This window comes from Pseudopodoces humilis, chromosome 14, assembly GCF_049639895.1.
Source record: "Pseudopodoces humilis isolate 2021_Gansu_Grassland_sample_001 chromosome 14, ASM4963989v1, whole genome shotgun sequence".
Lineage (NCBI taxonomy): Eukaryota > Metazoa > Chordata > Aves > Passeriformes > Paridae > Pseudopodoces > Pseudopodoces humilis.
The window spans coordinates 6987461-7233402 of record NC_142213.1 but is presented as its reverse complement, the minus strand read 5'-3'; the positions used below and the strand labels follow the sequence as shown (position 1 = coordinate 7233402).

General features: G+C 49.7%; 12 protein-coding genes across 36 annotated transcripts; 4 read left to right on the top strand and 8 right to left on the bottom strand.

The window, feature by feature from the left end:
- The first annotated feature begins 716 nt into the window (after nt 1–716).
- On the top strand, nt 717–86945 carry PLEKHG4 (pleckstrin homology and RhoGEF domain containing G4). Of its 4 annotated transcripts, XM_014255504.2 has the most exons (24): nt 717–1428; nt 15166–15363; nt 21111–23226; nt 28357–28572; nt 32303–32426; nt 33482–33575; nt 38804–38890; nt 40681–40797; nt 43021–43119; nt 44112–44260; nt 56995–57133; nt 59506–59628; nt 60140–60331; nt 75319–76262; nt 78212–78461; nt 79013–79102; nt 79436–79660; nt 80553–80723; nt 81190–81406; nt 81999–82115; nt 82202–82468; nt 83043–83239; nt 83787–83862; nt 85079–86945. In XM_014255504.2, exons 1-23 carry the CDS (start codon nt 1426–1428, stop codon nt 83826–83828), a joined length of 6177 nt encoding a protein of 2058 aa, XP_014110979.2. In that variant the 5' UTR covers nt 717–1425; the 3' UTR covers nt 83829–83862; nt 85079–86945. The 4 variants fall into 4 exon arrangements, with proteins under 4 accessions (XP_014110979.2, XP_014110980.2, XP_014110978.2 ...); XM_014255505.2 differs by lacking the exon at nt 83787–83862; XM_014255503.2 differs by having other exon boundaries at nt 81190–81367; nt 83043–86945.
- A 10814-nt stretch (nt 86946–97759) lies between these two features.
- Nucleotides 97760–101455, bottom strand: TPPP3 (tubulin polymerization promoting protein family member 3). 2 transcript variants are annotated; one of them, XM_014255435.2, is made up of 4 exons: nt 101375–101455; nt 100070–100417; nt 98868–99021; nt 97760–98607 (listed from the first exon to the last, which is right to left on the bottom strand). In XM_014255435.2, exons 2-4 carry the CDS (start codon nt 100255–100257, stop codon nt 98419–98421), a joined length of 531 nt encoding a protein of 176 aa, XP_014110910.1. In that variant the 5' UTR covers nt 100258–100417; nt 101375–101455; the 3' UTR covers nt 97760–98418. The 2 variants fall into 2 exon arrangements, with proteins under 2 accessions (XP_014110910.1, XP_005526342.1); XM_005526285.3 differs by having other exon boundaries at nt 100070–100261; nt 101375–101448.
- Nucleotides 101456–105942: 4487 nt separating this feature from the next.
- On the bottom strand, nt 105943–124228 carry ZDHHC1 (zDHHC palmitoyltransferase 1). 3 transcript variants are annotated; one of them, XM_014255434.2, is made up of 11 exons: nt 124094–124228; nt 122762–122980; nt 120807–120982; nt 120120–120221; nt 119163–119287; nt 118666–118824; nt 115176–115288; nt 110320–110405; nt 109601–109694; nt 108546–108651; nt 105943–108375 (listed from the first exon to the last, which is right to left on the bottom strand). In XM_014255434.2, exons 2-11 carry the CDS (start codon nt 122978–122980, stop codon nt 107840–107842), a joined length of 1716 nt encoding a protein of 571 aa, XP_014110909.2. In that variant the 5' UTR covers nt 124094–124228; the 3' UTR covers nt 105943–107839. The 3 variants fall into 3 exon arrangements, with proteins under 3 accessions (XP_014110909.2, XP_005526341.2, XP_087918577.1); XM_005526284.3 differs by having other exon boundaries at nt 105943–108117; XM_088062451.1 differs by lacking the exon at nt 124094–124228 and adding an exon at nt 123866–123895.
- Nucleotides 124229–126799: 2571 nt separating this feature from the next.
- Nucleotides 126800–129943, bottom strand: LOC102102639 (fibulin-7-like). Its single transcript, XM_088062345.1, has 8 exons — nt 129836–129943; nt 129242–129398; nt 128907–129077; nt 128615–128740; nt 128335–128457; nt 128109–128246; nt 127881–128019; nt 126800–127160 (listed from the first exon to the last, which is right to left on the bottom strand). Exons 1-8 carry the CDS (start codon nt 129902–129904, stop codon nt 126800–126802), a joined length of 1284 nt encoding a protein of 427 aa, XP_087918471.1. The 5' UTR covers nt 129905–129943.
- Nucleotides 129944–131617: 1674 nt separating this feature from the next.
- On the top strand, nt 131618–136095 carry LOC102102449 (C-type lectin domain family 18 member A). Its single transcript, XM_005526417.3, has 12 exons — nt 131618–131810; nt 132492–132583; nt 133160–133384; nt 133451–133548; nt 134009–134130; nt 134221–134328; nt 134539–134631; nt 134771–134877; nt 135017–135146; nt 135224–135320; nt 135399–135490; nt 135652–136095. Exons 1-12 carry the CDS (start codon nt 131711–131713, stop codon nt 135687–135689), a joined length of 1302 nt encoding a protein of 433 aa, XP_005526474.2. The 5' UTR covers nt 131618–131710; the 3' UTR covers nt 135690–136095.
- Nucleotides 136096–137227: 1132 nt separating this feature from the next.
- On the top strand, nt 137228–143783 carry LOC148183136 (RNA-binding Raly-like protein). Its single transcript, XM_088062274.1, has 7 exons — nt 137228–137306; nt 138726–138804; nt 140651–140701; nt 141039–141187; nt 141540–141653; nt 141920–142086; nt 142459–143783. The coding sequence occupies exons 1-7, from the start codon at nt 137270–137272 to the stop codon at nt 142495–142497; spliced, it is 636 nt and encodes a 211-aa protein (XP_087918400.1). The 5' UTR covers nt 137228–137269; the 3' UTR covers nt 142498–143783.
- On the bottom strand, nt 143781–145384 carry EXOSC6 (exosome component 6). Its single transcript, XM_088062273.1, has one exon. It carries the CDS (start codon nt 145362–145364, stop codon nt 144525–144527), a length of 840 nt encoding a protein of 279 aa, XP_087918399.1. The 5' UTR covers nt 145365–145384; the 3' UTR covers nt 143781–144524.
- Nucleotides 145385–145497: 113 nt separating this feature from the next.
- AARS1 (alanyl-tRNA synthetase 1) lies at nt 145498–160995 on the bottom strand. 2 transcript variants are annotated; one of them, XM_005526283.3, is made up of 21 exons: nt 160929–160995; nt 159375–159572; nt 158557–158745; nt 157809–157954; nt 157063–157254; nt 156478–156622; nt 155115–155260; nt 154446–154554; nt 154208–154358; nt 153713–153837; nt 152940–153084; nt 152145–152323; nt 151517–151630; nt 150566–150772; nt 149771–149955; nt 149239–149347; nt 148476–148589; nt 148088–148207; nt 147539–147625; nt 146052–146165; nt 145498–145764 (listed from the first exon to the last, which is right to left on the bottom strand). In XM_005526283.3, exons 2-21 carry the CDS (start codon nt 159516–159518, stop codon nt 145579–145581), a joined length of 2907 nt encoding a protein of 968 aa, XP_005526340.1. In that variant the 5' UTR covers nt 159519–159572; nt 160929–160995; the 3' UTR covers nt 145498–145578. The 2 variants fall into 2 exon arrangements, with proteins under 2 accessions (XP_005526340.1, XP_014110994.1); XM_014255519.2 differs by lacking the exon at nt 160929–160995 and having other exon boundaries at nt 159386–159492.
- Nucleotides 160996–170170: 9175 nt separating this feature from the next.
- LOC102110403 (uncharacterized) lies at nt 170171–172552 on the bottom strand. Its single transcript, XM_005526282.3, has 6 exons — nt 172091–172552; nt 171724–171775; nt 171331–171518; nt 170895–171053; nt 170680–170799; nt 170171–170378 (listed from the first exon to the last, which is right to left on the bottom strand). Exons 1-6 carry the CDS (start codon nt 172235–172237, stop codon nt 170265–170267), a joined length of 780 nt encoding a protein of 259 aa, XP_005526339.1. The 5' UTR covers nt 172238–172552; the 3' UTR covers nt 170171–170264.
- A 3341-nt stretch (nt 172553–175893) lies between these two features.
- ACD (ACD shelterin complex subunit and telomerase recruitment factor) lies at nt 175894–183831 on the top strand. 7 transcript variants are annotated; one of them, XM_088062207.1, is made up of 16 exons: nt 175905–175971; nt 176535–176663; nt 176786–176915; nt 177149–177270; nt 177837–177927; nt 178462–178541; nt 178731–178775; nt 179309–179343; nt 179721–179884; nt 180090–180195; nt 180317–180397; nt 180815–180946; nt 181484–181582; nt 181823–182541; nt 183059–183132; nt 183304–183831. In XM_088062207.1, exons 1-16 carry the CDS (start codon nt 175913–175915, stop codon nt 183362–183364), a joined length of 2127 nt encoding a protein of 708 aa, XP_087918333.1. In that variant the 5' UTR covers nt 175905–175912; the 3' UTR covers nt 183365–183831. The 7 variants fall into 7 exon arrangements, with proteins under 7 accessions (XP_014110871.2, XP_087918333.1, XP_087918332.1 ...); XM_088062206.1 differs by having other exon boundaries at nt 176535–176699; nt 180093–180195; XM_088062205.1 differs by having other exon boundaries at nt 176535–176699.
- Nucleotides 183832–184025: 194 nt separating this feature from the next.
- CARMIL2 (capping protein regulator and myosin 1 linker 2) lies at nt 184026–206964 on the bottom strand. 5 transcript variants are annotated; one of them, XM_088062199.1, is made up of 40 exons: nt 206831–206964; nt 205611–205702; nt 205438–205488; nt 205086–205145; nt 203764–203885; nt 203311–203408; nt 202649–202719; nt 201955–202028; nt 200766–200841; nt 200601–200689; nt 200165–200259; nt 199917–200003; nt 199613–199722; nt 199178–199255; nt 198998–199074; nt 198798–198902; nt 198505–198574; nt 198264–198345; nt 197055–197151; nt 196713–196770; nt 196028–196200; nt 195315–195383; nt 194611–194704; nt 194443–194538; nt 193708–193836; nt 192639–192752; nt 192332–192507; nt 191762–191849; nt 191218–191334; nt 190678–190744; nt 189355–189626; nt 187721–187824; nt 186912–187317; nt 186535–186654; nt 186176–186212; nt 185930–185998; nt 185325–185723; nt 185039–185146; nt 184698–184808; nt 184026–184612 (listed from the first exon to the last, which is right to left on the bottom strand). In XM_088062199.1, the coding sequence occupies exons 1-40, from the start codon at nt 206868–206870 to the stop codon at nt 184437–184439; spliced, it is 4557 nt and encodes a 1518-aa protein (XP_087918325.1). In that variant the 5' UTR covers nt 206871–206964; the 3' UTR covers nt 184026–184436. The 5 variants fall into 5 exon arrangements, with proteins under 5 accessions (XP_087918325.1, XP_087918326.1, XP_087918327.1 ...); XM_088062200.1 differs by having other exon boundaries at nt 185325–185627; XM_088062201.1 differs by lacking the exon at nt 185325–185723.
- A 4000-nt stretch (nt 206965–210964) lies between these two features.
- On the bottom strand, nt 210965–245719 carry CTCF (CCCTC-binding factor). 8 transcript variants are annotated; one of them, XM_014255516.2, is made up of 13 exons: nt 245701–245719; nt 237620–237732; nt 233967–234086; nt 223813–224605; nt 223013–223183; nt 222245–222378; nt 220816–220936; nt 219879–220028; nt 218373–218533; nt 217806–217988; nt 217276–217411; nt 214526–214693; nt 210965–213523 (listed from the first exon to the last, which is right to left on the bottom strand). In XM_014255516.2, the coding sequence occupies exons 4-13, from the start codon at nt 224591–224593 to the stop codon at nt 213342–213344; spliced, it is 2187 nt and encodes a 728-aa protein (XP_014110991.2). In that variant the 5' UTR covers nt 224594–224605; nt 233967–234086; nt 237620–237732; nt 245701–245719; the 3' UTR covers nt 210965–213341. The 8 variants fall into 8 exon arrangements, with proteins under 8 accessions (XP_014110991.2, XP_014110989.2, XP_005526338.2 ...); XM_014255514.2 differs by having other exon boundaries at nt 233992–234086; XM_005526281.3 differs by lacking the exon at nt 245701–245719 and adding an exon at nt 242158–242258 and having other exon boundaries at nt 233992–234086.
- Nucleotides 245720–245942: the final 223 nt, after the last annotated feature.

Genomic DNA, 245942 nt, shown 5'->3' with positions numbered 1-245942 from the left:
GTGTGTCTGAAGGTGGTCTTGAGCTGCACTAGCTGGCATGGCCTCTGCTGCTGGCCCTGTGGAGGAGGGTTTGCGAAGGCTGTGGGACTCTGCCCCTTGAGCCAAGGCAGCAGAGGTGCTGGTAGCAGTTGCTCAGTCTTCAGCAGGCAAGGACCCTGTGCTGTTCTACTTGTCCATGCAGGAGGAGATGTCTTCCCTTCTGCTGTAGGTTCTCACATCCTGCCTGAGTCACCCTGTCTCTTGGGGATGGATTGGTTTGTGTGACCTCTCCCATAAGTGGGGACAACCAAGTTTCAGCACTGTGAACTCCTTGATAGAGGGTCAGTCCCAACCAAGGCTGCTGAGACCGTGCACTGCTCAGGCTGGGGAGGCAATTTCTGGTCCCAGGCCCAGCATCTAGTACCCAGGCTTAGCCTGTGTGTCACTTCCCGCCCTGCTTCCCGTTACACAAAGCCTTCGTGTGTCAGCAGATCCTGGGATGCCCCGCGGCACCTGCCTCTCTCCTCTCTCTCCGCCTCTGTGGCTCTGCCCTTTCCCGTTGTCACTTCTGGAGGCTGCTGCCTGCCTGTTTGGTGACCTTCCGCACTGCTCGGGCAGTATTTTGGCCCCTGGCCATTTCAAACAATTAATGGAGGGGTGGAGAAACTAGCCGTGTTAAATTACTTCCACCTTTGGGAGGGGGTGAGGTCTCTACGTCTCTTGCCTGATCCCAATGCAGTTTGTTGCTGTTGCCTGAAGCGGTCACTGCTCTCTGTTTTCCTTCTAGAAGTTAGAAAAACAATATTTCTGAGCACCCTCCCTGTATTTCTCGGCATTTTACTTAACCTGCGCTGCCTCAGGATCTTATAGAGTGGAGAAGCTTTTCTGGACTTAGAGTAAAAACAAGCCGAGAGAAGGCAAGGGGGGAGGATTTTGCTGGAAACCTCTGTGAAGCCGGAGACCTTGGGATGCCTGCCTTATTCTCCTCTAGCAGCTATTCAGATCTTCCCGGGAGAAGGCAGCTCCCTGCCCCGGCTCGTCGGCACTAAGCGGGTCTGTGCGGCGGGCCAGGCGCTCTGAGGGACGCGGAGAGCAGCGATGCCGAAAGGAGCAGCCCGGGAGCGCTTCTGCCTCTGCCCGTGTCCGTACGGCCCCCGCAGGGCTGGGGGATGCGGCACCCTGCTCTCTCCGTGCCCCTCTGCCGTCTAGCGCTGGAGTTGGCTGTCAGAGAAACCTTCGAGGTCCCCTGCTCGGCCCCGGTAGTGTCATGAGTTAGATTAGTTGGAGCTGTGCTGGGGGCGGTGAGGGTTTGGATTACAGTCCAGAACTCAAAGTGCTTCGGTGGTTCACGTCGGAGGGGAGAGGAGACGCCCCGTCGCACACATGGAGGAAAAAGAGAAAAAACGCTGTCTTTGGAAGTGAGGGGGAATAAAGGAGGCCGGGAACATGGTAAGGAAATCTCTGCGAAGAGCTCTTGCCCTGGGCACGAGCAGGGCTGTGCGGGACGAAGCTGCTCTCGGGGCAGCCTGCCTGGAGCCAGCGCACGGCGCTAATGCCGGGAGTGGGAAACAGCTCTTTTGGCATTTCCCGTTACTCGAGTGGCACACTGTACTCTTGGTGCCAGTCCTGGGCGGTGGCTGCAGGGACACAAACTTCTTGTTGGCCCTGACCCCTGCGAGGCGTCTACCGGGCTACAGCGAGAAGCTGGATTGGGTCAGTTCGGGCAGAGTCTTGTCTTTTGTGCTGCCTCGATGCTGGGCTCTCCTCCTGCCCTCACTCTTCGCCAATCCTGCTCTGTAGCTCTGGGCATTGCCCTCTTGCAGAGCCTTTTCTCCAGCCCAGGGTGGGCATCCAGAGAACCCCTAGACCTGGGCAGGGACATTCCTTTTCAGTGTCAAATTCTGCACATGGAGATCTTTGTTTGGAGAGGGGAAAGGATGGTGAGCCCAGCGGGCAGCAGAGCACCCAGACTCTTTGGGAGTGGCTGCAGGGCTGTCCCCTGCCCAGCCACACTGGCACTGCCCTGCACACAGAGGTGGGATGTCAGTGGCTGGAGGGATTGCTGGCCCTTTAGTGACATCCCACTGAGCACCAGCCTAGCTTCTGATGGTTTGCTCCTAGGTTCAGGCTGAGATCCGTGTGTCCAGCAGCCCCGAATCTTCTGCAGGTGTCCTGCTATGTTATGGGCTGCTTCCCCACAGCAGAGGGAACAAAATCCATGAGGAGGACAAGCAACTTGCATTGCTGCTGTGCATGGCAGTGACTTGTTCTTTAAAAGTTCAGCTTCTGAGCCTTTTCTTTCTTGAGCAGAAACTTGGCTTTAATTGAGGAATGAGTTGAATTCTGACTTCTGCAAGTTGACCCAAGTTTATAGACCCATGTATTTTCCATTTACCACCCTCCAGCTCCTCTGCAGAGAATCCTGTGGTGCTCTTTGCCCTCACATGTCTGTAAGAGCCATGATGTGCTCTCTTCCCTATTATTCTGTGGAGGCATCTCACTTCTACTTCTCCATCCCAGTCAGAAGACCTCTTTCCCTCACCCCATGCCTAGTGTGTTCCTGACAAGTTTTGGTCTATGCAGGTTACATAATGAAGTTGAAATCAAAGGAGAGCACTGCTTGGGGTTGTGCAGGGCTGGGGCCATCCCTTGCAGTCTCATGGGCTGCATTTTGCCATATGGGCTGGAGCAGTGTTTGTGAAATTCTGCCCTGGGAGGCCAGAGACAGAGACTGGCTGCTGCTACTCTGCTCCTTCGAGCTGGAGGTGTCTTTCTGATTCCCAAGTGCTTCAGCCCCCCTCCTTGATGTTGTTTTAATGTGTGATACAAAAGCTGTCTGAAGCAGGGGCCTTTGTTTGGAGCAGTGCCATGACCAATCCAGGTAGCTGGGCATTCAAGGACCATGTATCATTGCTGAGGAGGGATCGTGTGCCTCTCAGGGGCTGAGTGCAGCTGGAAGGAATAGGAACCAGAGGCCAAGCTGCACCAGACCCAGCAATGAGTGCTGGCCACATTGTGGACACCTCTGGTCCATGGCAGTATCTGTTCTCAATGCTGTGGTAGACCAGTCTACATTTTGGAACTTGCATTTCTGTGAGCAACCAAGTTGTGACTATAGCTCCAAGCTGTTTTGATTAACTTGAGGGTTTTTTGTGTCCTGATAAATCAAACAAACCTCGCAGGCAAAAGATTTGTATCAGTCTTCTGGCCTGGAGGAGACCTTCCATAGCCTCCAGCAGCCTGCAGGACTCTTGGAGACGGCTCCTGATGGAGATCTGTCAAGGCATCACTGCTGGCTGCCCTGCTCTGTGAGGCAGGTGATTCCTCTTCATGGGGTTTCAGTGTTAGAGCTGATGTGTATGTACAGGTACATAAGGTTGTGTCAGGTGGGAGATGCCCAAAGCACCAAATGGGTGAGAGAGCTTGGGCCAAAGTAGCCCACTTCCACTCCAAGTGACTTCTGGAGCTGTGGAAACCCCATGGTTTCTCCATGGTCTCTCCATGGTGAGAGCAGGCCAGGAGCCTGGCTGGGCTCTGTCTACCTTGCTCACACATCATGGCTTTTGTGACTTGGGATCTATCCTCATTCTCTGGTATTCCCAGGATTCACCTACCCTGGTGCTTCCTGGAAAGAAGTTCTGGTGGCACCTCTATGCTGGTAGGAGAGAGGATGCATTTCAGCAGAAAATAGGGTCTTTCTTTTATCTTCCAGTTGTGTCTTCTCTGAGGGTGGGAAGGAAATTAGTCTGGGAATCACAAAGAGCTTTAAGCATTTGGGATCTTCTTTCTTTATTTCTGTGCCAAAACCATGAGCAAGATGTTGGAACACAGACAAAGTCCAGAGACATAATCCTGAGCACATGGAAGCAGTTAGAAAGAATCTCCTCTGGGGTAATAAGGTTGATAACTTGCATTTTGCCCAGCTTCTTTTCAAAAGCACTGAGCAGGTGAAATGCTGTTCATTGTAACAATAAAAATAATGGCTAAATGCAAGTGGCATCCAGGTATCTTCTTGCAGAAATTACCAAATATATTCTAGTACCACATGGGAATGGAAGACAGCAGATGCTTACAGCGAGACAAGGCAGGTGTCCAAGGAGGACTCTATGCTGACTGTCAGTACTTATTTTTGGAAAACCAGCATCCTGTACCATAGTCCCCTCTAGCAGTGCTGCTGGGCATCCCCCATAGGCAGTTGGCTCTGAAGGCATACCTCGCCAGCAGAAAAGATAATAACATGAGAGCCGTGTCAGCATCTCGTGGCTGGTCACTTTAGACAAGACAGCCAGCATGTCTGCCTCTAAATTCTAGAGCACAGGCACAGTGCTCAGATCACAGAGCCTCATTTTATTGTTGCATCTCAAATGTAACCCTGTCTGCAACCAATCTGTGTAAAATTTGAACCATCCTATGGGCTGTGCACAGCATTAACCTGAGCATTGGTGCTGAGTGTGGGTGGAAGTCGCATCACAGAGGCTATGGCTCCTTTAGCTTAGCACTGAAGTGTTGAAAAAAATCTCTGTTGAAACAATCAAGGTGTTCTGCAGAAACTATAAACTGAACCTACCTGTAGGCACTCATACCAGAGCACTTTTTGTTCCTGTTCTTGGCCGTTTATGTATGATGGAACCCCTTGTTCCAGCCCTGCAGAGCTCAGTGTCACCAAGGTCAGAAAAAGTGAGTAGTAGCACCAGGACCAGATATGTTGCTGACTGAAGAGCAGTAAAAAGCCAGGAGAGCTTGCCAGGGTAAAGGTGCCCACTTCTGGCCATGGAATGCTCTGTGTTTTTGCACCACTCATAGTACCTGATTTGCAGCTCAGAGAACTGAGTGGACATGCCCTTGTTGATTCTGAAGGTTTGACCATGCTTAGACCTCTCTGCCACACCAAGTGCCTCATCTCTGTTGGCTGGCTTAGTCTTTCATTAAAATATTAACAAAAAATGGGGCCTTTCTTGTGGTAAGTGCTGGTTTCATATGTATCCTTTTTTTTGCATCACTGGACAGCAAGCTGAAACTTCCAAGATCAAAGCAGTGCAGAATGAATCTGAAAGTCTTTCTGTCTGCTCAGATTTGCCATCCTGCCATCAGCCTGGGAAGCCCAGGATGAACCTTGCTCCAACTGGTAGATTTGATTCAAATAATTGATTTAAATAGAATCAAATGGCTCAGCTGAAGAGAAGACTTGCATGTGCTCCTCCTGGACACTTGTGGATGTGGTCAAGGGTCTCTGAGTCTCTGTGGGGCCTGCAATGGGGCACACTGTTGTGGCTGGATGGTGGTTTGCACGTTGCAGAGAAGGAAAGCTGCTGGAGTTCTGATGACCTTAGCTAGGTGTCCACCTTGAGCTTTGCAGCCTGTGTTAGGTGTGGCAGAGGTTTCTTGAGCAGGTTTCTTCAGGAAGATACCTTCCCTGAGGCTGCTTGTCAAATCTCAGTGCCTCCCAACAAAACCCCAGCACTGCTGAGCCTCCAACATGGTTAGAAGATGTGGGTTATTTGCTGTCTGTTGTCATCGTGCTGAATACATTTACCTTTTGAACAAGGTCCCTCTCATATGCTCAGGAGGCTGGTATGCAGACCCGTTAATGGATCAAGGGGAAAAATGCCTGTGGATGTATTCTCCTTTGTGTTTGGGCTTATAACCACCCACGTTTTGGCATACATCCCTTCTGTGCACAAAGATCTTTTAGAAATTGCTAGTTAAATCTCCACCCTCCTTTGATATGTATGGAAATAATGGGACACGTGAGACTGTTTTCTGTTTGGAAAAAAAAAATATCTATAAAGGGAGTAGCTTTAAAAGCCTGTGTTCGCCCCTTTCTAACTGGGGAGTTTAATGAAAGAAATGCCCTGAATTTATGACTGATCTACTTAGCTTTCTGGGAGGCATGCATTTAATGCTATATCCAAATATAGGGGAAATGTTTTCATCTGAATCTGTCCCAGGTTTGCTGCTTAGGGGCAGGAGGAGAACTTGAGCACACATGTGTCTGTTCCCCAGTGAGCTCAGGGAGTCTTAAACAGATCTTGGTCCCCCTGACCAGGATCACTTCTCCCTTCATCAGCAAAGACTGATGCTTCTTGGCATGGCCCATGGCTGAGCTGGCATAACCATGGATATCTCTGAGCTGCCTGCTCTGTCCTTCTGGCTCATCCTTCCTCAAAGCCTCCTCCTAAGGGGCATCTAATTACTGCTGCTGGATGCTTTCTCCTATCAATGGTGTGCAGGGATGTGCTCCTCCAAGGAAGATCCTTCTACACTTACTGTATTCTCATGTACTCAGCCATCCCCTCCTGGAATTGCAGCTCTGCTTCAGAGCAGTTTCTGTCCCCCTCTGACATGGCAGGACTGGTATTTCATGAGCACATGGTAATACAGTGTGCTTAAGGCCAAAAGGAACTATGGCTCATCTGTTATGGGATATTGGAACCGTAGAGTGTTACCTAGCTCCCATATGGAGTCTGGGAGCTCTTTAAAAGAGGATCATTTTTCTGTGGCATCCACCCTCAATTATGAAGGTTGCAAGACATGGAGAATCCACCAGTCCCCATGGGAAGCTGTCCAGCAGCTCATGGACCTTGCAAAGGGAAGGGATGAGATCTGAACCTGAGTCCAGAATGTGTTGCACATTGGCACTGAACTAATAATCTAAATACTGACCCCGTGAAGATCGTTTTTGGCACTCATCAGCTGGCCTGATAAAGGATTATCATTTTCTTTTTGAGCACAGGCGGCTGCCCATCTGTTGTAAGATGCCCCCAGATGGGTGTCTGAACACAAGGGGTTGGCTATGGCCTAATGCCTCTGACTAAAAGGTGTTAAAATGAGCTGACCTGTTTGGTGAAGAATTTACTCAGGTTGTTTTATAGCTGGCTGGTATAAAGAAATCTTTCATCTGTCTGGAGTGCCCTATTAGTTGGTAGCCATTAGGCAGAAATGAGAAGGGGCACAACATGCCACTTCTTGGGTTGGTTTGCCAGATGGATGCCAATGCCTCAAGTTGAGAGCAGAGCAAATCCTGTCACTAATAATAGGGTGAATGAGCTCAAGCAATTTCTTTTGTTTGATAGCAGGGAGAAAGGTTTTTAGTGCGTTTGTAGAAAGAGCCCTATGAAGAAAGGGAGTCAATTGCAACGTCTCCGGATTTGTATAGAAGTGGCCTGTGAAATTCTTGGCTCTGTCTGTGATACCTAACAGGATTTAGCAAGCCTCGTCTGAGCCTGTTGTAGGAACATGACATTTGGAATGTGGGGGTCCCAGGCTGGACTGTGGTGTACAGTGCCACAGCCGGAGCGTCGGTGCCCAAGGCAGGGCAGGCTGTGCAGTCTGGCAGCAGCAGTGAAGAGGAGAGCTCCAGGCGGTCTCGAGGAGGTGGGAAGGTGCACATGGCTAACAATGGGCACTGAAACCATGGCTGCCAGCACTCACGCTCTTCCAGCATGAGTCTGTTGCTAGGAAGGTTGTTCAAAAGTACCCAAAGCCTTGCAGCACACAGAGTACAACCTGTTTAATTAATTGCATTGTTAGACCTATGCCAGTGATATTTAAAAAAAAAAATAAAAATCTGTGCTTAGACAGTTATTTCAGATTAAGAACTTAATCCCTTGATTAAACTAAACCAAAATAAGCTGGTGTCCAGCTGTAGGATGGTGTTTTATACACAGCTCTTCTCATCCATTTGCAGGCCCTTGTTTCACCTGGAAGATGTCTGTTTAAGGACAGGGCTTTGATCTGTTCTCTCAGCTGCCCTTTAGAAACCTGTATCATCTCCTTGATCTATTTCTGATAGAAAGTAACTAGTCTTTGAGAGCCGGGCTCATTTGTTGCTATGGATAAAAGACCAACCTTCTGCTCAGCACATTGAGAATTCGTTAGGGAGCAACACATGTCCCTGTGAGGAAATGCTTATCTTCGTTTCCTAGTTTTTCCCCACTCTGACTAAAAGACAACTTTTTTGGATTGTGGGTCACCCTCATTTTGGCCTCTTTAGTCTTCAGCAGTTTTCAGCAGCTCTTCTGATGTGTTGGATATTGCACAGACAAAGGAGAAAGTTACAATCTCTGGTCCAGAAAAGCTGGAGAACAAAAACCTGAAGGATAGAGAGAAGTAAGGTGCATTAGGGGGAAGGTGCTGTATTAGACCCAAGTAAACTGGGGTCTTGGGCTGGGGGGCAGGCTCAGGTGACTGGTCATGTTGCCATATGATAATGCCTGTCTTAGGCCACCTGCAGTTTGGTGCAGAGCCAGGGATGTACCTGAACCAGGCTGGCCCTGCTGCCTGCTATTCCCTGCCTTTTGCTCCAGCACAAGGACAGCATTGGTATCATGCTGCACTCCAAAGCTTGAAGCTCACAGGAGGTCATGCTTCACTTTCAAAGGAATCTGGGGTGTCCCCCCTTGAGTGAAAACAAACCAAGCCTGAGCTTGGAGAGATCACCCAGCTTTGGACCTGCCTTTCCCCAGTTGCGCACGCCCAGACCTACAGCATGCGCAGAACAGGGACCTCGGAGCTGAAAAGCAAATACATCATTTTTCCCTTTGTTTAATTAAATGAGAGATCATGAGTTAATCGCTTCCAAGCGCTTGTTTTCCTGCAGTGCCTGGAATGATAATCCTGTGTGCTGCCCAGTAGGAGCTGCTTTGGCTGCTGCAGCCGCGTCAACACGGAGTAGGGCTGGGAGAACAGAGGGAGGCATCTGGAAATGATTCTCTGAGCTCTGTCTGCAGAGCACCACTCCCTGCAAAGCTGTAGGAGCTGGTTTATCCACAGGCTATGGAGCAGTGCTGCCTGCCTCAGTGCAGGGGAACTGAGCCAGGCTACAGCCATGCCCTCTGCAAGGGATGCCATGGTGGCATGCAAAAAGCAGCTTGCTTTTGGAGGTACAGCCCATCAGCAAATCTGGCCTGGGTGTGCAACACTTGCCTCCCAAGTGGAACTGAGTGCTGTTCTTTTCTCCCTGAAAAGCCTGAAACAATAGCCCAAAGAGCAGGTAGAGCTGTTCCTGGTTATCTCACAGGAAGGTGGTGTAATTACTGGAGTGGGAATGCCTACCTCTATAGCTGCACCACTTAATAATACATTATTTTATCCAGAGGAAGGCAGGGTGCTGAAGGCAGGCGCCCTCTTTTCAGCCTCCCCCTGAGCCTCAGAGAAAGCAGCAGAGGGGGGAGCTGGCACTTGCTCTGGGAAGATTTTTCTCTCTTGAACTCATTGCCGCTGTGATTAGAACAGCTCAGGAAATGGGCCTGGGAGGGTTCTCCTCTCTGCAGCAATAGAGTGGGAAATCTCAAATTTTGTCAGAAAAACAAGCCTTGTTTTTAGCCAAAGACCTTTCTGGACACAGAAATGTCCCTTTTATTTAAAGGGAAAGCAGCCTGTCTTTCGGCTTTGTGTCAGAAAGTGGAAAGGCTTCATAGAAAGCCCAGAGGTCTGTTTTTACTGGAAATGAGGTTTCTCACGTCAGCTGAGAGCTGAGCAGCCCCAGCCAAGTGGTGCAGCACAGCAGCCTTTGCTGGCTGAGGGAACAGCTAACCCAGCCCTGCTCAGTGCCTGCTGTGAGCTCCTTTTCCCCCAGTCCCAAAGCTGGCTGGGAGCCATGGGCAGGCGCTGTGTTGTGCTGCTTGGAGCTCTGCCTCTCCCCAGTTTTGCTGTTATTTCTACTTTCCAGTCTGGGGTGTGAGAGGGTTGGGTCATTTCTTCCCGTCACCTCTGCACACTCTGGTCTCTCCTGTCCTGCCTTTGCACTGTCTTGGCACCTGGGCAAGAGGGGAGAAAGTGGCTGCGTGCAGGACGTGGCCAGGCTCTGGGCAGCCAGCAGAAGAAGGGCGAAGCTGCGGGAGTTGCTGGCAAGGTCTCTGCTGAGCGGGAGCCGAGACACTCGGTGACTCAGAGCTGGGTGTACCACGGGCACCACTCGCTGTGCTCGCAGCCAGGCTCTGCTCCACTGCCCAGCTATGCTCCTTGCTCTGCCAAGCCACGGCAAGCGCTGGATTTAACTGGGGCACTTTGGGATATGTAGTTTCATTCTCTGGCACCTCAAATGAGGGTGTAGGTTTGTGAAAGCAGAGCTGCAAGTTCTTTAACTAAATTCCCATTGCAGGATGAATCCTCAGCGTGTTACATGGGCCAGCCCAGCCTGCTGGAAAAGGAGCGTCGTCTGCCATAAGTCATGGGTTAGTCAAACTGTTAGTCTGGTCCCACCAAAACAATCTTTTTCAGTAGTCTGCAGACAGCATCTGGGCTGTCAGCAGGAAAGATCTGTGCCTCTTCAGGTTCGCCTTGACCAAGACTCAATACTTTGTAGGTGAAATGAACAAAGTTCTTAGATGATTTATAGGGAAAATGCTGCCAAGACTTTGTGGTCCCAAGCAGCTCCAGAAGCATTGCAGGCCTCCCCAGCACTGACACATTGTCCTGAGCCACTTGGGTTGCTGTCTCTTGCTTGAAGAGCACAGGTATTCTGATGCTGTGTGAAGTGTGTGTGTAGCCCTGGGGATGATCTCTCTGCTCCCCAGGCAGGCTGACTTTTTGTTCTCCAAACCTGCAGGAGGTTCTCCAGGGTTCAGACTTAATTGGTGAGCAGTAGGTCCCAAAGAAGAAGAAGTTCAGTCCTGAGTCAGAAATAAATGTAGAATAACAGGGGTTCCCAGTGGCTGGAGCTGCTATATTGCTCTCTCCATGCTCACAAAAGTAGGCAGAAAATTCAATCAGTGCACCTAGAAAAGCCCAAGAAGCTCCGGGTTACTCCAGATGCCTCATGACAGGCTCCTCTTCCAACCTGCAGTGTCTGCTTGCACCAGGAGAAGTAGACGTGTCCACTGAGCAGGGTTGCAACAGCTGCTGGGCTCCTCTTCTGCCCAGGCACTCGTAGCCTCATTTCTAATTGACTCCTGGTTTTTGCTTCAGTTTTTGATGGAGTGGGACTCTAAGGGCTGAGCAGCAGAGCTTTGCCACAACAGTCTTTATTGTTCTATTTGTCACAGCATCTGTGGCTCCCATGATATGCTGGGGAGAGAGGGCAGCCCACCAACCCTCTGTTCAGACCAAAGCCCTCTGGCAGTTGTGAAGTCCTCCTGGGTTCTCACTGCTCCCTATGCCTCCTGGCTGGGACCATGCTAGGTTGTTCCTGCCACATGGCTCAGGCCATGGAGTTGAGCCCATCCCACCCCAAAGTAGTGCTTTTCCTCTTCTCTCCCTGTGCTCCAGGCCCTGCACCAGCAGCTGGCTCTCAGCTGAGCAGCAGTGAAAGCCAGTTTGGCCGGACATGACCTTAACCTGGGCTTTATTTAGCGCCTTGATTTATAGAAGAGTTATTTTAAAAGCATGTTTCTCTTTTGGGAAGTGTGGTGGAGTGGTGGCACTGAGCTGGAGTTTACAGGTCCTCCTGTGTTATTGACAAAGAATCATTTGAAGCCCAAGAGTCCTTTTGCTTGCAGAGATGCTCTCTGGCTTGCTTGGAAAGTGTTCCTGTTGGTGTTTGTGCCCAGCGGCTGAAAAGGCGCACGTCCAGGACATTTCTTGTGAGAGGGATGTGGCAATGGTGTTGGAAGCAGGGAAGTTTGAAATGTGCAGTCCCTGAAGGAGGTTGTTTTTTTCAGCAGACTCCTGTGCCAGGCTCTGCCAGCTCTTGGGGACCACTGTAGGCTGGTTGTAGTGGAAATGTGCTGGGGCAGGAGTGCCCCTTCCATGAATCCTTGTTAGGTTTAGCTTGTTCTCCTTCTCTCCATGTGCTGTTCACTTATCCCGGGTCAAAAAAGTTTCTCCTCATGCCTGCTGGGGGTTACATTGCCTGTTTGAGATAAGGGATGGAACCTCTGGAAGTTGCCCAGAGATTGTAGAGTCTCCTTCTCTGTAGATACTCAAAAACTGTTTGGAGTAACATGCTCTAGGGGACCCTGCAGGGGTCTAGGGGGCTTCTAGAATGGTCTAGGGCACTCTGGAGCAGGGAAGTTGGACTACACAACCTCCAGAGGTTCCTTCCAATTTCACTCATTCTATGATTCCATGATGTAGGTAAGATGGGCTCTTCAGGTTTATCAGACTCGGGACTACAGGGCACCATCCCTTTCTCTGGTTTGTTTGAGCTCGCTGTGCCTGCAAACCCTGTCTCCTCCAAGTGCATGGCAGCTGGCCGGCTGGATGTGTGAGACTGCCCATCTGTGCTCTGGCATTCCACAGCAGAACCATGAGGCCTCTTGCAGTCCTGGCTGAGGTGCTTTCCTCCAGCAACTCTGCAGTCTAAGTTAATTAGTGCAAATAAGCAGCCCCATCTGTAGGATTGTGAAGCTGGGTTAATGAGTCGCTTATTGAAGGAGAATCTGTTGCTGTTGGAAGCTCCAATCTCTGGCATGTTCTACCCTCTGTATTTTCAGAATTTCAGTGCTTCTGAGGCACTGCCATGTTTCACCCTCCATCCAGGCAGGACCTATTCCTGGGTGATCCTGGGTGGGAGCAGTGAAGAGCAGTGTCACCTCCATGTTCATCTGTGGCACATGGAGGCTGCCGTGTTCTGTAGCCTCCCAAGGATGCTGCTGCTACAATCCCCTGCAGCACAGTGGGATGTGGGAATCTACTTCCTGTTTGGGGCTTTTCCTGCAGAATTAGCAGAAATTGGTGCAAACATCTCTTTCTACCAAAAGATAGTGGTTGAAACCTTCTCTCTATTCCTTAGAAACCTACACAGCTATCATGGCTTTGTGGTATAATCTAGCCAGAGGGAGATAAAGCTTCTGTGCTTGGGGAGTGCAGTTAGCACTGTACTCTGCAATGGCTACAGGCTATGGTTATTCTGTATTTTACTAAAGGAAGGATAATGTACAACCTGGTTTATTTTAACCATATAAAGGATTTTTGATTTGATGCCAATGTTAATAATTGTTTTGTGAAGGCTAAGACAGCAGGAATGGTGTGAGAACCTTAGAGCGACACACTGACTCATGTGCAAATATTTTGACTTCTTTGTTTTATTTGCAACAGTGAACTTAACAAATTTATTTTGGGGAGGGATTGATATCAGAAAGAATTTTGCTCAAGCAGGGCATGGGGACAGAAGATGGTACAGAATCGACCCCAGCTGGTTTTCACTGATATTTTGAACTGGCGGGCTGTGGAGGGACAGAGGGAGATTATTGTCAAATGCTGCCAGCAGAAATGCTACTGTGATAGTGGTGGGAGAGCACCTGTGTGAAGGCCAGTTCTGTCTGACAAGGTCACAGGCACTTGCTGGGACATGTTGGTGTCAACAGAGGTTATTATTTTTCTGAGTGGAAAGTAAATGGTTTAAAACAGCCTTCTCTTCCTATTTAGAATTTGGGTTAAATGCTCATCCCTAGAATTCAGCACTTGGAAGTATACACATAGGGCTCCTGCTTTTGGAATTCTTGGGTTGAGAATATTGGATTAAGAATTCCAACTCAGGATAATCTATGATTCTATGTGTATGAAAAATAGCTCCTTTCCCTCTGTTTATCTGGTTGTATTGGCCTTGAGTATTGCAGGAGGCACTGGTCTCTCAGAAAGGTGTGGACTTTAGGAGCCTGCTGCCATCTAGCCTTGTTTGTTGCTGACATGAGGAGAAACAGCAGAAAAGGTAAGGAAGTAGTACTGTCCCAAAGGCAGTGTGTGGTTTGCCTGTCACTGTAGTTCTGCCAGCTCGTTGCAGACAGGGATTGTGCAGGCATCATCTGGGCGTCCTCACCTCTCCCAAGCAGTTCCACAGGCTGTCCTACAAGGTGGCTTTGCATCAGAGCAGGGAGTTTATATTGTGCTTAAACATCCAACCCTCTAAAGGAGAAACTTGGAGATCGTTAAGCTGCGAGAGATGGGAAGGTTTGCGTGAGGAGCATCATCTCTGCTGGGCTGCAGGTCAGTTCAGGCTTCCTCTGAGACTGTTGAACTTTCTCAGGCCAGTGGAAGCATCTGCAGTGATGTGCTGCCATGGAGTGCAAGCAGTGAAACCATTTGTTTCCTCCTGATCCCCTTGTTCTACTGTTCCCCGGTTGTGGTGTAAGCTGTTGTGGCACTACTTTGTTTAACTTTCTCTCCCAGTCTTGCTTCAGTGAGACTGAAGTGTATTTTCAGGCATGTCCATGCAGTTGTTCCTGTTCTACAGGAGGCTGTAGGGCTTCTGGGCCAGCAGCTGAAGTGCTTTTCTTGTTTCTAGTGAAAGGAGGTGTATTTAGATCAGATGAGGATCTGGCCAGACACCTGAGTAAACTTTCATTTGGTTTTGTAGCAAAACTCATTCTCACTGGTTGTAAGTTAGCCCAAGGGATCCCCTCTAAAATAGAAAAGAAAGGAGGGATCCTGATCCTCTCTCCAGATATGTACAGCTTTATATTTTTTTATTGTTACTTTTTGGCAAGCTCTCTTGATTTACACCCATGCAATAACTCAGAATTTGGCCTCCAGCACTGGAATTGGTCCTGACATTATGGGCAGGCTCTGGCTGGCAGGTTCTCCCAAATGAAGGTGGATGCAGGCAAGCCATTGCCTCTGATCCCCCTGAACAGACATCCTAGGTATCAGTGGGTGTGCTCAGGGACCACAGGCAGCCCTGTTCACATGCATTGTGTGAATCCTTGTGTGAGGCATCTCGCACTGCAGAAAATTCCTGGCTCCTGGAGGAGAGCCTTTCATGAGAGGCAAACAGCTTTGAATAATGAGGAGTCACAGTGGTGAACGGCTTTCCACAGAACCAAACAGCTCAGACACCTTATCCCATGCTGGGACTCCAGAGCGCAGGAGGCTGAGGAGCTTCACTCAGCCCATTGCAATTCCCCTTAGCCCACCAAGGGGTGTTCCTTGGTGCACCAACAAAACGCGGGGTGCACCGATAAAACACGGGGCTGGTGATGCGCCCACCCCATGATTGTCTCGCTCGCACACGCTCACGTGCTGCGGTGTGGTCCAACAGCCGCCCCACCCCGCGCAGGCAGGAGAAGGACTTGCTGCGTAAGCAAAAGCTGGGAATTCTCACCGCTGTGCGCAGCACTCTGCGAGCGTTCCACTCCCGTTTGGGGAGAGCTTTTTTGTGTTTACCTGCAATTGCTGGTGCCAAAAGAAGCTAGAAAGGACAGCACTTGGCTCCTTTGATCTTCGTTCCTCCTGCATTTGGAGATGGCTGCACTCCTGGGCGTTGGACAGATCGTGCTCTGGTACCACTAACACTTTCTCTCTCGGCAGGACTCGGAATCACTGGACGGCTGCATTCAGAGTACGTTATCAGCACTCTACCCTCCATTTGAGGCCACCGCAGCCACTGTTCTGTGCCAAGTTTTTGATGTGGTGGAGAAGACGTACCGTGGGGATGGACTGCACTACCTCATAGACTTCCTGATTCCAGCCAAGCACATCCTGCAGTGCATTCAGCAGGATGCCTGTGTGAGTACATCATGCTCTCTAAGGCCTGTGAAGGCTTTCTTGGAGAGTTTTCTTTCTGCTCTCGTATGCAAAATGGCTGGCAAAAAGCGCTGGAGTATGTATGGCAGCCTAGGTGGGAGGGCAGGCAGACAATTAGGAAACAGTTGAGAAACTGTTTTTGAAGCTTAACCCTTCAGAGATCAGGTGTGGAGCACGAACACCAAGGGCTTAAGGGAAGAGGTTTAGCGAGATGTTTGCTAGATGTGGCTGACTGGGGTGGCCTCTGACCCCAGCTGTTCCCTGGCCCTGTGGATGAAGCTGTCGGGCTCCCACCACTGGCAGGATGATGTGCGGGGTGAAATGCTGCCAGTCGGTGTTTTTCCCAGAACTTCAGCTCTCCTTTGATGGTTGCTGAAACAGTCACAAGGCTCAGTAGCCCCGAGGAGTCACGTTACATTTACTGCCAGAACGAGTCCAAGATTAATGTGCTTTACTGTTGGGAGTCTAAAATGTTAGAAACGATGAGTCAAACACCTCCATCAAAAAACTTGGCTCCAAGTCTGCAAGATGAAAAAAACCCAGCCAGCCCAAACAACCTAAAATGTGGGTTTGTTCTAATCTTTTTGTCTCTGAATGCAAAGTGGGGCGTGTGGCCAGGCTTTCAATTCAAGTCCTCACGGTAGAGGGTGAGGAATTTCTAGGAGGAGGAAAAACATGGAATAGAGGCTGAAATCGTCAGTTACTCATTTGTTTCAAGCAAGTGAAATACTGGGGGGACAGACCCATCACATAGGATGGAACCATATGAGCTAGGCATCTTGAAAGTATGTTTTGGTGCAGTGTTTGTCGTCCCATATTGTCACCAGCTTGGTGCCAACCATCTTTGTGAGTCGAGGAGGATCTAAAGTGGATGACCTTGCTGCTCTCTCCCACCCTGAACACTGTTATAGATGTTATTCCATCAGTATCTGTAATTGGAGCTTCTAATTCCATGGTGCATCGTGTGTTTTTCCCCTTTAAAGAAACAAAAGGCTTTTCGTTTGTACAAACTAGTAATTATTTCAAGACGTTTCACGGCTTTCCCCAAAACACCGCCCTCGCTCAAGGAGCCAAGGTAGCAATTTCCCCACTCCTCGAGATTCCGGCAGCTTCCGAGCGGCCAGCGGTGCCTTGGGCAGGTGAGGCGGCGAAGGGAAGGGAGGGAAAGCAGCAGTGAGCTGGGCCCACAGTGCTGCTGTAGCAGAGGGGAGGTGTTCGGAGCAGGGGCTGAGGAACGGGCAGGAACGAGCGCGCACCCAGCGCGGCCCGCGCCGCCCTCGGGCCGCCACGGCTGGGACACGGGCAGGGCGGCAGGGCGGGCCTCGGCCGTGCCACAGCCAATGGGAGGACAGCGAGCGCTGCGGCAGCCAATAGCAGCGCGGGGAAGCCTTGACGGGCAGGGTGGCTGCGGTTGGGCTGTTGAAGGGCCGTTGGAGCACGAGGCGCAGGAGTGCTCGGCCGTGAGGCGGGAGAGGTGTGAGGGCAATGGGCGCTGGGCGCCCGCAGGAGGGAGAGAGGTGAGGGCAGTGGAAATTCGGGGTACTGATGAGGGGAGTATGAGGGCAGTGGGCACTGGAGGAGCTCGAGATGCTGGTGGCCCACCAGGCTGACTTGGAGCGTGGGCTCAGGTGACATGGAGATGTGGGGGTGTCTGAGGTGTCCTGTGGATGGGGGAAACCTGCACGGTGGGGCTGCCCTACTTGTGTAGCACAGTCTGGGGAGGTGATGCAAAGACACGAGTTGTTCTTGGAGGCCTGCGTGCCACTGCCTGGCCAGCCCTGTAGCTACATGTGGGGTTGGTTGGACAGGCGCCTTTAGGGAGGGCTGCACAGGGCTTAGCATTAGGTACTGGAGGCTTTTGGTAAAGTGTGAAATGTTTAGGAGAGTGGTCAGCAAGATCCTTTCTTATTTGAGTGTGACCCTTTCTGTCTGTGACTTACGATTTTTTACTTCCAGAGTGGTAATACCCTCTTTAGAGTTGTGCCCAGGCTATTCCATATTTTATTTAAAAATCTGCTTGTTTGATCTTTTAAATTTATTGTTATTTATGAAATTTATTTAAATTGCTGTGATCTCTTCTTCCCCAAACCTCCACTGTATGCCCCTTCATCTTTACAGTCTGAAATCACAGAGGATTTAGTAAGAGGTTTCTTACTAATTGCTTTTTGGAAGTCTTGCCTGCCTTTTAGAGAATATAAACAAAGGCAATACTTCCTCCTTAGTTTGTAGTTCAGCTTCTCCGTGTGAGCGTTTCCTAAACACACTAGAGGGAAAAGAATTAACTCCTGTCCGAATGACTACTGTAGAAAGTCTTGAGAGCGCTAGATCTTTAGTCAGCTTCTGCAGTGACAAAAGTGTAAATGGCTTCATGAAGTATTAGACAAGTTAATGGCCTTCAGTTGGGTGTATTAAAATCATTAGCCTGTGTGTGATTGCTCAGGGACTGGAAGGGGTGTTCCAAGGGGGTCTGTCTCTGCTTAGCACAAAGTTAAAAAGCAGATTTTGCCTCTGGCTTTGAGATGACATCCTGAGCTAAATGGTCTGTTCCAGCTTAACCATCCCTGTAGCTGTAGAAGATTCAACCTTTGTGCCATTTTTGTCATTGGTACCCAGCTCTTTCCTCAGAGGCAGCTTTATTCCTGGCTGCAGCCACTGAGCGTAGAGGGTTTTCCTGGCACTCCTCTGATGAGCCTGGTTTGGCTCAGTAGTGTTTGGACATGAGAAAACCAAATCCTTGAGCCTCAAAATGAGATGTTAAAGGGACTGTAATAAGCCTCTTCACATAATACTCCCTTTGAAGGTGCATTTTGGAGCAGGAGCAGCATGAGGATGCTCCACTTCTAAAGTTCTAAAGCTCTGTGATGTTTAGGCTATTGTGGGACTTGCATTCTTGCTCTGGATGTTACTCTCGCTCTTGATGCAGTTTAGAGTGTGGCTTTATAGGGCTTTTCAGGAACTTCAATGCATTTTGGTTTTGCTGATTTTATTGCTGAGTTTTCTCTTTATGAGTCAGTAGGCAGTAAGCATCTAAGTAGTGAGGCTGAGTTTTTTAATTTCTTAATGTATGAATGGCCCTCCAGTGGGTTAGTCTTCATCCAAGTTTTAACAGAATCTCTATGTCAGGCACGTGCTGATGGAATTCAGCCTTATGCTTATGCTGCTGCTGATTGTGTCTTTCACTTTTCAGTCCTGTAAACTATAATAGTTTGGGAATTGATCTTTGTCTGCCTCTTCTTTCCCTGAAAGATCCTTGGTACAGACCCTTGACCTTACTAAACTTACTAGGAGATATTCTAATGGGAGAGGAGGGGTTGGTGTGGTGCAATGGCACAGCCTCTTCTGGAAAACTGCAAATTGCTCTAGTTTAAAACTTATGTACAAAATACTTGATTTGGGCACTTTTGTAGGAGCCACAAGCTTTGTTGACTGAGGTGCTATGTGAGTCTTGAACTTGATACAGAAGTCTATGAAGTACCTGTAGCCTAAGACCTGCTGGAGCCAGAAGCAGCTTGTGTGAAGTGCTGCAAGAGGTGGTCTTGGTTTTCAAAATTTAACTGTGTTGTGGATGAAAGGAACTTACTGGTAGTGGCATCTGTGTCTTGCAGATCACAAAGCCTGAGAACATCAGACTGCACAACTGAGCTGTGCCTTTGAGGGAAGTAGAAACAACTGTGTTAGCTTGTAGGGGTTTTTGGTTCTAACTTATTAGAAAGAGGAAAGAAGGGGAGGTGGGTCTGCTCTGAGTCAAGGTTAGAATAGAAAGGTAATACTAATATGATCCTTCAAGTAAATGAAAACTAAAGTAAGATTCAGTTTTGTAGTGTTACAGTGTTTAAGTACATCAGTAGGGCAGTAGCAGTACGTGAACAGAAGTAAAACTACTGTGACTGAACTTGACTATTTCAAAGAAATAGGACTGGCAGGTCTCCATCCTGGAATATGGAAGAAGTTACCATATAATGCCAAATGTAACAGGGATTTTATTGAATCTGTTAAGTCAGGGCTAGTAACAAAATACAGAAAACAAGCTGAGCCTACAACATCGTGCACTGAGCAAGGACTGAATTAACTGACCCTTGAAAAACTGAATAACATTTTCATGTGGTTTGCTCCATGGCAGGTAGTGTCACACCAGCCTTTTTAATAAACCAGCTCTCTCTAGAGAGATAAGTTTTATTGTTTAATCTCTGCCATAAAGGATTTATTAGGTAGTCATATGGAAGATTAATTACTGTGTCAAAGGGATTGAGGTTTATGCAAGAATTGCAAGATGGCTACAAACTGGTGAAAGGGAGGGAGGATGTTGTAATGCGGGGAAAACAGAGTTGGAGGCGGGAGTGGTGAAACACTCAGTGCTTCTCATCCATGACCATGGCATGAAAAGTAAGAGTATGTATGGCACGTTTGTGGTGAAACCAACCTGGGACGCACAAACAATCACCTGGAAGAGGAGGGTGATAAATGCATTGCATAAGATGAGCTCTAAAACTTTGTACTTAAATCTTCGTAACGGTCAACTCAGAGGGCAAGCACGTGCCTCCACAGAGTGGCAGGCAGAGCTTCTGTTGTGAACTGGAGCTCATTAGTTTGAAAAGAAAAACAAGTGGGTGACTGTGTTACTGTAGGGGCATGACTGGAAGACAAGTGGGGTCTTAGCATTAGGAGATGGTTCTAGCACATTTGGGAAGTGCTGGTGCCATTATAGGCAGTGTTTTGCAATGCTTTGCACAGTAAACAAATGTTTTTTAAGAAAATGAGATGAGCATTACAAAGGAGATACTTCAGGCACACCAAAGAGATGATGAAGGTAGATGTGCTAAAGTCATATGAAATGAGTTAATAAGTCTAAGCAGTGGGAACACTTCCAGAGAAGACAGGGTTGAGGAGGAGGAATTACTGAATCTGAAGGATGATTTGGTTTTCCAAACCTGTGAGCAACTTTGCTTCAGGTGCAGGGAGAGTTAGAAATCTGGTGGGGATGAAGTTAAAGGTTGATGAACATACGAAAAGAAATTGCTTTATGCCAGTACCTGTTGTTTCAAGGAACCAAACCAGGAAGTTCTTTTCAGTTCTCTGGTTTCTCTGCTGTATGGCAAAATATTTGAATTACTTGAATCTGAAGCCTTGTCATACAGAAAAAGATGAAGTGAACTGTGGAATTGATGGCTTATATCATGGCTTAATTTAAATCTTACCCAAATAGAATCAAGTTCAAAGCACTGAAATTATTTTTTGAAGCTGTGATAAAGCTGTAAATAATTGAGTCAAGTCAGTTCAGCCATAAAATTTCAGTTCTTTTACTTGGGTAGGATTTGTCTGAGGCATGGCCTGACTGCTGCTATGTTTTGGGAATGAGGAAATTGCTGGTATGTTAAGTGTGGTTCCTCGCAGCTTGCTCATGGCACTTGCTGCCTTCTTTCTCTGTGGCTCTGCTGTGCTTTCCTCATTTGCTGCTTCCTATCTCCTGTTTTGTCTTTGCAGTGTCTTCTTCCCTTCACTGGGAGGTTGCAGCCTCCCAGTGTAACTTGTGCCCACTGTTCTGCATAGGTGGTTTGTGTTGGTAGCTTTTCTTATTTCTGCTTATTAAAGAGAAGACCTTAGTGTGAAAACCTGCCTACACCAGTAACCAAAGACCCTAAATTAATTTGTTTTCGTGATCTCTCTTATTGAAAACCTTGAGCTGAGGTCTTTTTTGCTGTCGCTGAAAACACTTTCTCTTGTCTCCATAGGCTCCGTACTGTGGATTGCTGTTTCGTCACGCGGGCTGGCCACTGTGTATTCAAGAGAAGATTGTAATCCAGCTAGCTCCCATTGACTGGCGAATCTTGAAGCCTGGTGATTTCTACCTGCAGGTGGTCCCCTCTCTGAAGAAGCCTCCACGAATTGTATTGAAATGTTTGGCAAAAGATAAGCATAATGTAGAAGAAGTGGTGATTCCAGAAGTTTCATATACCTCTATTTTTACGCTGGAATGGTTGACTACATTCAATGGAGAGCGGATGGGCATAGCACTGGAAAATTGTTTACTAACCACTGATGACAAAATATTTCGTGTCCCTTGGGACAAAGTGGTTAATCCTGAATTTATAAATAAACCAAAAATAATTGAAAACAATATCATCTCTCCAGAAATAACAGAGGAACGTTCAATTTCGTGCCTCCCCACGGACCATACTGAGTGCAGTTCACCAGATCTGAGGTCTCAGTATCTGCAGGAACTAAGCCCAAATCGAGACAACCCTGTCATTAGCAGCACAGCTCTGCAGTTAAATGAAGCTCTGGTCAATGGCATCTGTACAAGTCCTGTGACTCAAGAGAACCTGACAAGTGACCTCGAAGGGGAGTACGTTGAGCTGGCAGAAGTTTCACTGCCCAGGTTTGGGCCACAAACAGGATCTGTAACCCAGTCACTGGCATTAAGTTATCTAACTCAGCCCAGGGCACAAGTGAATGAGTCTCAAGCCAAGCACAGGTTTATTGTCATACAAGACAGCAACTACTCCAAGAACTTAATTCAGTCAGCACTTATGCAGAAGGAGCACTGCCAAATGGACACTCTGAGCACTTCTACAGAAATTCTCAAAAATGTTACTCCATTGGAAGGCAGCAAAGTGATGGCACATGAAGAACTGTCTGCAGAATGTCAGCTGATACCAGCTGACCCTGGAAGTATGGGTGATATCTTTCCTGTGGCTGAGTCTCCCGCTTGCCGCACAGAAGATTCAGCTGCAGAGCAGGAGGCTCACAGTGGACACTCGCTGGATTGGCGGTATGCGCTGTGCAGCTACGGTGATGTGTGTGCTGGAGATGCTGTCAGCTGCAAAGCACAAGTGCCTGGTGCCCCTGGAAATATGGAGGGAGAAAGGGATGGACCTGGTGAAAATGCTGATGTTGAAACATTGGAGCAGAGCCCAGAAGTGATTCTAGATGCTACTGCTGCTAAAGAGGAAGTGATGCTGGGAGTACACACAGAACCACTGACTAAGGGTCCAAAGGAGGATCCACTGATGGATGCTTCTCCTGTATCTGTCCTAGGGCCTTTGGGACCATATTGCACACTAAAGGAAAGTTCTGATGTCTCTTGCCAGGGTGTCAGTGGAAGTGTTGAGTCAGTGCAGATCACTACATTGCCTGAGAATTCAGATGTGGGTGGGGAAAGAGGCTCTTCTTCAGGGAATATGGCAGATGTAAGTGCTTGCTGCAGCAATAATGAAGCAAATACCAGTTCTCCATTAAATCCTCCAGAAGAGAACCATGGAAATGTAGATGAATTTGAGGTGGGAAGGAGAGACAGCCAAGAGGAAGTGAAAGAGTCTAAAGAAATGTTTACTGTAAATGAAAATCAGACTAGTCATCGTCAGTGTTCTGTGAAAGCTCCAGTGGATGGAACCTTGTCAGATGGCGAAGAGCAAGGGCATAAAAAGGCTGAAGAAGCTGTACTACTCCAAACTGCCCTGTCAGCAGAGGGGAATCAGATGGCAGAACAATTGAATAACGGTGACTTGTTGGCTCCCAATGCACAAGAAGACAACTCAAGTCTGTTCAAAACCCAGAGGTCTGGAGGGAGGTTTGAGGAACCACAAAGACTGGAAAACCATGGCTGTGAAACTGAAGAGAACTCTGTGCTGAACCTGGAGTGTGTTGCAGTTCAGGACTTGCAGGGACAGGTGGAGAACCAGGAGAGTTCTTACAGGGAAAGGTTGAAGGCTGCAGCCTCAAAACCACTGGAATCCATTGAAGAGGAGCTGGAGGGTGGACCACTGTCCTCAGGACCTGCTGAGGGGCATACAGAGCCTACCACTCTGCACTCCCAGCCAGAGGCAGCTTCTGGGGCTTCTCCTAAAGGTACAGCCATTGGATATTTGTGTGGTTGTGTTTGATAACATGGATTGAAAGCAAAGTCCTCAAGGAGTACTGCTTGAATACTACTTATCAGGCAGGATTTGATAAATACATCTCGGAGGGTTTGGGTTAAGTAGCACAAAATACTGGGAAATTACTAAATTGTCATTTTTTTTTGTGGCATGAAATTAGCTTTCTCTTCACAGGTGGGTTTACTGTGGTATTTTGTTTAATAATTCTTTGCAAATTTACATTGATACAGGACAAAGTTCCATTGGAAGAAGCTTTTAATTTCAGTTAATCTGACTGCTGGTGACCTCCTGCTACATTCATGACCTGCAGAATGTGTGAGGAGAGACTTGTCTAACTGTACAAGTCTTTCCTAGTTGAAAACTGGCTTTAGGAAGATGGCTGTGGCAAGAGGAAGCAGCAGTGGATGCCACGTTAAAATACCAGCTCTGTAACATGACCTGAAGATCAACAAATGTATGTGCTGATAATGATTTAGGCAGCAAACTGCAGAGCTGAGGGATTCCCCCCTCTTCCCTGCCTTCCCCTCCGGCATGCTTTCTTCAGCTCGATTATGTTTCAAGTAGGAGCTGTTTAACTTGAGTGGGAGACCACAGAAATTAGGCATTTAACTTCAACTCAGATGGAATGTTCAAGCAAGTATTACCCAGATTTCTTGATGCTTGTGTTCCTGAGCTGTAGCTGTGCTACTTCAGGAGGAATTGAGAGGGCAATCCAGGTGTCTGCCTTTTGCACCAGACTGTAGGCAGGCAGCGTGTAACCGCATGGGCCCGGTGCGGGATTTGCCCAGCTCTGCTGAGTCTGGAAAGCTGCAGCTCAGTATGCAGATCACACAGGGGAGCGGGTGTGCGGCGGGGGCGGGTGGAACATGCCATTCCAGTTCAACAGCTCTCGTTCCCTGAGACCCCTGGCTAGGAAAATTACCCAGCTTGAAATGTTGGAGTGAGGACTCTTGAAAGGGTTGACGTACAGACCCATGTTGCTAAAGCGTGTTTGACCCTCTGGGGCAGCAGATCCAGAGCTGCTTGTCTTGGGATGTGCTGCTGCTGTAATGCTTGTCCTGGTCCCAAATTATGTGGCCAAGAGCTACGCCATGATTCCATTTGACTGCACACATACCTGCTTCTCAAGTGTCAAAAGCCACAGTTTACCTGATGTCTTAGTGACCTCCTAATGGAGCTAAATTAGTGTCCATTGATTAAAATAAGATTTCATTAGCATTTGTATCAAACTAATTTAATTCCATAGTTGGGCAAGCCCAGGGTTGCCAGGCATTTCTGATACTTTTGAAGTGACAAGCATTTCTCTTCTGTGAAATGGAGGGGTCAGCTCAAAAGTTTCTATTTCTGCAGTACACGTCTCTCTGAACATCTATCACCATAAGCAGAATAAAACCACAACAACTCCTTCTGCCTGTCTGTGAGTCTTGGGGGGATATATGGCAGGAAATAACCATGCTGTGGGTATCCATTCCCCTGGCCAAGCTGAACCTGGCTTGACTTCATGCTTGCTGAGGACCAGGCCATGGAACACCTTGTCTGTGTTTAGTGCTGCGTGGACACCTTGTTCATGAGTCCAGTGGCTGCTTGTTCAGTGTTCCCATCTCTTCTGTCTAAAATTAGCCAGGTCCAGCTCATTCAAGCTTGTTCTCACTGGTCCAAAGAATAAATCCTCACCACTGCTGGAGATTTCAGCAGTGATGGACCGCTCTGGGGTACACATGGAATTTGCTTTTAATGAAAGATGATACAAATGATTCTGGGGATCTGGCTGAAATAAGTGACATTCATGGCTCAAGTCTGCTGATGTTAAACTTGGGCATTGCAGTTTAAGAAAAAAGAAAACCTTGTTATCTCAACGTTTGTAAAGCAAAAGAAACAACCTAAATTGCCAGGAAAACCACCCAAACTAACCAAATAAACTTTATGGCAAAGGGCAGCTCAAGTATCTGTTAATGCTGACAGTATTTCTTAAACACTATAGCTGGCACTATAAAAAGCTTAATCTATTCAATTACATTTGATTGCTTTGAGATCCAAACAAGCCATCCTCTTATCTAACCCCATTAAACCCTCAGAGATGTACTTATAAGATAATTCAGAGATAAAATTACAACGCAAAGCAAATGTCCTACAAATGGCCTCTACTTCTCCAGCAAGGCAGTTCTATAGGTTAAATTCTGTGTCTTGCTGAGGTCATTTTGCTACTATGATTGGAAACTGTGGGACTCTTGCCTAAGCTATAAATAACAGCAAATCTTAAGCTTTACTGGGTCAATTTAGCTCTGAAGTTCACACCTCAGCAGCAGTGGGCAGAGGCACAGTTTGCTCTGTGTGAGGTGGAGGAGCTTGCTTGTTACAGCAGATATTGTAGATTATGTCAAAATACTTGTTCAGAACTGGGGCATCTGAGTTTGCTGTGTCTGCAGGTTTTATCTTGTCACTTAACTCTCTCCCTTTCCTTCCATTCTCAGTGAGCTTATTTTGTGCACAAATAGAGTCTAACTTAGAAAGACTTAGATATAAATAGAAGAAAGCCTGAAGTCAAATGTGAACTGTTTTGAGTTGGTCGCTTAAAATTTACACTGGTTTCATTCACAGATAATATGGCTGCTGTTTTTTCCTAATGACTAACATCTAAATGAAAGTGGATTTTTAAACTTCACCTCTCTGGAAAGAATTCCTCTATTTTGTGGGTGGAAAATATCTTGATATTCAAGAAATAGGCTGAAAAGCCACACTGGGGCATATTCAGCAGCACCTGTTAGGGCGTTCTGTTCCTGGTCCCGGTTATTACCTGATGTTAGCAGAGGTGATACTGGTGCTGGGGCAGTTTGCAGGGAAAATGCTAATGTCTCTTTGAAATGCACACAAGCAAATCCTCCTCTACCACTTCCTTAACCTCGGGGAAAGGTGGAACCTGCAAACATGGCAAATTCAGATGTCCCTGTTCTCAATTTGCTTTTAGATGTAATCCTCCGCATCCTACAATTTCCGCTTTGGTGAGTGCCTCCACCCCAGATTGCAAATAACAAACAGTGTGCTTGGGCCTGTTTGGGAGAGCTGGCATCTGCAGGTCTGAGCTGGGCTTCAGAAGCTCAGGGAAGAGTTTTGTTTGGGCAAGACATGCATAGTCTGGAGGTTGCACAGCTTTAGTGAAGTTTCCCCAGGGCTGAAAAGATGTGGTAGCTTGACTGTGTGTGGTGGGCTGAGCAAAATGCTTTTCTCCTACCTTTTGGTAGCTGCTACCTCATTCTTAAGAGATAAGCAAGGCAGAACTGTCACATATATTTATATATTTCTCTTGCCCTGGTGTGTAACTTGTGTGGAGCACAGCTATGTTCCATTTCTTGACTTCTTTAAATCTCACATTTTGGTCCTCTTTGCCAGGCCTTACAGCTCATTGACAGGTGATTCCATGTTCTCCTAGAAAGTCTACCAGCTCTTAATGTGAAACCTTTGGGCACAACTTCATGATTCTGTGATGTTCAAGATAGCCTTTCTGCAGGGGATCAGTGCCCCTCTGAAATGCTGGTTCAGGAAGATGTTCAGTGTTGTCTGAAGTGGATGAGCTCTTGCAGCACTGGGAAGTGGAAGCTGAGGCAGCCCTAGGAACAGAGTGGAGCTCTGGTAGAGCCCAGAACTGGGCAGAGCCCTGAAGCCATCACTGCAGCTTATGTGACCAAATGCAGCAGGTGCCAAGCTGGATCCCAGGGGTGCTTCTCAACCAGGGGTGTTACCAGAGAGGAATGAGCAGCTATTCTGTCATGCCCTCAATGGTGTAGAGCCCAGGAGCTCCTCCTAGTTTCCCCCACTGTTGGATGGTTTGGTGCAGTGAGCCATGCTGCTCAGGGCACTTCTCTCATCTATTTTAGCAATTTTGGAAGCAGTTTGGGCTAAGCCTCAACCTGTAAATCTCCTTCACTGCTAAAACTTGTATTGAAAGCCACTTCAAGGACTGCTTTGTTCCTGGTCCTGCTCTTTAATGAAGTATTGGAATCTGTTAGTAAATAAACTGAGTCAAGTGTCAGCATTGTTGATGCAGCAGGAAGGTAGGGATGGTTGAAGTAAATTTTAAATAGCAATTAAAATGTTTGACTTCATAGCAAGCAAATAAATATTCCACTCTTATTTTCCTGAAGAAAGGTTGATATTTTTGTTGGTAGATACTGAAGTATCAGGATTTGTAGTGAAGTATAGCCTTTAATTTAGTGTAGCATTCTGCAAAGACAGGACTAGCCTAGTTGTGTACTAAGGATGCTAAAGATCTATTATTGAAGATCTGCTGTTACCTTCTAATTCTTGTGATGTTGGGAAATGGGGAATAATACTTCTTGCACAGTGGGTAGATACATTTTTTTCTTCTTTCCAGATAATTTTACATGAAAATTGAAACTTGATAGAACTAGCCTTAGTTTCCATGTAATAGCCAAGATAATTAATTTTAGAATTAACTGATTCTGATAACTTGTACTTTAGAGCTGAGGTGTCACACAAAGGAAGCATTTTCTGCAGTTCTTGAGCAGGAGCTGGTTGGTGTAATCATCTTGTTCTTCAGGGTTTTTAAACAGGTTTTTGACTTTCACATGAAATGTTAATTAAAAAAGGCTGGACAAGGAGAACAATATCTTTTTGGCTAATTCCAGCTGATTTGTCAGCCTCCAGTTGACTTATATTTTCAGGAACTATTCTGCAAGTGGTATTGGGGGAGTAATTCTGTCCTGATGGAGTAGCCCTCCCTGTCAGAGGCTGGTTTATCACTTCAGCATGCTCAGGCTGCTGGAGCTCAGCCAGGGACTTGCACTGTGCCAGACTTCCAGGCTGTGAGGAGACATGTACTTCTTGGTAGGACTTTGACTACAGTAATCCCCATCTGAATTGAGCTTTTATACTTTGCAAACTTCACAGTAAATTGGTTTCTTATTTTAGAATTACAGTACTATTAATGTTATAACCAGTTTTGGAATATGCATGCTGCTGGCTAAAGGGCTGGAGGAGCTGCAGAGTGCTGGGGCTGGGGGCACATCCCTCCCCAGTCTGGTACTTACCTGGGATCTTTTGGGTGAAACTCTGCTCAAGCTTCTGTTTGTTGCTTGTCTTACAGGGATGATTTCGGAAGAGACAGAAATGAGAAAGGAGGCAACTGGCACAGGTGTGGTGAAACCAGTGAGTAAAAGCAGTGCCCTGGAGGAAGCTTCACCACCTGTTACTCCCCCGACATCCCCAACTTCTGGAACTGCCTGGGGAGGTCAGTTTGCACCTACCATAGTCAAGGATGTGAACCCAGAAGTGCTCAGGAGTGGAGTTGCCTACTTGCCTGGTGAGTAGCTGAGCCAGAATGTGTCTTGGAAATACAGTTTGTAGTAGGGCAATGGAGATGAGCCTCCTTTTGCAGCGCTGGAGACTGGAGCCTATTCTATTTCTTTCACCCCAAACCTCTTCAGAAGTTCCACTTCTTGAATCCTCTGAAGTTTCCGAATGGGCAGGACAGGAAGTAGAACTTCCATTAATGTTAATTTGCTCTCAGGAGTGTCAAAATGTTAACCAAGCATGTATGAGTCAGAAATGCCTAATCTATGGGCTCATACTAGGAGTTCAAAAAGAGCAAGAGTGAGGGTGCAGCTAATGATGGGCTGGTGGGCCTGACATCAGACCTGGTCAGAAGAATAGGAACTTGATTCACTTGGTAGATAATTAAAGGATAGGAATGTAAAAAATGCTCTTTGACAGTACTCTTGGAAACCAGTTTTATTCTTGGTAATTAGAAGTTTGGTTGATTAAATGTAGCCACGTAGATATAATCGATTTTTGGAAAACATTTGATTTCATGACACATAGTGTTGAAAGGAATAATGCAGTGAAGTGGATGAGCAATGTGTAGGGTGAACAATAGCGTAGCTAAATACCAGATGACAAAACTAGCTTAGACTAGAATAATTCCCAGAATTATTCTGCTGGAATTGGGTTGTAGGTCAAATGTTATTCAGTGTTTGCATCTGATAGAACAAGGAATATCAAATAGCTGCAGAAAAAATTCTGCATGGGATGAATACTGGCAGAGGGGTGAACAAAGCTGAGGCTGTTGGACCGAGCAGCCAGGACTGCTTGGTGTACAGGCCCCACACAAGACGTCTTTGTGTTTAACCAAACATGAAGTAAAGCAGAGGAAGTAAGATCTACCTCTAGTGAGAAGCAGCATTTGGCAGCTCTGTGTAAGGAGCCCCTGTGGGCTTGTCCTTTCAGAGCCAGCAAGAGGGCTGTTTAGTGTGGGGCAGGAGGAGCTGCATTTGATCAGCTCAGGGGCCACGTACAAGTTGAAAATTGGGCAGAGAGCCCAACCTCAGAGGAGAGGTCAGTGCAATGTGGAGGAATTGGGAAGGAGAGCAGAAAGGCAGCACAGGCATCTCCCAGGTGGTGCTGGGTTTGCAAGACCCGTTTTGACCTCAGATGTGTAATGGGGAAGGAGACGACTAGACAGGTTAAGACACTGATTTTCCACCTCTGTATACTTGTTGGTGATGCCTCTGAAGTAGTTTGGGCTGTATTTCAAAAGGAAATGGTAAATATTAGAGGTGGTGCAGAGAAAGGTGACAGCCCTTCCTTGTAACAAAACTTTGTGTCATGACAAGAGTCTGGAAGGTTGTTTATATCATAGGATAATTGAGAAAGAGGTGAAATCACCTTTTTTGCCAGGAAGGAAGAAGGGAGTTGAAACTTTGCCAGTTTCTGGAAGAAGGTGAAATGGAAAACCAAGGGCAGGGCAGAGTAATGGTACGTTCATACATGTAACTTTGCATTAAGAGATGAATTGTTAAAACAAATTCCAAAGGAGGATTTTTAATCTTCTGGTCTGCTGATCAGCTTGGACATTTTTATGCTGTATATAACAGTCCAAAAAGTTACAGGATGAGAGAGAATCTTTCAGAGAAGCTCTCAGTCCATGCTGTTGCAGGAGCCTGACCATGTTACCTCACACTCACTTTGTCACAGACTCCTATCATGATGTACCATTGTTAAATGAGACAAAAGCATTTGAATATGTGATGAAGGGATATCTGATGCCCTTCAAATGCCCACAAGAAGCGAGGATTTGGTTTGATACTGCTTCCAGGAAAGTTTTTCTCTAAGGAAGGAATTGTGTTTCCTATAAAAGCACTATCAGATTTGATTGACCTCTCTGCCTTTTGGGATTTCAGTGGGCAATCCTCACACCTGAGGGAATGTACTCACAACTCAGTTAGATGCTTTATGTTAGTCAGTGGTAATGATACAGTAATTAGAATAACTTTTATAATGAATGGTGAATAAGAGTAATTAATTAACTAGTAGCTGATGGAGTTAGCCAAAACTTCCAGGATAGTTTCAGTTCAGGATTATGCCACTGTTGAAGACCTAGCCCTGATGGCTCTGGTTGCTTTTTTGACATGGTCAGGCAATTCCCAGACTAATAGATGGAAGTTCAAGGTTTAATCAAATTCTGGTGATGCCCAACCTGCTTGATGGACAGAAGATGTTGCTTCAGAGTTAAAAAACTTATTAAGTACACAGTAATTGACGGCTTTGGGTTTTTATTTTTCTCTGTGATGGTCCCCTTATCTTATGAAATGAATTTTATTAATGAGCTTTTTCTAATTTCTTTCCATCTCTTTGATTATGCAGCATCCAGGCTACAGTATTTCAGGAGTATCCTGAATCACACTGATGATGTAAGATTTTTGTTAGCAGGAGGAAGCCTGTGTGACAGTTTTGGTCCCTGGGAGCCCTGCTTCAGAATGGTGTCCATCTGTGTCTGTGGCCCTTACCCGAGTCATGTCCTAGTGACAGATTGAGATCACACTGGGGCAGCTTTTCATGCTTGAGGCTGTCCATCTGTGTCTGTTTTACCTGTCAACTTGCATGCTTGTCCCTGGGATGGGGGAGAGACGTGGTCCAGGACAATATCTCCTGTGGTAGCAACAGAGTTAAGGAGAGAAAGAAACAGATTTCTCTTAGTCTCTGGTTTTGTCTTGTACTTGGGATTTCTACCCCCCCACACCCCCAATCCTTCTTATACAGTTTGTATGACAGGAGATGACTCCTGTTCTTGTGAATTACTTTACACAAAAGAGGTGTTGTCCCTCTTGTTCCCCAAATCACTTATCTTCCCAGTTGCTTGAGCAGGCTCACTGCAGGTACTGCCTGATTTTGAGTCTCAGAGGCAGTTCTGGCTTTCCAAAGTGGTGTGCCCACCTGCTCTTTACCCTGCTTTTGCATCTGGAGAGGAGGCTGGACATAATTCCAGAACTGGCACTGTTAGGTCCTTCTCTTCTTGTGATAAGCTGTGACTTTGGGCTTTTGGAAAATGGGTGGCAGAGAACTGGCTTCCTGTCCTTCCTGGCTAACTGAAGCAGAGAGATTTCTCCTTCTTCAGTGTATCTCAGCTCAGCTGGGTTGCCCATACTGTGCTGGATCTATTCCCTGGGCACTGAGCAAGCTCTGCACATAATGAAAGCCTGGCACTGCCTCTGCCCTTGTCAGAGCTGTAGGCAGGCAGGAGTGTGCTCCTGGAATGTTCTCTCTGCAGCCTCTGAGGAGGAGGCTCCAGGGCTTTGTTTTGAGGAGCTGACTGGTTACGTTCTGAGCTCAGCCTGCAGCGTGTACCCAGTGCATGTTCTGCAGACCTGTCTGCATTCTCTCATCTGACAGCAATGTGAAGGTGAGATTCTGTAGCTTCAATTTATGAGATTTTTGCTTTTCTCGTGATTATCATTAGGCAACTTTGGTCATATTTACGAAGAATGTCAGTTTGGGTGGAAGACAGCAGCACAAATTTAACACTACCATGGGAGAAAGACAAACTGAGCTCATCTGCTTCACTCTGGGGCAGTATTTGGGTATTTTGGAAGTGTGTTTATAGCCTCCTACCATCTGCAACATACACTATATTGAGTTCTGTGGAGGATTTATAGGAAGGTGGTGGAGTCTTAGTGGGAAAATACGAGGCATACAGACCTGGAACCAGGTTCTGTTGAATTATTTGTGTGATTTCCACCCCGCCCCTCTTTTTACAGGTACGAGAGACAAATCGGGACGTGCAGTGGCCATAATAACAACAAGGAACACAGCCTGGTTAAACCCCCACTGCAATACCACTGAGCTTGTACGCCTTCTTCTGTACTTGCACAGCATCCCAAGGTTTGTGATGCTCTTGGGCAGACAGGGCAGACAGCTGCTGCCCTGTCCACTTTGCCTTTCAGAGAGGTGGGAATTGAGGCAGGAATGGAAGGAGGTTGATTTTATTGGCCTAGGAAATTGGTCCAGACAGTCCTGAAATGACACAGGTGGGAATCTCCTGCTAGGGTGAACAGGCTTGTGTTCAGCAATCACTTCACCTGTTCTGTGCATGCTGAGTGCACACGATGTGATATAATTTGGTACGTACTGAATGTTTTCATGTGTACCATGAATCCAAGCCATTCTTGCTATCCTTCATCAGTTCACAAAATGCCATTTGGGAGCTGTCATGGGGCAGTCATGCAGCAGCTCTGTGACAGTGTTGTGACATGATATTTTAGAGCCAGGCCTCCAAGCTAAAGGAAGGGAGGATTTGCAAGGGTTGAGAGTCTGCCTTGATGTCTGGCTGAAAATTGTGTTTGGAGTCTGCAGGCTGGAGTTTGCTGGAGCTTCTCTTCCTTTCAGTATGACAGACTCTTCCTTCCCAGCTCATCACTAAGTTGTAAAGCTAACTCTGATAGTGATTTTTTTTTTTTTTGAGGCCTTTAAACCATTAATAAGGGGAGCAGGTTTAACCCATGAGAAACTCATACTTTGTCTCTTACGCTCCTTCCTCCAAATCCGACTCTGGATGAGATAGGCTTTGGGTCTACTCCAGACTGGCTGCTCTTCTGAAACAGTGAGGCTGAAATCAAGCTTGTCCCTGAGCACAATTAGGAAGAATTGGTTTTGCATCAGCACCTTTTCCATCAGTGACACACATATTCTAGGAACAGGAGAAATGGGAAATTTGGTGGAAGTCATAGAATCATATGGCAAAGGTAAAAACTGAGCAATCAGTTGGTGGTTTCAGTGTATATGTTTTGTTTAGGAGAAGGTGGCCAGTTAGTTCCTCTTATTATGAAACCATAATATGTACTGTTTTTTCACCCTGCCCTGCCTACAGGTTCTGTTTTCCATAGTCTTGTTAATTTTCATTGGTGACAAAGTTGACCTTTTTGTCTTTGTCCTTGCAGACCAGAATGTCAGGCTTTGGGTCTCACCGTTCTTGTGGATGCTCGTCGCTGTTCGCCCTTTCCTGCTCTCTTGAAGGTGTTCAGCACATTGCAGGTGAGCCTCAAGCTTGAGCAGAGGAACACTGGCTGGCCTGCTGTCATGGTTGGGTGCTACATCTCCATCTGCTGCTTATGACTCCATCTGCCACTTGGCTTGCAGTTGGCTTTGGGAGGTGGAGATACGCACCCAGCCCTGCTTTAGGAGGATGACCTGGACTTGCCAGACTGCAGACAAAGCAAGAAACCCCAGCAAGTCTGAGTTAGGGGAGAACACCCCTCCCCACCCCTCCAAATTTGCTTTCATCTCAGTGCTGAGAACAGCCCATAGCCAAGTCTCAATGCTGTCATGAATTATCCTGCTTGGAGGTGTTGTCCCATGCAGTGAGGGGCTGTGTGAAATGTGCAGGGATTTTTGCCTGCCACAGAGAAGGGAGGAAGAGAAGCCTTTGCCTGCTGCAGTGGGAAGGATGCTGTTTGCCATGCCAGGTGGAAAAGCACGTGCAGCTGTTGATGTGGCCATTGGTGAATGATTAGAATTGAATGTGCTGTAACTCTATATTGCTTCAGGTCAAAGGCTTTCATATCAGTCACTTGGGAAGCCAGTGGGTTGTGTTACCCCCCCTTCCCAGACAGAAACTATCTGCTGCTGTTAGGAAGCCAGGGAGATGTAGTGATGACTGATCTTGTTTAAGCAGGTGTTCCTTTTAAATCAGAGCTTAGGTCTCTTAGGACTCAAACTGCAAACTGGAACAGGGCAATGTTTTAATGAAGCTGATGTCTGTGGTTTATGTGCTTCAGTGCCACATCTGAGAGTTGAGTCTGACTCAGAGGTCTGTCCTCCTGCTTCCTGGGCTGGGTGGAGCTGTGAGCTCTATCAGCGTACTCATTCTCTGTGATGGAGTAATCTGGTGCCCTGCTCAGTTCTGCAGAGGTAACAAGCAAATATGTTCACTTTTATGCTGTGCCCACACAGCAGTGGGCTTGCTAAAGCTTTTGAGCATTTCACTGTCCATGTGAGTTGCATGGGAGTCTTAGTGGCCTGATTTGGAAATTAGTAACGTATTCTGGCTGTTTCAATTCTCATAGAAGCATGGTAATAATGCCATTTTAACCTTAAGTTCACCCTCTGAAACGAGGGAGGGGGGAAGCTTTTTGCTGTGCTGTGATGGCTGTTTGGCTCTGAGCACCTGTTATCAGGGTGGTGCTACAGTTCTTTAACAGAGTTTAATGTGTTGCAAGACAGATTGCTGGACCTAAGTGCGTGCTCCAGGTAACAGCGACTGACAGAGGCTGATTACTCTGCTTATGGTTTTTTGATCCTTACACTGACTTTTCTGAAGATTCTGTAAAGGAGACCTGTTCAAGTAGCTCATCACCTAGTTATGGCACAGGAATAATCCCTGGCTTCTCTGAGCCTTTTGGAGATCCCTCAGCATTTACTCTGTGATCCCATGGCAATGTTCTACTCTGCTCTGGAGCAAGGATAGAGTAATACAGAAAACTGAGTGTAACTATAGTGAGGTAATCTAAGGGTTCCAGAGTGCAGCAGGAAGTTTGGCCTGGAAGTGACTGCACTGAACAGCATCCTGCTTTTCTCAGCTCTGCTTGTCTTCTGAGATGCTCCTAAATGTAATGTAAAACTGTTTCAGTCTTTGGATTGCTCCGTCAGTGGTGGATGAAACTGACCTCTTTAGCTGTGTAAGTTAAAAAATACATTGAAAAATACTTGATCTCTTTGGAAATACAGTTTCTTCTTGAGTTGGAATACCTTGACTGTGTGTTGTGCCTCTAAGGTTACAGAGCAGATCACCTCCTTGGGGTCCTTTCTGAAATCCCTTGCACATCTCAGTGTGTTTTATCTCTGGCAGACTGTCTCTAGAGCTCATTTCTGTGCTGTCCTGCACTCTCCTTACACATGATTTTACTTAATAGTTTCTGTGAAGCCTACTATGATAATGTGCTGGAATCTGTTAAATGTTGAGGTCCAGCACTGCTTGTTCAATTCTGAAGGGCTGTTTCCCTCTTGACCCAGCAGTGGGAAGCACTGCTTCACTGTGGGGAAGCACAGATCAGATGCGTTAATGCAGAGTCCCTTCCTGCTGGGATCTGTTAAACCTAGAGAGACTCCTGGGGAGCAGAGGTTCCTGGGTCAAGATCTGTCAGCCTGAGGAAATCTTCAACTTCTCCATCTTTCCAGAATGAATGCATGATTGGAATTAAGTGCTAGTAGACAACTTTGGGTACTCACAGGTTAGTTTTCCCTACAGCACTGTGAGTCTGTCAGTTCCTCTGTCCAGAACCACCTGGTTCTGGTAAACTGGTGGGAGCTTGTTCTCTCTTGAGGCTAGGGGCAGTTGCATTCTGGAAGAGTTTTTTTCCTCTTGGAAATTTGAAATAATTTTTCTCTTGAAAATATTGGGTGGCTGGGAAATCTTTGTGTCCCATACAGCAGCCAAAGCAGAGGGAGTGGGGCAGAATAAAAAGCTGCTGCAGAGCTATCTCAGGAAGAAGCAGGAGGAACTCTGGCAGCTCTGTGCGGAGGTGAAGGGAAGTGCACAGTGTGTGCATGTTGCAGGAATAGATCAGGCTTGTTCCTGTGGGAAACTGTGTAATGATGCTTTGGAGCAAGGATTTTTGCAGGGATAAATGCTGTAATGTTTGGTTACAGGTTGTCACCAGTAAGCTCTGTGCTGGGGGGGCAGATCTTAAGAGGAACTTTGCTGCTCAGAAGTGCTGGGCTGTTCTCTTGCTCAGTGAGCAGGCAAGGCATGGACAGTGGAATGTGTGCCCTGCCTTCAGTGAGCAGGTATCTGTGGGATTTCCCTCTGCCTGAGTCTTAATAGAGTTGGATTCTTTTGAATTTCCCATATCAAATGCAAAGGCTTAATCCTATAATCGGCTGTTTGTGTGTCGGATTGAGAAGAGTCAGTTTAGCATTTGAAAGCAGAGAAGTTCTGTGCAAACTTTTCCATTCAAGAGGTGTATTTGCATTCTCATTTAGTGCAGAAGCACAGAGGATTTTGGTCTCATGTTGAGGACCAGAGACCTCATGCTATTCCATTAGAGTGGTCACTTTGAGACTGACTGAGGTGCCTGGGGAATGACTCTGCCATCTGCACAAACATTCCTGGCAGACTGTGCTTCAGACTGTGCCAGTGTTGTTAAGTCTGGCCATGGGTTTCCATTTGGAGCAGGAAGCCAGAAAACTGGAACTTGTCTGAGAAACATTGAAGAAAGTATCTAATTCTCTTTTAAAATAAAAATAATGAAAGGATCTGTATTTACCCTGGTGCTTTCTGAGCTCTTCTTGATGCCCCTCTATTCTATGCTGTCTACACTGTAGGTGTTTTTGGATGTGAGGAGTTCACTTAGATGTGTGGAGCTCTTGTTTCTTTGCTTTTATGTAGTTGGTTTTGTTAGCAAAGGTAGTAAGAGCTTGTGCTTAAAGCTGCAGGAAAGCTTCCTGAAGTGGCATCCTGCTGTTCTCAGCTCTGCTTCTCTCCTGAGATGCTCCTGGTAAAGTGTTACAGTCTTTGGATTACTCCATCAGTGCTGGATGAGACTGACTTCACTGCAGCTGTTTAAATTAAAAAATATGGTGAAAAGTACTTGATTATTTTGGAAATACAATTCCTTGTTGAGTTGGAAAACCTTGAACTTTTTCCCTTGACAGCTTTATTTGTGAATGGTTTTTCAGTTTCTATTTTTAGGAGTAACAAACAAATGAGTGTTTTGGCTATTGTGGTAACCTCTTGTTACACCATCACTACCTTTATCCCTCACTCAGACTGCACATTTTGTGACTGTTGGCATAGGAGAGGGATTGTGTAAGAAAAGGTTTGTTTAGTACCATCATCAGCCTTGAAGCTGTGTCCAGTCTTCATCCTTCAGTACTTTATAGCAGATAAATTCAGAGTTGCTGATACAGCTGTAATATCTCCCCATCCTCTCTTCAGTATTTACCTAATGAGCCTAATTATGCAATAAATCTTTTTTGGCCTTTTGATCAGTGTTCAAAGAACAGTGAAAGTGTGAATAATTCACTTTGGAGAAATTTTAGATGATTTAGAAACCTCCCATGGTTTTGGAAGGTGTTTCAGTTGGGAGTTTTTTTGCTTCCTGTTTAAAAGGATCGTGGTTTAGGACTCGATGAGAGAAAGGTCTTTTTCCTCTGTTTGGAATCTCTGCTGCTGCTTTCTCTTGTAGAATTTGGGCTCCTTGAGTTGGCATAGTTTCTTATTTGCTGAGCTGGGCCCAGTGTCAGGTTAGGTCATTCAGTCTCTGTTGGTCCACTTCTCTCTGTACTCTGGCTCTTGTGCTCCTGGCAGATCTTTAACCCTACTCACTGCTGGAGCTGTTTATTTAAACAACTTTCCTTTGCTGTTGTGGCCTGCTGTGTGGCAGGTTCCTTGCAGCTCGAGCAACACCGGAAAGGATTTGTTGCTTGACAATTACTGAGATCTTTGCAGAGGCAAAGACCGTGTAGGAGACATCAAAATGGGATGGCTCTTGTTTAATCATGTGGCACAACAGCTTAAATAGCTCTTCTCCTTGCTTTCCTGGTCCAGGCATCACATATGTAGGGAGCCCTGGTCTCCATGGTCTGGATCTGCCATGTTTCTCTCTTCCTGCTGTTGCTCTCTGCCTGTTTCTCACTTCCCTGTAGAATGCTTCTATAATTGGAGAGCTGCTCCTGGATCACTGAGTTTGAACTACAGCTGCCAAACATCCCTTGTATTTGGAATTTCTGTCAGTTTAACAGTAGAAACAGGATGCAAGTACTTGACTGTAAATTGGCAGTAAGTAGAGACAAGACAATGTTTTTGGCACTGGGTTGGGGGTGGAAAGCCACTTCCTTTTGATTAGGTGAAGTGACCAGGATAGTTATCAGGAAAAAACTTGGACACAGAACATGGGTTTTTGTTGGTTTTTTTTGTTTTGTTTTGTTTTGTTTTTTTTTAGTTCTTTTTTCTTTCTTTCTTTTTTTTTCCCTTGACTCACTTCCCTGTGCAGAAGGCAGAGCTTCTTTAGTACAGCCAACACCTGACCTTTTCCATTGCTTCCTTAAATATTGCAGGACTAGATGATCTGAAGCAAACTACCTTAAAGACCATCACTTTGGTACTCTGTAGACCAGCCTTCTTTAATTTCTGGTGACTGCCTTCCAGGCTTTGTAGATGCCTTTGAAGATGAATTTCAAACCTGTGTATGAACCTGGTGTGGTACATTCTCCTTAGTACCCAAGGCAGATCAGTAATGGATTTGTGCTCTGTTCTATTGTAGGAAATGGATCCTCACTGTATTCATGGTGTATTAATTCTGGTTGAAAAAGATATGACTTTTCGGATGGAGAAGCCACCAGCAGGACAGGTAATGGAACCATTTATCTGGACTTTGCTGGGCCACTCTTGATAACCTTTATTTAACTCTCCAGACAGCAAATTCCCTGTCATTGATGTATGCTTATTCTCACGTTAAATTTCTATAGGTGTCTTCTGTGTTTTGTGGTCGTGGTCTCTATGGGTGTGGTATTCTTTGGGTTGTAGTGTTTATGTGAGCTGAACAGATCTCTGTCATCTCTGTTTATTGCCACATCCATCAGTGACATTTGCGCCACAATTACGTCAGTCTGCTGGGGACTCAAAACACAGGGGGTTTGTTGGGAGCATGGATAACAGTATGGAGGAGCCCTGCACTATTAGCTAGAGATGCTTTTCATGTTCTCTCATTAACAAGAGGGGGAAATGCATGGTCAGGAAGAGATGACATGCTAAATCCTGAACTCCACCTTTGAAGGTGCTTGTTGCTTTCCTGGATTTTGCATCTCTTCTATTTCCTCTCCTCGTGCCTGCTGCTGCCAGTGGCTGAGAGACTTCTGCAGGAAGGGGGAGATGAGATGGGCATTTGTGTGACATTCCCTTTGTAGCTGAAATGTCTGGAAAGACCAACAGAAGGGAAAGTTACCACAGCATCACTGAACTCCCCCACTAGAAGTAAAACTGTCTTGGTATTCTATAGCTGTATGAGAAATGTAGGCTCCCAGCCACTCTGTGATGAGTGAACAGAGGATCAGACTTCATCGTAGTCCTCTCTCAGCTGCACCAAGACTGTTGCAAGCTACAAGAATGGACTGAAATTCTGTGTGCTGAAACTCTATAGGCCTCAGATTAGGCCAGGAGCTCCCTTTTGGCTCCTGTGGATGAAGATGTTGTGACAGGCATCAGTTTTACTGTGTGTGTGGTGTGGTGTCCCAAAAGGCTAAAGAATAACAAATGCTATTAGTCCATTTCCTTATTGCCCCCATTTGGAAGCATTTGGAGTCAGAATGGGGGGCTGCAGGCATGTACATGCAGGGAGAGCTACAGAAGATATTAAACACATTGAACAAACACAGAGGGTGTAGGAGGGAACAGAGGAAAGGCACTTAAACACATGGGCATGCAGGAGGAATTGGAAGCATCATCACAATTTTGTGAGGAGATAGAAACTTCACACTGTGCATGTGTGGGAGTTCAATGTCTGCACCTGAATTTGTGTGTCTGGGCTGGTTTCCATGTACCTGCAGGAGCACTTGTTGCTCTGGTGAGTGTAGAAATGCTTTGAGGTCCTGCAGACTTGCAGAAGGTAAGTTACCTGTGTCAAGATCCAAGAAACTCTTCGAGCAAATAGCTGCTGGTATGAGTGGAGAGATGAGGGCAGCGCAGAGGCTGCTCTGTTGCTCTTTTCCAGGAAGTGAGATGGGGAAGATGGGGGCTGGATTTAACCTCCCAGATTCTCCAAACAGATGTAAATCACAGCACAACTGTGGGAACATACGAGGGAGTTGCTCTGCTTACACCAGGAGGTACTGGCTCTGGAGAAGGCTGGATGCTTCCAGACTTCCATCACAGATGTTCTGCCTGGTGAAACAGCATGTTGTGGCCTGTATTCCTTCAGGGTTCACCCACTGAGCTGTTCAACAAGCTGCTCTAAGATTGAATTGTTGTTTTTTTTCCCTTCCTATTGTAGTTATATTGCAGCTACACACTGCATGCTGTGCTTCTGTGCAAGATAGATAAAGAAACTATGGATTCTGCCTTTTGTTAACCTTCCCCTCCTCCTCCAGTACTCACACCCTAATACAAGTGTGCTTTTTTCTTTTCCTTTCTATTTCTGTACAGTTTGAAGTTCTCACCTCCATGAAATCCCTCCATAAGCACATAGACAGCTCACAGCTGCCTCTAGAACTGGATGGGACCTTCCCATACTGCCACCAGGACTGGCTGAGCTTCCGCAGGGTGAGTAGGATGTCTTGTGTGCTTTGGTGTCTGAGAGAAGGAATGGCATGGTAACAGATGGGAACAAGAGGAACCTGTCAACAGCTGAACCTACAAGCATTAAAAGACAATGTTCCTGTAAAGCTGTGAATGCAAATGAATCTCTGGTATCAAAAAATTGATAATACTCTCTTCATAAGATGGGTACGCACTGGTCTCTTGGTGTGACTGCAGGAACTAAAGTTTTAGGTTTTTACTCATCTGCTTGAACTGCATTAATTCTTTATATTCTTTCTTGCCTTCAAAATATGGTCAGATCTGAAATGGAATTATGTTTTGTTGTGATACACAGTGGCTCTTGAGTTAGATGGGAGGGCAGGCGTCTGAAACTGATCTCAGGAGAAGATGTTAGTATCATGTTGCCATTGGACTAACAATGAAAAACTTGAGTGTAATGAGTTAAATCGTTTTGGTTTTGGAGCAGGTTCACCAGATCAAGCTGTTGTCTCCTTGGTAATATCTGCAGTCCTTGCATTAGTGAGACTTGGAAGTTCTGGATAATCAGTTCAGAATTCTTCTTCTAAGAATATCTTTTACTTCCAAGCAGCAGGGTAGACTGCAAGAAGCCTGCAGAGGCAGCATCCATGGTACTAATACCCAGCTCTGTGTGCGCTTGTGCTGTGGAGGGAGCCTGAGTGCTGTCAACCATGTGCTTGTTGAATCTTTAAAAGCTCTATTGAGTTTATTTGGCACACCAAGACGAGACAGGATTACATCTCTGTAAATCTACACACAAGCTGCCTGTCTTCACATTGAGTTTGCTCACCCTGGTGGTTGACAGAGTTGTCACCTCAGCTTCCAGAGGATCCAGTGGTCTTTTGGCTCTGACCTCGCTACCCAGAGTGCTGCGTGGTACAGTGCAACACTTGAAGCAGATCAAGATGGCACTGATAACACCACTGTGGTGCTGGTGGCAGGCTTCAGAACATTTGGCACGTACCAAACGTTAATGTATTTTTTCCAAATTACTTTAGAACCCTTTTTTTTTTAAAACTTAGATCTAAATGTACTTGTATGAACCTGTGCTGGTGCAGTAGAGGTACAGAGGCTTAATCTTGGTGCCCAGAATTGACTTTGAGAAGTTGAAGTTTATTTGGCAGTGATGAAGGAGAGAAACTTTTCAAGAAGTTATGGATTAGTTTAATGGACAGAGTTGAGAATACCTTGTGAGCTGAGGTGCTCTGTGTGCAGAAGAGTAATTCTTGAAGGAAGGACCATAATATCAGGCTACTTCTTGCCTTAGCATGTAAAGCATTACCAAAGGGAGTTTGTATGGGAATCATTCTGTATGGAATGCCTGTTTATACTGTGTGTGATAGTGACCCGTGTGCTCAGCTCCTTTAGCTCTGCAGCTATGTGGCAAACAGCATTTATTTCCTGTCTCAGTGGTCTCACCTGCATCCTGCCTGCTAATTTGTCACTGCTGGCCCTGTTCCAGCACTCCAGGGGAGGAGGGAGTTCAATTCAGGAAAGATTCAAACAGCTGCTTTTTTGTTTTGTTTTAAACATGGTTATTTTGGGATAACTGTTTCTCACTTCTCTTGATTTAAGTGGCTGGAGGGTGGCATCTGACAGTATTCAGGCTTTATATCACTAACTTTTCTAAAAAACAGTGCCTCATGAACCCTTATGAAATGTTTTGACTTTTTTTGTTTGTTTTTCTCCCTGCTTCCCCCCACCCTGAAGAGCGGAAGGATTTCAGATTTGTCCATAGGTTAACGTGCTTAATTTTGGAAGCTTTCCAGCTTCCTAATGTTTAATTTACACTACTTTTAGCATGAAATGATTTAAAGTAGAAAAATTCCAAGTACTTGTTTTATGTTTTGTTTCTCTGAAATTCATGCAGTGTGATTCATCTTCATGGAAAGTTACAAGAAATGCTAATAGAAGAATGTGAGACATAAGTGGACTGGGGTTTTTTTTCTGTAAAACATGATCCATCCAAACCATGAGTCTGCAGGTTTCTAAGGTCTACATAGAGGCCTTGGTCTAGTGTGATGCATCTGAAGCTTCTTATGGGCCTCTCTTCTTGCTGATACAGTCCCACTGAATGATCTAATTGAACCGTTGGATTAATTTGTTTGATCCTCTCTCATTTTTCTACTCCTAAGCTTCTGCAAGCTCAGAAGACTTTCCTGTCAGCCACGAGACAATAATCACTGCCTTGGTCTTTTCTTCTTGTAGAAGCTGGAATACTTGCTACTACGATGCCAGGGTGTTTGTGCCTTCCTTCAGGGAGCTATTAATAAAATGGAAAATGCAAAATTACCAGAAAAGGCTGAGGTAAGCATCTTGGATCAGAGGTGGACCTGAGACAGAAGAGAGCATAAGGCTGGATAGCTGCAGAAAAGCTGTAGCTTTGAATTTGCAAGCTGTAGTAGCAGGGTTTCCCAGTTCTTTTAGAAGCTAATCCAAATAAAGTGATAGAGGCTTCAGTGAGTTTGGAAGCAGATTGTCTGATGCCTCAGTGTCACCAAGGAGATCTCTCCAGCTGGGCTTGTTGCTGATGGGTGCTTGCTCCAGCACTGGGGTGCATTCTCAGCAGCTCCAGAGCTCTGTAGCTGGTACAAACTTTGGTGTGCCAGGTACAGAGCAGCTGCCTTGGGCTGTGCCACATTGGGTCAGCTTGAATGGCCTGGAATAAAATCAGATGACAGCTTAGTTCTGTGCTGTGGTTACAGCTTTGCTGCCTCCAGTACACAAGTTTGGAAGTGGGCAGGAAGGGGAAGGCACAAAGACCAAGCCTATGTGGTCACAAACTTTGTTTCTCTTAAGAAGCTGCTGTTCCCCTGACATAGTAGGGAATTGCTGCCAGCTCTGCACTGAGGGTCCCAATAGTAAATTAAGGATATGGTAGTGGCCTTCCTGCACACATCTGTGTATCCACAAACCCTTCACATGCATCTTGTCCCAAGGCTTGGAGCCATGCAGATCCAGGCTCTCAGAACAGTAGGAGCCAGGTGTGAGTGGGAAAAGAGGCTGGAAAACTTATTTCTTCTGTGCCCAGCTAATGGATGGGAACAACAATGGTGGGAATTGGGTCACAATTTTAGCCTGGTGGGGAAGGTATCAGGAGCATAAGGAGCACAGTTTATCACTTTAGACTTGTCAGACTGGAGAGAAACAGCTGTTGGAGCCACAGCTTCGCTTTTCCTAGAGCGGACCCAGGTGAGATGTAGTTTGGGTGTGTTTTGGTTTAAGTGCTGGTTTTTGCCTGTTCCCTCACTGCCTGTAGGTTGTGGTAACTGCTTTCCTCACTCTTGTGATCCCTCCAGGATGCAGCTGTGCTGCTGAGGAATTCAAGGCAGTTGATGAAGAACGTTCTTGAAGATGGAAGTTTGGTCAAGGTGCAGCAGGAGGGTGGAGCACTCCTGGCCAGGCTGGGGAAGGAGGAGTCTTGTGTCACCCTTACCCAAGACTACAGGTGAGCCCCCAGAGTAGGAGATGGAGATGGGCAAAAGGCAGGCACTGGGAGTCTCTCTGAGGTGCCCCATCATTGGTGCAGGCTGGAGAAGAGCTTTGTGTAGCAAGGAATTACACTGAAAACAGCAAAGGTGAAGAATGTAATGAATTTTACTCTTAGCTTGTTTTCTTCTTCCCCAGTCAAAAAACTAGCCCAGGTGGCTTCACTTAGATGGTTCAGCTTCCTTTTTCAAGCCAAATCAGGCTTATCTTCTGTAGTGGAGACAGAGCTGGATATTTTGGGTACCTGTAAAACACAAGCCTTAATTGATGATACCAGTGATGAATGTTTAGGTGCAGGCCATTATTGCTGTGTGATTTCCTAAGGCACTCCTTATGCAAGGGGATTTCCAAGGACTTTAGCTGTGAGGAATGCTTGCTGGCTGCAGCAGGCTCTGATCTCCTCGCACATTGGTACAGTTTGCACAAACAAATACTCACTGCCCATTTGTGGGGTTGATATGAGAAGCAGGGACTGAGAGAGCCCAGCTGTTTGACATCCTCAGGGCATTGCACAACTTGTGTTTGTGCTGTTAAAACACCTGAAGCCTATCAGCATGAGAAGGCCTCTGTGCTATGTGCTGTGCAAACAACAAGGTGGAAAGGCAGCCTTTGCACCCAGGAGCTTCCAGCCCAGTGTGAGATAAGTGCTGGCATGTGGGTGCAGATAAGGACGCAGGGGCTGGCAGGATGGTGTGGAATAGCTCTGTGCATCTGCAGCCTTGCTCTGGTTCAACTCTGTGTTGCCATCACAAACTGGGAGGTTTGAAGGGAGGGAATGAAGAGAAGATAACAAAGTAGTTGTGGAGTATCTCAACCAAACACTGTGAAAAGAACATTTCTCTTTTAAAATTCAGCAAGTGGATGATTATGCAAGTTGCTGCCTGTCACTGGAAGAAGAGGATCTACATTTTGGTGCAGAGAAGAGCAAGCTGTGTAACTGTTTCTGTTCCCTGCTTGCTGTGACTCCTGTCCAGAGCTCTGGCAGACTATGCAGACAGAGTTCTCTTGCTGAACTGGTGAAGTAATCTTGATGCAGTTTTGGATTGAATTGCTACAGTATAATCTTTTCATTCTCACATGACATGAGAAGCACAATAATGCAGGTTTTTGTGCTTTGTTTTGTTTAGTTTTTAAATTATTATCTATTTCACTTTAAGCAACACAGCAACTTTAGAGTCCTAGGAGAATGGGAGAATGTGCATGAGTTTTATGTTCTGTTTTGGTTTTAAGCTAAGCCTGTGTTTTTGTGCAGGGAAATTATCAACTTTGAGACCTGATCTGACAGAACCCCTAAGGATAATTAACTGCTTTGATTACTTTAGCAAGGGCAGGGGTGGGGAGTACACACAGAATTCTTTGATTGTACAGTGTTTGAGTGCATGCTGAAGCTGTGTAGCATGATCTCTGCTTAATTCAGGTTATATTCATTGCCTTCCAGTGTGAAGGGAAACTGTATGCCATGGCTCAAATATATGTGGCTCTCTGAAGCTTGAGGAGTGTAAATGAATATAGCAAGAGAAAGTTATTCTTTTCTAGGCTGTGGAGTAGTTGCAGAAACTAAAATTCATGCAGTATTTTAATTTTCATCTAACTTGGGGCAGAGGACTAAAGAAGTCCACTCTTTGTTGTTCCAGGATCCCTTCAAATGGGGAAGCAAGCTCTATAACTTGGCTAGAGAACTCTGTATAAGGCACTGTTGATTTTGGGTCCTCCAAGGCTTTGCACTTACTCCTTTCCTATCTGACTTGCAGATAGCAAAGGTTCTAAGCTCTGCTAATACTGTAAAGGTTATGATTTTCAAGGCTTCTGTAATAGATATGATCAAAACAGGGTAGAGACAAAATATTGGAATTGGCCAACTAAGCGTGGAGTGGCTGTTGATGTATGTAGGTCCAATATTTGATTTCTAACTGGTGATGTGTGAAAAGTGAACAGGACTACCTTTGTGTGTGCACTCATCAGGGTTTGTGGTACTGCTACTCTGAACTTTGAATTGTGAAACCTTGATCAATGCTTAACAGCCTAATTCCACACCCATTCTCCCAATACTTGAAATAAATTATTTACAAAAAGCAAGTCAAATGGCTTTACTCTTCTAAGACACCTTTTATCTCTATCACATGTCCCATTGTTGTCATTTTTTTATGTCTTGTGTGGTGCAAAAGTCTGACAAAACAGCATCATGACTACCAGGACTTCTTAGTCATAAGTTGAGGCCAGTTACGAACAGGTGACTGTCTGAATGTGCAGGAATTACATATAAATAGAGAATGCAATTTTAAGAGCAGTTTCCTGGACTTTTGGGTCCACTTAATTAAAATATGCCAACTACAAGTGGAGAACTAAAGGTAAAATTGTGGTTTTTAAAATTTTTTAAGAATAAAGATGACAAGTCCATCTCTATCTTCACCTTGGGATTAACCAAACAAGGCATTGACTTGCTTTTTTTTCCCAGCTGTCACGGATGTCTTTCTTGCTATTTTGTGGTTTCATGTGGATAAAGAACACTGGGAGCTGGGAAGAATAGAGATTGATAAACCCTTCTGAAAGTGCCTGACCACAGGCTGGAGATAATAAGTTAAAACAGGCAAGGAAGCAGGCATGTACTCAGTGCAGTCAGATGTTATCTGCCAAATACCTTTCAAGAGCACATGGCAAACAAGAATTGCTTTAGTCTTTCTTTAGTAATGAAACTCTTCTTGTGGGATTGGTTGTGGAACCTTCTCTGTTTGCTCTGCCCTCCTGGAGAGCAGACATGCCCTTTGGAGCATTTTGTAGCACATTGCAGTGGGATCTCGTTGCTGCTCGGGTCTGACCTGGGATTTGTGAAGCTTTGCTAAGCCAGTGCCACAGGTTCTTCCCTGCAGAAGTTGAATTCATTCCATCATAGATGTGGGCATGCAGGAGGGACGTCTTGTGCTCCATCCATTTGTTTCTTGAACAGATGATTTAAGAGCTTCCAGGAGTCTCATCCTGAGATGCTATAGCACCACAGCACTGGCTTTGACCCATAACTGCTAACCTTGTGAGCTGATCAGGAGACTTCATACTCCTTTCTCCACCAGGTACGACTATAAAAGATAGCCTTACCTTTCCAGCTGCTTATCCAAAAAATGAAAGACTTCTCCAAGCAGTCTGTCTGGAGCTCTGCCTTTTCCCAGTTTGGGAAGGAGGAGCTCAGTTACCAGAATACACATCCTGCAGGCAGCTCATTGCAGGGAGTTGGCTTAGGGGCTGTGTTGTGCTCAGCTGGTCTCTCTGAGATCTCCCACCTCCAGCAAGACCAGGCTGAATTTGGCCTGGAGTTGGTGTAGGTGTGGCACTGATGAGCCAGTGTCTTTGTGGTGCCTCTTTAAGTGCTGTAATGATAGGGCTGGCCACCTAGAGGTGCAGGGGGATTGCTGGAGGTGGCATTGCCACTTGCTCACTGTTGGTGGATTTAAAGCCAGCACATTTGCCTTCACACCATCCACTGTGCTGAAGGCTCAGTGCTTCTCCAGGTCTGTTAGCTGAACTCTTCGAGGTTTTGCTGTCCCAGTCTTTCTGGGGCTGAAATGCAGAGCTGTTAGCCTAGCCGAAGTTCCTCTTGGTAAATGTGGCCATATGGCACAGAGACCTCCATCACTTCAGTGCTGTTAATACTTCCTTTTGTACTTTCAAACAGGAACTTTTTTAATAACCGTGATCTTTTTAGTAAGGTAGGTAGAGTTGGTTAGTAGGTGTAGCTTTGGCTTCTGGCTATCTAGTGCAGTGATAACTAACCTGTAGCTTGCAGGCAACTCACTGAGCCAGCAGTGAAATGTGGACTAATGTATTGCTGCTTCTGTAGTGGATGTCAAAAACTTACAGTTTATGATGGAAATAGTATGATGGAAATATCAGAGAAGTCAGGCAGCAGCAGTGGGAGCTCTTGCTGAAGTGGGGCTGTGATGTGGGGCTGGGCAGCAAGGCCAGGATCCTTTTAACCTGGTTTTTAGCCAGGTGCTTTTCACTGTTATTCTCATTATTGCTGCTCTTCTAGCATAGCCAAGAGCTGGAAATGTGTGCCTAGGCAAGTGCCCAGTGAATGCCTTTTGTCTTGTACATGTGTTAGGAGTCAAAAGTAAAGAAGGTATAACTATTTTATATGAATATATAGATGGTTTATACTAGTATAACCAGAATGAACTTGCAGGCTCTATCATGAACCCCTCTTCTCACTGTGGCACAGGAGTGGGATTGTGTCATGCTCTTCATGGTGATGGGCAAGATAATCCCAAGCCTAGAGGTGAGAGCTGAAAGGAAAAAAACCTCAGATGGTGAAGGAATGATCATGTTGAGTGCTTGGCTCTGTGCAACATGGAACCAGAAAAAGTTTAATCTCTTCCCTCAAGCTCCTCATCTGAAAAGAATCTGTGCTTGCAAGCTGTGAATAAGTATCTTATAAATAGATGGAGGAGTGAATTCTCCTTTGTTTGCAGAAGGCAGTATAGTTAGTCTCTGTATTTTGAGGGTGGAGTGGCTAGAGCCAAGAGCTGGTTTTGTGAGCTGGCTATTTTTAGTGTGGCTTGGTGATCTAGTTGGAAGCCCTGGGTGGGGACTTGAGCTATGCAGAGGTAATGGACAGTACAGAACAGACTTCCTGAGCAGCAGCTGCCAGGTTCCTGGTAGTGGACCTGACTCAGTTAAAGTGTCAGGGTGATCTTACAGCTAAGAGCCTCCACAGTTTATGTTCTGGCTTCCACATGAATTACTGAGACTCTGGGTCTACTTGGAAGCTGTGGCCAGTTAACGATGCAGTGGGGTGTAGCTGTGTGGTGCTGCAGACCTTGTGTTTGTGGATCTTCAGCAAGATCTTGCTAGTAGAAACTCCTGGGATGTTACAGGGCGTGCATGTGCCATTCTGAAAAGTGGTGTATGACCTCCCTGGATGTAAACCTGGATAATGTACAGGCTCTCTGCCCCCTGCCAAGGGACTGCACAGCACTGTCTGAAGCTTGGGTAGTCGGAGAGACTAAGCTGATCATCCAAAATGTGGAACAAGTTGGGAGCAAGGTTAGGGGAGAGATAGGTGTCTGGTGTCTAAGTCCCAGTTTGGGAAGACTGAGATGGCTGGACTTCTCAGTTTGTAAGGTATAGTGTGTGCACTGTCAAACTGACAGCTGCTGCCATAGGCTGGTGGTCATAGCCAGGCATCTTACACTGGGAAATCCTTCCTGGAGGCATTACTGTCTGCTGCCATCCCTTTTCTGCTTTAGAGATGTGTGTCTGCTGTGGCTCTGTGTGTTTGTACATGCTTCAGAAGGTGTTAATGCTTGTGTCCCTCTCACTGATGGCAGTTGAACTGGTGCCTGCTCATCTTTGTGCCTCTCTGGGAGCTTTGGGAGCCTCTCATGCTACCACTTTGCCACAGTGTGTCCTCCTGATGCGATCTGCGAGAGGCACCTTTCGTTGTAGGTTTCCATGTTCTTCCTGTGGATCTAAATGCTAAAACCTCCATCTTGAGACAAGATGTATATACTCAGTATACCTTTGAAGGTATGAAAAAACCTGCTTAAATTATGGCCTCAAAGGCTACCACGAGACGCCTCTGCGCTGTTGCTGGTGACACAGAAGGTGCTGATGAGCACTAAGCTTTTGGCCAAGCATGGGTGGCAGTGCTCTTCTCTGGCCTTATTTGTTTGTGTCAGGTGGAGGGAGGAGCGCAGGGCCATGTTTCTACCCAAACACACACTGTGCTACTTGGTATTCATTTTGGTTACAGTCTAACCTGTTCCCTCTGTTTGGGTGGTAGTTTGAGCCTAGTAAAAAGCACTTACGCTCGCATTAAACAAATCTTGCTGCTCCACACATAAAGGAGAGTGGAGCTGGGGCTGTTGTCATTCTGAGTGCATGAAGTGCTGTGAGACGTCAATTGTGGCATTTGCAGAGAGCTAAAAGATTGCAGAGTTCTGTCTAGGTAAGTTTTCATTGTCCTCTTGGGTTTTTATGGGATTATTCCCCTCAGCTCCCTTTCTGTTTTTTTTCTGCTGTCTTATGACCTAAATCTTCTTGGATTCAGTGAGAATTTACCCAGAAGACTCCAGTTTTGCTTGTTTTTGTTTGCAATGCTTGTCATGCCAATAGGGCATTAGGTAATTAATGATACACTGTGTTTTATCTGTTTAAAAATATTATGGAAAAAATTGTGAAAAGTTTCCAGTATAGGATGTTAGCTGAACTGCCTGACATTCCTTCCTCAGCCCTGGCTATCCCACAAGCACCATTTTTTATATAACTGTGTTGGGATAGATACTGCTGTTGCTGGGCTGGTTAATAGCATAATCCCTGCTATTATATGGATCATAGCCATGGAAATGGGCAAAAGACATGTCAGTGAAATAGGGATGTGGCTTTAAATGACAGTGTGTATGTATTTGAGTAGGGCATCTTGAAAGCCTGGTGGTCCCAGCTTCAGGAACACAGCTCTTAGACTGGTGCATTTGACAAGGATATAAAGTATAAACATAAGCAAGTTAATGTACATTAGACAAGGTTTCTAGGTAGAAATTGCTTACAGCTGGTAGAAAACCACATCTTGAGGCTCAGTGTTCCCAGAATAGTGTTTCCAAATCCTGTCCAAGGCTCTCCTGCACATGGAGCTTTCACCATGAACAGGATACTTGTTGGTTTGGGATTTCTTACGGCTTTTTTTTTTCCAGTCAGTTTTAGGGATCTTACTGGGATTTAAAATCAACCAGCATCTGAACACAGTTTTATTGTAACTGAATGCAAGCCAGACAGGAGAAAGAAACAAAGGTCACATCTTGGGACTGTGTTTAGACACTTGTTTAACTGTCTGCATTGATCCCTTGACTTTTAAAGGAATTTCTGAGTGTATTTCTGCTAAAAACACATTTAAACAAACTGTGCTCCAGAAGAGACTTGGCACTTGTGGTCTGCAGTTCGTTGTATTAATTGGATGGTTTGCTCCCAGGTCAGGTAACCTAGTGAGGAGGGATTCAGCCAGGTCTGTGGTCTTGACCTCAGTGGGAACAGGCATCCCACAGGCAACCACAGATTTGGTGTTTGAGCTCTGTGCCTTTGAAAGGACACCTCAGGGTTCTAGAAGATGTACCCAGTTCCTCAGATACTTTTCTCAGGGGATTGAAACCATCATGGCTATTTGTGTGCTGCAGAGAATAATTAGTTTATTTAGCTGTATCTGCTTTAGCTTTGCTCTGGCTAGCTTGAAATTTAACCTCAGCTGCTTGGGAAGCTCTCAGCTCAAAGAGCAGGACTGTGCATTTGAGGTTGTCCTCCTTTTATGGGATCATTATAAATATTGCACTTATGTAGATTGCTACCAAAATGCAGTAATAACCAAGAATTTCTTGTCCTGCAAAATGTCCCTCAGGCAAACAGGACTGTCCCTGCTGACCTGGAAGGATTTCCAGAAGCATTGCTTAGGATGTTTTAGGTGGTTTGTAGCACACATGGTCTGGGTGATGTCATTGGACTAATCCATCCTTTAAACCTCCTAGTTTCCAGATCCTATTAATTTTCTTCTAAAACCTGTAGGGACATCCATCCACAAGGGAAGTTCAGCACCAAGAGTGAAAGACTAGATGAGGCTGATGTTGTAACATTTGACTGTGTTCTTCTAAATTACAGAACAAATCAGATTAAGGATATCTTATTTTCCCATTACAAATTAGCTGCCCTATACTTTCCCAAACCCCAGCAAATACACTACCAAAATGTAGTATTTCCTTCCATCCGTGAGTTTTTGCCATTTTAAAATTGACCAAGGCTGGTCAGAGGATGAATTCCTGATTTCAGCCCTTTTGTTAGATCTGCTGTTCTTGCTGTTTGTCGTAATAGTTCTTGAAGGGGCAGACAGTGCAGAATAGTGATGGTTCTGCTGCTCCCTTCCCTGTTTGCATCTCACTGACATTGGCAGGCATGGCTCAGGCAGCACCTGCTCTTTGATTCTGCTGGATGCTTCTTCTGTGGCCATCTATTTTTTGAAAACAAAACAGGTATTTTGCTTTGAAAACTAAAGTGTAACTCTCCAAGGCTGGCTTTTTTTGAAGAATGGATTGAGACAGAAATGGTCTTTCTAAATTATAGGTTTAAAATTACCCTACCATTATACAACAGCTTGGCACTTCTCCAGAAAACTGAAGACATTTGGAACCTTTTCCACTGAAATGATAATTGCCCAATGAAAACAGGATTTGGGGAAGCATAAACTTGACATCAAGCTAGTCCTTTTTGCTATAAATTATATTGACTCTTCACTATTGCAAAATTGCTTCTTGTGATTTGACCGTGGAAGAATGTAGTGAAAGACTCTTATTACCACACTCCCGTGTGCAGGGAAATTGCAATACATCCACACAAATCTGAGCTGAGATGAAACTTTCCACTGACTTCAAACAACTCTGCCGTTCGTGCTCAGAGTTGCACAGGCCACTATTAAAATATCTTTAAAATCCTTAACAACCAGGTGTTTCCTTTGTGTGCCAAGATGGAAGTCACTTTTTTCTTCAACCAAATTTTCAATATTTTGTTTGTTTAAGCTGCCTTGAAGGTTCTGAAGGACAGAAATTAAAAACTTCTGAGTCTAAAGCTGAAAAAAAAAAGATAATCCTGTGAAGTATAATTTTTCCCATAAAACTCCCTGTTTCAGGATATTATGGAGTTTACTAGTGTACTAGAAATCATTTAGGAAGTTTTTAAGATCTAGATCAACAAATGGGTGTGTGTGTGTGTGTAAATAGATAAACACATGTACAGAGGTTTGGGAGAACAGGCTTAATGCCTAGTGAATCTTTTCTGGGAGCACTGAAGTGCCCAAGTGAATTGAAAAAACAAGCTTTCCCATGGACTCTGAGTGGTTTCTTTGGCTCAGTTTGCCTACCTACTTTATAGTACAGCATGGAAAGGCTTATATTTTCCTCTGTGTAAGAGAGTAAAAGATGAATGTTAGTCAGAGAGCCTGTCTGGTTGGTAAAAGTGAACTGTCAGGGGCTGACAACATATGAATGGAGTTACCTTGGAGATGCAACAGAAGACCAACAACTAGACATTGAGGTTTTAATGAATGCTTGCCAAGTGAGGCAGAATGTATGAAAACAGTGTGGCTGGTCCTGGAAACAAAGAGCTGAGGTTCTGGGATGCTGGAGGAACTCACAGAGGAGCAGGAATAGTATAAAGCCACACCTGAAGTTGTTTGGTGACTCTGAACCCAGAGGAGCTGTTCAGAAACGTTTTTTCTGTGTGTGTTGTTTGCAGTCACTCAGGAAACCATTGGCAGGATGATGAGAAGGGGCAGCCTTAGAGTGGTGAATTGTGGCTGATAAGGACATCAATAGCCTGCTGCAAGCATTCACAGAGGAAAAAAAAGATCACTTAAATGACAAGAGTAAGGGATTTTGGCTTGTATAACCCCAAACAGCCCAACTTACTGATAAGAATTCATTTCCAGCCTTATGAACTAAATTTTCTATCTAGTCCCTGTTTATAGCATAAACTCCCAAATGCATCCCAGATGACTTCAGGTAAGTTTGAGATGCTTGTGGGTCAGTAAAGCAAAGATTTTCTGTGTGTGTCTTCAGTGATAGTGTCACTTTTAGTACCATTGCATCAGCTGAGATAGGGGGAAGGTGACTGATGTGCATAGATGTGTAGATTCTGTACATTTGTAGCTGCCACATGATTTACTGAGATATGTATTTTACAATTGCGTCCAATGGGGCAAAGAGCTCACTTCTAAACTGGAGCTCCCTTCCACCTTCTGCAAAGGCACATAAAGGCTTGGTTGGATTGAGATCGTCAGAGGCAGGGTAACTCCTTCTGTGGGAGGAATGTGTGGGGCCAGAAGTGTTGTTTGGGGTGACTTTTACTCTGTCCTTTAGTTGGGCACCAAGCAGCTCACTCAAGCCCCTTTTGCTGAAATGGGTTCCTTGGACTTGGGTTGGTGGGCCAGCAGGAGTACTTTATTGCTGCAGTTTTGAATCTGACTTTCCCTGGTGGGGGGTTTGCTGATCATAAGGCCAGCATCGGTCTCAAGTGGGCTCCAAGAGAATGGTGTTTTCCACAGTGGCACAGTGGAAAAGCCTCTTTACACAGTGACCTTGTGGTACACCTATTTCTGGTTAAAAAAAAACCTTGAAATGTGAGTTTTGGTAGCTTTTTTTTTTATAATCACTTCCTATCCCTCTACCTTGAGGGTGATTTCCCCCCCCCCTCCAGTGTTGCAGTGTTGTCTTCAGGAAAGCCAGTGTTTTGTGACTTTGGGAAGTGTGCTGTCTACTCTGCTAGAATCTGTAGTCTTTATTAGCCCAGGTTGCTACTGGCTCCTGTCAAGGAAAACTACTCAGACTTAAAACAGGGGGGTTGTTTCCTCTGGGTATGGAAAGGGGCAGGGTGGGACTCCCTGGCTCCTGTCCCCTAATCAGATCATACTCTGTGCTAGGTCATGCAGTGCTAGAGCTGGAACCCTTGTCTCAGGTCCCTGTGCCATCAGGTGGCCCTCTGACAATACCACGTTAAGTACTGAAGCCATGGATGCTCACTTTGTCACTGGCTTGGGTGGACATAAGGACTTCTATTACAGAAAGGTCTAGCAGGTCAGTCTGGCTTGCTAACAAGTGCCATCAAAGAAGTAGCATCAACACCAAAGTGATTTCCATGGAAGCTCAGGGAAAGGTTTGAAAAATATTTTGCCTCATGAGGGGGTAATTGAAAATGTTTGCATATAGCAGCATGGAATGCCTAAAGTTATAGGTGCTTGATTGTCTGTGCCAGTGGGAGGAAGTGTTTGCTGTATCCATGTGTTTTCCTCAGTGGATGAGAGCATTCATGCCAGCAGGGAATTCAGCCCTGTGGGAGTAAGGCCGAAGGGTGTCTGCCTGTCTGGCCATGAGTATGCTGGAGACTTACTCAGAAAATGGGACTTGACAGATACGCTCTGCTGCACAAAACCGAACTGCATTAATGGTGTTGCCAAATTTAACTTGCAGCCATCGTCCCAACTTTTTCTCATTAACTGTCCCAGCTGTGTCACTGCTGCTGACTGGAACTTGCCTCCACAACCTGCTGTATAAACACTTTCCAGAGCTCAGCTTGGACAATGATTATTGACTCTGCTGCTGTGAGTTTCCTGGGTTGGATCTGAGTCTGTCCATAAGAAAGGGTTACAAAACAGAAGGCTCATATCATCACGGTTTGTTTATGGCGGTTTTGGGAAATGCCAGAGCAGTGCTACAGCTCAGATCTTTCCATTGAAGCCTGCAGATTCTCTGTAGAGAACCTGTCTGCTCTGCACTGCGGTAGCACTGATCTTAGTCCAGAAACTATTTGAGTATTTTTGGCTGCACTTTGGAGAAATTAGTTCAGTCTAATGGCATTTCAAAGAGGGAAAACAAAAGTATCTAAGAGCCTGAGGTTTGAGAAGTTGGCTGTTGCACACTGGGTGGAATTCTGAATGGAAAAATAGTGTGGATTTCTGATATGCAGAGCTAGTTGTCCAGACCTATGGCACTACTTCATGTCAATGAAAACTACAGGATGACTGCTACTAAACGCTCATATTTGGTTGCATTTCATAGGTTCAAGACTGCCTGTAAACCCAGACAGAAATAAACATGTATGCTGAATTGTTTTGAATTATATTCCATTGGCAATATTAGCTACCTATTTTGCAAGTGTTTTAGATAATTTAAATAACATGATAAAAAAGCCATGCTCTAATAAGTCAGAAGGTTGTAAGACAATGACATGAAAATTGGTTTAGAATGAGTACAGGAGATGACCAGGCAGCTGAACATGCCAGTGCAGAGCACAGCTGAAGGAGGCTGTAGTGTTTTCTTGTAGCTGTCTCTTGAGCCCGTAATTGTAGGAGGGGAAATCTGGAAGCAAAAGAAATACAAGAAGAATAACCTTGAATGCTCTTCTGTCTCCTGGATCCCAAGCCTGTGCTGGAGAGGTGTTGTACACATCTAAAAGGATCTTCCTAATACTCACCATCTTACCAAGACTGTGGTTGCAGCATCTGAGGGCACTGGGCTCTGTCCTGACCCCTCCATGCCTGCCTGTGTGTTGTGGACCAGGCTGGCAGGGAGAGTGCCTCCTGGTGTTGCCTGCCTGGCTTTGGTCAGCACGGCTGCCTGTGGAAGGTAGGGAGCTCAATCTATGAATCTCTTCAGCACAGCACTGTAAAATCTGATTTCTTCTGGCACTGAGTTGTTGTACGCTTTGCATTTTTGTTTGGCTGGTGTAAATCCTGAGTGTAAGTGGGGCATCAGGCACTTAATATTGTTGTTGCCACTCAGGAGAGATTTGCTTACTAGTGGTGGCTTATTTACCTAATTAAATTCAAATGATGGTTAGACGCTGAAACTGCTTGACCCTGTGTTTTGTGAAAATCCATTGATGCAACAATCTATGTTTACGAAAAGCTGAAAGTGTGAGAAAGACGGTAAATCTTGCGAGGAGCCTGGCTGGGAGGAAATGCTCTTGTCCTTCCTGCCGGGTTATCTGCATTGGGGTCAGAGTGGTGAATCATGGTAATGTACAAGGAGCAGCAGTATTCTTTTCTGTTCTCCATATGCAGATGGCCAGTGTGGGTCCCATGGGGAGGGTGACTGGAGCACTGTTGTTGGCCAGGTTGTGTTTGCATGAAACACATAATGCAAAAGCCTTGACCAGACCTGTGTCCCCTTGCAGAGATGCACTCGATGCTGCCAGCGTGCTTTATAATCAAGTTGATGAGGGTGTTCACCGACTGGTGATGCTGTCAAACAAGCGCATCCAGGAACTGGAGCTGGTGATGGAGTTCGAGAAAGTGGAAAAGTGTTTTAAGGAGGTAATGCCTACCTGTCAGTTCCAGTGACTGCTGTCCTCTGACTGTGTGTTCCACAGCAGGTACTGGGCCTGCTGATCTGTTGTGTGAAGGTGTACAGTGATGCTTGATGCTTAAAAAGAACAACTGAACAAAAAAATTTGAGATAGAGTTTCAGCAGTGCTGAGAATCAAGCCATTTATTTCTCTGGTATCTCTTGATGCCAGGTGAAAGTCCCCTGGCTTCTCTCTAGGTGTGGATCAGTCAAACCCCATAAACGTCTGTGAAGTGGCTCATAGGTAAGCAATACACTTGGAGGTTGGGTGTCTTTTTTGACCCTCTCAGTGAACTTGTTGATGAGGCATTCTTCATACTTCGTCTTGAGAAGCAGCAGAGTGATGACAAGCTGATAGTAAGTCTGCTTGTCCCCTTTGGGCTGTAGCTCCTGCAGGGTTTGCTGACATCCTGTTGCTGAATAACCCTGCCCCACACTGGCTGCCCATCCCTGTTATGTACTCTGTTGTTTAGATTCCTGTGCTCTTCTCAGGTCCCTGATATCTGATAAGACCAGGCACACTCCTTCCCCTCCGGGTGCAGCACCAGGCGCACTCAGTTTGCCTCTGGGTGCAGCCCTCTATACAGGCTCCAGGAAGGGAACAGCCTGTTATCCTTAGCCCAAGAGCCATGCTCAACCTCCCACCCCCTGCACTTCTGTGGAACCTTCAGCTTCCCTTTGTTTAGTGCTTGTTGAAACTCTTGACAGCCATGGGATAACTGAAGCAAACAGGGACTGGCTTTCAGAACGACCTTTGAAACCTGTAGCCATGTTAATAGAGGACCTCAAAAAGTCATAAAGCAGCTCAGGTCTGAGGATCCCACAAGAGCTGATCAGTCCTTTCAGTGTTGCAGATCCCAGATGTACCATGTTGCAGATCCCTAAGCCTGAACTCAGCTTTGAGGTTATGGAGTCGCATGATCTCCTGTGCTGTAACTCATCAACAATGAGAAGTTTTTGTCTTTAAAAATCACTATTAGGATAAATTTCACCATTGTTCTTCTGGGATTCTGGGCTCCTCTCCTCTGGTAGAAACTGGATTTGCAAAGGAGGCTATAGCCTACCTAGTGTTTTCACAGGCCAAGGTGGATCCAGGTGTTTTAATGACTTCCCATTTGGAGGCAGACACTTGGGCGCCTTGCAGGATGTGTTCAGGACAAGAAGTGTTTTGCAAGAACCTGGTAGAGACTCTTGTTAAACATACAGGTTCCTAATACCAAACAGAAATAAAAAGAGGCACAAAAGTAAGCACTGCAACCTATTTCTGCTTTAAGCTGAACTTCATTTTTTTGTTGAATTGAGTAACACGCAACTGTTCCCAGCGTACTTTGCTTGTAGATCACCAATGATGGCAGCACCTGCTCCTGCTATTAAGCCTGCCTGGGAGATCTGTACAGCAGCAGTGTGCCTCTCTGCAGTACTGGGAACCCACCACCATCTCTTCCTCTTGCCAGTGGGCTTGCTCCTTGTAACCTCACAGTCTACAGAACTAGGAGTTTGTCCTTGAGTATGAGGTTGAGTACTGGGATATGGATTCAGGTGACATAGGAAAACAGGATGCGTGGGCGTTAGGAAGCACTTAGTCTGTCCCTTCCCCCAGGTGCACCTATGCCTGGAGCATTACAGACAAGTTTACCAGCCTGTTTTTAAAACCTAGTGATGATGGAGATGCTGTGTTATCCTGCCTGGCCTCCTATGACTGCTTTGCTTTTAGGATGCTCTTGTTTGTCAGTCCTCTGCCCCTCTTTGAGGATATGGGCTGATAACTGCGGCAGTAGCTGGGCTCCACTGATGAACATGCAGTTCCTCAGCTTTGCTGCTCAGCTTTGTGGAGAGCTGCCTTCAGAAAACCAGTAGCTGAGAGTCCCAGAGAACCATGAAACATTGCAGATAGGGAGAATCCATCAATACATTCACACTGACATAGTTCATGTCCTGCCAATCAGAAAAGGGAAGTGATGTAGGAAATCTAGCAGCAAGGAGTTTTGATCCCAGTTGGGGATAACAATAATAATAGTCAGGCCAGTCTGCAGGTTGCAGAGCTTGCTTTAGACCATGGCTCACCCAAAACAGAGCCCAGGCAGCCACTTGTCCTGTTTATGCCTAAGGCTAGTGAGCAATAGCAGAGCTTTTCAATTACTCTGTAACCTGAAGTGGAAAAACTCCTAGCAGGAGGCTCAGACTGAAATGTCGGAGTCAGGGGGAGAAGTCTACACACATTCTTTCCAGTAATGAGATGACCAGCATTATGAGAGCAATTCCTTGGTCTTTCCACATGAAGGCCTACGTTGGTGAGTAGTACAGGGTGACTAACAAGCAGGGCTTATCCCTTTTCTTCTAGGTCAGCAGTTGGATTGAGAATGTTGGCAGAAAACGGCTAAAGGAAACCATCAACCTGGATGATTCTTTGGAGATGCTGCTTCAAACACAAAAGCAGTTCAAGGAGTTTGATCTTATTGCCAGTGTAAGTGTTGTTGGATGGGAAAATTACATTCTCCAGCATCTGAGTTGGTAGCATGTGTGTCTTGTATGTGCTCAGCCAAACACATGCTAAGAGGGTTCATTACCAAAGTGTGTGTCATTCCATCTCACTACATAGTATCCCTGCTCTCCTTTTGCAGACAAAGCCGCCAGCTCAACACTTAGTAGATGGCACTTACCAGTCTTGGGGAAAATAACTACTAGGATGAAAGATGGATTTTTTTGTTCCTCCTTTGATGTGTTTGTAACACTGCCTTTTTCTGATCCTGATTGAGCCATGGTCTTGCTGTGTAGGCCTTTACAAGCTGCTGTGTGACAAGTGTAAATCATAAGAAGTCAGGCTTCGGAATTCTACTGTAAACAAAGACTCCGCAGTGCATGTGACTTGAACCTTAAAAACCTGACTAATTAGCCCTAGCTGTTAATGGCCTTGAAGACTACTTACTGTTGATTCCAGGTCTCTATCCTCATAAGCAATTCCTTTTTGTTTTCAGGAATATTGCAAAAGGGGTCAGGAAGCATTAAAGAAGATGAATCAGTGGGAAGACTTTTCGTTTGTGGATGTGCATTCTTACAGGGTAAAGCTGCAGACCTATGAAGATCAGCTGGAGGAGTTCTGCACCCAGCTAGATGAAACGAGGCACCGAGTCTGTGAAACAGTCAGGCTGTATGAATTCTTTGACAAGGTAAGACAAGGCATCTGCTGCACAGAGGAAGATGTAAAAAGTCTGCTTGGACTCAGTCCAGTGCTGGATTGTTTATGAAAGGTGTGAAATGTAGTATTTGCCCCATCAAGGGAGCTGGATCTATAACCTGTAGCAGTCCCCTCATGCTTATGTGTCAGCAGTGAATTTTTTCAAGTCCGTATGTGGGAGAAGGAGTGGGTGTGTCTTCCAGAAAATGTCCACATCTGTTAAGTATAGACGTTTTCTGCTCTCTGAGCTGGAGCTTTTTAACCCCTTTCATGGCCACAGTGGATGGAAGGATGATGGTAGTGCTGGCTCTGATGAGAAGAGCCAAGATACGCGCTGATTGTGTCCAGTCTTGGCCGCCAAGGCAGGGTAGGCTGGCTGTATTTTCCTGCTATATCCTTACACACTGGCAAATTCAGCCTGTTGACCCATCAGCAGTAGCACTCTGCTCTTCAGTCCTAAATACAGCCCAACTCCTCCCATGTGGAGGCCTGCATGAGGAAAGGGGGCGCCAGACAGGAGAGGTGGATAATGTGGCTGGCTGAGGGAACAAGGGATCCCTGGATCATCACAGGGATCTGGGAAGCAGGAGGAGAGGATGTGTGTGGTGACTGTTCTGAGTGCCTGACCTTCCCACCTGTTTGGTTTAGTGCAGATGCACCCATTTAGCAGATCTGCAGTTGGATTTGGTGTTCTTTAATTTCTAAAGTTGCAGATGAATAGGCAGTAGGATCTTCTAAGTGCACTTTAAAATACAACTTTGGCAAAAACAGAAGGCCAGGAAGTCTGTGCTCCATTTATTCCACACTTGTACAAACATTGGGTATTGAAGTTCTCAAATTCCAGAAAGAATGGAGACTAAAAGTTAAGCTGTACCAGATGTAGGTGCCACTTAGTTGCTGTCTCTGAGCTGCGTTGGCAGCCAGAAGTGCTCAGGGGAGGAGGGAGGAAATTCAACTAAACATGAAAATGTGGAAAAGCATCCTGTTTGAGGCAAAAAAGTGTAGAAGGCAGCCCAGAACACTGCTGTCAGGGCAGTGAGGATTGAGTTTGGTGATGCTCTGCAGGTCCGCTCTGGCTCATCTCTGCAGTGTACTGGCAGGTGGGGGACCCTCTTGCTGTGGAAATACGTAATTTTTTTTTCACCCCAATGGAGAGAGAAGTGCCTCCCATGCCATAGGAGAATGGCAAGAACCTGTGCTTTTCTACCTCACTGAATAGAGATGTTTCAGGGACTGCTCTGGTACTTGAACACCCCTTGCCACCATGGGGGATTCTGGGAAGGGTTTTCTCATGTTTCTTCTGATAAATTGAGGCACACAAAACCACCAAGCCCTACTTGGCATATTGACAATTCTGCAGCCAAGCCAAACATTGGTCATATGTGAACCCATCCAGCCAGAGCTGGAGGTCTCTGGAGCACAAATGTAGACTGTAGCGCATGATCATTGAACCATACAATGTTTTGAGCTTGAAGGGTTTTTAAAGGAATCATCCGGTTCCAACTTCCCTGGTACAGGCAGGGATGACACCCACTAGACCAGGCTGCTACAAGCCCCCATCCTGGCTTTGGGCACTTACAGGGATGGGGTGACCACAGCTTCTCTGAATAACCTATGCTAGGGCTTCACCACCCTCACAGGGAAGAATTTCTTCCTAATATCCAATCTAATCCTGCCTTTTACTCCATGCCCTTGTCCCAAGTCCCTCTCCAACTCTCTTGGAGCCCCTTCAGATTCTGCAAGGTCCCCCCAAAGCTTCCAGGCTGCTCAGTGCTCTGTTCAGGCATGGAAATTACATTCTGCTGGTAGCTCTTGGGCTGCCAGGATAGCTGGACATGACTCTATAGCGGTGTGTTCCTCCACAGCTTCAAATCCTTTTCAGGGCCAGGGTCATTTCTAGCGATACAAATGCTACATAGATCCCAACAGTGGCCCATTAATTTTCTGAGGGCATTAGAGCTTCTTTTTGGTAGATGAACTCCAGGATGTAGTCCTTGGCAGCAGCAGCAGCAGCAGCCCTCTTGGTTGTGCCTTTCATGCTGCACAGCCCCAGTGAAAATAAAACTATAGTGGCACAGTATATTTGCACACTGCTCTGTTTGGAGGAGAGGCAACTGTCTCAGAGAGGGAGGAGGAGTTTGATCTCACTGGTTTCAGTAGAGCTATAAACAGTTCTGGTGGTGTAAATATACCATGTGTGTATTGTGAACCAGTGGCCAACTGAAACCAGGAGTGTAGGGGGATACATCCTGCAGCTGTAGGTTCAGTGCAGAAATTGTTGCACAGCATGAAAGTTCTTTCAGTACCTGTGAGTTTGATCTTGATCTCCAGAGTGCTTTCTGCCTTCCCAAAGCAAAGTTAGTGGCATGGTCTGGGTAGTGGGGGATAAGCAGAAGATTTTATCTAAACTGATTTCACCATCTTCTGATACTGAGCTGCTTTTGACCTTCCTGCAGTGATGTTCTCAGTGCCTGCCTAACTCCCTTCTCTCTTCCCTGATATCTGAGGGGATATGATACCTACAGCAGGAGTCTACAATAAGCAATGTCCTTGATTTTCCTTCTTGTAAGGAGCCTGCAGAGTGCCAAACCCCAGGATTTGGGGAAGAAGCCCAAGGATGCGTAAGCAATGTACGCTATGGTAATGAGCTGGCAAGCTTGGATCTCCAGACATCTCAGCATGCACCAAGGGAGTGGAGCACCCACCATGGAGATCATGGTGTTCGTCCGTCACGTACCTCACTGCCTACTGGGAATGGGAGTCTCTGTTGTGCCTGCCCTCCTGCATGGCACATGGTGGGCAAGTGTTTTGTAGGGCACTGCCTGTGGCTGCCAGACAGGCTGTGGGACAAGACAGCATAACCCCATATGCCCCATCAAGATGCTGTACTATGTTTTTTCACTGCTTGGCAGTTCCTGAAGGTCTGTCAGAGCTCCTTGCAATGAGGCAGGCTGAGCTGGGCCAGACCACATAGAGCTTGCACATGGGCTGGCAGGGTTCCCTCCCCAAAGACATGACTGGTGCCAAGCTGGATGTTTCCATTTGTCCCCACTTCCTTTGTGGCAGTAGCCTTTGGTGCCTGGCAGGGGGTGAATGATGGCTGGGCTGAGGCAGGAGGAGTAGTGAAGGAATCTGACTTCCCCACCTCTGGCTGTGGGCTGGAGGATTGTTTTTCAGTACCACAAAGTCGGTGTGGGCATATTCGGGGACCTGCCATCTCCCCGTGGCTTCAAGCCTGGTTTGGCTGCTGTCCCTTGTTTACTCAGTTCCAAGACTGCACTGGGATCTGGCACCATACAGTGCTTTGGGGAAAAACTGGGCAGCTGAACAAGGAAGGGTATGTATGGTGTACCAAAAGCATTGATGTATGTTTTGTTCTGGGGTTCCTGCAGGGACAGTCCCCAGTATCCTTTTCTCCTGCTCTCTATCCTGGCTTCACAATAACACTTCCATAGGTACACATCAAGACCAGGAGCAGCCACAGCAAGTCTTCCTCTCCTTGTTTATCTCATTAGCCTTCATATTTTTTCCTTCCTTAAGCTCTCTCTGGGCGAATTATATCCCAGAACACTCTTAAATCCCATGCTGTTGACTTTACCATAAGTGAAGTGCAGGTTACCTGGACTGCAGTTTTGAAATGGCCCATGTGAGAGCCATGTGCTCTGTCAGAACTGAGCATCTTACTTACAGCAGCATGGCCAGTGAGCCAGAGCACACAGGACAGTCTCTACCAGGTCTGGGATGACAACCAGTCCTGCTGAAGGTTGGGAGTGAACGTGCATGATCGTTGCTTGCACAAATGGAAGAAAGCACTGATCCAACCAGAACAGGCAGTGTCCCATCGCAGCCTCAGAACCTGCATACCCTGTGGCCTGTGGTGATGTGGCGCCCAGAGCTGAATTGTCTGTATCATTACAGGAGGGCCTGAGGCAGCTCCAGGGGCTTTTTCCTGCTTCTCAGGATGTTGTGCAAGGTGGTGCCTCACTGGTGCTCAGGGAAAGTATGGTCATTCCCCTGCCATAGCTTGTGAGTCTCTTGCAGCTTGAGCCTTTGCCTTGTGATTGCTTTCTGAGGAAAACTGTTCAGCTGCAGTTCCCACTGCTTGGGTTTGGTGGGGCAAGGTGGGTTGAGAAATGGTAGTGTTTCCCATAGTGGGATTTCTTGGAGCTCTGTTCCACAAGCGATTCCTTCTGTGGTGTTCTCTGTCTGCCTTCCTTGGATCTTTTCTGTCAAAGGACCCCTGACCATCAGCCTCTGCTGATTCTTGTTCCTCCTTTGTCCATCTTTTTTTCTGCTGTGCACAAGGAGCTGCTGCTTCTTACCTCTGCTTGAATATTCTGCAGAATATTCCCCGACCCCTCTCCATCTGTGTTTTCATCTCCAGGAATGGGTTACCTGTGTTCACGGGTGGATCTGCCCCCACAGTGGGTTCTCCTGTGCTTTCCTCCTCAGCTACTTTGTTCTTTGTGGCTTAGAAAACAAAGCCTTTGGCAAGTGAAGGAGGTGCCTGCCCTTCCTGGGGGAGGGCCAGCTGGCCTGCATTTGATTATGGCAGTGCCTCCTCATCCCTCCCCATTGTCCTTGCTGCTGTAGGAATGCCAGCCTTTTTGCGCTCCATCCCGTGAGCAAGTGTTGCTGCTCTGGGGCCCAAAGAGGGGCTGGGGCTCTTCTTCCTATCGCTCTCGCCTCTTTGCACATCTCCATGCACCTTTCCCTCCAAGTCGCAATCGTCCCATCCCGGCTCCAGCAGCAGACGAACACAGCAAACCCTCTTGTAAGTACCAAGTGCGTGCGCCCCGGCTGATGCATGAGCTGTATTGATATTGTTTGGAAACAATGTAGAGAAGGCTTTTCACTCGGTTGCTTGTGCATGTCTCTGTGCATCCAGCATGAATCAGAGTGCTTTGTGTGCGGCTTTTGTGCGCTCACACAGAACCCCAGGCTGCGGGCATCTTTGCATGGTCCCTCTGAATCCCAGGGCTGCGCTGTGCGTAGTAGAGCAGAGCCTGTCCCCCCTTCTCTTTATTAGAAGTTACTGCATGATCATTTCAGTGGGCATAATTTACCTGCAGCTACAAGTTGCTGCAAGGATTGGGTGCTGCAGGCTGGATGTATGTGCAGGGCAGGTGGTACCTCTCAGCCTCCAGGACTTCTGTCAAATGTTGTGGGCAGCACAGGAGGGGGCTGCTCTCCTGGGCTGTTCCAAAGTTTGCTGGGTTCGTGCTCCCCAGGTGACTGAGACCTGCTGGCACAGTACTCCCAGCTTCCAGAGATGGATCTCATCTTAGATTTGTCAGCAGAAATCTGGAGTATGCTGAATAAGTTGCCTTCCACAAATGTTATCTCTGACTTCTCCCCAAAAGTTCCAGAACAGAGACCTGCTGATACCTTGTTTTTTGCTGTGTTTCATTTTTGATTTTGTACCAGATACAATTTTGCAGATGATAATTTTGAGGGGAAAAAAGTCCCTTCCAGGTGATAAGTTATTGATGTTTCTTTTTTCTTAGCCTTTGATGAAAAAAGGGAGGTTGTGAATGCTGATCTGTGGGAAGCTGGAAAGGATCCTGGTGTCTGCAACCTAAAACTGTGATTTTTCAGTAGCAGGCTGTTTGGCACAGTTTGAGAAGTAATTTTACTGAAAGGCTGCTATGATTCCTTGCTCTGGGAATGTGCTTGGAGAAGTGCAGAGTAGAGCTTAGCACCAAAGTGGAAAAGAGGACATTTGACATGTCCTTACTGTAGTGTACTTACTGTAAACAGAGACATAGATCCCTGTGCCATGATGCTGCCAGCCGTTCTGCACAGGTCAGAACATGGTTTTGCCCCCCAAGCACCTTGGAGCAAATGAGATTTTGCTGTGGTTTTGTAATAAAGTCCCTGGGACTTAACATGCACTAATTCTCTCTCCGCCTTTGTGCAGAGATTGGCTTTGCTTTTCTGGGGATGGTCTGCACAACATTCCCAAATAACAGTTTTCATCTTGTTACTGATGCAAGTTCTTAGGATTATGAAAGAAGATACAAAAGGCATGGGAGAGGAATATTTTCTGTCCTGTTTTAGGGGAAGCCCCTGTTGTCTGGCTTCAGCATTGTCTGACAGCAGCTGTCTCATCTCTCTCTCTCTCTCCTTCCTCAGTTATGCCTGTGAAGTCGTGCCCCTAGACAGACATCTTGTCGGATTTGTTCTCCTATTTCAGGGGTGTCCTTTTTCATGCACAGCCTGAAGCAGTTGGGGGAATGAGCCTTGAGGAAAATCGATCCTCTGGCAGAGTTCATGCAAGGTTAATGCGTGAAATCTCTCCCCTCTCCTTCCTGCCAGGTTTTTGCTGGAGAAATCTTCTTGCAAGGTTAAAAAGTGTCTAGTGTTTACTTTCCTATCAAAGTGTATTCATGCATTAGAAAGTTTCTGCTTTGCCTTGGAGATAGCCCTCTTTCACAAACAAGAACTCCTGAACACTTAAATCTGGTCTGCTGCAGATCAGTTTTTCTGTCTCGCAAAACTAGTGATTTGCAAATTGTTCTGTCTTACAAATTCTTCAGTAAATCACTACTAGGTCTACTGGTGCTTGAATTATTTTCTCCTATGTTTCACCAATAACTGCATTGTCAAATGGGCAGTACAGTAGTGCCTGTAACTCTGGCAAGCTCTGTGGCAAGAGGTAAAAGCTAAATAGTAGTTAGCACCAGCACTCAGTGCTCTTTTCTGGTTGCACAACATAGGTGTGAGACTCGTTTGTCCCTCGGTGTTACAGAGCAGCAGCAGTGAATTAATTAAGTTTTTGTCATGTGCTAAATCCAAACACAATTTGCAGTTGAAGGTGAGAGGTTCTTGGGTTAAGACGCTTTTGAGTGCCTGTCCCAGCACCTCAGGCAATGCTTTAGTGCAATATGAGGTCTGTGATGTGTTTGTGACATGTGCAGAGAGGCAAAGCCTTGATCTGTCTGGGGTGCTTCTCCTTCCTACTGTGCTGGCCAAATTCTTCTCCTCAATGGAGGACACAGCAGTAAGAAGAGACTGAAGGAGCCAGCCAGTGTGTAGCATACATTGGGGTGTGCGGTATTTGCCCTTCATGTGCCTTCCCTGATCCAAGGACTGCCAGCATGTTCTGCCACTGCATGTATGCAGGGGGCAGTGCTTGTCATGCTGAACCCACCTTCAGCCTTGATTGTCAGAGGACCTCTGTGTAAAAATTCCTCAGTGTCCTTGGCTGCCATGAGCATAAATTGACAATTACCTGAAAGACTTGGGCCGCTGTCAGGTAGGCTCAAATCTCCTGCAGGATCACGGCACTGGGAGCCAGTCAGTCATGGCAGGGAAACAGCATTTCCGCCCAGCAGGATTAGGGATTTCCCAGCTCACATTGCAGCTGAGGTGCGAGGGGAATGTGTTGTGCTTGAGGTGTGAGATCTGATGCCAGAAGAGATCTCTCTTCAGCTGGGCCCAGCCTTGTGCATGTGTGCAGTGCAGTTTGGGTACTTTTTCCGCTCTGATCTTGGGATAGAGGCTGCACTGGGTGACAGATTTTCTGAATTTTTGTGTGCTGGCATCCATCTGGATGGTCTTGGAGACTGGAATTCCCTTTAGTCATGGGAGTTAAATAGATCTGTTCAAGCAATCTGGTCGTGAAGCTCTCCTCAGTGTACAGATGGAACTGAAGCTCACAATGGCTCAATCTGCATATCAAAGCCCTGGACATATGGACAGGGTTCTCCCAAGCACCCGCTGCCTCTTATGAGGCTCCTCTGGCTGCTCTGCAGGGCCTTACACTCTCCAAGTACATCTTGGTGTACTCTTAAAACAAGGAGGTGTTTCCAGCATTGTCAGTTTCCCTGGGGAGGAGAGACCCAGTAAATCTGCTGGGTGTTGAGATGTCTCAGCTCCACGTCTCCCAGTGCACAAGCACCCAAAGTGCAGTGCAGAGAGATCCCAACACATCATGCAGTAGTTAAGCAGAGTTTGGCTCAGCTTGTCACAAGGGAAAGGATGCCAAATGAAGGCTGCAGAGAAAGCACCCATTTCCCCATGCAGGCCCAAGGGCATAATGGGGGTTTTGCAATCCCAGCATGGAGCATGAAGAACCTCATTAAAAGGGAGCCAGTACAGGGCACAGGAGAGACACCCACCACAGTCCAGTCTGTCCACACTTGCCTGTAGGGTGCTATTATACTGGGGTATTAGAACAGTGTGATGATGTGACTGTCGGGACAGATGTAAAAGCAAAGCATGCAAAAAACCTCTGGAGGTGACATTAGTCTCTGAATGGGATAATTTGTTGCTGTTGTGCAAGTTGCCATTGCCACCTTTGGTGACTCACACATCTTGCTGTTGCTTGATCTTGAGCTTGGCTGGTAGCATGAGGCTCTTGGCTCATGGGTGCACAAAGGTGCTGAAAAAATGGGCAGTGCCTCAAATGTGAAGAGGCTGGTTTGCAGCAAACATTGAAGTTTCTGGTTTTACTGGGAGCAAACTTAGCCCCTGGTCCTCTGGACTTGGGAGCTTTTAAATGTTGAGAAAGTCCCTATGCTGAGAAAGAAAAGTAGGGGGAGAATAATAATTTTAGAATCTACACAAAGCTGCAGTTATGAGAGACTCGAGCTTTGAGGAAAGCAAATCTGCCATTTGCTGCTCAGCTACCTATGGATTAATTTTATACATACGTACACATGTAAATATACACATGCACATCATATATATGTACGTGTGTGTCTGTATGGTGAAACTGGCACAGGCTGCTCTTGTGGAATCTCAGAGTTGCTCTGAAGCAGGGGTTACTGTAGCTGCTTGTGATTTATCAGGTAAGTCACCCTGTTTCTAATGGACAGCCCTAGGTGCTGCCTGGCAGTGGCAGCAGTTAGAGAAAAGAAGGGCAAGCACGCGTCCTGCACGACAGCTCCAGCACAACGAGCCACATTTGCCCTTTGGGTCCTCGTGCTGTCGTCAAGAGAGCAGAAATCATGTGCAATCTTATTTTAGCCACTTATATTCTCCTGTAATTAAGCTCTCCTGGACTTGTCGTGCCTGGATGCCCAGAGGGCAAATGAAGGGATTTTTGGGCTCTGTTCAAGAGTGCTGCTGCAAAAGGATGTCTAAGCACGTTGCTCTAATGAGCAGCCTTTGATGGTACATGGACTGTGGCATGCCCAGACCAACCCTGACAGGTGCTGCTTCCCTGACCCCTTGTTCTTCTTTCCTGCCCAGCTGTGGGTATCTGCTTGTTCTCCTTTCTTATGCTTAAATCCAAAGAGTTTCTAGTTTGTGCTTGTCTCTCATGCTTTGTCCTCCCACAGTGTTTGTACAGCAGCTGGCACTTGGTAACAGGCAGAAATGCAAATACAGGATTTAAAGTTTATTTTCCTTAGCAGCTAGTTATAGGCAAACTAAAGATTTCAGTGGTCTGTCCTCTCTTGGAGAAGGGGAGGCTCTCTGAGCTACATAGCAACTCAGAAATGGTTAGCTTTAGAGCATGAGTCCTTTTCTTAGTCTTTAAAGCTGAGCTTTTACCAGCTACATCCCATGTAGGACAGTTTTGATTAGTTTGGTTTGTGCCACTAATGAATCACAGGCAGGGCTGCAAATGCAGTTTGGAAAAGTTGAGTGCTGCAGAGGGGTAGGAGAGTAATAGTGAACCTCTTCATAGGGAAGGGATTACTTCTGACTTGTTGGCTTTGCTGAAATGTTTGTGCTTTGAAATTATGTGGGTTTTTGTGTGTAAGTGTAGCTGCCTGCTCATGGAGCCACAGATCTTGGTAGAAGTGAGCAGGGGCTTTGGTTCTTAGAGATGTGGAAAAAGCATAACAATGTCTAGAAGGGAACAGTGTTTCCTCCATAGCTTTTATATGCTGGGTAGCGGTTTACTTTGCATTTTGCTTGAATTTGGGGTCAGTTGGGATGCTTTCTCTCCCTGTTTTTTGCACTGTGAAAGGGTATCTGGCTTGTGCCCAGTCAGGGTGTTCTCTACACACTTCAGTAGCTCTCGTGTGAAACATGGCCCCTTCCCCCTCTGCCTTGTCTCTGGTTACCAGGGCCCCCCAATCTATTTGGGCTGGCAGCATTTGCTTGTGAATAACCAGAGCTGAGATGATGCACTGAAGCAGTGGCCCTGCCTCAGTCAAGCTGTAGGGGATAATGTACAGCACAGAGCTGGGCACAGCCAGGGTATGGACTCCCTCTGGACAGATGGGAAGGTAGGATGAAGTCTGTTTTCAACTAACAAATAGACTTGCCAAGGGAACATCTGGAGATCCTGAAATCTTGCTTTTTCCCTGCTCCTTTCTTCGTGGGTGCTGTTAGTATTGGTAGGTGGGAGCCTGAGGTAAGCCTAAAGCAGATCCAAGTGAGTGGTGAGCTGACTTTCTGGTGGAGCTGCTTGGTCTCTGAGTTAGGCTTGTCACTATTTGTCAGTTGACAGTTCTTGTTGTAAGTAAGGTAAGCCTGGGTAATTTTACTTTCAATATATTTTGATGTAAAATAGCTTTTTCATCGTAGTCCTTCTGAACTGTCAGCATAAAAGGCAATCTCCAGCCATGGGTCCCTGCTAACATTGTGCATGCAGCAGCCTGTGACAAGGGACATAATAGTGTTGTGAGCAGGAGTCACTTCTCAAATCAACCTAAAGCCATGTTGGATTTCAGAGGGACTAAGCCCAAATGAGCATCTGTAATGACAGTAGCATTTTCTTGCAAGAGAGCTGCATTTACTTTGGAATGGTGTTCTGGTGAGTCCCTGTCACTCTTCTCCTGTGCTGGAAGTGCTGCAATTGGTGTCTGAGCTCTGCAGGGTTCAGTGGCAAGGCTGTGGGTGGCCAGCAGAGCAGGGCAGCTGCAGGACTCAGTGCCTGTGTGACACCCTGCATTGCTGTTGGGAAATGCTTTGTTTAGTTCACATCAGTACCTGTGATGTTTTAATTTTTCTGGCTGCACCAGTTTTGTCTCCTTTGCTGCAAGCTAACAGATGAAGTTAAGGGTACTTAAAATGAGCACAATGGTGGTGAGAGGAGGTCTAGTTGAATACGGGGCTGTGCAGTTGTTTCTTTGCACAGAGATCTACAATCGGTTGTGTCTGACTGAGAAACAGCAGAGTAGAGCACACCCTGGATGTAGGAGCTGCACCAAGCTGGATCAGGGTTTGTTTGATAATGCTGGATTCCTTTTTACTGTCCTTGGCAGTGTTCTCAGCTGTTGTGCTGCTTCCCCCGCTTTGAGCTGTAGAGAGTGAGGGAGATGGGGACTTGCAGTCCTGAGACATCCCCACAGAGAAGTGCAAAATTTAGTCTGTTTTATTGCTGTGCTTGAGTCATCATATCCACAAGCATGATTCCAACCCTGCCTATATTGCTGCTCCTACCAGTCTTGACATTTCATCACCCCTGTCTCAGTTGCACTGTGCAGTCACTTGAGATTCTGAAGGAAACCTTCTCACAGCAGAGTTAGTCACCCACCCAGGTGCATTTCTCTTCTGCAGAAAGTTAATCTGCCTACCTCTGCCAATTGAGACACTCAGTTTCCTATCTGTCAAGAAAAACACAGTTACAGTCATCATCTCCCCACAGGAAGGGGGAAAGGCAGGCCCCCTGAAATTGCCCCTTCTGGCATATTTTGCAGATGGTACTTGAGTGGTGCCAAACCTGACAGACTTCAGGAGCTCCTGTCCTCGATGTGCTGCAAGCCTTGTCCGTGGTGAAATGATCAGAGACCAGCTGAGGATGATGGCCTTGAGGGTTGCACCATAATCCAGTGAAGTCCCTGGCTTTCCTTATAGGCATGGCAGGGCCCTGAGAGCCCAAGCCTCTCTCGGGCAGCCTGGCAGGACCAACCTGTTGCTGATGTCTGTTGCAGGATAGGTCAGTCCTGTATATGCAGGAAGCATGTTTGTCTTTAATCCTGTAATTGAGAGTTTCAGTAACAACTTGCCTGTAAAGATTAAAAGCTGAGGTATAGGCTCCTTCCTGCCTGCTTCCAGACATGGTTGGGCAGATTTCAGCTTCCCTGTGCACAGTTGCCTCCTTTTAGCCGAGCAGCTCTTGTAGCTCTGCAGGAAAGCTGTAAGGGTGCCTGCTCCCAAAAGCCCCTCATCCAGAGGACCGTATCCTGGCTTGGCTGAATGTTGTTTGCAGCCTTGCTGGGGGGACAGATGACAGCAATATCCCTGCCTGCATGGGGACACCGTTGGTCCCTAGAGAGGATTGCCATTTATGTGCAAAAAGGGGCAGTTGAAGCAGATGATGTGAAGAAAGTCCTGGTGGTCACTTAGTGTGTTACCAAGCAAAGCTGCAGGATGTGGAGGGCTGCTCCATTGTTCAGGGAACAAAGCTGAGCTATTTGCTGGCCTGCAACAGGCACTGGTGATGGAAGGAAATGCCATGGAGATTGAGAGTCATTTCTGCTCAGCCCTGGAGTCCTTGCCAAGAATGGAGAGAGGCCATATGAAGATGAGAAGTGGTGGGGCTAGCAGTCTGTGTGTGCTTTGCAGCCCTGATGCCTCTTCACAGTAGTCACATGCAAATCTGCAGTTTCCAAGAAATAAAAGAAGTCTCTTTTCTCTCCCTACAATCTGTGCATGGAAGTGAGTACCCCAGCCTTAGATAAGGCCTTCACAGGGCATCTGCCTTCCTGAATGGTTACTGTAAAGTCCAGGCCTGCTGGATGTCCCTCTCCTGCGCATAGCTCTCCGTGCCCTCTTTGACAGCCCTGTGTGCCTTTTGAGCTCAGCTTTTCCCATCAATGAGCAAAAGGCAGCCAGCATGCAGCCTTCAGTGAGGATCACCCATTGACCTCCACAGCCAGAGAGGGGAGATGTCCCCTTTCTTAGCCCAGACGGATGGCTAGCCCCTGCTCTGGGCAGAGCTGCAAGGGGCTGGTGTTGGTTTGTGTACAGCTGGAGGGAGCAGCTCAAAGCCCCACAGCAGAATAGGCCATCTGTCACTGCTGTGCAGATCTGCTGGGCTCTGCTGCACTTAGGGATTCACCTCGCCTTGAAATGCATCCACCTCCAGGGAATAGAAGAACCTCCGCATCAAGGATAGACACGGATTCCTGCCAGAATCTGACATGTCCTCTGCCTCTGCACACCCCTCCTGGCAGTCAGCAGTGGGCAAGTCTAGAGCATAAAGCCTGAATCAAGGGAAAGTCAGGTCAGGGGCCTGTTGCTGCTCTAGGCAGGGCGATGGGAGGAAAAGGGGGCTGCTGCTCTTTGGATTGTCCCGTGCTGCAGCTGTGTGGTGCTGAGAAGCATTTTCCCTGAGCAGCTGCTGGTGTTTCTGAAGCAGCTCCTTGCTCTGCATGAGTAATGGGGCTGGCTGCACACACACCATGCAGCTGCAGCTCAAAAGAGAATGTGGACGGCTGTGGGAGCTCCTATGGAATCTGTCTCTAGAGTGACTCTGCTCAGGCTGCAGGCTGTGCTGGCATTCAGCTCTCCTACAAACAGCAGCGTTTGGCTGTCACAGCTATCCCCATCCAGGGACTGACATCACATGAATGAAATACCTTCTGCCCTGCCTGACTTTGTCACCAACACAGAGTGAACCTGGTACCTGATCTGTTTGACCACCATGTCCCTGATGGGGATGCAATGTCTGCTTACATAAAGCTTGGGTGGATTTTCTTGATGTCTAAAGCTGCATAAAAGTGAGTGATTTAGGCTCTCTGAGTGAAGGTTGCTACAGTGAGGCTGCTCAGGAAATGGAAAATGGAAAAGCCAGTCCCTTTGTTCCTGGCACTAAACATGAGACTTGTTTTTCTGCAGGTACACAGGGCCTGACAAGTCAAGTGCTAGAGATGGTCTGGCTCACTTCAGGGCAGCCATTGGTGTTTGGTGTTTCTGCACATCTATTGATGTTGGACAGGTGGCAGAAGATGTCAGGTGTTTTCCCCACTGTGTCTATCTGTTTTCAACAAATAACCCTATGTGTTCACTGATGAGCATTAAGCTTCCCTGGTCAGGCTTATAGCAGCTGGTCACATCTTATTTACTCCATCATTAAATCTTACCATCTCTGCTTTATAGAGAAAATGGTGGCTTATGAACCTAAGTCAGATGTTTGTGTTTCTTCTGCTTTTGATCAATGACAGGTCTTGGTGCTGAGCCCCATTCTTTCCGTGGTGATAAGGCATTCACTCTTCCCTTGTATTTGTCCCACCGGACCCCATTTTGTCCCACTTCTCTTGGTTGACTGATGCAGCAGAACTGTTTTAGCAAGGCCAGCATATGCACCACTGCTAGAGTTAAGCCCCATGAAGCTGCTTCCAGCATTCCTGGAGTATTAGAAATAAACTGCTGAGCTCAGTATTTGACTAACCAGCACAAGCATGTAGTGCAGTGGCAGGCAGAGACAGGCAGGCAGGACACAGCACACCACACAACCTGCCAGCAGGCACAGAAAATGCACAAGCTGCAGTCTCAGATTCCTCCTTGCTGCAAGGATGGGTCAGAGCATTTGGGGTGATCCACAGAGCCCAGCTGTAGCTTCTGTATGCTATCAGCTCCAGGAAAACATTGTAAGGAGCAGCAGTCCCATTGCCTGCAGCTTATTGGTGCCCCTTGACTTTGTCATGCTTGACAGTGGTGAAAGTGGCTGGGCAAAGGAGGAGGGTGAGTTCCAGGTTCTATACTGAGCAGGGCCACACTAAGGTGTGAATTCCTGCTGTCTTAGCAGCAGCTTTCCCTGGGCCCCTGTACCCAGAGAGGACAAATGTGCCCAGCAGTGTGGGTGCCAGCTCACAGGGACCTGGCAGAGAGGTGGGGCTGTGGCAGAGCAGCCAGCACAGCTGAAGCTCTTTGCATAAGGGGCTGTTTGTTTTGCTGAATTGTTAAGCCCCATTGACAACAGCGCCCCCCACCCCCCTCCCCCACTTACTCTCCACACTCAAGGAGCTGTGGTGGCCAGACACTGATCCTTTCTCTTGTCTTCAGGCACCAAATCAGGGTTATTCTTCACTGAGTCCCTCTGACTGGCTGTTGCTTTTTGTTCTTGTTCTGCAGGCGTACGAGTGGGCCTTGGAAGGGATGCGACACCTTGCCTGTATCAGCATGGAGGACTGCAGCTCTGCTGAGCACTGCACAGATGTGATCAAGTGCCTGGAGAGTTACAAGGGGCAGCACCCGGACATCAGTGCTGCCCGGTTCCAGGAGATGAAGGAGCTGGCCTGTGAGCTGAAGAGTGACATGGGGCTCAAGCAGTGGAAATTTGCATGGTCTAAATGCCAGGAGACCAAGCAGGTTTTTGAAAAGAAACTCGAAGCAGCCTTGAGAACAAGGAAGTCTCTGCTGTCAGACCGCAGCCCAGCTGTCGGGGAGCAGCCTCAGGCTGGCAGTGAGACTGGCACTCTGTCCCACAGGAGGCACTCTGAGGGGGCCACCTCCAGGTCCCACTGGGACAGGACTCAGAGCACATCCCATGGCTACAACAGAACCAACAGCTCTCAGGAGTGGATGAATGAGAAAGCTCTCTCACTTTCCCTGAGCTGCCCTGGTGATGTCGATGCTGGGGAAGTATTTGCCTGCCAAGCTGCTCTCAGCCCTGGTCCTCACTCAAGCAGAATTTCTTTTGCCAGCAGGGCTTGTAAGTCTCCAACGCTGCCTGAAGAAAAGCCAAACTTGGAGAGCATATTAGAAGGCCCAGAGGTGAAGCAGTCTTATACATCCACTCCAGTGCCTGGGAAGCTGCCTCCCAGGAAGGTCCTCCGGAAGGCCCAAAGCTTTGACCTGCCTTGTGGTGAGAGCCTGTGGTCAAGCTGCCAGAGGAGCGAGCCAGCCAGATATGGCAACACCGGTGTTTTCATTAAGGGGCTGGAGGTGAGCAGCACTGAGCTGGTGGACAGGACGTTCGCACTGCGGCAGCCAGCTGTGAGCAGCTGGGCTGCAGACTGCCTGCTGGAGGGACAGAGGGGCTGCCTCTCTGGGTCAGAAGCCAAGAGCTGGGGCAGGTAAGTGGCGCTGTGACATTTGGTGTTCCATTTCTCAGGTTGGTGGATAGGCATCCAGCAGAGATTAGAGGAGCTCTGTAGTGCTGGTTACTTTGGCACTGGTTACAGGACAGATAGATGGAGATATAGCTTCAGCTTCCCTGCATGTGTGTATGGTGCAGAGCAAGCCTGCAGGGATGTCCCCACATAATCTGGCACCTTCCTTGGTGAGGAGACAGAGTAAAGGGATTTGTGGCTCTTCCCTCACAGTGCAATTCCTCTAAGAGGGGAAAGTTTAGATCCCAGATAGAAGATGGAGTCTCTGAACACTCTTAGCATTGGAGGATGAGGGATTACAGAAACGGTATTCAGTGACCTAACAAAGCCAGGGGTACAGGTGCAATGGGAGAGCAGAAGCACAGGGCATCATCCCCCACTTTTTTGAGAGTGCTGTAACCAGACTGGCAGGGAGGCACATTCGGTACCTTGTGAGTGACAGTTTCACAGGTAAGAGGGTGTTTGTATTTGTGCTTTGGAGCTGAAATTTCTGGGTGTCCAACAGCTGGCATTTGTGCTCTATCCTTGAGAATCTCAATTTTGTTATCATACTACAATGTGTGCCTAGACTTTGGAGAGCCCAGGGATATGAGCTGTTCTTGACAAAAGGTCTCCAGACAGGTCTTTCAGTTGCTCTCACTGAAGATAAAGGAGATATTGTTATTATTATTATATATCATTATATACACATTATATTTACATTATTACTATATAACACTGGAAAATACTAAAATAAAAGTAAAAAATTAATGGCAGAGATGAGAAAAGAGTGCTGGATGCTGGGGAACCATGGTTACTACTCTTGAGTGAAATGGCTGGGGACAGTGAAATCTTCCGGAAGGGGGCTCTGATATCCCTGGGATACCCAGAAAAGCTCATGGCAGGGACTGTGTACCAGCAGATAGCAGGGTGACCACTTTGCTTCTCAAGGGAGCAATGCAGCCCTCCCGTGTCCGTGGGTGCTGAGACAGGCCCACTGCTCTGTTCTCTGAGCAGCCAGAGGATTTGATTTGAGGGAAAGCTGAAAGGCACAGGAGGCTGGGGCACATTTGGAGTAGTTATGTTCGGTGCTACACTGCCTCACAGTGGAAACCTCAAGTACCTAAGAGGCATCCTTTTGAGATAAGTGAGATCAACCTGTCCTAAGAACTGCTGTTCATTGATGAAGTGTTAGGACACTTCAATTTTACTCTCACTTTTACTAGGACAAGCCCAACAGCACCTAGGTCTAGAGCTATTGTTCTCACAGGGTTAACATTGCTCCCCACAGTCTCCAATCATCAGGCTGACTCCTCACAGAAATTACTGTGACTTCTGTTGTTTCAGGAGAGCAGCCATCTGCAGAACAGCCCATTGTGTCCAGAGCAGGGGCTGGGTGGGCCCAGGGGTGCATGTCCTGATGAGTTTGGCTTAGGATCCCAGCCAGCCTTGGGCACTCCCTTCCTGAATCCTTAGAATCACAGAATATCCTGAGCTGAAAGGGAGACCCAGAAGGATAATTGATCCAACTTCTGATTGCTTTGGACTACCCCAAGAATCACCTGTGCCTGAGAGTCATGTCCAAATGCTTCTTGAGCTCTGACAGGCTTGGTGCCATGACTTCTTCCCTGGGGAGCCTGTTCTGGTGCCTAACCACCCTCTCTCTGGGTGAAGGACCTTTTCCTAATAGCCTCAGCCTAAACCTCTCCTGACACAGCTTCATACTATTCCCTTGAGTCTTGTCAGTGCTCAGGGTCAGAGCTATCATGGACAGTTGTGTATCTGAGCTTGGACTGTGCTAAGGATCATCTCGTTTCCATGTTGGGTGTCAGAGAGAGCTTCTGTAGGGATAATCCAGTGCTTTGGAGGCACTCTGGCTCCTGTAGCTGTCCTGCAGCCTGGGTCCCTTCAAGGCTGAGTATTTCCTGTTGCAGCAAACTGCGGCACATCATCGATGAGATGGTAACCACGGAGCGGGAATACGTGCGGTCACTTCGCTACATCATCGACAGCTACTTCCCTGAGATGGAGCGCCTCGACCTCCCCCAGGACCTGCGTGGGAAGCGCAGCGTCATTTTTGGAAACCTGGAGAAGCTCTATGATTTCCACAGCCAATACTTCCTTCGAGAGCTTGAGAGCTGCTGCAACCACCCACTGAGGGTCAGCCACTGCTTCCTGCGACACGTAAGGCATCAGCACTTTGTCCCCGGGGTTGGGCTCTTCCAGACACAAGCTTGGTTTCTGTATCTTTTCTGTTGTGCTTTCCTTCCAAGAAACACTGCCAGGGAAATTAAATGTCTGCTCCTTAAAGCCCATCTGTTTCTCCAGGGAGATCTCTTACCTGTTTTCTGTCTGTGTTGTCAGTGGGAATGACTAGAGTGAGCAGAGGGCTACAGATCAACTCTGGGTGCAAAGGGCAGCTGGGGACAAGCACAGGGACACAGGTCTTAAGGTCAGCTGCCCTATGCATTTTGCTGCTACCTGGTGTCAATGATACCAGGTGACTGTTGGGGTATGTAAGGGGCTAGGGGTAACAGAACAATGAATCAAAAAGTCACAGCTACTCTGGGAGTAGAAAGACAAGAACATTCCCCAGCTCTTAATGAGCTTGAAAGAAAGTTATGTCAGAGGAGACTCTCGTGCAGCCTGGGAGAGGCAGAGTAACCTACCAGGGTCGAGGCTGTCACTGTGTCCTGGGTGCATGGGTCTCACACGAGGATGGATCTCTTCTGCAGAAAGACCAGTTTGGAATGTATGCACTGTATAGCAAGAACAAGCCGAAGTCAGACTCGCTGCTAGCCAGCCATGGGAATACCTTCTTCAAGGTAAGTTCCACTGCCCGTGTCAGGATTGCTCAGTGTGTTTGGTCACTGATCTGTTCAAGCAAAGCCAACTTACCTACCTAAGGCAGGCTCAGTGCTGCCTCTGCTTCCCTGACACAACTCCCTGCACAGCTGTATGGAAGGGACAGGGCAGAGGTGCAGTGAGGGCTTGGGAAAGGAACCCAGCACACTATAGCATTGGTCCTGTGACCTTTCCTTTCCCCAAGAGTACTCATTTTCCCAAGTACCCCATCAGTGAGGAGGTGCCAGTGCTTGCCTGGGGGCACAGGGTGCTCCTTGTGGAAGCTGCTGCCTTCACTCTGCTGCATTTGTTAGTTCAAGCAGGTGCAGATGGGGGATAAGATGGACCTGGCCTCCTACCTGCTGAAACCTATCCAGCGGATGAGCAAATACGCCCTGCTCCTGAAGGACCTGATCAAGGAGTGTAGCGAGGCACAAGAGCAGGAGCTGGGCTATCTCCGTGCTGCCGAGGAGATGGTGAAGTTTCAGCTCCGGCATGGAAATGACCTGCTGGCCATGGATGCCATCCGTGACTGTGACGTACGTTCCGGTGTCTTCCCCTGCCCGGGGGAACACAGCCACACTTATTCCCCTTCTCTAGACTTGGGGTCTTTGGATTGTATGGTGAGCCTCCCCTCAGGTTCCCCCAGTGATCAGATCTGTCTGCATAGCAGGACTGCTGAGGCATGGGACAAGGGAATAGTGGGCTCTGGAGGTCTCCTTTATTTCCTAGGCCTGGGTGCTGCTACCTTAGCTGGGTGAGCTGTTTGTCATAAACACAGTCCCAGGTGCTTACCAGAGATGGGAGGCAGCCTGGCAGTCCTTACAGATGGCGTCCTGCAGGCTGCTTTGGACCTTTCATCTCTTGAGCTGGTGAAAAGAGGGTCAGGCAGATTACAAGAAGGAATTCAAACTGATGCCAGTGCCAGGGGTAGGGAAAAATCAGCTAGGTGGGACTTGGAGAGGCATGCAAACTGCAGCACTGGAAAGGGAGAAACCCCAGGGCTCAGGGTAGAGTAGGATCAGTCTGGGTCAGAAAGAACTGAGGAGCTGGCCTTCTGACCCAGATAGGCTCCTGGCAGTGGATGGAACTCATTTCCTCCCCAAGAGAAAGCTCTGGCTGCTGCCTGCAGTTGCCACCGCAGAGGTTTGTCACAGGTCTGCACAGGGTGACAGAAGAGGGTCATCTGTGGGTTACACCTAGGAGAAAGGCCCAGCTCTCCTCTGAGCTTGGGTCAAGTAGTTTCAGCCTGATGTGGTCCCCAGCAATGCCATGCAGCCTGACTTCTTTGAGAGCCCTCTTAAGATGTCAGGTAGCCACCACTTCTTCACCACCTGGGCTACACCCATATGGGCCCTGTTCTCCAAGTGCAGGACTAGGGCTGCCTGGATTATACTGGTGGAGTCTTACAAGGACGTACTCTGTGTCCAGGTAAACCTGAAGGAGCAGGGGCAGCTGGTGCGGCAGGACGAGTTCACCATCTGGCTGGGCCGTAGGAAGTGCCAGCGACATGTCTTCCTCTTTGAGGACCTCATCCTCTTCAGCAAGCCCAAGAGGATTGAGGGTGGCTTTGATGTGTATATCTACAAGCGCTCCTTCAAGGTAAGGGCAGCCCTGCAGCTCCATCTTGTGTGGGAAGTATCCATGGCTGCTTTCCCCATGCACATGCCTCTGAAATGGGAAGTAGGAACACCTTCAGCAGAAGATCTGCTCCCACCGCTTCTAAGCCTCCTCCAAACCATGCAGTGATGCCAGAAGGGAATACTTCACTCATTAATGTCTAGGCCCTCTCTGTGCTGTGAGATGTGGGGCCAGCATTTTCTGAGGGTCATGGAGTGTGGGGGAAAGGCACTGTGTACATGGCAGGGGTGAATGGTGTTCATTCTGGATGAAGCAGTGGGAGCTGCCTGAGCTGTCTGTGTTCAGCTGTGTCCAGGACATGCCTGCTGCTTCAGGCTCCTTCTTGTTAGGTTTGCCAAACTGGGGATAACTATAGCACAAGAGGAGTTTACTCCTTTTGCTCCTGGTGCAAGTCTGGTTTATGCTTTGCTTTTCCTCTTCCTCACAGACTGCAGACATTGGTCTGACGGAAAACTCTGGAGACAGTGGCCTGCGCTTTGAGATCTGGTTCCGAAGGCGGAAGTCCAGTGACACCTACATCCTCCAGGCCAGCTCAGCTGAGACTAAGCAGGCCTGGACCAGTGACATTGCCAAGATCCTGTGGCAGCAGGCAGCCCGCAATAAAGGTGTGATTCCTTCCTGGAATTCCTTCTGTGCCGCAAAAGGTGCGGGAGCCCTGTTCAGTTCATGCTGTCCTGAGTAGGTTTGGATCCTGTTATCAGGCAGCTCTGTGCAGCAAGCAGCTGTGTGCCAGCATGCAGCCTCAGGAGCATGTGCTGGGCTTGGCTGGGCATGTCCCTTCCCTGCCGCTGATCCCCAGGGAACTTGACTGGTCCAAGCTCTATATGACTGTTCCCCAGGAGAGAAACAGAAGATCCATGCTCAGGGTTCCCTGTCCTGTGAGCACGAACTGTACCCCTGAATGACTTGCTGGTCTTCCTGTGATCTAGGCTGCTACTGGAGCTCACTACTGAATCATCTGACCAAGTCACTGACTCCTGTCCCCCACAGGCTTCCCGCTTGGCAGGACTCTAGTATGTGGCATGGCACTGAGCTACTTGGCCAGAGTAGGGCATGATTGCTTGTTCCTGGAGACTCCACAGTGCTGGGGAGGGGGGAGCAAGGGGAGAAGAGAACTAATCTCAGCAGTTCAGAAAGAGCCCAGCCCAGGAGTGCTCTAACCTGTGGCTAAATAATGCCTGTGGGGAGTGGGTTGGGTCAGCCTCACAATGTGGCTGTGGGTCTCTTCCTCTCCAGAAATCCGCATGCAGGAGATGGTCTCCATGGGTGTGGGTAACAAGCCATTCCTGGATATCAAACCCAGTGATGCAGCTATTAATGACCGTGCTATTGATTACATCATGAAAGACAGAGGTAGGTGCTAGCTGTGCCTTCCTCCTTGATCCATGTGGCTGAAGCAGGACTGGTTCTCAGGGGTTTTTTTGTGTGTTTTCTGGCAGGTGCCAGGACCAGAGCCTCAATTGCAGTGTCTTTGTTTGACCATTCCAACCCCTTCAAGAGGACACAGACACAGCTCTCCACCGGCAGCACCCCCACGGCCTACACCCCTTCCTCCTCCTCCTCCCTGCTGGGGCCCCTCAACCTCCACATGTACCTGGACCAGGCTCTGCTGCCAGGAGTCCTGGCCCCCAGACGCCCCTTTGACATTGGCACTTGCATCGAGGAAGATGAGCTGGAACATGAGACAAGCAGCCAGCCCTCAATGAGTACGTATGGCCCTGCTGCTCTGCAGCACCTGGGATGTGTGGGCTCATCCCTGCACCTTGTTCTGTGCTGTGTGGTCAGACCAGGCTTGCTGGGGTCATTGCAGTCCCTGTCTCCTACCCAGATCAGGACATGAGGGTCCTCCCCTTCCATGCCAGCTCTGTCTCAGGTTCCATGAGGGGAATTAGCTCAAATACAGGGGTTATGAAGTACCTGCTCAGCTGCAGCCATACCCATGGCAAGCTTGGTGCTGCATACTTGGTGCTGCTGTGGTCTTTTCTTGGGTCCCTGCCCCTCTGGTATGAAGTGCTCTGTCCCTTGCCCTCACCAGCCTGGCCCCATGACCCTTTGCCTTCCCAATGAAGTGTGAATTTCATTGGTCAGCCCATACCAATCACCAGTATCATTGTAACTCTACTTCCATGTGTTGATTTGTTGTCTGTGGCCCTTAGGCCCAGACAGGAGTGTGGCTGATCTGTGGGCTTGTGTGGAAGTACCTTTTTAGATAGGTACGTTATCAAGCGTGTGTGGCATAGGTTATATGCAGCCCAGAGTGACTTGCCTCTCTTTCCCCAGCCACAGAGAGCTCAGAGTCATCGCACTGCATGTCAGCCACTGGCTCCAGCGGCTCCGACAGTGGCTGTGTCTCCAACGTCCCACAAGAAAGCTTCTGTGAAGACATGGGCTCGCCCCCCTACATGCCCATAGGCCCTCAACACAGCTCTGCCATGGAGGGCAGACCCAGGTTCACAAACAGCCAGTACATTTCTGCAGTAAGTGCAAGCAGCCAAAACACTGTCTTCACTTTGCCTGCTCCTGCAGCTGCCTCCCCAGTTCAAGCCACTGCCTCTCACAGGGGGACCGAAGATGCTGCTTTTGGGCTTGGGGTGACTGTGGGGAAGTGACATTTCCTCTTGCAGAGACTTGCCTCCTCTGGGGCAGGTGAGAGCCCCTCTGGTGCAGGAGCCACCCTTGTGGTGGCCAAGATCCCTGAGGAATGAGCTGGAATGAGCTGGAAAGGATCTGCAGTGCTGCACAAGAGGGAGGAGCTGCACAAACAGGAGCTATACTGCTGCCATGGGCTGGGGTACATATATAACCTCCTGGAATGGCTGGAGCTCTGCTGCAGATGCTGCCAAGCTCCTTTCCTGGGAGGTTTTGGCCTTTTTTGGGGAATGATGAGATGGAGGAGTGGGAGCCTGTTGCTCTGAGATGTCGGTGTGTTCCTGAGAGTTCTCAGCTGCTTCCCTTTCCACTAGATCCTGTCCTGATGCTGTTGTCCTCTAACCCTGTACTAACACTGGCTTCTCTCTTCTGCAGAAAGCAGGCCAGGTCACCATAAGTCCCTCAAGAATAGTGTGAGCCCCTCGGCCCCGCCTCAGGAAGTGGAGTTGTTGTAAGTAGCCCCTGCAGGGGATTTTCCAGCAGTTCTGAGTGCTGGTCAGGTTTGTCAGTAGCTCTGAGTCAAGGGAACCTCACCCTCAGCTCCTCTGTGAGTTTTCCCCATGCATTCCTGACTGGTGTCTGAGGCTCTGATTCATCTGGTTACAGAGGAGCAGCTCCCATGGAGCCACACTCTGAACAGCTGGTCTGGTGCTTTCTGCCTTGCAGAAGCAAGCAGAATCATGTTCAGGTAGTAGAGGCTTGACCACCTCCTAAGTGTTCAGATGACCTGCTTTCCTCTGAATGCTGCCCACCTGTCTAACCACTAATCTGTTTCTTCTGGCTGTTTGCCAAAATTCTACTCTTAGTCCCTCTGAACTGCCTTGGGGAATCAAAGTATTCTCCTCAAGGTGGATTTATCCCCCAGTTTCCTTTGCACTTCCAAAGGAAATGCTACTTCACCAGGCAGAGGAACCTGCTAGGTTATGGTCAGGATGTCCTGAGGGAGCTGCCAGATGTTGCTCCTGTACTTAGTGATTTTGGGAGGATGTCTTGGCTGCTAGGAAGTCACTGTTGATCCAAGGAGGGTGAACCCTGACAGGATTTACAGCCGAGCAGGGCTCCTGCTCGTGTCTGGCAGCCCTTGATTTGTCATGTCAGGACCCACTCAAACCAGCCTGTTCCTGGCTCAGCCTTTTCCTCTCTGTCCTTAGGTCTGAGCCTCCCTGTTCAGAGGGAGCAGAGGGGTACAAGCATGAGAGAGGCAGGATTAGGGCTTGAATGGTCAAGGCACAGGGTGATGAATGGCTCATAGGTTTGGCCCTGGGGGCTGTGACACCATGCAGGTCCATGACTCGCGACCTGCAGGTGCAGGAGTTCAGAACCAGCTGTACCAAACCAGCCAAGGTTCAGATTAAAGATCCTGAGCCTCTTCTGGAGGATCACGGATGAGACTCTGAAGTGGCCACAGAAGCAGTAGGGACAGGAGCACATGGCCTTTGGCTGAGTCCTGAGGCACAGAGGCAGATCTCCACATGGGGGAAGAGCTGTGCTTCTCCTGCAAGGCTTTTCCATTAAAACATTCTTTCCCCACCAAAATTTACCTCTGACAAACAGTGGATTTCAAGTGTTTTGTGAAGTCACTGCTGGCCAGGACAGAGGGACCTGTGGGATCGTGCCACGTCACGGGAGTGCAGCTGGTCTAACCATTGCACGGTGCTGTGTTCCAGGTTTGATTGCCATTTCAAATTCACTGAAGATCCCAGGCCTCTGACCAGCAGAAGGAGACAGTCTGCATCCATGAAGATATTTTTTGCCCATTATCAGGCTCTTTCAAACTGCCCAAAACCTGACCTCTGCCTGAGGCGAAGTCCCAGGAAGGCTTCTGTCAACTAAATGTAATAGCTTTGGTGTTGGATTGGGACCTTGGGCATTTAAAACTTGTTAGCCCTATATTTATAAGTAATAAGTAACATAGCAGTTTGGAGAAAAAAAAAGTATTATTTTTAAAGCTATGAGTTGTACAGATTTTTATTACAAGTGACTCTGTTACTATTTGTTGTGTAAGCTGCACATTTTATAAAGTTTTTGGAAGGGCATGAAGAGAAATTGAGGTATTTAAAAAAGTAGTATAACTTTCTGTTTCAGGGTTATATTGACCTGAAGCTTAAGATTTAACGTCCTTCCTTATGTTCTAAATATGTCTATCGTAGCAATAATTTATTTCCTTGGCTTAACACTTTCTTTCTAATAAAAGCAATTTCATTGTTACGAATTGTTTCTTCAGATGGTTCTTCCAGTGCCTTGGTGTGAGCTAATCTCTCTCATAACCATCTGTCAGCTCTGCCACTCTGTCTGTGCCACCTCTGCTCTGACTGCCAGCTCCACCTGTAAATGCTCAGTGCACTCACCAGAGAAGGGGGAGATGCCCAGGCAGAGACTCCCCTGATGCCAGTGGGGGGGCTGACACAGAGAGGGGCTTTGGAGCAGCCAGCAGAGGTGTCAGTAGGAGTGAGGAGGAGGGAGCTGACTGCTGGAGCTCAGGAGGCACCAACGTTCCTGCCTCTAATTTTAGAGCTGTAGCTGCTGTCCCAGTGCAAATCTCTCTCACCCTGCTGGCTCAGGTTCCAGTGGCTGAGTTCAGGCTCCATTGTGCTTTGTCCTGGCTGTGCCCCTGGTTTTGGAGTGACAGGGACTGGCTCCTTGCTTCACCTCTGACTCAGCCCCTCTTCTGGTACTTCAGTCCCACTGTTGGGACTTGTTTGAGAAGCTTTGGATGGTGCTGGCATTCGAGACCAACAGGTTTTGAGTGTAATGGGTTGATTATAATGCTGAACCCTAAGTGCATGTTTTTTTGAAGTAACACAGCGTAACTGGGGGATAAATGAGCCCTGTGTTCAAGGTGGCTTTTTCATGAGTAACATCTAAGATCACTGCGTGGCTCTGACACCCTCCCTCTGTTCTTGGACAAAATGAAAATTAGCATTTTTGGAAAGAGTAGTTACTTGGCTGCCAAGCTCCTGGTTACTCCTGGTTTATGCAGGGCTGTAAATTTGGCTCCTGCAAGTGTGAGAGAAGTGCCACATTTGGCCTGAGGAAGAAGATGGAGTAGTTATTTATTTAAGTGCAGTTTTCTCCCCTTGGCAGACTGGGGTGTTACACCCCACAGCCGCCCTGGAGACAGCGTTCCTTCAAGTTTGGAAATTCCTGTGCTGTATATAAAACACTTGTTTATTTTTATTAAGCTGGATGTTTTTAAGCTTTGTTCTTTTTTTCAGACAGCAAAGAAAATACAGTTTGACACCTTTGTACAAAATTGTGTGGGGAAACAGTTATACAGGGAACATTTTACAAGTTACTATTTTGAGATAATTGCTGGATTAATGCAAGGTTTTTGGGCTGTCAAGACAGCAGTAGCTCATGTCACAAGAGGGAGAGAACTTATTAATGCAACAAGAGGAACATGAAACTTCTGGAATTTCTCAGTTTCAAAGGTTTCTACATTGCTGGAAAAACCTTTACTATTGTTTACCTGACACTTTTTTCAGGGTTTGATTGATTTGTCTAATAAAGGTTATTTTCTTTATATGAATCTTACGTCCATTGTGTCATGATTTCAGCATGGGAACCTGGGCTGCAGAAGGTAAAAGGCAGGGCCAAGAGGAGCAGTTATCCCTGGAACATCTAAAATACCCCCTCAGAGTACTGGGGACAGGTTGAAGTAACATTTCTCTGACCAACCCTAACCCTGCAGGTTGTTGGTGTGAGGCTGATGTGTGCCTGTCATTTTAAACACTGAAACAATTTTTTCCCCCCATTCCATATCTGGCACCCAAACAATGAGGAAAAAAAATGTTTGGTTTTATTGGCATAAGTAGAAATCTTTCCATTGCCTTGACTTCCACAGAGTCTCAGCTGCATGTCAGGAATCCCAGATTAGATGATACATTTTTGAGAGGGTGTAACCAAAATAAATGAGCTCCTAAACCAGAGGTATTTCCCTGAAATCTTTGTCAGAATTGGAATTTTCAATACCTTTTTCTACCTATTGCCTTTCTACAAGTTAAAGTGACATTCTCTGTACCTTTTCTTTTTTTCTCCCCCTTTAACTAACCAGGGGTCAATAAAGTCTGATGCTGAAAATCCCACTCTGCTCTGTGACACTCATGACAAACCTCACATGGAAAATTCATCATGGCATTTTCCATAGGGTAGTTTTTCATCCACAGGTAAGTTCTCCATCTCCCTAAGGACAGTAGATGAGTTTAGTGGACTGTCAGAAAATCCACCCTTCCCAGGAACACCATTATCTCTGCTAGTAATGGGCATTGTGCTTGGCCCTTCCCAGTTTGTGCTCCAACAATTCCCAGGCACAGCTTGGCCATTCAGGTGTTAGAATTATAAAATCCTGGAATGAATTGGAAGAAACCTTAAAGATCATCTCATTCAACCCCACAGCCTTGGGCAGGGACACCTTCCACTAGATCAGGTTGCTCCAAGCCCTGTCCAGCCTGGCCTTGGACACTTGCAGGAATGCAGAAATTCTAACTTGGTGGGATGTGGAATATTCCCAGGACACTGGTGTTTCAAGCCAACTCGATTTCTGATGCCTGAGAAATTTTACAGACCTAATAGATTGCTGTGCCTGTGACGGGAGAGTTCCCTTTCCTCTGAGCTCCCCGAGTTCTCCTGACCACTGCAGTTTTGGAAAGCATTTTTCAGCCTTAGAGCAGGGACACCAGCAGAGGGGGCAGATGGAGTATTTTTCAGCTGGACTAACCTCGCTTTGCTCATCCAGCCCTAAAAAAAACCCACAAAAATCTGAAGAGAGGTGTAATTTTTGTTAAAGATACACAGACATTGCACAAATCTGTGATCACAGACGGGTTTGGGTTGGGAAGGGCTTTAAAAATCAGCTTGTTCCAACCCCCTGCCATGGACAGGGACACCTTACAATAGATCAGGTTGCTCTAAACCTGGTCCAGCCTGTCCCTGAACACTTCCAGGGATGAGGAATGCAAGAATTCTGGTTCTAGGATACATCTAGTGGGATGTGTTCTGGCCAAACCTCAACAGGTTCATGGTAAATGTGTTTGTACACCCTTTGTTAATGCAGTAATAGACTACTGAGTTTTGCTGCTCTTCCTCTCCCAGCTTTTGGAGAGGAAACAGCTTTAAACACTGCCTAAAAAGAAAGAAAAAATAAAAGGATTATGTTAAATGCAAAATGTTAATATTTGATGTTAGAAATACCAAGCAACATTTTTGAGACAATTCCATTAAAAAAAAAAAAAAGGAAATTAGAAATTTGAAGAAACTCAGAGTTTAGATAAAACTTGGAGAAAATGCAGATATTAATGTTTGAAAATAGACATTACATCCAGCCAGGATGTGCAGACCCACCCTTCACAGGCACAAGACAAAATTATACTGTAATTAAAATAAAAAAAATACTTGTAGCTGTATAGCAAATTAAATCTTTGTTAGAAATACCCGTTTAATATTTTCATTTATGCAGATACAGAGTAAGGGAAGAGGAAGAACTGTCATTTTCCTGTTGCACATGACAGTGAATTCAGTGCTGCCCATTAGAATTAATTCATTTTCAGGCCAACTGAACCTCCTCACAGAGCAGTAGAAAAGGCAATACAGCTTTTTTGAGATTAAAACATTTATATTCAGTAAGATAGGGCAGTATAAAATTGTCCTCAAACACAACAGCTGCTTTCTTTAACTGTAGCTAATGAAAAACAAAACCATTAAATGAGCTCCTACAGAAAGGTCAGGCATGAAATCTGAAAGTTTCTGTGCTCACCAGCCAGGACAGATGAGTTGAATGTGACAATTATTTGTTTGGATACCTTTAACACAAACTCTGTGGTGTCCTTCTGCAAACAATATTATCTAAGAATGAAAAAAAGTATAGAAAAACAACATAGAAAGTCCCACTTTGTCTGCAAGAAAGGCTTTAGCTGCGAAGTTAACACTCATACAATAAATTCATCAGGGCTGAGAAAAGGTAACTTTGAGATCTGTGTGTAAAAATGAAGGTACCTAAACACAAAACTGTCTTGGTCAATGAATAATTTATGATTATCAGACTTACCCTGTGCAGGAGATTCTTTCCATAACAGAGATTCAGGAAACAGAGTGACTTGACTTTCAGGACTTGAGAAATACCACTCAGTCACTGACATTAAAATGAATTAACTCTTCTTCTGCAGATCCCACAATGCTCTCTGGTTCCTCCACAAAGAAAACACTGACGGCCAAGAACAAACCTGTAAATGTGAGAATAACCTGATGTCTGGAATATTTTTAGGCTATTTCTCATACAAATGGCCACAGAAAAGGGAGTCAAAAGCATGTCTGGAAAAGGATTCAGGGTGAGAACCCTCTGTAAATGGGTGCAAGAATTAAAATCAGTAGCTTCCAGAGACAGTTTGTAGCTCCAGACTGCACTGATAATCAAAGATGATGTGGGGAGCAAGACTTTTTCATAGATAATCTCATCAGCTTCTTACTGCTGATACTGTTCAAGGAAGAAAGATTAAGAAATTTGAGAAAAACCACTGGATAGTAAAATCTTGGTATATCTGAGGCTCAATCCAATTGTAGGGGACAGCGGATGAAAGAGAGCACCACCAAAACACTCTCATGGCACCATTGCTCCAAGGAAAGTACTCCCAGACATTCCTGAGGGAATTCAGGCAGCTCAGGCTGCTGTTTGATGGGCATCAGCACCCAGCCAGCAGCTCCCCCTGCACAAAGGGGTCTCACCCCTGCTCCCATCCCATCCCATCCCATCCCATCCCATCCCATCCCATCCCATCCCATCCCATCCCATCCCATCCCATCCCATCCCATCCCATCCCATCCCATCCCATCCCATCCCATCCAGCCTGGAGGAAGGGGCAGGGCTGCAATTTATTTAAAAGCCAATTAACACAATGCTAACGTGACAGATCTCTTTAATTAGATGCTATTTGTGTCAGTTCTCTTAGAACAGGAAACAGGTGAGAAGGAAGACCCAAAGAATAAAAAAAGCCAAGAAAACCTGGAATATGACAGCTAATAAATTAACTAATCAATTTGATCCTGTGGGATTTTTTGTTAAAAAATCCTAAAGATGACTTTAGATAAAGATATAGGAGTTCTCATCAATAATTTATTAATGTTTTATTAATGTACATTAATATTTTATTATGGAAACATTTAAACTATTTTTCAAAATAATATTTTTAAGATTCCTCTGGAGATAAGGTCAGCATCAAAAAAAGAGCATCAATATGAACACAGGCTAACTCCACATATTAATATCTATATTTTATATTTGTTAATAATTTATACTTTAAATATTAATACCTAAATAAATCTGTGCAATAACAACTGCAATTCTGGGGCTGTGTCACACCTCAGGGATGGGTTTACACGTCTTGAACATTCTCTAAGGTTTACCCATTATCATCTCTGTGTGTTACTTCTGGAAGTCTCAGCTGACATAAAGATAATTTATGTAATTTCTTTATTAATAAGCTTTCCAAAGAGTGGTTCACAGTCTGGTTTTTGTGTCAGGTTTATGGTTTTGGAGTCACTGGACCCTCTGACATTTTGTGCTGGTCAACTTGAATGCAAAAAACATTAATAGAGAAGAGCTGTTGGATGCTTTTAGGTGGCAGATCTGATCAGGATTATGGAAGAAGGGCAACCAGATGTTGCTTTAGGATAAGAGGGAAGTGTTTTCAGAAAAAAATGAAAACCTAAAATAAGGATATTTTTATTATCCCACTGATAAATAAGCAGTGCACGGACAATGGCAGGTCACTGTTGTCCTCTCCAGCCTGTGCAGTGTGAGCCCCCTGACAGCTCCAAGCTTTGGTGGCAGACAGGTGCCACGTTTGGACAGTGCCTGTGGCGTTTTTGTGTTTCCATTCCATTCCATTCCATTCCATTCCATTCCATTCCATTCCATTCCATTCCATTCCATTTTGCATTTCCAGCTCAGTGTCCGGCACCCGCGGTGTCCCGGCCGCCCAGCGGAGCTGCTCAGCTGCCAGCGGCCTCTCCCAGTTCCCGGGAAAACAATTCCCAGGCTCCTTGTTCTGCTCAAAGCTCCGGCTCAGTGGAGCAAGAAATCCTTGCTGGATTTATAAGGGCAGAAGGATGGACCTCAATGGACAGGAGCCTCGCTGGATTTTGTAATTGACCTTGAAAGCTTCTGGATTATAATCCCAAGAAAAGGATGTTGCAAGTTTTCCAAAGACAGGCTAAACCTGTAGCAATAATGTGAGCAGGAGGATGCTGAGCTTTTCCCTCCTCTGCTCCATACTCTCCTGTTCCTGACATACATAAGGCAGGGATAACACTGCTGCAGGGAAGTGTTTAAATCCAAAGAAAAAATCTGTTTCTAATTAGGTCTTTAAAAAAAAATAAATCCATAGAAACTTTTCTGTTTAGAATTGTTCCTTGACATCACCTGAGCTTCCTGCCAAAACTCCAGATTATCTCAGTGTGTTTCAGATTTTACTGCTTGTTTAGGTTATTTTTTTCACACACCTATGCAGGAATGCTTGGAAAATGTCTTTTATTTTCTTTAGAAGTGTGTTTGAAACAAATACTTCAAAGCACTGACATAAGGGTTTGTTTAAACTCGCACCATGTTACACTCACAGACATTCATTGCTTCCAAAGGCTCAGCAACACCACTGGAAAGGCTCTGAGGGACTTACCAGACATGGGGAAAACTGTACAAAAGTGATTCATTTCTTGTAACATTTATGACCCTTCATGATTCTGGGGATTTGGGGCTTGTTTTCTTATGTCTTGTCTCATCCCAAAGGGATTATCTGATTCAGTAGCTGGATGAAAGGCTTTAGGGGAACCATGTAGCAGCTTCCACCCTACAAGAGATGGATCAGGCTGCTGCTTCCAGCCACTGCATCTCCAGGAATCAAACACCCACAGAGTAAAGAAAAATGGAAGGATCCTTCAGAGCCTCCTGGGTATTGAGTAAAATGGGGCTGATGAGGCTTATAAGGTTCATGAGAAGTGACAGAGAGCAACCACACACATGGTGCCAGGGCCAGCTGAGCCCCATTAGCATTTTCCAGGAGCTTGGAGTCACGGTACAGCAGGAATGGAGTTACTCTAAGGAAGCCAGAGCATCATAGGATGGATACCTGGGCTGCTGAAGGACCAAAACAAGCTTTTCTACAAACAGAATATGCAGCCTCTCACAGGCAGCTCTGGAGATTTCATGCTGTGTGTAACCTCCAGCTGCTGGAAGCCACAGTCCCCTTTGTCCCTCAGAACAGCCCAGCCTGTTAGAAAGGTGCCCAGAGCAGCAGCACCTGTAAGCTCACACACCCTCCTCCCTGTGCTTCCTTCTGATGAGCTGCTTTGGAAACATGTCCGAGTTGTCAGGTGTTATTTCCAAAACTGGAAGTGAAACAATTGACTAAACTCCAGGAGCCTGCAGGACAGGCAGAGGTGTGGGCTGCTCACAGGCAGGGGACAGCTCACCTGTCATGGCAGGACGTGGTTCCTGTGGCCCAGAAGAATTCCTCCAGTCACATCTGCTTCTTGTAATGCCCCCCACTGATGGCAAATGGATGGATTTGGGACACAACAGAGTTATTTTGGTGACCATTAACACACTTTATACCCTTAATGAGGCTGGAACTGGTCACAGACTTCTAAGCCAAGTCATGAAAATGCCAGTTCAGTGAGCAGCATATCAGGATATTCTGTGTCTGATTAAACCTTTTTTTTTAGAAAATTATCTTAGGTCAAAAGGAGAGAGGGGAGACTTGCCTTTTGCAACCACAGAACTCCACTGATGTGCTTCCAGCTATCTTAGCACATGCTATTGATCTCTTGGAACAGTTTCTATCAGTTAATAATGATTGTCAACAAGCTCTGCATGAAATCTTAAAATTAATCTTGGCTGTGGCTGCAGATCTTGAAATACAGAGCTCTGGGCTACAAGCTTAGAGCTCCAAGTACAAATGTTTTAAAATGTGATTGTGAATAACTGGAAATCAGCCTGGAGAAGAGAGGAGGAGAACTTAGAGCACCTTCCAGTCCTTAAAGGGGCTCCAAGAGAGCTGGAGGGAGACTTTGGACAAGGCATGGAGTGATGACAGAACAAGGGGGAATGGCTTCAAACTGCCAGAGAGCAGAGTTAGACTGGATATTAGGGAGAAATTCTTCCCTGTGATGGTGAGGAGGCCCTGGCACAGGTTGCCCAGTGAAGCTGTGGCTGCCCCATCCCTGGAAGTGTTCAAGGCCAGGCTGGACAGGGCTTGGAGCAACCTGGGATAGTGGAAGGTGTCCCTGTCCATGGCAGGGTGTTGGAACTAAAGGAACTTTAAGATCCCTTCTAGTCCCAAACATTCAATGCTTCCATGATGAAATCAGTGTATCAGTTTTGGAAAAATATCCTTGCAGTAGATGCCCTCTCCCAAATGCCTGCTCATCATTCAATCTTTTTTCTCCAACAATCTTGCCCAGGTCTTTACTATCCACAAACTGTCCTGCTGCAGCAGCTGACTAAGGGGAACAGCCACACTGCTCCCAAAACACCCCTTCCAGCTGAGAAGTGCACCAGTCATGAGAAATGCACCATCATCCCCACTAGGAAGATGTGCATCACACATCTGTGAAGCTGTGCACACAGCTCTGGGTAGCTCTGGAGTTGAGAGCATACAATTGTGCTCTGTACAGGGAGCACAACAGACATTTAATATGAACCATGTTCAGTTTTACCTTGCATTATATCTCATGTTGTATTTAAATCTGGTGAATTCAATCTTTGCCTTTTGTTTTCTTTCTCTGCATCTTCCTGCTTCCATCCCCGCCCGTGTTCTTACAACTCTGCTGCAGTTATTACATTAACAAAGTGCGGGGATGAGTCCTGGATAATAACATTTTATCTGGAACCATGCCATGCTGGGAAGATGGTAATTTAGTTAATTGAATTCCATCTAAAAGGGCACTGAATCAATATTCCAGCACAGTACTGGAGCACGTGGCTGGCAGTAAGGATTGCCTGGAACACAAGTGGTCAAACCAATCTCAGGGCACTGACAGGAGGAGTTTGAATTTGAGTCCTGGGTTTAGGTGATAGAAGCTGCACTCTGAATCTTGTCTGAACACGATTTACAACCTTGTCTGTGTATTTTGGAACATTGTCCATCAGGCTAGCAGTGAAATGGAAAAGTACTGAGGAAGTAGGGCAGGTACAGCTCTACAGGAAAGGTGTTTTGCCTGGCCCAGGACCAAGGAGCTGCTCTGTACCAGCACAGTGCACTCCCAGGAGGGACCTTCCCTGGGGACCAGATGTTTGGACAACATACGAGCTCTTCTTGGTGATCCTGGACAGAAAGGGTAAAACATCCCTGGGCATATTGGTATCCACTATCTTCCTCTTCTAGGAACAAATTTATATCCTTGAGGACTAGAGTGATCCATTCTCATCAGTATTTCTGGTCAAACTGCTCATCCTAGAGAAAAATGACCTCTCAGAGGAGCCAGTTCTCTCATCCCCAGCACACACCTTGCTGTCAAAGCATGAAGCACATTAGCCATGACCCCAGATGATTTTAGAAACTCTCTAGGGAAGAGACCTTGGGGACAGAAAGCACATTTTACAGCTAAATTAATTGCAAACACCCAGCTGATCCTTCTGGGCTGCATGTCTCAGTGGCAAGGTGGGACATCACCTTGTAAGAGAGTCTGGGTTTGTCTGGAACCCAGAGGAGGTGGCAGTTTCTGGTGGCAGGGCACCACAGGGGGCAAGGTCTGGTGTGTCTCTCCACTGTGGGAGCGTGGCCAGAGAGTGGCCAAGGGGAAGTGGGAAGGAGAAAATATCTTCATGTCTGGAGCTTGGATCAATGCACACAACACAAACATTGGCTGAGACACCTTCCTCCTGCTGGCTTCTCTGCTGCCAGGATTTACAGACTGGCTGCAAAGTGTCTGTCTTGAGCTGGTGTGGAGCCAGGCTCAGAGCAGATGCTTGGCCAGAGGAAGGTCATTAGCATGAGGAAATGGCTGCAGGCCCTTTGGTTTGGGCAGAGTCACTTTTCATCCCACAGAGCAGATCTGCAACTAATGCCTCAAGGTCTCCCCTGTCTCAGCAGCCTGTGGCACCACTTCAAGCTTCACTGGGGAATGAGACAGAGCTGCTGATCCTGTGGAAGTTTTTGGTCTTCCCAAGTGCTGAGCACTCCAACTCAGCCTCTCCTTGTCAGACCTGTGCTCCACTGCCAACCACTCCAGGAACCTCTGCTTTCCTGCCCACACTGCTCAGGAAGACTGGTGCTAAAAGCCCATATTCCTTGCAATTACCTGTGTCTCCACCTGGATTTGACCACTTTGAGGAGCAGTGTGATGTGTCTGTAATGCAGGTCACAGCCACAGTAACACAGAAGCTGTTCCTAAAGGGCATTCAGTCCCTCCTGCAAGGATAAGTGGGGGAGCCTTGGACATGCACAGGCAGAGCCAACAACTCTCAGGACACCACTACACTGGTACTTAGTAAGATTCCTCTTTTTGAAGACCCTGATCAATATGTTGCTCTTCCCAGAAAGCTGTTCTCATCACCTCAGAGGACATGATTTTTTTTTCAGGCTGATCTGGGGCACTTTGCAGCCAACAGATCCAGTTGGTCTTTGCTGGCACAAATTCTCCTGGGGCTGCTTTGGCAGGACTGAGATGCCTTTTCCATGCTGGGAACAGCGTGCACTGGAGCTGCCTCCTTGAGAACCAAGAAGGCTGGAGGGGAGAAATTCTGTGTAAATTGTGAGGAAAGCAGTGGAGGAGTTGAAGAGGTGCTGGAGTGGGCAAGGAGCATCTTTGTGCAAGGGGTGGCAGCACATGGGAGTTGTGAGAGCTGTGAGTTGTTACCTGATCTCTGCAGTGGCTTCACAGGCTGCGAAGAAGCTGCTTCTGTTCAGGATTCAGAGCAGGGAGAGGCTGGGCTGATGGAGAGGCTGGGCTGATGGAGCTGGCTGTCCTGGGAGATCCTGCAGTCCCTGCCTTGGATGAGCCATCACCTGAGCAGCAGTGGCCTCACCTCAGCAGCAGGGTGCTCAGAGAAGGTGTAGATGCCCCATTCCTTGGAAACATTCACAGCCAGGTTGGACAGGGCTTGGAACAACCTGCTATCCCTTCCCATGGCACGAACATTGGAATGAGGTGGTCTTTAAGGTACCTTCCAACCCAAATAATTCCAAGATTCTATGATTTCCCAGTCTTGATTTCCCTGTGTCAAAAACACATCAACACCTGCAACTCCCCTACAGAGCTGTCTCACATGGGAGCTCCCATGCTCCACAACCAGGTCCTGACAGGACCATACAGGCAGGAAATGAGTCCTGTGGGGCCTGACCTGCTCATCTCTTCCCAAAATAATCTTCCTTTGCCAAGCCTCCAAGGACAGGGCTGAGTCACCTCCACAGACCTCAAGGCACTCAGGGCAGCCTGGCCCTGGGAATTCTGCAGCTCATTTGTGCAGCTGAGCAGTGGAGTCAGCAAGGGGTTAAAGTCTCTCTTTCCCCCACTCCCCCTCCCCCTTCTCAAGCAACAACTTTTTGGAGGAACATTGCATGCTTAGAAAGACCATTTAGGGATAGACAGCCACAAACTCCCTCCAACCTGCTCAAAACAGAAAGGAGAGCTAATATCCCCCAGCCCTCAGCCCAGCCTACCACTGGTAGACACTCACTGTCCACCTCCACCTAGGATGGGGCTGAATCCAGCCCAGAAAAAGACAACCTCTTCCTTCTCCTGTGTTTTCCAAAGCAGGTGTCTGGGATGCAGAGGTGCAGTGCTGTGCCTTGGCGGTGAGTGAGCCTGTCCCAGCCACGTGTGTGTCCCTGGCACATCCCTCACGGCCTGAGCAGTGCCACTGCCACAGCTGAGCCACCTGGAAATAACCCTTGTGGGTTATTTAGGGAGCCTGGCTCTGAATGGATGGCCCTGAGGTGGATATGGAGCTGCAAATCCTGGCACTGCCGCCCCAGCAGCACTGCAGCAGGCTCAGCCCATGCTTGGGATCGGGGTCACGGGGCCTACACCCAGTTTCATGCACTCTCCGGAGTGACCATCCCATCCCGGAGCTGCCGGCCCATCCTGGAGCCCAGCCTGTTCCCAGGGATCGTTACCAGGAGCTCGTGTGTTTGGTTGCAAACAGAGCGGGAGCGGGAGCCAGGCGCTCGTGTTTGTGTGCCTGCGGTTGCTCAGGCAACTCGGGGCCAGCCAGGAGCTGCCAAAATCCTCGGTGGCCAGGGCCAAGCCCCCGGCACAGCTGCCCCGGGGCGGCGTGGCCGGCCGAGCCCCTCTGTCCCGCCGGGCGAGCGGCCAGAGGGGCTCGGGCTGCTCGGTCCATGAACACAACCAGACCGGGCGTCAGTGCGGACGGGGTTTATTGCAGAGCCGGGTTACAGCGTGGGTCTGCAGCATCCTTTGGTTTGGGCTTCACGGAGGCAGCGGGAGGCCACGGGGATTCAGGTCGGAGACCTTTGCCGATGGCCAGGCAACACCGAACTCTCCCGGGGTGGGTCCGAGCCTCCCGCGGCGCTGGCCAAGCGGCAAAGCCGGGCAGCCTCGAGGGGAGGGCGAGGTGCGGAAAGGAGGAGGCGGCTGCGGTGTGACTGGTGCGGGGTTAAGGCAGGTCCCCGGAGAGCGGAGGACAGGCTGCGGTCCCCGGCGGGACAAGGGAGGGTGCCCCGAAAGCCGGGGCTGAGGTAGGGAAGGTCTGGTGCCGGCGGGGCAGGAGAGCCCTGAGGAGCAGCGCTGTTAGTGCGGTGTGGGGCTGGGGGTGACAGCACGGGGGGACACAGGAGGGGCGGGGGGATCACAGCACAGGGTGGGACGGACGCAGCGCTGGGGCAGAGCCCGGCGACTTCCCCAATGCCCCCAGCGCTGGGCGGCCGACATCCCGCCAGCCTGGGGCTGGCCCCAGCGCAGCCTCCCGGGCCCCACTGACGGGCACTGCCCGGGGCTGAGCACCGACCCCACGGCCGGCGCGCAGGGACCGGGGCGGTGGCGCCACGGGCACCCGTCCCTACTTTTTGACTTTGGCGTCGTAGGTGCCCGCGTTCTTGTAGGCACTGACGTAGCCGCTGGTGTCCACGATGTTCTCCCGCCCGCTCTTGCCCTTGCCCTTGCCGCTCTCGTCGAAGCGCTCCTTGTGGGAGCCCGTGTACTTGGAGGTGTCCGTCAGCCTCTCCACGGCTCCCACTGTCTTGGCTTTCTGCGGTGGGGAGATGGGACACGGGGGTCAGGAAGATGCTCCATCCCCTTCCCACACAAGTTCCATCCCTTGCCCCACACGAGCTCCTGATCCCCACCAAAGACCCTGCTGTGCCCCCCTTACCCTGTGCAACCCTCGGGTCCCCCCACTCACCCAGGGCCCTGGGGTCTCCTAGAAAGCACCTGCGCTGCGGGCAGAGCTTCACCCTCCCCTGCTGACGAGCACTGCTGCTCCCGGCAGCCACGGGGCTCCTCACTCACCGTGACGCCCACGTTAATGGGCTCCTTCCCTGCCACCAGCTGGCAGATGGCTTCATACGCCTCCTCTTTGCTCTTGTCCTTAAACCTCTTGGGGGCCAGCTCTTCCAGCGCCTTCTTGAACTCCTCATAGTTGATGACACGGGCTGTCTTCCCTCTGCCAGAACAAAACTCAGGCTGCCACCAGAACGTCTTTGGGTCACGCCTCCAAATGGGATGAGCTGCATCAGGGTGACCCTGACTTTGTCCTACACCACCCTTGGGTCCCTCACCTACTTCTGAAATTCAGCTACAGCTGAGTGGGTTGGGCTGGGCACAGCTGGTGCTGAGCTCCAGGAGCTTTTCAGCCACATGCTGTTCAAAGTCCCTGTTACCAAAAACCAGGGTGCATGGAAGTGCTCTAGGACTTGTTGCTGGTGTCAGGAGGAGAGCACATCCATTCCCACTGCTCCCAGGCTGCCTGGGTTTCTCAGCATCCTCTCTCTGGCAGGCATCAATCCTCCAGTCAAATTTGGAAAGACAGGCTCAGAGCATCTCTCCCCTGAGCTCCTGGTCCTCATCTCTGGGGCAGCACAGCAACCTGCTCTCCAGCATCTCAAAAACCTCCCAATGCTCAGCTCTGCCTGGCCCAGCCCAGGAACATGGGAATGCCTGGACAGAGCACATGGAGGAAGCAGGTTCTCCATCTGTCCTGCACCCTGGTGTGGAGCATGAAGTGTATCGTGTCCCCAGGGACCCTAAAAGCAGTTCCAGATGCCTTTTAGCCCTTCAAGCTGCCCCTGTGACCTCCATGGACCAGAGTCCTCCCCAAGCTCAGGCATTGCCTGGCCAGGCCTAGGGAAGGGCCACATCACATGGGGCAACCCTGAGCACCCTCCTCTGCTCCCTGTGGCACCTCCTTGAGAGATGGGAACCTGGCAGAGCCAACCAGGCCCACCCCAGTTCTTGGAGTGGGAGCAGGGGCACAATCTCTGTACCAAATCTGAGCCTCCCACCCCCAAATTTGGGCTGATTTATTATTAGGTCTTGCAGAAGCAGACACATGTCCCACCTGAAGGTGGGACACTGCAGGACAGCGCCCACAGCTCAGTGACAAGGGGGATGGACAGGCTGGGCACACAGCAGGGGCAGCACAGCTCCGTGGGGACCCCCACACCCAGATACCAACACCCTGCCCGTACTGCAAAGGCATCCAAGTCACTTACTTCACCTTGGAGAAGACAATGTCCACATCAGTGCTGGTGACGCTTTTGCCGTCGGTGACTTTGCAGTCTTTGCACAGCTTAGCCCAGTTCTTCCCATTCATCTCCTGCCCTGTTGCTTTGGTGTCACCGTAGATGGCGAATTTACGGAAGCTCTCCTCCAGAGATGCCATCTCAGCGTTCCCGGCCATGGGGCTGCAGGACAGGGCAGATGGGCCCGTCAGGCTCCTGCTGGCTGCTCGGCAGAGCTCGGCTGGCTGCTCGCAGGCCCTCGAGGGCAGCAGGAGGAGGAGGATGAGGAAGGCTGGCTAGGGTGGAGGCTCTGCAGCAGGATCGGGGTGTTGGCAGCACCTGCGGGCGTGGGGTGAGGGCTGACAGCAGCCTCGGATGAGCCCCGAGGCTGAAAGCCAAGAACGTGTCTTGGGGAATGGAGGCTCCTGGTCGAGAGCTGTCAGCAGCGAGGCTGTCGGCTCCGGGGCTGGCGGGGAGTGAGTGCATCAGCCTGTCCCCTCGGGAGTACTCTCCGGGAATGACGCAATGCGTCCGCCTTCCTCCCGCTCGCAGATCAGGAGAACCGGCACGGCCGCCGGCCTTCTGCCCCACCTCTCCTCTGCCTGCATCCCCCTGTGCGGAGCTGGCAGCCCCCCAGCCCTGCGACCTGCCCCAGGGCTGGGCCAAGCGTGATGCCCTGCAGGGTGCCAAGCTGCCAACAAGTCCCTGCACCCTCTGTGGTGGCACTGTTGCTGCTGCCCCATCCCCCCTGCCCGCTGCCACCGCCTCGCCAGCCTCACCCTGGCGGCTCAGCATCCCTCACCACGCACCGAGCACCCACAGCATCTCGGCAGGGACTGGGCGGGGCCGTACTCGGGGGAGCTCCAGTACCCAAAGGGGTCCCCGGCAGCCCGAGGTGCAGATCGGGTACCTTGCCCGGTGGGTGCCCGGGCGAGAGAGGCCGGGATGAGCCCCCCGGAGCCTCGGCGAGGGCCGGGGAGTGGTCCCCAAGCCCGTCGCTAGGGAGGATGGGCGTTGCCTGGCGACCGTCGCTAAGGAGGTGCGGAGGGGCGGGGATGCCGCCGCTGCCTCCCGGCCTCGCGTTCCCGGTTCTCGTCGGCCCGGGCCCGCACTGCCCCGCAGCGCCAGCCGGGGCTCTTCCCGTCCGGCTGGGGGGTCACTGCCGGCAGCTGCGAATTGCCGGAGCAGCCACGACCCCCGCCCTCCCTCCGGTTTCCTCCCTCCCCGGGCAGCGGCCCCGGGACGGGCACCGGAGGGGCCGCGGGTGCGGGGGGTCCCGGCCGCTCGGTCGCTCACCTCCAGGCCACTCAGTCACCTCCCGGGCACTGTCTCACCTCCCGGCGCCGCTCTCTGAGGCGGGCGGGGGCGGCCGCAGCCGCCTGTTTAAGGCGCCTCCATGGCGACGGGAGGGGCCGCGCCGCCCCCGCCCGCCTCCCCCGGGCCGCGGAGCGGCGGGAGCGCCCTCGGGGCGGGGAGACGGAGCCCGGGCAGAGGACCCAGACCACGTCTGGGAACCTCCACCAACCCATGAAGCCTCTCTGCTTCCCCATGAGACCGTACCGGCACCTGACCAGGTCTGTCCTACACCCCACAAGGTCTCTCCATCACCCTACAAAGCCTCAGCGTTGTCCCACAAGGTCCCTTTAGCACCCCCCGAGGCCCCAGCATAAAGCCACACGGTCTCTCCACCACCCCCTCAGCACAGGCGCTCCCCAACAGCCCTGCTGTGCTTTACCCTTTCCCCTGCTCCACATAGTCACCATGCCCCCCATAGAGGAACTGTCCCCTTGGTGGGTGACAGGTGCCCAGGCTGAGGAGACAATGCCAACCGTTCTGGTGTGTCAGGGGCTGTGGTGAGCACCTGTGGCCCAGTGAGACATGTCTGGAGCAGCCACATGCCAGCACTGCCCACCCTGGCAGCCCGGAGAATGACCGCACACAGGGCTCCCGGTGGGTGCTGAGAGCTGAGGCAGTACCCAAATATTGTGGTTGTCATGGAGCCCCAGCACAACCCACATCTCTTACTCACTGCCCCACCTCAGCTGTTTGCCCACAGCCTGCTTTGATCCCTGTGCTCGGCTGGCATCGCTCTGGTGGGAGCAGGGCATCGTGGATGATCAGCTGCAGCACCAGCAGGAGCTGTGCACAGCCAGCACACACAGTGTGTGATTTGCTGCTGCCTTGGGGGTCCTGCGGATAAATCAGCAGCTTTGGGAACTGGGAAGGGGCTGAAACAACAGTCTTTGGTACCCTGTGGTCTGTCTGCCCTGGTCCCTGTGCAGAGGAGCTAAGGACAGACACAGAGCTGTTCCAGGGCATCAGTTCTGCTTGTGCACCTGGAGCATTTTGCTGTGGATCACAGCCCCAGTGACAACCTTCCCCTCTTGGCTGGGGGGTACCTGTTCTCTCTTGGGACATTGTTGCCAGTTCTTGACTGGACAAAGCCATGAACAACCCATTCACACTAATTCTGTCTTGGATTAGGGTCTGGAGACCTCCAGAGGTAACCACCAGTCAGCTCTGGGAGTTTGGGATCACTAACTTAACCTGTCACTTCAGAGGTGAGTGCCAGGGCTGATGCCAGAGGCCTCAGGTGTGTCACAGCACCTGGACACTTTGGGTGGGATCAGCTGGTCAGACACATGAAGGACCCCACTTTATTATGCCCCCCAACCAAGCCTGTGGTCCCTCCATCGGAGGCTCCACAAGAGCTGCTCTTTCATAGCCCAGCCAGAAGCAGGGTGGCAAGGACATCCTGGAGGGGACAGTCCAGAGTGGGAAGAGCAAGTGTGGAGGCTCATTTGATGCCAGAGTCCAGGCAGATCTCTCCAAGAGGTGTTTTTCCTCTCTCTGGTTTGTCCTGGTAGAGCTCAGACGTGGCCAGAGAGTCTGGGAGCTACACGGAGGAGGTGGCACCAGGAGGACTCTCCTGATGACACTTTCTTCCTGCTCCTCATGCAATATGGAAGCAGGTTCCAAAGTGCAGAGGGTCAGAGGTGACAGTTCCTGGCCGTGAAGTGGGAATTTCAACCAGTCTCTCTGCAGACCAGTAAGGACCCAGGTGTGTCATCCCACCTGCAGAAGGTGGGGACAAGTTATAAACTCTCTGCTTTAAGGACAAGGGAATAACTATTGCCACATAGAGGAGGATGGTTAAGTCTTGATGAAGGTAAAGCCTTATCCTTAGCTTGCCCTGCAGCTCCCCACCAAAGCAGGTGTCTGGCTCTGCTTCCAGCTGACAGCTCCAGACAGGAGCCAGGTAATGTCAACAGGAGCATCACGCAGGGCCTGGCAGTGGTGGGCAAGCCTGGATCCTCCGAGCCGGCAGCAGGTGGAGGAGGAGTTGGACACGGCAGCTCTTCTGTAAGAGCTCCAGCTGGTCCTGGGGCTGCAGAGCCCGAGGAGACAAGCAATAGCACACGGGGAGAGCCGGGTAAGGGGGTGAGTTGCCTACGGGGTCGGGTTGAGCGGTCAGGTTTCAGTTCCTAAGGGCTGGGGTTTGTTGTGCGTTTGTTGTCACCATGACAGCCCCGTTGGGATGGAGCATGGTCCTTGGCCGGCTCCCGCTGTTCCTCATGCAGCCCGGAAAAGGAAGCCCGGGAGGAGGCTGTGACTTGGTCCGCGGCCCACGGGACGGGCAGGAATTGACAGGGAGGTTGCACAGGTCCTGTGACATGGTGGAGGAGCATGCACACGGATCAGTGCTCAGCTCGCCGGGGGACTTTCCCTTCTAATCAAGGTCACGATGTTCCCAGGCTGTCTCCTGCCCCAGGGACATAATGAGCCGAACACTCCAGCGCTCACCCCAGACACAGCGAGGCTCACACACAGCTGCATCCCCGAGGTGCAGCTTCGGCTGCTGGGCTGGTTCCTGCTAGGACCGTGTCCTTCTCCCCACCCTCAGACGGGGTTCGGAGGGCTGTGACTGCTCAGGGTTCAGCTCAGAGAGTGCACGAGGCCACAAGCACAACCTCTGGGCACCCTCTGTGCTCACCCTCATCCTCTTCGCCCCTCTCTTCCCCCGAGGCTGGGCACCGCAGCCTCCCGGGACTCATCCCGTTTCAGGAATGAGTCTCTGGCTCGGCTGTGTCTGGGGTGGGATGAGGTTATGCGGGAACGCCGTTTCTCTAGCGCGAGTTGCTACAAAACAGAGGGAAGTGTTTCGGAGGTTGTGCAATATGTACACGGTCACCCCAGCAACAGCGCGTCCACAAGGCATTAGCGGGGCTTAGCTGCGGCTGCTGAGCGGCGCGATCGGGACCGGGCCGCGCTGGGTCCGTACCGGGTCCGTGCCGGGTCCGTGCCGGGTCCGTGCCGGGTCCGTACCGGGTCCGTGCCGGGTCCGTGCCGGGTCCGTGCCACCGAGCACGAGCTGCCGTCGTGCCATGCACGGCACCGGGCACAGGAGCGGGGGGAACGCTCCATCCTCTGGCAGGAGCTTCCTTTCCCCCACCCCGCAGCTCCTTGAGATGCTCTCAGGACGCGCCAAAAGCAGTGCAGGAACAGAATCCTACAAATCATTTCCCAAAGGAAGGTCCCCTTGTCTTCAAAGAGGAAACAAAGAAACTTGAGTCAGGCTCAAAGACAAAAGTAAGCACGACGTGCATCCCGTGCCAAGGCGGAGGCTTGGAGCAGGCACTGCGGGGCCTGGCACAGCTGCCAGACAATGGCCAGGCACCACGACATGATTTCAAAGGACTGTGGAAAGCTGTCATCCTGCAAATCATTGCTTCTTCCCAATAGAAAGCCACAGTGTCTTGTGGTGGAAACAGCTGGTCCAGGGCGCTGCCTGCAGCTGATGGGAGAGTTTACGCTGTGGCAAAATCCTTTTATTCAGTGCTGGAGAATGTGCTTGTCAGACCTCAATGTATCTGCAGTGATGGGGAGCTGAAGGCATCAGGACTTCTGCTGTCAGGACCTCAACCCAGTTCTCTTATGGTCTTGGGCTGCAGCTTGTGGTAATTGCAGCCCTCTGGTGCTGAGCCCAGGACTGCTCTGCCCACATGCTGGACTCTGCAGCAGCACCCCAATGTGACTTGTTCCTTTTGCTCACTGCCATGGGTCTGCTATGGACATTCCTCATGCAGAGCAGCAGAAATGCCATTGGCACTTGAATCTGCAGGGTATCAACATTAAAGGCCCAAGAGGATAAAAGCAAGGTTGGGAAGGAGAGTCCAGGAGCTAAAACCATCTCAGCCCCAACATTTTCACTCTTGGGTGCTCACTGTGCACCCTCAACAGTGCTCTTTGGATGGGGTTGTTGCACAAACACAGACCCCAGCCAATTTCAATCACCATGTGGCACACATGATCCTCCTGCTGCCCCTGAGGTTTAGGAGATCAGAATCCAAGACTGGCAGTGCTGGGAGCCCGTCCTGCTGGAGCCTGGCTCTTGGCTCAGCATCCAGCTGCTCCAATGCACAGGCACAGCCTTGCATGTTTGGCAGCCTTGAGTTATTCAGCAGAGTGGAGCAAATGTTCCAGCTGAAGGCAGCAGAAGGATGTCCCTGGACATCTGATAGCCCAGGAAACCCAGTTCCCCTCAGCCCAAAAAGCACAGCAGCCTTTCTGCAGCACAATGCAGAGCTGGCTGGGCCTCCTCCCTCTGATGCTCACCCTGCTCCAGCACAAAAACCAGGCTGGGTTACACAGGGAGAAGGTGGTCTGATCCCTACCCCTCAGGGAAGACACTCCCATCAAACCACCAAAAGGCCCTGTGGAGAGGGGACTGCTATCACCCCCAGATCAATTACAGTGCTGAGCCCTTCTGGGACTCCAGAGGCTCAGGGAGAAATGAACCAAACAACCTGAGGATCATCAATGGGGCAGAGCCAGGAATTGCTGCAAAAGAAAGGAGGAAACTATTTAGCAAAGAATATAGAAAATTTTATTGTGGCCAGAGCTACCGAAGAGCTCCATACATGATTTTGGGACTGATTCTACATGGACAGAGTGAGGAAACACACAAGGTCTGCTCAGGGGCATCTACTGAAGAGGAATTACCAATACTTTCTGGTGGAGGGACAGCTGGCCTTGGAAAACCATAAGCCTAGCATTGTTGCAGGATGTAATTTCCTTGGACAACAATTGACATGAGGAGAAACAACAGGGAGGATTTTGTCTAAGTGGGAGCCATTGGTGAGCAATGCCCTGGTCTCTGCAGACAGCCAGTGTCATGTGTGCTGGTCCACACTCACCTGCTTTTCCAGAGGGTCACACTGCCAGAGGGCACCACTGGCCACAGGCACTGCCCTGCAGCAGGCAGGGAAGCTGCAAGGAGTGTGACCACAGGCCAGCCCTTCCTCCAAACTGACACAAAATTACTTCAACAGCTACACGAGGCTTTGCTTTTTCTGATCAATAGATTGTGTAATTTGATCAAGAGTCAAAGCTCCTCATCCCAGTTCTTTCAGGAGACAAAAATCAGACAAGAGAAGGGTGGTAAGGCAGCCCTTTAAAACACCTCCAGGTCTTTCTCCCAGGCTACCGTCTCCCATCAAGGCTGGGAGTCCAGCCTGCCTGTCCTGTGTTGACTGTGCCCAAAGAGCCTTTGTTCCCAGATCCCCTTTCCTGCTCTGACCCAGCTGCAAGGAATGCTTGCAGACTGAGCTAGACAAGGGGAGAACAGCTTAGCTTGATTCTCACAGCACCCTGCTTTCTCCTCTCCTTCCCTAACCTGCACCCACCATAGCCTGAAGAAAGGTCAGTTGTGCCTTCCATGCATCAAAACATTTGGAAGGGTGATGAAGACTCCCCTGTCTTCCTTTTCTTTGCTGTTGCACCTGTTTGTTCACAGCACCAGCAGTGTGCTGTGCTGGTGATGTGTCTGGAAACGTGCATCCAGCCATGCCAGTGCTGCTGCTCAGGGCTGTGCCAAATCCTGCCAGACATGACCATGCTGGTGGCAAAGCCCATGGAGAAGTGTGTGTAGTTGCTGTCTGGGCTCTGAGATTAGCTGGCTGCTAGGCAGATCTGGGCTTGCTGGAAGCCCAGCCTCAGCATTCAGCCAGGAATCTGGAATGGGGCATGCTGCCTGGGGAAGCCATGAGGGCAAGGAGAGCACAGGTGCTGTAGGATGGCAGCCCAGCTCTCTGCAGATCACCCCCAGCACAGGGTGCTGTGGCTCGAGGCACTGGCCATGTGCCCCACTGTCTCCTGTGGGATCTTTCTGTACTACACGCACCCCAGACTTGGCTGTGCACTAATACAGATCTGGCAGCCCAGGAATTGGAAAGGTTTCAGGACCTGCTGTGTCCCAAAACTTCTGATGAGAATACTGCAGCAATACTATGCTGCCTTACAGAGAACATGCTGGTGGCAGACTGGGCCTGAGGGTGCACAGTGGAAAGTAGTATTAGGGATGGGGCAATCCTGAGGTTACTCCCTGACCACCTGTTGAAGCCCCTGAGCATGATCCAAAGACTGATAGGGTGTAGGCAGATGGAAAAATATAGCTTTCAGGGCGCAGGGAATGGCAGAGGTGCAGCCTTGTTCTTCCCCATACACTCTGCTGGGAAGTTACTGCAGTACCAGTGAGCAGAGGGCCAAGAGGGGCTGGCCCTTTCCCAGGGAAAGCACTTGAGCTCTCTTGAGCAACAAGCCTACCTCAGGTTTGCCACCTTACTGCCTCTTGCCTTTGGCTGAGGATGAGAAATGTCCCACTGCAGCCTGACAGCATGTGCACAGTGAGGGGTGAGTCCTGTAGGCCTCTGCACAGCACTAACGCTGCTCCCAAAGGCCATGGCTTTGGAAGGATGATCCCTAGGCCGCTGTGGTGCTTGTCCTTATGTCCTTTGAGCATGGATCATGTGTGCCCACATGCTGTTTGCTGGTGCATTTTCTGTGGTCAGGCTCAGACGTGCTCTCACTGGGCTGGGGCTGAGGGACAAGAGGCTCTCCACTGCTCTTACTTACAAACACAGCAGGAATCTTAGAAAAAAGTTCCAGGTCTCGTTCCATGCGTCTGTCCTGCTGGCAGCTTCTCCTTTTGACCTTGTGCTCAGAATACAGATTCTTCTTCCTGACTCCTCTGGGATTGTCTGTGGACAAGTGATAATGTTGAGAGTTGCCTGAGTTATTCTTAGGAGGCCCTTGAAGGACGGGGCTCCCAAGGCGAGTCTGAGCCAGAGGAATCTCATCCATGGACTCAGCAGACTCTGAGTGATAGTCAGCTGGGGGTCCTGCTGCCTGGATGAGGCCCATGCTGCTGGGGGACACAGCAGCTCTCAGAGGAAAAGCTGGCACTAAGAGGTGAAGGCTGTGAGAAGGTGAGGTGGCAGCAGCTGTGGCTGGGAACTCTGCAGATGGAAATAAAGGGAGAAAAACCTTAAGGGGAGAGAGATCTATCAGCCCCACAAAGACATCAACAAGCCCAGGAACTCTGTTATGGCTGATCCACTAGTGTTAAAGCAAATCATACATATATTTATGTAAGATTCAGCAGAGAAGCTGACTGGTGCACTCTCACCTGGGGGATCTGAGAATGAGGGTTGAGGAGAAGCACGTGCTTTAGATCCACTGTCCATTGCTGAGGAAGAAGCTTTCTGCATTTTCTTTCTCCTTTTCTTCTGTTGCTGTGAAAGCAAGTGGCCCAAGAGAAGGGAAGTCACTTCACCAGCCCAAAGTAAGGAGACAATTTTTTCACTTGTTACCTCTTTTTAATTCTTCCTACTTTTAATAACAAGCACTAGGTATAACCAAAGTCCAAGAATATTTTACCATTTAAGACTACTACAAAGCAAGAGAACAGGCATTTAATGAACACACACCCACATTGTCTGCATACAGTGACTCTGTGTAGGTACCTTTAAGCTGTTGTCTCATAGATCTGGGGGTTGTACTGGTCGCTTGCATTTGTACAGCCACACTAGAAGAGGGGACCAAAACTCACACAGCACAGGATGTCCCAAGAAAGGGACAGTCCTTGTCCCAAATATAGTACAGGTGAAAACTAATTTTTCTTACCATCTAGATGGCAAGGCTGATTAATAAGCTTGGAGGAAAGAGGGAAAGCACCACCACCTGCCATTTGAGCAAGAGGAAAGAGCATCTGGATGCAGACACATGAATATCAAGAGCCCAGTCCAAGACTTTGGAGAGCTGTTCCATACACTCAAGCTCCATATCCACACACACCATCTTTCCCTGGGCAGGTGCTTTATCTGAACATTTAAACTGTTGGATTTTTCTCTACAGAAACATGCAGAGCTTCTTACTTCAACAAAGCTGTACAGTCAGAGTCACTGAGCTGCACTGGGGCAGCAAGGCATTGGATTACAGCTGTGTTACAGCTGTGAGCTTATGAGGGAACTGTAGGATAGCTCTGACCATGCCTGTGAGCAGATACAGGAGAACATCACCCAGATCTGGTGACTGCAGGGCACAGCCACACCTGCAGCCACACACTGAGGGGAGGCAGAGTCTGTGTGAGCAGGGGGTAAGCACAGCCTGCTCTAGAGTGAGCGTGCCCGAGCACCTGGATGGGTGCCAGCAGCAGGTTGGTGTGTGGAAAATCCTCCTTACCTGGGAAGGGGACACAGAGTGAAGAGATGAGGACTCAGAGGACGAGCTCTGCTTGGGGTCACTCTCTTGGTTATGGACATAGAGTTTTGGAAAGCTAGAACACAGCAGACACACAAGGTGATTCCCTATGACAGGACTTAAGTCTGATGCCCTCTGCCTGCACGTACAGATCAGGCTGATCACAGCCTCCCCTGCCTCACACAGCATCCGCAGCAAAACTGGGGAAGGGAATTCTTCCTGCACAATTTGCAAAATAAAAAGGAAATTAGGGACACAAGTTAACAGAAAAGGAGTAATTAAGAGACAAGGATCCTGTTTTCCCATGAGTGCTTGCCTGTGTAATAAACTTGCAACTGTTGTGATACATTTCTCCACAACCTGAAATCATGTAATTATAATGAGCTCAACAGAGGAGTCACAGGACAAATCAGCCAGCCTTAATGTAATTTTAATATAAAACAATTAATAGAAAAATATTTAATATAAAACAGCCTAATGAGAGTATTCTAGGAATTATATTTTCCCAGGAGTGGGAAGACAAGTATTCCTACAGGTATCTACCCTCCTGAAACACAAAGATTTCACCATACCTTGCTGCAAACACTGGTGCTCCCTATCCTTCTTAGTACTTTTGTCTTAGGGTCCATCAGTGACCTTGATAGCAATTTCCCATTCACCACACATGCTGGTGGGAGAATCTTATCCTCAACTTTTCTCACCTTTTTCTTGAAGTTACTGTTGAGAATTCCTCTACTTGAATTCCAGGGTCTCTATAGACAGGATTACCTGACAATAAGTCTGCTTCCTGGAAAAAAAAAAAAAAAAGAATATTTTCAGACTAATACAAACACAGAGGGGAGAAGATGGATTTTCATTACAGGTGCACTCTTTCTCCTCATGCCAGACATCTTTTGTCATTACAAGTAGCACAGCAGTAACCTGCTGCTTAAGAAGATAGAAAACCAAGATTGGCACAATTAGAAGTCCATGATTAATTTGTTTAGTCCAGCCAGTATTTCATGTGACTCAAAACCAAATCACACTTACAGAAGTCAGCTCAGTCATTTTTTGGGATTACACTTAAAGCTTAAAGCTTCCATTAGTTACACAGTTCAATCTGAGGAGCTCTGCAGTGAATGCAAAAAAATGTCTTTTAAATGCAAAATGGAGGTGAGGAAGGTGGAAGCATGAAATATACAGGAAAAACATAAAGTATTTTCTATTTCTTGTGTGACCCTGTATGGCTAAGACCTGCTGATTTTTAAAAATGAGTGTGATATATTGCTTATTTGCCTCAGGTATGGACAAACTCAGAGTAGTGACAGCTGAACTTGAAAGCTGCATATTTTCAGAAACATTTTAAGAATAAACCTCCTAAATCCAAGTGCTGCATTACAGGAAAGGACCCCAGTCCTCCCTCAAAAACATCTTAACCCAGTTAAGATGGTCAGAGTACCAAGGGATGAAGGGTATGAAGCCCTGTTATCAAAAAAGGATAAACCATGCTCAGAAGAACCTTGACACCACTTATCAGCTGCTCTTAAACTTGAATAACCATCAAGGGAACTTCCTTATAAGTATTTCACTGTGCAGTGACTATAAAGATATTTTAAAGTAACTTTCAGGTTAAGATGGAAGGATTTAAAATGTGATCGGCATTAGCTTCAAAAATAGCTAAAACAAGCTCATGAAGACATATTTTTCTGAACAGCCTGATCAGCAAATTTGAGAAAATGAAGTCAAAGCTGGACATGGCACAAATGGGTTCCTGAGAGATCCAGGGCCTCTGCACTTCAACAAATTCATAAACAATCAACAAAAGAGCAGAGCAGTGAGAAGCCTGGTGATGACACTCCCTGATGTAAGGCATTAAAAATGAAAGCCAGCCGCAAAGAGCTGCGGAAGATCTTTGCAATATTGAATTACAGGGTGGTAAATGGCACAAAAAAAATCAATATTGCTAGAGGTAAAGATGGAAAGTGAAGCATGTGAGAAAAGCAGTGTAAACTTTATATACAAAGCAGCAGTCTCTGAAATAGAAAATAATTAACGGAGCTGCACATTCACTGGCAGACAAGAAATCATTTCAGATGTTAGGAACAAAAAGGAAAGGCAAATAAAAATAGAAAAAAATAATAATTTCAGCTGTTTTAGAGGTGGTAACATAACATCTGAAGGGAATTGGTTTAGGAATTAAAAATATGACTTTCTGATTTAAAAGTTTATCCAAATGCAAGATTAATAATCTGCAGAAATTTACTACACGTATTTTAATTGGAACTTGTAACTCAAGTCAGATCATCATTTATCACCAACTGAGCACAAAGTGTACACAAATGTCTCCTCAAAGCTCCTTGGGACATTTACAATCAAGATTTTCATTCAGGCCACATGCATCTGAGTCATGAGGGGAGGAGACCAGACACAAGTCCCCTGTCACTGTGAGTGGACAGGCAGGAGATGCAGGTCTTTTCAGAGGGAAGCAGATTATGGCTGAAACAAGCTGAAAGGGCATCCCACTGCACAGAATTACTGAAAACAATCAGGACTCAATGTCCACAGCACATAAACAGGACTGCAGGACTGGCATTTCAAGGGAGTTTAATAAATGATTCATCTTGAGAATAACGTGGACAATTTCTTTCCAAGCAGGGAATGAAAGAGTCTTTTTAAATCCATTTTGTTCATTTCAGCCTTCTATAAATAATGTAGAACCAAAGCAGCCACATAAATGAAAGTAAAGCATTAGAGCCGATTAGGAAAACAAATGAGACTCAATCAGTAGAAAATACAATGTTCTCTCACAGTGTGACACAAGCCACAGCACAGAGTCCAAGCCTCCCTCTGCTCCCAGGCATTTAACAGGAGACTCAGAATCCTTCCACTGCAGCATCAAGACAAACCATCCTTTGCAGCTGGACTGCCAAGATTCAGCTGCTGCTCCTGCTGAAAGCAGACTGCTGGACAGACTGCCCAAGTTCTGCCCCCGTGCAAATCCTGGCCATGTTCACCAAATTTCAGCTGTGACCAAACTAAGGTCCATGGTTTACAAGCCCAGGATAGATTCAGCTTCCTTGCCCAGTGCAGCTGCCCTTATCAACCACTTCAGTGTCAGGAAGTGCCCTGAAGTGCTGTCTGCCTGAAGGGGAAGCAAAACTGAACAGGAAAAAAAAGTTTTTGTCCCAAGGAAAGTGGGTCTATTGCAAATGTTTAGGATGAGAGTGAATACTAAGTTGGTCTTACATTGACATTGGAAGAAAGAAACAGTACTGAAAATGTAAGGGAAGCTGCGTAAAAACTGTGTTTAGTATTTAAAATCAAACCCTACCAACCTGAATCAGTTTCCAAAGCAAGTTCAAAGCTTCAGGAATGTGAGAAGAATCACATCCCAGCTGGCCTCATATGAAAGTCAGCTCTCTGGCAAGAATGCAATTATGCATTTAAGCATAGGGTTTGGTTTAGTTTATATTTCTTTGGACTGCAAATGACTACAGAAAAAAATGGTTACTTGCACATCCTGCTTTAGGTATGTTAATAGAAGCAAAGGCTCAATGTGTCCAACTGTTTTGCATTTTTGTGACATCTGAACCACTTAAATGTGCAAAATTAGGGCTCTTACTTTGTGTATCCTACAAGTACATAAGAATCCTTTATCCTGAACAAGAATCCTTTAACCTGAACATAGCCGAAGACTTAACCACAGACCAACATTGAAAACTGAAGCCAAAACCAACACTCAAGCTTGAATAAGGCTCAAAAGCAAGCATTAAAGGGGAAATGCATGTTTCTTCTTAGTCCCTAAAATGAATGAACAGTTCAGACAAAAGTGGGAAGAGGATGATTTCCATTTTATGCTTACAACATGTTGGATCAATTACAAAGGGTTGCAGTGTTCAAGCTAAAGAAGGCTGTATTCAACACAGCATACAAAAGGCAAGTCACTTGGTGTCCTCCTACTCCAATCTATTTGTTTGTGTTTATCTCTGGTTGCTATGTAAGAAACAAGGAAAATCTGGTGGGTTAACATTTTTCCTAACAATGTTACTGGGCATCATCCAGTCTTTCTCGTTCCCCAAGGTCCTAACTGTAATCCTGAAACACCAAATTCCTTTTCACCCTGCTCCTTCCAGGCTTGCTGCTTCAAATTAATCATATTCACACATATCTAGGTAAGAACCAATGCAGACAGGAGAACACCACTGAATGCCAACATCCCAAATGTGCACACGCACGTGAAGTCCACCCCGTTCAAATACCTTTCCAGTATCAATTAAAATCCAGTCACTAGATGATTAGAGCTAATGCTTTATTATTGTTTTAATTTGCATAGTAAGCAAAGCTCTGTGAAATGAAGTGCCAAATATTTTTGTTGTTATGGAAACCTCTGTTTAAACTGAAAGTTCTACTTTTCCAAAACAGTAAAAAATATATATGAAAAGCTAGGGACTTCATATTATACAAAACTGAATGAGCTCCCTTTCCCCTTTGCTTTGATAGGAAAGAACTATGGATGAATCCAGAGATATCCCAGTATCTCTACAGACAATACTTGGATGATGTTTGTATTTAATTAATTTCTTATAAAATATAAAACTGTTTGTATAGCAGATAACTTATTTGCATAAAATTAAAAGTTACACATGACTGAGAATCACAGAATAATTTAGACTAGGAAGAACTTCTGTAAGTTTCTAGTTCAAGCCCCTATTGAAGTCAGTACAGAATGTGTCCAGTCAAAATTTGAGTTAATCCAATAATTTATTTTGCCTTGTAACAAAATAAATTATACTGAACCTATCAATTCAGAGCCTGATATATTTGCCTCTGCAGAGTCTAGCAGCATTTAAGAGCTTGTAGAACTCAGTTTACAGAGATATAGATTAGCATTGTGGTAATAACAAGGACACTTATTATACAGACTCATTTAAAAGAAAAGCAGATATCAGGGTAATTTCTGAAAAACTGGTGTCCTTTTCACTTTCAACATGGTTAAATTACTGGTATTATTAGCTGCTCAGTGGTTAGCCCCAGTTTCTCCAGCCCTAGAGCCTGTCACATTTGAAGTCATGACACATACTCCCAAGATGTGCTGTGCCACCCAAACAGATGGTCCTGTCTTTTTCAGGGAAAGGATTCTTCCACTCTTCAGTCACCCTCATTCGTGCTGAGCCAGGCATTTATGTGACTGCTTGGTGAACCGAATGGGAGAGAGCTGGGCCAGCCCAACTATTTTTTTAATAACGTTTATTGTTACTCAGATGAGTTCCCCCACCCTGTCCTAATGAACAGCTGTGCTGGCAGAAGAGACAAGATAGTGCAGGGCCCAAAACAAGTGGTGGAGGAAGAGAGTGGGTGGATTGATTCCTTTGAAAGCAGTACTTGCTTATACCTCAAGTGCTCATGGAATGGCAGGCCTTGCACTCCTTCACATCCTACTCAACTCCATCAAAGTACCTCTGAAGTCTTATCTCTAGCAACTGTCTTTAAAATATAGAGCTCAAGAAAGTGAAGCAAAGTTTACACAGTGAATGAGCAAGGCTGCTTTTGGGAAATGGACTGAAAGTAGGATGAGTACCTGACTGGGTCTCACTTGGGAGGAAGAAGACTCCTGTTTCTTGTCTACCTTGTCTGGCTGCTGCTGGGGACGCTGCTGCAGGATATACTCATACGTAGTCAGCTTGTGCCACACTGAAAGGGAAGAAAGAGACCTGTCAGCACAGGAAAGGCCCTCCCTGATTGCACTTATACAAACAGGCTGGACAAATATATTCAAATAGTAACTATAAACATGAAGAAACTGATAATCCAAGCCAAAAGTACTGCACACTGTACATCCTCCTATATCCTTTATTGTCACCATCACAGTGCTTTCTTATAGTCTTGTTATTCTAAAGTGTCCTAGAATGGTACAGCCTTCTATACTGTAGTAATTTGTTCAGTTCATTTCAGGGCAAATCCAAATCTGTACTGTACAAACAGCTTTATGAGCAATCAGAAGTTGCTAAATGGAGAGAAGAAACTGAGCAGGTTAGTGTGCCCTGTAGTAATTGAGACACTTAATGTGCAAACCAGTGAGCATCAACTGCACAGCTTGCCTCATGCCAAACAGCTGTGCCCGGAGCTCACATGTCCCTGACTTTATGAGCTCTCCAGGTCCCCATGCAAACACATCTGCTTCCATGAATGACCAAAAGCATGTGACATTTCTGAGCAACTTGGATTCTTCATGAGACCCAAAAGAGTCCAAAACACAGACATTCTTCCCATAATGACCTTAAGTATTTTTAGAGAATAAACCCCAGAAATGGATGCTGAAGGGTTTTAGTGCACAGCCTGGGAGTTATTCCTCCTGTTTTACAGAAGCACAGAAGTTAAAGCAGATGCCTAGGATCATCTGGACTAAAATCCTCACTCTGCCTGAAGACATTTATAACACTGATATCTTACCCCTCAAAACCATGCCCTGAACACAGGACTACTTCATAGAGAAGTGGGGGAGAGCCGAGGAGAGGTGCACCACTGCTAAAGCAATCACTTTATGAAGAAATAAAAATTCAGGATCCATTTGGCCAAGAAGAGAGAACATAGAGATGAATGTGAGTCTGCAGCCAAGTGATTACTTAACAGGGACAGTGCAGGGTGATGGCAAGTGCTCCTAGAATGGCACCCTTTGCTTTCTTTAAAAAACAGACTGTTGCTTCATAAGCAAAGGCTTATTAACCATTTTTAAATTGGATTATATTGGTTTCTGAATACTTACAGTGTAACTTTTAAAACATTTTAATAGAGCTATTTAGTTAAAATACTACATTTTTGAGATAGCACTGCAGCACATAGCATGCAAAATATAATCAGTCTGTGAATAACCCTATAACCTTTCCTATATTGCCTACTACTTTTTTTCTTTTTATTCTGCTATCTGCCTCTTGGTACTGAAGAAGAAAAAATATCTTCCCTCCAAGCTCCTGAAGTGCCATGCTTCACCAAATGCCTCCAGAACTGAGTCTGAATCAAGTCTAGTAATTTTGAATACATGGACCTACTATTCTGAGAATAACCTGCTTTCTTTGAGTGATCATAGTGAGCAATTAAGATCTAGAGTGTAACACTGAAATTTTCACTGCACTTGTAACAAAACTAGATACTACATTTTAATAGTCATACTTGACTTAAGCCTTTTTTTAACAGGAAGCCTAAGGACCGTACTAACATGGGTGCTATTTAATTTCTGTAATTTAATTATTGAAATACAAAAGGGTATATGAAGAAATACTGATCAACAGTAATTACATTTGAATTGGTAAAGTGTATTTCAAGTCCCAAAAGAGGGAAGACAGCTCATTAAAACACTGCCTACCTTAAAACATTCAGAGGAGACTATTGACAATTACAGGTATGAAACAAGAGGAGTTTAAGTTCAGACATACTTTGTCTGTGTCCCTGAAACCCAGCAGTAAGTGCAAATGCAGTGGTAAGTGCAATCCATACTCATATGCAGCACACAATAAAGGCTTCAGTGTGGGGACACTCCTCCTTTAAAGCAAGGGCTTACACACGACATTCTGCACAGCTGGGAACAGCTTCATTAGGGCAGCAGATTATAATGTAATAAAACTTTAAAAACATTAGCAATAATTCTGTGTCCATGTAAGATGGAAGATAAAGATTTAAAATTGGGTCAAAAGTAGAAGTTAATTTGGCTCGAAATCTATTCTGAAATAGGAAAAATAATCACCCCAAGACAAGAGCAGCAAAATGTCCCCCAAGCCCAGAGCATGACTAGTGGCACACACAGAGGTTTCTGTCTGACAGATAACGCAGGTCATTCTCTCAGGCAGGGAGCACCCTCTTGTGGAAGCTGCACACAAGGACGGGACAAATACCACTCAGAACTAAACAGAATAATCCTTTTCATTCAGAAGAAACCTTCCTGGAGCTTTGTTATGCTTTTTGTCTTTAAAAAGTGCTAGATCAAACTTTCAAATCTCTAGGCAGTGCCATTAACCCAGAAAAGCCAGCTGTCAGTTCTGCCAAGGAAGTAAAATTGCAGTGTGCCCAAATTTCAGTTAAACTCAAAGAGGCTCTAGAAGAAAATGATGATCAGTGTCCTCACTGAGTGCACTGTCCATGCCAGCTGGGGAACACTCACCTATCAAACACTACACTCCAGCAGTGCTACTGTTTTGCTTCTGGAGCCGTGCTGGTTTGTGCTGACCTAGTTTGGGTTGGCATCTGCAGGTCCGCTAACTGAGAACCTGAAAATCCATCCAAGGATCCTCTGTAAGGGCTGTTCTCACTTCTCTTCTACCACATCCCTTCTTTCCTACTTTTGGCACCACCAACTACTGCAAATGTAAGATCTTTCCCTACCATGACTTTCAGCAGCAGCCAAAAAGCATTGGCTTAATTTTAGACGATGGCTGAAAAAAAGTTTTTGATGCCCATCTCTACATAAACAAACAAAAATATCCTTTCTTGACAGAGCAACAAGCAGTTGATCTAGAGATGCCTTTCTGAAAGCCTCTTCCTCTGAATTCCACAAATCTTCTTATATCAACATGGTACAATTTCCATAAAGGGACCTTAACCTGGATGGCAGTGCTTCAATCAGAAATTTAGCTCTGTACATCCACATTTCTCTGGGGTAAGGGAAAAACACCCTCACACAACAGAAGCACTGGGGAGCACAGTGAGGAGACTCACAAAGGCCATATGCAGAGTCAATCTGAATCTGCCATTGCTAGCACCAAGCTGAGATTGACCACTTCATCCCACTTGGCCTCTCCAAAACCCTTCCACGTGCTTTCAGTTTCAGGATAACATAGCTTGAACATGGCTGCAGAGGCCCAATATAAACTCCAAATTACATATGCACTGATAAGCCTAGCTGGTACAGGGGAGAACTCAGAAATATAATGTTAAATCCCAATTTTGCACATTTTCAATGGCAATCTTGCACAGTGGGTGTATATTAGTGACATGGGTGAACACGCAGTGAATGCAGGATGAGTAGAAGATAAGCAAAAATGAAATGGGGGTGCAGATGACAGGAACAAAATACCTACAGAGATAGATGTGAAAGGTCAAGAGGTGGCCCAGCAAGATCATGGTCACTAGGCTCAGAAGAATAAAAATCCCAGCTGTCACCAAAATGGCAGGTGCCCGAGTCTCAACAGGAGATGCAGGAAGAAACACAAACCAGCGGTCCATGTGGTTCCTCAAAGCTATAAAACAAAGAGAGCTGTAGGTAAATAGATTGTCTGGGTATGAATTATCTCTAAATAAACTTTACAGCTGGAAATTCTGTTAACTCAAAAGTAGCTGCAGACCCATTATGCACTGGAGGCCTAAGAAATCTGGTGCCTGCAGGGCTTTTAGGAAGAGCAATTAGCTCTGTAAGGAAAGACATTCCATCCAGCTGAGCAGAGGTACCCTAACAGAAATATAAAATTGAAAGAGTAAGGAATGGAGTTCCTCCTCTGTGGAAGAGCACACAGAATCCAAACCATCATCAAGATATGCTGGCTGATTCCCAGGATGCTCATGTGAAGCACTGCTGTACCATCAAAGTGCTGGTCAGAGCGAAGCACTGTAGGGTCGACGAAGAACTCCACAAAGACGTAGAAAGCGATGAGCAGCAGAAGCCCCAGGCCCAGAAGGGCAGACAGCACACTATTCAAAAAGAGCCTGCCAGGAAAGGGAGACGTCTCAGTGGCTTCAATAACATCACACATACAATTCAATATCCCAGCCTCTAATAAAGATATAGACAGTTATCTCAAATTACTGTCACGCTTTCTTACACTTAGGATAGACATTGGTGAACAGCTTTATTTATTATTTGTTACTCTGACAGGCTAAATTGTTACCCTTTAGTGCAACCATGGTTACAAAACAGTCAAGTATATCCAGGACAGACAAAGCTCCCTAAACAAAATCTGAAGGCAGTGTAACATGGCACCTAGCAACAACATCACTTTGCTTTCCATAGGGTTCAAGTACAGGAAAGCAAATTGAGAAGCATCAATGACAGTCTCCTTATTGTTACCTCAAACCTTGCATGGATGAGAGATCCCTATATGCTGCTGTGACTCCTGCCAACTGGCAAGTCTTGTAGGGAAAGCACATGATCTGGACGTGGGTTGTTTCAAAGTGGAACAGCACCATCATGGTTCCATTCCTACTCCAGCTTTCAGAAGCACTAATGACACCAAATTAACATCCTGTAAGCTTTTGCTAATTCCAAATAATAATTCTGTGATCTCTGTTTTTACTTACAGATGTTCAGCTACAACATTCTAAGCTTAGGAATTTTATCCTTAATATTTGAATGTCATGATTATGCTTGTATTTTCCATCTAGTTTTCTCATGACTGATTCTATTCAGCCAGGGGATAAAATAAAAATGGTTCTGTGTGGCTAAGTACAGGCTGGACTGAGATACAGGAGAACTTTGGAAAGAGAAGGAGACACATCACTGATGCAGTGTTGCGCTTCTGTCACAATGCCAAGCCCTTACCAGTAATTCCTCTCTCCCACACAGTTGTTGAGCCATTTGCAGTGATGATCAAAGCCACACACACACTTGTTGCAAGTTCCACAGTGCTTTGACTTGGCACTCCTGCCAAAGAAAGGGTGGCATTAGCATGGCAGCTCATTACTATGGTTTTTCAGTGACTCAAACACAGTGGATGCAGCAGCAGAGATCCTGATAATAGTGAGTTAACCTTCTGCATCAGGAGTACTTCATCTCCCAAACTTATCTGTCACTACTGGACCACAGTCCCAAACACTACAAAATTCGCCTTTCAATGCACTACATGATTTTTAATTTGGAGATTGCTGAGTTCTTATTTGAATCCCTTCAGCAGTACTACAGAGCTTGATCTTAATGCCTGCCCTACAAGCATTTCCTGCAACTGGCCAGCATCCAGCCAGAGACAGGCACACACACACACACACACACTAATTACACGCTGTTCGGTAAAACACCAACACTTAGTGAACATGGCACACTACAGCCTTCTCCTCATAAGGTAAGCAATGAAACAAAACACAGAACTCTGTGCACATTTGACAGGCTGAAGCTTAACTTGCACTGTAGCTCCTCAAGGGTTCAATTTCAAATCTTGTAGTCTGACATTAAGGACTAATGGTGAAATGCAATGCTGAAGAACACAGAGCAGTAGAAAGAAAAGATACTTACACATCTACATCACAGACATAGCAGTGATGGTTCTCAATGACATGTGCGTGTTGGTTACGGTTGAAGGTGGACAGAGGCCCCAGATAGTTTTTCTCTCGCACATTTGCATCCGCAGGATCAATGGAAACTGCAGTAAGATGAACAACTAAATGGTAGATAAAACACACTCCTGGACACTGAAACACACAGTTAAGGATTTAACACGTCTTTGAATCCTTAATACATGAATCCCACACAGATGAGAAATGTATGGCATAGAATTAGAAATTGCTACATAACTGATTGTAGCACATTAATCTGAACTTTACTGATGGAGACATTTGCCTTGTAATAAATATTCCCTGGAAAAAGATAACTAAATCTACAGGAATATCCCTCCTCATTATGTGCTACTCTGCCTTGCAGAAGTGTCCTTCCTAGCACAGGGTGTTTTTAAAAGTTACCTTTACTTACCAGAATCTGACCACAGGTACGGACTGCTGACATAGGTCCAAGTTTCTTAGTCCATACAGACTCCTTGGAAAGGAGTGTGGTTAAGGTTGTGCACATGCTCTTTCACTGGACCAGACTTCCAAGGAAAAAAAGGTCACATCACAGAAGTAGTATTGATTACCTTGCTTGCTTTTTCATTAGAATCCCAAGGAAGAGGAGCACACCTTTAAAGCATGCTCCTACAAAGGATCCAGGGTTTGTCATTGTTTCTATACACCCAGATGTGCACATCACTGATCATACTAATAGCCATGGAAAATAGATCAGTGTAGTAAGTTAAAAAAGGAGGCCTCTGAGAGGTCCAGCTCATTGGAGCTCTGATGGCTGGTGGAGCAGATCAGGAGGGGATTTGCCTTTGACACAAAGGAGACACTAGTGCTTTATGAACTGGAAGTAAAACTGGAAATATTAATCTGTTGAATTAAGAGTAACTTTAGATTGCATTATTAAGATATTTGGTAGACAAATTCACAAGGTTTGAACTGTGATAATAGTGAGGATTTGAGCAAGCTAAGTAGATGTAAGACCACTGAGCTAATTATATTAATGTCTAAATCATGCACGTGTAAAAACTGTAACAATCGTAAGCAAAATCATCCCAAACATATCAAAGACTTAGAGGCATCTGTGCTAGATGTATAAATGATATAAGAGCACACCCCATCTCTTTAGAACAAGGTCTGGTCTTGAGGAAGTTCCTTCCCTGGGCACAGGTGATAGTACAGGTGGCACTGGGAGTACTGGGAGCACTGGGATCACTCCCCAACTGCTCCAGGCTGAACAAGCCAAGTGTCCTCAGATGCTTCTCCTCTAGACCCTTCACCGTCCTCGTCAGATGTGTATACTAAACTGCTGCTCAAGACTGTCCCATAAGAGACCTCTCCTCTGAGGCTCACACCACATCACCTTGTCGTTCACTCACAGATTTTCTACTGAACACAGGAGAGTGCCCAGGGAGCACATCCACTGTGAGCCATCACAAACAACCCACCATACAACCACGAGCATGTCAAGCTGCCCTTTCATGGCTCACCCAGTCAGCACAGAGAGGTGGGGCTGCCTTCACAATAAGGATGTTTAAGGAGGGGCTTCTTTCATATGACTTCCCACAAACCATGCAGCACACTTGTAGAAGAATAATATAAAGCAAAGGAGACACATAGGCAGAAGCACGCAGCAGAAGAGCATTGGAGGCAAAGGTAACAACCTTAATGGAGACTGATGAAGGAGACAAGCAGAACATCAGTGACCTAAAGTGAAGCTCTCAAAGCAGGAGACCTGCTTTTTACACCTGTTTTTTATAGTCAGGAGATGATCAAGATGATAGTTACATTCAGAGAAATATTCTGGCCCAGGCACTTTTCTCCGATGCTTCCTGCGCTACCTAACAAGTGCAGTTAAACCCGCCTCAGTGATAGTTTGTACCAGCCCATGTTCTCCCCATCCAAGATATCCAAGGATACGATGTAACCAGCGGGCAGCCAGTGGCGGGGCAGGAGAGGAACCAGGATTCCAAAGCCAACCAGCGCAAAGAAGAGGAACAGCAGCCAGGCAATGATCTGGAACAGGTGCAGGGGCCAGCTCCAGCCATTTCTTCGAGCACGTTGGACCTTCACCTCAGGAACAGCTTCGCCCAAATCCTCTGGAACTATCTTATTATGAGGTTTATTGCAGATATTCATCTACAGAAATAAAAAATGGAAAACAAAAATATGTGATACTATGTATCTGGTGCTGGAGAGATTCTCCGGCAGACTAAGTTAGAGACTAAAATGATGACACACGTGAAGAGAAACAGCTCTGAGCTCACAAGCAGTTTCTCCTTTTTTCAGCTTTTGGTGGATTATTAGATGCTGCTTTTCACTTGCCACAGGGCTCTCTAACAACAGAGAGTTGGGCTGCTCTGCTTCACAGAAAACTTGAGGTAGCAGAGAGAGCAAACCAGGCAATTGATCAGGGGCAGCATCACAAAACCAACACAGAGGAGCTCTGCTGGACCTGAGGTGATTCAAGGTACCTCTGCACCACTCTCACCCTTCCTTAGTAACTAAAGAGGATGTGAAATTAATATCTAACATGACAAACAACTTCAATTAGTTTGATTAACATGCACAGGAGAGTGATGAAAGAAAAGGAGAAGGCCTCTGGTTCACTTGTGGTATTTTTGATAATGGTTCCAGTGCCAGAACAATTCCACAGGGCTGGAAGAGAGCAAGCATGGCAATGTGCTGAAAGAGTGAGCAAGACAATTCCAATGTTGGTATGCAAACAGCCCTTCAGTCCTTGGCAAAAGGCTGGAAATGTCTTTTTGGGTCAACTGGTAGAGGAGCAAAACTAGCAGAGAATATAATTTATGTTCATCAGTGCATCACGGTCTTATCAACAAGTAGGCTGGAATAAAAAAATCCTAACTTCACCCTTTGAAGTAATTAGCAGTATCTGCCTGCATTCATCATTTAAGTTGCTACATGGCAAGTGGCTCATCACTGATGAGAAATCATTACCAATCATGTCATCCTTTTTTCATTAGGGTGTGGAAAACTTGTTCGTGCATCACTTTGAGCTACCTGTTACAAAGCCCGCAGTGGGTATGGCCCGCACGCCTTTACACCCAGTTCCAGAAAACACTGAATATAAAAAACAGAGCATAAAGTCACTATCGGGGTAGACACAGAGAGGCACCGGGACGTAAGAGCAAGCATCAAGGACCGAGCCGGGTGAGCGGTTTCCCGGGCAGCCACTCTGATGAGAGCCGCGTAGACCCCTCCTGCACTCCACCACCTCCCACCCCTCACCTTCTCCCCGCAGAAGCGGTTGACAGCGGCCCCGGCCCCGCCTCATGCCCAGGCAGGGCGGGGGGCCCCCGGCTGAGGCCTCCACGGCAGCTCCCGGCGCCTCCGCGGGCCTCGGGCCGCTGGGCCCGTCGCCATGGCAACAGCTACGGCGGCGCGCAGGGGGCAAAACGCGCCGGGCGCGATCGTTCAGCGGGGACATTTATTATATATTAAATTATTATTATAATTTAATTCCATATTAAATCGAACTACCTTTATAGCATGAAAATTTAGTATTTTTGGGTTTTATATATATATATATATAAAATATATATATTCAGATTTACATTGTGACAATGAGGTTGCAGAATTTTACTGGGGAGTTTGGAATTTTACTGGAGGTTTTGCTGTGGTTTGTGCTTAAGTAAAACAAAGTAAAGACATGGAACTAAGGATTGCCTTATCAGTGATAAGGATATTCCTGGGCAACCAGGATAACATTGCATTTGATGGATTTAAAACCCTCCTAGTGTTGTCTGGCATCAGTAATTTCAGCAAGACAGTTTCCAGGGATGCCTGGATCATGGAATCAGAGATTATCCTGAGTTGGAAGGGATCCACAAGGAACATCAAATCCAGCTCCTGACCCTGCACAGGACTACCCCAAAAATCATACCGTGTGTCTGAGAGCATTGTGCAAATGCTTCCTGAAGTCTGGCAGGTTTGGTGCTGCAACCATTTCATTTTAGTGCATCATCAGACAAGCAGCAAGAACACTGGGAAAACAGAATCACAGAAGCAGTAAGGTTGGAAAAGATCTCCGAGATCATTGAGTCCAACCACTAACCCAGGACTGCTTTGTTCACCACCAAACCATGTCCCCAGGTACCACATCCACACACCTTATGAACACCTCCTGGGATGATGATTTCACCACTGTCTGGCAGCCTGTCTCAGCCACCTTTTCCATGAAGAAATTTTCCCTTATATCTAAGTTAAACCTTGTTCTTGGGTTACAGTATACAGAGGCAGTTTCTTCTTGTTCTATCGTTTGTTACCTGGGAGAAGAACCCGACCCCCCTGGCTCCACCCTTCTGTGAGGGAGTTGTTGGGTGATAAGGTCCCCCCTGAGCCTCCTTTTCTCCAGGCTGAGCCCTCCCAGCTCCCTCATCAGCTCCTCACCAGACTTGTGCTTCAGACCTTCCCCAGCTCCACTGCCCTTCTCTGGACTCGCTACACCACCTCCGTGTCCTTCTCCTAGTGAACTTTACAAACCTTTATTGTCCTTAGCAGTCAGTGATGTGTTAGTGACTAATCCAGTGGTACCTGAAGGTTTCAAGTGCAGAAGAAAACCTGCGCAAGAACCCCGTTTGTGGTGTCCATTTTGGCTGGGACAACCTTATGTGCAGGGATAAATATTTACCCCCTAATTTCCTACTTTGCGTCGCAGCCCGCCGCCGCAGTCGGCAGGGGCCAGCTGTGGATTTTGGTGACGCAGCCCTGCCGCCCCCCGGCCCAGCCCGCACCTCTGCTATCCCTGGGGAGGATTTTCCGCCTCGTCCAGAGGAGCAGCCGTGCGGAGCCGGCTCCGCTGGCGGGGAATAAGGAGCTCTTTATGGGCCGCCCGCGGGCTGCGCACAGCGGCTGCTTTGTGCGAGGGGCTCTGGCTGCACACTCACCTAAGAAGGGTTCTGTGTGCGGAGTGAAGGGCGTCCCGGAGGCGGCGTGTCCTTCGCTCGCTGTCCCCAAAGGCCCTTGTCACCTTTTCAACCCCCGGCTGCTCTCCCTGCACAGGGGTCTGGCCATGCTGGCGGTGACAGGGGTAACCAAGGAGTGTGGAGCGCTGCGCCCCGTTTGTTCTCACAGCCCACCCTCCTTGAGATGGGTGCAGGGGGACAGCTCGAGTGCTTGGCGAGCTGGGGAGCTGCAGTTTAGACCAGCCATGTGCTCGGCTCCTGTCAGAGCTGTTGCAGAGGGAATTCTCCTGTACACAAGGAAGCGCAGCCTCTGCCATCATCCCCTGCTCACCAGCTCCAGGGAGCCCTGCTGCGCTTTCCAGGCACCGCCAAGGCAGCTGAGGACAGTCTTGGCTGTGCAGGATGTTCAGGGCAGCATGCTGGAAATTGTGCCTGCCTGTGGCAGGGGAGCTGGCACAAGGTGATCCCTTCCAACCCAAACCATTCTGTGATTCTCTGTTTAGCCCATCTCCCATTTTTATGCTGGGGAACTCTTCAGTGTGGCCCCAGGGACAGCGGTGCTGGAAGGGACTTAGACTCTGCATGACCCTGGATGGGTTTGGTAGCTCTATTGGCATCCCAAGCTCTGAAAGGTGACCCTGCCATTAGCACACCAGCTGTCCCCAGGAGCCTTAGCCCAGGAGGACAAAATGTAGAGAAAGAACAATACCCTTCCTGCAGCCACTTTTTTTTATTAGAGATTACAAGATACAAGATGAATCTGCATGCCAAGTGCTGCTGGCTCACTCTGTCTTTCCCCTCCGTGTGCCATGTGAGCAGAGAGGAAGGGGGTTGGCAGAGGTAGGCACTCCCAGGCTGAACTTTCCATTGGCCATGAGGTTTTTCCTACAGGGACAGTTTTTGCCGTGATGGCTATGAGAAAGTATTATGGGAGAGGGATAGCTCCAATGAGACAAAAACTGGGACCACTGAGCTGAACCTGCTCCATTGAGAGGCCCTGGCATGGCCCCACACCTGCCTCTAAATGGAATCAAAACACATATGGGGACACAAAAGCTGTGACCTTGAAGATGTGCTTGCCCAGGAGGACTTTGTGGGAGAACTCGCTCATCTCCAGCTCCACTTCCAGCATGGCTGGCCCTGCCACAGGGCTGGTGAGCAGCAGCTCTCCCGTCTGCCGGTCCGAGCGCCGCACGGCGAAGACGCCCTGGCCCCGTCCGCCCGTGATGGCGAAGCGCAGGCTGTCACCCACGAAGCGGGTGGTGGACATCTTGAAGAGGACACGGGGCACAGTGCGGTTGGCCTGGAGCGGCAGGTAGTGGAAGGAGATGGAGCTGGCAGCCAGCTGGCAGGCTCTGCTGTCCATGGGGCAGGGGTTCCTCTCGCACTGGCTGCCAGGAGAGAAAGGTGCCACCGCTCAGTGCCGTGGTTTGGCTCTCAGGGAGCTGCCCTCATCCTTGCACACAAGCGCAGCCCGTGTCACAGGCAGCACCCCCAGCCCTGCTGTCCGTCCTGTGGCACAGCAACCCAAGACAGACACATCCAAGTGTGCCCAAAATCGTATCTCTGCCTCATCCCTGTTTCTGCCAGGCGAGTGCCATGGCTTGCAGGGACACAGCTCTGGGTGACACTTGGAGGCTGGGACTGGGTGGGTGCCACAGTCCCAGCTGAAGGCCAGGGATAGAGCCAGATGTGCCTCCTGAAGAGGAATCTGTCAGGATCAGGGGTCCTCTATGTGGGTGGCACAAAGAAGTTTAATCTCAAGAGTGGGATGGCTGGGACTGCTGGAAGGCAGCTGATGGCAACACATGGATGTGCAGAAGAGGAAAATCAGCATCATCCCCCCCCAGGCTGGGGCTCTGAGAGGGTCCAGGATCCTGGATAAAGCCCCCATGTACTGGGGTGCTCCCACCTGCACCCCCAGCATCCCAAGACCATCAGGGAGCATGCCAAGCACACCTGAACACCCCATGGGGCAATTTGCTACCAGTGCTGGCTGGCACTCTCCTGGCTGCCCTGGGTGACACTATACAGCCCCCAGCACACAATAGGACCTATCACCCTGGGACAGGGCACGATGTAGCCCAAGCCACACACCGTATGGTACTCACAAGGCAGAGGTCTTGACATAGCTGGTGTTGTGGCGTGGCGGGGGGCACTTGGGGCGCACACAGCGGTGGCCCCCGAAGGTGTTGATGCAGAGGTCACCCTGGCTGCAGTTGTGCTGCTTCCCAGTGCACTCATTCACGTCTGTGGTGGTGACACGGGGTGAGTGAGGCTGTCCCCACTGCACTCCTCTTCCCATGAGCGTTTCCCTGCCCTGAACCCTGGCTTCTTACCCTCACAGGCATTGCGGTCAGCATGGAGCAGATACCCAGGGGGGCAGAGGCAGCGATAGGAGCCAGGGAGGTTGAGGCAGTCATGGAGGCAAATCTGCATCTGGGGGCTGGACTGGTAGAGCTGGCATTCATCCACATCTAGGGTGGACAAAGTGGGGAATGGCCACAGGTCCCATTGCCACCAAGCCTTGGTTCCCCCGCTTCATCATCTTCACCCTCCTTTTACCTTGGCACATGCCACCAGGTTGCAGCTGGAAGCCGGTGTCACAGCTGCAGCGCCGGGAGCCCGAGCGGCCCTCGGCACAGCGGGGCTGGCGGCTGAAGGAGGTGTTGCTCAGAGTCACCCAGTCTGCAGGGGACAGCAGGTGTCACATGCTGGGGCATGGGGAGGTGGTGGGGGCCAAGGTTCCAGGAGGCTGCCAGGGAAGGGGGAGACAGGCACGGCATGGCCAGGTACTGTCCCCATGAGAATCCCCGTCCTCCACAGCCCAAACCCAGGCACCTACAGGAGTAGATGGGGCTCTGGCAGCTGGGGCCTGACCAGCCTGGGGGGCAGAGGCACGTATAGCTCTGGTTGCCATCCACGCAGGTCCCGCTGTTGGCACACGGATTGCTGGAGCAGTCATCAATACCTAGGGAGAAGGAGCTCGTGAGCATCAGCTGCACAAATGCATCCTTGCCCAACTCCGGTGCCCATTGCTGCAACCTCTGGGCACAGCAATGCCACCCCACAGCTCAGGGTGACAGAGAAGCCCCTCGGAAGGGCAGAGCAAGGCACCCCAATCCCACTCCACTCACTTCTGCAGAAGGGTTGGGTGCCGCTCCACGTGCGGTTGTGCCGGCACGCGCGCGTCTCCGAGCCCACCAGCCGGAAGCCGGCGTCGCAGACAAAGTGAACCTCGTGGCCCACCCGCAGGCTCCGGCCCAGCATCCGTCCGTTCAGGGGCACTGCCGGCTGCGGACACATCTCTGTGGACAGACAGACGTCAGTGGGGATGGACATTGCCAGCCTGGAGCCAATCCCAGCCTGACAGGGAGCTGGGGGGTCCCCTGCCCAGGCTGTTTGTGTGGCTCCAGGGATCAGAGCTGGCCCCGTGGGGATGTCACCCATGGTGGTGACCAGCCAGGATTACCATTGTGCTTGGTGGCTGGTCTCTGGAGGCGGTTCTGGAGGATGGAAAGCTGGTGCCGGAGCCCGCGTGTGCCCTGCAGGTGGGCGGCCTCCTGTGCCACCAGCAGCTTCTGCATTTGCTGCACCACGCTGAGTGCCTGCTGCCGGTTCAGGCATTCCTGGGGATCATGGGGACACCCCAATCACTGCTGGGTTCCCCTGCCATTCTGCCACATCCTGTGAGGACCCTTCCAAGAAGGCAGTATCCTGGGGGTTGGTTTGGATCTCCTGTCCTGGACAGAGCCCCTTCCCATCCTGGCTGGGGTCTGACCATGGCTCTGTGTCAGCTTCAGCCTTAGCCCCCACCTTCTGGTCCTGCTCTTACACATGGATGCTGTGGAGAAGCTGCATGCCCTGTGCCCATTTAACATCATTTCACTGCTGAAGGGGAAAAGCCCCATAACCATCCCCCTGGCCCTAACAGCTCCACAGGTGCTGTGGCTGTGCCGTACCCCCACTCTGGGCTGGTGTCAGGTGCTGGGGTGTGAGAGGTGGATGCTGAGAAGCCCTCAGAGGGCTGCTGTGGGGCTGGAGAGGAGGGAAAGAGGAACCTTACCTGGAAACTGCCAATGGGCAGCTGCAGGATGCCCAGAGCCAGCCAGGCTGGCAGTGGGATGAGGAGCATCACGCTGGGGCTGACTACAGGGGCAAGACGCTGACGGTCCGTTTCTGCTCACAGCCGTGTTCTGCGCTCACTGGGATTTATCTGCAGCCTGTGCCCATGTGTTTGTTGGTTTTTCCCTTGCCTGAGGCCAAGCTGTAGGAAAGTTTCCCCTTGGCACTGACTCTAGCCTCTCCCTTCCCTTCCGTTCCTTTCCCTCTGCACATCAGAGGCTTTGGGGCCTTTCATGTCCCAGATATTGGGGCCAGGCGGTGGTTGTCACGGCACTTACAGTGGTACCAGCGGTGCTGGGCTCACCACACGGCCAGTCCTGGCTCTGGGGCTCCCCGGCATGCAGAGATGCAGGATGAGGCTAATCCCATGCACTAGCTAAGCCTGGGAAAGTCTCCTGGGAGAAAAGATGACTTTGGGGTTTGTGCGAGTGTTCTGCTCTCTGGTGGGGCTGGGTCTGCTGGTGGGGGTAGCCCAGGAATGCTGTGGACTCACTGAACTCGGCACAGCTTTGCTGGGGTGAGCTCAGCCCTGGCTGGAGTTCACGGGGGAACCCCAGGGTGCTGCTGCAGCCTGGAGCTGGGGTGCTGTTGGTATTATGGTCCACATTAACATAAGGGTCAGGGTTAATGTTTGAGTCAGCAATAGGGCTAGGGATGAGGTTAGGATTAGGGTTAGGATTAGAATTGGGGTTAGGATTAGAGTTAAGGTTAACATTAGTGTTAGGTTTGGTGTTAGCATTAGGTTTAATGATTTGATTAGCATTAAAGTAATTGTTGGGGCTAAAGTTAGGTTTCTTGTTAGGGTTAATGCTAGCGTTAGTATCAGCGCCAAGGGTTCAGATCCATATTAGTAGGAGGGTTTGCATGAGAGTTGGGGTTGGCATCAGCATTAGTGCCAGGGTTCAGACCAGGGTCAGGTTTAGACTCGGGCTGAGGGAACTGAAGCATTCAGAGCTGGGTTTATGGTGACACCCAGCTCAGCCCTGACAGCTGGTGGGTAGGATGCTCCCAGTCCCTCCCACCTGTGGCATTTCAGACTCCTGAGCAGGGATGCCCACATCTATGCCCTGTGCCAGGGGAGCACCTGGCATGGGTTCTGGGACCCCTGTGCTGGGGCAGAGCTCTCATGGTGCAGTTGAGCTCCCTGAGCAGCTTGGGCAGTGGGACCCCTGCTTGACTCCAGGTGGCTGCCGAGACTCGGCCCCCCTTGGGCCCAGTATCTCTCCCGCCGCCGGCCCCCCGGCTCTCACATCCTCCCACCCTGTAACCACGCTGCCCAGCTCTCCGGAGCGGGTATTTGGCTTCATGCCCGCAGCGGTGTGTGTTACCTCCCCGGCATGTTTAATTCATGGGGCAGGAGGAAGGCTGGCAGCAGGGGCCCCCCTGCTGCCCCAGCCCCTTGGCTTCCAGTCTCCCAGTGTCCCAAAGTGGGTGTGCCGCTTGCGACCCCTGCTCACGCTGCCTCCACACCCCGACCCCGGCTCGGCGGCGGGGCTGGGGCAGAGCACGGAGCGCTGACCCCACTGCGGGACATCCCGGCGGGGCTGCAGCCCGGGGCCCCGGGAGTTGTCTGCCACATTCGCTCCAGCGAGCAACTGTTTTGACAGAGCTATTACTCACCCGTCAAGCTTTTGTTCCCGTTGCCCAGCGGTGCCTGTCTGGAGTCCTGAATAGGATCAAATCCTGCAACCAGACACACACACACGCACGCAGGAGAGCGCGGCCGGGCTCGCCCCAGAGCTGCTGCGGGGCGGCTCGGCTGTCCCCAGTCCTCCCTCCGGAGCTTGGGGGTCCGCTCCCCCATCCCAGGACCTACATGAAGCTCTTGGTCCTGCTGCTTTGCAGCCTCCTTGTGTGGAGGGTGGGTGAGACGAGGTCGGATGCTCCAGAAAAGTTGTCCCCGCTGGCTCCGGGAGGTAACTGATAGAGGGGCTGCCTCTCCGGCAGCAGGGCTGGGAGGCAGCTGGTTTGGGGCGTGGGTGCACCCTGAGCACCGTCCCCTTGGGCCAGACCAGATGTGCGGGGAACCGGGTGGGTGATGGGCACCCAGGGATGGCGGTGAGGGGCTTGGTAGGTAATGGGGGCTGAGGATGGGATGGGGCTGGGAGAAGGGGAATGGACTTGGTGATGGGATGGAGTTGGGGGACTCTGGGGCTGGTGTTCCAAGGGAACCAAGGTGTCTCTGGGGATGGCAATGGGATGGAGCTAGTGATGGAATGGGGCTGGGGGTCCTGCAGCTGGTGATGTGGGTTAGTGATAGGTCTTGCCCAGTGGGGTCTGGATCCCGGCAGGACAGAGGCAGGGGGGCAGAGAGGGTACATTCCTGGCAGTCTCAGCCCACCCGTGTGAGACGGGGACCCAGCGGGCTGTCCCCCCCCCCCCTCGGCCTCTTGCCCCTTTTGTGCTCCCAGCCCAAAAGCTCTTTCTTCTCTCCCCTCAAGTCTCCATGGAGACCCGGGTGCCTTCCCGGTATCCCCGGCTGCGGGCAGACCCTTCAGGGGGAATTCCCACGGTCCTCTGAGGGGATCGGCCACAGCCAGGGATACGGGGAGGGCACCTGTACCCCTCAGCCCCCTATCCCCTGCTGTCCTCCCCAGCTCTCAGCACGAAGGAGACCTTCCTGGTGCTCTCACTGCACAACAAGTTGAGGAGCAAAGTGCAGCCTCCTGCTGCCAACATGCAGAAGCTGGTGAGCCCCCTTGAAGGTCCCGTGTCCCCACCTTTCACCCCATGCCCATGTGCAGTAGTGCAGCAGTTTGCTAACACTCTAATGAAGCAGAAGAGCTGGCTGGTGTGGGGCCCGTGGGGAAGAGCATGCCACTGGCACTGACACATCCAGGGTGCACCAAAAGCAGTGCTGGTCCCTTGAGGTTCCTTTTGGGATCTCCCATGTCCCTCTGGTGCCTCGTAATCACCTCACACCTGCACACACCAAGGACACAGCAGGGCTGGTTCTTTGGAGCCCTTTATGGGGTTCTCCATTCCACGTGATGGTCCTTGATTTTTCCCAACCACCTTACATCTGAACACACCAAAGCAGGGTTGATCCTTCCGTGTGTCTCCCATGTCCCGTGGTGGCCCTCAACATCTCTCCATCACCTCCCAGCTGCCCACACCAGGGCAGGTCTGGTCCCCAGGGCTCCCTTGGCAGCATCACACATTGTCGACCCTCTGATGTCCCTCAGCCACCTCCTGGACTGAGTATCTTGGTGGTCCCCACACACCCTTGGGCTGTTCCCTGGGTGGCTCATGCTCATTCCTGCAGGAGTGGAGCGAGGAGCTGGGGCAGTTGGCAGGGGCACGGGCAGCCAGCTGCCTGGAGGGCCCTGCTCCACCACCAGCCCCACAGTTGGGCTGGAGCGAGGTCCTGCTGCCGGTGGGCGCCGGAGGCTTCAGGGCCGTGCTGGAGCTCTGGTTTGCTGAGGGACAGCGCTATGACTACAGGACGGGGCGCTGCAGCAGCAATGCCACCTGCAGCCATTACACCCAGGTGGGCACGGGGGGCACGGGGGGGGTGCAGGGCTCCAGGACACCAGTGACAAACGCTCTCCCACAGCTGGTGTGGGCCACAGCAGGACAGCTGGGCTGCGGCCGGCACCGCTGCCCCAGCCCCCACGGCCCCAGCGAGGCCTTCGCCTGCGCCTACTCGCCGGGGTAAGGGGCTGCAGGGTGGGGCTGGGGCTTGGTGGGTGGGGCTGCGAGGGTGGGGCTTGGCATGAATGGGCGGGGCTTGGAGATGTGGGTGGGGTCTCAAGCAGGTGTGTCCAGGTTGGGGCATGGGTTGACCTATGAGATGTGTGGCAGGGGAGGGGGTGGAAAGCTTGTCCTGGTGGCAGGTGGGACTGTGCACTGAAGTGGGTGGGGCTTGGAAATGCAAATTGGGCTATGTTCTGGAAGTGGGAGGGTGTGGATGTTCTAGGCGGGGTTGTGTGTTGAAGTGGGCGGGGCTGAGTGCTGTGGACAGAGATGCAAGTGGGTGGGGCTGGGGAATGAAGGCAGGGCAGTGATGTAGAAATGGGTGTGGTTTTGCCATGTGGGTGTGGGCTTGCCCCAGAAAGGGGTGTGGCTTTCCCGGGTGGGTGGGGCATCTTCCTCCAGCTGCCTGTGGGGCCAGGGGCAACTGGGAGGTGGCCGGGATGCCCATCCTGCCCTACAAGCAGGGACCCTGGTGCTCCCTCTGCACCGCTGGCCTCTCCGGCTGCTTCAAGTCCTGGGACCACAGTGGCGGGCTCTGCGGTGAGTCTCCCCCGTCACCATGGCCTCTGCATGACCCTGGTGCTGCTGTCTCCACCCCTGATGCCCTCACTGTCCCTCTGGTGTTTCCAGAGGTGCCCAGGAACCCCTGTCGCATGAGCTGCAGGAACAGTGGGCACCTCGACATGAGCAGCTGCCAGTGCACCTGTCCCCCCGGCTACACAGGCAGGTACTGCCAAGGTGAGAGGGCACCGTGCAGCCTCAAGAGGCTCATGCATGGCTGCTGCAGGGCATATGTGTGCATGGCTGCTGCAGGGCATATGTGTGCATGGCTGCTGCAGGGCATGCAGGTGCAGGGCATGCACGGGCACAGCCGGTGCAGTGTGGGCAGCACAGACAGGGGCAGGGGCTGCCCATCCCCCTGGAGCTAATGCAGTGCTGTGCCCACAGTGAGGTGCAGCGGGCAGTGCCTCCACGGAAGGTTCAGGAAGGAGGAGTGCTCCTGCCTCTGCGACGCGGGCTACGGTGGAGCTGAGTGCGGCAGTGAGTCTGCGCCCACCTGCACTGCTGTGGGGTGGCATCAGGGATCCACAGGCAGGGGACCCCAAAGTGGGACAAAAGGTCCTCTGTGGGCCCATCCCTGCTGCCACAAGGACCCACCTGCTTCTGCCTGTGTCCCCAGCAAAGATCCATTTCCCCTTCCATGCCTGTGACGTGCGGATAGACAGCGACTGCTTCATGGTGTCCCCTGAAGCCGACACCTACTATGGAGCCAAAATTAAATGCCAGGTGAACTCCTGGGGTGCTCCAAGCATCTCTGTGCATCTGAAAAGTGCTACCCATGCTTGCAGCCCCCCTGGGCATCTCTCCTCTGCCTGGAGCGGTGCTGGGCCATGCAGGTGGGGCAGACTCACTCCCTTCCCCATAGGAGAAAGGAGCAATGCTGGCCCAGATAAGAAGCCAGAAGGTTCAGGACATCCTGGCTTTCTACCTCAGCCGCTTGGAGATGGGTAACAGGGTGACAGACACTGATTTTGAGACTGGAAACTTCTGGATTGGTGAGAGACAGCAGCAGGCAGGTTGCAGAGTGCCCAGGATGCTGGCAGATGTGCCAACCCACCTCCTGCTCCCCCAGGTCTCACCTACAAGACATCCAAGTCTTCCTTCCGCTGGGATGTGGGTGAGCCATCCTCATTCACCAGCTTCGCTTTTGGGCAGCCAGACAACCAGGGGTAAGTGGATCTAGAGGACACCAAACTCTGCATGGTGTCACTGCTGACTGGCTTCACCACCATCCTGGTGGGACACAGGTTTGGGAACTGTGTGGAGATGCAAGCATCAGCTGCCTTCAACTGGAATGACCAGCGCTGCAAGACCCGAAACCGGTACATCTGCCAGTTCGGTGAGTGAGCGGCTGGGAGCCCTCCTGTGCTGTCCTGGGTGTGCTGGGCCCTGGAGGTGCCAACCCCCAGCTCTGCTGGCTCGGTCCCTTGTTGCCAGCCCTGCCCAGACCTCTGTGTCTCTCCTGGGTGGGAGGTACTGACTCTACTCATGCCATTGCAGCCCAGGAACACATCGCCCTGTGGCAGCGGGACCCCTGAGCTGGTAGCCCTGGAAACTGGCCAGCGCTGGCTGCTGTGCTGAACCTGTGGCTCAGGAGAACCCTGGTGCTGTGCCAAGCCCAGACCATGGCTCAGGAGGATCTCTCCACAGCTCACTTGTGCAGGGAATGAGGGGCTGAGGGGACCCATGGCACTGCAACCTGGCAAGAAGGGGCGTGCTGTACATGACCATCCCTGAAACAGCATCTTCTTCTGCCCCTCATCTTCCTCTGTCACTGTCACTCTGCAACACTCTGGGCAGGAGATGTCCCTTGCAACAGCCAGGTACAAAATCATCCTCCTCCAAAATTGGCAGCTGGGCTGTGTCTGGACGGTAATCTCAGTGTGACGAGGGGCCATGGGGGCTCTTTGGGGGTGCAGACCTTGGCACAGCTCAGGGTGAGGACTGGGCACGGCTCTGAGCCATCGTCCTGACCTGGGTGAGAATGTCCCAGCCTGGTGGGTTTCTCACCATCACCTGGTCCTTCATCATCTGCCCGCTCATTAATAAAGACCTCTCTCCCTTGGGAAAAGCAGTTTGTCTCTTTTTCCTCCTCTAAGCCCACCAGACTCCCTAGCCACAGCCCACATCCTGCCTGCACTGGGTGCAGCTTCCAGTTTCATCTCTTGGGTGGGTTCTGGGGTTGCAGGAGCCAAGGTCATCCTTGGCTGAACTCTTCAGTACATGGGGTTGTCCTGAAGGGATGGTGTTAGCCAAGAGCTGCTTCTTCCAACCTCAGGATGGCCTGAAGTCACAGCACCCCGTGTTCTGGATGCAAGCCCGTGCCCCCAGCACTGGTGGGTGTCGGTGGGTGTCAGTGGGTGCTTCTGGAGGTGATGTGCCACTGCCCTCCTCCTTTCATAAAAGCCCACTCCAGTGCAGGTGTGGGGTGTGGGAATGGAAATGTCTTCAGCCAGGGTGTTTTGTTGCCTGTTGGCTGTGCACTGTCTCAGCCAAGGGAAGGCACCATCCACATCACTGGGCTGGGCTTGGGGCCCCGGGCAAGCTGGGCAAACCCAGGGTGAAATGAGCTGGCAGCCAGGAGGGTAAGGTCCAGCAGGTGGGAGGTGGTGGGAGGATGGAGGTGGAAATGAGCCCAGAGAGGATGAGGGTGAGGCTGGAGATCCCCAGCACAGAATCCAGCAAGTGAGGCAGGAGGATGGAGCTGGAAGGAGCCCGGGGAAGATGAGGCTGAGGATGGAGATCCTGAGAGAAGGGTCCAGCAGGTGGGGCAGGAGAATGAAGCTGGAAGGATGAGGATGAGGATGAGGGTGAGGATGGAGATCCCGAGAGAAGGGTCCAGCAGGTGGGGCGGGAGAATGAAGCTGGAAGGATGAGGATGAGGATGAGGGTGGAGATCTCGAGGGCGGGGTGCGGCAGGTGGGAAGGGGCGGGAGGATGGAGCTGGAGGGAGCCCAGGGAAGATGAGGGTGAGGCTGGCGATCCCCGGGGGAGGGTGATCCCGGTCCCCGCGGTGCCGGCAGTGGGGCGGCCCGCGGTCCCCCCGGCCGGCGGTGGTAGCGACCGGTGGCAGCGCGCTCGGTCGGGCGCGGGGCCGGAGCGGGGCCGGAGCGGGGCCATGACGCTCTTCGGCAGCGGGGACGCGGGCTGGAGATGTGAGTACCGACCGCATCCGGCCCTCCACCCTCCCCGAGTGCCCCTTGCCCCGCGGGATCTCCTCTCACACCCCTTCCCCGGGAGATGCTCCGGCACTGGGATGCTCGATGCTGGATGCACCGGCAGCTCTGACCGAGGCGGGGGTGTTCCCTTGCAGCCTTCCAGTGCCTCTAAGGCTCCCCACCCCGGGCACGGCACCCTCCGGAGTGCCCACCACAGCTGTACCAGTCCCTCCCCGGGGCTGGCCTTCCAATACTCGGGATGCCGGGTCCTTCCCATGCCATCACCCGTGGGACAAGGATGTCCTCCCACTACAGGGTTATCCCCATGCCATTACCCCTCCACACCATTAGCCCCAGGACTGGAATATCCTCTCAGTACGGGAATGCCCCATGCCATTCTCTCCTAGAACAGGGATTTCTTCTAGTTCTGGGATGTCCCCAAGCCATTAATGCTGGGTCAGGCATGTACTCTCAATAATGGGATGCCCCTTTGCTAATACCCTCCCAGGACAGGAATATCCTCCAAGTACTGGGATGTCCCTCCTTGCATTATTGCCCCATGCCATTACTCCATCAGGAGAGGAATATTCTACCACTACCCTTCTGTTACTGGGGAGAGAGCCCAGACACTGGGAACAGCTGGTCACACCTACTGCGGCCAAGACTGAGTGTGCAAGAAGGAGCCCTCAACTGTCTCCTCACCCCAGTGGCCACAGAGGTTAAGGAGTGTCCCAAAATTAAATACAGATATTCACAAACCACACCATCAGTGCCTCTCAAATGTATATGCAGAAAATAGATTCAAGCTGGCTTTTATATGGATGTTGGTTGTGAAATCCTAAAGGAGGGATGAAGAGCATCGCCAGGGAGGTGCGATGTGGCATTGCTGAGCTGTGCGTCCAGAGGCATTTCCACCCCACATATCATCACACATGTCTCAGCAGCCTTTGGGAGGATGAAGCAGCTGGACACAGGGTTTTTCCCATCCCTGGAACCCAGCTGCACTCACAGGCATCCTGCTGGCCTGGATATCCCTGAAAAATAATCCAATCACCAAAGGTGGATTCACCACAGTGATGGGAAGTGTCTCTGCAGGTTAATTATGCATCAGAAGTGCTTTCTGCCACCCTAATTGGAGCCTGCCTAGCTTTGGGTCCTTGAGATGGGGCACCCATCAGAAGGCATAGCTGGAGCTGTTACATTTCTGGAACTACTCTCTGCTGCTCACATCCTTCCCAAAGACTTAAATCTAGAGAGACCTGCCAGCCCCCTTCTCGTCCTGTGGATGCTCTGCAGTGGGACATCTCCACCCAGGAGAGAAGTGTGGCTGGGAAGCTGGTTCCAGAGACGTGTCTGTGTGGGGTAAGATATTGGCATCCCCTTTTCTTTCCACTCATTCCTCTCCTCTCCCCTCAGATTTGGATATGTCCAGGGAGTCCAAGCTGAGCCGGGCCAGGCTGGGCCAGAAGCGTCAGCACAGCAGCAGCCTGTACCAGTGAGTGCCTGTGCAGGGCAGGGGTGCACTGGGGGCTGGGGACTATCCCACACCTGGCTCCTCTTCCTCCCCTGCTCTCTGTCACTCACCTCTGCCTATTCCAGCTGGGAGGCATAGGGTAGGGACATCCCTGCCTCAATCCAACGGGGCTCTTGGAGCATCACCTGGTGCCAGATGGCACAGGTGCATTTGGAGTCCTCACCAGGCTCCTCCTGGTGTGTGGGGTGTGAGGATTCCCCTTCCCCATCTGAAGGCAGTGGGAGAACAAGCAGAGCCCTGTGATCTCCACACCTGCTACAGGTGTTGCCCCCCAGTAATGGCTTCACACTGTCAGGGGGTAAGTTTAGGTTGGACATAAGGAATAAATTCTTCTCTGTGAGGGTGGTAAGGCACTGATACAGGTTGCCTAGAGAAGCTGTGGATATCCCATCCCAGGAGGTGTTCAGGATCAGGTTGGATGGAGCTTGGAACAACCTGGTCTAATGGAAGGTGGTGTTGCCAATGGCAGGGGGGTTGAAATGAGATGAGCTTCAAGAACTCTTCTAGCTGAAACCATTCCAGAATTCTATGATTCTGTGTCAATGTCAGTTGCAATTGTGGCCTTTAAATGCCATTCCTCAAACTCTGCAGAGGCACACAGGGGTGGTGATATCTCTGAGGAGGGCAGTAGGTGATGGTGATGATGGCACAAGTGGTAGATGAAGAGCCTGTCCCCATCCCTGTGCACTTTTGGCTCCACATCTCAGTGGATGTGTGGTGAGAAGAGGATTGGAGCTGGTCTCCTGTCTTGTTACAGCTTTTTTGTGAACGCCCTGACTGAACTAATTTCTCTGCCCGTTGCCATGGAGCTGAAGGGATGCAGCACTGGAGGGCTGGGACTGCTGGCCCCCTTGGGCAGTGGAGCATGGCAGCCACTGCTTTTGCTGTTCCCAGGAGATGCTCTGAGCAAAGATCTGAGCCAGAAAACCCCTTGCTTTGTCCCCAATTGAGTGCTAGACCCCAAGACTAGCTGTGCTGCAGTGCCACCAGTTCTCTCACAGCACAGGGTGGCCTGTGGCATCCCCATCCCTTTTGGCATGGGCTCCAAGCTGCCCTCTGGGCTGGGCAAGCCTGGCCTAGGCTTGGTGCCCCAGGCAGGGCAGCCCAGCTTGCCTGAGGGCCCCCCAGCAAACCTCCAGCTCTCCCTGAGCTCCTGCATTGATCTTGTGGTCACAAGTTCATCTGCAGCCAGATCTGGAGCACTGGGGGACCTTGTCCTGGTTCCCCCATTCCTGGCAGCATGAAGGCTCCCTGCTCCAAGTGATTCTCAGATCAAGGCTTTGTCTCCCCTCAGATTAGGCTTAATCCTACACTCCCTGACTCTGCAGGAGCTGAAGCAGAAAAATAAGCTTCAGCATCCTTCTACTTCCTCCTCCTCTTCTTCCTTCTCCTTTCCCCACTCCCTGCTCCTGGTCCAGAGTGCATGATTTATTACTGGAATGTGACTGCTCGCAGTGGATCTGCTGACAGATCTCTTCTTAATTTGGAGCCAAGCGAGCCAGCAGCATGTACGTGGAGCCATGACCATGAAATTTAACATCAAGGCACTCTAAATGCAGGTTCCTGAGGGCAGACCTTGCTGATGCTGCCCCAGGGACTTCTCACCATCCTCCTTAACACCCTTGTTTGTCTATGAGGATGATCACTTCCAGGGCAGAGTCACCTCCTGGATCATGCTACACCTTGTGTGGGATCCTCTGGGATGCCTCTTGCTCCCCAAGCATGAAGGCTGGGTGGGTTTGTGCCCAGCAGTGACTGCTCCACGATGTCTGTGGGTGACATTGTTTGCTCTCTCCCCTTCCTGCAGCAGTAACTGTGACCTGGACTATGATCTCTACAGGGATGACTTCCCATACCGGTGAGCACAGCATTCCAGGAGCAAGATGAGCTGAGCATGGCTGGGTTTGACCTGTGACTGTCTCTGATCATGGAAAAACGGGGTGTCCCTGGACATCCATCTCCTTGCCTTTGTCAAAGGCTCGGTCGTGGTTCCCCCCTTGAGGGAGCTGCACCTTCCCCAGGCTGGGGGCCTTGGGGAGGGGTACCTGGGGCAGGGACAGCATGTGGTCAGGGCAGTGCCCAGCCTGGGAGTCCTTCACTGCACAGGGACCCCAGGACATGCTCTCTTGGCTGGCAGGGGCTGCTGCTGCACCTCTGAGGTTGTGCTCACACCCCGTGCTCTTTTGCCCTTGCAGGGTATACGAGTACCAGAAGATCCCCCCACTCATTAACCGCATCCCAGTCAAGACCAGGCGGACTCACTCGAGAGCAGGAAGCAAGAGCAGCCTGAGTCCCCAGCCTGGGACAAGGAGCAGCACTAGCTCATCAACAGGACGGACAAAGTGTAAGTGCAACAAGGCTGGGAGGAAGAGAAGCAGAGGTTTTGTATCTCGGTACATTAGAGCAGCGCTGTAGCCCAGAGGCCCCACTTGATGCTGACCCTGACTTGATGCTGAGTCCCCAGCTCCAGCAGACACAGCCTGGGCTGCACTGGTGTGCTGGCTGCTCCCTGGATCCATTCCTGTTCCCCAAGGATGCCCAGAAGGGAGGATGTTTCATAGAGAAGAATGTTTTGTAGAGGAAAATGCTCCAGAGAAAGGGAATGCTCCGGAGAGGGGGATGCTCCGGAGATGGCTGCCCAGGATGGCATGTCTTCCTGGCTTTGGGTGGGATCTTCATGGCTCCTCTTCCAACAGTGCAAGCTGAAGAGCTGCACTCCATCAAGGGGGAGCTGAGCCAGATCAAGGCACAGGTGGACAGTCTGCTGGAGAGCCTGGACCGCATGGACCAGCGGAGAGAGCGTCTCACAGGTGAGGGGACCAGCCACCGACCCTCCAACATTTGTGTGTCTGTGCCAGGCAGCTCATGGGCACACAGCCCGAGCCCTGATCTGGGTTTAAGGGGAACCTCCCTGTGTGCCCAGGACATCCAGAGCTAGCTGGGCAGATTCCCCACATCCTTTCCCTTCTCTGGGCTGGCATGGAAGAGCCCAACCTTTTGGTACAAGGGAAACAGGCGAGGACAGTACTGGTATTTGCACAGGTACCCCAAATTTCTTCTGTCTCTGCCTTTTCAGGGTCCAAGGAAAGGGAGAAGAAGAGGGCAGAGCCGGGGACAGAGTCACCATCCCCAGCTGGAGAGGGGTCACAGGAGTCACGGGGAAAGGAGGGGACGAGGGCTGATGGGGACAGAGACCTGTGCAACATTGACAGTGCAGAGGAGAGCACAGACACAGAGGAGACGGTAAGAGGAGGGCCAGATTCTATGCCAGACTATTTCTCTAAAATCCACCCCTGCTTGCTGCTGAGGGATGCCTGAAGTAGACTAAATGCTCCATTGGGGTTCCCCAAGCCATTCCAGATGTGTGCCAGGGCTAAAACCTTTGGCACAGCCAGAACATCCCCAAGTACCCTGCAGCAACCCCCTGGGTGTGCATCGCTCCAGCACCAGGGCTACAAAAACGCCCTCGGAGCAGAAACACATTTTATCAAAGGTGCTGCTCCCACACTGCACTCCCCAGGTGGGTGTGGGATCCCAGGTACTGGGCAGGGTGCCGAGTTTGATCCTACTGCTGGAGTGCATCACAGGACGGCCATGCTGTGTTTCTCCTCACAGGTGAAAACCCACATTTCGGACCCCAAGGGGAGCCAGTAGCCAGACTGGGATGCTGTGGCCTTCCTGTGAGGCCAGCCCTTCCCAGCTTGTGTTATTTCTTTTGAGGCTTCCAGCTAGTGCCACACACGACACAAGGTGCCTGCCCTTGGCATGGCCATCCCCTGCTGCTGGCAGCCTCACGTCCTATCCTGGAAGTTGCCTGCCAGCTCTGGCAAGAGTTTTTGTGTTCCAGTGCACTTGTTTTCTTTTTCCTTCTGTTTTCAGACCAATGGATAAGCAGAGGTGGCCTGGGGAGGGAAGGGAGCAGTAAAAAATAGAAAGGACCATATCCCAAAGTAGCATCTCAAATCCCAGCTGGCCTGCTGCCAGCATCACCTCACCCACAGGATGCTGTGGAGAGAGAATGTAGCCCAGGGCTCCCACCCCTATGGCACAAGTGGCATCCCAACCTCCAGACCCTGGGAACTGGTGCAGCAGGCACAGGTACAGCCCAGGATGGCTTTCAGAGCTGCTCAGAATCCCGCCATAGGAAGAAGGAACCATGCTAAGCCAGCTTTAGGAGGCTTTTGTGGGATTTTAGGATGGTGCCAAGCCTAGCTCTGATGTGACCTGCAGGACCAGCAGTGGGGCAATGCCAACCCAATCATTCCCATTTGCTCCAGCTCCCAAATGTGTTTTCCTTACTGATTTTCCACAGGCTGTTCTCAGCCAGGCATTGCATCTGCAGCCAGCAGGACTCTAGTAAGAGCTTTATGAGGCACCCAAAAAGTCCTGGTCCCCCTTGTGCTCCCCAGTGTCACATTTCAGTTACATGTCCCTCATTTCTGTTGTCCTTCTCTCACTAGTAGGAACTTGTTCTGTATTTTTAATTTGCTCTGGTAAGAGTGTACTGTCTTGGAAAGAAAAATAATTTATAGTTCTTTTCTCCGGTTACTTGACTCCAATGCAGTTTTTAACCATCTGAAGTGAACAGTTTTGTACCCCATTTTATGCACTGCCAGACACAGCCCTCAGCTCTGAGGGCTTTCTTGGATGCTGCCTTTCCTACAGCTCAACCCACAGGCACGAGTGCAGCTCTGCTCTGTATCCCAATGGACAATACCCCAGCTTCCCTACCAGCCCACCATGGTGCAACTTGGCAGACAAGACCACCTGCTGTACTCCATCCCCAGGAATAACCAGATTCCAAGGAAGCACCCAGCTCCCCCTGAACTCCTCAAGGACAGTGGGAGCAGAGAGGGTCACCCCAACTGTAGAAGCACATCCTTCCACCTCTGCCCATGGCTGGCAGAGGCCCCAGGAGGGCCATGCAAGCAGAAGACTCACCAGAAAAAAATATTATTTATTATTACCAAAAAAACTAACAAAACACAACTCTGCCACCCTGAAGCACTGCCTGGGCAAGAAGTCCAATGGATGCTAGTCCATGCCATGATGTGATTCCTGCCTGGTTCTGCCTAGATGCTGCCTGCACAGATGGATACGGTGGGGAGCTTGGAGCAAGGGTTTCAGCCTGGTGCTGTGACCACCCCAGGGTGAGATGTGGGGTCCTGGAGTGCCAGCAATTGCATGGAGGGAGGTGTTGGGCAGGCTCTGGCTGCTGAGGCAGTATGGAAGTTGTTCTTTGGGGGCTTCAGCAGCGTGCAAGGCTGTTTGGGTCCCGTGGTGCCAGTCGAGAATGGCCTCCTGTGACATGACAGCTCCTTAGGTGCACTCTGGGGTGCTTGGGCAGTGCGGGGGGCGCAGATTCCTGTGTCCTTCAGCACAGTTCTTGGGCCTCCAGCTACATGGGCAGCACGAGGGGGTCTCCAGCAGTGCAAAGGTAGGCTCATCCAGTCCCCAGCAGCATGAGGCATTAATCAGGCTAGGTCTGGGCATTCACCAGCAGTTACAATTAAACTTAAGCTTCAACTTAACAAACTACTAAGATTCTAAAATAAACTTATTTTAATCCCCAGCAGTGATGAGTGGATCAGGCAGGCTCCAGGGGTCTCCGGCAGCATTGAAAGCAACTTGTGCGGGCTCTGGGAGATGTCCCATCCCCAGACTCCAGGTCTCACGGGCACTCAGGCACTGGTGGCGGCGGGGGCAGTAGCGCTGGCAGCGGCGGCGGCATCGCGGCGCTGGGCGGCCCGCAGCAGGCTCTGCCGCAGCACCGGGTACTGCCGATGGCAGCCATCGAGACCGAGCCGCAAGGCTTGCGCCCAGTCCTCGGGCGGGCCGCCCCGGCCGCCGCCCAGCACGGCCGACACCTGGTTGAGGGCGGGCAGCAGGGCCAGCGTGAGGCGGGCGGCGGCGCGGCGCTCCTCGGGCTCGGCGGGCTGCAGCATCCATGAGGCGGCGGGCGCGGGCGGCCGGCACAGCGCGCAGCCCACGGCCAGGTCGTACATCTCCACACCCGCGTCCGCCAGAGCCAGGGCGCCTTCGCTGACGGCGGCGGCCAGCTCCGAGCCCCCGTCCTGCAGCAGCAGCGCGCTGACGGCCAGGCGGGCCCGCGGGTAGCGGCCCAGCCGCACGGCCGGCTCCAGCGCCTCCCGCAGCGCCGCCGCCGCCTCCCGCTCCGCCTCTCGCTCCGCCGCCGCGCCCGGCCGGCCCCGCGCCCCACGCCCCGCGAAGGGCGCCCGGCGGAACTCGCAGAGCAGCCGGCCCGGGCCGGGCTCGGCCGCCTCCCGCGGGCCCCAGGCGGCGCAGAGCACCTTGGTGCCGCTGCCCAGCTCCACGTAGGCCGAGCCCTGCGCCTGGCTCAGCAGCCCGGCCCTCGCGAACAGCGGCCGCAGGGCACAGGGGTCCCGCGGCGCCGCCCCCGCACCCTCCTCGTCCTCCTCATCCTCGGCCGCGGTCGCTGCCCACAGCGCCGGCGGCTGCGACTCCTCCGGGCCGCGCAGGCGGCGGTGATCCAGCGGCATGGCCGGCGGGACACGGCGAGCGGGCGGAGACGGGGCGGGCCCGGGAAGGAGGCGGGCACAGGCTGTGAGTGGCAGCGGGATCCCACCCCATCCCACCCCATCCCGCCCCGCCTGCAGAGCCGGTGAGCAGAGCGCGGGGCAGGGAGCCTTTATTGACAGGAAAGCCGCGCAGGGGTCAGACAGGGAGACAAAGGGGCAGGGGTTCCTCCCTCAGTCAGTTCTTCAGCTCCCCCAGGCGGAGCCTGGCAAAGTCCGTGGCCAGTTTCAGGGCTTCCTGCAGGCAGCCCACATTCTTGCCTGTTGCCTGTGCAGAGATGTCCTTTCCACCGCCTTTGCCGTCCATCAAGCCAGACACTTCCTGCACCCACTGGCTGGCCTTCAGGCCCTTATTTGCAGTCTCCTGGGCAGGAAAAGAAACCTGCGGTCAGCACTGAACAGCAATTGCCCTACCCCTTGCCTTCCACCCTACTAAGTCCTGTCTGTCCCCACTCTTCCCCTTCCCTGTTTGCACAGCATAACCCCTCTTCCCTCACTTCTGCAGCCTGACAATAAGCCCAAGGACAAAAGCTGTGTCTCTTGCCAAGCCCAAATCAGTTCTGGCTGTGTACTCCTAGACAGTTCCTGCCTGAAGGCTGCAGCTCCTCCACAGAGGCTCAGGGAGAGGGAGCCACGCAATCTTGGCATTACCTGGGGTACTTGACACAGGCAGGTGATCCTGCCAGCTTCATTATCCACAGCAAAAAGCATAGCAGCAGTTTGGGGGGAATTAGTCTTGAAGAGCTTGAGAGATTCATTCAGGGCCTGGAAGAGAACAAAATCATTGCATGACTGCCTCCCTGTGCTTGCACCCAGCCCAAACAGCACCCACAGAGACCTCAGGGATCAGGAATTGCATTAAATCAGTCAGCAGCACTCTGCAACGCTCCTCCTTCCAAACATGACCCAGCTTCACATTCCTGGCACTGTAGAAGCCTTGGCAGGGGACATAAACCCTGCCTGTGTACCCCAGCGAGGAAGGAGAAGATGCCTTCATTTCCCTACATTAAGGTATTCAGGAACTGGCAAAATCAGCCCCAGAAACCTCTGCCTGAGTGTACTGGCTGGAGGGGAAAAAGCTCCTCCTACCAGAAGGGAACAGCTATTCCAAAGGGAGTCAGGAGGACTCAAATGCAGCATGAAGAGCCTGCAAGGGTTATCAGACACAGCAGGCAGGGAAGAACCAGGGAGACTGCCACACATTCCATTATTCCCAAGGAAACCATCATTCCTCACTTGCACAGACAGCATGATGCAGCACAGAGCCCCAGGAGTGGGTCCTCTGGTGAGCAAAGCAGTGCTGCTCTGGGTGGACTGGGAACATGCAGTTCCCTGGGCTGCCAGCACTGCCATCCCATGGGATGCACCCTTCTGCCAGGGAAAATGCTGCAACAGCACCCACTGGGAGCAGAAGCATGGGTATCATGGTGATGCTGGTGCCACAGAGAGTGAGCAGGATCAGCTCCAAGACGCTCGGAGAGGAAATTTTAACAGGGTGTTAAGCACAGAGTGGTCTAAGCCCAGGCACAGCCAGCCCCCACTGCCTGGCAGTTCTTGGGCTCAGCACTGTGACACAACGCACACAACAGAGCATTCATTCAAACAGAAATCACTTGGAAAAAAACTTGTGTGTGGAGAAGGGAAGGAGGAGATTCAGCCCTGGCCAGGGAAGAACTTGAACTCAGCTGAGCAGACAGTGCTGGGGGCAGATCTCTGCCTGGCCCTGTCCACACACTCAGCCTAGGATACCACTCCCAGAACTGATATGCAGGAGCCACAAGCATCACAACTTTCATGGCTCAGCAGAGCTGCTGCTCTCAGTCCCTTAAGGGCATTTTGGTGTCATGTCTGCTGCAGGATGAGTCTTACCTGGGACACAATGGGATTTCTGCTGGGCTCCCTATCTACCACCATGTTTGGAAGCTCAGCAAGTGGTCAAAACACCACCCCTGCAAGCCCATTTGCCAGTCCAGGAGGTAGGACAAGAGAATATCCCAGTGGTCCCTCCTCCTCAGGGATGACAGGTGGCAAGAGGGACAGCTCTGTAGTACTGAACCACCTCCCTGAGTGATGAAAGACCACCCAGCTGCTCTGCAGGCACAAGGAAGGTTGTGAGGACAGATCAGACTTTCCCATACCTTTGCTGAAGCTCCATTTTCCATCTCCATGATGACCCATGGCTGGTTAGGGTGACTCTCAATAACTTGCTTGGTCTTTTCCAGTACCTAAGACAACAGTGGTCAACCACCAGACCATCCACACTGTGTATGGACACAAGACCCACCTGGGCAGAGCAGGGGCAGAAGTCCCTAAGCTGCCCAAACACACCCACAGCCCAGCCTGGAACAGCCTCACACTGTGAAGCCAAGAGGAATATATTCTGACAGGCAAGTATGTGGCCTGCAAGACAGCATGTTGTGCGTGATTTCTCCTCCAGAAAACTCCAGTGGGATCCAGGACGAAGCTTGCACCCAGGAGCACTGTTAGGGCAGGAATAGGCTGCCATGCTTCAACCCAGGACATAAGACAGACATAATTCTGCTTCAGGAGGCAGGAGGAGAAACTGGAAGGCTGAACAGTGTGAGGGGCATTCCCACACATCCATTCTCTTCTGGACACTAACAGAGCTCCCGAAGGAGCACCCCACAGCCCTCCCATGCTGTCCTTTATTCCAGCCCATGACTCACTCTTTTCTGGATATCGGCTTTGCTTGCTCGGTCCAGGTCATCCATGACTTTCTTCAGTGCTTTAACAGCCTCTCTCAGTTCATCTTTCTGCCACTGTGGGATAACAGCAGTGGCCAGTGTCTGTAAAAGAGGAGCAGGTAGAGAAGGTTAAAGGTGCCAGCAATCAGGAGATGCAGCACCTCATGAACTCTGCCTCAACTGGCAGAGCCCACTAAGCTCCACTCCTCTCCCAGTGCCAATGACCTGAGGCAACAGTCATCCCAGCAATGGGATGCAGGGCTGTTGGGCAGGAGCAGGAAAGTGAACTCAGGCCTCCTTAATACCACCCAGTTCTGGCAATCAAGGTCCCATTCACTTTGGGGAGGCAGAGCACTGCTACCATCCTCACCTCACCGAGATCCGTGATCTCCTTCTGCACATCCTTGTTGGGAGCTGTCTGGACCTTCACCTTGGCCTCCAGGGCTGACAGCAGCTTCCTGAGGCTGTCAACTTTCCTGAGGGCCTACGAGAATACGGTCTGAGTTAAATCAAGCCAGAAGATTGAGCAGGCTGAGCTTTTGGTCAGTGTGTGAAGAGGTGAGGAATGCTGGAATGCCCAGGATGGATCTTAGTAACTCTTGGGAAGCCACAGGGCCAAAGCAGGCAGCACCTAACCAGAGCCAGAGTGTGATGCTGGCACATGGGCCCTACATCTCTTTTCTTTTCCAGGATTGCCAAGATCCTCCCAAAAGAGAAATCATCTCTCCCATGAAACTCCTTCATCCCCCTTTAGGGAGCACCAGCCGACATCCAAAGTCATTGCCATCTGCAGCAGAGGAGTGGATTCTCAGACTTCACCACTCTCCTGCCAGCCTTGCCAGCTGCTGAGAGCTCTACATCGGCAGCCACTCTGAAAAGCAACCTGAGCTAACCCTAGAGCTATCCCACATGCCCACTCAGGTTTCTCTGCCACAACACCTACAGCTGAGACTTCTCCCTCTCTGCCCTGCTCCGACTGTAGTACAGCCAGGGTCTCCAGCACAGTCTTTTCCAACAGCAGCACCCTTTTCCGTAAGTCCCTCAGAGGATATTGTGCAAATTTGTACAAAGGGAACTTTGGCACAGAGTTAACAGGTGGAATTTCAGAGAGGATCTCTCCTGCCTGCCCTTACCTTCCGAGCTTCAGCCCCAGTGACTGCAACTATCCTCCGAATGCCTTTAGCAATTGCCTCTTCTGAAACAATCACAAAGGGGCCAGCATGGCTGGAGTTCTGCAAGTGCCTTGGGAAAGAACCCAGACAGATCCACAATAGAGAGTTAGAAGTCCACCTCTCATCTCAGCAAGAATCAGCACAGAAATAAGACAACCATCCTGCCAGGGAAATGCAGCAGTGTGGGAAAGACAGACAGACAGGCAGAAAAAACCACCTGTGCTAAAAGTAATGAGTGAGGAAAGGGTGCTCCCAGCACTGCCAGAGACCCTGCATGAGGTCAGGGGCAATACAGGCAGTTAACTGCCTGCAAAAGGTAATTTTAAGGACTGATTGACTCAAGACTGGGAATGCAAAGGCACGTCATCACCACCATCTCCATCTCTGCCCTGGATCTGCCCAGTGTATGCTTATGGCACTCCCAGGAGCTCAAGATCCACAGGAACTCCTTTTCAGCCACCTGCCGCCTTCCCCAGCCTCTCCAGGTACTCACGTCCCTCCGCAGAACTCAATAGAGGTGATGGAGCCCCCAGGGCCAGAGGGGTCAGCCAGCAGCTCCTCCACAGGGATGCCAATGGAGACCACACGGACAGGATCGGGGTAGGTCTCATCAAAAACTGCCCGAAGTCCTTGGATAGCTTTGGCTGCTGCAAGAGGGCAGTCCTTGGCATACACTGTCTGCAGAGAACAGCAAAGAGATGCAGGTAAGAGCCAGGCCTGTCAGCTGTCACTGAGGGCCCACATAACCAAGAAATTTCTTCCTCTGAAAGATCCTAGAAGTCTTATGCCTCACCTGAGCTGGGGTTTGTTGAGCTGCAAGAATCACAAAGTTATTGGCAGATGTCTCATCTTCAGAACTCCCAGTACCACCTGCTCAGACTCCCTGCGTGTTACTGCACATGCAAATGGTTCCCAGCAGGGCTGGCTCTGACACTGGCACCAGATAGAGCAACTCTCCTGGCATTGGGGACACATCACTGGGTTGTCTGAGTGTATGCTTAAATCCAGCCAGGCCTGCAAAACTATTCTGCCAAACTCCCTGGCTCTTGTAGCTGATGTGATACTACTGAAGGCATGCGAACACTCCAACCCTAGAGAGGGCTTGAAACCAATGAACAGAACAATCTATATGGGGTTTTCCCGCTCAAAACCCGCTAAGGTAGGTGATAGCAGTCTGTGCACAATACTGCACCAGCAGCTCAGAATCCTCCTGTGAGTGCCAAACTCCCAGCATCCCTGATCATCCAAAACTTGGACTCAAGGTATAGAATGTGTCAGCCATACCTACCTTTGACTCCTCAATCATCTGGTTGGCAATCCCTTCAACTTTCTTGATTTCCTGAGTGGACAGGGCTCCCTTGGCTGTGAAGTCGAAGCGCAGCCTGTCAGGTGCCACCAGGGACCCCCTCTGGTCAGCCTCCCCCAGCACAGAGCGCAGGGCAAAGTTGAGGATGTGGGTGGCCGTGTGGTTGCTCATGACCGGCCTCCGCCTGGCCTGAGGGAGGAAGGCACTGTTAGATGGGGTCCCAGACCCTGGAGCCACAACCACTTCCAGCTGAAGGGGAGGTTAATGCCCTGCTTCAACAGAATCCTAAATTAGCTCAGGACATCAGAAACAACTGATCACACTTGGTGCCTTGGAGCTTCAGCCACAGGAAAAGGTGTTCCCCACCAAACCACCAAATCACAGCAGTTCCCTTGTTGGGCCCATATGGAGAAAGGCCAAGGACAGACCAAGACACAGTTAACTAATCTCTGTTCTTCAGCAGGGAAAAGCACTCCAAGATGGAAGCCTTTCCTCTCCCTCTAAAGGTGCTGCCTCTATAGGGAAGGGAAATGCATCAGGCTGACTGTGCTCAACCCAGCACTCACTCAACAAGCTGAGCCCACAAGAGCAATTTTTGGAGTGGGGCAGCCAGCCCAGGCTCTCTGCTGTTTTCCCCACACAGTGGGGCACCACACATCTTCTCCTTGCAAGTCACAACCCAAAATGTGTTTCTGCCTGTGATCAGCAAACCCAGCAAGAGTGGCTCTGAGCTAGCTGGATTATCTGCCTCATGGAAGGAGAAAGCCAGGTGTGAAGCAGGAGAGACCTGGAGTCAGCCAGACACTGCTTGATAATGTGCTGCATGGCGAGCAGGACCCAAACATCAGGCCCCCAGAGTGGCACTGATGAAAAGAAACAAGACAAAATCCAGAAAAGAGACAAGTGCATGTGTTACACCATGTCTTAACTCACCTCATCAATAGTCAGGTGGACCTGATCTCCTACTTTCAAGCTTCCATACAGAGTTCCTATGTGGAGCACGTAGCCTCCTCGGACCTGCACGTTCTTCACAGTGAATTCTGTTTTCTGTACGAAGAGGGAAATGCCCTGTGTGAGCAGGGTGAGAGGCCAAGGGGAGACATCATCCAGCCAGAGGTCTGAGCTGCAACTGGAAAGGTGCCAGCTGAGAGCCAGAGTAGTGTGTGTGCTGCTGAAAGCTGAGTGTCCCCTCACACAGCACAGCACACAGCAAAGTGGAGAAATGAATGAAGGTGGGGCACAGTTATGGGGCACAGAAAGAGCTCCCCACCTCAGCTCCCCATTATAGCTTGAGAGCACTGCCCTTGGGCTTGGCAATCCCAGCACCACCACCACAGGCACCCACATTCTAGTGACAGCAGCACAGAACTGAGCTCCTCAAGGAGCAAGGGAACAAAGCTCCAGCACATCCATGCCATGCTGCACCCCCAGAGAGGAACCCTGTGCACTGCATGACATCTGACATAGATGAAAAATTGCTGGAGCTTGCTTGGCCCCTTCTCCCCTTTGCTCAGGCCCCGAGTCAGACTGTGTCTAGCAAAAGGTTCTCAGGCCCACTCACATCCTCCCTGCTGTCGTCATCCTTGACCATGTAGCCCTGGTCATAGATCTGCCCACCCTGCTCGGCGTAGAAGCAGGTCCGGTCCAGCACTATCCCGCATTCCTGGCCAGTGGATGCCTCCTCCACAAACCTCTTCTCCCTGCGGATGGCTTTCACTGTGGCCACGAGGCTCCCGAAATCTGCCACCGGGATGACAGGCAGTGTCAGTAAAACAGGAAAACCTTGTAGACACCACATGGGAGGAGAATGTCATAGCAACACCTCCCAGTTATTGCAGGAGCTCATGGCAGCTAACACATTTTCAGGGGATAAGGAGAGAGAAGTAAGGCAACAGTTAGTTGGAAATTTCATTTAGTGCCCTCCAAGGCAGGGACTGTCACTGCCTTCCACACCTATGCAGCAAAAGTCAGCAGCACACTTGGCTGTGAGCCTGCAGCCTCTTGAATCTCCATCAAGTCAAAAAACTAGCAAGAGCCAGAGCAAGCAAGCCAAGGACCCTCCAACAGGCCAAAGCAGAAACTGCAGTCTCTGCAGCACTGGCAAAGGAGTAGCTGAGAAACACCAACATAGGAGTGTGGAGACATAAAGCTGCAGGAACAGGAATTCCCTTAATTTGGCAACAGCAGTACAGTAGCCCCTGAAGACTCTGTCCTCTTTCTCTGCTCAATTAGTAACAAGCAGGCTATCCACCTGCACAGCCTTCCACTTCCAACTCCATGTCCCAGGAAAGGGGAGCCCAGAGGTACATGCCAGGGGAGGTTTAGTAGCAGAACATGATCATGAGGTTTTTCATACCATAGGTACCACTTGGATCTGAAGCATAGTTGTATTTTGGTGAGTCATCTGTAACCTCCAGCCCCTGGGCTCTTAGCTCTTCAATGGCATAGATGTCCAGCATGAGGAGATCCTCCCCTCCAGCACCCTTGCCCTGGGATTTGAGCTGCCAATGAACAAGGTTTGAGAAACGACCTACCAAATACCAAGGTTTAACAAACACCAATGCATGCCAGCCTAGTTGCACAGCTCTCTCACATCCCTCAGCACTTCCTGATTTAGAGCTTTGCCTGGGAAGCTGTGTGCCAGCACCTGGAGTGTGCCAATTTTTCTGGCTTCAGAGCAGCCAGTTCCAGCATGCAGACCAAGTGGGCCTGAGCCCAGTAAGGACAAGTCAAGTACCCAGCTGGTCATTGCCACTCCCTGCTGCTGCAGCAAACATAATGAGAAATACACCCAAGGTGCAGGCCTGCCTGAATACTGATCCTTGGACAGGGAAAAACTTCCCTAACCAGAACAGGACAGCAGAAGTGCTCCCAGCACTCTGCTATCTCTGTCTGAAGGCTGATCTCAAGGTTCCAGGCTTTGCTAGTGAGCAAAACCAACCCCAGCTGTACAGAAGACATGTTCCACATCAACTGCAGTTGTCCTGGTTTTTCCCATGGAACAAACCATGGGATATATGGGGTGTGAGCAGACATAGTGAGAAAGAAGCAGCTCATGACTGCAAACTGCAAGGAAGGGAGTTCTAGCTGCCCACTCATAAACTAGCTTCCCCTGGAGCTGTTACCCACCTGAGCATTTTTCCGCTCTTCTTCAAAGCCCTCCATGTCTACAACAAGGCCCTTCTCCTCTGCAATCAGCCCAGTGAGATCCGCAGGGAAACCGTAGGTGTCATACAGCAGCCAGGCAGTGTCACCTGCAGAGAAAGGGCAAAACAATCACCTCCCATGTTCCATTCTGCTCCCTTCCCTGCTCCCCCAATGGCTCTGAGCTATGGCAGGACAGCGAACAGGTCTGGAGAATGGGCACATCCAAAAGGCTCCTCCTTAACACCACAGAGATGTGTGTCTGGGCAGCTTAGAAACATGAGCAAGCAAACACAGGCCAGAGGAGAGATGGGTGATTCAGCTCTAAGAGATGTCTTCTGACTCCAGCTTTGCTCCCCCATCACCTTCCATTACCTCTAATTTTCCCACCCTTTCCCTTCCCCCAACTTCCCTCAGCCCTTATGTGATCCCAGATAATAAATGCCCTTTGCTGCATCCAGACAGAAGTCACAGCCTTACCAGGAATGACTTTACTGTCCCCAAGGCTCTGTATCTTCCTGTCCAGGATGCGACGGCCTCTGCTCAGTGTTTTCAGGAACTGATCCTCTTCTTCGTTGATAATGTCCTTTACCATATCTGGATCCTTTTTCAACTCAGGAAAGGCATCTCCCTGCAGACCCAAGAGAAGGAGCCCTTCAACAGGGAGATCTGCACACCTCAGCAGAGGAAGCAGATACAGCAGAATAGGAGAACTTACCAGTGACTGCACCACCACATCAACCAGAGTAGCAAAGAAACCCTTGGGGGCATTGAGCTTCTCATGGGAGTAGCGCACAGCCCGTCGGAGAATCCGCCTCAACACATACCTAGGGAATAGCAGAGTCCCCCATGCAAATGTTACACATCCAAGCTGTTCTCAGGGGCTCCAACAGCATCCACCCACCAGCTCCTCCTCCCAGGACCAAGAGCACAGGATTTTTTCCTCTCATTTTCCCTCAAGCAGCTGCTCATGGCAGCAGCAAGGCACAGGTGAGGTGCTAGACCCCAGCTCCATGACCCACATTCACTGTGTGCTTATGGAGTCCACTGGCACTTGCAGCACAGCCCACCAGCCCACAACTCCTTGCTTTATCAACAGCAACACTGCACCAAGCCAGGCTTTGTGCCTGTCTGCCCACAGTCATCTTATCTGGGGGCTGGCACAGCAGGAATGGTGCTCACAAGAACCTTCATGCTTGTGCATCATGGGCTTTTGGGTGAACCTTACTACAGCAATTCAAGCACCAAATATCTCAAGCAAACACTGCTAGCCACTGCTTTAATGATAAATCCAAAGAGACCCCAGAGACACAGGAGATCCCAGAGCCTTGAGTGGAACCACCTGGAATGGAATGGGAGTGGTGACAATGCAGCAGCTCCTTCTTACCCTCTGCCAGTGTTGTCAGGTCTGCCCCCGTCCGAGAGGGCCAGGGTGATGGTCCGTGCATGGTCAGCCAGCACACGGTAGGCCATGTCTATTCCATCAGCATCCTCAGCCCCAACCTGCCCCAGGTACGGCCTGGCACCTGTGCCCTTTGCAGAGAAGGCAGAGGGTACAATTATTGACAGTGGCACCATGGCAGAATTACAGGGAAGGGCCTCAGAAGCCAAGCCCACCCCACCACCCACAGCCACAGAGAATATTCCTCTTGGAAAGAGGCGACTCAGTGAGCCTAGGGGAGGCACAGAGCTGTGGGCTTTGCATGGTGCCATGGCCCACATTCCAATGGCCAAAAGCTCTTCAGACCAGAGGGAAGAAAATCCAATTTACCCCATCATTAAGAGCCCAAGAGAGCAGAGGAGGTAGAGAGTACAAGGAAATCATCTGTTTTGCACATTGGTTCAAGGACTCCAACCTGGCATAACCTGCCCAGCCAAGAAACCTTTCAAATTCAGTCCCACAGATAGTCCCAACTTTCCACTTTTAGGATTGTTTTATCCATACCCTAGAGAAAGATACTGCTGTAACCATGCACTGCTTGCACATGGTGCAAACCTCCTGCCATGGGCACAGTCCCTCCAGCCAGGCTCCAAGCACAAAGGCACACAAGGACACAGGAGCTCTAGCCAGTGGACTAAACACTGAAAAAAGGAAGCTCTCCAATTCCAACTCTGGAGCTTGGCACCTCATTCCTTAGGGCTAGCAGGAGCCTGGGCTTTTCTCACTGCATTTTATCCAGCATGATCTACAACTGGGAAGCTCTGCCTCCTCCATAAAGGAAAAAAAGGCTTGGACTGACACACAGAACTTCCAGCATGGGTAATGTGGTCCCCACCCTGGACAATGCAGCAACAGCACACAGGTTCTGCAAGTTGTGTGTTCAAACTGTTGTGGTTTATGGCAAAGCACTCCTGGCTAAGGAAATTTTCTACAGATCAGCATGTTCCAGGTGTGAGACTGAATGACAAACTGATTCTGGGTTAGCAGTACCACGTGCTCTCTAGCATATGGCAAAAATGTGGCACTTGGCCACGTTGCACTGCAGAGCATCTCCCAGTGGGAGAGGACCAAGGAGTGTCCATCAGGACAGTTCACAGAAACTGCGAAAGCTGCACTACTCATGGTCCTGTTTTTCTCTGGAAACATGTCCCAGGGCAACAATTACTGTGCCAGCCTGGGCTCCTATCCTCAGCAAATGTATGGGGCTCACAGCAGCTGGGAAAGCAGAGACCACCCTGCCCAACCAGTCCCACACATCTCCCCAAGAATTCAGGGAATGGATGCAGCTAGGTCAGGCTTCAGATCATACCTTTTGGATGGCTTCAAAGTAAGGAAGGAAAAGGTCAGTGTCATAGTTGGACATCTTGTTCTGCAGCACAGAGACCAGCCTCTCCAGGCCCATCCCAGTATCAATACTTTTCTTAGGAAGGGGTTTCAGTGTCCCATCAGCTTCCCTGCCAAAGAAAGGTGAGCTCTTATGGATGGAGGCTCTGCAGGGGGAACCCCATTTCTCTCTTCATCTCCTTAAGATTTAGTTCCATCAGATTTGTGACACAGGCCCATACACAAGCCACACAAAGGACAACTTTGACAAAATGTAGTTAACAAGACCCTCGGCAACAACTTAGACCCAGAGTAGACAACAACTTATTCCCTACTGAACTCCTGGCAGATAAACAGAGAAAAAATTCTCAGTTTGTCCCAAAAGCAGTATGACCAACCCCTTCTGTACCAGTGGATAAGGGGACAGAGCACCACAGAGTGCTCAGCTGCTGGATAACTGGGAATGGCAAGCAAGCTACGGGCAGTTGAAAGAACACACAGTTCAAACAGCCTCCCAAACTGAGCTGGAGCAACCTGGCTCACCTGGAAGCTGGAAGCAGGTCTGGCTCACCTATTGAACTGTATGAACACCAGGTTCCAGATCTCCAGGACATTGGGGTCATCCTGATTGACCAGGTGTGAAGCATCTCTGTCCCCAATCCGGTCATAGTGGATCTCGCTGCAAGGGCCACAGGGCCCAGTGTCTCCCATTTCCCAGAAATTATCCTTCATACTGCCAGGCAGAATCCTGCCCTCAGCCAGCCTGTAAGAAGAAATTTATTGAACAGAGACTAAGTAAAAGAATTCCCAAAATGAAGGCTATGCCAGAGAAACCACAGCTCACTAATTCCCTAGATGAGCTGATGCATTCTTAGTGTCTTGAGACAGATCAATCCAAGAACCTAATGCTCAGGATCCCTGAGGGGATCAAGTGAACACTGGCACCTGGCAGTCATCCCAAGCGGAGGCAGAGACTTACAAAACACCTCAGTAAAGCCATCAGCAAGAAGACACTGATGGGATGAAGAACCTCTCCTATAAGAAAAGGCTGAGAGAATTTGGATTGCTCAGCATGGAGAAGAGAAGGGTCTGGGATTACCTTGTTGTGGCCTTCCAGTATATTGCCAAACTTACCACTAAACCATGCCCCAAAGTGCCACAGCTACACAGATTTAAAATCCCTCCAAGAATAGTGACTCCACCACTGCTCTGAGCAGCCTATTCTGTTCTGCTTTTGTGAAGACTTTTTTCCTAATATCCAAGCCAAATAAATTACTATTGCCCATCAAAACATGCACCTTCAGTGAAAGGCCTTACCCCAAATCCAACCAAATCTGCTTGCACTCTAGGTCTGGTTGCAGTCCTGCAGCTTCATTTCCACCAAAGTAAGTGACATAGAGTCTCTCAGCAGGGATGCCAAACTCCTTGGTGAGAAGTTCCAGTGCCAGTTTACAAGCAAGTTCCTGCAGAAGAAAACATGAGGTCAGCAAGTGAATGCAAAGACAGCTTCTCTTTAATATCCAAAGTACTGGCTGCTTAAGTATCAGCAGCTGAAAACTTTCTGACTTTTGACATAAGAAAGAGAAAAAATAATATATGCAGTGAAGAAGACACAAGAAACACCTCATATGACTGTCTTGATGCAACCAAATCAACTCCTGGCATGTTCACTGCCTCCAAAAAGCCTTTTAATTCTGACTTTGAATACTACACCAGCAAGAATCTTGGGAAAGGAAATCATTATTGTATGATCACTCCTGTTTGAAGGTCAGCCATAGCTGCATAGCACATGTTAGTCCCCACATCTCCAGGAGAGCCACTAGAATCTCTACCTGAAGACTCCAAACTAGCAGAGTTAATTTAATCAGCTTTGTAAACCTTAAGTAATTAATCTTGAATCATTCTGCAGGGTTGGGGCAGCTTCCAAGCTCATTTATTCCAAAGGAGCCACAAAACGCACTTCTGTGCCAACATATTCTCTTTCCTTTTGGCAACTGCTCTACTGAGTTTACAGAGATGGATGAATCCGCGCAAGAGATTCAGAGCTGCACCCAGACTGTTTTACCTTGAAATAATCCCCGAAGGACCAGGACCCCAACATCTCAAAGAAGGTGTGGTGGTACACATCTTTCCCCACATCATCCAGGTCATTGTGCTTGCCCCCTGCTCGGATGCATTTCTGAGTGTTGGTGGCTCTGCTCAGCTTAGCAAGCGGGTGTGAGGGGTCGATGGTATTGAGGAAGATGGGTTTGAACTGTGAGGAGAGAAAAAGGGCAAGTGAACTGCTAGAAAAGCTGAGAAACTGTGAAAAGCACTCGGATCTTGTTTCCAAATGTTGCAAGGCAGTAAGTGTCATGATATCACTAGTCTGAACATACCCAAAGCACCTTTTAGAAACAAACCTGCTACTCCTGTCCATGAGGAGGCTGCCTAGAACTTACACTCACACACACACACACACACACACACACACACAGGTGTTCCTAGAGCCCACCAAATCCCAGGCCTTCCAAAGGGACTGAAAGCTATCAGATTCCCAGCTGCCAAAAAATAAAAAAACTGGGTGCTGATCTGCAGCAGAGCCCTTGCAGCATCCCAGTTTCAACTGCTCTTGAAAGACACCATTAGCTGTTTGTGCCAGGGCTGCTGTGGTTCCAAGGGTCAAGGAAACAACACTGGCAGAGCTCTCACCATAGGAACCTCTTCCAGTGCTCTTGGCAATTTTGTGAGAGCACAGAGGACTCCAGAGGACACACCAACCATCTCTCTGTGACCAGAAGGAAGATGGAGAAAACAATAATTTTCCCAACAGCTCTGCAAACAGCTTCACAGATTCCAATAGGATATGTTCATAGGACTGCAGTGCCAGGGTGGGAATCCTACCTGATTCATACCAGCATTGGCAAAGAGCAGTGTGGGGTCATCCAGGGGGATTGTAGAAGATGAGTGCACATAGGTGTGCTTGTTTTCCTTGAAGAAGTCAATGAACCGTTGCCGGATCTGGCTGGCAGTGAGCGGGGTCTCCATCTGGAAGCTGGAACTTGCCACTGACCAAAGCAAGTGGCAAAACCTCAGTGCAGTCTAAACAAATAACAACAAACAACGCTCTGGTGTGTTGTCAGCTCAAGGTGAACATCGGGATCATTGTTCCAACTCCTGAAATGGTCTCCCCATATTGTTAAGTACTCACTGACACTTCAGTTGAACAATCAATCTGCCCCAAATAGTGGTGGCTCAACCTGAAATTTCCTCTCCTGCAAACTCCCTGATTTCTGGGGCCCTACCTCAAGTTACTTAGTCTTTGAGAACACGTAGTTATAAAATATCACATTCACATGGATACTAAACCTAGTAGGTTGTGTTTGCCTTGCTGGGGACAGAGGGACTGCCAAGTCACCAAAGTATTCAAGCTGATTAAATGCCAAGTGAGGAGACATCATTACGGCCTCCCAGTATTTAAGGGAGCTTATAAAAATGAACAGCAACTTTTTACATGGACAGATAATGATATGACAAGGGGAAACCATTTTAAACTGGAAAAGAAGAGATTTAGGTTAGATATTAGGAAGAAATTCTTCCCTGCATGGGTGGTGAAGACCTGGCACAGGTTGCCAAGAGAAGATGTGGCTTCCCCATCCTTGGAAGTGTTCAAGGCCAGACTGGATGGGGCTTGGAGCAGCATTGTGTAGTGGAAGGTGTCTCTGCCTATAGCAAGGGTGTCAGAACCAGGTGGGCTTTAAGATACCTTCCAATCCAAACCATTCTGTGATTCAGTGACTAAATCATGGAACAACCAAGTTTGAAAATGACCCCTGAATATAACCATATCCACCCTCCCTGCTCAAAGCAGAGCCAGCTCCAGGGAAGCCTGGAAGCCTTCCTTGTGGGGACCCACACGCACACCAGAGGCAAGTGACAGCCTGGAGGGCAGCACCGCCCGTGTCCTACGGGTACACAGGGCTGTCCCTGACAGCTCAGCGCAATGCGGATGCATGGAGGGAGGCGAGATCCCAGCAGCCTGCTGCGGCGCGGAGAGACGGGAATTCCCCCTATGAGCAAGGCTTGGGAGTATATACAGCACAGAATCAATTAGGTTGGAAAAGTCCTGAGATCATCGAGTCCAACCTCGATGCTGCAGGAGGGAAGGACCCGAGGTGGGGAGAACCAGGCATAGCAGCGGCCCCAGGGCCTATCAGAGCCTTTGCGCAGACACACCCGCTCTCCAGTGCCCGAGGAGGGGTAATGGCACAGCGGTGTCCGGGAGCGCCGCCGGCCGCCCGGCATCCCCCCGCTGGCCCGCATGGGGCACGACCACCGCACCGCCGCCGCCCTCCCGCCTGCCTTCTCTGTGCCCCTCTCCCCTGTGCCCGCGGGTCCCGGCCGGGCCATAGAAGCCAAACCCAGCGGCCGGACCTCCCCAGGCCCCTCGGGCCGTACCTGCGCGACCACCGCCGCCCCTCGCGCCGCTCCTCCGGCCGCGCCGCAGCGCCCGCTCCGCCCCGCCCCTCCGCCGGCCACCACCTCCCATTGGTTGAGGGGGCTGTCACTCTTCTGCTAGCCCCGCCCACCCGCGCTGCCCCCGGCTGATGCAATGGCGGGACACGGCGGCCACGTGACGCGGGCGGCCTGAGGCATCACCGGGCGCCGCCATCTTAGGGGGCCGGCCCTGCAGGCGCGGGGATGCTGCCCCGAAAATCAGGTTCGTTCCCTGGTGTGCAACGAGCTGATAATGACACACTCGAGTGGGACACTGTTTATTTCAGAGTTGCCCCAGCCTGGGTGCTCAGTGGTATTCCACAAATCCAGCATACCCCACCGGACTTTCCATGCAGTTATTTATACACAGGAATTCAGTGTTAGTAACTTCCCAAGCACAGCCCTGCTGTTAGGAGTGCCTAGTACCTTCCATACAAATCATGTAACCCCAGCTAACTTCTATTCATGCTCAGGGGAAGGGTCTTCACGTGGGGAAGGTATTTTTGATCCATAGGTGTGATTTTTAGTGTTACAATGAAGATAGTGTAATAAATGGAATTGATTCGTGCTAACTAAATTGTAACTGTTATTAAAGTTATTATTAGAAATGATCAAGAATTAGTGTTACAAAGCAGATGTACCCCTTTGCAGATGTTACATGTCAAAATTAAGGTACAGGATGTAGTTTAGAAGATAAAGGGTGTCTTAAGACCAAAACGGCCTTGAGATGAACCAAAATTAGAATGAATTTAGGCATTGGGCCTAAAGATTAGAAAATATAAGGCTAATTAATAGACTAACATAACACAACGCTTAGTATGCACATGCAAACCTGTAAGGTTATCCAAAGGACAACGAGGAAGAGGAGAAGCCTTCACCAAAAGACCCCAAAAGAAGACTGAAGACCCCCTAACAACAAGTGAGGCATGCGCCGTGAAGAAAGGTGACATAAAGTCAGAAAAATCGGAAATAGAAGGAAACTTATGGGAAACATTCATGGATATGTATAAGCATACAGAATATAAGTTTAGCTTGAAGTGTTTTGTTTTGTACGTGAGGTGGGGTGAGAAGCCCCCCCCGTACGCCGGTTGGTTTTGCTTATGCAAAACCATTAACCATTTGTAACCACTGGCCAATTATATTCATATATATATAAATATATATCTGAATATATCTACTAAATTGTATCTTTTTTTTACTAAATTGTATTTTTTTACTAAATTGTAGCTTTTTATTATTTTGTATCCAGTTTATTAAAGTATATTATCAATTAATTAGATTTGATTGTTTGGAAATCTGAAAGTCATTTATAACAACAGTTTAGCTCTAACTGCCTGGAGTATTTTGCCAAGTTAGCAATCCCTAAATCTTGTTAGCTCCAGAATGTCCTTGAGTGAGGGATGCTGCTACTGCCTCTTCCAGTGATTAGGTCTCCTTTCCTGCTGATTAGGCTTGAAAGTATACAAAGGTCTTACATCAAAGAACAGCCTGACCTAAGATAATACTGACACATTCCACATTTTGCAACAATGATGCTGTCTGCTCCCATGGAGGGAGCGGGGAGCTGTGGGGCTGGGCCGGGAAGGGGCTGTGGCAGGGCAGGAGCTGGCTCGGGGGTGCTGAGCTGGGGGGCTGGAGTGGTGATCAAAGCCCTGCTGGGGGATGTAATGGCTACAGGGTCTTTGCAGGGGTCTGTGGGGTCAAGGCTATGAGATGCAGGAGGGGTCAGTGCATGGCTCCAGTCATGGACCTCACGGGAAGGGCCTTGTGGACCCAGGCCAAGGGGGACAGCATGTATGCAGGGGAGGTGCCACGCTGACAAAAAAACAATCACTCCAGGGACAGTCAAGCACTGAAAGGGGGTCTGGGAAGTCTGCAGTGTCCCTGGAGGGTTTTGAGGTCAGGTTCAAGCCCTGGGCAACCTGCTCCAAAGTCACTGCTGATCCTGCTCTTCCTGAAGGGCCTTGGAGTAGAGTTTTCCCAGTTCCTGTCTAACCTGGATGGTTATATGCCTCTATAGCATTGGGATCTTGTATCCTGGTCTCATCTCTTCCCTGGTGCATACTTTCTGGTCCTGGGCTGTGATTCTGGAGCCATGAGTGTGCCTGTGCTGCTGTTCCTGGGTGACATTGATCAGCCCTTTCCAAATGTCACTCCCCTGCTTGGCACTGGCCCATAGCCATTCCTGGTCCTGCAGCCCTCTTTGCTTGTTTCTGTTGTTTCCTTCTTGAGGAGCCTGGAAGGAAAAGAGGAAACTCCAGTCTAATTTGTTCCTAATGGGAGCTCTGCTCTGGATGCTGCTGGCGGAGCAGGCAAGTCTGTGCAGTGCAATTGTTTGTGCAGGTGATTACACCTGAAAGAACGTGTGCTACAGCAGGTCCAACTCCAACACCATCCAAATCCACACCCAGCATGCTTACCTCTCATAGGGCCGTAGTCTGTCCACCAGCATGGAAGGAGACATCACTGCTTCTTCCCCTTCCTGACCTGTGCCACCTGAAAGCTCGTCTTCCAAATGTGGAGGCCCTTTACCATCTCCTGAGTGAACCACTCAGCTACTCAGGGAATAGAGACTTCTGTCCCCCCTGCCACACTGAGCAACAGGTATGTACCACAAGGCACATTCAGATGGGATGGACCCACCCCCGCTACTTTCCTCTTCTTTTTTCCTCCCCCACCTCATATTTATGTTGCCCCAATTCTTCTGTTTTAGCTGAGGCTTTTTACATGGCAGCTCTTTGCTTCTTTTAACACTTCTGCATCCTAAAAAATCCATGCCCCCAGGATGGCCAGGGTTGCAGAAGCCTTGCTTTTACAGGCACTTGTTGGGCTTATAAGGATCCAGCATTGTCCTCCAGCAAGGAGGAAGGTGATGGATGTGAAGGTGATTGAAGCCCCAGTAGTGGGTGGTCGAGGCTACAGGGAGTGGGGGGTGGAAGTGTTGGCAGGAGTGGAACTTGCAGTATATAAACTTTACTCCCTGTGTTTCCCAGGCTGGGGTTTGGATTAGTATCTCAGAATTCAACCATCCCAAATTCACCCCACAAACTAGGAGATTGCTGGCCACAGCCAGATTTGAACCTGTTCTCCTTTTCCTAGTAGTGCTCTTCCAAGCCTGTGGAAGAGGTGGACCCTTTTGCTGTTACAGAGACTCTGGGAGCTGGGGCTTTAGAGGAGCATAGTGGTGGGAATTTGATCAGTGCAGGTGACACTCAGTCCCATGTGCCAAATGTTAGGGAGCCCTTGGTCCTCCTGGGACCCTGGCTAAGTTTGGGGCAGGCGAGGGGCCAGGTTCTGGCACTGTCCCAGTCCCCGTGGGTGCCCAGAGCCACACCCTGGGCTGTGCCGGGCTCCTCTTCACACCAAGCAGGCGGCAACCCTGCCATGTGTCACCGCCCGGCGCAGAGGCTGGGGACATGGCTGCGCTGGCTCGGAGCGTGCTGGTGACAGGGTCCAACCGGGGCATTGGACTGGAGCTTGTGCGGCAGCTCGCCGCCAGCCCCCGGCCCCCCCAGCACATCTTTGCCACCTGCCGCGACCCCAAGGGTCCAAGAGGGAAGGTCAGTGCGGGCACAGGGAATGGGATGGTGCTGAGCCAGATGGGCAGTAGGGACCTGCAGTCCCCATAGCCCTGTTGGTTTGCTGTCCTGGCCAGGTAGCCCAGGAGTGGGGGCAGAAGTGCTCTGGGGGTCTCATAACCCCCCCAGCTCTCTGGGTAAGGCAGGGTGGGGTGTGGCTGGAGAGGCAGATGTCTTCAGCACTTGCTCCTGGCTGTGCCAGCCCCTTTTCTGTGCTGGGATCACTCAGGATGGGGGGCAGTTCCTAAGCCCAGCAGCACCATTTTCCTGCTGGCTGTGGGGTTGCTGCCCTACCCCATCCTACCCCATCAACTGGGAATGGCCTTGTGCTCTTTCCCCAAAGAAAGCAAAGCTACCCTGGCTCAGTGACATGGGAGCGGGGGAAGACATCTAACCATGCAGCTGGTGGCTTCTAACCTCCTCCCTTGCTCCATCACTTTATTTCCAGGCCCTACAAGAATTAGCTGCCCAGCACTCCAGCATCAAACTGGTCCAGCTAGGTATGGAGCAACCTTTCTCCTTGCACCCAACATTGCTTCCAGCTTTCTGCTGACTTCAGAGGTGGGACCAGGAGCAGCTTTTGCAGGAAGCTCTAGCCCTGCCAGGTGGGGAGGGATCCATGGGGAGGGAGCCATGCACACCCGGGCAAGCTTCTCCTCCCAAATTAAGCTGTACTCTGGCTGGAGCAGTCAAACTGGCTTCAGAGGAGGCAGAGCTGGGTCCAGATACCTCAGCTGAGCAAGTTTCATGGGAAAGGTATGATGTATCTTCCCAAAGATGCTAATACAGTGTCCAAGTTTCGGGCTGGGACACATGGGTTCACAAAGTGAAGCAAGGCAGGGGACAGAAACTGCCTGGATGGTTCCTAAGTAGGAGGGTTGGTTTGGGATCTGCTAGGAGGTGGCCAGGGTCAGCATTTCTTTCAGGTAAAAAAGGGAGAAAAAAATAGCTAAAAATGACATGTGGGAAATCTGCCCAGCCTGGTATCTCTGATTCTCTGACCCAGAAGCATGGGATGTCCACAGTCTGGACTGGGGAAATGCCCTCTTGGCCATTCCTTCCTTCTATGGATGTGAGCCAAACTCAGTGACCTTTTTCATCAGCATTTGGGAGAAGGCAGCAAATTGACCTAGACAGCATAGGGAGAACAGCCGGCCTTCATTTTATTAATGAAGAATTAAAAGAACATCCAAATCCAAAAGAAATGTTTTGGGAAAGTGCCTGCACTAGGATGGCCATTGCTGTAATAAGTGAGGTGGGAAGCAGCCAGAGCTTCTAAATACTTGTATTTCATTGGATCCAACAATAAGGAAACTGAATCAAGGCTATGCCATATCAGTACCTACCTATCTACCTAGCTATTTGTTTAAAAGCACCTGAAAAGTTGAAGTCACTTCAGTTCAAGTTCAGTTTTTTTAATATTTCTTAGAAAAGAAGACATTCTTGAATACGTGCTTTACTACAAAAAGGCAGCAAATATCTCTTTTGCTATTAAGTAGATTTTTTTAAAGTAAAACACCTTCTCTGTAATAAAAAATAAATAAACTGTAAGCCCCAACTGGCAGTACCTGATGGGAAGAATATGGCCAACATAAAAGGGATATCTCAAGGGACTGGCTACTACATGAAAAATATTTACTATAAAAATACACCCCAAGGCCCAGACTGTCAATAAAGTCCCAAAATAAGCTTAAAAGCTCTTAAATATCAACAGCAACAATATATTTTTTTTAAAAAGAGAAGCTACTTCAAGCTCTCTTGCTCCATAATAAGGAAGGGTTGTCTTCAAACCAGTAACAGGCATGGACTTTTCAGAAAGAATTTTTTTTTAAAAAACCTCAAAAATGTGTAAGATCTGTCACTTCTTTTCACCCTCTTTCTTTCCTTCCTACCCTTATTTCTTCCAGGGAGACAAGAGTTTGTTATTTCAGCAGATTTGGGGGTTAAGGACTAAAAATGTGTTGGTCCCATGTGCCTTGGAGCAACGACTCAGCTAATCCAAGCAGAGCAGTTAATCATTCACCATGTGACCAAAAGATCCTTAACATGTGGTGGAGTGACAGAACCTTGAACTTCATCCCATTGTTATCCAAAGAAGTAACTCCAAAGCACTCTGTGGTTTGTCTTGCAACTGGACATGCAAAAGTGTCTCAAATCCCAAGGCTCCTTCCCCTCACACAGTCCCAAAGCAAATTATCCCATGGTATTTCCCTCAAATGCTTTCAGGCCACCTCTACAAAGATCTGCACTGCACAACACAAGATAGCAACAAGGCTTATGCCACTCACATACTTGCTTACCACCATAAAAACATCAGGACAATTAAAAATGCCAGGAAAAAGGATTTTTTTGCTGCCCATCAGTGTACAAAATACTCCAAGGAAGAAATCTTCAGCCATGGAAACATTTGCTAAGTTACCCTTTTCTAAGCATGAAAACAGAAACACAGCTCAGGGGCCAAAGTGTTGCAGAATAAAAAAGAGGAATATAGCCCTGCAGTCCCCCACTCCCAGTAGGCTCATCACATTGGCATCTGCAAAAAACAGACACAGAAATGTGCATGGGTACAAGGGCACATTTCAACCTGCCCATACACATGAATATTCACAGTTTTAAGGGCTCTGTGGTATACTTGAGGTATTAAAAGACAAAATATAAAATTTAATGTTGGTCTAACCCTCCTGTTTCACATTCTGAAGGTATTATATGACCCTTTTAAACAAAAAAACTATAGCCACTTCAGTTGGTGAGTATCCAGGACAGGATATAAATCCTAACAATCAACCCTAACAGCTGGACACAAACTTTAAAAGACACCATTTTTATTGCCTGAGTCAGAAAAATCCTGCAATTGAAGCATGTCAGAATTTCAAAAGCTATACCAATATTTAAGCAAAGAGGAAGCTTATCCCTGTTAGCTCAATTTCAGTTGTGCCTTGTTGCTTGAGAGGGGTTGTCCCCACAACTTGGTGAGTAGGGATAGGGAAGCTCAGTTTCAGAGCCTGCAACCAAATACTGCAGGTTACATCCCAAATCTTTTATTACTTGTACTCACCTCAGCTCATCTGTCAGCACCAAAACTTTGTGGGTAACAGTATGGAGCAAAAAATTGCTTTATTTCCCTGTGGAAATAAACCTGGGAGTCTCAGTGTGCAGGTACCAAGCATCCCTTGTAAAATCATAAATTCCTTGAATATAGAAAGTAAATACAGACAAGTTTTTCCTACCAGTAGCCCTCACATGACCAAAATGAGTTGAATTAAGGTTTAATTCAGCTGAGGCTGCAAAACCAAGAGGTAAGGACAAAGTGCTGCTCATTCCAACGTGCTTAATTTGCTAAACCTGCTGCATCCTTTCTGGATAAGAAGTGATGGTTCCAGCCACAGCACAATTTCCAGTGAGTGCTGTGTGTCCCATCAGAGCTATCCTTCACTTTGCTTTTTCCCTGGCAGACACAGTGAATTTGCCCAGCATCCAAGGGGCCATGCAGGCTGTGGGGTATCATCTGAAGGACCAAGGCTTGAACCTGCTCATCAACAACGCAGGCATCAGCTCCCACACCACACTGCACTCCCTGGACTCGCAGGAGATGCTCAATGTGTTTGCCACCAATGTGGTTGGACCACTCCAGGTTGTGAAGGTATGTCTGGACCTTTTGGGTTTCTCCTGCTTGGGAAGATGTTCCCTGATGGGAATAAAGTCACCTCCCCTGCCTACCCAGAGGAGCTCAGCAGCTTAGCCCAGCCAGCATCCCCCATGCTTCCAACTTCCCCACTTGGAGCACCTGCCTGCACCAGGCTCACTATTCCAGCTCACTGTGCTGGCTGGAGCCTGGCCCTTCCTTGGGGCAGCTTCCCCATCCCCTGCACTTCTGCCAGGAGTGTCTGTCCAGCTGCTTGTCCACAGTGTGTGACAGAGCCCTCCAGGATGGTCCTCAAATTAGGATTCTGTTGCATGTCAATGGAGAATTGGTGTCTCTGCATCAGGAATTTCTGCCACTCCTGGAGCAAGCGGCGAAGGGTGCAGGGAAGGAGGGTCTGAGCTGCAGCCGGGCCGCTGTCATCAACATCTCCAGCAAACTGGGCTCCATTGGGCTGTGCCTCAGGGTGCCAGAGGCCCCCATGTACCCGTACCGGGCCAGCAAGGTGAGGCGCCAGGGGAGGTGCTGGAGATGCTGTCCCAGGCACGGTGCCCATGGAGGGGAGGGAGCCCATGGGTCACCCCCTGCCCCAGCCACCACCCCCTGCCTGGTTCTCCCAGGTGGAAGCACAGAGACCGGGACAGCAGAAGCAAGGACTGAGCCTTTCCAGTAGGTCATGCTGATGCTTTGTCCCAGGACCAAGTCCCATTTCCCATCTCCACAGACATTTTCTTCCTGGAAAATGTCTCCTCTCCTGCCCACCCACTCCCTGGGTTGTGCTGGCAGGGCTGTGCCTCTTCCAGGCTGCCCAGAACATGGTGACGAGGTGCTTGGCTGCGGAACTCCAGGTCAAGGGGATCTTGTGCATGGCCATCCATCCTGGCTGGGTGAAGACTGACATGGGCACAGAGGAGGTACTGGGCTGGGAAGGGAAGGGTCAGCAGGACCCCCACTGAATCGCCATGTCTTGGGGAGGGCAGGGGCATTTGGGGGATCTTGTGTGATACTGTGGGCTGCCAAGACCAACTTCTGGAGCAGAGCAGGCAGGGAGCAGGCAGCAAGCTGCAACATACTGAATACATGGGATAGCCAGCCCTGTCTCCCCAGCCCAGCCTGGAGAACAGATGTGCGGCAGTAAGGAAAAATATCCCCATGAGCACCATGGATGCTGCTCCTGCGCATGCACCCTCCCCAAGAGCTGCTCTCTGTTACAGTCCATTGTCTTTTTCTGCAGGCACCGCTGACAGTGGAGCACAGCGTGAGGGGCATCCTGACTGTGCTGGCCAGCCTCTCACAGGACACCTCCGGAACCTTCCTCGACTGGGAAGGGAACAGCCTGCCCTGGTGAGGGGAAAATGGACAGCGCCTCTTGCCCATGCTGGAGCCTCTGCTCGCTGGCTCATCATCCTGCATGGTCAGCCCTGTTCACCCTCAGCCCTCCCCACACTGCCGGGGAGAGGGAATCAGTTTGGGAAACAGCCTCTCTCTTCTTTCCCATGCCATGTGTTCCCTGTGGTCCCTCTGTACCCCCACCTCTGTAAACTCTGGCAGCTGATGCCTCTCTGCTCTGTCTCCACACCCAGTCTCAAACCCCCCTTCCAAGCCTGGGGCAGGATCCCTGTGCTCTGCCGGAGCGCTGTGTGTCCCTCTGTCCCACCTGTGACCAGGCATCCCCAGCTGAGGGGCGGAGGCAGCTGGTCCCTGTGACCCCCAGCCCCTCAGGCAGCCCAGCTGGGACAGGTGAAAGTCAGTCCTGCAGGGGCTCAGAAGATCTCTCTCCTCTCAGGAGAGGGACCCTGCTCCAGCTTCTCCAGTGCCTCCTGGAGGGGAGGTCTCCAGAGGGCAGTCACAGTGCCATGGGACACTCATGGGAATGCCAGTGACAGCCGTGGGTCGAGGGCAGCTGTGGGCACCACTGCATCCAGCATGAGGAGTGGGATATCTGGGAAGGGGCCATCTCATGAGCTGGCAATGCACAACAGAGCTGGAGGTTATTGGCAGGAGTTTATTGAGGATCTGGGAAACACAGAAGCAGTGGCACAGGGTTCCTCCTGGCTACCAGAATCCTGAAGTGGTGTCTCACCAGGGTATGACCTTCCCTTCCCAGTCCAGGAAGGCACCGGTCTCCTTCTCAGAGAGGGAGGAGAGGACCTTCAGCATCCCTTGCACGCTGTCATCCACTGTCACAGGGGGCTGTGGGGAAGAGGGGGAGATGCAGCCCATGCCCAAGGCCTGGCTGAGGGCCCTGGAACAGCTAGAGCCAGGGGAAAGATCTGCTCCAGGGCAAAGGGAAAGCTGACAACCTGAGGGGGTGGGACTGAGATGAGAACAGAGGGGATGGAGACTCCCAGCACCCAAGACCAGAACAGGGGGAGTTGCCCCAGCAGCGATTGGGCAGGCAGGGAAGCCAGGGGCAGGGGCTCAGGACAGCAACTCCCACCCATGGAAAATCAGCACAGGCGCTCTGATGGACCTGCCCTGGTGGAATTCCTACCGTGTGTCCAGCAGCACTGCCCATGTCTGTTTGCACCCAGCCGGGGTGGAGAGCGACACAGAGGATGCCGTGCTCCTTGTACGCCAGGGACTGGCACTTGCTCAGCATGTTCAGAGCAGCCTGTGGGGAGACAATGCAGGGACGGTGGTGGGAGGGGAAGGGGGGGCTGCAAGGGGACCCACAGCTGGGCAGGGGGAGCAAAGGTGTGACAGTACCTTGCTGCAGCGGTACGAGGTGACTTGCATCATGTCCCAGCCAAAGAAAGAAGCGATGGAGCCGCCAATGCTGGACATGTTGACAATGGCAGCCTTGCTGCAACTCAGCCCTGAGCCTGGGCACCCCTGGGCAGCTTTCTTCAGCAAGGGCAGGAATGCCTGTGAGGAGACAGAGGGACAGGAGCACACACGGACATGGCACAGGGCAGACAGGGCCAGCTCCTTCCACAGTGGGCAACATTGACACCAGCACTGGGGCATCCTCCTTCCTCTTCCCATTACCCCAGCCTGTCTGGCTCCAGCTCCTGAACTCCAGCCCAATGCTCCATGAGCTTCTCATCAACTGAGAGCCCACTGGTAACCAGAGTGGAGGCAGGACCCCCTCCCATGCCCTTAATGCTTGCCCAGGACAGCCCAATATGGGTGAGGGTCTCACCTGGCCCATCAGCAGCGGCCCAATTGTGTTAGTGGTGTAAATCTCACTCATGTCCTCCAGTATTTCAGTATCAAGTATGTTCACCTTCAGAATTCCAGCATTGTTGATGAGGAGGTTCAGCCCAGAATCCCCCAGGTGCTCCCCAACCTTGGCTGCAGCCGCCTTGATGCTGGCAGGGTCAGCAACTTCTGCAGAGCCAACATAGGGGAGGTCAGAGCCTGTGTCCCCATGGGGGAGTCCCCTCTGTTCCCCCAGAAGTGGCAGTGCCCAATGGCCCTGCAGGCACCAGCCCCTTGGCACAGCTCCCTCCCAGCACGGGGCTCCCAGGGTGTGCCCAGCCTGGGCACTCGCCAGAGGAACTGGGGCAAAGGATCCCCACCTCGGGGCACCTACCGAGCGGGATGATGATGATGTTGGGGTGCTTGGAGGCCAAATTCTGTAACTCCTGTAAGAGAGGGCACTGTGTAGGCATGGAGAGGCTGGAGGGGCTGTGCAGAGGCTCAGCTTTCCCAGGCAAAGTCCATGCCACTCCATCACTATCCCTGCACAACTTTATGTCCAACACCTGCTCCAGCTGCCACAACCCATGGGGCTCTGTGCCTTCTATACATACCATGTACCATTCTCCCCTCCACATATCCCATGCACAAATTGTCCTGTGGTGTCCCAAGCCACCCAACCTGTGCTGCAGGTGCCTGACTGTAGCTCCAGCCCCTTGCAAACACCATTCCTGATCCAGTTTCCCCCTGCCCAGTCTCACCTGTGCTCGCTGTCCCTTGGGGTCCCGACAGCCTGCAAAGATCCACTGTGGTGGGTCTGGCATCCTCAGGAAATGCTGAACAAGCCCCAGGCCAATGCCTCGGTTGGCTCCAGTCACCAGAAGGGAGCGGACATGGAACCCTGCCATGCTGCTCTGGCTGTGGCTACACTGCTCTTGCCTGAACTCCGCTGGTGCCTTTTGCTACTTGGTTATCTCGCATGTTCCCATGAAGACTTGCATCAGCTCCTGGTTCTCAGAAATTCCCTGCATGCACCTCTGTCTCTTGGCTCTGGTCCATACCCATGATCCACTTTTCCTGGTGGCTGTGGAAAGACGCCAAGGGTCCTGCCCAGGCAGGGAATGCCCTGGGCTAGGTGTCTGGTGTGCTGCTTTATGTACCTTCCCTGCTCTACCAAATCTGAGCCTTTTGGTTTTCAGGGCCAGCACTATCCCTGTCCTTGCACTGCGACATTCTCTCCCACCACCTCCCTCCCTCCTGGGATCCCAGGCCTGTCCCTCCCCTCGCCCAAGGTCAGGCAGGCGAGGCTGGACTCGCTGATTCTGCACAGTGCAGTTTGTTGGCCTTTGTGCAATGCCGAAGCCATCCAGGGATGGAGCAGTCAGGACAGGTGAATGTCCCTTGAGTACTTGAGGATAGAGTAGCCAGGACAAACAAGTGTTCCTCGGCCACGAGAACAGGCTGAGAAACCTAGAAACCCTCCAGGGTTGACCAGAGTGACCCCTTTCCTCAGAGTTTGTTATAACAGCACCTATAATATTTAAGTGTGATTGAAGGATAATTCCTGCCCCATCCCTGGAGTGTTCATGGACAGGCTGCATTGGCTTCTGAGCAACCTGGTCTAGTGTAAGGTGTCCCTACTTGTGCAGGGGGGGTGGAACTAGATGGTCTTTAACGTCCCTTCCAGCCCAAACTATTGGTCTGTGATCTTATGATAAAATTCAGTTTTGCCCCTGGGTGTGACTTTGGTGTGGCTGAGAGCCAGTGCTGTGCCCAGGTACATGCACTACAGGTAAACATCCAGCCCCAGGGTGGTCCAGGTACTCCCCAGCTCTTTCCTGCAGAAGAAACTTGAAGCAATTGATGGATTGAACTCCCAGAGAAGCATCTGACTGATGGACTCAGGAGCTTTGGGACAGCGCTGAGGATCACCGAATCACAGAATCATCCCCCAGGAGCTCCTGTTGCACCTAAAGTCAATGGAGAACAATGACCCACATGTTTCCACATGTCCCCACCCTGCAGGGAGTGGGCGGATCTGGCCATCCGATAGATTATGGATGGATTGAACTTGGTGGTCTTAGGGGTCTTTTCCAATCTAAATGGTTCTGTGATTCTATGATCCCAGGGCCTCCCCAGCTGACTCCTGCTGCAGCATCACCCAAACTGCACAGACCGTTTGCAACAGTGGAAGGTACACACTTAACACAGTTCAGAGATGTTGCATAGGTAGTTTAAAGTAATTAATAACCATTTACATGGGATGTGATTGGGCAGGACTAAGGGGGCATAAGCTCGTGGAACCTCTCCTGCTCCAGCTGGAGATGCTGCTCCAAGGACCTTTCCAACTGGACAATGATGCGCTGTCATGTTCAGGAGATCAGACCCTCCATCCAAATGCAACCTTTCCAAACAAATCAACTTTTGTCTGTAAGAGCAAACCCTGCCACCTACTCTTCTGTGTGTGTGGTGAGTTGACCCTGGCTGGATGCCTGGCATCCACAAAAGCCACTCTATCACTTCCCTCTGCAACTGGACAGGGGAGAGAAAAAAATATAACAAAGGTTCATGAGTTGAGATAAGGTCCAGGAGAGATCACTCACCAAATACCATCACAGGCAAAACGGACTGAAACTGGGGATATTAACTGAATATTAATCTGATTGTTAAATCAGAGCAGTATAATGAGAAGTAAGATGAAAATACCTTAAAAATACCTTCTCCACCACTCCCTTCTTCCCAGTTCTACCTCCTCCTGCTCGGCAGTGCAGGGAGGCAGGGAATGGGGGTTATGGTCAGTTCATCACATGTGTTCCCTGCTGCTGCTCAGGGAGAAGAGTTGGAGTCCTTCCCCTGCTCCAGCACGGGGTCTCATGGGAGACAGTTCTCCATGAACTTCTCCAATGTGACTCCATCTTATGGGCAACAGTTCTCCACAAACTGCTGCAATATGGATCACTCTTCCATGGGGTGCAGTCCTTCAGGCACAGCTTGCTCCAGCTTGGGTCCTCCACAGGGTCACAAGTCCTACCGGGAAACCTGCTTCAGCGTGGGCTCTCTCCACAGGTCTGCAGGTTCTGCCAGGACCCTGCTCTAGCATGAGTTTCTCATGGGTTCACAGCCTCTTCTCAGGTATCTACCTGCTCCAGCATGGGCTCCTCCAGGGGCTGCAGGTGTATCTCTGCATTCCCATGGCCTCCATGGACCTAAGGGGCACAGCTGCCTCACCATGGGCTGCAAGAGAATCTCAGCTCCAGTGTCTGGAGCACCTCCTCCCCCTCCCTCTGCGCTGACCTTTGTGTCTGCAGAGCTATTCTCCTCACATATTCCCACTCCACTCCTCTCTGGCTGCAATTACATCTGCACAGTAACTTGTTTTCTTCTTATATATGTTATCACAGAAGTGTTACTACTGTGGCTGAAGTGTTTGGCCTTGGCCAGCAACACGTCTGTCCTGGAGCTGTCTGGCACTGACTCTGCTGGATATGGAGGAGGCTCCTAGCAGCTTCCCACACAAGCTACCCCTTAAGACATGCCCCCCACCCCCCCCAAAACCTGGCCATGCAAACAAAATACAGTGTGAAAATTATACCCATTTTGTGCCATTTCACTGCCCTCAGCGGCAGTCCGGTGATGGAACCACACCCTCTGGCACAGGGATGAAAAGGCACTGACGACCCCAAGTCACAGCTGAACTGGGTGAGAGGAGGAATTTGCCATCCCTTCAGCCAGAACATTTCCCAGGTTGCTTGACAGATTTGACCAAATGGCTTTAATACTTTAAGATGAGGAAAAGAATAGGCAAGGCTGTTGTGGAAGGATGCTTCTTCCCGTGGGCAACCATCTGGGGAGACCTTGGGATTACCTGGAGCTGGAGCCAAAACTAAAGGAGAGAACGTAAAAACAAATAGAGTCCCAGGGATGGTTTGGCATCACGTGTGAACCACTGAATGGCAAACAGTACTAGAGAGCTGGACAAAACACGGGAATCCTGGAATGACTGGGGTTGGAAGGGACCTGTTATTCCAACACCCTGCCATGGGCAGGGTCACCTTCTCTTAGGCTCAGAGCCCCATCCAACCTGGCCTTAAACATTTCCAGGGATGGGGCAGCTTCAGCTTCTCTGGCCAACCTGTGCCAGTGACTCACCCCACTATCAGGGAAGAATTTCCTCCTCGTATCTAATCTAAACCTGCCTTTTTTTCAGTTTGAAGCCATTCCCCCTTGTTTTATCACTCCATGGCAGTGTCCAAAGTTCCTCTCCAGCTCTCCTGTAACCCCTTTAGGTTCTGGAAATGGCTCCAAGATTTCCCCAGATCCTTCTCTTCTAGAACGGGACGCGCTTGCCCAGGAAAAGCGCCGCGGCTGGGCACAGGGATAGGGCGGGGCATAAGGATGGGGACTGGGGTGAGACGGAGGGCTGAGCTGGGGATGGGGAGGGTCCTGGCTTCGACCCCGCGCCGGAACTGGCGCTGCCGGGCCCCGCTTCCTTCTCCGGTCCCGCCTCCTGTTCCTGTCCCGCCTCCTGGTCCGGGTTCCGTTTCCAGTTCCGGGCCTCGTTCCCAGTTCCGGGCCCCGGGGCCATGGCAGCGGCGGCTGCTCCGCCGGGCGGGGCGAGCCCGGGGCTGGCGGCGGGGGAGCGGTGAGGGGGGGCCGGGAGGGGGGGTTAGCCCTGCCCGCCCTGCCCGCCCTGCCCGCCCTGCCTGCCCTGCCTGCCCTCAGCTCCCGCCTGGCCCCATCCCCGCCTGCCCTCAGCTCCCGCCTGGCCCCATCCCCGCCTGCCCTCAGCTCCCGCCTGGCCCCATCCCCTCCTACCCTCGGCTCCCGCCTGGCCCCATCCCCTCCTACTCTCGGCTCCCGCCTGCCCTCAGCCCCCGTCTGCCCTCAGCTCCCGCCTGGCCCCATCCCCGCCTGCCCTCGGCTCCCGCCTGCCCTCAGCCCCTGCCCGTCTTCATCCCCCACCTGCCCTCATCCCCCGCCTGCCCTCAGCCCCGGCGTGTCCCCAACCCTTACCTGTCCCCAACCGCGTCTATCCCAGCCCCACCTGTCCCCAGCCCCTGCCTGTCCCCAATTCTTCTCCCTTTCACAGTTCAGGCAATTATAGTTAAGACTTGGTCCCAGGAAAGTAGTTACTGGGTGATAATAAACAATATGGAAGGAAGTAGAAATAAATGTCCTGTCCTGTCCTGTGTGGGAGAATTGCAGAAGGCCAGACATACTCCAGAACTGCGAGTGTCCCCCTCCACTGTCCGAGCAGAATGCAGCAGGACCTGTGTGCCCCCAGCAGCGTGGCTTCCTCAGCACAATGCCCTTAGGATGGGTCCTTGCAGAGAAGTGGGTGCACTTGGGTGGATTTGAGCAATCTCCTGGGTTTGTGGCTGTGCTTGGTGTGCAAAACCCTTCCCAGGGTGATAGAGCACTGCTTATAGTTTAGTGTGTTGTCTCTTCTCATGTAGTCTTGTCTGTGTGGACAAGAATGTGGCTTCTCCCAAACTCTACGTCCTGGAGCCATGGATTGCTGACCTCTTGGTGAATTACGAGCAACTGGAGGAGCGTGAGAATTTCCTGGCTGGACAGGTGGTGCGGGTAGGTACCCACAGGGACTGTCCCAAAGCACTCCAACCTTTAAAATCTAAGTTCTGGGAAGTGCACAGTGGTTCCCAGCTTGGAGGCTGTGGATGCGCAACTCTTCCTTCTCAGCGTCTCTGATTTAAATTTGTTTTGAGGAGGAAAAGCTTGGTGTCATGACTGCCTTCCTGTGAAACTTGTTCCAGGTCTACAAATAAGAGGTTTTTTTCCCCTCTCCAATCTCTTGACAGGTCTTAAATGATTCAACTGCTCCTGGCCAGCCTGGCCTCCAGGAAGCTGTGGTGCAGGTCTCTGATGGATCCTGCTACATCCGTGTGGTCATTACACCCGAAGCTCTGCAGGCAGAGGAAAAGTGGGTTCCACCGTGACTTGGCATGGCTGGGACAGCAGTTCTCCACAGCTGCTGTGAGGAGCTGGGGCTCCTGCCTGGTCTTGTTTCAGGTTGTGTTAAGCTAAAGCAACCTCAGGGTGGGAAGCTGGTGTGAAAGAGCTCCTAAGAGAGGAAAGCTGGCATGCCCTTGCTCTGGTGCCTGCTGGTTGGGATGGGCAGGGATCCATGGCAGAAGCTGTGATGCCATTAGAAAGGACTGTAAAGCTCTTGGGTTTTGTGGAAGGAGGCAGAGCATTAACCATGGTAGCCTGGGCTGCTCCTTCAGTGCTTTCTTCCATTTTCCCATTTGGACACCCTTAAACTGTTGGGGTGCTGATGGTAGAGCCAAGGACAAGCAGCAGGAAGAAGCTGCTCTTAGGCAGGAATTTCTAAGGAATATGGAGCCCTTGGTGCTTGCTGCTCATGCTGAGACATGTTCCAGAATGCCCTGGTGTGGTTGGCAGAGCACTTGTGGGAGCCCCACTGTGTGTTGGGGGAGGGATTCCAGCTCCATTCTTCAAGGCATTCCTGCTCTGCTCCTTTTCCAGCGCCCACCTGCAGCTCAGGCTTTCCAGCCTTAATTGCAGAATTATCGTCCTGCAGAAGTACACAGTGTGTTTTCAGGACGAGGCCAGGCTGGTAAGTGCTTTGAGGAGTGGAAGCAGCCTGTTCCTTTACCATGTTATGCTTCCTCCACTCTTGCCTGCTTCCAGCTGCTCCTGGCAGCTGAAGGCAGGTGATGGGTGGCCTTTTGTTTTCATCTGCAGCTCCTGTGGGGTCTGTGGCAGCTGACCTGGGCAGGGATGAGCCCTTGCTGGGGATGGGGTGCATCTTTCCCAGGGCCACCTGGCTGTCACCTCTGCCTGTTGGGCAGCTGCAGGAGGCCTGCATGAGCTGGTGGCAGAGTAGCCCACTGTCCCCTTGCAGAGTTTCAGAGGTGTCCCCACAGACTCCCCTGGGCTGGCCCACCCTGGCATGTGGCTCTTGCAGAGCCATCAGCTGAGGCAGGAAGATACAAACTCCCCTTTGAAGGAGGTTGTCCTTTTTGAGGGGACCTTCTCTTAGACTGGAGGGTTTGTGGCAGAGCTGGGGTGGGAGCGCTGGCTGGCCCCAGGGGAGGCAGAGGCAGAGGTGGGACTCAGAGGTGCTTTACAGGCTCTGTCCTCCCCACAGGAGGACTGCGAGTTTTACCTCACGGCCCAGCAGTTCATCGTGCTGCCCATGCAGAGGCAGAGGATGGAATCATCCGACGGGTATGGCCCATGGCATGAGTGGGTGGGGGCTGTGCTCAGGGGGACTTCCTCATCTTCCCCACAGTGGCTGACCCTGGGAGTCCTGATGTGACCTGCTTGTGGAAATTCCTTTTGAAAGAGGGATTGTCTCCAAGGCAAGGGAGATGGGGATTTGGAGGGAATCAGTAACTGGCTTCTCTCTTGCTGCAGGAACCAGGACCCCTCTGTGGTGAAGAAGATTAAGGAGCTCTGGCTGTAAGTATAGGGCTGAGGAATGTATGCAGACACCCTGATGAGAGTGTGCAACCTCAGACTGGGGTTAGAGCATGCTGGCAAGGGCTGGCACAGGTTATGGCACCTCCTGGTTAACCTGTGTGACTCCTTGCCCTGGAACGTGACAGAGATGAGTAGACCATGAAAAATGAAATTGTGGTGGCACAGTGCCAGCCTCTTCCTCTGAGCTAGGAGGAAACACCTGTGGGGAACTTGTTCCTGCCAGTGGTGGGCAGCACAGCTGCGTGGGTGAGCCCTGCACAGCTCATTCTTCATCCTTGGAGATCCAATACTGGAGATCCTCAGGGCCTTCCATCAGTCCATCTCCAGGGGTGAGGCTCCCTGATGGCTATTCCTGGCATACTGAGCATGTGGCCAGTGGCCAGATCAGCACCCAGTGGGAGAACCACTACTTGCACAAGCTGCTTCTTCCAATCCAGGGTGCTTGATCTGTAACCAAGAGCTGTGTGTGTCCCAGCCCTAACCTGGCTCTGTCTTCTCCTTGGTCATTACAGGAGGAATCTTGCTGTGAGGAATGCTCCCAGCTCAGGTAAAGGGTTGTGGGGGGTGTGCAATGCTCTGACTGGGTGGGGGGCCTGGGTTTCCTCAGTTTGGTCCATGTTAGGCAGAGGTAGCACAAACTTGGTCAGATCTCACAAGTGTATGTTGCTAAAAAGCAGGAAGAGATAATGCTGACAGCTAAAGCAGAGTGGGACATTACACGCCTGTGCTCATGCTGCTGGTCCAGGATGTGTGAAGAAAGGAAAGATAGTTTCTAGAAGCAAAGGAAATGCAGAATTTTGGATGTTCCCACAGGTTTCAGTGTCATGACAGTCACCAAGTCATGCAGCAGGGTAAAGGTTTGCAAGTGAGGCTTGCCTGATTTCAGCTGTCTCCACTACTGATGTCTGTGTGTTGTTGCTCCAGAGCCCTCTGTCTCTCAGCTGATTGATGCCATAGGACAGAACCAGCTGGAGATTTTGAAGGAAAATGCCGAGGAATGCTTGGATTTATGGAAATCAAAGGACAAGCCAGTGACAGTGGAGGACGAGGTTCCTGTCACCCAGTGGGAGGCAGAGCGCAAGAAGGAGGTCAGTCTGCCTGCTAGGACCAGCTGAGACAGGGCTGTGACAGCTTAGGGTGCTCTGGTGGGTGGGGGAAGGAAGGGGAAGGACAGTGGGCAGAGCTGGAGGTTTGCTGGGGAGGGAGATGGTGTTGGGTTGGCACCCAACAAGTGGGTTCCTGCACCTGGAGAGGGACTGCCCAGCAAAACCCCTGTCACTTGTCTCATTTCAGCAGGGAGAGAATGTTTTCATGGTCCCAGTCAGCGCCCTGGTGATCCCTCCTGAGGAGGAGGCAGTTGTTTGTGATTCTTCTGAGGCAGCACCTGCAGGGTACACAGGTAGGCAGTGCAGCACCCAGGCATATGAAATGAGGGGCTCCCTAGGGTGGGGACAAGAGTTCCTTTGCCCTGGGTGTGCCTCATGCTGGGGGTATGACCAACAGTGCCCCTTTCATTGCAGATACAAGCCAAGCAGCTCCTGGAAAGAGTAGTGATGATAGGACAATGCCAGGAGACCCAAGTGTTGTATCCCAGACCAGCTGTGAGTAGCAGGATCTCCAGATCCTAGAATGATTTCTGTTGGAAGGGACCTTAAAGACTATCTAGCCCAAATCCCTGCCATGAGCAGGGACACATTCCACTAGACCAGGTTGCTCCAAGCCCTGTCCAACTTAGCCTTGAACACTTCCAGGGCTGGGTCAGCCACAGCTTCACTGGGCAACCTGTGCCATGGCCTCCGCACCCTCACAGGAAGAATTTCTTACAAATATCTAATCTAACACTGCCCTCTGTCAGTGTGAAGCCACTTCCCTTTGTCCTGGCACTCCATGGCCTTGTCTAAAGTCCTTCTCCTGGACCTCTCTCCTGCCCTCTTGGAGCCTCTTCAGATACTGGAAAGTTCTCTAAGGTCTCCCTGGAGCTTTCTATTATCCAAGCTGAATAACCTCAACTCTCTCAGCTTGTCTCCATAGCAGAGGTGCTCCAGCCTTTGGATCGTCCTCATGGCCTCCTATGAACGCTCCAGATCCCATCCAGCCTTTAGTTTCCTCTACAGTTGACACATCCCATCTCCTTGGACTGAGTGGAGGAGGTACTGGTGTGGCCAGGTCTTTGGGAGACCTTGAGCAGACAGGGAATGGCCCAAATCCTCCAGGTTCTTGAAGCTGCAGCTTTGGTTGATCCTGGGAGCACAGGAAGGCATTTTGATGCCATCACTGAGCATGAGTCTCCTGCCCTGGTATGGGCTCCTCACTGGCTCTGGCTCAGCACCGGGATGGGTTTGTGTCACCTTACTTGGCTTGGTGTCACCAAGCTTTGCTGCAGAATTACCTGCAGAAGCTCCATGTAGAGGAGGAGCTGAAGGGAGGAATTGTCCTGAATAGTGCAGGGTGTAGGAGAAAGCCTTCTTCATACCTGCCTGCTCTCTGGGCAGTGTCTGCCTCTCCACTGCCTGCTGTGTGAGATCTTGGAAAGGGTATCACTGGAATACACCACATTTTGAGCTGGAAAGGGCTGCAGAGCTCCCCTCAAGAGCTGTCTCTGTCTGAGACCTTGTGCACAGGGCACCCACAGGGAATGGGCAGCTGCTTTCTTCGCCAAAATCAACCCTCCAGCTTCTTCATTGCAGGTGCCACATCACCAGCCTTGTCAGATAGCTTGGAGGGATCCCCGGACAACCCCTGGAATAGAATGCCCTCGTTGTCTTTGACCCCGAGCTCTTCCGATGGTGAGTCCTCATGTCCCAGGGCATCCAGCCTGCCTTCCTGGCAGGAGACAGCTCCTCTCTTCTCAATGGGTGTAGCTCACCCTGGATGCTGGCTTGATTTACCCTGGCCATAAAGCAGTGCTGTGATGTTCCCATAGCCCTGGACCTGCATCATTCCAGGCCTGACACTCTTCCTGTGTGCCAGGGCAGGTCCCACCACCAGCCCCCTGCTCAAACTGATGATGCTTTTCCTCTTACTAGAGAAGAGCTTTCAACCTGACCCTCCCCTGAAGACCCAGAAAGATGTGGCTGCTGACAGCAACACCACCGACCTGTTGGAATTGTGTAGCCAGGGCTCTCCTGAGGGCTTGCCCCAGGGAGAGCCAGTACAGACCTCATCTCCCTCCCTGCTCCGCTCCCACAGCACTCCCAGTCCGGTGGAGATCAGCACCACTGAGGTGGCATCAGCTGCAGAGGCAGCCTGGGATACCCTGTGTTCTGATCGTGGCCCGCAGGGATCCAGGGACTCTCAGGCCACCCTGCCCACTCTTTCTCCAGTTTTTCCAGCCTTGCCAGGCAGCAGTGTACAGTTCCTGCCCGGCAGGATTCCTCACAGGGAGCAGGCCTGCTCCAGTGGCACAACTTCCTCTCCAGATGTGTTGAGGCCTGGACTGGCTCATGTAAGGACACAGGGAAGAGAGACTGTGGGTGCCAAGAGGAAGCTGGTGGAGGAAGATGAGCAGGGCCCCAGTGGGCAGCAGCTTACCCCGGGCACCTCAAAGGACAGGGGGAGAGGCACAGACAAGAGATCGGAGCTCATGAGCCCACAGGGTGCAAAGAAGAGCAGAACGCAGACAGGGCTGCAGCGTGGAAAAGAGCTTGAGGAGGAGGATAAAGAGGAGGAGGAGGAGGAAGAGCAAGCATCCCCTGCAAGAGCTGGGCCCAGCTCCAGGCCGGAGCAGTGCAGAGCTCCAGAGCCGGTAAATATGAAGCAGCTGGTGAGGTTCCCTGTGGGCTGGGGGTGCCTGGGGAGGCTCTCTGTGCCCACACCTCTGGTGTCCATCCCCAGGATCTTTCCTCACCAGGCTGGTGGGGATGGGAAGTTGAATGCAGGTGTCAGTGTAGATGGTGGAGGATCTGGGAATACTGAGGGAATCATGAGAGAATCATGTAATCACTTAGGCTGGAAAAGAGTTCATGAGATGGAAGTCCAACCATTCCTCAGTACTGCCAAGTCCACCACTGCCACATCCACAGGCCTTTAACTCCATCCAGAGATGGTGAAGACTGTGGTTTAGCCTGAGCTAAACAATTGTGTGGGAACAATTGCTGGAGCGTCTTCCAAGCTATCTGGGTAAAAGGTCAAAAGAACAGAGGGAGAGACACCTCAATTCTAGGTGTTTTCCTGGGGTTATTGGGCTCTCAGGCTGCATAGAGCAGCACTCTGGGTGCTGTGGCTGGAGCAGACCCATCTCGCCCTCCCCTTTGCTTTTGTAGTTCATGGAGAGACCGCCCCAGTACCAATACGAGGCACCGAGCCCTGAGCTCTGCCAGCAGGTACAATCTATCAGGTCAGTACCATATCAGCCATGGACTCGTGGCTGTCCCTTGTTCCTGCAGTGGGACTCACATCACTGTAGTGAGTCCCCAGTCTCTACCTTACCCCTTGTCACCAGCTGCCCTAGTGGTGTGTCCACAGCTGGATTTCTTCTCACCCTGGCTCCTCCTGTCTGGTTTCTCAGGATCTCAAAGGCAATGCTGAAGTGGGCATGCTGGATACTGACTGAGGAGGATGATTCCTGAGCCCAACCCATCTTTCGTTCCTTTGTTTCTTCAATGGGTCTGTCAAAACACTGGGAAGAGTGGTTGGGGGAGGGATGTGGGGACATCAAAAGCTCTGTGCCCCAGGGGACTGCTGAGTGGGCTGGCCTAGCTGCAGAAACCTTGGCACATGACCTGTTGAAACCCAATACCCTCAGTGACAGGAGGGGAGAAAAGCATTCACTCAGGAATGCGTATATGTGAGCCAGCATCCCTCTCCCACCTCTTCATCCTTTCCAAATGCCTTGTCCCAGCAAGTGGGGACAAGAGGTGACACAGTGCCACCATAGAAGTGATGGCAGAGGCGCCACAACCTGATCCTGCTCCAAAGGTACCCCAGGAGCATGGATGGTTTATTGAATAAGTTTAGGTTGGGTCCTGCACTGTTTATTACAAAAAATATCCTGCAGGGTTATGCTGTAGAAATTAAAAATTGTATATTTTTTAAATACACAGCTCTTGTATTAAAAAAAAAAAACCAAACAAAAAAAAAAAAACAAAACAAGCATCTTGCTTTGTCGTAAACATCTGTGTAAGGAATGCGTTTGGTCCAGAGCAGAGGGCAACACAGGAGAAAGCCACTGGGGTGTCAGGATCACGCTGGTGCCGTCAGGGAGCTGCGGGGATGGAGCTGCGTGCTGAAAGGCGGTGGGTCGTGGTCCCACTGATGGAAGCCTGTGTCTGGCGGGGGCTGGAGAGAGCGGTACCCCATGGGGTCAGGAGCTGGAGTGGTGAAAGTGCCTTGGGAACGCTTCCTAAAAATAGCTGGCTGCGAAAATCACCGGCTCCCCCGCTGCAGCCCACAGCAACACAGGGCACTGGGGACTGCAGCACCACTGGATGCAACCTGCAGGCTCTGACAGTCCCTGGGCATCCTGGGTGGTGCTGGTGGCCTGGCTGTCCCCATGTTGAAAATTGGGCAATGCCATCATTGGCACATCCATGCCAGCCTGGTGCCCCGTCTATCCTCTCTCCATCTCTCTGCCAAGCACCCCGGCACGGCGCACTTGCTTGCAGGGTTTTACTGGGAACAGCGTGGTGACATGCAGGGGCTTCACTGTCCCAGGGCCGGCTCCTCCTGGCCCGGCACTGGGCATCTTTGGTCTACGGCAGCTGAGTCTTGTGCATTCCCAACAGTTTGTGCCAGGGCTTGTGGCTGCTCACCCTCAGTGCCTGTGCCAGCCTGCGGCTCCTCCAGCCCGGCGCTGGGCCAGTCCTGCAGCGTGGCACCTGTACAGGTCACAGGTGCTGGTGTAAGCATGAGGGCACCCTTGGTACCCCAAAACATGCTTTAGCAGGGAGGGGAACATCTCACCTTCAGCATCCGAGGTTGGTCCAGGCTCACCCTCCATCTCTGAGAGGGACTCGTGCTTGGTCCTGTGCCTGAGCACAGGCGAACGCCGCAGGCGCAGTGGAACGGTGCCCACTGGGGGAAACAACCCAGCCCCATGTTAGGGTGGGGCACAGTGGCCTGGCTCCTGCTGGAACTGATCCCTGTGCCACATTCCCCTTGGGAACTTCCAGTGTGCCAGTGCCATTGTCTATCACCCACCAGCTGGGAGAGGCAGCCCCAGCACACAGATGGAACACCACCACCCACTTCTGTTGGTGTTAGGTGCAAGGAGGGCTTGGGGTCCCATTTCAGACCCAACTTACTTCCCAGCTCTGCCGGGCACTCGGGCTCCCTGAGCTGCTCCTCATGGACGGACAATGCTCGGCGGCTGGTCCCCCGTGGCGCTGCCAGCCGTGCCATCAGCCGGTTGTCTGTATAAGCAGTGGGGAGGTGCAGTTGGAGGATAGCCCACAGCACCCCACTTGACAGGCCCCATCAGCACCCAGCACCCACCGTGTGCTTGGCTCCCTGTTGCCCTCCATTCCCAAGGGCTCCAAGAACCGGCCAGCAGTGGAATGAGGCATCCATGGGCACCTCATGCATCCCTACCTTCAGTATTGGGTGGTGTGGGCAGGGTGGGCAGGGTGCCAGCACCCACCTCCCCACCATGGCTGACCCTCCGTGGCAGCGCCGCCGGCACGTTCCTGCCCAGCCGTGGCAGGCTGCTGCTCCAGCCCTCCCGGCCCCCGGGCTCTGGCAGCCCACTGGGCTCTGCTAGGGTGAAGGAGCGCTGGGGCTGGTCAGAGCTGGTGGCCGGTGGCTCAGCGGGCAGCTGCCTTCCCAGGGCTTTCCAGGCTGGCCGGGGCTCGGCGCCGGGCTCCGTCCTGGCGGCTGGGCTGCGGAAGGGTGCGTCTGTGGGGCAGGCAGGATGGAGCTGTGGGCGTCCAGAAGTGACAGCCCCAGGGATGGTTCTTGGTGCTGGGAACCAGCCTGCAGGCAGCCCAGGGACTGGGCAATGGGCTGGGTGTCCATGTGCCATCTCCAGGGATGGGCACCCGTGGGTGTAGGGCACCCTCCCAAGGGTGGAATTCTGCCCATATGCCTGTGCCCACCAGTCCCTGTTGGCTCCAGTCCCCATGCCTGGTTCTAGGAGAGGGGATAAAGCCCTCTGCCCCAGGGGCTGGTGTGACCCCCAGAATGCACTGCTGACCCACCTGTGGACACAGAATGCGTGCGGGCCTTCAGGGATGGGGGAGAGTCTGCAGAGCTGTCCACGATATCCCCTGCAAGCACAAGCCACCAGCCAGCATCAGTGAGCTGGGGTCTGCCCAGCACCACCAGCACTTAGCAAGAGGAAAATGTAGTGGGATCCACAGCTGGGAGTCCAAGGGGACTGCCCATGGCCACCCGTGGGTGCCCAGCTGGGTGGGGGTCAGGGTGGGGAGGGCACAGCCCCTCACCATCTGAACCGGCTTTCTTGATCTCGCTGTCTTTGCTCTGCAAGGGGGAAAAAACAGGTAAGGGGGCTGTCAGGGAGGCAGTGCCCACATAGACAATGGGTACAGAGTCCTGTTGCCAGGCTCTGATGTGGCTGCAGCGGATGGGTGCATGCCAGGAAAGGAGGGACAGACTGACAGACACCATGCAGTATATAGGAATTGACCCCTTGCAGTGTGTTAGGTGACAGGGCAGAGGCTATAGGCAGCACAGAGCTGGGTGCTGCCAATCCTGGTGGGGAGATGTCCCCCACTCTATGGACCACCATCTCCTACCCCCCTGGAGGGGCAGGGCCCACCCCAAAAATGGAACCGGTCCCCACCTGCTGCTTCTTGCTCTCAGCAGCCGGGCCCTTGGTGACGCCGATGCGATGGAGCATGACCTGCATGCGCTGCTCAAAGGAGCTGGACAACTCCCCCTCACTCTTCTCCAGTTGCCTCTTCTGCAGGAGAGACACAACCCTGCCAGGAACGTGGATCCACCACAGTACCTATGGCACCCACACTCCTGCCTGTGGGGCACCCACATTCCTAACTCCAGGCATGCTGCCTGATGGTGACACAGACAAGACCCAGGGGGGATGTCCCCAGCCATCACTCCAGTGATCCCCTGGTAACCCCACCAGCATCCATGGGTGGGAGCAGCACCCACCAGGTGAGATGAACAGTGGTGGTGGTTGGTAACTGTGACAGTGCTTACCTTGTCGTGCCTGACCCCCAGCGCATCCTCATCCTCCCCAGACAGCAAGATGAGTGACTGGGATTTGCCCTCCCGAGAGTACTTGGGCCGGATCCTCCGGGCAGAGTCAGGGGTCTGGCAGTGTTCAGGCTCTGCGTGGGGCTCGGCAGAGAGCCCCCCCTCCTCCGATTTACTCAGGGGCTTCCCTGACTCGCCTGCCTTGCTGGGGGCTCGTAAAATGTCACTGAGCATCAAACGCCTGCTCCTAGGGGCGGTGGGACCACCCTCAGGCTCCTTCTCACACCTTGAGCCCCGGCTGGATTTGGGTTTCTTGAAGGCAAAAAAATTCCCAATTTTCTTCTTGAGGGTGCGGGAACCAGAGGGAGCCAGAGGGGCTGATCCCAGGCAGGTCTCCGGAGTCGTGGGGCTGGGGAGAGATGAAGCATTGCAAAAGGTGAGCTCTAGGCTGCCAAGAAGTAAGGGGTCAGTTTTTTCCTCTGCCCACCCTAAAGGGATGGATCTAGACCCTGGACACATGACCTGTGATGGTAGTGTCCTGACAAGGGCACCCATTCCCAGCATGGTTCCCATGGGTGCTCCCTCATTGCCTCCCCGCTGTGGAACAGACTCCACAGACACATCCTGTGCATCGTGGCTGCCATCCCATTCCTCTTCCCCCAGCCTTGCTCTTGGTGACATCCCTGGGTGTGCTGTTTTCCCCTGCATCCCTTTTGCACTGGGACCAGCAGTGTTTGCAGGGAGGCTGCTGAAACCCTGGGGATGGGTGTGTGCTGGGCAGGTGAGGGGCCCTGAGCACCCCCCAGGCTTACGGCAGTGTTTCTGTGATGACCTTCTTGGCAAAGAAGTCCTCCAGCCCCTCATCCACGCGGGTGATGCTCCTGTCCTCGCTGTTCTCACAGGCCACGGGCTGCACCTGTGGGTGACAGCTGCTGTCAGCCCAGCACAGGGCAAAGGTGCCCCCAGGCATGAAGGTGTGTCACCCTCCCCTGGGCCTGATCAAGCAGGTGCCCCTGCAGGATGGGTGCTGGCACGCTCCATCTCGTACCCAGCATTAAAGCCAAACCATGGTGTTATCAGCTGTGTCCGAGCTCTAATCCTGCTCCCTCCCTTCAGCACTGGGATCTCCAGGCAGCCCCAGGCTCCTTCCAACCCCTTGCCTAGTAGAGTGGCTGAAGTATGGCACTTGTACTGTGGGAGAGGCTTTTGGCAGGGATGCTTCCTCCATCTGAGCTCCAAGAAAGGGACCCCTGCATTGCTGGAGGGTGATGGAGCAGGTGACCTGCCAGGACCCATATTTGCATCCTTCAGATGTTTCAAGTCCAACCTTGGAGTGCCACCACAGCCTGCATGAGAGCTACCTGCTCCATCCCCATAACAGTGGTCCACACCATGGCCAAGCTTTCCTCCATGGCACCTTCCTCTCCCTGGCATGTGGCACTGCATCAGTGGCTTCCCATCGATGAGAGGGAGGCGCTTCCCCATCGGTGGCATTTCAATCCATAATGACTTTTCATTACGGCTGGATTGATGCCGTTCAGGAGCCGTTCCAGCCATCTGAGATCTGCTCTCCCTGTCACATCATATCCATCAAAGCCCGTCCTTGCTCAAGCCTTGGCCCACCCTGGGTGCCAGGCGTGCCTGTCCCACTGCAGGGTGATGGCCCTGCCAACCTCCAGCACCCACCCTGCCTGTGGGACACAGCTGCTGCCTCCCCTCTGGCCCCGTGCCAGCCCTGATCCCACCATGATCCAAGGGCAAGCATCACCACAGCCGTGCAAGCCAGGGCTTTCCAGCAAGTGAAAGGATCCAGCTGCATCACGGTGGCATGGGGATGAGGTGATGCCAGCAGGATCCAGCCCCAGGGACAGTGACGGAGCTGGACTCGCCACTGACTGCACCCAAAAGTTACTTTTCCTTGGGGAAGGGGGGTGCAAAGACAGGATCGCCTGTTGGATGGGGGGAGCACAACCCACCTCATCACAGCTGGCAGAGCCCCACCAGCATCACCGGGAGCCGTGGTGGCCACCAGTGCTTCAGGGATGATGGATTTTGGATAAGGGGGAGCAAATGAAGCTCAGGAGGGACGCAGCTGGAGCCATTGCCGAACACATCGCTGGCCCTCTGCACCCAAACTCTGCAGGTTTTTTCATTCCTCTCCTGGCTCCCACCGCTCAGCATCTCCCAGTGGGGAGCAGGAAAGAGGATGGATAATTCCCTTCGCCCCCCCCCAGCCCCCTTGCCCATCCTTTCAGGCTGCCCCCCTCCGAGGAGGAGGCTCCGGCAGCAGCTGAAATGCAGAATAATAAACCCACCGCGTCTTTGCGCATCTCATTTTCTTGCCTTGCAACAAATACTGACCGCAATAATTCACCCAAGCGGAAAAAAAATGGGAAAAACACACCGAATACACCCCACCTCCCTTGCCAGCCGTGCCCCCCCTTACATTCGGCTTGCTGGGCGGCTGCTTGTGCCGGCGGTTGGGCCGGGGCCTGGCTTTGGTGCAATGCTCCAGCTTCTCGCCGGCGGTCGGCAGGTCCATAAGGATTCCGGTGGCGGTGGCAGGCTGCGTGGCGGGGAGCGAGCCGCTCGCAGGCTCAGCATCCTTTGTGGAGGCAGGGCGTGCCGGCGGCGCGGCGGGGCTGAGTGACGGCGGCGCCCGGTGAGCTCGGAGCCCGCTGGCGTCTCGACCCGCTGCCGGCTCCAGCTCCGAGACACCTACGAGAGGCGAGAGGGTCCCTGTTGACACCCGCCCTCGCCAGGCCTCCCCATCATCATCACCATCATCACCATCATCATCATCATCACCGACGCCGTCACCTTCGCCCACGCGTGGCGGGGCAGCGGGGCAGTGGCTCCGCCGCGGGGAGGGGAGCGTGGCCGTGCCCGCCAGGAGCGTGCGTGGCGGCTTTGCGGAGCAGCCCGGGATGGATCCTGCCACGGCCGCCGGAGGTTTGCGGGCAGGGGATGATGCTGTGGCGGGATTGTGGGGGGATGCTCAGGCAGGGGCCGAGCCAGCCCCGCAGGCAGCCCGGAGAGCTGCAGCAGGCAGCGGCGGTACGGCACGAACTCTGCCAGCGCTGGCCCGGTGAGCAGCACTCACGAACGCACCCGTTTTGCTCTGCAGGCAGCTCCTCACGCCCCCATGTACCCTCTGGATGGGTGGCAGGGTGCTGTGGGGCTCAGGGATACCCTGGGGACACAGGGGTGCTGAGTGCCAGAGTCTGCATGAGCTCTGCTTTAGCCAAAGCAGAGTCACCCATCAGCTGCTCATTATCTGTGCCCCCACTGAGATTCACTCCCCTCCCAGGTATGCAGGGCTCCGGGGACACCACCAGCAGCAAGGAAAACCCATGGGCAATGTCTTCTCCCCAAGGCTGTTGGGTGGGTGATGTCTATGTGCAGGGTGGACCATGGAATGGCCATGGGAGATTCCATGGCACCCACAATCACAGACAAACCTCCTACCCCTAACTGGCTATGTGGGGAGCGAGTTCAGGGCATTTACTCCACTGCCCAAGGGCACTGAGCCAGCTGAGGCCCGACACCAGCACAAGAGCAAGGTCAAGGTGAGCTTCCCCCACGGACCCCCACTACGGCACTGGGAGAGGCTCTCTGGAGGGTCCAGATCCTGCAGCCCTCAGCCCATGACCATGGGGGGCTCTGACCATGAGGTTGCTGCTGCGAGCCCCCTGCCCCTGCCGTGTCCCGTGGAGGCAGCGAGCGCCCGCTGAGCCGCAGCAGAGGGACAGTTCCGCGGTGACCTTACTTCTCACAGTTGGTGTGGGTCGAATGCTCCTGAAATGCTTGTTTCTCCTCCGCAGGGCCATCTTGTACTGCAGAGAGAGAGGGATGGTGGCAGCTCCGGCATGGACAAGCTGGCTGTGCCAAGAGGCATCCCATGGCAGCTGGAGCCAGCCAGGCTTCGCCCAGTGACGGATGCAATCCCTCCATCACCCCTAGGCTCCCAGGGCTGCACCCCTCGTCTTGTCCCAGCTCCAAAACTACCCACAGTGCTGGATTGAATACTTCCCCATCCAGAGCCATGCTCTACACTGGACCCCAGGTCCCAAAGCAGCAGGACAAGCAGCCAGGCTGCCACAAGGACACATTCCCGGTGCCAGCAGCAAGGCCTGGCAGGCTAATGGTCCCATTTCCCAGCACTAATTGCCTTAACACGGCCCTGGGGGGTGCCGGGGGGTGCGTGCACCCAGAGAGGCTGCGGCGTTAAGCCCGGCATCATCCGGTAAGGCGGATAAAGAGCGGTTATACCGCGGGATCACGCGGCGGCAGCGGGTCCAGACCCTACCTCCTCTGCGGCGAGGTCCGGAGGATTCCTGCCCCTTGCCAGCACGGTGGCATCGTCCTCAGCCGACTCCGGCAGCAGCACCAGGAGGTCGAGCCCCTGCTTGGAGAGGCTCTCTGCCTAAAACCATTAGGAAGCGCTTAAATTATCCCAGTGGCTGCAGCGTGCTCAGCTGCCCTGTGTGCTCTGTACTGCTCTGCTCCCTACCCACGGCTGGGATTTGTGAGCGGATTTAGGCCTGATTAGCCGGTGTCCAGCCCAGCGCAGCTGCCCTGCTGCAGGAGTCGCCTGTGCCCGGTGTCACCCCAGCATCCCCCACCAGGCAGCAGCGCTGGGACTTTGCTCAGGGTGTTAATGTTGTGTGACCACACTGGGAGAGGATTACCTGGGAGGAAAACCAGCCTGGGTAGGAATTGTCCTGCTTCCCAGACTGCAAATCCATGGTCACAGGATTGGTGTCCAGGTTGTCCTAGACAATATTGGGGTACCCAGATCCCCATCCTGCATCCCAGCCCCACATCCCCACACTGGCAGTCCCCTCACTCACCAGTTTGCACTGGGCGATGGTCAGGTCTCCCAGCACGGCATCCACGATGCAATCGGCTACAGCGGCTGTGACGGACAGCTTGATCTCACTGGGAGCAGAAAGAGCCCTCTCAGGGCCAGCACCCACCAACCCTGCAAGCCATGGGGTCACCTCCCCAGGAGGGCTTTGCTGAGGAGATGGATGCTTGGCTGTGGCACACAGAGGGGCTCCCAGGATATGTCCATGTACTGCAGCTTGTTGGGTCTGTGCTGCCAGAGCAGGAGTGGGAATAGGCACTGGCTGGGATGGAGAATGCCAAATGCAACCCATTGTTGATGGTCAGCACCAAACAAGGGGATGTGCCTGCAGGAACATCACTCCACGGGTTTCCCCAGCACCCTAGGGACTCATCCAAAGTGGATCCAAGCAGGAAGCAAAGTTACAGCTGGAAAAACACAGCAGCAGGACCCAGCACACCTCTACCACAATGCAGGGAGAGGAGAAGTTGGTAGAGAGCCCCCAGAAAGCTCCTCTGGCCCCATGGGTCAGTGCCAGTGACCGAGCAAGGAGGAAGAACAGCACATCACCCACTTCAGCTTGCTGAAGACATCGGTGACCATCTGGTCCAGGACAGTGCTGAGGCTGAGGTGGTCCTGGAGGCAGATCCGCTCCGACATGGCATTGACCAGCTGATCCCTGACCCCGCTCTTCTGCACCACAGCTGGGCACAGGCTGTGGGCCGTGTCCAGCACTGCCTGCATGATTGCCTGAAGTTTGGGGAGGAAAGGAAGGTTTCAGTTTATTTTTTATCAGTATTCACATGGTTTTCAGTAGACACCATCCCCCTTATCCTTGGGCCAAGGCTGATGAATATCCTGTGCTGCCCATGGGCTCCCACCTGGATTTCCCGGCTGCAGGTCTGTGATGCTTCCTCTGTGAGACACTCCAACTTGTGCTGCAGCTTGCCATTCTGGTAGGGGGTGTTTCCCGCCTCATACAAGAGGGGCAGGATCTGACATGGGAAGAGAGATGGTGTGGATCATCCCATGGCACCTCATCCTCTCTTCCCATATTTCCATGCATCCACGGCTGCCCCATGGAAGAGCATCACCTGCATCAGCTGTGGAGACCCAGTGATCTCTTGGCTTTGCTGGGCCAGGTTTGGGCATCCTCGTCCCTCGCAGTCCCTGAGTCCCCTCAATTTCTCCCCACCACCCACTGACTCTCCTTCCCCTCTTGCACCCCACTAAGCTGCTACCTGCATCAGGGAGAGCCTTAACCAACCCTTTCACCACCTTTCCAACATCAGTACTGTCTTCTTAAATCCTGTCTCTGCCAGATTAAGTAACCAGGGGGGTTCAAGGGAGCTGGGGAAAAGGAGAAAGGAGGTGGTTTGAAGAGAAGTAGAGGAAGAGGAGAAAAAGGTGCAATGGAGAGAGAGAACCAAGACCAGGAGGATCAAACCAGGTCTGACAGAGCCAGGGGCTGCCAACCTAACTTGATGGGTTTTGTCATGGGCTGATGGAGCATTCTCACTGCTGGGGTGGGATGAAGGTCCCCCAGGGAGGGATCCCTCAGTAATTCACTGGTGAGGTTTCTCACCAGTGTGGGCACCTGTGGGTTGCAGGGTGTTCTCAAGGTTGGAGCACCCCTCACTCCCAAGAAGGGACGTGTGAGCATGGGATGCCAGAAGAAGAGGGGTTGTAACCCTGTGGGGGGTGTGCACACAGCTGTGTGTCTCTGGGGCAAGGGGACTAAAAACATTTTGATCTTTGTTCTAGAAGGGAATTTAGAAACTCTCAGCTGTTCTTTAATGTTTGCAAGTGCTTGGTGTTGTGCATCTGTTGCATTGACATTCTGGAATTCCCTGGCTGCTGGTTAATGATGTCATTAACTAATCAATGCCCTGCTTCGATCCCGAAGGGATGCTGGGTGAGCTGAGGGGGTTTCCCACGCTGTGGACTCACACTGATGGAGAGGTTGGCGTTCCTGATGGCCTCCTCAGCACAGAGGATGTCCGCCTCCACCTCCCTGCCCGTGCAGGTGCTGAGGATGTCGACGTGCTTCTGCACACTCAGGCAGATCTCATTCACCATCTGGAGCACAGAGAGGCTGTGTCATGTGCCAGCACTGGAGCAGCACTGCCAGTTCCCCTCCTTGCTGTGACTTTCCCAGAGAAGAGTGTGCCTGGAGGGGGCATGGGCAGGTTACAGCCTCCAAGAGCATCCCTGCCTCATAACCAGGGATGCCACATGGCAGGGATTTGCTGGCAAGAGTGCACAGGGGTCAGGAACACACTGTATAGGTTATCTCAGCAATGCATATGCATGAAATGCATGGATGCAACCAGCAGGATTCCAGGAGATCTGTTTTCCATCCGCCCCCACCCTCACCATAGAACCATGAAATGGTTTGGGTCAGAAGGCATCTTAAAAGATCCTCTCATTCCAACCTCCCTGCCATGGTCAGGGACACCTTCCACTAGACCAGGTTGCTCCGAGTCCAGCCTGGGTTTGAACACTTCCAGAACTTTGGCATCCACAATTTCTCTGAGCAACCTCTTCCATCCCTCCAATCCGCTCTGCCTTCCACTCAGAAAAGGTTAAGAGGGTGTTTTGCTGCTTGCAAGAGCTCACATGAGCAACCCAGGGTCATTTTGGGCAGGGGAGGAGCAGCCCCATGCAGTAATTTGTGCATCAAACCTGTTCAGAAGAGGTGGTGAGGATGCCCTGCTGCAGCCGGAAGGTCTGTGCCGGCAGCGTTTGCCGCAGCTGGTTTCTCGTCAGGCAGGACTGGAGCTGCACAGGCAAGAGGCTGTGAGCAGTGATGGTGGCACCTGGCCCTGCATTCCCCAGCCCACATCCCCCCACCTTGTGCACGGCCTCCTCCGTCCTGTCGGGGTTGCTGCGGTAGGCCTGCGCCACGTCGCTCATCGGCAGCGGCATCGCCTTGAGCGTGTAATTCCTGTGGGGCAGAACGGGTGAGCAGGTGCTGCTCATCCCCCCTGCTCATGTCCCCATAGACATGACACAGAGCCCACCCAACAGCAGCCTGGACGTTTTCCTGAGGCCCAGCCCTGGAGATAGGGATGGCCAAACTCTGGCCCTCAGCACACCCTGCTGGGGTGGCAGTGACCGCCTGCCCCGGCTCTCCTCGCACCCCTTTGTCTTCAGACCTCCAGAGACCTGCACAGCTAAGCACCAGACAGGGTGGTGGGTGTGCTCAGCAGGTGAACAAACTCTGCCCACCTGTCATGGGCAAGGGGGAGAGGAGCATCACATCACCAGCACCAGCAGATGCCCCTGTGCTCCCTGGGGGCTCCTTGGGTGGCATGAGGCTGTGCTGGGAGTCCCTCAGCTTGGTAATGGGGCTGTCATCGCCAAATGGGTGTCAGGTTGCTTTCCTGGCTGCAAAGCCAGAGCTGTGGACCAACTCCCTTGGGACATGTTTGAAACTGTGTGATGGCCTTGCCATTCGAGGGGAAAAAAGGCCCTGGGGACAGTGACGTGCTGGTGACAGAGGCTCTTTTGCATGGTGGCAACAAGCCAGGAGGACCAAAAGGCTCCTTCCTTACCTCTCCAAAGCTTGAGCCACCTCTAGGAGTCCATGGGCAGTTGTGTTGTTCCTGTCCCAAACCACAGTCCTGCAAAAAGAAGGACCTGGGTGACCCCTGCCCACACCCACATGGCCCCGAGGCATCAGAGAGCCTAAAAGTGGGGTTAAAAATTACAATTTTCAGTATCCAAAACCTAAACTTGGACTTTGCAAGGAGCTATGACTCAGGTGGGTGCCTGGAGGGAGTGAAGGGCTGGGAAAACACATTCAGGCACCATCCTGCAGGCAGGGACAGACATCTCCCAGAGGAACAGCCCTGGCTGAACACCATTCCCTGTCCTCTGCAGATACCCCTGCTTTGGCTCTGTGTACACAATCTGGTCAAAAATGGTGTTTTAGGAACTGAGAGCATGAGGGGAGGGCTGTGACCACAAAGGTCTGTCTGTAGCACGCTGGGCTGTGCAGGAGCCTGGAAAAGAGGTGGCAAGTGCCAGGGCAGGGATTGAGCAGCTCTCTTGTTCTTTACATGTCCCCTGCCAGCACTGCCAGACGACTTCCATGGGTGCAAAATGCAGCCATAGCATCCAACCACGTACCAGGAGCGGTCCAGGACCACATCCATGACCAGCAGGAGCCATGACAAGCCTCCTCTGATGGCATCAGCATCACAACCATCACATCAGGGCCACCCAGCACAGCGTCACCCACACGGTGTTATAGAGCTGCTGCTACCTGAGCTTGGTGTTGATCTGCAGGGCCTTGGCGAGCATCTTGGCTCCCGTGTCCCCCATGGCATTGCCACTGATGTCCAGGGAGATGAGGCTGGTGTTACTGCCCAGGGCACTCAGCAGGACGTTGGTTCCCAGTTTGAGGCGCGATTCAGCCACAGACAGTGACTGGAGAGGCTAGAAAAGAGACAAGGAGGGGGACAGGTGGCCAGGACACGTCAAGGTGCGCGTCACCCTTCAGACACAGCCTCCATTCCTGACCAGCAGCCTCTGGGCTGGTGCTGGTTTTGGAGAGAACAAGTGATGCTGAACCCCAAGAAGCAGGAGGGCAATGAGTGCTTCAGCAACAGGCTGGATTTAGCTCAGATGCCTGGCAGACAGGAGAAAAGAGAGGGTTTTTGGGAAAGCTGTGCTGCATCCAGGTTACACCAAGTGTCTCCTCCATGCCTTTAGCCAGACACAGGTTCCCATTTTCCCAGATGAACGGGAACAGCTCCCACTCCTCTGTCTGAGTGTCTGCTTCAGACTGAGGAAAAATAAAAGCAGCAGGACTTGAATGGCAGTGGGAGAGAGGGAGGACTGCTCCCAGCCTGTGCAGGAGGGAGCTGGATGGCACCCTGGCACAGTGGTGGCTGAGGGTGACGAGGAGCATGGATGGGATGGTTGTGGTGGCTGAGGACTGGACTTACACAATCCTCTTCCTGGGTGAGCTGGACAATGCGGTGCAGGACATCCAACAGACCTTCCCTGCAGGAGAGATGGGTGTGTGTGAGAGGGTTGCTTGTGCGTGCCCTGGGGATGCAGAGGTAGCTGGCAGAGAGCTCTGTCTTCCCTCCCACTCTTGCCTGGGTTATGACCCATCTGTGACACTGCACCAGGTGCTGCTGACCCTCCCTGTCGTGTTGGAGTAGCCAGGATGGGCAGGCAATTCCTACCAGCCCTACCATGGGCTTTCAGTGGGGAGAGAGAGTCAAGGTGTGTGCACAATTCCAGGATGGTTCCAAGCCTGGGTGCTGCTGCTTTGCACTCACTTGGATTTGATGTTGAAGTTTTTCCCCAGGGAGACGTGCCTAATGGATTTGCTTCTGCCAATGGAGAGCACCAGTGTCACCATGTCGGGGTCAAAGCCTGCAGGAGACCGGACACATCCACCAAGATGCTCCAACAAATCCATGGCCAGGATATGTCAAAGTGTCCAGGTGGGGGTGGCACCAAGCTGGTCCCTCACAGGAGACCTTCAGAGCCACCAAGCTGCCACAGTGGGATGCTGGAGATGCCCAGGAACTTCCCTGGGCATCTTCCCCCCTTCCTGGCTTACCCAAGGAGACAAAAGACCTGTGCAGAGCTGGGGTCCCTGAGAAACGACCTCAGGGAAGGAGCAGCCACTGTGGGCACTCCTGATACTGGGGTGCCAAGGCTGTGCTGAGCCACGGGGGCACTAAGGGAGCTGGAGATGGCACTTGTTTTCTGCCATCCCCCAGGGATGTGCCTCCCATCACCCACCCACCACCCTGGACAGCATGGGGGGAGCTCAGCTTTCAGGCAGCTGCCTGCACTCCCATCCTCCAGGCTGCACCATCCCCAGGGAAATCGGGCAGAGACTTGGGCAGGGAACTGCTCACCCAGCAGCTCAACCAGCCAAGGGCACAAGGCACCAACCCACACCTGTGGAATGCCCCTCCTGCACAGAGATGCTCTGCTGGGAAAGCCAAAAATAGAAGCATATTTTGGCAAAGGTTGACCAGAGATTTTGGGTGGGAGCATAAGCTTTTGGAGCATTGGTGTCCTGAAGGACTCAGCTTTCCCAGAGCCATTTGGCTACTGAGGAATTGCACGGTCTGCTGTGAGATCTCAACAAGGCTGTTTGATAGTTTAGGGCCTTTAGGTGAAATTAACAGCTGGCAGAGGTGATGTTTGTGAGGATTAGCATCACTTGCCCATGGCTTCGGAGGCCACAGCAGAGGCTGACAGCAGAGGCAACAAACACCTGCAGAGAGGTGGGAAGAGTTTCTGACCAGGAAAACCCTTTCAGTGCTTCAAACCCTGAACCAGCAACACAAGACCACTTCAGATGCAGTGAACTGAAGAGGACTGTGCCAAGAAAGATATGAAATGAGAAAGTTTGGCAAGTCTTGAGGCAGGAGGGCATAAAGATACCCCAATCCCTGTGCTGGGTGACTGGACATGAAGGTCTGGGAGATGGAGGAGATCTTCTCCAAGGCTGGGAAAAAGCAACCTACCATTGTCAGACAAGTCCAGGTGGCTGATGGAGCTGGCATCAGGGATGAGGTCCTGGATGACTTGGGCCCCCGCTGATCTCAGCTTGGAAGAAACAGCAAGACATCAGTACAAGGGGAGGCAGCGAGCCCTGCAAACGAGATCCTTCTGTCGGGGAGGTCAGACAGGGCACGGGCCTTCCCACACTGCCTCAGTGGGACTGCCTGGCCAGAGGGGTGGTGCCCATGGCTGCTGGGCCCTCACCTCACAGCTGCTAAGATCCAGGTGCAGGTCACTGATGTGACTGTTGTCTGCCAGCCCTTGCAGCAATGCCCTGGAAAAGTCACCAAAGCTCCCCCATCGGTGCAAGAAATGGGGGAGCACCTGCCATAGGGCACACCCAACAGTCCAGGCAGTGGGAGTGGGATGCTGGAGAAGGCATCCTTCCCAGAGCTCTGCCTCCCACAGCCCTTTCCATCCATCCTCCCCACCAGCCCTGACCAAGGTCTCCCCAGGCTCTGCTCACCCCAAATCCAATCCCCGCTGCCCAATCGCACCTTACGACATCGGCTGGCAGCTTGGTACCTGCCAGGGAGACGTGTCTGAGGGAGCAGACCTGGCTGAAAAACTCCTTGATGTCAGGGGAGATGGTTTTCACCCTCCTGAAAAGGACGGTGGCAACAACATGGCAACAACTGCAACCCAGCACCAGACACCCCCTGGGTACCAGCCCCCCTCACACCATCCCAGGGCTCACCTGTGGGAGTACACGTTTTTGGAGAGATCCAGGTGGATGAGGCTGGTGTGGGATCCATGGAGCAGGGCTCCAAAGAGCTGCCAGGGTGGGGATGTGAGCCATGTGGAGGAGGAGCCAGGGGAGCTGCAGACCCCCACAGAGCCCAGGGCTCACTGCCAGGACCCCCTGCATGGTACTCACAGCATCCAAAGGACAGTCTGTGCCAGCCAGGCTAAGGTGGGAGAGCGAGTGGCAACGGTGGAGGAGGCTCTGCAGGTTCTGTGGGCAGAGGGGGCTCAGCAGCTTTTCCCCTGAATCCCACCCGCCCCCACCCAGCACCCTGCAGCCCTGGGATCCCAGTTCCAGCCTGTCTCCTCCCTCCCACTGAGCACAGGGGTGAATCCTGCACACAGGAACCCACTCGTGGCATCTCCCACACTCCCACAAGGAGGTGCAGGGGGATGTCCCCAGGGTGTCCCCAGCTGCTCCCAGGCAGGCACGGGGTGTTGCAGCCGTGATGTTCCCATGCCTGAAGTGCTGTAGGGCAGGGCACAGACCAGAGGAGACCAAAGCCATCCAAACCACAGGACAGAGACTGGGTGATGTCACCCACCCCATCACAGCGTGCATACTCACACTGATGTCATCCCCAGCCAGGGTGCCAGGGTTTCCAGAGAGGTCCAAGTGCCGGAGGGAGAATCCAATGGCTTTGTTATCTGTGAGGGCCTTGCATAACGTGCTCATCCCTGCTCAAAGAGAGTGGGAGAGAGGATGGCCATAGGCTCCCTGCCCTGGGGAGAGCCATGGAGCAGAGCAAGGGAACTTCCCTCCGGGTGGGGCAGCAGGACATCGCATCCATGAAGGTTCCCTTTCCAGGGTGTCCCTGCAGCCCCTCCAGTCACTCCTTCTGTGGAGTGGGGCAAGGGCATCTGGGCTCTACCTTTGGCTGTGAGCATTGTCCTGGCCAAGCTGAGGCTCTGCAGACCCTTGGAACTCTTCTCCATGTGCCGGCTGAAGGCAGTGACCCCTGATGAGAGCAGAGAGCTCCGAAAGGCTGTGCCAGCACCACCGGATGTCCATCCCACCCTGAGCTGCAGCCTCCAGGGCAGGAGGCAGCTGCTGGTGGGATCTGGAGTTGATCATCCATTTTGGTGAGTGTAAACTCATCCCAGCCCAGAATTTGAGTACCTCTATCTTCCAGCTGGTTACCAGAGAGGTTGATGGTGTGCAGAACAGAGTTGGGATGGCTGCTGAGCACCTGGGCCATCCTCTGCACAAAGTCACTGTGGGAAGAAGGGTCACCCATGTGAGCAATGCTTGGACACCTCCAGGAGACACAGCCACCAGCCCTGTAGTCTTACACAGACATGCCACCAGCTCCTGCCTGTGTGGCAGACCTGGCTCCAGCTGAGCAGCCAGAAGGCAGCAGAGCATCTCCAGGGCTGGATGGTATTCACTGGCCTTCCAGGCTATGGGAGTCTCTGCTCCCCCTGAGCTTCCCAGTGTGGAGGGGATGGAGCACCAACCCCTGGCACAAGGGTCTGTGCATGGACCTCCCTGCTGCATGCACTGAGGGAAGAACCACCAGGCTGCCAAGATCCTGCTCATCATTGCCTTCACTTACGCCTTCAGCCCACTGTTCTCCAGCACCAGCTCCTCCAGTGTCACTGATTTGCTGAGCATGTAGAGCAGCTGCTCTGAAATCTCCTGATTCTGGTAGGGAAGAAGAAAGCCTTTCTGGGAACCTGGCCACCTCTGGTACACCCAGAGCCACAGCTCCAGCACTCACCAGCCTGAAATCCTTGCAGGAGAGCTTGGTGAACCACAGGTTGAAGGACAAGGCAGCAACGCTCAGCGCCACATCCCTACAGGGTGACAGGGATGAGGGAGTCAAGGGCCAGGAAGAGCCAAATCTAGTCCCAAATGGGTGACCCAAAACACCCAATTGGGGTGTGTCCCAAAACATCCAGCCCCAGGGTGCCCCAAGATACCTGGAGTGCCCCAAGATACCCAGGATGCCAGAACACACCCATCCCATGGTGCCTCAGCACATCCAAACCCAAGGTGCTTCAACCCTCGGATGCTCCAAGACACCCAACCTCAATGTGCCCCAACACAATGTTCAGCAGAACAGCACTGGGCATTGTGGGTTTAAAGCAATCCACAGGTACAGGTCATCTCCCCCACATTATTGCCTTGGGGAAAATTAAATTAATCAAAATATTTGCATACTTCCATCTAAACTTTGCAGTTTAAATTATCTTTAACTCTGAGCTCTCATATGAGCAACACCACAGGTTTTGGTTGAGTGGAAACAAGTTTCTTTTTTACTTCCTCGTCCAAAGAAATCTCTAAAACTGTCTCCTTTTTGGCCAGCTGAACACAGATCCTCTGTTCCCCAAAACACTCAGCCCAGAACTTTGACTTGCTGCAGCCCAGCCTGGCAGTTGCCTCCCCTGAGAGCTGAGCCCTTGCTCCATCGTTCTTGGGATGGAGACGTGGCTGAGCCCCACAGGGAGAACTCCAGGCACAGCTGGAGCTCACAGCCCCACTGTCAGGTTATAATCAGGTGATAACAAGGCTATAAGAGATATCTGGGGGGCTAGCAGGGAGCAGTGCAAGTTTCAGGGCAGCAAGTGGCACCGGCTGCTTTGCATAGGGAAACACCTGACAGCCACGAGCTGCAAGAAGCCGCCTTGACATTGGGTTTTCAGCCCCATAAACAGCTCCCCAGGCTGATCTAAGAGCTAAAAATAAACAGAGAGGATGCCTGGACTCTCAGCTGCTGCCCCATGGGGCTCAGAGCACTTGGTGAGGGGGTGTCAGGCTGCAGATGTGGCATCCCTGGGGCGTGTAAGCAATAAAAGCTTCTAACATGGGCAGAAAAGCATGTTGGGCCCCCCAGTAGGGGCAGAGAGAATGAGGATGAGTGCTGGTACATGGGACACTGCAGGCAGCATGGCTGGGGAGGCTCTCACCTGCTCTCCAGGTGGCTGAAGTCCAGGAGGTTGAATTCCCGGCAGTCCTGGCTGTGGTAGATGTTGTCCACATCCTTCCCAGAAGGAGGGACACATGGATCAGGCACAGCCCTGGGTCCTGGGGTGGGGCTCAGGTGCCTGGTGCTGCTGGAGGGAGCTGAGCCCTTGGGGAGCCTCTTCTGGGAAGTCTCTTGCCTAACCCCAAAGCCTGAAACCTTCCCTAAAGCTCTGGCTGGCAGGGGACATGTCCTGGCTTGGTGGGACAGATTGGTGAGTCTTGGACAACTTCTGCAGGGAATGGTCAGAAGGCAACACAGCCCAGGCTGGTGGGAGTGAGGGTGTAGGGAGAGATGAGCTGGGATCCGTGTTCAGTGGAAGGGGGACAGTGAGTCCTGCTATGGCTAGGTCCCAGCAGGATTCTCCTCTTACAGGACACAGCAAGGTCCCAGATTTCCAGGGGCTCTCCTTAGGTCACAGTCTGGGGAACAACCTGGTCCAAGGCACACCACTCCCACCTGCACTTTGATTCCAGCCCACCAAGGAGCAGGGGGCACTCGAGCCAGGCAAAGCTGCAGTGCCCAGATCTGGGCTGTCCCAGCCCCAGCACCTCCATGAGGCACCCACAAGTGTCCTGCTTCCCTGCCCACCAAGTGGCACACCACCACTGCTCCATCCGTGGGATGGACCAGCTTACCCACTGGATCTCCTCGCGGAAGGCAAAGCCGTTGTAATCACACAGAGCAGCGTAGGTCTCTGAAAAGCCCCCTGCAAAGAGAAGGCAGTTTTGGGGGCAAACCTCCCCACAGGAATACAGACAGAACTTTGGGGAGAGTGAGAAACAGGAGAGGGATGACAGGGACTCAGAAGTGATGCTGAAGGCTCCCCCTTTCCTCCTCGAAGGGGAGAGAGCTCTACTGTCAGCCCCCAAATGGGGGCTGTGGGTTGCTTTGCTGATCCATGTGGATTCCAGGCAAGGCACATTGCTATGGTGATAATGGAGGTATCCTGCTCCAGACCAGGCTACAGGAAAAGCTCCTGGCTCTGCAGTGGTGCCATATGAAGTGATGAAACCATGCACAGCTACAGATTCTTGCAGTAGATTCTGAGCAATATTGCCTGCTGACCTCTTCTTCCTGGGAAGCTACATCCCCTCAAACCTGCTCCTGCCCCATGGAACAGGGGTGGACAGCAGACCCCAGTAGCAGTGCTTCAGCTGACCAAAGCCAACACAGGTGCCCTGCCAGCAGAGGTGGGGGCTGTCAGCAGAGCTGCTGTTGATGGATGCAGGGCTGGAATGGTCCCCAGGGTGCTCCAACCCTCCTGGTCTTGCCTGAGGGAGGTTATGGCAGGACTCACCACAAGGCCCAGGGTTGCTCTGCAGCATTTCCTCCAGTGAGTCTGTGATCTGCTGGATCCTCTCGTACAGGCTGGGTGGGGAGTTCTTGAGCAGCGTCCTGGGGAGGGAGCAGAGGGGTGTGTCAGGGTGGGCCAGGAGAAGAGCATCCTCACCACTTTATGATTAGCTACAACCCTCAAGTGTAGGGTGGCCAGAAATACTCAGTCAGGGAACAGGGTCTCACCTTCATCCAGGTGTTTTATTCCTGCTAAAACACTGTTGTAGACCCATCCCATATTTGTGGTTTTCTAGCTGCAGGTGTCCTGGTTCATGGGGGGTGGGTTGGAGCTAGAAGATCTTTAAGGTTCTTTCCAACCCAAACCATTACAGGATTTTATGATCTGGAGCTCTTCTGGGCAAAGGGGTTGCTCTGGTTTTTACACCACCACCCCTCAGGAGCAGAGGACCCTTACCCAAGGGATGAGTCTGGAAAGACCTTCTTAAGTGACATGGTGACATGGATAACAACTTGCTCCAGATCATCCAAGGACATGAACCGGAAGCCATAAGATGCTGCATCTGTTTCTATGACAACCTGCAGGGTCCAAAGGACAAGAGATGCCTGAGCGAGCTGGCAGCACACAGCGTCCCCAAGCCCCCAGACACAACGGTGACAGCCATCAGCTCCTCAGTGCCAACCCAGCCAGAGCACCATAAGCACAGGGAATGCTGCAGGCTCCAGGAATTTAGGATAAAATACATTACTGTGCCAGAATAAGGCATAAACCTCCTGAAAATTCAACTTAAGCTGTTGCAGAGGCAGCCCGATGCAGTGAGGTGAGATCAGCCTTGTCTCTGCCTGCAGCAGCTGCAGCTGGAGGATGGAGGTTTTCCTCCCTGAATTTATTTAATCGAGGTTTAGGGCTTTTTTAGCTTATGGTTCCTACCAAAAAAAAAAAAAAATCCCATGGCAACATGCTCCCTGATTTAATTACACGCTGATTGAGGCGTGGGAGCAGGATGACAATTATCTGCTGGCATCGCGCGAGGACGGCGGAAGCGCCGGTGCCCGGGGCTGTGGAGGCTGGAAAGCGTGGGACTGCCTGCACATTAACAATCCCTGGGCTTTCCATATCCCAGTCAGATGTCTCACCCCCCTCCACCCTGAGGTTTCAGCTCCCTGCACCCCTCTGTCTCTGCCCAGCTCCTTCAGTTCTCTCCCGGAGCTCAGCCAGGCTGCCTGCTGAGCAGCAGAAGCTCCGTGTGCAGGCTGAGGCCATGGTTGCTGATGATGCTTTAACAAGAAAAAGCCAGAAAGGACATTAGAAAGGACCAGACACGAGGGTAAGCAGGACCACAGCCCTATTTCAGCCAATACATCCAAGCCTTGGTATCCAGCTCCTTTCTTCCATGGTTCCCACTGCCACATCTGCTGTGCCCGCTCCTCTCTAAGAGGATTAACGGGGTTTAAAACACCCTCCTGCTAAATTTGTCTTCACCTTGGTAAGCCTGCAGCCTTTTGTCACCTTGTCCCTGCTGAGCAGGAGGTGGCATGGCCAGGCGCTGTCCGTGGATTCCGGAGGGGAAGAAGTGCAGGCACCCCCCAGCACCCCTGGGTGCCTCCCTGCACCTCCAGCTCCAGGGAAATACCCCTGATGAGGAGCAGCACTCAGTGGGGGACCAGAACACCCCAGATCCTGTGCCGGGCTCTGGACCAGGGTTTGCCATGGGGGACTGGGAAGAAGCAGGGGGTAACGCCCAGGTTGGGTTTGTCCCCGTTGCTGGTGGCACTCACCACACTGGGCTCTTGGACCATCATCTCCCTCACCTCCAGGAAGCTGAAGCTGCTGTGGACCTGTGTGTGAGAGGAGCAGGATCAACCCCAGTGCTGATGGAAAAAGGAAACCCAAGGGTTCCCTCCCAACTCCCACACTTTTCCATGCCTCAAGCAGTGCTTGGCCTTGGCTCCAACCCTTCACCAGCCCCCAAACATGACCCCCTCCCCTTTCCCCCATCTCTCTCCTCATCCTGCTCTTGAGGACTTCCCAGACCCAGTGGCCCAGGTGACTCATGGGTCACTCCCCCCAGTGCCCCAAGCCCCCCAGGAGCCCCAGGGCTGTACCATGGCACAGGGTCCCCACACTCACCCTCACTGGCAGCATCACAGGCAGCACATAGGCTCGCCAGGGTGTCAGGACCTAGGCAAGGTGTGACAAGAGACCATGGTGACATGCGAGCCACCCCTGTCCCTCACTGCAGCCATTAAACACCTTCCTGGGAAAAGCAGGAAAGCAGGAACCGGGCTGGACTCTGCACATACCAAGATAAAGTCCTCATACTTGGATTTCACTTGCAGCTGGATGCTCAGCACCAGGAGCACCTTCTTTGTCCCCAGGAAGGTGGTGATGCCCTCTGAAAATGTCCACATGAAATTAGGTGGCTGAAGTCACCTTGGTCCTCTCCCATGCACCCTGCTGCTCCTGGGGATACTGTCCTCACCTGAGTCATCTTCTCTGCCTCCACACCTGACAATCAGACCCTGGCTGCTCTCAGACAAACCTCACACCTGCGGCTCTCCGCTGCTCAGGTGATGCACCGACCTCCCCATCTTCTGCCACAGCCTAAGCACAGGGCTTTGGGGCTGCTGGTTCACACTGCCCGTGCTGCCTCACCCACTGGAAGGTGGCACTGAGTGATAAGAGAGCCCTGATTTCTCTTCCTTCCTTTCCATATTTACCACTAGGGAGCAGCTGGTCACCCAAGTCCTTCCTCCCCACAGAGCAGCCAGACTCCCCAAGTTCAGTGGGCCAGTGTGAGCATCACTCCTGCCTTGAGCACCACCTCTGTGCCTTCCTGATTCATGCCTCTCGCTGGGATAAACAGGACCAAAACCACAGCTGTCCATCACTGTGCAGAGCAAACCAGGCTTTCACAATGACATCAAGCCCACTGGGTCCAGTGGCTTGAGCCACATGTCCCCAGAGACCCACCCTGGTAGAGCTGGGACCTGAGGCTGTGGGGACACGGTGACCCAGCTCCTTCTCACCTCACTGCAAGCCTCGGTGGGGCTGAGGAGGCTGAAGGACCCTGAGATGTCTGTGGCCTTTTGCTTTTTCAGTCAGCCAAGAGAAGGCTGTGAGCAGTGGTACTTCACTCCCACACTGAGCTGCAGGCTGTGCCTTCCTGGGCAGCTGCCAGGGACCCCCAGCTGGCCAGAGGAACCCAAGCCCATGGGACTGAGCAGCACCAAGCTGCACCCACAAATCTGGCAGCTTGAGCCATGCAGAATCCCATCCTTGGAGAGCCAGGTTATCTGGGGATGCTCTTGGTCCAAGGTCCATCCTCAGGCAAATGAGTTTTACGGACAAGAGGAACCCCTAGACACCGCATGGGCCCCCCTGAACCTCAGCTGTTGCAGCTGAGGGAGCCAAAAGTGACTCTGCCAAGCCCAGCGAGGCAAATTTGGGCCAAGCAGGCCCCGTCCGGGCGGATTCCATGTGGCAGCGATGCCCCGGCAGCGCGGTGGCGGGCGATGCTTACCTTGCAGCTCAGTGGGGATCCCTCCAGGGGATGCAGCCATGGTTGGGACCACGGGGTCACCTGCCCGGGGATGCGGGTGTCAGGGCAGCATCCTTGGGCGCCGTGGGAAGGGCACCCTGCCGGGAGGAAGCGCTGAGGTTCCCAACCGGCAGCGCCGCCGCCTCGGTGCCTCCTCCCCCTCCCGGTGCCTCTTCCTGCCCCGTCAGGCGAGATTTACCGCCTGAGCAAGAGAAGCGAAATGAAAGCGACGGTGCCCACGGCCCACCGGCCCCGCCGGGAGGAGAGGGCGTCACTGCCCTGCACCCTTCTGCTCCCGTGTGGCTTCCCCTGGGTGAGCAGGACACCCCTCCCGGCACGGAGCATCTCCCCATAGTTCCAGCCTTCCAGGGCTGAGGATCCGTGACCTCCCCCTATCTCCCGAGGTGCTTCATGGGGACACATTTCCGCCTGAAGATGGCTGGTGAGTGGGGTAAGGGTAAGTCTACCCTTCCCAGCACTGGACAATCAGCCCAGCTCCATCACCTTGCACTGGGAATCTGCAAGGGGAGCTAATGGAGATGGGTGCTAGTGCCTGCTGCAGGCTGCTCTCTGGAGGATGGATGCTGGTGCCCGTGGCAGGATGCTGAAGGAAGGGCACAACAGAAATGCCCCAGGTGTCCTGCCAAAGTGACGAAACTGCTGTCCCGCAGCAAGGGCGAGAGGCAAAAGCCAAGCGACCTCCTTGGAGCACATCAACCACTCCACTCATGCAGGAAGGTTTTGGACCAGGAAGCACTACTGTGTCCCATGACATGCTGCAGAGCTTCCCTGGACTCAGGATTTCCCCCTGTTGGCTCAGCTTGGCCCCATTAGGGACTCAGGAGAGGTGCTGAGGGAGAGGCAAAGCTGCTCTCAGCCAGCAGCCTGGGTCTCTGGGACCAGTATCCATCGGGATGGAGGGTGACAGCAGCTGCCTTCTTCCCCTAAATTGCCCCTTTCTGACAAACTTCCAAGCTCCAGGCTCCAATCTGCCAACCAGGAGCTCGCCAAGCTTTCCCAGAGGTCGAATGACTCAGGAGAAGGTGGTCCCTGGAAGGGATGGGTGACTCTGCCCTCCCACCACATGCACTCGGGGCCACGGTGCTTCTGAAACCACCTCGTGTGTGAAGGCAAAGGCAGGAATTATCTCCCTGTAGGGACAGTGTCTTCACAGAGCCCAACCACAGCACAAAGCTCTTTTCAAGGAGGTGACTGGGGAGAACCCGGCTCAGGGCAAAGACCAACCTCTGCCAAGGCACCTCCTTGAGCCGCCTGAGCTACGTCAGCAGGTGGACGAGCACCAGGAGGATGAAGAGAACAGTGTTCACCGCTCCAGTGGAGTCAGCGGCCACCAGCAGCAGTCCTGGATGGATCCATGTTTTTTCCAGGATGAAAAGAGGCCAGGCTATTGGTATCTGAACTTTTCAAAAGGGCACCATCTCCCAGCTTTGTCATGCAAGGATATATATTCAGGACACAGAGGGAGCAGCTGTCCCTTTCACGCATCAGAATGGCTTCTGTGGAAGACTAGAAGCACACAGAAGCTCCAGGCAAGCTGGCATCCAAGGTTCATTCCCCAAAATACTGGTTCCCACATGCTGGAACATTCTGAGTACCAGTGCAGCAGGACCTGTACTCCAGGAGTGGGCCAGAGATCCATGTGCACAAGTGTTCCCTGCCTCTGTGCAGGCCCAGGCACATCAGGGTATCTGGAGCAACACACCTCCTCTGTGTCCAGCACAGATCAGCAGCCCGAGCAGCAGGGATAGCAGCCAGGCCAAGTCATTGGCACAGTGATGCTCCTTGGATCCATCCCAGCCCTGGCTTTCCACTCAGAGCCCAAGACCCAGCTTTTCCAGTACTGATAACAGCTTGTGGGTTGAGCAGAATTGTTCTGTCCCTGTTCAGGCTTTGGATGCTGCCCTGGATGTGTGTCCTCAGCATTAGGCTGGGATATTGCTCTGCATCTCTCCAGAACTGCTCCTCCAAGGACAAACCAGAAGCCTGCAAGAGGCACAAGCAGAGATTCCTGCCCAAGGCACGAGCCTGAGCTCAAATCAAATAAATCCCAGCCTGCATAACAGGACCATTGACTGAGCAAGCACAGAGAAACCAGGTCAACTGAGCAGATCACAAGGTAACATGCCAGGCTGAGAAAAGGAGGATGGACACAGGGTGACAGCTTCCATCCTCACAAAACCTCTACTGGGGTCTGTGAAGAGAGTTCTAAAATCAGTTCACAATAAAAAAGTTGCTCAGAAATCGCTCCTCAGATCTGGGTTAAGGGCTAGGGCTATGCTTAGGGTTAGAGCTGAGAGCCAGAGAGCCAAGAGCACCAGGAACACTGGAGTTGGAAAAGGCCTGCCAAGACAATCATGGCAAGGCCCCAACATTGCTGCTCCTACTCCTTTCTGATCTGGATTCCCCCATTGGAACAGGCATCTCAGCCCCAGCAACGAGCTTCCCTGTGCCTCAGGCTAAGGCTTCAGAGAGCTGTGGAGCCTAGAGCTCCAGGAACACTGGCACTGGAAGAGGCAATTGTAAGGGCATCACAGCAGGGTGATGGTGCCTGTGGCAGGTACCTGCCAGAGCCTGGATGTCGCACATCTCCCAGCCTCTCGGACTGCCAGCACCTGTGTCCGGTGGGAGGGGCTGGCTGGGCTTGGCTGACAGTGAGGTTCCCCCCTGCCCTGCCCCAGAGCCACCCATCCCCTGGCTGAGCTGTCAGCCACAGACTCTTGGGGTGGTGGTGCTCACCTGGGCCCCGACAGTGCCACCTCAGGGGTGGGCACATGAAGGTCACAGGGCTTAAAGGAGAGAGCATGAGGTCAGCACATGGTCACAGCCCACAACCCTTCATGAAGCGGGGTTTCCTCAGATGAACACGCCAGAGGCCACTCGGCACCAACCACACCTTTGGTCTTTGGGCAAACAGAACCTCTCAGGCTCTCTTCCTTTCAGCCTCCCAATAAGCTGTTCACATACAGCCACCTCCTTCAGCTCTTCTGAATTCCAGGAGAGCTGGAGTACCTGCTTTGGTGTCACCCAGGCCTGGGTACAACAGCACAAGCTGCTGCACATGAACACTCACACAGAACAAGAGAGGTCTCTGCTGGAGCAAGTGTGACACCTCCTTGGGCCACCACCACCTAAAACAAAGCCACTGCCCCATCCTTCACACCCCACTTGTCAGCACTGGGTTGAGCCACAGGGTTTAAGAGATGATGGTGGTTCTCCTTAGAGATCCCAGGGACACCTTTGGTTTTCCCACACACCACAAAGCCTCCCTAGCTCCAGGCTTATGTAAAGCCACCTCAGCATTGCCTCAGACTGAAACATCTTTGGCTTCTGAGTACACAAGCTCCTTGCCCAGCTGGGAAAGCACTTGAGGATTTACCCATTTCTCAGCCAGACCTGACTTCTCACAGAAGCAGCCCTTACACAACCTCTCCCACCTGCTGCAACAAGCCTCCAGCCTGCTCAGGACTCCAAGCTTCCACCTCCAGACAGGCTTTCCCTGACAAGTCCATCTCTCAAGACCAGGGATAACAAGTCACCACACACACCTAGTGAAAACCAGAACTAGCAACTCTTGTGCTTGGTTACAGTCTCCTAAGCAGTGTCATCTGCAGTGACTCCTGTACCAGCAGTAGGAGGTTCTATCCTGAACCTGCAGTCACTGCCCACAGCTGGCACCCTAAACTGCTGTCAGAGGTAACTGAAAAACACACACAGAAACCCCACCCAAGTACCAATCCCATTTTTCAGAAAGAAATGGAAACGATATTCCTGTTAACTAAACCATCAGCTATAACCATTTAAAATCACAGTCAAAACAAACAAGTAACTACTCCCATGTTACTCCAAGCTCAAGCTGTGAACGCCAACATTTGCATTTTACATCCTCCCTCCTCTACACACAGGGTAGCACACCGTGATTTAAGGTCATGGATGGGTACCTTGCACTTGGCTTGGGGCAGAGGGAACACCTGGAGCGAGAAAGGAGCTGGTCCCTGCTGACAGCATCCCTCTGGGCAGAGCAGCTTTTCCATCTGGAGGGAGCTGCCAGGTCGCACCGTTGATGTACACAAAGAAAGCAGCCAGCGAGCACACGTGTTAATCCGTTATTATTTATTAGCTGTACAGCAGTATATTCTCCTTCCCAGCTTTCAAACCCCATTACATATTTTATAACAGTATTTTTTTCCCATGTTGGCTTCCTAAAATAATGAAAAATATCACACAGTACAGCTAAGTACAAAAATGCATCAACCTAGAGTCTGATAGCTAAACTGATAGCTCTCTTAAAAGCGATACATAGAAGAAAAATTTGTTTGAAATCAGCAAGACTGAGGCTCTATAAAAAGCTTACATATTTTAACATGTGACATTTTCATATACAGGCATCATTTGTATTTCACATTATTCCTTTTTTTGTCTTTATCAGAGATTCAAAAATTGTAGAATTACTGACCTATTAATAAAATTTCCTGGCCCAGGTTGAGGGCTGCAGTGACCCACTTATAAATCACCACTTTTGTTTTAACATAGGATTCATAAACACAAAATACAACTACAAGATAGAGCAAAGAAAATGTATTCATGAAATTATAACTCAAAAAGGTTAATTATATGTTTCAAATTGGTTGGATGGTCACATCCAGAGGGCAGTGGTCAATGGCTCAGACTCTGGATGGACAGCAGATGCCCCTCAGGGGTCCATACTGGGACCAGTGTTATTCAGTATCACCATTAATGGCATGGATGAAGGGGTCGAGTGCACCCTCAGATGCAGGTTTGGTAACACCAAGCTTAGGGTGCAGTGACACACCTGAAGGACAGGGCCATCCAGAGAGACCTGGACAAGCTCGAGAAGTGGCCCATGGGAATCTCATGAGGCTTAACAAGACCCAGTGCAAGGTGGGACACCTGGGCTGGGACATTTGGGATCAATCCAGGTTGGGAATGAACAGATCCAGTGCAGCCCTGGGGAGAAGGACTTGGGGGAGCTGGTGGGGGAGACTGGACATGCCCCAGCCGCGTGTGCTGGGCTGTGTTTGTACAAAGCCCTGTGGGCAGCAGGAAGGGGGGAATTCTGCCCCTCTGCTCCACTCAGGTGAGACCCCACCTGCAGTGCTGATTCCAGCTCTGGGACAAGGACATTGAACTGTCAGAGCGAGCCCAGAGGAGGCCACAAACATGATTTGAAGGATGGAGCACCATTCCTATGAGGAAAGACAGCTGGAGATACTCAGCCTGGAGAAGAGAAGGTTTTGGGATGACCTAATTAATGGCCTTACAGCACCTGCAGGGAGCATACAAGAATGCTGGAGAGGGACTTTTGGCAAGGGAATGGAGAGACAGGACAAAAGGAAATGGCTTTAAACTGACAGAGGGCAGGGTTAGATGGGCTGTTAGGAAGAAATTCTACCTTGTGAGGGTGGTGAGGCTCTGGCACAGGTTGTCCAGAGAAACTGTTGCTGCCCCATCCCTGGAAGTGTTCAAGGCCAGGTTGGACAGAGCTCAGAGGAAGCTGGTCTAGTGAAAGGTGCCCCTGCCCATGGCAGGGGGTAGAACTAGCTGGTCTGTAAATGCCTTCTAACCCAAGCCAGTCTAATATTCTATAAAATACAATTTTTTTGTGCTTCAAAACCAGATTTCACATGTGGATTTCTCTTCTTCTGCAAGCAATAGTCTGGGTACATCTCTTCTCTACCTTATCAACAGCTTTTCCAACATTTACACTCTATCAATTCTCTTGTAACTTAGTTTGAAAGGAATTAGAATATTGGGGTTTCTTTAAACTGCATTTTTGCATACCTCTTAATTAATGGAAAAAGATTAAAATGTAAAAAAAAAAAGTTATTTACAAGCTTGACCATTACAGAAATGCTTTGCAGGAAGCAAAGCATATTAAGGACAGAAACCAGTTGGAGCATGCCAAAACTACCATGTGCAGCTGACTTGGAGAACCGGAGCTACTCAGTGGGAGAAAGCAAAAACAAAAAAACAAAAAACCAACCAAAAAAACATTTCAAAAGTCTAGAACCCTCCCAAGTCTGCATTTACAGTTAAAAACACTACTGAGAGAAGAGGCTCAAGGACTCTGGGAACTGGAAGGGCAAGTATGGTTTTCCACATACTCTAGTCAAGGCTTCCACTTTTGTATATTAAAACTTGGTGCATGTAAACACGGCCCTTGGACCAGCTTTACAATGCAGTTCAGAGCAAAACTAAACCAAGCATCTCAGAGGAAACCCTCAAGGACTCCAAAATATTTCCTAATGTTCCATGATCCTGTAATGCTAACATAAAACAGCAAGTTCTAGTTAAATCACATTCTAACATCGTTTTATTTCCCAGTATGTTTGGTAAAATGGTCTAAAATGATGCATTTCCCAAAGCCAAGAAAAAAGATAAAAGGAAAAAAATAGATTTGAGCCGCTTAAACACAGCCCAGGCCAGTTCAGTCAGCCAACGTGGTCTTCCTCCATCACCGGTCCATCATGCTGAGAATCATCTCAGGGGTGAGGTCTCCATTGGGAGCTTCCACTACAGCAGGCTGAGCTTCCTCCTCTTCCTCTGCTGCTTCTGCATCAGGTTCTTTCTTCACTTCTACTATAATATTCTCAATTTCACCAGTGTTCTGGTCTTCAACCTGAATGATTGCTGCAGCTGGAAGGGCAAAACAAAGGAGGAGGTGGGGAGAAACAGATTATTTTACTGTTTCCAGAGCCAGCCTGCATGCCTCAAGCAGCTCTTTGGTAGATCCTTAAGGCTATTCCACGGCAAGGGAAGGTCAGGCCCACAGCAATCACTGCCACATCAGTGGGGAGCAATTCAATCCACCTCACTCACCCAAGCATCAGGCATCTATTTTCTTGCCCTTTTATGAAGATGGACTCCCAGTACAACAGTTCCAGTGTGCATTTTCATACTAAAACATTTTTCAAATGATGGATTTTGTAGAATAATGAATGAAACCAAACCCCATATCAATATATGGGCTTAAGACCAAACTTAAACTTCAGTGGAATTTAGTGACGACAAATTCAGCATTAAATGCTTCCACAAAGTAATTCCAGAGAGAAAACAGAGCAGACAGTCAAGCCACTGAGGAAGCCACCACCACTTTAAAGGAACTAATTTCCTGTCCTACTTTGAGCCTGAAATTTATTTACTTCCACTTTGCACAGTTACAATGTCTATTCTTAAGGACATCCCTGGGGAGTTGAAACAACACCTGCACCTTGCTCAGGGCTAACAGCTTGAAGAAAGTTCATTTGTGGCAACACCTGCAAAAGCTAGCCTGTTGAGAACACCATGATGTTTTTACTGACAGCTGTTTTCCCATGGACTATATGTCAGCAGAGACACCATAACTGGTACAAAAAGAAGTGAGCAGTTTGCACAACTGTGAAATGAAACAACACTAAACAAAAAGTAAGACAAAAAGTCCTTTTTGTCTTAGCATGGCCTGAAGAGGCCATGTTCCCTCATGACCAGAAAACCCTTACAACAAATTTCAAGGTGAGTTCTTAGCAATGCAGAGACAACAACAGTTACCTACTTTTAAAATAATCTCATTTGAAGGGATCACACCTACAAGAACAGCCAAATCCAAGGAAAAAGGTGTTCAAGCAAGCAGGGTAAGGTAAGCTCCAATTAGTGACTTACGCTGGGATTGTTTTGGTTGCGCGGCAGCTTTGCCTGGTGGTCTTCCTCTTCTTTTCTTACTGGGAGGTGGTGCAGGAGCCTCTTGCTCAACTTCTGGTTCAGCCTCAATTTCTACTGCTGTCTCCTCCTCATCTTCATTATCATCCAAATCTGGTTCAGCATTCTCCTCTGTAAGAAAGGATATCAGATAAATCTTCAATTTAAACAAGAATGAAACACATCCATCTACAGAGAAGCACCATCAAATCCCATCGAAAAGGGATGGATTTGAAGGAGTCAACTCTGCTGAGAAAGAAGGCAAGTAAGGCCTTTGTTCAGAAACTGTTGCCACAGATTGTTAATCTGTTACCTTCAGCAGGAACAAGCTGTCCTTCAGAAAGCAAGGGAAATTTAATTACGTTAGATTATGTGGTAAAAGCTACTCTGCACACGCACAAAGAGGCTCAGAGACAACTGCACAAGGAAGATCAAATAACAGTGGCTGAGCTACTCCTAAACCCATAAGAGAGTCCAACAGCCCATCCAAGTCCCCACCTGCACAACAGAGGAGCACAGCATTGCCCAATGGAACGTGGGAACCCAAATTCACCACTTCTGAGGAACAAATTTCTTGTCCAGGACACTTCCAGAAGGAGCCACTAGGTGTGAAACCCATCCCAGTGAGTCACGGGAAGCAGCTCTTGAGATCACCTTTGATACTATAGGGTGTTGGGGAATTCCTGGCTGGGATTCAAGAAGAAGGCTATTTTGGATCACACAGGATTATTTACAGGATGTTTAGGGGAGGGGACGAGATAATTTCAAGAAGTGTAGGGAAAATAGAGGGGCAAGAGAATAGCAGAGGTATATCCCATGCAAATTGCTGTAGCAGTCATTCCAGGATCTCTGTGAAATATGAGAACCTCAACAGGAATCCAAGAGCCAGTCTCCTACCCCTCAAGCTCTACACTTTATTCTTCAGAACACTCCTTAAAGTTAATAGGTGAGGACCATCCGCACGTTCAGAATGCTCTGGGCAAAACCAGAGCAGACAAAAAGCAGTGGGAGATGTCAAAGAAGGTAATATTGTTTGGACAGCAAAATGACTGCCCTTAAATTTTTAAGGCTGTTAACTAGAGGAGTAGCTTCACTCAAGCATACATGGGCCACAAGGATACTTTTTATCCAACTAAAGGGAAAAACCCCAACTCACACTGAGGCATGTAGATACTGCACGATTTTACAGTCACCCAAGGGGCATTCCCCACAAGGAATTTATTTACTGGATTTCTCAGGTCCCATGTTTTTAGAGGTTCTTTACACTCTCACCTCAACTCAGTATCTATCAATTAATATTCTGTCTAATGCTGGGCAGCCAGGAGACAAAACTATCAATCACTATTTGGTCCTCCCCCCACCATTAACACAAATAGGTCTATTTCATCCTAGCTTTGCTTGTAATTTTTAGGTATTCAGTAGTTGCCAAACCTCATGAAACTGCAGATTTCCAAATAAACACAACAGTGAATAATGCAATTCCTCAAGTAGATGATCAGCACATCTTTCTTACAGCTACTCAGCTCCCACTGGTCAATTCTTCCAATCTATCGAATGACTCCTGTGGTCATCCCACACCTGCTGCTTCCACTGAGGCTGGAGGGACTCCCTCAGCACAGAGCCTGGGCATCATTCACTGCACATCATCAGCTCATTAACAAGCCTGACTTTTGACCAGCTTCCCCTACAAAAAACTGGTTTAAACCCAGAACAAACCAACTAAATAAAATGTAAGTTTTCAGAACAGGCCGAGCTTCCAGGAAGATTTCAAATCAGATACTAACAATGCAATACTCCAGAATGCCACATTTTTAATTATCTTCCATCAGTTATTTTACCCAGCCATCATTACCTTGTCATGTTTTAAACACATAATTAGTTACATGTGCTTAATTCACCTAATACATTTTTCTAACTATCACTACAAATATGACTTTAAGTATAAATTTCTCCTGTTTTTCAATCAAGGTTTGCAAATCATTTGATCATATTCATCCTAAAACTTGTTTGCCATGTGAGATTTTCAGATACTAGTTGTCTAGTCAGAAGTATCCCTGTTCTCCCAACCTACACCTCTTGATTAATTACATAAAGCACTCCAGATAAAAGGCTTATCAGCAACACTCCTTTTGCAAAATCATCTTTGAACTGGTAGGTCTTGAGACTCTACATGGCTCTTCCTGCTGCAGACATGATTAAGTTTTTCCTCTACCACGAGGCAGGACTGAGTTTTTCCTTCTATATAGTATTAATCTCCACCATTCCCCTGGATGTTGCCAGCCGTCCTCCACAGAAGTAGCCAAACTATTCAGTGGTGGAGTTGTCTGGACATGACACCCAGTAATGGTGTAGAAGGATCAAGTAATATTTCATAGCAATGCACTGCAGAACCACACAGCCTCTTGCAACTCAGAAAAAAAATAAACCAAAGAGTTTCCTACACAGGTGGGATAGGAATGGCACAGCTGACACAAGGGGTGTCAGACAGTGTTTTTTAACTACTGTCTTGGAACAGGCCTAGGACAGCAGGATCTATATTATCACAGCCAGTACATCCCTCTGTACTTGGCCATGTATCACCATATTCTGTGTTTGCCAACCAGACAAGACTCTTTCAAGTGCCAGAAGAAACCTGCAGAATTGGCAAACCAGCAGCTAACACACATAGTGAATCACAGACCTGTAATTCTCAGTAGGTACTGAGCCGTTCTTACCACTATCAGAAGAATCTTCTTTCTTTGAACGCATCTTTCTCTTTCGGCCACGTTTGCCTTTCTTTGTCTCTCCTCCATTCTCTCCTTCTCCACCATCTAGACCAGAGCAGTTATCAGCATGTCTGGCCATTGTGTTCTACTCAGTGAAGGATTAAAAACACAAGGAAAGTTAAAACATGCACTGAATTCAAGATCAGACATTCTGTCTCTATTTTCAAACACATTTCTGGTAAGTATGACTTGTGCATTTTTATTAAAGAGAGATTCTTTAGGGAGAATGTGTACATTCATTAACTGTATTCATAAAGTTGCATTTCCACCTTGTTTATGATTCAACACTAATGTGTGTTGGTACCAATTCTGAATTCTCTCTCCTCTCTTTTCCTCTCAGAGAGAAGGGCTCTATTAAAAGATTCATATTTCACCCTGTACCTCACCCATCTTTCCTTCTGTGTAAACATTTCCCTCCCCTTGGCTAAAAAAGCCTCATTCCACCCCAACCCTCCCCAATCCAAAGCATATTCCCTTACCCTGCGAGTGAATGTTTTGCCACACTTGGAGCAGACAAAGGCAGCAGGGACAAAGTTGGGATCGTGGTATCTCTTGAAATGCATGTCGAGGAGCTGCTTCTGGCGGAAGGTTTTATCACAATGGCTACAGGCATAAGGCTTTTCTCCAGTATGGGTCCGTTTGTGCATGACCATGTGCCGCTCCTGGCATGGACAGGAAAAATGGAAACTCGCATAAATAGATGCAGAAAAGTGAATTTTTAGCTAAAACAAGGCCAAAATTTTATGGTTTCTATCAGGAAAACAATGATTCCACAGCAATGCAAGAACATCTTGATTGATGGCATATTCAGTCCTAGCTACTTCCATCCTATATAGACTCTCATCCCTTGGTCAATGGGTACATCAAGGCTGTGAATTAGAAGGTTCTTCCCTACAGGATCACACCAAGAAAAGACCACTTGTACTCTCCTTTACACCCTTCAAAAGATTTAGACAGCTAATTTGATCATAACAGCTAAGACTTCCATCCCATACTTTCAGCTCCTGTCCTAACACTCCTAAGTGGTGGCAGTGCCCCCAGCTCACCTGTCTGCAGGCATAATCACACTGGTCACACTTGAAGCGCTTCTCATTCTTGTGGGACTTTTGATGCTGGATAAGGGCATACCTCTCATGGAACACAGCGTCACAGTAGCGACACTTCTTGCCCTGCTCAATGTAGGAATGCTGCTTCCGCAAGTGGACACCTACAGGAAAAAGAATCAAAAGGTTTTACCACCGTGGCTTTCCAAGCGTGAAAGATGATCCCACGGTCCTTCAGTGATCCTCCCTCCCAAGCTCAGCTGAAATAGTGGAATAGTTAACTTAGGATTCAACTAAAAACCTGAAGGACTTGCAAGTAAAACCAACTAGAACAGTTTCTAGACAGAAAGAGCTTGCAGAAAAACTCCATTAAGATTTTTCCACAGGATTCCAGATTTGGTTATTTGGTTATTTGGTTAGTTGCAATCTGTGCTGATTCAGGATACTTGAATTTGATGGCACATGATTGTCAAACTAGAGTCTTGTGGACTGCTATGTTTAAGACTAGCTTGAATTGCCTGGATGCAGTCAGAAGCCAGGTAATTCAGTGGGGGGAAACAGGATTTTCTGCAGGATTAGAAGTCAGAGTGACAGGACTAGAAGGCAACAGGGATACCAGCAGATAATCCCCAAGAGAGGTTTTAGTCACTTCTTTAAAATCCTCCAACTAAGAGCATACCACAACCGCACAAGGTAGCTTAGGGTAGATTAAAGCATTATTAGAAGAAAAATTCTTCATAGCTAACATCAGTTTTCCTCTGTTGTAAATCAGCTTGTTTGCTCCTGACATCAACTGACTGCCTTCCTCTCAAACTGCCTCTTACTATAGCACTTATTTTTACTGAAAGGGAGCCTGCCTTCCCATTACTTGGGTGATAATTCTGTTTAAAGACAGAAAGTTCTGCCAAATCGTGGCTCCTTCCTCCCCTCAGCTGCTCTGGGCACAATATTGTTTGTCACCTTCTAGAAACATAAGAGCTTCCCTGCTGTAATCACACTGGGTACTGCTCACTAGATCAGGAATGTCCTACTGTAAGGACTCAGGGTTTTTTTGAGCATACAGCTCCAAATCATGAAAAGTTAAATACTGGTCTAATTCAAACCTTTTAACTTGATGAAAATATCTCTGCATGAAACTTAAAGGCCTCCAATATGCAGGAGGTTAAGCCAAATGATCTTGCTTTTCAGATCCTAATCCTTATGTTGTTGACATCTCAGTCCAAGTTCAATAAACACCTTGCATCTATGGGCAAACAGTAACCTACCTTGTATGCTTGGGAGGAAAAAAAAAATCAAATAATGAGAAGAAATTGAAAACTGTTCTAACTTGCAGCAGCTATGGTAAGCTAAAGGTGTGTGTTACCAGCCCCAGATGTGAAGCTGTGCTTCATGTTGTGCAGTTACCAGACTGGGTACTGGGTTAAGAGACAGCAGTTGGGTTATGAGAACTCTAATCCTGGAAAGTTTGGTACCCTCTTCAGCAAATGGCCATGTTTGGGAGACACGTACCCAGGTCACTCTTTCTCGCTATAACAGTATCACAGTGAGGACAGTGGAATTTGGCCACATTCTCCGTGTGCTTCTGCAAAATGTGCATCTTCATGGTACCGCTCTGAGTGAAGCGAGCATGGCAGATGTAACATTCATATGGCTTCTCTCCTTCAGGAGGCGAAAGGAAAAAAAAGAACAAGCACTTTTATTAAAAAGAAATCTCACCAAGAAGCCCCAAACAACATCCCAAAAACTTGCAACACACATCAGAAATTATAATTCTACAAAGCACTCAGTAACATCTTTCTCTGCAAGTTATAGCTCCAGTACACATCTTTCTACAAAGAAACTGAAGTTCAACCCTTAAGCAAGTTAAATTATTCTTACTCTGAGAAATGCACACAAGACCTACATGCAGGCTGCCAGAAGAGAGCAAGTGACATCAGATTCTTTTGGGGTGGAGGTTCTGAATGTTCATGTATACATAAAAGGGCGTCTTTCCCCCCTTCAATTTTAGCAATATGATTAATTTGGCACTGCAGTAACATTCTGTACTAAAATCATCCCTATTTATATTGAAGAAAAAATTAGCATCTTTATGAACTAACATGCATAAGATGCTTTTAAAGATGCACTGAAGCAAGAAACTGCAAATGGCTCTACTCTTCAACTGGAACACTACAAACAGAAGAAGTTTCTTCTGTTCATACTAGAGGTGCCTGCATTTTATCACCTCACAGTCAAAATAGAAATCAGAATCCTCCAAGCTCATTTCTCAGTGCAGTAATTTAATCAGGTTATAAATTTACAAGTGCTTACAAAGCCTGGTGCATTCTCTTCAGCTACACACTTTATAAAGGTTTTATATTAAACCACACAATAGTATTTGTTTGCTGTGTGTCAGCAGACACTGTAGCCTCAGCTCTCTGACACAAAGAGAATCCAGCATCAGTACCGGAGTGGGTCCTCATGTGCCTCTTCAGTTTGTAGGTGTCTCTGCTGGCATAGCTGCACAGGCTGCACTGGAACGGGCGCTCTCCGGTGTGCGAACGGATGTGGCGTTTCAATTTGCTAACCTGGAAGCCAAGAGCAAGACTGAAGTTAGCACAGATGAGCAGGCCAGATTGCCAAAACTACAAGAAACCAGTCAAGAGTTTAAGGCAGTTTGTATTTACTTAGGCACAACACCAAACAAGCCCATTTCAGTGCCATTTTCCCATTGCACGCAGCCACTTGCTCCTGCCCACTCTACCTCACCTCCCAGCTTCACTCCCAGTCTTGCCTGATGATTGTTCCCACACTCACTGAGGCCTGATTTAGACTCTCTGCTCACCTTACTCTTATTGAGCATCTCAGCCTCTGCAGACACTCTAAATTTTAAAATATCCTGGAGAAACACAGGGAAGTGGTGTGGGGAAGCAGTGTGGGGAAGCTTAATTCTTTTCTTCTGCTTTTATTTAGAAGGTACAAATCCAGCTCAAAGCAAGAACACCAACGGTATGGCATTTTCAACTCCAGCCTGATCATGCTGCTTAATCACCAACTTATGCCTACAAAAAGCAGCATGACCTCATAAGGACCAACTTGGTTATTCTTTCCTAATTTATACTATGAAAACCTCTGCAACATAACTTACTCAGCACTCAAACCACAGGACCTGAAGTGACAGCACTGCAGGCACAGCGTGGGCAGGAAAAAAACCCTGAAGCCCCTACTCAAGCTCTCCCACTGTAGCCTTCTTCTACTGCAGACATCCCATTTTTTTAAAATTATGTTGCTCATCATCTGGCTCGAATTTCCTTTCACAATATAAAAGCTGTCCTATAAAATATCTAACAATACTGCATGGTGGGAAAGCATTCAAGAATGTCTAATCTGCTCAGGCAAATTAAGCTATCATCTAACATTAGCAAAGCTGCTTTTCACCAATACTGAGACAAAGGCTCATTAGTTTTAGCTACAGACACCTTCATGGCATAAACAGATGATGTGCAGAATGCATGTTTCTAAAATGGGAGGGCATTGTGGACTGAAAGGACATCCCACTGCAGCAGGAAATGTCTGTCTCCTTCAACATGGAGTGCATTACAACTCCTGCAATCAGCTTAAAGAACAAATCATTTAAGAACCGTGACAACTATTGTCTCCAAAGAGGAAATAAGTATCACCTAAAATTTCTGTAAGTGATCTCAAATTGCTTTCTGATTCACTGAGGAAACCCCACCATTTGCTTCCAAGAGCAGCCCTGATTTATAACTTCTTTTGCCCAGAGCCTTTCAACCAAATGGCCAAAGAGGAAATGCCTAAGAACAGAGTTTGTAACAGATGGTGAACAAGCTTTGAAGCGCACAAGGAAGCACTCAGCACTGTAACAAGTCCCATACCTCCACACTGGCATAGTCACACATGGAACATTTGAATGGTTTCTCGTGGGTGTGCTTGTAGCGGCGATGCCGAACCAACTCTCCACTGGTCACAAAGGCCATGTCGCAGTCTGGGCACTTGTGAGGGCGAGTACCTAACAGAGTGCAGCAGGACAGGAAGACAGTGACACAGAGATTTAGTGACAAAAGAAAATATGGGACAGCGCTGGTTGTGGATTTTTTTTTGTTTTTAAAGTGAATTAGCAACACTGCTTTCATGTTCTGAAAGATTAAATTAGAGCAACAGAATGCACAGAAGTCAGAGGTTTTGTATAAATAACTAATAGATTTAAGATCTTAGGGAATTAATATCCTTCCAGTGAGGAAACAGACTCCTTTATTTTTGTACCACTTGGTTGTTTACACATTAGAAACCAGCTAGTTAAACATAACTTCAGTAAGCAGAGAAAATGAGAGATTATGAATTACACTTTTTTTGGCAGTAAGGCACAACAAGCTGAAAACACGAGTGCTAATGCCCAAGGCAAAGAAAACATTTCTATAATTTCAGGTAACTTGAGATCAAGCCCAGGATCAACTTTGTACCTGTGAATAGGATAAGCTCTGCACCTCATCTGGCCAGGCAGAAAACAACTACACCATTTCTTTTTTTCAGCTTGTTCCGTAAAAGGAAGTAGGAAAACAAGAAGGGTCTATCTTCAATTCAATCTATTTGCTCTGATGGCAGAGCAGATTCTACAAATACAATGTATGCAAAACCAAGAGTACCTGTGTGAGTGTTGAGGTGGTTCCTCAGCAATGTGACTGTCCGGAAAGCCCTGCCACAGAGATGGCACTTGTGTGGTCTTTCATCGGTGTGGCTTTTCATGTGGCGGTCCAAGTTGGAACGACGCGGACAAGTGTAACTGCACAGTTCACACTGGAATGTCTTCTTTACACCTGGTTGTGAAGGAAATCAGCATTAGTCTTGGACAGTACTGTGGTCTACTGTGTAACACAAGAGGAAAGATTCTTGGGGGTGTAACTACTGCAAGGAACCACCATGCACCACTAAATCCAACTGCACGCCTGTGGCTGGTTTGGATTCAATTTTCACTGGTATGCCAGTACTTAATGTTCTTTCTGCACTCTAAAAAGGGTTCCTTAATGTACAGTTTTAACAAAAATCAAACATACTTATTACTGTATTTTACATTATCTACGTTACCCAGCAATTGGTTAGGAAAAAGCCCACAGAATTAATTACAGCATTGGCTCCTGATGTAAAACATGTACATAAACTGTTACATGTGTCGTACATCGAAGAGAACAACTTTTTCAATCACAGTTGTATGAGACTATTAATGCCATAGTATTACACTTGTGGAAAATGATCTCCCAGTCAGCCTGTAGAGAGGAGAAGGGAGGTGTACCCAAGAAGCACTGCAGTCGAACACTGTTACATTGTGAGCAAGCAGCATTGGGCATGTCTGCTCTTCTCCCCCTTGCACATACTCATTCGCCTCAATCACACTGCAATTGCCACAATAAAAGCATTTCCAAAATCCATTTGCAGATGGGGAACTTACCTTTCTTCTTAATTTTTGTTGGTTTTGGTGGCTTCATATTGCCCACCACCTTTTCTGCATTAACCTCGGACAACAAACCCTCCTGTTGCTCCTCTTCAAAGTCATATACAGAGACATCCACATCTTTGCCTTCCTCAGTGTAGCGAAGCTTACTCTTTTTGTTTTTCTTTGTTTTTTTGGCTGGTGGCTGATAGTCTGGATCTTTTTGCCAATTGGGATCTTCCTGTGGCTGAAGTTCACCTTGCTCCAGTGTCTCCACCTCACCATTTGCACCCACTTTCACAACTTGGAAGCCTTCTGGTAAAGGGAGGGTGTGACAGATCATGGGCTCCCCCTCCTGCAGGCCTCCTTTGGAAACCTCGTTTTCATAAGCTCCCTGCAGTTCTTCCACAGACGTGGTGGCAACAGGTACAGTCACTGGTACAGGTACTTGAACCAGCTGAAGCTCACCAAGGTTTATAGGCTGCTCTTCCATATTAACAACCTGAAGTGTTATGATCTGTGTGTCATCCACAGTAGCCTCCGTTTCTTGAGGCACTGCACCTTCCATTACTTCGGTCTTCATTTGAAGAAGAGTTGGATCTAGCTGATCCATCATCACCATCTGCACCCCACTGCTGACATCCTGCACCACTTCGCTTCCATCTGCTTGGTTTGGTGGTATATGACAAGCATCATCTTCTTGTCCACCTTCACGGCGTCTTTGATAGGTTTTCCTCTCTTTTCCCTTAATAAAAGTTTCTGATTCCTCCACAATAGCGTCGACTGCCTCACCTTCCATTTCACCTTCCTGCTGTAAAAACAAGAAAATGAATGCTGCACAGCATCCAATGTATTTAACAACTGCACAAACCCCAGAGAAGAACAAGTCGCCCAACTGGAAACACCCAACCCATCTCAATCATATTCAGAAAACAGGAGCTGAGAGCTGTAGGTCTCCACGAGCCCATCACCACTGCAAAGCAAGGCAATCACAGAACGCTGCCTGCAGTGAGACAACTGTATCAGCTTCTTGGAAAGGAAGGAAAGTAAGGAAGAGAGATTAAGAGATACGCATGTTCCCGTTTCTCAAAGACCACAAATCCCACCAGCAAGATGTACAGCAGTATTATTCCTTATTGAGCTTGTTTAATCATTTCACATAGCTTAGCAGTACCAGAGGCAGTCTCTGGCTAAAAATTTTAAAGGTACAAAATTATGATACTGTTAAAATCAAAAAGCCAACCTTAAAGAAGTATTACATTTGAGAACTGCAGAAGTTTTCCAGGAAGAAAAGACACTAAGAATTAAGCATAAGAACATAAGTTGCACTTATTTCATATCAAACTACTATTACTTCAAGTCTAAACTTCTCTGAACAACATAAGGACATAAAGGAGTTAGGCAAGTATGTCTCTTGTAAGCAGTTCAATTCCTGCTCCCACCTCTGGCACTGCTGTGCCCTGAGTGAATCCGAAGATGCACAGCGCACTCCCTCCCTCAGCTGAATGAACCATAGCAGGAGACAACTCAGGTAAAATCTTAATTCAGTGTAAATAATATGGACTCTGAGCTGGTTGAATTCTAAGGATCTCATGATACCTGTGTTAAATCCATCCATACAATCACAAAAAAACAATACAGAAGCACAGCATTTTGGTGGGCCTTAACTGTAACTCTGACAAGAGCTGCACACAAACAGAACACTGAGATTTTCTGCCTCCTCAGGTCACCCAGTGTTCTTCACTGCAGTTGGGGCAAAATTTTAAACTCCTGTATTCTCATTATGCAGGAAGATTGTTTCAAGAGTAATAAGAGTGAAAAGAAATTATTGTTTTGCAGCTGTCTTTTTCCCAAATAAAAGGAATAAGATTATTGCAAAGGAGCATTTTGTAAGTCGGTCTCAGTTCCAGGTGATTTACTTTGTAAAAATAAAAGGAGGTCCCTAACCACACCAAACTATTTCCCTGCATCAGGATACCATTTATTATACCCCTCATTAAACATTAAAAAAGTACCAAGGTCAATTCTGGATAAGAAAGTAACAAAAAAGCCAGCTTCCTTACTAAGGCTGTGAAAAATTCCTGAATCCAGTTCCAGATTTGCTAAGATACTTCTATATTTTCCCATTAGACTGACTGGCCTCTCAAACCAGGTAAGTGAATTAATATAAATATTTAATCTCCCTTGCTAACTCAACACTTTTAAATCCCCATACTATTTTCAAATATCTACACTTAATCTTGCATACTCAATTTCAATTTTATACAAGACATAAATATAAAGCACAGCTATTAAATCTCCATTAACTTTAGAAATTATAAGACATGTAATTTCTATTATTTTTAGAGAATTCTTGCTTTTACTCTACTGTCTTTTCTAGTGTCCTCCACTTCTGCTGTGAAAACAATAAAGCTCACGTAGTTCTTCAGCCTGCCCAGGCTAGGGACATAAATTAACATCCTGTCTTGACACTCGTGATGTCGTGGGCAGCCACAGTCTCCAGAGGGCACCAGATACCCAGGAATACCAACATATGGCTTCATGCGCACTCCCTGCAGGGATCCCGCCCCTCCTTTCCTTTACCACCCGTCAGCTTTTCAAGTCAGAGCAAATCCATATGGACAAACAGCTGAAGTACACGAGATGATGTAAGTACTTAACACCAGACAGCAGGCAATCAGAACAGAGCAGGTCTCTGGCCTACAGCAACTGCAAAAGTGTTTTACAATTATCTTAAGTATTTGCAGAGAGAAGAGAAGACGTTCCAGGTGACCAAAAGTGTCTGAACAAAAAAAAAAAAAAAAAAAAAAGGACATAGCTAAACAACACATAAAATGTGGTAAATGGGCAAGGAGGTAAAAATAAAATATGTAGGATGGAGGGAAAAAATTGCAAAAGTCCATCTGTCCATCTGCAAAGCTAATGCAATACTGGTGCCAAGCAGAGGTCTGCAACCTTGATACAAGTACAGGCAGCTCTGAGCAGAGGTGGGGCCATCACAAAGACTGTCACATTCAATGTCAGTGTAAGTTGGTAACAATTCTGCTAAGTCACCTGAAAGGAAGCCAACAGGCCAAAATTTGCCAGTGTCCTCTATGATTCTATAGTGGAGTAGTAGGAAGGCACCACTTCTGACTTGTAAAGCAGAAAATCCTATGTCCACAAAAGAACAGGCCACTGGCACACATAAAGACTGGCACACAGCTCACATCATCAGGAAGTTTGCCAGCCTAGGAATGCAGGTGTACAGGGAGACCATGGAAATGCCTGCAGCAAGCCTCAGGCTAAAGACACTCACAGTGAGGGGTGTACCTGTGTGAAAGGAATGGATGGATTCTTACAGCCGTCCAGTAAAGAAACTCGGAGCCCGCTATTGCTCCCCGTGTCACCTCTCACCCCGTTCCCTGCCGGGCGGCTAGCGCGGGTTACACGGCGGGGCACGGCTGCCCCCGAGCGGCGAGATGGCGCACTGCACCGGGGCTGGGGCCGCTGCACCCCGACCCTGCCACCTCTGTCACCTCCATCCCTGCCTGCCACTGCACCCCGACCCTGCCACCTCTGTCACCTCCATCCCTGCCTGCCACTGCACCCCGACCCTGCCACCTCTGTCACCTCCATCCCTGCCTGCCACTGCACCCCGACCCTGCCACCTCTGTCACCTCCATCCCTGCCTGCCACTGCACCCCGACCCTGCCACCTCTGTCACCTCCATCCCTGCCTGCCACTGCACCCCGACCCTGCCACCTCTGTCACCTCCATCCCTGCCTGCCACTGCACCCCGACCCTGCCACCTCTGTCACCTCCATCCCTGCCTGCCACTGCACCCCGACCCTGCCACCTCCATGTCACCTCTGAACTCCTGCCTGCCCCTTCCATTGTCGCAGTACAGGCTGCATCCTGACCCAAATTCCCTGGTCTTCAACACTCAGCACATGGATCAGCACTTACTCTTGCCTACTCCAAAGTATCCACTACAGTCCATTCCTTTCCATCAGTTAATGCATCTGAAAATGTCTGTTTTTAAACCAAAGTCTTGACACAGGGGAATTGTCACAATACACTAAATGTCATATTAACAACATATAAGATTACAGAAATATACAGGAATCGTCTCACTTGATGCTTTGGACAGCTCACAAATCTCATGAAACTGCTGAGATTTCCTCTCAAGAAGCGTGGATTTACAAATTTCAAACTTCTTCAACTGCGGGGTGGGGACACAAGGATGTACCCCAAATTTGAGAGGAAAATGTATGGGTGCTCTCCTACTAACTAAGTTCTCTGTAAAGACTCCATCTCTGCTGCAGTGAGCTTTGCACTGGCTGTCCATGACACTTCTCAATCACTGTCTTGAACAACTTGCTACTTTTTTTACTTAATTTCTTTATCCTAATTCTCCTTTTTCATAAAGTGAGTCTCACAGGCAAATTTTGTATTTATTGGAGGACATGTGCCATTTGCTATAACTAAGACCATTATAGCAGAACATTAGGAATAAAAACTGCAGAGTTTCTCTTAACTTTTTATTTCTGGCTTTTGTCTCCAGCTCTCTTCCTACCAGGTACAGCTACCTTACACCAACAGCTCAGTTCCACAATGACTGAATCTAAAAAGGAAAACAAAGCAGCAAGTTAAAAGATGCAGTAAATCAAGACTGAAAAAAAAAAAAAGCAAAAGAGAAAATATTCCACAATAAGGAGAATGACCAAAAAAAGACCACAGAAGATCTGAAAACGTAATTCCCACTAATAGCTCAAGCCAACCCTTGCACACAGGCTCACTCAGCAGGCTCTGCCGGGAGACACGGTGACACCGAATAGCTCAGTGCACTGTCACAATCCAATTAGCCAGGTAAGGAGCTGTGACATCCAAACAGACCTCAATTAATGGACAGCCCATCCAGAAAGCTGGAACAAGCAGAAATAAAAAGTGCTGTGCATTTCATACAACTGACACCTCATTCCAATGAAAGGAATCAAAAGGCTGCTTGAGAGAAAGTAATTTAGTGCCAACTATCCAACTGATTAGAGCACAGAGAGTCGCGGCCCAGATACACTTGCTTTCTTCCCAATATCCAATCTAACCATGCCCTGCGTCAGTGGGCAGCCATTCCCCCTTGTCCTGTCACTCCATGCCGTTGTCCAAAGTCCCTCTCCAGCTCTTTTAAAGTCCCTTTAGGTACTTGAAGGAATGTAGAAGCATTGAAAACAATTTGCTGTCACTGTCAATGCAGAAAGTACAAACAAAGAGACAGGGACCACTAGTGCCAGTGCCTATTTATTTTAGTGGTATTATTTATAATAAAACTACTATCAAAGAGGCATTTGTCTGCCTCTCAGCCATGTTAAAATTAAGGAACCCTGAACTGCATCAAGTTTCATGGACCAAATTATACAAAAATATTTATTTTTTCCAAACAAGGCACAGTCTCAATAAAAACTGCTGGGACACTAATGCAATTTAAAAGTACATTTAGTGCTGTAATACACACTTAACTTGAGAAAAAAATGTAAAACTCCAATAGAAACAATGAAGCCAAATGCTATCAATAAATTTTTGACATTCATAAAATAATGAAAAGTATCAGCAGCTACAGTAGTGCAAACAACCCTTGCACCATATTCAGGCCTTGAATTCAAGTCAATCCACATCCAGATCCCACTCAAAAACTGACATGGCTTTGCCGCTTATCAAAAATTACATGGGAGTGGAAATAAAGCTTAATGTTAAAACATGGGAGACTTACATTTCTCCTGCATCCCCTGAGAAGCTCTGAAAGCTGAATAGAGGAATAACCAAAAACTTCAACTAAGAGTCTGCAGTTATGCACTATATATCCTACTTAAAGCAAGAGAAAGACTGAAAAAAAATATATCCAACAGTGTTTATAGACAACAGACTTTTTTCTCCCCTGCTTGCAATCCACACATGTCTGTGTAAGTATTTAAGGGCATGAGTGGATGCAGATTAACTGCAGGAGTGCTTGGCCATTCTCCTTCCCACAATGAAACAGCTATAACTTTTCCCTAAAAAGTCTCCCAGCTAAGCACAGCCAAAGAGAAATCAGTTTAACAGATAGGCAGCCTTTCCATTTCCTCCAGCAGAACTATCCTGGTAAGAGATGAACATGGCACAAGCATAACTTGCTCTAAAGCGGACAGACATACATCCAAACAGGCCAGCTGTGTCTTTCACATGCAAAACACCAAACAGTTACTACCAACAGGAGAAACTAAAACATTGGGTAAGTTTCTTTCACTAAGTCAATTTCTCACAACAAAAACTTAAGGCTTTCATTTGGCTACTGCAACCAATTCCATATCCACTGGTTATGATTGCTACACACCCATCTCCAGCTGTTTTCTCATTTCCTCCTTGCCACTTACAACACTGGTACCAAAAGCAAACAAGAAGAGTAGAATGGAAAAACATTTATTGCAGCTTTAAAAAAAAGGGCAGTCACATCAACCCACTATTAAGCAATTATTCTGAGAAATACTTCAGCATCTTGGAGGGCGTAAGGAAAAGCAAGAAACCTATAAGAGAAAAGCAAACTTCACCACAGGTTAATAAACGTTTTTGCTTTTTCTCTGCATGAAAAGCAAGATTAAGTCCCAAGAAATACATAAACCAGCTATGGGAATGAGAGCTGCAATTGGAAAATGCAGAATTGTACAAGGATGGTTTCCTTGAGTGCCGACCCTGTGAAGGGATCACAAAAGACAGTCAGTGTTGGTGGTGATTACCTAACCAAGGTGTCTGTGCTGGGAGGTTGGTCTAAATACAGCAAGAAGAGCACATTGTTCCAGGGAGTAATTCCAAGCTTTTAAGTGGATCCCTACACTAAACTGACATCAAGAGGAACCCACTTTTTCCTCAGTAACAAGACAGGAGACCAGATTTTTAACTTGTGTAATAGTTTCATGGTCTCTGTAAGACAGGTAAACACAGCACTCACTGTCCAAAGAGCTGCTCTCAGCTTCCTCCTTCACAGTGACAGAATAATTCACCATAATGATCTCCATCGAGAACTAATTCCAGCTGAAAACTAATGCAGAGAAAAACAATTCTGTTAGAACATGTTCAGTTCCTGACCCAATTCCTCACACAAATGCTTGGGTAGAGGAAAGGGATCACCAGGGCCACCTTAAGCTGCAGTATGAGCATAAAGCCGTCAGCAAACCACAGCACCAGGAATCTTGTACTTGGTGAGCTAGGTGGCTACACTGAGCCATGTCCCTCCACTCTGTGCCACCCACCCATGACACACGACAGTGAAACTGCTTTCGCTTATGCATACTGCAACCCCTCTGGGTTACAGCAAGTCTGTGGGCAAGCAAAGTGTCTGAATTCCATAGTATTTATCTGTGACCAGACTGCCGTCCATATTTTTTTCACTGAGTTGTTACCTGTCAACCAAAGTTACTTTTTACATATGCTCCCGTGAAGGCAGCACACTTCGGCCCACATCATATCAAATAATCTTTACCTTTGACCCCTACAAACTCCCAAGGGCACAGTCAAGCCTATCCCTGGCTACAGAACATTCTCCACAGTCAGCCTGGTGCAATGCTAGAATCAAAATGCATCTTGTGCCGTTTCTCTACTCCACCCCTTTTCTTTTTTCCCTGCTCCTCCTGCAACTTACAGAAGTACTCCTGCCCAGGGATCCCAGCAAAGCTCTTTCCAATTTCATTGTGTCTCATGAAATGATGGCAAGCAATGAGAAGCTTCATTCAGCACTGACCCCTATTTTTCAGTCAGCAAGTAGCACACACCTGTGATCTCCTGCTATTACTCAGAATAAAGCTGACCTTTCACTTTGGATCAGGAACTCAGGGAGTTCATGCAAGACATGGAAACAGAGTATATACCCGGGGCCCCCAGCCAGGCAGAAGGAAACTCAATTCCACATCTTTCCTCAGCTGTTTGCTGAACAAGCTCCCTCTTAATCTTTACACCTGACAGTGGCAGAAAGCCCCAGATCATGGCTCTTCCAGAACTAATACTGCTAATTCTGCTGTAATAAGCTGCAGCCTACAATGGAGAGAAGAGCAGATACAATAATGTCAACTACTTGGAACTTGCATTGTGGAACAAAAGAGAAAAAAAATCACTGCAGTTACCGACAACAAATCCCACACATATTCAAGTCACTTGAGATATCCTGTAACCTGACAAGGAAAGCCTTGATGAAGAAAGCAGACTGATGAAAGCATTTCAGCTTTATTTCTGAAGAATAATTTTTATCTTGCTTTTCCTTTAGATTTGGAGAATTAAAGGTCTATTGAGAAGGTAATAAGGACAAAATTAGATGATGTTCTTAAAATTTGTTCCATTCTTCTTTAATTTCTCCTTCTGTTGCTATCTAACATTGTTTCAAATCTTTGTTTTAATTTTTCACTATTTCTTTCAATACCTGCTAGTGCATATCACTAGATGATATTAGGTCTTTACTCATATAGAGAATTCTCTACTGAAAGCTGAGAAATGCCAGTGAAATACACTCTTATCAATAATATTTTCAAAAGTTTCCCTTTTTAATTTAGTTAGAAAGTCATTATATTTTGCCAACCTGACAGTCCATTTCAGAAGGACAAACATGCAATCTGATCACGTGTAGAATACAGGAAGGCTTACACTTTAAAAGAAGCAGTCAAAAAGGAATTTCTTTTTAGCTGATGTTAGATCATAGAACTAATCAGTCCCTCCCTTTTACAGGTCTTCATGATGTAAAAGTGATGAAAGAGCTCATGAAAGACCATCAGAATACCTGACGGTATTAAATTGAGAATCAGAAATTATTTCAGGTTAAACAGCCTGTAAAATCCATTACCACAAAAAGTGAAGCCTTGTATAGGTAGATACTGGGAAAGATTTAGTTTTATCAACAAGTACTTGTGGCCATTTCTCCCATTACACATTAATTTAGCCTTTCATGTAGGCTACTAGCAAACTGCTAACAGCAAAAGAAGATCTTTCTTCAAAATAATGAAGAAACAGGAGAAGAACAGGATTCTTTGGCCATCTGATGTGGTATTGCATGATATACTGGCAATAGCAGCCACTCCCACACCTGAAAAAAAAGACCTGTGCAACAAGTTTCATGGCATTCTAGAGACTTCATAATAAGTAGCTGGATTTTGTTTTCCTCTAAGGCTTCATCTAGATGAACAAGTATCCAAGAATAAACTTTTGGGGAACAGCTATTTCTTTTATCTTTGCACAGGTACTCATTAAGTAGTGATACTCTACCAGGACAAGGGAATTCAGGCTTCCAATTGGAGGAGCAGGAAGAGCTTATCCCTGGGATGGTAACTTGGGTTCATTGGGCAATAATAGCTGCCCATGCACTAACTATTAGTCACCTCACAAATCATACCCTGATGCACATAAGGAAAACTAAAGTCAGTGCTAGTTAACTTAATGTCAGGCTGTCAAACACAGAGGTGCAGTTTACTGTTGTTGCAGCAGGGACAGGAAATTCCAGGAGTTTTGAAAGCACCTATGGCAGAAGGGTGGTGGACAAGACAAGCTCCCAGAGCCTAAATTAAGACAGCCTTGCTTTTGAATCACAGAAAAGTCAGTCTGAATTAATAAGTGTTGGAGCAGACATAAACACAGTCAAACCCGGGTGAGTCCTTTAAAGTGACCCTCATGCTGAAATTTTAAGAAGCTTCATTTTTTACATGTTTTACACACACCCTTAATTCATTTGGACTTGTATTCCAAATATTCTCATACTCCAAGCCCTAAAAGTGCTACAATCAACCTTGAAAGCAGATGAAGCAAAAAACCCCCAAAATCCCACAAAGGCACTTAACCTTGGAAGAAAAAAACCCTTTCTCCCAGGAAGCAGTAAGGTCTCATTTCCAAACATAGCCACTTCTGCAAAGAAACCATGCCTGCCTTTAAACTGCCCACTCATTCCCTCCATCAGTCCAACTATTCCTCATGTTAGCACAAGCACTTTGAAGACTGCAGCTACTGGTCAGGAAACCAATCCAGGCCAGAACTCACCAAGCTAAGGATACTTATTTCCATCCAGACTAGATCTCTGGTGTGCCCCAACAGTAAGGGCAGCCAGAAGAGAAGCAGGGCAAAAAGGTTTCTACTAGCACAATGTTAAGCTTTATGTTCAGGAAACTACTGCCTCAGCATGGAACACATACCACACTTTAAACCCCCTCAATTTACATTTATGTTCTTGACGCTTCTGCACTTCTGCCTGGACTGATTTGTTCTCTTCATGCTGGCTATTCTTCATCCAGCTCCTGAGGTCAGAACTCACTCTGGAACAGAACAGATGAACTAGTGAAACTACATAAAAGAGAAAGGTAAGGGGCTGGGGGGGGTGGGGAGGGGGGAAATAAAAGCAGTGTTCAATATTTAATGCTTGTTTAACAAAAGGTGTAGTCCCACACGCCTAACAGAACAGCACTGATAGCTGCTTGAGGACTCCTTCACTTACCAAAAGAGCCATAAGCAAAACCAAAGGAATATTTTAATCAGCTTTAATACTTTCACTAGGATGACTGAACTCATTTTACAAGCTTCTCTACCTACCTGTTCTCAAACTCTTTAGCATTTACAGTTCTGACAACCTAAAGCTCTGGATGTCTCACATCAGATTACAAGTGCAATATGACGTTTTAGAGCCAGCTCTGCCTACTTCAGATGGCCTTTTTCTCCTGTGCTGTGGAATAGCACATCACATGATGAAGGAGTTTTTATAGCTTAAGAGGTGTAAATGAGAGCAAATATCACTCCTCACACACTGTCAATCCAGCAGTGGATATACTGCTTACATCAAATAACAAAATCAGCTCTAACTTTGCCACCCTGAGGAAGAGCAGCCTCTGCTCAGTGAAGCAAGGTTCATTCCCCTTATCAATTAAGGGTGTAAAATATTCACGTTTACAGAAATACGGTATTTATAAGACAGCACATTATCTCTTTCTGTAATCCTTGTCACTCTGCAGTGTGCACACATGCTAAAAACCCTGGGAATGGTAAGGAAGTCCAGAGGAGTAATTCTCAAGAGAGGCATGTATTCTTGCTGCACTCAGTGATGAGGGCCAAGCAGTGTTGGATTTCACACCAGTTGGATTTCACACCCTTTGAATTTAAGTGCTTCCCCTCCAGGTTCTTCTGCCATTTATTTAGTACAAGGCACTCCAGTCTGGGTCATGGCTGCACTTTTTACTTGACAAGTCTATTTTTAATTGTTTATCAGCTTCAAAGAGCATTAGTGATAAGAGGTTTGTTGGAGCTATGGATGCTCAGTGATAGTGAGCTTTCAAACAAATTTGGAAATTCTCTCTTTTTATTCAACACACACTCTGCAAAAATTGCAAGTGCTATGTACAAGCCCTGACCAGGAAAGAGGATGCTCAGAAGATACATGGTGTTAGCTCCACAGCTAAGGGCATATTAAGACTGCTGATGCAAGCTGCATCCTTGCCAGGTTCTGTGCTATGCAACCCTAGAAAAGATTTCCTGAACTTCACAAACTTGTCAATTAACATAGAAAAGCCTCAAGAGTGAAGGACTTCACCCTTCAGAAAACACTTGATGTAACACCTCTCATGTGGAGTATCACCTCAAAGTTTTGTCACACACACAAGAGGACACCAGAATACACAGAATTGAATGGAAACATCTTTTTATCCACTTTGGGTTTCCTGAAATTTTGAATCAAGGAATAGTTTTCTTCAATTTTTCAAACCTAATCTTCTGCTTGACAAATTATTTAACAGTCAAGAAAGCTGTTTTAAATAAAGATTGTACCCAAACTCTAACAAGGGGGAAGAGAAAACAAACCAGTAATTGCAGATCTTTTCTAAACTGAAGACAAGATGAACAGAGAACATTTCACAGGGATCTCTGCAGATTAGCACTGATGGTGAGTTAATGCAAGGCACAGCCATTGCCCCTCTCTGTTTACAAAGTATTGGCTCTGATTAAGAAAATAAGTTACTGGACTTTAAGAGATATTTTGAAGCTGCTTGGACACTGCTCAAGAAGTATCAACCTATTAATGTACAACCCAGGGACCTCCAAAAATGCAAGGCATTCTTGTTCTAATCCACTCCAAGGGAACATCCCAAAGGCAGAGTAAGTCACTCCTACTCTACTGCAAAGATAATACTGAACTTCTGTTAAATACCTGGTGTATTTTCTGGCATAAAATACCTTGCAAGAAATTACATTCCATCAGATCTTTGACATACGGGCAATGTTTGATAAGCTTGAAGGAAAACAGGTGTAAACCGAAAATTTAAAGTGCTTCACATGTCCATTGGTGAGCTTAGAATACATGGGAAAAAACACATCCAAAGGCTGCCAGAACAATGAGGTAACTGGAATAGAAGACCTACACAGCAGAATGACAGAATTAGCTGTGAAATGACCATGGGGAGATCCTACTGCTACCTTCAAAGGGAATCAAAGAGAAGGTGGAGCCACACTCTTGGAAGCAGAGAGTCAAAGGACAAGTGCAACAGACCAGCTACAATAATGAGTGGTCAAATATTGGAGTAGGTTGCTCAGAGATGCTGTGGAAAAAAAAAAATATTTCCTAAATACAATCCTAATTGACCTATCTAGCATCAATGCTGTCCTTGCACTGAGTCAGGGGTTGAACCAGGGTACCACAAGAAGTCCCAGCCAAAGTTATTTTACCATTCTCTGGCACTACATAAAATCAAGGATCTACTTAAACTTCAAACACAAAACATTGAGACTTTTTTCTATTTAAGCAGTTAAAACTATGATGCTCCTAGGACTGAGATTTACTGGTCTCAGCACTTAATTCCACACAAGATCCTGAGGCTCTGTGCTCTCATATACTGATCAGCAAATGAACAGGTGTACAGTGACTTTTGTCAATCTACTGGGGACCTGCACTTTCAGAGTGGTGGATATCCAAATCCACCCCGTATTGAAGACAACAGCATTAGAAAAGCACAAATACTGTGTTTCACTGTTTAAGAGACAGAGAATCACATGTGCTATGAAGTATGAAGATCCACATGAGACAAGGCTCCTACAGGAACTTCAGTAAGAAAAGGAGGAAGCAGTACTGGCAAGAGACCTCACTACTTTTTTTTTAATTTGCAGGAGAAAACCCAAGACCACAGTGAGTAAATCTAAACAAATAGAAAAGGAAAAAACTGTCTTTGAAGTAGTAAGGGCTACTGCATGCTCTTTTCTCCAGATTGTTAACAATAAATTGTATCTTGTCCCATAGGCAATAGGAAAGGTGCCAAAAGGCAGATGAAAACTGTCCCTTGGCTGCCACAACTGGACAGCCTGTTTCAAGAGGCAGCACATTGTACTGACCAACAACTGCACTGGATCAAGCACTTCTAACCAGGAACAGCCAGACTGATAACACAGCAAGGACAAACATTGAATGCTATCTCCCTCCTTTGAGTCTAGTGGAGATGGAAAAAGCATCCCTAAGGATTTGTCTGCACAAGCCACTCAAAGCAGATGCCTACAAAAACATTACAGATGTCATGTCAGGCATCTAAATATTTGATAGTTGCCTCCATCATACTGTCATGGACGCTCACAAATTCTTCTTCATGTAGGTCAAAATGTTGGTAGGACAAGGAGAGGGTGCAGCTGCTTTAACATGACAGAACTATTTCCACACACACACACTACAGGAGCAAAGCATAAAGTAGTCTGGGGATCATATAACACTCCAGGTAGCTCAGAGCAGGCAGGAGTCAACAGCAGTCACTCTTCGGCAGGAAGGAGAGAAGAGCACTAATAAATATGGAAGGTAGGCAAGGATCAAGTAATCAATGAGTACCTTTTGAGTATTCAGTATTGCCACAGGAAGCGATAAATCTCTCTTCAAAGATCAGAAGTGGCAGTAAGTTATATACTCAGCAGGAATGCTGGATAACACTAACTTCTTCCATCCTCCAAAAAGAAAGAAAAGAAGAAAGGTTTTAATAATCTGATAAGCTTGAACTGAAACTACTAGCCTTCAAAAATGTCATCTTTTTCCAACCTGTAATCTGGAAATTCCTCAAGTGCCTCTAAGGGGTTTTCTTGCAGTACATATTGGGAAAGCAAAACTGAAGTTTAGATTGCATTTCCACTGCAAACAATTTAGCACACAGGAGAAAGCTACTGGTTAAAATATAATACTGTTAATTTATGTCATAGAATTATACAACCAAAACCAGGGGGTATTTTTAATTCAGTAGCATTTCCTGCTTTCATTTTAAATCTCTGGATGTCAGAAGTGGTTTCAAGGGAAGATCTTTGCAAATCAAATACAAGGAGACAGAAAAACTATACAAGAAGCTGAAGTAATTGGCCAAAAATCACTACTGGTTCTACTGCAGTGAAAGGCTCTTCCAGGAGCCTGTCCAGAGAAATCATGTCTATTACAACATTAAACAATGGGAGAATTCAATTGCCTGGACAACAATTTCAAACATACAGGGAAGTTTACAGCTCCATTTCCAAAGAGTAAAAAATGTTTACAAATAGCCAAATGCTGCTATTACTACTTCTGCTCTTGACTTCCTTTGCAGAAAGCCTTACTTAGCCCAAAATTTTTTGGGGCATGGTTCCATGAAGGCCCAAATCAAACTTGAGGCTGCATTTTTTCTACATCCAATTACATGCTACTGCCCTCATGAAGCAAATTCTGCTGACCACTTCATCACCGGGAGATGCAACTGCCAGCACACCTGTGGAAGGAGATGGGTCAACAATCCTGATGCAAGCCAATTACTTTCCAGGGAAGCCTTGACTTTTATCTCCCTAAATGCTTTGGTGCTTATTCCCCAAACAGCAAGAATTGTAAATGTCTTTGTATAGCTTTTATTGCTAGGTTAGGAAAAAAGGAAAAAATTTCCTTTATCCAACATGGGCATAAAAAAATACTCCTGCAAGGACAGATCACTGTCCATTTAGTCCAGCAGTCTGTCTCCAAAAACTCCAGCAGGACACAGTGTGTAAGGAGAGCCATCATGTCTGTGGTTTACCACCCTTATCCCAACACCCAGTCAAAGGATTAGGGATCTTTGCCTTTGGACCTGCAGATCCCCTTCTGAACTTACAGTACCTTCACAGTCTCTTACCAAAACAGGTTTCCCATCAATTGTGGTATATTTACCTCATTTTTTACTCCTACAAGCTATAGGCTCACCACAAAACCCACTGCATTTACCCATAAAGTTGGCCTTGTGTGAGCACAAGGAAGCACAGCAGCCAGACTGGGCAGAGACTGATTTCTGTGAAGAACTCCAGGGGCAGCAGCAGAGTGACACCATTCACCTTCTTACAAATAGCCAGGAGAAACCAGAATTGCCAATCTCAAGCATCATGTGCCTCTGTTGAAATTACCACACAGAGGTGCACGTGGATTATATGCAAGTTTGCTCTGTAGCTCTGAGTTCTCAAGATTACATATCCCCTTCCCACCTTTTAACTAAGCAAGATGTGGAAAAAAAAAACTTAGCTTCCAGCAATCTCCACCTAGAGATGCTTAGGCCACCATCAAGCTATTCACTGTAACATCCTGAAGAGCTCAGAAAGTGTCAAACACTTGTGTCAAGTCTCCACACATGAGGCATTAACATAGCTTAAAATTACTGTGTTGTTTACTCCTTCTTCCACAGCTTTATGTTTCATAGTTTAATTCCTGATTAAGTCAGTATTTTACTCAGCATCCAGTTTAAAACTAGGATCACTGCAGATAATATATTCCCATACAACATACACAAATGCAATATATAAAATGGGTCAATAAATAATTTTATGTAACACAAAATTTTATGGAGCTATGTTTCCTTTAGTGGATTCAATAAAAATCACCTTGCTTCACCCTCTCAGCATTTTCCATGCTTAGAACCAGGAAGGAAGAACTCCTCTGCTGATACAAGGACTGTCTGGGCAGCAGGGCTCTTGCCAAGGTCCTTGGGCTGCTTGGTAGGCAGCGAGCTGGACAGGAGCCAGCAGCTTGTCCTGGCAGCAAAGAAGCAACATTTATCTTTCCAACAGCTTCCCCAATGCCACAGCTCAGATCAGGATGTATTTAGTCACAAGTCTGGACCAAGCATACAGGACACTATTTGACAGTCTCCAATATATATCAATATCTGCTTATTTTCCCCCATTCAGAAGATTTTACTGGTTTGATCATATTCTTGATTGAAAAGGAAAAGTCTTAAACCTCCCTCTGTTCAAAAAGAGGGAAGGTGGTTCAAGAGAAGACGAGGTGCTATCCCCATCCTTTTTCTTCAGCACCTCTGGTTTATCACCTAGCCTGACCTCTCATGAATGATAGTTCTCTAAATATACAAGGAAAGGTCAGCACCTTGCATCTGGCTGAAGCAATTTTCAGATTTTTTTTTTCCCACAATCTTGATTCAAAGATGTTAGGAAATTAAGAAATACATGACTACTCTTCATATCAATCCAATAGTTAATCATCCTCCCTGTGAAAACTTAAGCTGTTTAATTTGAACTTACTGGGCTACAAATTCGTATTGTGTTTGGCAGCAAGATTACAGCAAGCTCACTAATATCCAGTATTATTTTGTCAGGGACATATCTGAGGACTCTCATCAAGTCACCTCAGTTTTGATGAGAAGCTGCACAGCACACATTTAACATTTTACTGCATGGCAATACAGCTTAGTTTTCCATCAAATTTGAGATTAATCCCTTTTCACACAGTAATTTTTTGGAGGATTTTGAGTGCTGAGGCCAAAACCATACGTAGGATTTTGGGAATGACTTCATCCCATCCCACAAGATGGACAAGAACGTACCTCTGCTTATTCTACTAATGCATTTAAGAACTACGTTAGGTTCTTTGTCATAGCATCACCTTGGAAACTCATGTTTATGCTGTTTATTCACTATGACTCCAAAACAAATTTCAATCACTGCTTTCTAGGAGACAATGTGCCTTGATTTAAATTCAGCTGGAATACCTTGCTCCCAGGTGCACAGCTTTACATGTAGCAGCCTTAGCACACACACTGGACTGGATCTAATCCCACCTGACAATCACAGTGGCAGCCTTAGTGCCCAGTGATTTTTCCATGAACCAGTTTATCATGAACAAGTTTTTAAAGACATTTTTCACCAACAAAATGATTAATGAAAACAAATTGTGACAAGCAATTACTAGTTTTTGCTGAATATCCATGGAAACTATTCACTCTTGTACACCCCCAGACTAATCCTGAGCTAAATGGCATTTACTGATACTCAGTACTAGTATTAATATACAGTAAGGTCATCAAGACCAAATCCTTTAACAAAGTCAAGTAATAAATTTAACAAGCTCTTGTTTTCTTAAAGCCTTAGGTTAGTGTGATTAACACTTTCGCTACTTTAACTAAATTCTGTACTAAGAATAAGTGGGAGACCTGGTAATAATGTGAACTACACGTGTGTTAACACCATGCAGAGCTAGTCAAACACCCAAGGTGTTTTGGGCACCTGCCACCCACCCTGCATAGCCATGTTCATCCACTCCACCTCCTTTTATTACTGATACATCAGCACTTTTCTGACCTCCTGGAATTTCGCTAGTATTCCAACGTGCATGGACTATATCTCTTCCAATACTGCAGTTAAAAATATTCCTGCTGGTGAAAAATATACCAATATGCCAAGGTAAATGTCTCTCTCACCTCCCAATGTACTCTGGTGGGGGGTGGTTTTAAACAGTTTTGTGTTAAGTTTTGGCTTGTGTTTGGTTTTTTTATATAATTTACCTGCAGATGTTTGAGACATAGACAGGCTTCTAATGATGATGCATTATTAATACAGACAGGGGTGCAATTCACATGCCAAACAATCTGTGATTTGCCTTCTGTTTTGCCAGAATTTGACAAATTTAATGATGTCCACAGAATTTTTTTTACAGTATGGCAAAATAAAAATGCAGAACAGGACTTTCAGTATAAGATGAACTTACTTAACCCCATCTTTACATTTGAGCAAAGCTTTCCAGTGAAACCCATGAAGCTTTAGAAATTTTATGAGTTTGCAGTTATAGCAGAAAAATAATATGCTGCTGCTAGCTGACTGACATAACAATATCTATTTGGGCAGACTACTTGCACGACAGAGAGAATAAAAAATACCCTGTAGTTCAGCTTGCTGCACTGCTGCCATTACAGAAGCCCTTGCTGGTGTCACTGGTCAGCATATCCTAACTGATCACAGCCCTCGTGCTTTTAAATACTTACACTGAAATCTTCAGGCAGCTGACAGTAAACTGTGGGAGGGCTTGAACTGAGGTGGGGGTGGGTCTCTAAAAACAAAACTTTACATAAGAAATGCAACTCTATCTATGACTCAAAACTTCACCTGTAAGGATAGTTAGAGAATAATGCTTCGGGAGTCCATTCTATCAGAGATGTCCCCTAAGTCAATGCACGTTAACTGCGCCATTCTTGAGAGCTGTCTCTGCACTACTTCTCTTTTCACCTGTTAAGAACCACATTGGAAGGAAATTAAGATTTTATAGCTTCCAAGTTTTTATAATACTGAGGAAAACTTCACTTTAGCTTTAATTTACATTAGATACCCAGTCTTGAGTTGTTCTGTGTGCAGTTACTTGAATGTTAACATGATCTGAAACATAAAACTCCCTGCTCACCTTCTGTTTATTCTGCTCTTCTTTTTGATGTTATTTTTGTTAATCAGAGAAAAACAGATCATTCAGCTGAGCAGCAACTCTTTACTTTTCATATTAAATGTGTCTGGGATAAGCATACCTCACTTAATTACTAAAGACTGATGAATTATTGGAGGAAAGTGGGAGGAGCAGCAGAACGGAGTGTTGTAAATGAAATTCAAGTATCCTTTAGCACAAAAAAAAAAACCAAAACCAGTATTTTCAGCTACAGTCAGGACAGGACAGATTCTTTCTAAGTTTCAGTAAAAATCCTGAAAGAACAAATGCCATGTATGATCTGAACCATTGTTATCAACACTACATATAACCGATTAAAGTGAATTTCCTTGATCTGTGTCTCTAAGACCATGTAGGTTACAGAGTAGCAGAGCTTGATACTGTATTGACATTTCAAGGTTTAGTGCAACAAAGAGTGAACTGGGCATCTGAACTAAAGCCAAATGGATGAACAGGGGTTTACAGTTAAGCAAATAAATCCATACAGTTCAGTAAGTTAACACAAACAAAACAAGCAGTCAAAGCTTTGGTTTCTTTCAGCTCTTGTCAAGTGTGTGTCCTCGTGTTCAGGTAAAGCAGTGGTCGCTCCTTATTACATGTGTTTCTAGAGCACGTAACAAGTACATCTGGGATCCTAATGCTTATTACTCCCTTGAGCATTCTCTCTCTGGTAAAGAGATAGGAGAAGCTAAAGTTGCCAGGACGAAGAATTAGGGAGTTTTTATGCAAATATAATCAATAATAAAGCTGAAAGAGCTAATGTACAAAAAACTGTTCGGACAGAGCAGGGAGAGCTATCCAGAGGTCAGTGGAACCTGTTTAAGTATGAGCAAGGAGTAAGCTGGCTTTGCTCCAAGAACAGGCCTAATAATACTCAACATCCAACTTCCAGAAATCTAGAAAAGCAGTTCTTGGACACAAAGTCCTAAGGGGAGAAGATGAAATTAAATTCTGGAGTAGACTGTGCACAGAAATTCCTTAACAAGTTAGTAATCCCATATAATTAGATTTTTCAGGTAAATGCTAAATAAAGTCAAGAATAACATGGGTCAGCTTCTGGCATTTCAAGACAGCACTGGGAGCTCAGCAGGCGGGTATCAACCTGCAGCCCCAAGAGCTGGTGAGGATACACACAAATTAGCTATGGATCATAGTCAAGATCCACCCTGCTCACAGGAAAACAGCTCTTGAAATAGCTCCTTCCCTCAGTAACACCGCATGCACGAGTCACCAGCAAACTTAATGCTGTTGTGACAGTTCTCCAAGCTCTGTCCGAAATAGATGAGCCTTGATGTATTATTTCAGTTGCAGGGACACTGGAAGCTACAGGAACTCAAGTTTTGCACCTTTTGCTCAGATATTACTCATCAAAAATACCCCACAAAGTCTGAGCCTTTCTGTGCATCCTAATAACAATTCATGCAAAGCAGATGACACTGAAACTGAGCAAGCCCTACACATCCAGAAGAAAAACAAAATGGAAGTAAAAATTCATCAACCTAGAAAAGAAAAAGGCAGCAAGAATTGCTTTGCCCTTATACTAAAATTGCACCTTTCTTCAGTTCTGTCTCTTACACTGAAGGAAAGTGTTAGGGAAATTGTTTAAGTAAGAAGAGCTTGAATATAGCACAGAATTATTTCTTATGTTCACCAGGCTCCTGCAAATTCAACAGGCTCTGCAGAGGATGAATAAACTGGAGAATTTGAGATGATATTTACACACTTCCTGCACTGAAATAAAAACACGTACAATGGAAGTGGTAAACAGTGTTTTAGATGCTTCTAATGGAGTTCGAAAAACCTCTGGAGTTTATTACCAGAATTCAGTAACTGGCCAGAGATGAGGAACAGCCATGCACGTATTCAAGGGGAGAAAGGCTCGGCACAAAAATAGGAAGTCACAAACAGGAAAGAGCTCATTCTCACCAACAGGCAAGGCAAGCCCTAAGGATTACACTGAACGGAGGAGCCATACAACACGACAAAACCCTTCTATCGAAGTCATTTTACAAGGTTAACGCAAGGCCAAATCTGATACCATATGAACATACATTCTAAAGAAATCTAAAGCTGATGTAGAGAACAAACAGCAAAGCGTTTGGACACAGAGCATGTGCAGTTTCCTCCTCTGCATCACAAAAAGAATCGTGTTTTGTGCTTCCCCCCCCCCCCAAGCAGCAAAGACCCATGGAAGGGAGGGAATAATGCCGTCCCTTGCCATGAGATTTCGGGCTCCATCCCTGGGCAAGCACCCTGCTGCGGAGGCCCGGGAGGTTCCCGGTGAGGTGCCCCGCGAGTCGGGCAGCCGAGCCAAGTCCCAGCAAGTGACACAGCTGGTCGGCGGCTCGGTGGCAGCCCAGGTGCTCCCGATCGAAGCCTGAAGCCCCGTGGGGACCCCGGGCCCGAAGTGGGGTGGAGAGGACGGGACAGAGGAGGGGGGGGTGGACACAGAACGGCGAGGACGGCCCTCTCCCGGGGCGGCGCGGGGGGTGCGGGGGGGCTGCCGGCCGGTCACCGCGGCGAGAGCGGGCGCCCCCCAGCCGTGCCCGCCCCGGTGCTGCTGCATGGCGCTGCTCAGCCTGCCTTGCAGAGGGAGCTCGAGTCCCGCTCTGCGCCTCGCAGCGCCTCTCACTCCGCCGCACACGCCAGCGCAGCGAGGCGGCGGCCGGCGGGAGCGGGACACGCAGCCGTCCCCGCGGGCAGCGCCCGGCCGGACACCGCGGCAGGACACGGGCGGCGGGTGGAGGGCGCCGGGCGAGCCCCGGGAAGGTGCGAGAAAGGGGGGGGAGCGGTGGCGGGGCGGGAGGGGAGCGGGCCCGGCGGGGCGGGGGAGGGGGGGAAGGAAGGGACGTGCGGGACGGGAAGGGAAGGGGGGGGCGGCAGGCGCGGCGGGGAGGGGGCGGTAATGGGGCGGTTAATCAGCGCCGGTGGCGCGGTGGAGGAGACAAAGGAAAGAAAATGGAGTCGGGGCCGGCGGGTGGCGGCGGCCGGGGAGGGAAGGAGGGCGGGCGGCCCGGGCGGGGCCGCAGCCCAGCGCCGCGCTGTGGGGAATGGCGGCGGTGGCGGCGGCGGCGGCGCGGGGACGGTAGAGGGAGACAAAGCCCCCCTTGCTGCCCCGGCGGCGGCCGCTGCGGGGCCCCAGCCGCGCCGGAGCCCCATCGTGACACCTAGAGGCCGGAGAACGCGACTGCAAACCCCCCGCCGCCGCCGCTTACCTGCGCCCCGCGCCCCGCCGAGCTCCCTCCGGCCGCCGGGCCCCGCCGCCGCCCCGCGCCGCCCGCGGGCCCCGCGGAGGAGCCGCCGCGCCCCGCACGCCCCGCCGCGGCCGCCGCCGCTTTAAGCGCCCCGGCACCAGCCCCGCGGTTTAATCGCTCCACAGTCGCTTTCGGACACAAAATGGCGGCGGGCGGGGCACAGTGCGCACGCGCCACCCAGCGCGGCTCTGCCGCGGCCGCCG

Coding starts and splice junctions, on each gene's coding strand:
- TPPP3 (XM_014255435.2), bottom strand. CDS start 100,257: ATGGCCGGGAACGCTGAGATGGCATCTCTGGAGGAGAGCTTCCGTAAA. Junction 99,022..100,069: donor ATTGTCTTCTCCAAGGTGAA/GTAAGTGACTTG, acceptor TTGTTCTGGCAG/AGGGAAGACAGCCCGTGTCA. Junction 98,608..98,867: donor CCATTAACGTGGGCGTCACG/GTGAGTGAGGAG, acceptor TCCCCACCGCAG/AAAGCCAAGACAGTGGGAGC.
- CARMIL2 (XM_088062199.1), bottom strand. CDS start 206,870: ATGGCTGCATCCCCTGGAGGGATCCCCACTGAGCTGCAAG. Junction 190,745..191,217: donor CGGACCTCGCCGCAGAGGAG/GTAGGGTCTGGA, acceptor CTCTCTCTGCAG/TACAAGATGGCCCTGCGGAG. Junction 185,724..185,929: donor CACGCATTCTGTGTCCACAG/GTGGGTCAGCAG, acceptor CCCATTGCCCAG/TCCCTGGGCTGCCTGCAGGC.
- CTCF (XM_014255514.2), bottom strand. CDS start 234,045: ATGAAGAGAACAAATCAGTCCAGGCAGAAGTGCAGAAGCGTCAAGAAC. Junction 222,379..223,012: donor CCACCTCAACACTCACACAG/GTACTCTTGGTT, acceptor GCACTCTGTTAG/GTACTCGCCCTCACAAGTGC. Junction 217,989..218,372: donor GTGATTATGCCTGCAGACAG/GTGAGCTGGGGG, acceptor TGTCCATGCCAG/GAGCGGCACATGGTCATGCA.
- ZDHHC1 (XM_014255434.2), bottom strand. CDS start 122,980: ATGAATATCTGCAATAAACCTCATAATAAGATAGTTCCAGAGGATTTG. Junction 120,222..120,806: donor TATGTCTGTGATGTAGATGT/GTAAGTATCTTT, acceptor TTTCTTTGGCAG/GAGTGCCAAGTCAAAGCACT. Junction 119,288..120,119: donor GTGGGAGAGAGGAATTACTG/GTAAGGGCTTGG, acceptor CTTTCCTGGCAG/GCTCTTTTTGAATAGTGTGC.
- ACD (XM_088062205.1), top strand. CDS start 175,913: ATGGCAGCGGCGGCTGCTCCGCCGGGCGGGGCGAGCCCGGGGCTGGCG. Junction 178,776..179,308: donor AAGATTAAGGAGCTCTGGCT/GTAAGTATAGGG, acceptor TGGTCATTACAG/GAGGAATCTTGCTGTGAGGA. Junction 181,583..181,822: donor GACCCCGAGCTCTTCCGATG/GTGAGTCCTCAT, acceptor TCCTCTTACTAG/AGAAGAGCTTTCAACCTGAC.
- LOC148183136 (XM_088062274.1), top strand. CDS start 137,270: ATGACGCTCTTCGGCAGCGGGGACGCGGGCTGGAGAT. Junction 138,805..140,650: donor CACAGCAGCAGCCTGTACCA/GTGAGTGCCTGT, acceptor CCCTTCCTGCAG/CAGTAACTGTGACCTGGACT. Junction 141,188..141,539: donor ATCAACAGGACGGACAAAGT/GTAAGTGCAACA, acceptor CTCTTCCAACAG/TGCAAGCTGAAGAGCTGCAC.
- EXOSC6 (XM_088062273.1), bottom strand. CDS start 145,364: ATGCCGCTGGATCACCGCCGCCTGCGCGGCCCGGAGGAGTCGCAGCCG.
- LOC102102449 (XM_005526417.3), top strand. CDS start 131,711: ATGAAGCTCTTGGTCCTGCTGCTTTGCAGCCTCCTTGTGTGGAGGGTG. Junction 131,811..132,491: donor GTCCCCGCTGGCTCCGGGAG/GTAACTGATAGA, acceptor TGTCCTCCCCAG/CTCTCAGCACGAAGGAGACC. Junction 135,491..135,651: donor CCGGTACATCTGCCAGTTCG/GTGAGTGAGCGG, acceptor ATGCCATTGCAG/CCCAGGAACACATCGCCCTG.
- LOC102110403 (XM_005526282.3), bottom strand. CDS start 172,237: ATGGCAGGGTTCCATGTCCGCTCCCTTCTGGTGACTGGAGCCAACCGA. Junction 171,054..171,330: donor GGCCGCTGCTGATGGGCCAG/GTGAGACCCTCA, acceptor GTCTCCTCACAG/GCATTCCTGCCCTTGCTGAA. Junction 170,379..170,679: donor GCAGTGCTGCTGGACACACG/GTAGGAATTCCA, acceptor TCTTCCCCACAG/CCCCCTGTGACAGTGGATGA.
- LOC102102639 (XM_088062345.1), bottom strand. CDS start 129,904: ATGCTCCTCATCCCACTGCCAGCCTGGCTGGCTCTGGGCATCCTGCAG. Junction 129,078..129,241: donor ACCAGCCACCAAGCACAATG/GTAATCCTGGCT, acceptor GTCTGTCCACAG/AGATGTGTCCGCAGCCGGCA. Junction 128,247..128,334: donor ACCTGGTGGCATGTGCCAAG/GTAAAAGGAGGG, acceptor TGTCCACCCTAG/ATGTGGATGAATGCCAGCTC.
- AARS1 (XM_005526283.3), bottom strand. CDS start 159,518: ATGGAGACCCCGCTCACTGCCAGCCAGATCCGGCAACGGTTCATTGAC. Junction 157,955..158,556: donor CCTTCGGGGATTATTTCAAG/GTAAAACAGTCT, acceptor TTTCTTCTGCAG/GAACTTGCTTGTAAACTGGC. Junction 146,166..147,538: donor AAAATGGAGCTTCAGCAAAG/GTATGGGAAAGT, acceptor GTTCTCTTCCAG/GCCCTGAATGAATCTCTCAA.
- PLEKHG4 (XM_014255502.2), top strand. Junction 43,120..44,111: donor AATTACCAGAAAAGGCTGAG/GTAAGCATCTTG, acceptor TGATCCCTCCAG/GATGCAGCTGTGCTGCTGAG. Junction 57,134..59,505: donor TGGAAAAGTGTTTTAAGGAG/GTAATGCCTACC, acceptor CTTTTCTTCTAG/GTCAGCAGTTGGATTGAGAA.